At 46.7% G+C, this 287,556-nt stretch overlaps 11 protein-coding genes, 2 long non-coding RNA genes and 6 pseudogenes across 16 annotated transcripts; 7 read left to right on the top strand and 12 right to left on the bottom strand.

Annotated features, from left to right (window-relative positions):
* Positions 1–9,272: 9,272 nt before the first annotated feature.
* LOC136523573 (uncharacterized) lies at positions 9,273–32,422 on the bottom strand (annotated as a pseudogene).
* Positions 32,423–37,062: 4,640 nt separating this feature from the next.
* On the top strand, positions 37,063–40,533 carry LOC136522022 (uncharacterized). Of its 2 annotated transcripts, XR_010775761.1 has the most exons (4): positions 37,063–39,049; positions 39,175–39,251; positions 39,331–39,885; positions 39,978–40,533. It is a non-coding gene; the product is annotated as an uncharacterized lncRNA (long non-coding RNA). The 2 variants fall into 2 exon arrangements; XR_010775760.1 differs by having other exon boundaries at positions 37,063–39,251.
* A 50,155-nt stretch (positions 40,534–90,688) lies between these two features.
* Positions 90,689–91,315, bottom strand: LOC136523572 (UDP-glucuronate 4-epimerase 1-like). The gene has a single exon (XM_066517209.1). The coding sequence runs from the start codon at positions 91,313–91,315 to the stop codon at positions 90,689–90,691; it is 627 nt and encodes a 208-aa protein (XP_066373306.1).
* A 1,258-nt stretch (positions 91,316–92,573) lies between these two features.
* LOC136521063 (F-box protein At5g07610-like) lies at positions 92,574–97,496 on the top strand (annotated as a pseudogene).
* A 3,540-nt stretch (positions 97,497–101,036) lies between these two features.
* Positions 101,037–101,627, top strand: LOC136521444 (uncharacterized). The gene has a single exon (XM_066515183.1). It carries the CDS (start codon positions 101,037–101,039, stop codon positions 101,625–101,627), a length of 591 nt encoding a protein of 196 aa, XP_066371280.1.
* A 5,936-nt stretch (positions 101,628–107,563) lies between these two features.
* LOC136521469 (large ribosomal subunit protein uL23-like) lies at positions 107,564–109,650 on the top strand. The gene is made up of 4 exons (XM_066515214.1): positions 107,564–107,663; positions 108,209–108,243; positions 108,773–109,133; positions 109,227–109,650. Exons 2-4 carry the CDS (start codon positions 108,231–108,233, stop codon positions 109,309–109,311), a joined length of 459 nt encoding a protein of 152 aa, XP_066371311.1. The 5' UTR covers positions 107,564–107,663; positions 108,209–108,230; the 3' UTR covers positions 109,312–109,650.
* Positions 109,651–113,020: 3,370 nt separating this feature from the next.
* Positions 113,021–143,703, top strand: LOC136523571 (2-oxoglutarate-dependent dioxygenase 11-like; annotated as a pseudogene).
* Positions 143,704–147,760: 4,057 nt separating this feature from the next.
* On the top strand, positions 147,761–153,193 carry LOC136521832 (protein SRG1-like). The gene is made up of 4 exons (XM_066515594.1): positions 147,761–148,167; positions 151,946–152,205; positions 152,340–152,667; positions 152,792–153,193. The coding sequence occupies exons 1-4, from the start codon at positions 147,931–147,933 to the stop codon at positions 153,032–153,034; spliced, it is 1,068 nt and encodes a 355-aa protein (XP_066371691.1). The 5' UTR covers positions 147,761–147,930; the 3' UTR covers positions 153,035–153,193.
* Positions 153,194–154,083: 890 nt separating this feature from the next.
* Positions 154,084–156,039, bottom strand: LOC136522523 (protein SRG1-like; annotated as a pseudogene).
* A 1,443-nt stretch (positions 156,040–157,482) lies between these two features.
* Positions 157,483–162,160, bottom strand: LOC136522759 (uncharacterized). Its single transcript, XR_010775978.1, has 4 exons — positions 161,866–162,160; positions 159,070–159,101; positions 158,577–158,683; positions 157,483–157,837 (listed from the first exon to the last, which is right to left on the bottom strand). It is a non-coding gene; the product is annotated as an uncharacterized lncRNA (long non-coding RNA).
* A 4,525-nt stretch (positions 162,161–166,685) lies between these two features.
* LOC136522475 (protein LATERAL BRANCHING OXIDOREDUCTASE 1-like) lies at positions 166,686–207,139 on the bottom strand (annotated as a pseudogene).
* Positions 172,826–176,486, bottom strand: LOC136522473 (uncharacterized). Its single transcript, XM_066516291.1, has 5 exons — positions 176,220–176,486; positions 174,292–174,341; positions 173,902–174,105; positions 173,686–173,821; positions 172,826–173,599 (listed from the first exon to the last, which is right to left on the bottom strand). Exons 1-5 carry the CDS (start codon positions 176,484–176,486, stop codon positions 172,826–172,828), a joined length of 1,431 nt encoding a protein of 476 aa, XP_066372388.1.
* Positions 207,140–209,772: 2,633 nt separating the features above from the next.
* Positions 209,773–211,607, bottom strand: LOC136523570 (jasmonate-induced oxygenase 4-like; annotated as a pseudogene).
* Positions 211,608–215,905: 4,298 nt separating this feature from the next.
* On the bottom strand, positions 215,906–219,686 carry LOC136522654 (jasmonate-induced oxygenase 4-like). Its single transcript, XM_066516462.1, has 4 exons — positions 219,311–219,686; positions 218,920–219,179; positions 216,443–216,770; positions 215,906–216,293 (listed from the first exon to the last, which is right to left on the bottom strand). The coding sequence occupies exons 1-4, from the start codon at positions 219,533–219,535 to the stop codon at positions 216,051–216,053; spliced, it is 1,056 nt and encodes a 351-aa protein (XP_066372559.1). The 5' UTR covers positions 219,536–219,686; the 3' UTR covers positions 215,906–216,050.
* Positions 219,687–229,585: 9,899 nt separating this feature from the next.
* Positions 229,586–241,394, top strand: LOC136520025 (preprotein translocase subunit SECE1-like). Of its 3 annotated transcripts, XM_066513429.1 has the most exons (7): positions 229,586–230,216; positions 238,703–238,964; positions 239,055–239,757; positions 239,854–239,922; positions 240,017–240,229; positions 240,634–240,717; positions 241,257–241,394. In XM_066513429.1, exon 1 carries the CDS (start codon positions 229,638–229,640, stop codon positions 230,190–230,192), a length of 555 nt encoding a protein of 184 aa, XP_066369526.1. In that variant the 5' UTR covers positions 229,586–229,637; the 3' UTR covers positions 230,193–230,216; positions 238,703–238,964; positions 239,055–239,757; positions 239,854–239,922; positions 240,017–240,229; positions 240,634–240,717; positions 241,257–241,394. The 3 variants fall into 3 exon arrangements, 1 of the variants encoding a protein (XP_066369526.1); XR_010775122.1 differs by lacking the exon at positions 229,586–230,216 and having other exon boundaries at positions 230,335–238,964; positions 239,055–239,239; positions 239,854–239,930; XR_010775121.1 differs by lacking the exon at positions 229,586–230,216 and having other exon boundaries at positions 230,335–238,964; positions 239,854–239,930.
* Positions 240,732–242,373, bottom strand: LOC136520024 (protein SRG1-like). The gene is made up of 4 exons (XM_066513428.1): positions 242,067–242,373; positions 241,733–241,983; positions 241,239–241,566; positions 240,732–241,072 (listed from the first exon to the last, which is right to left on the bottom strand). Exons 1-4 carry the CDS (start codon positions 242,307–242,309, stop codon positions 240,830–240,832), a joined length of 1,065 nt encoding a protein of 354 aa, XP_066369525.1. The 5' UTR covers positions 242,310–242,373; the 3' UTR covers positions 240,732–240,829.
* A 14,005-nt stretch (positions 242,374–256,378) lies between these two features.
* LOC136520659 (jasmonate-induced oxygenase 4-like) lies at positions 256,379–258,388 on the bottom strand. The gene is made up of 2 exons (XM_066514259.1): positions 257,649–258,388; positions 256,379–257,553 (listed from the first exon to the last, which is right to left on the bottom strand). Exons 1-2 carry the CDS (start codon positions 257,889–257,891, stop codon positions 256,651–256,653), a joined length of 1,146 nt encoding a protein of 381 aa, XP_066370356.1. The 5' UTR covers positions 257,892–258,388; the 3' UTR covers positions 256,379–256,650.
* Positions 258,389–261,928: 3,540 nt separating this feature from the next.
* On the bottom strand, positions 261,929–269,269 carry LOC136521169 (hydroxyproline O-galactosyltransferase HPGT2-like). Its single transcript, XM_066514869.1, has 12 exons — positions 269,044–269,269; positions 268,905–268,968; positions 268,767–268,816; positions 268,490–268,683; positions 268,174–268,234; positions 267,943–268,015; positions 267,646–267,769; positions 267,461–267,548; positions 267,009–267,059; positions 263,081–263,152; positions 262,369–262,481; positions 261,929–262,255 (listed from the first exon to the last, which is right to left on the bottom strand). Exons 1-12 carry the CDS (start codon positions 269,190–269,192, stop codon positions 262,233–262,235), a joined length of 1,062 nt encoding a protein of 353 aa, XP_066370966.1. The 5' UTR covers positions 269,193–269,269; the 3' UTR covers positions 261,929–262,232.
* Positions 269,270–280,359: 11,090 nt separating this feature from the next.
* Positions 280,360–286,408, bottom strand: LOC136522651 (hydroxyproline O-galactosyltransferase HPGT2-like). Its single transcript, XM_066516461.1, has 12 exons — positions 286,177–286,408; positions 286,023–286,089; positions 285,885–285,934; positions 285,608–285,801; positions 285,291–285,351; positions 285,072–285,144; positions 284,775–284,898; positions 284,590–284,677; positions 284,052–284,102; positions 281,339–281,410; positions 280,630–280,742; positions 280,360–280,520 (listed from the first exon to the last, which is right to left on the bottom strand). The coding sequence occupies exons 1-12, from the start codon at positions 286,299–286,301 to the stop codon at positions 280,498–280,500; spliced, it is 1,041 nt and encodes a 346-aa protein (XP_066372558.1). The 5' UTR covers positions 286,302–286,408; the 3' UTR covers positions 280,360–280,497.
* Between the last annotated feature and the right edge of the window lie 1,148 nt (positions 286,409–287,556).

The following is a 287,556-nucleotide window of genomic DNA, read 5'->3' as shown; positions in this document are numbered from 1 at the left end:
TAATGAAACATGGATAAAACAATCACTCTTAATGTATAGTTTTATACTTTTGTTTCATAGACATTTGATCCCATAACTCATCTAGGGGTAGAAATCGAGTCACGGTAGTTTCAACTATAGTACATCTCTCTTTATTTAAAAGTGTTGCCATGTTATAAAAAACGTTTATACGGCAACCTATCAATATAGATAAAACTCTCAATAATACTGGCCCGATGAACTTGTCCTTTCCAAGAAAACTATTCATATACTGCCTTCGTCCAAAATAAATCAACTCCTAAAATCACACTAAGTCAAACTAACCTGACTTTGATCAACTTTATAGTGAAGAATAACAATATTTGCAATATCAAAAAATATAGTATGAATTTTTTTCATGTGTATATAGTGATACTAATTAATTTAATATCATAAATATTGTTACTCTTTTCTATAAATTTGGTTGAATTTAAAATAATTTGACCTAGAACAACTTTATAGATTAATTTATTTTGAAATGGCCATGGCATATCACATTGGCTTATGAATGGGTATGGTGATTAATCGATGATATATACGTTGATTCATAATTACTGATGTAAGTGGGCTAGCCCTCAAACACGATATAGCTTGCTGAATTTTGGCTAAAACTGACTGAAAAACACTGTTCTAGTTGAATTGTTGTGAGAGAAAAACACTGTTCCAGCGGAAAAAAAACAAGCCGAACAAGCCGGCTTCTGAGTAAGCTGAACGGGCCATAGGTTTGATTTTGCAGCTTGCTTGCGGCAACCGATAAAACTAAACCTATATCAGTATATTAAAAGATATATTATGAATATTTTCATGTGTATATAGTGATACTAATCAATTTAATATCATAAATATTGTTACACTTTTCTATAAATTTGGTTGAATTTAAAATAATTTGACCTAGAACAACTTTATAGATTAATTTATTTTGAAATGTTCATGGTATATCACATTGGCTTATGAATGGGTATGGTGATTAATCGATGATATATACGTTGATTCATAATTACTGACTGATGTAAGTGGGCTAGCCCTCGAACACGATATAGGTTTGATTTTGCAGCTTGCTTGTGGCAACCGACAAAACTAAACCTATATCAGTATATTAAAAGATATATTATGAATATTTTCATGTGTATATAGTGATACTAATTAATTTAATATCATAAATATTGTTACACTTTTCTATAAATTTGGTTGAATTTAAAATAATTTGACCTAGAACAACTTTATAGAAAAACTAAACCTATATCAGTATATGCGGGCTCGCTAGCTAACCCAATTGCATTTCTATTCGTGATATACGTAAATCAGAATTTGATGCTGACTTCTAGGGCATCAGGAAGATCGTCGCACTTTGAAAAATCTACAGGGGGAATTATATTTTAACATGGATTGAATTGAAGTCCCTTTTCGCTGGCAGGGAGAAAAAAAAAAACTTACGTACCGAGCTACTTGAGCTCCTTGTCTGTTTCTTTTCCTTTTTTTTTTGTTAGAAGAGATCTTGCCTCGTTGGTTAATCAATTAGACAAGAAGTAAATTTAGCAGATGTATAAAAAACATTTCCATAACATTTCTAAATTCTTATGTATTCTACTAGTTTCACATAAATAGCTATAGAATTAATATTGATCAAAGCCTTAATAAACACATAAATAGCCTCTCATAGGTATTATATGAGTCACATACTAAAACATATAGCACGGTCTGTTAGATGCACTCAATCCCCATATTGTGCACAGATGATTCACACTAAATAAGATACACCTTTCATTTTTAAATTATAATTGATTATTCACATCAACTTTGTTCTAAGTTATTTTTTTCTAATTTTAATCAAGTTCTAGGGGAAAAATTGTAACAACACCTACAAGCCGAAATAAATATACTGTCAAGATATATTTTAAGAAGAATTTAATAAAGTTCATTATTCGATATTATGGATGTTGTTGATTTTTTTATGAACTTAATCAAAATTTGACGAATTAGGACAATATAAGTGAAACATAACTTGGAAAAAAATGAAGTACTCGCCCCCCCCCCTGAAAAAGGAAAAAAATAAGTATGCATCTTTCTCCAACGGCCATGCAAATTGACAAGTCGATCTCCATGTACTCCCTCCAGTTCCCTAAAGAAAGTCGTTTTAGATAAGGCTTAGTCAAACATTATAAATATAAATCATGAATAACTTTTATAAGTCAATATTATACTTTAGAGATTGTGTCATTGTCGAAAACGACATTACTTCAGAAAACTGGAGGGAGTAATTAAGACTTCGTAATTTGTACACGAACATCAATGAGATACCTAGGGATGAAAACGGATCGGAGCGGAGCGGATAATGACTTTTCCATATCCTAATCCATTTTATTTTATTGGATTCGGAGCAGATATTAAACGGATTCGGTTACGAATACAGATTTTTTAGATGTCGAAAATGGTATGGATTCGGACCGGTGTCGGAGCGGAAGCGGACTTTTTTAAGTCGGATAATATGTGCATACATGTTGTTTTTTATGATGAGAAATAATTCATTAATCAAAGTCATAAAGTGGCAACACAACTCAAAATAATCACCATCAATCCACCACTTCGATTTAAGAGCTCACAAAATTAATACAAGTTCTCAGTTTAGATTTAAGAGTATAAAACAAGCGTGTAAAAGAAATAAATATTCTTAACTAGTATATAACCCCGTTCGTTTGGAGGAATTCTGGAGGAATATGAAGGAATTTGTGAGAAGAAAACACTGTTCCGGATGAAAAAAGAAACGGATCAAGCCGGGTTTAAGGGCACGTGAACGGGGCCATAGTTGACGCTAATTGGGCAAATAGGCAATTAGTAGGATTACCATTTCACGTCGTGTGAAAAGATAGTTAAATTAGTAAATATAGTTGACGAACATTGCTTGTGGGCAACAATATAATAATGGGTTGGGCTAACTTATATTCTTGTCACTTGGGCTCCTTAAAATATTCAGATTATCTTATTGTAAGCGTAGAATAATCCACGTTTAATTATCAGATAATCCATATCCTCCAGATTTTGTCAATCCCATATCCTACGCCGCATCCGCATATAATCGGATTTGGATCATCCGCATCCGCACGGATATTAAAATCACTTCTCCATATATCCTTAAAATTCGGATTCAGAGCGGATCGGAGCTGAGGATTATAAATACTCACCCCTAGAGATAGCTACATGCACGTTCTTTCTTTCTTTTTGCCTTTTTTCCCGAAAAAGAAAATTAAGTAGTGTGCTCCAAATTTAAAATCGATCTCCAGCTAATAATTATACCCGTCCTAAACCACCATGATCCCTACCACAGGATATATACATACGTACGTTCAAACGTCAAGTTCGATCCCATCGCTCGCGCTCCGCTACTAGTTGCACGTCGTCTTTGCTGTCAAGCCATGTGGCGGATCTCAACAGCGCGCCGTGGAAATCATGAGATGAGCGCCCAAACAAAGACCGACCGACACTGGACAGCTTGGTGTACATACCAGCATCGCGCTTAGCTTAGCTAGCACTAGCAGCTCGCGATCCCGTCCCGGCGCATGGGGGTGGCGTCGTGGCGACCGACCGACCGACGTGACGCGCGCGCGACTCGCGTCACATGATTGGGGCTCGGTTGGTGCGCACGACCGGGACGACGGGCCAGCGGCGGGCGACGGCAGCTGCTGCCTCAGGTTCCAAGGATCCGACGGGGCAGGGGCTCCTGCCTGCCATGTGCTTGAGCTGCTGGCATGTGCCACGTTGTGACGGCGCGCGTGAACGGTGGCGTCGCGTCGCCCGCGCGGACAGGACAGGCAACGGAACGGATCCGGCAGCCATAACAGCCCCCGGCGGTGATCCGATAATGCGCCGCCCCCGGCTTTAGGCCTACCTGGCTTCCTCGCCTTTGCGCCGCGTCCGTGTCCGTCCCGTCCGGCAGGCTGTGTTGGGGCACGGTCACGTACTGCCCGTACTGCCAGTCTGCGCCATCATGCCATGCCACCACTCGCCGGATCGGGGCAGAAATATCTACTGCACGTAGGAGTATGTTTTTGGGACCATCCAAGCAAGAAAACCACAGTACAATGTCAGGATTTGTTCTAGATGCTCGCTCGAGGAGAGGAGCTCAGCTCAATTTTGCGAGAATGTTGGCAAGGCGTGTGGACTCGACTGACCCGTTGCGGTGCGCGCCCGAGGTAGAGGTGGGTACGGGCGTGTATGGCTGGGTGCTGGCCTGCTGTCTTTGGCACTGTGCTGCAGTAAAAGCTTTACTGCGAGACCGTATGTGCACAGCTGACTCGCCCGCCCACTTGCGGCGAGGGATGGCGAATCGGCAACCCTGCAGCACAGGAATGCACATGACATGCTTCGTTCAAAACGGTAACGTTCAGACCAAGTTCAGTCGGACGATCTTGTGCTGCTGCTGCTACCGTAGCCAACGCGATCCATCAAACCATCAACAGGCCTGCAAAAAATGCATCGGTCCGTTCCTGGAACGAACGTCGTGTGTGTGCGTGCCTGATGGCTGATGTGAACGTTCCGCCGTTGGCGCTGCAGGCGCAGCAGCAGCCCCATGCATAAAAAAAGAAAGGGAAGGTGCGTGCGTGAGCGGCCGGCCGGCACGCTCCCCACCCCTCCCGAACCCGACGGCAGACGCCTCCAAAGGCCATGGCGTGCGGCGCGGACGCCGAGGCCGCGCGATAACGTGGTCACAGCTCGCAAGCCCCCTGCCGCAAGCGCCAAACGTACATGGCATGGCATCGCTGTCGATGACGAGGGCCGGCCGGACGGACGGACGACCGGAAACGCAGCGGACGAGAGCGACGCGCACGCGCACGGGCGCGGCGCCAACGGCACGACGCACACGCGGGCGCGCGCATTCGTCGGTGAGGCGCTCGATCTCGTCCTCCACCTGCCGCAGTGCCGCCCGCCGCTGGGCGCTGGCTGTCCGCGTCCAGTGACGTACTACCAAGTATTCTTGGGTTGGACGCTACCGCTACCCACGACCCAGTCGGTCCGTCCGCACCCGCAGCAGCCATGACGATTGAGGGGGAAAAAAGGGAAAAGGCAGAAGAGCTCGAGAGGAGATCAAGTTTGGTTTGTTCAGTCATGCAGAGATCAGAGATGGGTGAGCAATTGGACATGCATATCCGATCGCAATCGCAACTCCAACTCGCAAGTAGTAGGTCGGCGATGGATTCCTGGCCATGGACGTACTCGTAGGTGCTACGCGTTCCCAAGCACGCATTTGAGATCTCATCTCCCTCGTTGCGCTCAGGCTGTGCTCGTCGATGATACTACTACTGCTATGCTGAAGTGAAGTGATGGCACGGCACCAAGCATCGTCGTCGTCGTCGTCCCTGAACAACTCGTAACTACCGTCGACGTCGACGTCACGCTCACATGGATAATGGATGGATCCTTGGAGCAGTGTACCAGCAGTACAGTACTAGTGCAGTGGGTGCCGCCTTGCGATTACTGACTGATGTCCCTTTTTTAAAAGTCCTCCGCGGATTAAACAAGTCCGGCTGCGTTTCGCTTCACCCCGAGCTGGCGCTGCCATGCCAGTGCCACCGGTGGACAGCGCAGACGGTGTCGTCGTGACCGGTTTCATCATTTATGGCAGCGCGGCCTCTCGCCGTTCTGGTGGAGGCGTCATCTGACCGACCGCCCTATCGTGCCACGGACGGGATCGCGCCCTCGGATCCCATTCCCTGCTGCTGCTGCACAGCACAGGGGCGGCAGAGCGCAGAGGCAGGCACACCAACAGGCAACAGCTAGCTCAGAGATCCGCAGGAGCTGGATGGATGAAATCCACCCAACCGCGTTGCTTCCTCCTGCACGTCCAGACGTCTGGACTGGCACCGTGGACGCACAACGTACTTCGGCTAGGGCCTTGTTTAGTTTACATCAAAATTCCAAGTTTTTTCACTCTCTCTCCATCACATCAATTTTTGGACGCTTGCATGGAGTATTAAATATAGGTAAAAAAATAACTAATTACACAGTTTAGTTGAAAATCACGAGATAAATCTTTTGAGCCTAGTTGGTCCACGATTGGACAATATTTACCAAATAAGACGAAAGTGCTACTATTCATCGGGTTGAAATTATTCACAATCTAAACAAGGCCTAGCTAGAGATGGCCAGGCCGCAACGCCACGACGCCGTCCGACCGGTCGTCGGGGTCGAGCCGGCCGGCGTTTGAGCGGGCGCGGGACACGGTGGAGTAGTGGCAGCACTGGCACGTTCCAGGACCTTTTCTTTTCTAGTAAGGGCCTGTTTAGGCCACGTTTAGTTTCAAAAAGTTTTTCCAAAAAGTGCTACAATAGCCATCACATCGAATCTTGCGATACGTGCATGGAGCATTAAATGTAGACGAAAAAAAATTAATTGCACAGTTTGATTGGAAATCACGAGACGAACATTTTGAGCCTAATTAGTCCATGATTGAATACTAATTGCCAAATAAAAACGAAAGTGCTACAATAGCCAAATTCCCAAATTTCCCGAAACTAAACAAGGCCTTAGTTCCCAAAATTTTTCACCCCAAAGTGTCACATCGAATCTTGCGGCACATGCATGGAGTACTAAATATAGACGAAAAAAAAACTAATTGCACAGTTGGATGAAAAATCGCGAGATGAAACTTTCGAACCTAATTAGTCCATAATTAGACACTAATTGCCAAATACAAACGAATGTGCTACGGTAACCGAAACTAAAAATTTGTGCCATCTCAACGCGGCCTAAGTACGGAGTACTACTGTCCTTACTCTTCCGATGCATTGATCAGAGCGACGATACGGATACGGTGGGAGGGCCTAGGCGTAGGAGTAGCATGTTTTGTTGGGTTGTGTTCCAACAAATCGATTCGGAGTTCGCCGTTCTCAAAAAAAAAAAGAGAGATTCGGCGTTTAGAAGCTGATGGTGAAGGGGGGCGCGTGGATTCAGGTCGCTCACGTCGGTGCTGCCGGGGGATAGATAGATACCCTCGGCCCTCGGTACATCCCCCGCGGCAGCTGTCGGGGCAGCAGGAGCGCGCCCACCCCCCACCAGCATATTCCGCCGGAGCTGGCGTTCACACTTCACACGGGCACAGTGCACTCGCCCAGCGTTGCTTCCAGCTGTTCGCAGCAGTGCCGGCGCCCCGCGACACGCCATCACCAGTGCGGCGCGGGCACTGGCTACGTTACGACGCCGCCTGCCCCGACTGTCCGTTGCTGGATTCGCTTTCATCGGAGCTGAGACGTCGTGGCGTGGCGTGGCTCACTGCCCGGGCGCACCGCGCACGGGAGAAGACAGCCCGGCCGCCGCGCCCGCGGGCGCACGCGCACGCGCACGGCTGCCGCGGTGCCGCCCCCGGGTGGCCGGGAGTCGGAGAGGCAGGCAGCTGGCGCGGAGTCGTGCCGTGGCCGCAGGCCTCCGCTGCGTCCTATGCTGCACGCTACACGTGATTGCGCTCTGTCGGGATTCTGTATGCCGTCATCGACTCCATTCTGTATTTGTTGCATTTTTCGTTTCGACTTCACCACTCAACAGTCACCAGTAACGGTTGTCGACTCGACAATGCGATAGTTCCACGCGGATGTTGTACCGTGTGCCTGACACAAGTCCCATCACCGCTGGACAAGTCCAAAGAGAGCAGCAGGGTTTTGCACATCTGAGAGGATGACAGCACAAGCTCTTCATCTGTTTTCTATAGCATTAAATATTCTATCATGTAAATAAAAAAATTTATTAACAAACTCCAATAGCTTGGCTAAAATTAGTTGACAAATTCCATTGTTTAGCTATTTTATAAAATAGAAAACTTCTAAAAAAAGGAAGAGATCTACAACAGCGATGCTATTTTACAAAGTCATATAGCCAACGCATGTGGTTGGCTATATATGGCCATCGAAAATTAAGGGATAGCCAACTTACTATTTTACAAACTTAGATAACACATCTGTTGGATCCTACTTTTTGCTATATAAATTCTAAAATAGCCTCTCAACAAGAATAGCCAAGCTGTTGGAGTTGCTCCGACGCTAAATACTGGGCGTTTTCGCTTATTTTCATACCTGTCCGTGCCCTCACGTGCGTGGCACATGCTTATTCAGCCTACGTGGAGTGCCAGATCAGCCACTGCCCGAGGTGCGTGGCTAATTTGGACCGGGATGGATGACTAAAATAGATTAGGGAGCCCAAGATGCAGTTTGTTAATTCAGAGACCGGATGAAATCTAAACAATAGCTTAGGGACTGACCACGTAATTTACTCAAAACATAATGTGTCTAGAAAAGATAAAACATACTATAATTTAAAAGAGAAAATTGCTATTATAGGACGCGAAACAATGAGCTTCGCTATTATAGGACTTCAATCGTCAACTTCGCTAAAACGACATTTGAAACGTTGGCACTTTGTTTTACATGACATTTGGTCCTTTTAATCACTTTTCTCATTTCAAATACAAGTATTTTGTTATGGGATGACCGTATTGCCCTTCAGTCATATTCACGTAAGAGTGGGCTGCCTGCTGCCGCCGCCGCCGCCTGGCCTGCCTGGCTAGCAGGCTTGCCGCCGCCGCCGCCTGGGCATGAAAATACGGAGTAGATTTGAGCAGCAAGAACGATCTGTCCTCGTCGGTCCTCACAGAATCCAATATGCATCTATCAAGGCCGTGCATCGCAACAGGAACCTCACATGTTTCATGAGGGCGACAAAAGAACCACATTCTACACGCTACTACCAAGAAATGGGTGCCAGCATTTTAAATTCTCATTTGAAATACTGCCCATTAACTCATGCCACTGTGCAGGGACGGATCCAATATTAGGCTATAAGACTAGGGCCATTACATTAGCATTAGTGCTAATTGTGCATTTGCTATAGGAAAAATTATAATTTGTCTACTGTAATTAAGAGCTAAGACTAGGGCCATCAGCTATTCAGATCTCAATTATTTGCTTGTATGAAATGGACCAGCCGCCGACATAGTAGTAGTAGGTTTACACAAGGACCAACCGGGAGCGCTCAGTCTGTAAATTTGAGCAATTTTCTAAAAATGAATATCTCGAAGCTAATCTAAGTGGTCAGTAAAATCAACTGATACTTTAATAAAAGATCAGACAACTTGAGAACAAATGAGCTCATCTCATAAAACCATGATTGTAGCATAAACAAGTTCATCTCAGAAGACCATAATTTAGTTCTAAACGAGATTCAAGTCATATCAAATAAAGCATGAGTTTACATCTCATTATAGCTAAAATAATTCATTCAATGTGTAGCTTTCTCTTCGGAGTCATCTTTTTTTGGTGCTGCCGCTGTAGGTATCCTCACAGGACTAGTGGTGTCGGTTTGTGAAGATGTGCCCTCTCCTAATAACATCGCAAGCTTGCTGCACATAAATACGATGCCACAATTAGATGTATGGAAAGAATTAGTGTATGATAAATGTGTTAATATTCCTTACCTTCTTGTGACCCTTCCTGGACTATCCCGTAGGATTTCTTCTCTAGTCGGCCTCCGTGGGGTGCTAGGTTCTGCTGGCGCAGCTTTTGTAATATTCTTCCTAGGTTGCCTACGCTTCCTACAAGTAATCAAATAAATTAATATTGACATTTACATTCAAGTTTGTAGGTAAAGAAAATCAGTTCATACCTCTTTTTTGCGGTCCCATTGAGTGGGCACTTGGCACTAGCTTGCCTATGACCTTTTTCTCCGTATTTTTTGTAAGTCATAGGTCCTCTGATCATTTTCTTTCCCTTTCCATTTGTTGGGGCTGCATCGTTGTCACATCCCTTCTCACCTATACCATCGTCGGTAAATTCACCATCTTTGGAACCTTTCTTCCTATGGCCACCTTCCATCCATCCCTTCATTCTTAGTTTCCTTCGTCGTCCAACAGGTAGCTTAGCAAGAGGTGCATCAACTGAAAATGGTAGGTCAACTTGTGGACATTGTGTTTTATCTGTCATCGGCTCAATCTCTCTTCCATAAGCAGCCCTTAATCTATTGACCGAGTAGTAGTCATGCACAAACTGTTCTAGGTCAACTCCCCGATGGCGGGTTACATAGGCCAATACATGTTGACATGACTTACCAGTGTGCTGCCATTCAAGACAAGTACATGTCCTTTGGTGTAACTTGATAATATGTCTCTCAGCTCGGCTGCTATGGTCCCACACCTCTGAAAGGTCCTAATGGCTAGAGGGGGGGTGAATAGCCTAATAAAAATTTCTACAACAACACTTAACCAAATGGTTAGACAATTATGAGGCGAAGCGAGTGTTGCGCTAGCCTACTCAAAAATGCAAGCCACCTACCACAATTCTAGTTTAGATAGTGTCAATTCACACAAGAGCAATGACACTACCCTATGTTAGTGTGCTCTCAAAGGCTAACTAAAGAGCCACACCAACCAAGCATGCAAGCTCTCACAACTAGCTACACTAAAGAGCTTGTCAACTAGTTTGCGGTAAAGTAAAGAGAGTGATCAAGAGGGTTATACCGCCGTGTAGATGAATGAACCAATCAATCACGAAGATGAATAACAATGATGACCAATCACCTCGGAATCAAACTTGTACACAATGATTTTTACCGAGGTTCACTTGCTTGCCGGCAAGCTAGTCCTCGTTGTGGCGATTCACTCACTTGGAGGTTCACGCGCTGATTGGCATCACTCGCCAAACCCTCAATAGGGTGCCGCACAACCAACACAAGATGAGGATCACACAAGCCACAAGCAATTTACTAGAGTACCTTTTGGCGCTCCGCCGGGGAAAGGTCAAGAACCCCTCACAATCACCACGATCGGAGTCAGAGACAATCACCTCCTCCACTCAATGATCCTTGCTGCTCCAAGCCGTCTAGGTGGCGGCAACCACCAAGAGTAACAAGCGAAATCCGCAGCGAAACATGAACACCAAGTGCCTCTAGATGCAACCACTCAAGCAATGCACTTGGATCACTCCCAATCTCACTATGATGATGAATCAATGATGTAGATGAGTGGGAGTCCTTTAGCTAGGCTCACAAGGTTGCTATGTCAATGAAAATGTGCAAGAGTTAGCCCTTGAGCCGGCCATGGGGCTATAAATAGAGCCCCCATCAAATAGAGCCGTTATACCCCTTCACTGGGCAAAACGCGCTCTGACCGGACGCTCCGGTCATACTGATCGGACGCTGGCCCTCAGCGTCCGGTCGCCCGATGGACGCCGCGTGTCATCGCCTTCAAACGCTGTTCGTCAGATTTCAACGGCTACGAAGCTGACCGGATGCTCCGGTAAAACTGACCGGACGCTGAAGCCCCAGCGTCCGGTCGTTTCTAGTAAGCTCCCCGAGGCATGTTTTTTCGACCGGACGCGTCCGGTCCACCTTGACCGGACGCAGCCAGCGTCCGGTGCTCAACCCTAGCCACTGTGCCGTCTGACAGCTCGATCGGACGCAGCCTTTCAGCGTCCGGTCGCTGAGTGACCCAGCGTCCGGTCAGTAGACCGACGCCAGCATCATTTCGATCAACTCTATTTCAACTCTTACTTCTTCACCCTTGCTCAAGTGTGCCAACCACCAAGAATTTTGCATCCGGCGCAATAGAAAATAGACATTTCATTTTCTCGAAAGCGCCGAATCCCATCTCAACCCTACAAACACCTTGTGCACATGTGGTAGCATATTTTCACAAATATTATCAAGGGTGTTAGCACTCCACTAGATCCTAAATGCATATGCAATGAGTTAGAGCATCTAGTGGCACTTTGATAACCGCATTCTGATACGAGTTTCACCCCTCTTAATAGTATGGCTATCAAACCTGAATGTGATCACACTCTCTAAGTGTCTTGATCACCAAAACAAAATAGCTCCTACAAGTTATACCTGTAACACCTCTGGTGTTGCGAGTTTACTTAGCACCGCGATCTAGGCTTAAGAGAAATTATCAACACGAGTTCCATGGATTTTAAATTTTAAACTCACATGCAATGATAAAACAAACCTTACATGAGTCGCTTTTGCGGTTAAGAAAAACTAAATGAACATTGTAGGTGAGTTCATGTTAGGTAAAAACATGCTAATGAGATCCTAATAGGAAACATATAATAAGTTGTCTTACTTGTTTGGCTTTGGTCGACGTTTTAAAAATCGTGTTGGTCACTGTTTCGGCCGCTTGGCCCCTGGGGCCCGGTATCAATGGCGATGGGATGCCCCTGCCCTGCTTGTCCCGCTAGAGCCATTGGAGGGTACTGCTCGGGTTGACCACTCCATTTCTATATGCATCGCGCCAAGCCCTGGCATCCCACGCCCTGCCCTCGTGCACTTGTCTGCCTCTGTCCCCTAGCCTCTTCTTTTTCTTTACTGCAGCACCATCGAACCTTCAGGCAGTAGAAGCACCCCTTGTCCCACAGCACCCTGTCGATGCCGGCCGTCCCCGCGCGCGCTGCTCTGCTACCCAGCCAGCGCCATTGCATGCCGACACAGCCGTCCGCGTCGCCCCCATGCGCCGCTCCATTCCCGACCCCGCTCGGCATCCCGGCGTCCACGCCGTCCCTCTCCGTGCTTGGCCAGCGCCTCCGTTGTCCTTGCTGCCTATGCCCGAGCCGTGAAGCACCTCCTCGCTGCCTCGCCAGCCTTCGTGCTCGGCTGCCTCGTGCAAGCAACTGCACGACCCCTCTCCTTCTCCTTCTACTCGGCCACCGCCTCTGCTGCGCACGCCTTTCCTCTTCCGTCCCCGCGGCTCCACCGCGTCCGAGCCGTAGTGCACCACCACCACAGCCGCGTTGCCCCTCAACATCGCCTCGCTGTGGCCGCTGCAGCGCCGCTGCCAGACCACCGCGCATGAGCACCTCGGTCACTCGGGACTGTTGCCCCGTGCCTGCAGCGCGCGCCTGGGCTGCTTTGCCCCGTGGCCACCCCGACACCATCCGCCTGGCTCGCCCTGCTGCTGCTGCCGCCGTGAGCTCCGCCTCCACGGTACCGCTTAGCCGGGCGCGTGTCAGGTCCGCCGAGCCTAGGTGCCTGCACCTCGCCTCCCCGGTCCCCTCCGAGCACCGTTGGCCATCAATTTGGCGTTTCCCCTCGCTGTCTGTCAGTTCGCCGCCGTGCTCTGTGATTTGGGGGTAGGGCTCAAAGCAACGGTAGCGGTTCGATTGAGTGCGATTTCTAACTCGCCTTAACCTCATTTAGCTGATGCTCATCTTGGTTTGGTCAGAATCTTCCCCGGCGACGAGCTGACACGGCCGCGCCACGCTCGGAGCGCCGCCGTCCTTCACCATGCACGTGGCCATCCTAGCACGGGCAGTTTTCGCTCCAGCCAATACCGTAGCCGGGTCCGGGGTAAGGTCTTTCTGCTCTCACATCGTTTTGTTTCCGTCTCCGAGGATGTAGGACGCCTGAACAGTCGCGCCGCCCTAGCATGTAGTCCGATGGTGTGGTCCGAGCTTTAGAAGTCACCGTTCGGTGCCTATTCGGCACCTAGGGTCTCGTCTTGGCTCCGCTGTGCCCTTAGGTCTGCTTCTTTAGTTGGCGCCTCGCTTTGCTGTCCGGCGTAGCGGGGCAGTGCCGGCCGGAGCCATGCCGTCGCGCCTGAGGTCACTGGGGACTGGTGCGCTCAAATTAGGAGGAAGTCAGGGGGCTGGGTGAAATTGTCAGAGAAAGAGAGAAATAGTGGAAGGACTATAGGTTGATTTCGCTGAAAGCTAGGGTTGTTTCTACGAAACGTTGGCGCGCGCGGGCCTCCTGGCCACGTGGGCCAGTTTGCTGGGCCGCCCGCACCGTCGCTGACTGCCCCACTGGGTCGGCCTTGGGCCGACACGCATTGGCCGCTTGCCTCGCCTGGGCCGGCGTGTTCTCGGCTTACTGGGCCACAGACCGCATCCCCGCCTGGGCCGGCCTGTGCTGCGCGCGCTCGTGGGCCGCTGGCCTGCGTCCGCTGGACCTGACCGTGCTGGGCCATTGGGCCGGTTAGGGGCCGCCGGTTTTTCCATTATTTAAATGCTTTTCAAATATCGGTTTCTAGTTTAACTTGCAAAAATACAAATAAAATTATGTAGGTGTCCAAAAATGATGAAACCAGTTTTGTTAGTCTCTTAAAATAATGATCTACCTGCTAGTCTAACTTGTTCACATAGTTGATTATATTCTTAGGAAGCTATATAATTAATTAGAGATAATTAATATTATAAAAAGGTAAACTTGTAGGAATTTGTATGGTAAATTGGTAATATTGCTGAATCTGAAATTTGTATAGTAGACTCCTAGCAGTAGTAGTTACTCACCGTAATTTTTGTAGCTCCAGAATAAGTAGTTGCTAATTAGATAATGATGTCTTATCTTGAATAGTGATAGAATAAAATATAGAAACACCGTCGGTTTATATAACTAAAATAGTTGTTGGGAAATAACGTCTTATTCGACAACATGGATACGTAGACCAGCGTTAGAACTAGCCCATTAACTCGAGAGGCGTACGTCGTATTTTACGAGTCACGATTGCAGTTGATAAATTACATCTTTGCATGGCATTACATTGCATATCATAATAGGGACGTTGGTGGATCACGGAGTCGTCGGGAGTTGCTGGAGGAATGGTGCTTTTGGAGATCATGTCGCCATGATAGAAAGCTAACTTCTGATTATATTTTACCTAGGCAAGCCCCGGTGCATAACCCCTACTTTTCTGTAGTTTAAATTATATTTATGCATTAAGTTTTAAGGAGTTGAATAAAACCCACTTGCATATATATCTTTATCCTATGAGTCTTACTAGTATGACAGGATCGTGTAGATTGCTAGGCTATAGGACTCCGGTAGAAGTCGAGTGATTGCCTGTCACTCGCGAGATATAGGAAATATGTTACTATATGATTATCACCTGGAATATATAAAATGGTGGAAAGGAAAATGGTGACCGGGCAGAGATATGGTTTGGGTATTGGTGGGTGTAAGAAGTTGTGTCGCCGCGGAGGCGGGTCATAGCTTGGTTACACCGTTTTTTCCCTGTCTGGTCGGTTAAGGACCGATCGTTGCATATGACTCTAGGCAGGTCACAGACTTGTTATCCCGAGCACATACTTGTGTATGGGCGCTTGGAAGACTTGTTGCTCTCTTGTCGCGGATCCGGCTCTTTCCGGACCGACTGTCAGGGTTTCTTTTTGGTGGAGGAGGTCCTTGCACCGCACTGAGTCCGGGACTCAGGGGCGGGGGCTTGGAGTCCCAGTTTGGACGGGGACCTGGACACCCGTGACAGGAGAGTGGTGGGTTGGTCCTGCTTGTGCCCGGGGTACAAGCAGGGCGTGTGTTTTCGGGGTACCCAGCTGGGGGCATTGATTCACGAATCGCCGGGCTATCCGGTACGGCTTGTCTACGGTTTAGCATCGTAGTAAGAACTGAAAGATGAAAGATGGAAGATGGACAAAGGAAATCTGATTGCTTACCACCTGCTTGAAAGTAGTACAGGTGCTTACATAGAATGGTTAGTTAATGAACCAATGCGGCTATTATTAAAAATCAAAGATAAGGACGCACGCTTAGTAATGCTTTCTGCAAATGCAACCCACAAACCAGATAGCCTTGCATATCCTTGGAGTCTTTTCTTTTCTCCTATCGGGTAAGTCTTGCTGAGTACAATTGAGTACTCAGGGTTTTATTCCCCCTGTTGCAGGTGACAGGTGGATGCTAAAGCTGACTCTTGTGTGTGGATTCCTCCTGGTGGGCTCAGAGAGGATTACCTTTACGCTGCGATCGTAGTTTTATTTATAACTCTCACCAAATGCTTTTAAAAATGGAAGTTTAATAATCTGTTGTTGTAGTCTATATGTCAATACTTCCTCACGTCATGTTTAGATATTTATTTCCGCTGTAACTCTGTTCACATGTTTCTATTCCGCTGTTCAATTAAATTGTTTATAACTCTGATAACATGATTCCATTCCGCTGTTACATTAATAAATATTATACTCTGATGTGTATTAAAAGTGATGTAAGAAATGGTTACGAATGATGTAAGCTTTATTCTCTCATTTGTGATCCTGATGGCAAAAATGTGGATTTTCGGGTTCTCCCCTGGGGTGTGCCCGACAGAATCGAGTAATTTAGCGTTCTCCCTCGAGTGCTTAGTGTCTAATGGAAGACAAGCACTCCTGTGAGGCATTAAATTAGGCGGTTCTGCCACAGGTGGTATCGGAGCATAAATGAGGTAATAAAGCTTCGAAAACCTTTTCTAAACTAAAAATTGACAACCCATTGTTGCAAAAAGTTAGGACGTTTATATGCGAAGTTATATAAGTAGCCCTATTACTATGGTTATGTATCCAGGATAGATGGCACTCTGCTGACTTAGATAGGATTAATCAAGTTTCTGCAGGTACACTGACTCGAGCATAGTTCAATAGTATCGACTAGTTACAGGGAGAGAACGATGTGCCAAAACTTTGAGAACGGTTGCCCTATATGTGGCAACAGTGAAAGGACGTATAGGACGTGCATTCATGCATATCCTGCCTATGCATTGTAGTACTCGTATTACTTGCAGATACGCCATCCATAGGTGTCACGCGTGTCGTATTGTGCACGACTAACTCGTCCTGTTCTAGAGTTAGGTCTGAACTGTGGCTTCGTGTTTCGCGTTCACCCGTGGTTCACGCCGGTCGTGACCCACGTCTCCCCATACCCTTTTCTGTGCTCTTGTCGGACCCTTACCCTGCAGCCGTACTAGTCAGTAATGACATCGCACGTCGCTCGCCTCGAACTCGTGGAATTTGGTCGATCCGCCGTAGTGATATCGCGCGGGAACCCTGGTGAACCGCGCCAGGACCACTAAACGCTCCGCCTTTATAAGTAGAGCCTGGCTTAGCCATTGGTACCACCACTCAGCGCACTTTAGCTCGCTTAGCTTCTCCTTTGAGCCAGCTTTTTGCTCAGCCTTCCTTGCAACCACCGCCCGAGATGGCAGGAGCCTGGGTTAGCACCTACTGCCTGAATGTTGAGGGGTTTCCCAAAATCCTGCATGCCACCCTACAAAAGCTCGGAGTCAATGATCGCCCCGAGTATGAGGGCCGTGAGTATGAGGAGCATGGCACCGAGCGGTGTGAGGTTACAGTCTACATCGGGAAGAGTGTAGAGTTCCCTAACCTCACCGAAGCCTGGAGTGTGACCGCAACCGGGTTTAGCTTCATCGACACCTACCAGGTTGTGGCCCGCAAAGCCTTATGGTACCTCTGCCAGATCTATGAGGAGCCCATTGCCCGTACCCCCATGCGGTTCTTTCCACCTTTGGATAGGAACTGGCGGGCATGGAGGGCTCGCATGGAGGCTTTGCAAGGGCGGGATGCACAAGAGGATAGCCACCACTTTGGTGCACTTGACCACGTACCTACTCGCTCTAGATGAGCAGTATGACCGGCAAGCCTTGGAGCTGAGGGCGTGCCTTCAGCGCGCCGAGGAAGCCGAGATCTTCAACCGGATGCTCCAGGTGCAGCTCGCCAAAGCGCATGCCAAGCGCTGCAGCTGCTGAGAGCCGAGAGGCTACCATGGAGGAATCTCTGAAGGAGGCTGAAGATCGGCATGTCCATCAGCTGGGTGAGGCCTATCTGTTCACTAGGGCCAGGCGGAGGTCGCTGGTTGATGGAAGGCAGGATGCCCCGATCTTGGAAGGGATCCCTCTCCACCCGCCAGAGAGAAGAAGAACCGGTGATGCAGAACCGCCAGCACCTCCACCGTCGGAAGTGTTAGAAGCAGAGCCCTTGATTCCTCTCACTCAGCCATTGCCACAAGAAGATGTAGAGTAGTTGCTTTGGGATGCTGTACCCGTAGTAGTAGTGTTTTTCGTTGTTGTCCCCTGGTATTGTACTCTTACTTGTTGTTTGTCGTCCGTAGTTGTTTAGATCGTCTGACCGTAGGTGAATGCTATGTCGAGAATGGAGCCTGAATGCCTGTACGCTGTACCCGCATAAGATCGTTGGAACATACATTTTATTATTTCGCTGTGTTTATTGCGTTCATTTACTTTAAAGCCTCGTTCGGCGTGCTTCAAGTTTTCAAGGGCGATATTAAGCGGGTTACAAGAGAAGTTGTCATTCAGATGCCAAGCAGATCAGCCATGATTGGATGTTATTGGACACTGTATCGACTAACTTTGGATGTCCCAACAGAACACTTGAATCTTTTTAAAACAAATCCGTCGGTGGATTTGAATTCCTTGTCCCTTGTTGTGGAGGGAAACCTTTGTTGTTGAATTTTTCCCTTGCGATACCCCTTACTCTGTGGTCTATGACCCCACTGCCTTCATGGCGTGTAAGTTGGTGATAGTTGCCTAGTTAAAAGCTTATGGTGCCGCGACGAAACCGAGGGCTCCATGTGGAACAGCTGCCACATGTGACGCTGCTCGGCACGCGCTGGTATCGAGGTTGTTAACCAAGTACCTTTACCAAGTTACACCGCCGTACTATTTTGTTTTAAAGTTTCTCCTTGAAAATGTTCGGGTGTTCAAAACGGGAAATCCATAATGGGGATGCAAAAGTGTCTTTCAAGGTAAAAAGGAGATGGTTTGGAGAAAGGAAGTATGACATGATCTGGGTTTACAGAAAAGACGGATGTGGTCAAGGAAGGTCAGCAGTGGATAGTCGGGAGTAGTTGCAAAAGTCAGAGTGGACGTTTTGTCCCAAGCCTTGTGCTTAGTTGACCGTGCTACGCATGCCGGGTTATTTCGCTGCGTGCCCTGCGAACGCCATCGATGTCGGGTCCATTATCGTCCCGTTTTCGCGTGATAGCGGCATCGTGCAGTGCTCGCCATCTTTGTGCACTGTGCACTTCTCCTTTCCCAGCATCCGGTCGGCTCTCTACCCCGCACCGTCGTTCACCGTACCAGACCCCCCATTTTCCCCTCTTTTCCTTCTTCTTTTGGTGACACGATCGCCCGCACGCCTGCCTCGTCGAGCGGACCCCTCTCCTCTCCTTTAATTCCCCCTCCGCCGCTCACGCAGGGAGCGCAACATGTCCAATCTTATCTCCACCTCCGGTGCGTTGTTTTCCCTCTCTGTTCTCCTCTATAAAGTCTCCTTGGACCTTGTTCTTCTTCTTCTTCATCCCATTCCCTCGTATTCGGAGCAGAGCTATGAAATCCAGTCGACGTTGTGAAGCTAGGTTCGGTAGTCTAAGGTGATAGTGTGATCTGAGAAGAAGGAAGGATCCAATTCGTCGAAGAAGTTCAAGTTCCCTTTTTGGGTAGTCAATCTTAGGGTGCACGATGTTTTACTTCTCCGTCGACTGTTTCTGGATCTGTTGGTGCTACGCCATGTTTTGGATAATCATTATCTTGTTGTTTCTCCATTGCCCTCGTCTATCTCGATTTTTGGATTAAGTCTTGGTTGTATTAGGTTGTTCTTAACCATGTATCCCTAGATCCCCGTGTGGTTAGTATTCGAGGTCGTGTAATCTTTCGTGTAATCCCTGATCTATGGAATGTAATCGCGTTTCCCCTTTTCTGGTTCTAGCTTTGAATCTCGGGATGAGATTCTTTTTAAGGGGGGTTGGTTGTAACACCTCTGGTGTTGCGAGTTTACTTAGCACCATGATCTAGGCTTAAGAGAAATTATCAACACGAGTTCCATGGATTTTAAATTTTAAACTCACATGCAATGATAAAACAAACCTTACATGAGTCGCTTTTGCGGTTAAGAAAAACTAAATGAACATTGTAGGTGAGTTCATGTTAGGTAAAAACATGCTAATGAGATCCTAATAGGAAACATATAATAAGTTGTCTTACTTGTTTGGCTTTGGTCGACAGTTTTAAAAATCGTGTTGGTCACTGTTTCGGCCGCTTGGCCCCTGGGGCCCGGTATCAATGGCGATGGGATGCCCCTGCCCTGCTTGTCCCGCTAGAGCCATTGGAGGGTACTGCTCGGGTTGACCACTCCATTTCTATATGCATCGCGCCAAGCCCTGGCATCCCACGCCCTGCCCTCGTGCACTTGTCTGCCTCTGTCCCCTAGCCTCTTCTTTTTCTTTACCTGCAGCACCATCGAACCTTCAGGCAGTAGAAGCACCCCTTGTCCCACAGCACCCTGTCGATGCCGGCCGTCCCCGCGCGCGCTGCTCTGCTACCCAGCCAGCGCCATTGCATGCCGACACAGCCGTCCGCGTCGCCCCCATGCGCCGCTCCATTCCCGACCCCGCTCGGCATCCCGGCGTCCACGCCGTCCCTCTCCGTGCTTGGCCAGCGCCTCCGTTGTCCTTGCTGCCTATGCCCGAGCCGTGAAGCACCTCCTCGCTGCCTCGCCAGCCTTCGTGCTCGGCTGCCTCGTGCAAGCAACCGCACGACCCCTCTCCTTCTCCTTCTACTTGGCCACCGCCTCTGCTGCGCACGCCTTTCCTCTTCCGTCCCCGCAGCTCCACCGCGTCCGAGCCGTAGTGCACCACCACCACAGCCGCGTTGCCCCTCAACATCGCCTCGCTGTGGCCGCTGCAGCGCCGCTGCCAGACCACCGCGCATGAGCACCTCGGTCACTCGGGACTGTTGCCCCGTGCCTGCAGCGCGCGCCTGGGCTGCTTTGCCCCGTGGCCACCCCGACACCATCCGCCTGGCTCGCCCTGCTGCTGCTGCCGCCGTGAGCTCCGCCTCCACGGTACCGCTTAGCCGGGCGCGTGTCAGGTCCGCCGAGCCTAGGTGCCTGCACCTCGCCTCCCCGGTCCCCTCCTGAGCACCGTTGGCCATCAATTTGGCGTTTCCCCTCGCTGTCTGTCAGTTCGCCGCCGTGCTCTGTGATTTGGGGGTAGGGCTCAAAGCAACTGGTAGCGGTTCGATTGAGTGCGATTTCTAACTCGCCTTAACCTCATTTAGCTGATGCTCATCTTGGTTTGGTCAGAATCTTCCCCGGCGACGAGCTGACACGGCCGCGCCACGCTCGGAGCGCCGCCGTCCTTCACCATTACGTGGCCATCCTAGCACGGGCAGTTTTCAGCTCCAGCCAATACCGTAGCCGGGTCCGGGGTAAGGTCTTTCTGCTCTCACATCGTTTTGTTTCCGTCTCTGAGGATGTAGGACGCCTGAACAGTCGCGCCGCCCTAGCATGTAGTCCGATGGTGTGGTCCGAGCTTTAGAAGTCACCGTTCGGTGCCTATTCGGCACCTAGGGTCTCGTCTTGGCTCCGCTATGCCCTTAGGTCTGCTTCTTTAGTTGGCGCCTCGCTTTGCTGTCCGACGTAGCGGGGCCGTGCCGGCCGGAGCCATGCCGTCAGCGCCTGAGGTCGCCTGGGGACTGGTGCGCTCAAATTAGGAGGAAGTCAGGGGGCTGGGTGAAATTGTCAGAGAAAGAGAGAAATAGTGGAAGGACTATAGGTTGATTTCGCTGAAAGCTAGGGTTGTTTCTACGAAACGTTGGTGCGCGCGGGCCTCCTGGCCACGTGGGCCAGTTTGCTGGGCCGCCCGCACCTGTCGCTGACTGCCCCACTGGGTCGGCCTTGGGCCGACACGCATTGGCCGCTTGCCTCGCCTGGGCCGGCGTGTTCTCGGCTTACTGGGCCACAGACCGCATCCCCGCCTGGGCCGGCCTGTGCTGCGCGCGCTCGTGGGCCGCTGGCCTGCGTCCGCTGGACCTGACCGTGCTGGGCCATTGGGCCGGTTAGGGGCCGCCGGTTTTTCCATTATTTAAATGCTTTTCAAATATCGGTTTCTAGTTTAACTTGCAAAAATACAAATAAAATTATGTAGGTGTCCAAAAATGATGAAACCAGTTTTGTTAGTCTCTTAAAATAATGATCTACCTGCTAGTCTAACTTGTTCACATAGTTGATTATATTCTTAGGAAGCTATATAATTAATTAGAGATAATTAATATTATAAAAAGGTAAACTTGTAGGAATTTGTATGGTAAATTGGTAATATTGCTGAATCTGAAATTTGTATAGTAGACTCCTAGCAGTAGTAGTTACTCACCGTAATTTTTGTAGCTCCAGAATAAGTAGTTGCTAATTAGATAATGATGTCTTATCTTGAATAGTGATAGAATAAAATATAGAAACACCGTCGGTTTATATAACTAAAATAGTTGTTGGGAAATAACGTCTTATTCGACAACATGGATACGTAGACCAGCGTTAGAACTAGCCCATTAACTCGAGAGGCGTACGTCGTATTTTACGAGTCACGATTGCAGTTGATAAATTACATCTTTGCATAGGCATTACATTGCATATCATAATAGGGACGTTGGTGGATCACGGAGTCGTCGGGAGTTGCTGGAGGAATGGTGCTTTTGGAGATCATGTCGCCATGATAGAAAGCTAACTTCTGATTATATTTTACCCTAGGCAAGCCCCGGTGCATAACCCCTACTTTTCTGCAGTTTAAATTATATTTGTGCATTAAGTTTTAAGGAGTTGAATGAAACCCACTTGCATATATCTTTATCCTATGAGTCTTACTAGTATGACAGGATCGTGTAGATTGCTAGGCTACAGGACTCCTGGTAGAAGTCGAGTGATTGCCTGTCACTCGCGAGATATAGGAAATATGTTACTATATGATTATCACCTGGAATATATAAAATGGTGGAAAGGAAAATGGTGACCGGGCAGGGATATGGTTTGGGTATTGGTGGGTGTAAGAAGTTGTGTCGCCGCGGAGGCGGGTCATAGCTTGGTTACACCGTTTTTTCCCTGTCTGGTCGGTTAAGGACCGATCGTTGCATATGACTCTAGGCAGGTCACAGACTTGTTATCCCGAGCACATACTTGTGTATGGGCGCTTGGAAGACTTGTTGCTCTCTTGTCGCGGATCCGGCTCTTTCCGGACCGACTGTCAGGGTTTCTTTTTGGTGGAGGAGGTCCTTGCACCGCACTGAGTCCGGGACTCAGGGGCGGGGGCTTGGAGTCCCAGTTTGGACGGGGACCTGGACACCCGTGACAGGAGAGTGGTGGGTTGGTCCTGCTTGTGCCCGGGGTACAAGCAGGGCGTGTGTTTTCGGGGTACCCAGCTGGGGGCATTGATTCGCGAATCGCCGGGCTATCCGGTACGGCTTGTCTACGGTTTAGCATCGTAGTAAGAACTGAAAGATGAAAGATGGAAGATGGACAAAGGAAATCTGATTGCTTACCACCTGCTTGAAAGTAGTACAGGTGCTTACATAGAATGGTTAGTTAATGAACCAACTGCGGCTATTATTAAAAATCAAAGATAAGGACGCACGCTTAGTAATGCTTTCTGCAAATGCAACCCACAAACCAGATAGCCTTGCATATCCTTGGAGTCTTTTCTTTTCTCCTATCGGGTAAGTCTTGCTGAGTACAATTGAGTACTCAGGGTTTTATTCCCCCTGTTGCAGGTGACAGGTGGATGCTAAAGCTGACTCTTGTGTGTGGATTCCTCCTGGTGGGCTCAGAGAGGATTACCTTTACGCTGCGATCGTAGTTTTATTTATAACTCTCACCAAATGCTTTTAAAAATGGAAGTTTAATAATCTGTTGTTGTAGTCTATATGTCAATACTTCCTCACGTCATGTTTAGATATTTATTTCCGCTGTAACTCTGTTCACATGTTTCTATTCCGCTGTTCAATTAAATTGTTTATAACTCTGATAAGCATGATTCCATTCCGCTGTTACATTAATAAATATTATACTCTGATGTGTATTAAAAGTGATGTAAGAAATGGTTACGAATGATGTAAGCTTTATTCTCTCATTTGTGATCCTGATGGCAAAAATGTGGATTTTCGGGTTCTCCCCTGGGGTGTGCCCGACAGAATCGAGTAATTTAGCGTTCTCCCTCGAGTGCTTAGTGTCTAATGGAAGACAAGCACTCCTGTGAGGCATTAAATTAGGCGGTTCTGCCACAGGTGGTATCGGAGCATAAATGAGGAAATAAAGCTTCGAAAACCTTTTCTAAACTAAAAATTGACAACCCATTGTTGCAAAAAGTTAGGACGTTTATATGCGAAGTTATATAAGTAGCCCTATTACTATGGTTATGTATCCAGGATAGATGGCACTCTGCTGACTTAGATAGGATTAATCAAGTTTCTGCAGGTACACTGACTCGAGCATAGTTCGATAGTATCGACTAGTTACAGGGAGAGAACGATGTGCCAAAACTTTGAGAACGGTTGCCCTATATGTGGCAACAGTGAAAGGACGTATAGGACGTGCATTCATGCATATCCTGCCTATGCATTGTAGTACTCGTATTACTTGCAGATACGCCATCCATAGGTGTCACGCGTGTCGTATTGTGCACGACTAACTCGTCCTGTTCTAGAGTTAGGTCTGAACTGTGGCTTCGTGTTTCGCGTTCGCCCGTGGTTCACGCCGGTCGTGACCCACGTCTCCCCATACCCTTTTCTGCGCTCTTGTCGGACCCTTACCCTGCAGCCGTACTAGTCAGTAATGACATCGCACGTCGCTCGCCTCGAACTCGTGGAATTTGGTCGATCCGCCGTAGTGATATCGCGCGGGAACCCTGGTGAACCGCGCCAGGACCACTAAACGCTCCGCCTTTATAAGTAGAGCCTGGCTTAGCCATTGGTACCACCACTCAGCGCACTTTAGCTCGCTTAGCTTCTCCTTTGAGCCAGCTTTTTCGCTCAGCCTTCCTTGCAACCACCGCCCGAGATGGCAGGAGCCTGGGTTAGCACCTACTGCCTGAATGTTGAGGGGTTTCCCAAAATCCTGCATGCCACCCTGCAAAAGCTCGGAGTCAATGATCGCCCCGAGTATGAGGGCCGTGAGTATGAGGAGCATGGCACCGAGCGGTGTGAGGTTACAGTCTACATCGGGAAGAGTGTAGAGTTCCCTAACCTCACCGAAGCCTGGAGTGTGACCGCAACCGGGTTTAGCTTCATCGACACCTACCAGGTTGTGGCCCGCAAAGCCTTATGGTACCTCTGCCAGATCTATGAGGAGCCCATTGCCCGTACCCCCATGCGGTTCTTTCCACCTTTGGATAGGAACCTGGCGGGCATGGAGGGCTCGCATGGAGGCTTTGCAAGGGCGGGATGCACAAGAGGACAGCCCCACTTTGGTGCACTTGACCACGTACCTACTCGCTCTAGATGAGCAGTATGACCGGCAAGCCTTGGAGCTGAGGGCGTGCCTTCAGGCGCGCCGAGGAAGCCGAGATCTTCAACCGGATGCTCCAGGTGCAGCTCGCCAAAGCGCATGCCAGCGCTGCAGCTGCTGAGAGCCGAGAGGCTACCATGGAGGAATCTCTGAAGGAGGCTGAAGATCGGCATGTCCATCAGCTGGGTGAGGCCTATCTGTTCACTAGGGCCAGGCGGAGGTCGCTGGTTGATGGAAGGCAGGATGCCCCGATCTTGGAAGGGATCCCTCTCCACCCGCCTAGAGAGAAGAAGAACCGGTGATGCAGAACCGCCAGCACCTCCACCGTTGGAAGTGTTAGAAGCAGAGCCCTTGATTCCTCTCACTCAGCCATTGCCACAAGAAGATGTAGAGTAGTTGCTTTGGGATGCTGTACCCGTAGTAGTAGTGTTTTTCGTTGTTGTCCCCCTGGTATTGTACTCTTACTTGTTGTTCGTCGTCCGTAGTTGTTTAGATCGTCTGACCGTAGGTGAATGCTATGTCGAGAATGGAGCCTGAATGCCTGTACGCTGTACCCGCATAAGATCGTTGGAACGTACATTTTAATTATTTCGCTGTGTTTATTGCGTTCATTTACTTTAAAGCCTCGTTCGGCGTGCTTCAAGTTTTCAAGGGCAATATTAAGCGGGTTACAAGAGAAGTTGTCATTCAGATGCCAAGCAGATCAGCCGTGATTGGATGTTATTGGACACTGTATCGACTAACTTTGGATGTCCCAACAGAACACTTGAATCTTTTTAAAACAAATCCGTCAGTGGATTTGAATTCCTTGTCCCTTGTTGTGGAGGGAAACCTTTGTTGTTGAATTTTTCCCTTGCGATACCCCTTACTCTGTGGTCTATGACCCCACTGCCTTCATGGCGTGTAAGTTGGTGATAGTTGCCTGGTTAAAAGCTTATGGTGCCGCGACGAAACCGAGGGCTCCATGTGGAACAGCTGCCACATGTGACGCTGCTCGGCACGCGCTGGTATCGAGGTTGTTAACCAAGTACCTTTACCAAGTTACACCGCCGTACTATTTTGTTTTAAAGTTTCTCCTTGAAAATGTTCGGGTGTTCAAACGGGAAATCCATAATGGGGATGCAAAAGTGTCTTTCAAGGTAAAAAGGAGATGGTTTGGAGAAAGGAAGTATGACATGATCTGGGTTTACAGAAAAGACGGATGTGGTCAAGGAAGGTCAGCAGTGGATAGTCGGGAGTAGTTGCAAAAGTCAGAGTGGACGTTTTGTCCCAAGCCTTGTGCTTAGTTGACCGTGCTACGCATGCCGGGTTATTTCGCTGCGTGCCCTGCAAACGCCATCGATGTCGGGTCCATTATCGTCCCGTTTTCGCGTGACAGCGGCATCGTGCAGTGCTCGCCATCTTTGTGCACTGTGCACTTCTCCTTTCCCAGCATCCGGTCGGCTCTCTACCCCGCACCGTCGTTCACCGTACCGGACCCCCCATTTTCCCCTCTTTTCCTTCTTCTTTTGGTGACACGATCGCCCGCACGCCTGCCTCGTCGAGCGGACCCCTCTCCTCTCCTTTAATTCCCCCTCCGCCGCTCACGCAGGGAGCGCAACATGTCCAATCTTATCTCCACCTCCGGTGCGTTGTTTTCCCTCTCCGTTCTCCTCTATAAAGTCTCCTTGGACCTTGTTCTTCTTCTTCTTCATCCCATTCCCTCGTATTCGGAGCAGAGCTATGAAATCCAGTCGACGTTGTGAAGCTAGGTTCGGTAGTCTAAGGTGATAGTGTGATATGAGAAGAAGGAAGGATCCAATTCGTCGAAGAAGTTCAAGTTCCCTTTTTGGGTAGTCAATCTTAGGGTGCATGATGTTTTACTTCTCCGTCGACTGTTTCTGGATCTGTTGGTGCTACGCCATGTTTTGGATAATCATTATCTTGTTGTTTCTCCATTGCCCTCGTCTATCTCGATTTCTGGATTAAGTCTTGGTTGTATTAGGTTGTTCTTAACCATGTATCCCTAGATCCCCAGTGTGGTTAGTATTCGAGGTCGTGTAATCTTTCGTGTAATCCCTGATCTACGGAATGTAATCGCGTTTCCCCTTTTCTGGTTCTAGCTTTGAATCTCGGGATGAGATTCTTTTTAAGGGGGGTTGGTTGTAACACCTCTAGGTGTTGCGAGTTTACTTAGCACCGCGATCTAGGCTTAAGAGAAATTATCAACACGAGTTCCATGGATTTTAAATTTTAAACTCACATGCAATGATAAAACAAACCTTACATGAGTCGCTTTTGCGGTTAAGAAAAACTAAATGAACATTGTAGGTGAGTTCATGTTAGGTAAAAACATGCTAATGAGATCCTAATAGGAAACATATAATAAGTTGTCTTACTTGTTTGGCTTTGGTCGACATTTTAAAAATCGTGTTGGTCACTGTTTCGGCCGCTTGGCCCCTGGGGCCCGGTATCAATGGCGATGGGATGCCCCTGCCCTGCTTGTCCCGCTAGAGCCATTGGAGGGTACTGCTCGGGTTGACCACTCCATTTCTATGTGCATCGCGCCAAGCCCTGGCATCCCACGCCCTGCCCTCGTGCACTTGTCTGCCTCTGTCCCCTAGCCTCTTCTTTTTCTTTACCGCAGCACCATCGAACCTTCAGGCAGCAGAAGCGCCCCTTGTCCCGCAGCACCCTGTCGATGCCGGCCGTCCCCGCGCGCGCTGCTCTACTACCCGGCCAGCGCCATTGCATGCCGACATAGCCGTCCGCGTCGCCCCCATGCGCCACTCCATTCCCGACCCCGCTCGGCATCCCGGCGTCCACGCCGTCCCTCTCCGTGCTTGGCCAGCGCCTCCGTTGTCCTTGCTGCCTGTGCCCGAGCCGTGAAGCACCTCCTCGCTGCCTCGCCAGCCTTCGTGCTCGGCTGCCTCGTGCAAGCAACCGCACGACCCCTCTCCTTCTCCTTCTACTCGGCCACCGCCTCTGCTGCGCACGCCTTTCCTCTTCCGTCCCCGCAGCTCCACCGCGTCCGAGCCGTAGTGCACCACCACCGCAGCCGCGTTGCCCCTCAACATCGCCTCGCTGTGGCCGCTGCAGCGCCGCTGCCAGACCACCGCGCATGAGCACCTCGGTTCGCTCGGGACTGTTGCCCCGTGCCTGCAGCGCGCGCCTGGGCTGCTTTGCCCCGTGGCCACCCCGACGCCATCCGCCTGGCTCGCCCTGCTGCTGCTGCCGCCGTGAGCTCCGCCTCCACGGTACCGCTTAGCCGGGCGCGTGTCAGGTCCACCGAGCCTAGGTGCCTGCACCTCGCCTCCCCGGTCCCCTCCGAGCACCGTTGGCCATCAATTTGGCGTTTCCCCTCGCTGTCTGTCAGTTCGCCGCCGTGCTCTGTGATTTGGGGGTAGGGCTCAAAGCAATGGTAGCGGTTCGATTGAGTGCGATTTCTAACTCGCCTTAACCTCATTTAGCTGATGCTCATCTTGGTTTGGTCAGAATCTTCCCCGGCGACGAGCTGACACGGCCGCGCCACGCTCGGAGCGCCGCCGTCCTTCACCATGCACGTGGCCATCCTAGCACGGGCAGTTTTCGCTCCAGCCAATACCATAGCCGGGTCCGGGGTAAGGTCTTTCTGCTCTCACATCGTTTTGTTTCCGTCTCTGAGGATGTAGGACGCCGGAACAGTCGCGCCGCCCTAGCATGTAGTCCGATGGTGTGGTCCGAGCTTTAGAAGTCACCGTTCGGTGCCTATTCGGCACCTAGGGTCTCGTCTTGGCTCCGCTGTGCCCTTAGGTCTGCTTCTTTAGTTGGCGCCTCGCTTTGCTGTCCGGCGTAGCGGGGCAGTGCCGGCCGGAGCCATGCCGTCGCGCCTGAGGTCGCCGGGGACTGGTGCGCTCAAATTAGGAGGAAGTCAGGGGGCTGGGTGAAATTGTTAGAGAAAGAGAGAAATAGTGGAAGGACTATAGGTTGATTTCGCTGAAAGCTAGGGTTGTTTCTGCGAAACATTGGCGCGCGGGCCTCCTGGCCACGTGGGCCAGTTTGCTGGGCCGCCCGCACCGTCGCTGACTGCCCCACTGGGTCGGCCTTGGGCCGACACGCATTGGCCGCTTGCCTCGCCTGGGCCGGTGTGTTCTCGGCTTACTGGGCCACAGACCGCATCCCCGCCTGGGCCGGCCTGTGCTGCGCGCGCTCGTGGGCCGCTGGCCTGCGTCCGCTGGACCTGACCGTGCTGGGCCATTGGGCCGGTTAGGGGCCGTCGGTTTTTCCATTATTTAAATGCTTTTCAAATATCGGTTTCTAGTTTAACTTGCAAAAATACAAATAAAATTATGTAGGTGTCCAAAAATGATGAAACCAGTTTTGTTAGTCTCTTAAAATAATGATCTACCTGCTAGTCTAACTTGTTCACATAGTTGATTATATTCTTAGGAAGCTATATAATTAATTAGAGATAATTAATATTATAAAAAGGTAAACTTGTAGGAATTTGTATGGTAAATTGGTAATATTGCTGAATCTGAAATTTGTATAGTAGACTCCTAGCAGTAGTAGTTACTCACCGTAATTTTTGTAGCTCCAGAATAAGTAGTTGCTAATTAGATAATGATGTCTTATCTTGAATAGTGATAGAATAAAATATAGAAACACCGTCGGTTTATATAACTAAAATAGTTGTTGGGAAATAACGTCTTATTCGACAACATGGATACGTAGACCAGCGTTAGAACTAGCCCGTTAACTCGAGAGGCGTACGTCGTATTTTACGAGTCACGATTGCAGTTGATAAATTACATCTTTGCATGGCATTACATTACATATCATAATAGGGACGTTGGTGGATCACGGAGTCGTCGGGAGTTGCTGGAGGAATGGTGCTTTTGGAGATCATGTCGCCATGATAGAAAGCTAACTTCTGATTATATTTTACCCAGGCAAGCCCCGGTGCATAACCCCTACTTTTCTGCAGTTTAAATTATATTTGTGCATTAAGTTTTAAGGAGTTGAATGAAACCCACTTGCATATATATCTTTATCCTATGAGTCTTACTAGTATGACAGGATCGTGTAGATTGCTAGGCTACAGAACTCCGGTAGAAGTCGAGTGATTGCCTGTCACTCGCGAGATATAGGAAATATGTTACTATATGATTATCACCTGGAATATATAAAATGGTGGAAAGGAAAATGGTGACCGGGCAGGGATATGGTTTGGGTATTGGTGGGTGTAAGAAGTTGTGTCGCCGCGGAGGCGGGTCATAGCTTGGTTACACCGTTTTTTCCCTGTCTGGTCGGTTAAGGACCGATCATTGCATATGACTCTAGGCAGGTCACAGACTTGTTATCCCGAGCACATACTTGTGTATGGGCGCTTGGAAGACTTGTTGCTCTCTTGTCGCGGATCCGGCTCTTTCCGGACCGACTGTCAGGGTTTCTTTTTGGTGGAGGAGGTCCTTGCACCGCACTTTGTCCGGGACTCAGGGGCGGGGGCTTGGAGTCCCAGTTTGGACGGGGACCTGGACACCCGTGACAGGAGAGTGGTGGGTTGGTCCTGCTTGTGCCCGGGGTACAAGCAGGGCGTGTGTTTTCGGGGTACCCAGCTGGGGGCATTGATTCACGAATCGCCGGGCTATCCGGTACGGCTTGTCTACGGTTTAGCATCGTAGTAAGAACTGAAAGATGAAAGATGGAAGATGGACAAAGGAAATCTGATTGCTTACCACCTGCTTGAAAGTAGTACAGGTGCTTACATAGAATGGTTAGTTAATGAACCAATGCGGCTATTATTAAAAATCAAAGATAAGGACGCACGCTTAGTAATGCTTTCTGCAAATGCAACCCACAAACCAGATAGCCTTGCATATCCTTGGAGTCTTTTCTTTTCTCCTATCGGGTAAGTCTTGCTGAGTACAATTGAGTACTCAGGGTTTTATTCCCCCTGTTGCAGGTGACAGGTGGATGCTAAAGCTGACTCTTGTGTGTGGATTCCTCCTGGTGGGCTCAGAGAGGATTACCTTTACGCTGCGATCGTAGTTTTATTTATAACTCTCACCAAATGCTTTTAAAAATGGAAGTTTAATAATCTGTTGTTGTAGTCTATATGTCAATACTTCCTCACGTCATGTTTAGATATTTATTTCCGCTGTAACTCTGTTCACATGTTTCTATTCCGCTGTTCAATTAAATTGTTTATAACTCTGATAACATGATTCCATTCCGCTGTTACATTAATAAATATTATACTCTGATGTGTATTAAAAGTGATGTAAGAAATGGTTACGAATGATGTAAGCTTTATTCTCTCATTTGTGATCCTGATGGCAAAAATGTGGATTTTCGGGTTCTCCCCTGGGGTGTGCCCGACGGAATCGAGTAATTTAGCGTTCTCCCTCGAGTGCTTAGTGTCTAATGGAAGACAAGCACTCCTGTGAGGCATTAAATTAGGTGGTTCTGCCACAATACCTTTGCCTTGAGCTTTTTGTTTTTCTCTTTCTTCTCTTCAAGTGTAAGCCCTTGATCATCTCCATGCTATCACCATTGTCATGTTATGATCTTCATTTGCTTCTCTACTTAAAGTGTGCTACCTATCTCATGATCACTTGATGAACTAGGTTAGCACTTAGGGTTTCATCAATTCACCAAAACCAAACTAGAGCTTTCAACCTCTGCACTCCAATTAGAACATGGTACAATTTTCAAGTGTCCCAAACCTCTAGTATTTGCCTTTAGCTGAACCATAATAGCTGGAAGTATCCTGCCTTCAGGTAGCCTGTATGCAATATTTCTTCTCTTGTTCCAAAGTACCATGATCATTTCTCTGATCTTATCAGCAAGGTCAGCAACAGGTAAGTCTTTATGGTCTCTAATCCAGTTATTAAATGACTCAGCAATATTACTAGTTATGTAGCCACACTTAATTTCTGGATTGAAACCACACCTATACCATAATAACTTATGATTGGTCTGTAACCATTTCACTGCTTGTGCTGATTCACTTACCATTTTTGCTATATTGTCATAGAATATGTCCTCTCTGTAAGCCCTTGCCGCAGGATATATTTAGCCAAACCCTCTAAATCTCTTCTTGAAATTTCTGACAAGATGATAAAAGCATTCTCTTTGCTCTGCATTTGGGAATACATTCTTCACTGCATTCTCCAAGCCCTTGCAAGCATCAGAACAAACAGCAAGCAGTGGAGGATCACCTATTGCCTTCTTTAATTGTTCCATGAACCAAGTCCAGTTGTCTGTGTTTTCAGAAGCTATGAAGCCATAAGCGAGTGGATACATCCAATTGTGACCATCAACTGCTACAGCTGCGGCCAAGTGACCATTCCACCTTCCATTAAGTGTTGTAGCATCTATGCTCAAATGAGGCCTACAACCTTCTAAAAAACCATCAACGCATGGCTTAAGAGCACAAAAACGGTGGAAATATATTTGACCATCCACCTCAAGTACCTCAATCTCAACGACACTCCCGGGGCACCGCTTCATTACCTTGGCCTTCCACCTAAATAATAGCTCAAAACTCTCTTCCCATTTGCCATAAACCTCTTCAAGAGCTCTTTGTTTACCCCCGCCATATAGTGTCATATGCAATTTGACACTTGTGATCTGTCTCCAACTTCTTTTGCAATTCCTTAGCAGCAATATTTGGATCAGCTCTAAGGATACTCATAGCCTTGCTAGCTACCCACTTGCAACTTGAAGTTGTAGTTATCTGCCTCATGCTGGACACACACTTGTGCTTATCGACTAAGACGGTTACCTGCAAAATAAAAAATCAATGAGATTGATATTAATTTACATAACAAGTAGAATTAATGAAATAATAAAAAAAATTATTCACCTCCACAGTGGCTTGGCCTTTTTTGTTTAGTGCCATTTATCCTCCAAGGGCAAGGGCAATCTTCATCACCGGACTTGCAAAAAGCCCTATATCTCGTCTTACATGACTTCTCTACTCCTAAATCGAACTCCTTATTGATGGCAAATTGCCGCACTGCCAGCTTGAACTCCTCCATTGTTGGGTACAGTGTTCCTACCTCCATTGATGGGTTGTTCTTATCATATGAAATGGCCATCTCACCTGGCACGACATCACTAGTAGGAATGGCAGCACCATCAGTATCTTGCCCAATCTCATTATCATTCCCCTCTTCATCCATTCGGCAATCAAAGCCTTGTGCAGGTATATTTGTTGTGCCCTCCTCTGTCAAGCCTAAAAGCTCATAAATCTGCGACTCACTCATAAGTGCAATACGACCTTCGTCATCATGTGTCTCCACTATTTGTATCGTATCCCAATCAACTCTTTCCATATTTTCCACATGATCTATTTGGGACCTAAACAAGGGAAATAAACGGTAACTAATATGTACTACTATCATGGTAAAAAACAAACAGAAAGCATACAAGCATATATACCTTTGCACTTCAAGAACAGAAAGGTTGCACTCTACTGCCGGAAGAGGAGCAGTTGGAAGCAGCGATCTCGCTAGGGCTAGAGCAGTGGACATGCCTTCTGCCGGCTCGTCCAGACCTTTTGTTGGACCTTCTACTGCCGCGTCCATGCCTTCTGCTGCCAGCGTGGCCATGCCAGGGCCGGCCAACGCCTGAAGACAAATTACAGATGAGTTTAGATATTAAGCATTGTATCTCCAGTCCAATACATATCACCCATCTGGTATGACTACCTGAATTCAGCAGAACATGTAATCGTATCAACTAAATCTATTTCCACTTGACTAGACTTGCACTGAAAAATCCCCACCATGGAAAAGGAAAATGACAAACAATCCCTAAAGTCACTTCTCACTTAAACCAGTGCCAGACACAGGACGAACCAGGTACTTCCCACATCCACCGGTCAGCAGACTATCCCAGCAGGAAAAGAAAAAGCAAATGAAAAGCAAAGTCAGGAACCAAGCTAAATGATTTACACTTGTCAGGCGAGTGCTAGACGTGTCACGCAAGTGCTGGACTTGTCAGGCGAGTGCTAGCTAATCGATCTCGTGCTAGACGTGTCAGGCAAGTGCTGGACGTCCCAGGCGAGTGCTAACTAGAATTTGACAGCAACATTGGACTAATCGATCTCGTGCTAGACGTGTCAGGCAAGTGCTGGATGTCCCAGGCGAGTGCTAGCTAGAATCTGACAGCAACATTGGACTAATCAATCTCGTGCTAGACGTGTCAGGCAAGTGCTGGACGTCCCAGGCAAGTGCTAGCTAGCTAGGTCAGCAACATTGGACTAATCGATCTCTCTCGAAACACAGCAAAAAAGATAGAAGCAGACCTGGATGGCCGCCGCGTCGCTCTGGTCGACCGGCCTGTCCCCCGCCATCGCGACCATGGCCTGATCGGCGACGGGGCTGACGGGCTGCTGCTGCACGTGGTGCAGGTCCTCGGCCTACTGCGGCTTCCTAGGCGGCGTCGGGAGGAGGGGAAAAAGGAACGGCGGCGTCGGGAAAGGAGGAACGTCGGTTGATGAATGGGTACGATCGATCTACGATATAAAAGCAGAAGGGTCATAAGAAGGCTAAAATACATGTATTTTGATTAATAAAGGGAAGAAATATATCAAATGTCATCTAGAATAAGAAGTCAACGTTTCAAATATCGTTTTAGCGAAGTCGACGATTGAAGTCCTATAATAGCGAAGCCCATTGTTTCGCGTCCTATAATAGCAATTTTCTCAATTTAAAACGGTGTATGGACAAAAAAAAAAAGAACAAATGAGAAAAAAAACTAAGAAAACGGGCACACACCTAGCGGTAGCAAAACTATGGTGGCGTTTGGATAGTCAGTGGGTATGGGATATAGAATTGTGCTGAGCTCTGATGGGCTGGTTTTGGGTCAGGGAAATGAGATTGTAAACCCAGACCCTTGTGTTTGGGTTTAGGTGGGGCCCATGAGGTTAAAAAGAAAAAGCACACTACAACTTCATCCACTCTCGATCCAGCCTGTTTAGCTGTGACTTATCGTAAACAATCATAAATTTTCAGCTAAAATAATATTTTTTTCTCGTACGAACTAGCCAACCGACAATTCCGTTCCGGAACGGCCGGTATGCCTCGTGCCGGCGTGCAGACCGGAACAGAAGATGCTGCGTCCCGTACCGGCCAGGATACCGGACGATTCCAGCCATTCCGGGCGGGATTGAGAGTTCCGTTCATGCCGGTACCGTCCTCGAGGAGGAAGACGCTCGACTGCTCGACTCCTGTTGTTTGCGCCCCCGCTCCAGCAGTCCAGCTGATGCATGCCGAACGACCAGGCAGGCAGGCACCATGGACGACTGCTCGAGTAGTCGGGTCTTGTTGTAGCACTCCGACCCCGCAAGCGATAGAAGTGCCTTTCTGCCGTCCGGAGTTTTTTACTCAGCACTCATGGGCTCATGGCGTTGCGTTTGCTTTGGTGCCTTGCTTGCTGCTTGGAACGGGAGGTCTAGAGGTAGGCGACGGCGGTGCATGTGGAGTGTTCCTGAAACCTGGACGTGAGGCTGCAGTTAAATTCAATTGAATGAGGTTAGTAGTTCCCTGTATTGAGTTGGGTAGAGGCCCAATACATACTAGCAGGCCGCCCCAAGTTGCTGTTCTTCTATTTTTATTATCTGTGAGTGATTTCTGATATTCTAAAAACTTGTATATTCCAAAAATATATAAATTAATGAAAACCGGAACGGTACACTCGTTCCGAGAGCAAAACCAGAATGGCCTCTGGAATGGAATTGACAAGTTAGCTCGAACCTGCTTTATGCCTTTATCCGTTCACAGCGAGGCAGTAGCTTCAGATCTTCAGTCAACCTCATCCACTCTCCAGTTAAGGGCTTCCCCAACGCTGCTTTTTCATTAGCAGCCTTAAGTACCACGTAGAATCCGATAAAAAAGAGTAGGTACTCTATACTTGTCATATGATCTATTTAGTAGGGTAGCTAACCCCTGGTCTGGTTCTCTGAAGCCAAGATGAACTTGTGTTGGTTGGTTGTAGATGGGTTGTAGCCCGGCTTTGATGGGCCATCCGTACGCCAACCAAACACATTAGTTGCTAGTCAGGCTTAGATAGTGTATGCAATCAAACAAATCTATCTTGGCTTGCTAGCGCATGTCTTGGGCCAGTCTGGCTTATTTTCTAGCCTGGCTAGAAGGAAGGCAGGAAACCAAACACACCCACAGTGGCTTGCAGAAGCTAAATATACTTAATGAGAGAGAAAGTGGTCCATGCTAAAAAAGAAGACGGAGGAAAAATAAAGGTGAGGTACGATAAAAGAACAAAGTTTTTTTTATAGACCATAGGTAGTAATAGTTTGTATTATATGAATAGTAGTCTCGATATTTACTAGTTTATATGGAATTATGGATCGCTAGGTTATGATGGTAGCTGCATTTCTCGTTCCCTATCTTGATCCATTTCCATTTCCCACTAAGGCCTTGTTTAGATTGCAAGTTTTTTCACTCTCTCCATCACATCAAATCTTTAGACACATGCATGGAGTATTAAATATAGATAAAAAAATAATTAATTACACAGTTTGATTGTAAATTACGAGACGAATCTTTTGAGCCTAGTTAGACCATAATTGAACAATAATTATCAAATACAAATAAAAGTACTACAGTGCCAAATACTGATTCCTAACCCCAATCTAAACAAGGCCTAACCAAACATTATGAAATTTACCCCACCCCTCGTTTCCGTATCCCACCCTTCATTTCCCAGAAACCAAACACCACCTTTACGTACGTGGCCAACCATCGGCTCCGTTGGTAACTTGTTTAGCTTTTTTTTTTCCAGCCAAAACAATATTTTTTTTTCACAACAATTCAATTCAGCAAAAATAGTGTTTTCATCGAAATTCTGCCAGCCTTCAATACGAATCCACAGCCAAGGTTCTGGCGGTAGATATGGCCACGTCGCCCGTTAAACTGATGAACGTTGGATTCAGCGAGGAAGCAACGTGGACCGTTCGATCGCGTTCATAATGGGTCTGTCGCCCATTAAGCCGTGAACCCGTGCGTTCGCGAATCGTCGGGAATCCGCGCTGATCTCCTCCGTCTCTCCGCCGCCGCACCACGCTGGCACTGCTCCCCAGTCAGGCCGGACTCACTCCTGCTGCGGTGCGGCCCGCCATCGTCGCCCACTGCCAACTCCGTCGCCCTCCGCTCCGCCCGTCGCCCTGTCCAATCCCCGCTGCTCGACGCTCCGCCATCTCCCTTACCCGAGCCGACGCAGCGGCCGACCGCCTCCTCAAGATCCTGTCGCCTGCCGGCGCCTCCCTATCACGGGCGAATGATGAAATGGGAGGAGGACGGACGTGGTGGTGGCGCATAGCCCATCCTCGGCCATAATAACAGTGGAGACTAAGCCTGAGCCGGAGGCGAAGCCATGGCAGCGGGCCACCGCGCCGCTCGCACCTACTGCTCCCCTACGTGGCTTGCGCGGCGGCCGGTGGCCACCCATCAGCGCAGCCATGTGCCACCCGTCAGCTACAGACCCACGCCGTCCGCGCCACCCAAGGCCCGACGTTGCCGCCGGCTACCTGCGACAAGACTGCCACACCCTCCGCTCGTGCAGGCTCCTCCTCCTACGCGCGCCGTGCCGAGGTCCATCTCTGTGGCCTTACTCGCGCGCCGCCGTCGGGACCCTCCCCTGCCACGTGAGCCTATAACTGCCCTTGAAGAGGTTGCTGTCTTCGTTCAGATGCGCCACCACCCCCCAAGTCTCTGCCGTGGAGGAGGCTGTTGCCTTTCTGCAGATGTGTGGCCATGTTAGTTTCAGAGATCTGCCCCTACCTGAGCACCTGGTGATGGTGGATAGTGCCCAATGTACAGCTGTTACAAAACTCAATTCTGATAAACGTATGCTTCATCTTGATGAGTTGACCCTGAATCCATTGATATAGACAGAAGAAAATTTCAGATTACTTTTTATGCTTGTCTGAATCCAATGTTACTGTCTGGTACTTTTTAGTATTACCTGACATACAAATTATGTTTTGTGGGCTGCTTGGAACTATAATAATATCTTGAAGATAATTTGTGTGGTTTTACCTTAATGGGAGTTTCTCAATTTGTATAGACAGAAGAAAATTTCAGATTTACTTTCTATGCTTGTCCGAAATGCTACTGTCTGATTAGTATTACCTGACACACAAATTATGTTTTGTGGGCTGCTTGGAACTATAATATCTTGAAGGTAATTTGCGTGGTTTTACCAATGGGAGTTTTGCAATTTGATTAGATTCATTTATCTGAACGTGTATCTGAAAATTAATTGAAGCTATGCCGTTATACTTTCATTTTGTGTGCAAATGTTTTCCTAATGCAGCATAAACCGGAGAATTTCTTAACATTGAATAGAAATATTGGACTAAAACATGTGAGCAAAAGTTTTAACTAAGGATAGTTCACATTTTTCTGTTACTGTCTGACATTAAGGTGGTTGCTCGGTTGTAATTATTCATTGCCAATTGTGACCCTGAAAAAATGTCACATCTCTAATCATAAACTATGTCAATCATTATATATAACGAACACATTTACTATAATTTATTTATCCAAGCTTGTTCCTTACAATTCCTGGCGCTTCTGCTGTGGATGCTCTAGCGACATCTCCGGTGAGTTAATGCTATGATTACAAGGAGAATACAATTTCTATTTCTCAATTTAATCTGATTAGCTCCTGTAATTGTTACTTTTACGATGACCATTTCTGGCATTACATACATAACATGAAACTTGGTGTTATCGGGCTTGTAGGATGCAGGTTTAGAATGAAACCCTATACTAAGAAATGCAACAAAGAAGACTGTTCACCTCACTCAGTTTGGTTGGAGGTAAGTTCATTATACACATACACTGATACTAGCTTGTTCCTTAAAATTCCTGGCGCTTCTGCTGTGGATGCTCTAGCGGCATCTCCGGTGAGTTAATGCTATGATTACAAGGAGAATTTGATGAACAGAATTTTTTAAGAAAAGAATGCTTCTGCAGCTGCAAACAATAGATCATTTCACTGAAAAGGTTAGCTAAAAAAAATAACAATTTCTATTTCTCAATTTAATCTGATTAGCTCCTGTAATTGTTACTTTTATGATGACCATTTCTGGCATTACATAACATGAAACTTGGTGTTACCGGGCTTGTAGGATGCAGGTTTAGAATGAAACCCTATACTAAGAAATGCAACAAAGAAGACTGTTCACCTCACTCAGTTTGGTTGGAGGTAAGTTCATTATACACATACACTGATATTAGTTACAAGATATTAATGACACTGATCAACCATTTGCTGTAATTAACAGGTACAATATACCATTCCTTAGTACTGATGAAACCTACAGAGTTGAGTTTATGTTCTTCGAAAACAGGGGAATAAAGTTGATTGGAAAAACTGCTGAAAATCTTCACAAGCAGTACAAACATACGAGATTCCACCTGAAATATCTACTTGGATTGGACATAAGTTCACTTATGTTGTAACAAACGGCTACTCTTCTACTACAAGCTCTCTTTTGGTGAAGAGCTTGACTTGGCAAGTTTAGCAGGAGCCCTTTTCCTGAATCCTAACATACTCGGCCTGTTCGCTGGATGGTTTCTGGGCTGGTTTGGACTGGCTGGTGCTGATTTATTGTGAGAGAAAAACACCGTTGGCTGGCTGGTTTAGGCTGGTTGAAACCAACAAGCGAACAGGCCGACTGATTGATGCACTTGTAGCCGCGAGTTCACCCACAGTGTGAAATCCGTCTCCGTGTCCACTTTCAGCACGCAAGAGGTCGAGGCTCTCCAGAAGGGCAGCGTGCCAAGGAATCATTCTTGAAGGACTTTGATACCCATAAAATGAGGCTACCTGACATCAGGTAATGAGTAATTCAACCACTTTTATGTGTGTATCGTTTACTTATCAAACACATGCTCTGACTATAACCTATTGTTGCAACAACATTGGCAGGCAGTCTTAGGGAATTCATAAAAGCTGTCTATGTGGAGAGGACGTATGCTGGCGGTAGATCAAGAGATAAACAGATTCCATGGCGATAGTTCTTCCTAATTTAAACATAGCCCCCCTGTAACCTGCCTGAAGTGTCTCTTTGGAGTTGGGTCATAGACATTTAATTTTACTTGGTAAAATTACACCAAAGGTAAGGTTATGGCAACACAAAATCATGACTGGTTAATAAAATCCTCCGTGCCTCCTGACTCCTGTAGGTATGAACTGGGCCATTGAATTATTTGAATTAGCTTCTCACAACATCAATAGCCTTCCTTCCCGATAAATTTCTGTGCTACTATCTCCCTCAATCTGTTCATTTTTTGTGGAGATTATGCTTGACAAAATCTCCCAAAGGAATAAACAATAAGAATTTGATTTAATTTGTAAACACCTGCCATAAGAATGGGGATGGCAACTCTACAGATCGAGGATTCCAGTTCCAGATGACCTTATCCGATTGACTGCCTGGTCTGGTACAAATGAAATGAGCTGATTCAACTGCCGCAGCCACTAATTGCTAGTACTTCCCTGGTGTGCCTTGTGTAGGCTGTGATTGCATTTGCTAATTTAGCCTCGATCTTTAATGTAATCAGGGATTAGATTCTGTTTGAGAGCTAGGCGGGCTTGGCTGTTTGTGTTGTGTGGATATTGTGTTGCACTGAAGAGTTGTGCTGTTGGCGTTGAGAAGATGATTCCAGCTCCTCCACGGTACTGTGCCTGTACTATGTTCACGTTGCGCATTTGCATCTTTTTGGACACAGTACTACTAGTGTGTTAGAAGTAGAAGATTTAATGTCACACATGGCAGTATGTCAGTATATTATATAAGAAATACAATATATAATAAGCAAAAGAATGTGTGAGTACAATAGATAACAATTTTGTCTGAAAAAGAATAGACAACAACTGCTCCGATCCATGACTCGTTCTTAACTACATTTTGTCAGGCTAGCCTCACGTTGAGGTGAAATTGGTTGTTACAATAGATAACAATTTTGTCTGAAAAAGAATAGACAACAACTGCTCCGATCCATGACTGGTTCTTAACTACATTTTGTCAGGCTAGCCTCACGTTGAGGTGATTTTTTTTCCTCTTATCTGGGTACAACTGTACTATCTGCTCATGTACAGACACACCAATCCTACACATGCACACCATACACATCACACGTATACCAGCAAACCTACAACTATACACAGATCACTGGATCGCGTTCTTCTTGAGATCACCAGGTCCATAGACCTGTAGACGACGAGGCGCGTCGTATTCCCTTTGTAGCTCCACGCGAGAGACAACAGAAACCCCGGTGAGAGACGTGAGTGCGATTCCTGAGAATCGAACTCGCGCCGGCTGCCTGCCCACCGGCAGAGCTAGCCACCCGAGCTCTGCTCGGTTCTCCGTTGAGGTGAAATTGGTTGTGCAATGCTGTCGTTATCTATTAACAATCTTTTTTTGAAACAATATCTATTAACAATTAAGAACGCCATATGATTTAAGTGTCACGTAACTGCCTCATGCTTTATCATATTTGGTTTTAACAATCATCAGTAACAATGTGTCGGGGACCAATACAGAGTACCTGAAGAGTAGGAGCTAACAACCATAACATTGATTCATCCGAGCAGTCAAGAACGCGACTACAGCTCCAACCGACCCCTAGGTGCGTAGGCTCCGTCTCGTCCGGCCTCTGAGGGCGGACAACGCCTTGGCCGACCTCTGGGGGCGGGCTCCGCCTCGCCCGACACCGAGGCCACAGGCTCCGCCTCGCCCGACCTCTGAGGGAGGGCTCCGCCTCGCCCGACCCCAAGGCTGCGGACTCCGCCTCGTTCGACCCTGAGGGAGGGCTCCGCCTCGCCCGACCCTTGGGTTCGCACTCCGCCTCGCTCGACCCTTCGGTTCGCGCTCCGCCTCGCTCGACCCCTGGGTTCGCGCTCCGTCTCGCCTGACCCCAAGGCTACAGGCTCCGCCTCGCCCAACGGAAACCCATACCACCGCCAACCACTCCAGGTCCAAGCGTATGGGTCTGAGTCAAAGATCTGACACAAGGGAAGTGATCGGCACGCCCCGATATAACCCGTGGCCGTGACGGGCCATACCTAGGGACTCACATCAGGAACAGCGTCGGGCGTACCGGTACTGTTCTGCCTAACCCTCATACGAACACTGACAGACGCGTCAGTTCACCACGACGTCTGTCAGGACAGAGTGAAGCGCCATGACCGGGAGACAACGCCTGCGCATGGCACCAGTGACGGATAGGTCCGCAACGTGGAGTTGTCTCTGTTGACGTCTACAGGGTCGACGGGACCCGCATGAAGGAAAAGAAAGACCCAGCAATCCTGGAGGACTTCTTCTCCTTCTCATTCTCCTCTTTTCCCTCCGCTGTAACTCATGCTTTCCCTTGGCCTATAAAAGGGAGAGCAGGGCGTCCCATGAAGGGGACTCAAAGGCCAAACCAATCACAACACACAAACACACAGCCGAGCAGCGACCGAGCTCTTGGCACCCATTCATTCTTTTCATCAGAGACTTGGGACCTGTCCCTCTCTCGCTCGTTTGTAACCCCTACTATAAACTTTCAGTGCTAGTAACACGAGCAGCAGCTATGAACTGGATGTAGGGACATTCTGCCCGAACCAGTATAAACCTCGTGTCCTCTTAGCACACCATCCGAGCCAGACGCGCAATATTAGAAATTTACTCGTTGGTGTTTACTCAAAACACCGACAGGTAGGGGCTTTGCGTGTCTCGACATCCAACTTCAGGCCTTGGATGGCTAGTCACGACATCAGCTGGGTCCTGGGCGCGCGCATGCGCTTTGGGAACCTGAACTTCATCGTCACAGCGGAGGGAGGGTTGGTGCAAGCCCCTGTCTCCATCCAACCTCTCCACTTCACTGGCCTTGAGGAGCTACAGTTGCACGCACCAGAGGCCCATGCCCCCGGGAGCAACCAACCGCTCTGTTTTGACTACGAGAGGCTAGAGCGCCAGCTCGGCGCCTTCCTGGGACCCCGACCGTCCTGGGAGGACCTGAGCCACCTCACCTTCTCGTACGCCAACATCATGACACAACTTGCTGGAGGAGAGCCGTCCGCTCCGGAATACCTCGTCCGGAGCACCCCGACAACGCTCCCGTGTAGGCCACGCACCACGGTTCCGGTGCGTGAGAGTCTCGGCCTCCACCGTGATGCACGTGACACCCTCGATGCCCACAGGCGTAACGTGCCCTCGGAACAACCCGACGAGGACATGTCGATCCACCAGGCGTAGCAAGGCGGCAGGCCACGTACCGTGGTTCCGTTGCATGAGTGTCTCGGCCCCCACCACGACGCACACGACACCCTCGATGCCTGCAGGCGTACCTACGGCGATGCGAGGGAGGGGGCTAGCCATGGTTACCACCCACGTCATGGCGGGCGCTATGACAGCGGCGAGGACCGAAGCACGAGCTTCGACTTACCGGGACCCCAAGCCTTTGGCCGACACATCCTCAAAGGCAAGGTGAAGTGGGACGAGGACACCGGCGAAGGCGTCTCAAACCGTCCCAACAAGAAGAAGAACAAGCAGCGGCGTGAGGGCTCGCTTGTGGCCATCGCCGACCGTAAGGAGGGTCAGAAGCCCACTGAGGGCACCCCGACCCACTTTGAGAAGCTGCTTGAAGGGCCATGCCCAAACCATACTTTCCCCGTCGAGCACCTATACAAGGACTGTAGCCTCTTAAAGCGGTTCTGGTCCGGGGGCTCCAATAAGGGGGGCATATGAAGAAGACCAGCTAGATGAAGCGCGTGACGTCGCCATCCTTCGCTCGGCCAAGTACTAGCAAGCGTTGTGCCGATATCATAGCCGGCGAGTATGGGGTCGGGCCTTCGATGTCGGGGACCTAGTGCTCCGCCTCGTCCAGTACAACAAGAACCAACACAAGCTCTCTCCATCATGGGAGGGGCCGTACATCATCGCGGAGATGGTTCGACCAGGCACCTACAAGCTCAAGACCATCGACGGTGTAGCCTTCATCAATGTCTGGAACATCGAGCAGCTATGTCACCTTTACCCTTAATATACGTGCACTTTCTCTTATCAAGTTTTGCTGTCAAACTCCCTGATCTTTAGTGTCATCCGACCCCAGCAACGACGGGGGTCGAGCTTCACTTAGGGGCTAATAAGAGCGTACCCATCAGGTAGACATTCTTTACACCCAACCCGCTCTCATGTTAAGACCCAAAAGCGAGGTTTGCAGAAACAAACGCTGAGTAAAACTGGTCAGACTAAGACAAACCTACGCCCCGATGGCTACGACGCCTTTGCTCACTAGCATGATCAGAGTTTTTTTCCGCACCGTGGGCTTTTTGGCCTTAGCTATAGAAATAGTCGGTGTGCGTCTAAGAAGTATATCTATCTGACAAACTTTCTCTGTGCCTGACCCTCTCTCACGTTAAGACCCAGAAGCGAGGCTTGCAGAAATGAACGCTGAGTAAAACTGGTCAGACTGCGAGAAACCTACGTCTCGGCGGCTACGACGCCTTTGCTCACCAGCGTGATCAGAGTTTGTTCACCCACACCTCGGGCTTTACGGCCCTAACAACGGAAGGGGTCGGAACGCACTAACCTTTTTATACCAAAAGGGGAGAAGGGCTAAAAAGCTATTAGGCCGTAACAAAATTTATAGAGCTTGTCCGCTTAGAACAAGCTTGCCGCCTGACGTATCTACCTAACTGATTTCTTAGGGGGGATGTTCTCATCCTCTATCTTCATAGGTCACACAAGTTGATCAGACGGCTTGGCCACTGTCAAGAGATGGGTAAGGAGCAGTAGGATGCCCCGTGCAGGTTACGCCAACTCCATCACGAACGACGGACCCAGATTCCACACGGACATATCCGACAAGAGCTCCTCAAACCCATCACTCGAGCCATCAAGGTAACTTTACCAACCCACTTTTCTTTTCCAGTGCATGATCATTCATTCATCCATTCTCATGCACGCATTCATACATTTAGTCATACATTCATCCATACATTCATCCCATACATCCAAGCATTGCATATGCAAATTGTTGCATCACAACGCTTCGAGTCACATCACGAAGCGGTAGTCGTCTCATTCGATATGAGCGGCGACTGACCGAGGTTCAAAGGTCAGCCCATGAAGGGCTCAAGGCTACCTCGCGTCAACCAGAGCCAAGGAGAAAAACTTAGATGAGCCCAGTGGCCTTGCCCGACCCCGCTCAGAAGCGGGTAGGGACATCTAGACCTTTCTTGTTCGATCCTAACCTCGAGTCAAGCCCACAAAATCTCCATCGAGGAGAGGCCAGCGGGCCACCTAAGTTGCTCTTTGGAGTGACATGGGCATCTACCGAGAGGCGGGTTAAGGAGCAATGGAATGCCCCATGCAGGCTATGCTAGCCCCATCAGTGAATGATGGACCCGGATTCCCCTCAAACATGCCTGTTAGCGAGCTCGTCGAGCGTGACACTCGAGCCATCGACGCAAGTGTCATTAGCTTAACCCCTCCGATTGCGAAAACCATGGATAGGGTGACGCATGAAATTCGGTCGACCCCTACCAAGCCCAACGAGGCTCAGGGGCTTGAGCCGCCCGACCCTAGCTCGGGAATCCAATCGACCGGAGTTCGAAGGCCAGCCCGCGAAGGGCTCGAGGCCGCCTCGCATCGAACAGAGCCAGCGGAGAAAATGCAAATGAGCCCCAGCGGACTTCACCCAACCCGCTTAGAAGCGGATAGGGTCATCTCAACCTTCTCGTTTGATCCTAATCTCGAGCCGAGCCCATAGGATCTCCATCGAGGAGAGGCCAGCGGGCCACATGAGTCGCTCTCTGGAGCGACACGAGCTCTACCAGGAGGCGGGTTAAGGAGTAGTGGATGCCACATGAGGGCTATGCCAACCCTATCATGAACAATAGACCTAGATTCCACTCAAACATGCCTAATAGCGAGCTCACCGAGCGCGTCGCTTGAAGCCATCGAGGCAAGCGACGTTAGCTCAGCCCTCCAATTGTGGAAACCGTGGACGGGGTAATGATAAAAAAGATGAGCCAACCCTCGACTAGACCCCCCTACGCACGGGGCTCAAGGAGAATTTGACTTGCAAGGAGACCGAACACACAGTCGTAGAACACTGGCTTAGATCCTAGGGACAGGGTACGTGCGAAAACTAAGACTACTGTCTCTATCCTCTCCTCGATCTTGAGTGACACCCAACCCCAGCAACGGTAAGGGGCCAGGTCTCACTCGGGGGCTGATAAGGGTATATATACACCCTTTCTGATAAGGGTATATATACACCCTTTCTGAAACAGTCGCCATGCCCGATCCCTTCTTTACGTTAAAAACCTAGTGGCAAGGTTCGCGGAAATGAACGACTGAGTAAGGCTGGTCGGAATGCAAGAAACCTACGCCCCAGCGGCTATGGCACTCTTGCTTACTAGTGTGATCAGAGTTTCCCTCCTACACCTCAAACTCTACGGTCTTAACAAACGGAAGGGTCAGAACACATCAACCCCTTTTTCACACATAAAAAGGGAGGAAAAACAAATTTGTTCACACCGAAACAAAAGAACAGTTTTGATCAAACGAAATAAAATGACAAGTTTGTTCAAACGATACAGAAGGGTCAGAACTTGTTCACTTATTACAAGAATGACCGCCTGACCTATTGAACTAACTAACCCCTCTGAGGGAGAACTATGCCTTCGATCCTATCCGCCAGGTCCTGCGAAAGGGGAGCCACCGCCGCTTCCATCTCCTCCAGCTCGTAGACTTCATAGCTAGGCGTGAAGTCATGGCTTATCATCTCCAGATTGATGTTGTCCCCATAATGAGAACGAGCAATCGCGAAGGATTGATTAACACCAGCGCGAAGGGCGTTCCTCTCGAGCTGGCGCACCCGAGCCATGATCTCGACGACATGGGCCACGAGCAAGCTGGTCCCCTCCGGCCATACCACCTACAGGTTGTCGCATACCACTCCAAGGGTGGTGCTTAGGATACCGAGCTGTTGCTCTTTGCCTGGAGATTCCTCCTCGCCTCAGTGAGGTCCACCGCCAGCCCGATAGAAATGCCCTTAGCCTCTAGCTTCTGGGTCATCATGTTTTCAAGCTTGGCCTAGAGGGAGCCGACCTTCTGCCGTGCATCATCGCAGTCTTGGTAGGCCTAGTCACGCTCTCAGAAGGCTTGGTCACACTCCTCGCGAGCCATGCCATGTTCTGAGCGAAGCCTCTCTATGGTTTGGAGCAGCTCATCCCACTCCTTGCGCAGCCGAGCGAACACCATGGCGTCCAGGCTCGCCCTCTTCTCTAGGGCCGCGAGCTTCTCCTCGGCCCCTAGCTTCAGGTCCCTTTCCTTCTCAACCTCGCTTAGAATGTCAAGGAGCCGCTAGTGGGTCTCGACGTCCTTTTGGAGCAGCTCATCTCGCTCCTTCCTAACCTTGGTGGCCTCCTCATCGTCCTTTCACAACTTTGCCGATAGGGCTACAAATGCCTTTTTGGCCTCGTCATCATCCAGGCGGGCCTCGGCTGCTCGCGATCGAAGATTGTCCACATCTTCGACAAGGGGAGTCAGCTCGGCCACCCTTTGTTGGGCAGCAACAAGCTAAGCTATTACCGAGACTTCCCCTGGCTGTGAGCTATGAGGGACTACAGGGAGACAATGATCAGAATACAAAAAGTATATAGAGAATGAAAAGGGCGAGAAGCAGGATCAAGCAAATACCCGGCTAGAGGGAATGATGATGTTGCATAAGGCACCCCAAGCGTGGTCCAAGGCTTCAAGCATGGATGTGATCCCTACGTCGAGGCTCTCCCGCTTCATGCTTTCGGCGGCAGCATCGAGGGTGAAGAGAGCCGACGCTGGATCCCACGGATTCACCCACTGGAGCAGGGCTCGCCCTGCATGGGTGAGCCGCTGCCTGCTGATGTCAGGGCTAGGAACAACTCTCCGCTGGCTCCAAGTGTTGCTGGCCCTTCTTGCCGTGATGTCCCCACCAAGACACCCCTTCCGGCGATGGAAGGAGTCAGCAGTACGGATGCCAACCTCTCGCCTAGCGCCACGACACCCGGGGACCCCTTGGCCGCGTCCCCCTCCATCTGGCCCACGCCAGGCACCATTACTAGGGCTGCCAATGGCTTGGGTCACGCCAGTGCCTCAGGCGCCGCAGCGGTTGCATCCGGCTATGACCCGCCTGTCATGACCGCCGCCACCTCCACCTGCATTGGTGGGGTCACGATCGGCTGTGTCGCGCCTGCCACGGTCACCGCCATGAGCGCGGTCGGTAGCCCCGTCCGCCCCGTTGTCAGCAGCGGTATCGCAGCCATGGCTGTCTGCTCTGCTACCTCCGAAGGTGCCCCTTGAGCATCTGGGTCTGCCCGTCCTACCGAGGGCACGGGCACCACCACGGGCGGCGCCTGACAGGCCGGCGATGCGGTCACACTGGTGCCGCTCCCGCCCAAAATGGGCACGACGCCAACCGATGGCTGCCGTCTTGATTGGAGGGCGATGCTCTTCTTTGGCGCCAGCGCCAAAGGATTTCACTGCCTGCTAATGCTGCAAGGGACAAAAAGCATAAGTCACGATGAAATCTGACCAAACAAAAAAAACAGTGGAACTAATAACTCACCTCAGCGCCGTCGGACGGCAGATGATTTGGGGGACTCACCCCCAACCTTTGCTCCACCTCATTGGAGTGAGGCCGTTTCAAGCCTGCCCCCTGCTCCTAGGTAGAGGGGCTCGCTCCCCTTGGCTCTTGGGGCACGACGGCGGAGCTACCCGCCTTTGCTGGCACCTCAGGCACGATGGTAGAGCCGCTTGCCTCTGCTGGCTCCTAGGGCAGGCCGACGGTACAGTCCGCCTCCGTTGGCTCCCTAGACGTACCCTCCCCTTCATGGAATAGGAAGGGTCCCAATGCCTACAAGGATGAACCAATACCTATCAGCGCATCCTCGCTCTCTAGGTCATCCCACTCGATATCATTGACTACCTCATCATCATCTCCGTTGTCATCGCTATCAGTGTCCTCCCCTCGTTCCTACGCATGTAGCTTCCACTGCTTATTCTCCCTCTTGTCCTCCTTTGCCTTCCTCAGCCGCTCACCCTCAGCGTGGTTCGATGCCCTCATGGCCGAATCCCTCGACAATGGTGTTGGGTGATCCATGAGGATGAGATCCCTCGGCTAGTCCCGCCCCTCTCAAAGTTAGTATCAAGGGGTCGGGAAATCAATTGAAGGGAAGGCAAGAGAAAGGGAAACTTACAAAGACGACGTGGCCTAGCTCCGGCTACATCGGAGGATGCCTTAGCATCGGGTAGACAAAGTCGAGGGGCCACCCATGTTGTCCTGCGAAGGCTCCATTGCCTTCTTGATGCGCTGTGTGATCTCAGAGTTGGGGAGCGCCCCTCGGTGAGCGTCGTTCCATCGAACGATGCCTCGGGCACCATCGCATATAGCGGGAATGCACGTGTCATCAACGATGCCACCCTCCTTGCATGGAAGGCCCCGATGACGTCCGACCCCTTCAGGCCATTCTCCTTGAGGATGTGGATGGCGGCGATGTGGTCTCGAATCTTCTTTTTGTCCTTCTTCGGGATGCCCCACTTCCTCCATGACTCCAGGGCCTCTTCGATCAGGCGCCCGGTGAACTCCGATAGAGGGGCAGCGGGGTCATTCTTGAGGTAGAATCATTGCGAGTGCTACCCCTTGTTGGATGTTGACAACCACATCGATGGGTACTCGCCGATCCGATCGTTCTGGAGTTGGATGTCGTCGCACCCCATCAGCATATGTAGCTCTAGCCTACCGCTTCTCTCCCTCTTCTTCTGGAGGGTGATGGCGAAGAAGTACCTCCATAGATCGAAGTGGGGGCTGATCCCTAGGAACCCCTCGCACAGGGTGAGGAACGCTACCATGTGCTGGATCCCATTGGGATTGAGATGCTACAACTCAATCTTGTAGTAGTGCAGTAGCCCTCGAAGAAATCTGTGGGCGGGGGTCGTGAACCCAAGCTCGTGGAAGTGGGCGAACGACACCACATAGCCATCGGGCGGCGATGACAAATCCTCCTCGCTGGTCAGCAGCCACTCCTCGGCCAAGGTCCGCGTGTAGAGAAGACCACGATGAACGAGGCCCTCCATGCACTGGAATGTGATGCCAGAATGGCACCACGGATCCATTGGAAATGGGGGGGGGGGAGGATGGATGCGGGCGCAACAATGGCGGAGATGTGGAGGCAGGAAACCTAAGCGATTAGCGGCGGAGATGCGGAGGCAAGGATGCAAGGTATGGAACCCGAGGGGCAAACCCTTTGGTTTTATAGGGGTGATGGGTGCAAGGAAATCAATCGCCCACCTAGATCTCCACGCCCACCATGATCTGCCACAACATCTCGCCGTGGGATGTGCGCACACAATCTCTCTCCGTTCCTCTCAGAAAACTTGCCAGGCTTTTTGCCTTCCTGAACAGACTATGACTCATCACAGGTAAAAGGGATATGGATCCAAAAATGCCTCTATGGCCCATCTAGGCCTAGGAGTTTGAAGGTTGGCCCATTAACAGGTTCGACAACCGCTCCGGGCACCTTTAGAATGAGAGGTGGAAAGGGATGGGCCCGCTAGCGGCCAGTACCCAGGCGCACAATTGCCGCAGACATCCCAACCCACATTCGAGTGTCGACTGGTTATGATCCATGGTTTTTTCTCAAAGAAAGGCACATAGCCCTCGGGACCGGTCGAACAGATCCGAGAACTATATGGATTGACCGCTGAGAATCTGGGATCGGTCACCAATCCGACCCAAGCCGGATCCCCACGAACATGATGCCAGGGGCCCCACTCAGACTAGCCCACTAACGACTCACTAGGTGCCATGATTTGTCCTTAGAGGAAAATCATGGCATGACTCGGCCCCTCCATTTTCGTTGGAGAAAACGCTTGAGGGAAGACAATCGCAAAGACGAACCGATCCTTGATTGGGCCCTTGCTATGGGAGAGGGCTCAAGGAAGGAGAACCACCGTCCCTAGATCACGCTGTGGGCGACAAAAGAAGACCAAGGCCTTCAGAGTCCTCCTATTTGGGAAAGCCTCTGAAGGAGTATTCTACTCCTCCACAGGCTCAGGGGCTACTATTAGGGACCAATACTAGGGTACTCGAAGAGGAGGAGCTAACAACCATCAACATTGATTCATCTGAGTAGTCAAGAGCGCGACTACAGCTCCAACCTGAAAGCATCTAGGCCCCTAGTTGGGTTTCGGTGATTAATGACAATATGTGATTACTGTGACTAACGTGTGTTTTGCAGAAACAATTGAGTTAGGTCACGGTAATGGAGATCGAATGGGCAATCATGGTTGTCATGCCCCTATGATGGAAATCGTTTTAGTTTTCAAAGGATGGACAACAAGGTTAAGGATGGACTAGTTCTAAGTGTCGATTGGTGTTGGAGAGACACCTAGAGTAGTTTAGGACTTTGTTTTTCCTTTGGCCGTAGTATTAAGAGGGGTATGAATGGGTAGCTTGACCTAGGTGAATCTAGTGAGTTAGGTGTGGTGCACACTTGTTAAAACTAGCACTAGGTAGCTCCACAATAGCCCTTTGATCCAATGGAGCAAACTTCATTCGCATATGTTCGAGAGTTGGAAGTGAATGGAGGGTCAAATACTAACCGGACGCTGGCTTCGGTGTGACCGGACGCTGGCTTAGGGCCCAATCAGTTCATTTAACCAAGGTGAAAGCGTCTAGAAGTGACCGGACACTGCTAGGTCATGGTACCGGACGCTGAGGGCCAACGTCCGGTTGACTCCAGTAAGGTTTCAGAGAGGGAAAATCATGACTGGACGTGTCCGGTCACACTGTAAACACTGGAGTTTAGGGTATACTGACCGGAGCATCCGATCAATATGACCGGAGCGTCTGGTCACCCCGCAGAGGCACATAACGGTTCGTTTTTCAGTCGGTGTTATAAATACAACCTCCACTCGTGTGTGGGGGTACTTTTGCTCATTTCAACAGCTGAGAAACACCTTAGAGAGTGCCAAGAAGAGCAAGGTCCTAGTGAGGTGATTGAGATTTGAGAATCCCAAAGAGAGCCCTCATTAGTGAAGATCAAGAGTAGCAAAGTGTGCATCCACCTTCTCATTAGGCTTGTCGTGGTCAAGTGAGAGTTCATGCTTGTTACTCTTGGTGATCGCCATCACCTAGATGGCTTGGTGATGATTGGGAGCTTGGTGATCATCTAGAGAGCTTGTGGACGACCCAAGCCAAGTTGTGAGCGGTTGTGGGTGATTCACTGTGACGGAGTGTCGAAGAATCAACCCATAGAGAGCACTTGATCCTTGCGCAGATCAAGGGGGAGCTACACCCTTGCGCAGGTGCTCCAACGAGGACTAGTGGGGAGTGGTGACTCTCCGATACCTCAGCAAAACATCGCCACGTTCCTTCCTCTCTATTTCCTTTGAGCATTTACTTTGAGCAATTCAATTCATGTCTTTACATTCTTAGAATTGCCATGCTAGAGTAGGATTGGAACCTAGGTTGCAAGTCTTTTGTGCGGTAGAACAATTAGGAACACTTTCTAGGCACAAGGGGTTAATTGGGCTAACCATAGGACTTAATTATTACAAAGAAATTTAGAATTAGCCCAATTCACCCCCCTCTTGGGCATCTTGATCCTTTCAATTGGTATTGGAGCCTCGTGCTCATGTATTTAGGCTTAACCGCCTAGAGCAAGATGTCTCATGGGGATGGACCTCCTCCTATCTTTGAGGGAGATGACTTTCCATATTGGAAAATTCGCATGGAGATGTATCTAGAGGCTCTAGATGTTGGTATACTTAGAGCCGCCTCACAATGCTTCCCAAAACCTTGGGATGCTACTAACCTACAAGGCGATGAGGTGAATTACGAGAAGTGGAATGCAAAGGCTCAAAACACCATCTTTAGAAGCCTTTGTAAAGATGTGTTTAATCGGGTGAGGAACCACAAAGACATCCATGCACTATGGTCGGACGTTTGTGTGCTCCATGAGGGAACTAAGAGTGAGCGTGAGGAACACTATCATCTTGTCATAAAAAAGCTCAACTCTTTTGAAATGCTTCCTAAAGAATGTGCTAATAAAATGTATTCACATTTGAATGTTCTTGTAGAGGAAGTCAATGGGCTTGGACTTACTTAAATGCAACCATCCGATGTTGTAAGAAAGATCTTGAGTGTCCTCCCCATTGAAAAATATGGGCATATTGTGACCATGCTACATCAAGGTGATCTTTCCACCGCTACACCAACACAAATCTTGGGAAAGATCAATGCTCATGAGATGTACATGCACATCACGCCACAAGATGGCTCATCCTCTACCAAGAAGAAAGATAAGGATTTAGCATTCAAAGCTAGCCAAGAGAAGGGCAAAGCAAGACTTGAGTATGAGAGCTCAAGTGAAGATGAAGTTGATGATGAAAGTCTTGCTCTCATGGTGAAGAAGACTGCCAAGATGCTAAAGAAGCTCAACAAGAGTGGTATCAAGTTTGATGGCAAGAAGAAGAAGTTCTTCACAAGCTCTAGAAGGAAGCCAATCTCCGAGATGGATTGCTACAATTGTGGAGAACTTGGTCATCTAGCTCATCAATGCACAAAGCCCAAGAAAGACAAGTTCAAGAACAAGAACAAGGGCAAGAAAGATGACTCAAGCAATGAAGATGAAGATGAGAAGAAAAAGAACAAGCCATACAAGAAGAGAGATGGCAAGAAGAGGGATTTCCACAAGAAGAAGAAGAGTGGAAAGGCATACATTGTCGGTGATTGGCTCACGGACATTGATTCATCTAGTGCCTCATCCGATGATGATAGTGACAACAAGAAGGTGGCCGCCATTGCTATTGACTCATCATCTTCACCGCCACCACTGCCATCATCCTCTACACACCTATGCCTTATGGCCAAGGGTGACCGCAAGGTATCGAACAATGATGATAGTAGTGATGATGAGCACGCTAGTGATAATGATAGCGATAGTGATGATGATGAATATGAATCACCTACTTATGATGATCTTGCTAGATTGCTAAAACAATACACTAAGATCATTATAAAAACTAGAGCTAAAAATAAAAAGCTTGATATTAAGAATGATTCTCTTTTAGCTAAATGTGAGATAGCCGAAAAGGCTAGTGTTGAGCTTAGAGAAGCAAATGATGCTATGTCATCCAAACTCAAGGAGCTCAAATCTTCTAAGAAAGAGCTTAAAGATAAACATGATAAACTTGAGTGGGTGCACAAAGAGCTCATCACTAGCCATAACAAGCTAAAAGATGAATACACTACTCTCAAGATTAATCATGACAATCTTGTTATTGCTCAAGAATTTTTACCTAATGAGCCACATGATGCTACTAATGATGTTGTTAAGATTGATATAGCTACATCATGTGATGATTTAATTGATGAGAGCATTGAGCAAGGATCTAGTGGCAAAGGCAAGCAAGTGGTTGAGTGCAATGACTATGATGAGTATGTCAAGCTCAAGCATGACAATGAAAAGCTAAAGAAAGAGTTTAAAGAGTTCAAAACCCACAACACCATTGTGCTAGAAACTCTTGATCATGATGGCAACTTGATTCTTGAGAATGAGAAGCTAAAAGAAGAAAATAAGAAACTCAAGGAAGAAAGAAACAAGGTTGCACTCAAGGAAGATAAAAGTAGTGATGCACTCAAGGAAGAGAACAAGAAGCTCAAGTTGGAAAAAGAGCATCTCAAGATTGGATTGAGCAAGTTCACTAGAGGCAAATATCTTCAAAGTGAGCTCCTAATGAACACCGTCATGAAGATGGATAGAAGTGGCGTTGGGTACATGGCAAACAAAGAGAAGAAGGCTCAAGCTCAACAACAACAATCAAAGCCAAAGAGATGCTTTGAGTGTGGACAAGAAGGCCACTTTGCTCATGAGTGCCAAACTCCACCACCACAACCCTTGCCCAAGCATGCTAGACCCTTTGCCTTCAATGCTCACTACATGCTTAGAAAGGATTCTAGTGGAAAGATGAAAGTGATGTTCTTAGGACCACCAAATAAGAATAGGCCTAAGAAAATTTGGGTTGCAAAGTCACTTTTTGAGAAGGTGAAGGGCCCTCAACAAGTTTGGGTTCCTAAAGCTTGATCTCTTGTGTGTAGGTAAACTACAAGACTGGTGGAAGTCACTGGGTTATTGATAGTGGTTGCACACAACATATGACCGGTGATCCTCGTATGTTCACCTCACTAGATGAAGAAGTAGATGGGCAAGAAAGAATCACATTTGGAGATAACTCAAAGGGCAAGGTCAAAGGATTGGGCAAAGTGGTAATATCAAATAATCATTCCATCTCCAATGTGCTATATGTTGCTTCATTGAGTTTCAACTTGCTATCCGTTGGACAATTGTGTGATCTTGGCTTCCAATGCTTATTTACCGAGAAGGAGGTTGTTGTATCCAAGAAGGATGGTGATCATATGATATTCAAAGGATTTAGATACAACAACCTATATCTAGTGGACTTCACCTCCGAAGATGCAAACTTGAAGACATGCCTATTCACCAAAACAACACTTGGGTGGCTATGACATAGAAGACTTACTCATGTTGGGCTAAGCTCACTCAAGAAGCTTATGAAGAATGATTTGGTGAGAGGGTTGAAGGATGTGAAGTGTGAGAAGGATAAGCTTTGTAGTGCATGTCAAGCCGGTAAGCAAGTTGCAAATACCCATCCAACAAAAGCTTTTATGTCAACCGCAAGAGTGCTAGAACTCCTTCACATGGATTTATTTGGACCAACAACATACAAGAGTTTGGGAGGAAATCTTTATTGTCTTGTGATTGTTGATTATTATTCAAGGTATACATGGGTATTCTTCCTTCATGACAAATCCGAAGTTGCATCTTGCTTCAAGAAGTTTGCCAAGAGAGCACAAAATGAATTTGAAGTGAAGCTCAAGAAGATAAGAAGTGACAATGGGAAAGAATTTGACAACACAAACATAGAAGCTTATTGTGACGAAGTTGGAATCAAACATGAAGTCTCCGCAACATATACTCCTCAACAAAATGGTGTAGTTGAGAGGAAGAACTGGACATTGATCACTCTTGCAAGAACAATGCTTGATGAGTATAACACCCCCGAAGCTCTAGGGCGGAAGCAATCAACACCGCATGCTATGCATCAAACCGCCTATTCCTTCAAAAGTTCCTTGGCAAGACACCTTATGAGTTGCTCAATGGAAAGAAGCTGGACATCTTCTTCTTTAGGGTGTTTGTTTGCAAATGCTACATCTACAAGATGTGGCAACACCTAGGGAAGTTTCAAAGACGTTGTGATATTGGTTTTCTTGTTAGTTACTCATCAAAGTCCAAAGCATATAGAGTATTTAATCATGCCACCGGCTTGGTTGAAGAAATATATGATGTGGAATTTGATGAATCTAACGGCTCCCAAGGAGCACATGAGAATCTTGATGATGTAGGTGATGAACCATTGAGGGAGGCTATGAAGAACATTCCGGTTGGAGACATCAAGCCTAAAGATGATGAAGATGATGTACAAGTGATTGATCCACCTTCTTCATCAAGTGTGCCACAAGATGATGAAAAAGATGGGAGAGTAGAAAATGAAGATACTTATGTCTCCCACGAATGGTGGTACAAGCACAAGATGTTGATGCTCCACAACCTCCCCCTCAAGTGGTCAATAGAAGAAATACACCCCTACTTCAAGATCATCTACAAGATCTCATCATAGGGAGTCCATCAAAGGGTGTAATGACTCGATCTCAAAAACTTGCTTCATTTATTGCTCATCACTCTTTTGTCTCTTGCTTTGAGCCTACTAAGATAGAGGAAGCTCTTCAACATCCGGATTGGATCAATGCCATGCATGAAGAGTTGAACAACTTCACCCGCAATGAAGTTTGGACTCTTGAAGAGTGGCCAAAAGGTGCAAGAGTCATTAGAACAAAGTGGGTGTTTTGAAACAAGCAAGATGATCAAGGTGTTGTTGTGAGGAATAAGGCAAGACTAGTTGCAAAGAGGTTCTCTCAAGTTGAAGGTTTGGATTTTGGAGAGACCTTTGCCCTGGTCGCAAGATTAGAAGCCATCCGTATCCTCCTTGCATATGCATCACATCATGAAATAAAACTTTATCAAATGGATGTGAAAAGTGCATTTTTAAATGGCTTTATTAATGAACTAGTCTATGTTGATCAACCTCCCGGGTTTGAAGACCCTAGATATCCTAATCATGTTTATAGATTGTCCAAGGCACTATATGGGCTTAAGCAAGCCCTAAGAGCTTGGTATGTGCACCTTCGGGACTTCCTTATTGAGAAGGGCATCACCATTGGGAAGGTCGACACCACACTATTCACCAAGAAGCTTGATGGGCATATCTTCATTTGTCAAGTATATGTTGATGATATCATCTTTGGATCATCAAATGAAGATTCATGCAAAGAATTTGGTGAATTGATGTCGAAGGAGTTCGAGATGTCAATGATTGGAGAGCTTACATTCTTTCTTGGTTTTCAAGTCAAGCAAATGAGAGAAGGAATTTTCATATCTCAAGAGAAATATACTAATGATCTTCTCAAAAGATTCAAGATGGATGAATGAGGGAGGTAACCCGGTTGATCAAACTCTCTACCGCTCTATGATTGGTAGCTTGTTGTATTTGACCACATCTAGGCCCGACATCATGTTTAGTGTGTGTATGTGTGCTAGGTTTCAAGCTAATCCTAAGGAAACTCATTTAATTGCCGTAAAAAGAATCCTTAGGTATCTTAAGCACACACCAAGCATTGGCCTTTGGTATCCCAAATGAGCTATATTTGAATTAGTTGGCTATTCCGATTCGGACTATGCCGGTTGCAAAGTTGATAGAAAGAGCACATCCGGAGGATACCATTTGCTTGGTAGATCACTTGTGTCTTGGTCCTCCAAGAAACACAATAGTGTGGCTTTGTCCACCACCGAAGCGGAATACATTGCCGTGGGTGCTTGTTGTGCACAAATACTTTACATGAAACAAACTTTACTAGACTATGGTGTAGTTCTAGATAAAGTACCTCTTTTGTGCAATAATGAAAGTGCGGTAAAACTGCAAATAATCCGGTTCAACACTCTCGCACCAAGCACATAGATATCCGCCATCACTTTCTTAGAGATCATGTTGCTAAAAATGATATATCACTAGAAGGTGTAAGGACCGAGGATCAATTGGCGGATAGCTTCACTAAACCGCTAGATGAGTCAACATTTTGTAGATTGTGGAATGAGCTTAATGTGCTTGATTTTAGTAACTTCACTAAAAATTGAGCTTGTGTTGTCCCTTGCATTGCATTGTAATATACAACATGTTTAATGCTTTATAATGCATATAGGGCTCGTCTAACATAGTTAAGATAACCGCCAAAAAGCGTGTGAAGAAGCTTAACCTTGGATCAAACTTGATAAGCAACTAGATTTACTTTCAAGTATTGCATTGCATATGCATGATTGTTGTTTGTCGTTTGTCTTCAAATTGCCCTCTTATTGCCTAATTTCTTAAAAAGAATTATAGCCTAAGGCAAAATATTTTGAAAAACTTGAGGGTTTGAGAGAGGTCACTCACATCAGTCCCAATTGGTGTTTATTTGGATCTTATTCAAGTTGGGACTTGATTGGGAACAGGCAACGCGAAGGACTTTGAAGATTTGCTGAAGAACGAGTGACCGGATGCTGCACCAGACTCTGATGTCCAGCGTCTGGTCAGTTCACAGGAGGTGAACAGCTACCGAGCAGGAGTGACCGGACGCTGAAATAGTGTTTTTACAGCGTCCAGTTAGGAGGAGCTTCAGCGTCCGGTCTATGATGAAGACATCAAGGCCAGGTGACCAGACTCTGGCTGCGTCCGGTCGGTGTCCACCAGACACGTCCGGTCGTGATTCTAGAGGATTTGGACCTCTCTGGAATCGACCAGACGCTGGGTGGTAGCGTCCAGTCGCTACCACTGGAGCGTCCGATCAGTAGAAAACGTGCGGCATCAGATCTCTTTTCCTGTTTCCTTCTCTGACTCGAGGGGGCCACCTTATTTAGTCTCAACGCGACGTTGACCTACCCCATCCTACCTCCATCGCTGCGCCGACATCACCGCAAGCCCTAGCCACCGTCCTTTGTGCCAGCGACCGCGCGCCACCGTAGCCGTCATGCCCTGTTCCACATCGCGCCTCTGCTCCCGCAATAGCTTCGCCACACTGCCGTGCCTCCTTGCCCACGCTCGCCTCTACCCACGCCGCCATCCTACGCTAGAGCCACCTGAGCCACCGTCGTGCTACCTAGGTTCACGCCACCACCGTGCCCTAGGCCAGCAGCTCATGCCTCCGCTCCCTAGCCCGAGCGTCAGCTTTGCCATGCCCTAGCTCCACCACCAAGTAAGCCCGCAGTGCTCTACATTGGATCCTTGCCGGTGATTTCAATCGCAATCTAGTGCCGCCGATCTACCACTGCAAACCCTAGCCTTGCGATTCGGTGGTTCCCCACACGTCGTCTCTTTTCTCCTTAGGTCGCCGGTTCATCAGGTAGCAAGCCCGTCGTTTCAATTTCATACCTAATTGCTTGCTTCCTAGGGTTTCGCATCTATTAGATATATTGTATTTATTTGTATATCCTATCTATTCCATCGTGCAGCGAGCTAGTTCTGTTGAGGTGTCAGTGGCAGTTGTCAGTCAACTCGGGGCCAAGCTCACGAGTACGGAACGAGGCCAAGCCTCAAAAGTGTCAGTGACAGTTGATCTTTGTCAGAGGCAGTTGATTCATCTCAGATCTTTCAGATGGCTCGGACGAAGAACGTCAGAGGTGGTCCCGGTGACGAGGATTCGAGGCCCCCACCTCACCAGCCTACAGATCCTAAAGGCAAGGCAACCAAGAAGCTGGTAGTTAGGAAGCGCAAGTATCCAGATGGAGATATAGCAAGAGCCACCGCAGTTGTAGAGGCCACAGAGCGTGCCGAGAGAGGAGGCGCTCGTAGTGGAGTACGGATTGCCGATCCACTTTCACCAGAGGCGATGGCTTCACTTTGGCGTGTTGAGCGTCTTCATGGTGGTCTAGCTAGGGCCCTCATGATTGGAGGACGGCGTGTTGCCATTGACGAGGTTTAGCCTCAGGGGGAGCCACAGCAGCAGCCTCAGCCAACACAGCAGACCCAGGAGCCTCAGCCAGCTCAGCAGACTCAGGAGCCACAGCAGACACAGCAGTCTCAGGAGGGTTGTAAGTGCAATCAAGCCCTATTGTGGGTTTTGGCATTGATGACCACCAAATTAGAGGACTAATGAGATTTATCAAGATGATAAGTAGGGAATCGAAAAATGAGGATGATGTATAGGTTGTAGGTATCCTAATTACAAAAGGTGGCCAGACTTAGCTCAAAGGAAGTTTAAATTCTTTTATGTTTTGAAATTGAGTTTAGGGAAAGCCGTACTATTAAGAGGGATTTTAGGATAGTTGGTCAACTATTGAACCAGATACTCAAATTCATAGATTTACATCCTCTCACCTAGTCAAAACAGCCAGCCAAATTTCATATCATCTTACCTATTTTGGCTAGGGTAGCAGTGCCACCCTGTTAAGAGCGGCAATGCCACCCTTAACTGACCGTTGGGATCGAGGGGTATTTATACTCTTTAGGCCCGGCCCACAACGGTCATCTTCTTCACTGAGTCATTCTGCTTGAAACATGACAGAACCAAAGCTCACTTCTCTCCTCCATTGTTGCTCCACCATCCCTCAAGCAAATCCTTGATTCCAACCATCAAAACTTGAGAGAAAAGGCAGCAAAACTCGATTGGAGAGCAGATCCATTGAAAGCTCTAGTTTGGTTTTGGTTAATTGATGAAACCCTAAGTGCTAACCTAGTTTATCAAAGTGATTATGAGATAGGTAGCACTACTCCAAGTGATGAAGCAATGGTGAAGATCATGACGATGGTGATGGCATGGTGATGATCAAATGCTTAAACTTGGAAAAGAAGAAAGAGAAAAACAAAAAGCTCAAGGCAAAGGTATAAACCAGAGGAGCTATTTTGTTTTGGTGATCAAGACACTTAGAGAGTGTGATCATATTTAGGATTGATAGCCATACTATTAAGAGGGGTGAAACTCGTATCGGAATGCGGTTATCAAAGTGCCACTAGATGCTCTAACTCATTGCATGTGCATTTAGGATCTAGTGGAGTGGTAACACCCTTGAAAATGTTTGTGAAAATATGCTAACACATGTGCATAAGGTGATACACTTGGTGGTTGGCACATTTGATCAAGGGTGGTGAAGTTTGGGAGCAAGGGCAAGAAACTCCACCGGTGGAGTGTCCGCCCATAGAGTGCGAACAGTCCAACGGTGCCGCCGGTGCCCTAGACAGAAAAGACAGAGGTCACTGGGTGTGACCGGATGCTGGCCACAGTTGGACCGGTGCGTCCGGTTAGATGTATCAGCAAAGATGTTGGCGTCGATCAAACGGCCGGACGCTGGGTCGCTCTACGACCGGACGCTGGTAGGGTGCGTCCGGTCAATGCTGACGTACGCTGACGTGTGGTGCACAGTGGAGACATTGAGTGACCGGACGTTGGGTGAGTCCGGTCGAGCATGACCGGACGTGTCTGGTCGTGAAAATTCGCGTTTGGAACCTTACTGGAAATGACCGAACGCTGAGATCCAGCGTCCAGTCACTTTCTAACTGACGCGTCCGGTCATCACTTGACCGTTGAAATCGGGCAATCGGCATTTGAAGCCGATGACACGTGGCGCACATCGCATGACCGGACGCTGAGGTCCAGCGTCTGGTCAATCTGACTGGAGCGTCCGGTCAGCCCGTGTTCAGTGCAGTAAGGAGCCCAACGGATCTATTTTGTGGGGGCTTCTATTTAAGCCCCATAGCCAGCTCAAGCTCACTCTCTTGGCCATTTGCATTAACATAGCAACCTTGTGAGCTTAGCCAAAGTCCTCCCACTCATCTCCATCATTGATCCATCATCTTTGTGAGATTGGGAGATAATCTAAGTGCTTTGCTTGAGTGATTGCATCTAGAGGCACTTGGTATTCGTGTTTTGCTGCGGATTTCACTTGTTGCTCTTGGTGGTTGCCACCACCTAGATGGCTTGGTGCAGCGGTGGAGGATTGGCACGAGTTGGTGATTGTTCGTAGCCATCTCCGGTGATTGTGAGGGGATTTGTACCTTCCCCGGTGGAGCGCCGAAAGGTAACTCTAGTGGATTGCTCGTGTCATTGAGTTACCTCACTTGTGGGTGGGTTCTTGCGGTGTCCAATTGTGTGGACGAGGTTTGTGCAACACCTCTTAGCCGCCGAACCACCAAGTGTTGGTCAACACAACGGGGACGTAGCGTGTTGGCAAGCATGTGAACCTCAGGAGAAAATCGGTTGTCTCTTGCCATTTGGTATTCTCCCGGTGATTGATTTAATATTCACCTTGTGATTGGTTCACTCCTCTACACGGTGGTATAATCACCCTACTCACTCATTTATATTCTTGCAAACTAGTTGTGGCAAGCTCTTTAGTGTAATTAGAATTGAGAGCTTGCTTTGTTATTTTAAGTTCATCTAGTGGAGCTCTTTAGAGTAGCAAGATTGAGAGCTCTTAGTGAGTAGTAACTTTGCAAGTTGTGTGCCTAGGAATCATTGCAACTAGAATTGTTGGATAGGTGACTTGCAACCCTTGTAGAGCTAGAGCAAGTTTGCTTTTCGATATTTGTCATACTAATCAAATTGCTCTAGTTGATTTGTAGATTTTTAAATAGGATATTCACCCCCCCCTCTAGCCATATTAGGACCTTTCAAGTGGTATCAGAGCTGTGGTCACCATTTGATTGAAGGCTTAACAACCTCGGTGTCAAATTATGGCTCAAGTTGTGTTCAACCATGTGGGGGGCAAACCACCGTTCTTTGATGGCACATGCTATGATTATTGGAAGAGAAAGATGAGGATGTATCTTGGTTCAATCAATGATCAAGTATGGGAAGTGACCGAGAATGACTATGCTATCATTGATCCCGATGATCCCACCAACCAAGATAAGATCAACAAACAATGCAATACAATGGCTCTCAACACCATATACAATGCCATTGATTCCAAGGTGTTTGAGCAAATCAAGGATTGTGAAAGAGCAAATGAGGTGTGGAAGAGATTAGAGGAAACATATGAGGGTACACTGGTGGTGAAGAGTGCCAAATTGTATATCCTCAAGGATAAATTGACAAGCTTCAAGATGAAGGAAAATGAGAGCATTCCAGAGATGTTCCATCATTTGCAAGTGATTGTCAATGATTTGAAGGCATTGGGAGAGAAGATCAAGGATGATGATGTCTCTCATCGGTTCTTAATGTGCCTACCTCCAAGATTTGAGATGTTGAGATTGCTCATCATAAGAGGAGGATTGAAGGAGGTTACCCCCAATCAAGTACTAGGTGATGTCATGACCCAAGAGACATACCGTGTGGAAAGGGAGGGGGATGACAAGGAGGACAAGAAGGAAGAAGAGGACAAGAAGAAGAAGAGTGTAGCATTTAAGGCTAGCTCATCATCATCCAAGAACAAGGGCAAGTCAAAGAAAGAATCAAGTGATGATGATGATCTTAGTGACATTGATGATGAGCCATGGCTCTATTTGTGCGCAAGATGGGCAAATTCATGAAGAAGAAGGGCTATGGTGCAAGAAAGAGAAGAGATCACACCAAGAGCAAAGAGTATGTGAGAAGATGCTACAATTGCAAGAGCCCCGATCATGTTGTAGCAAATTATCCCTACAATAGTGATAATGATGAAGATGAGAAGAAGAAGCACAAGAAAGATAAGAATGAAAAGAAGGAGAAGAAGGAGAAGAGAATGACCTTCCAAAAGAAGAAGAAGGGTGGAGGCTATGTAGTCACTTGGGATAGTGATGGTTCCTTGGATGGTGATAGCTCTAGTGATGATGACAAGAAATCTATCAAGAGAGCACTAGCAAGCATCGCCATCAACAAGAAGCTCTCCATCTTCGACACTCCATCGACATGTCTCATGGCAAAGCCTACCAAGGTAAAATATGATGAGAGTGATGATGATGAATGTGAAAGTGACTCTTGTAGGAATGATAATGATGATGATGATGAGGATGAGGAGTACACCAAGGAGGAGCTCTTGGACATGTGTGAGAAAGTTAACGCTTGCAATGAGATAAACAGAAAGGAGTGCAAAGAATTGTGCAAGAAAGTAAAATTTCTTGAGCAATCCTTTGATGAACTCAATGCTACTCATGAGAGGCTAATGGAAGCCCATGAGAAGCTTGGCAAAGCTCACTCTAAGCTTGAAAAGGCTCACTCCTCTCTTATTGAGCAAGTCAAAGTGGAGGAAGCCAAGAAGGAGCAAGTGATCATATCATGTGATGTGGGACTAACATGTGATCTTATTGATGAATCTATTTTTGTTGCTCCCACTAACACTTCTCATAGCACTACCACTTCCACTTCACCTTTGAGTGATGGTCTCACTTGTGAAAACTCACTAAAAGTGGAAAATGAGACCCTCAAGAAGGAAGTGAATGAGCTCACTCGTGCCTTAGGCAATGCCTATGGTGGAGATGCCCGCTTGCTAAAGTGCTTGGGTAGCCAAAGGTTTTCTCTCAACAAAGAGGGATTAGGCTATACCCCCAAGAAAGGCAAGGCGGCCTTTGTAACTCCCAAAGTTAGCTTTGTGAAGGGCAATGGTCAGTTTTGCAATAGATGCAAGCAAGTTGGGCATATAGAGCAAAATTGCAAGACTAACAAGAACAAGCTACCTAATGTATCCTCAATCAAATTTGATTCTTGTTACATGCTTTATAAGGGTGCCAACGGTGTGAAGGCTAAGTTCATTGGTACATCAATTGTGGGCCCAAAGAAGAAGACCATTTGGGTACCAAAGACCTTGGTAACTAACCTACAAGGACCCAAGCAAGTTTGGGTACCTAAAAAGAATTGATCTTCTTTTGTAGGTAAATTATAAAGCCGGAGGAAGGCATTAGGTGCTTGATAGTGGGTGCACACAACACATGACCGGTGATCCAAGAATGTTCAATTCAATCAATAAAAATAAGAGCAATGGGATTGATAGTATCACATTTGGTGACAATGGCAAAGGCAAGGTCAAAGGGCTTGGTAAGATTACAATATCCAATGATTTGAGCATCTCCAATGTGCTACTAGTAGAGAGCTTGAACTTCAACCTATTATCAGTAGCTCAATTGTATGATCTTGGTTTCAAGTGCATATTTGGTGTGGATGATGTAGAGATTATAAGTGTAGATGGCTCTAACTTGATATTCAAAGGATTTAGATATGAGAATCTATACTTGGTTGATTTCAATGCTAGAGAAGCTCAATTGTCAACATGTTTGATCACTAAGTCTAGCATGGGTTGGTTATGGCATAGAAGGCTTGGTCATGTTGGAATGAAATAATTCAACAAATTGATTAAGCATGACTTAGTTAGAGGCTTGAAAGATGTCACATTTGAGAAGGATAAGCTATGTAGTGCATGTCAAGCAGAAAAGTAAGTTGGTAACACACATCCTAAGAAGAGCATGATGAGCACATCCAAGGCATTTGAGTTGATGCACATGAACTTGTTTGGACCAACCACATACACTAGCATTGGTGGAAACAAATATGGATTTATGATTGTGGATGATTTCACTAGATACGTATGGGTGTTCTTTCTTGTTGACAAGAGTGATGTGTTTGCAACATTCAAATCATTTGTCAAGGGCATTCACAACGAGTTTGAAACAACCATCAAGAAAGTTAGAAGTGACAATGGTAGTGAATTCAAGAACACTAGAATTGATGAGTTGTGTGATGAATTTGGAATTAGACATCAATTCTCTGCCAAGTACACTCCTCAATCAAATGGCTTAGTTGAAAGGAAGAATAGAACTTTGATTGACATGGCAAGATCAATGTTGAGTGAGTACAATGTGAGTCATTCATTTTGGGCCGAAGCAATCAACATGGCTTGCTATTATAGCAACCGACTCTATTGTCACCCCATGATGGAGAAGACACCTTATGAGCTTTTGAATGGAAGAAAGCCTAACATAGCATACTTTCGGGTTTTTGGTTGTAAATGCTACATATTGAAGAAAGACACTAGATTGAGCAAGTTTGAAAAGAAATGTGATGAAGGTTTCTTGCTTGGTTACTCCACTACTAGCAAGGCTTATAGAGTTTGGAATTTGGCTAGTGGTACTCTTGAGGAGATTCATGATGTGGAGTTTGATGAAACAAATGGTTCCCAAGAGGAAGATGAGAATCTAGATGATGTAAGAGGCACTCAATTGGTCAATGCAATGAAGAATATGGACATTGGTGATATAAGGCCTAAAGAGGTGATTGATGTTGAAGATAACAAGAATCAAGTGCTCTCTAACTCAAATGTGCAAGCTAGTGGTTCTCTTGATCAAATCCAAGCAAGCACTAGTGATGGCAATGTGCAAGATCAACAAATGGATAGTTCATCATCTCAACCAAGTGATCAATCAAATGCTAGCAATCAAGTGCAAGTGCTTCAACCAACCAATGTTGCAAGAGATCATCCATTGGACACTATCATTGGTGATATTTCAAGAGGTATGCAAACAAGATCAAGATTGGCTTCATTTTGTGAGCACTTCTCATTTGTGTCATCCATTAAACCTAAGAAGATAGATAAAGCTTTGAAGGATGTTGATTGGGTCAATGCTATGCATGAAGAGCTAAACAACTTCACAAGAAACCAAGTATGTGATTTAGTTGAGAGGCCTAAGAATCATAATGTGATTGGAACCAAGTGGGTCTTTCGGAACAAGCAAGATCAAGATGGGATAGTAATAAGGAACAAAGCAAGATTAGTGGCTCAAGGTTACACTCAAGTTGAAGGTCTTGACTTTGGAGAAATATATGCCCCGGTTGCAAGATTGGAAGCAATTAGGATCTTGTTAGCCTATGCTTATGCCCACAACATTAAGTTGTATCAAATGGATATGAAGAGTGCATTTCTAAATGGGTACATCAATGAGCTTGTGTATGTTGAGCAACCTCCCGATTTTGAAGATAAAAAGAAACCCAACCATGTTTACAAGTTGAGAAAGGCTTTGTATGGATTGAAACAAGCACCAAGATCATGGTATGAGAGATTGAGGGATTTCCTACTCTCTAAGGGATTCAAGATGGGAAAGGTTGACACCACTCTCTTCACCAAGAAGCTTGGAAATGACTTGTTTGTAATGCAAATCTATGTTGATGATATCATTTTTGGGTCAACGAATCAAGATTTTTGTGAGGAGTTTGGCAAGATGATGGCAAGTGAGTTTGAGATGTCCATGATTGGAGAGCTTAGTTACTTTCTTGGTCTTTAAATCAAGCAAATGAAGAATGACACATTTGTGAGTCAAGGAAAGTACATCAAGGACATGCTCAAGAAGTTTGGAATGGATGATGCTAAAGCTATTAGTACACCAATGGGGACAAGTGGAAGCTTGGATAGTGATGCTAGTGGCAACATGGTGGATCAAAAGATGTATTGGTCTATGATTGGAAGCCTACTCTATGTGACCGCATCAAGGCCGGATGTGATGTTTAGTGTATGCATGTGTGCTAGATTCCAAGCCTCACCAAGAGAAAGTCATTTGAAAGCAACAAAGAGAATATTGAGGTACTTGAAGCATATACAAAATGTTGGATTGTGGTATCCCAAAGGAGCAAGATTTAAGTTGATTGGATATTTGGACTCCGATTATGCGGGATGCAAAGTTGAGAGAAAGAGCACATCAGGCACATGTCAACTATTGGGAAGATCACTTGTGTCTTGGTCATCAAAGAAGCAAAATAGTGTAGCACTTTCAACCGCCGAAGCGGAGTACATTTCGGCCGGTAGTTGTTGTGCTCAATTATTTTGGATGAAGGCTACCTTGAGTGACTTTGGGATCAAATTCAAGCAAGTGCCATTGCTATGTGACAATGAAAGTGCCGTAAAGCTCACCAACAACCCAGTTCAACACTCAAGAACAAAGCATATAGATGTCTGTCATCACTTTATAAGAGATCACCAACAAAAAGGGGACATTTGCATAGAGAGTGTGGGCACCGAAGATCAACTTGCCGACATATTCACCAAGCCACTTGATGAAAAGAGGTTTTGCAAGCTAAGGAATGAATTGAACATACTTGACTTCTCCAATATGTGTTGATACACCCCCACTATATGACATGCCTCTCCTTCGAGCAAAGCAAGGTAAAATTGATTGACATGTCATCCATCCATCCATTAAAAAGGACTTGTTTAGTGCATCTAGTCATTCCTATCATGTCCTAGGCTCATTCATGAAAATCAAATGAATTTGATGCTTGTATGGTACAACTATTGCTTGTATGCTTGAAATGATCTAGTGGTACCATATGACATGTTTGTGGGCTTGTAAACCTAGTGTTTGATCTATAAAATGAGCTATAAGTGTTTAACTCAACATGGTACAAGATAACCCTTATTTGAAGGTGTGAAGAAGCTTGTCCTTGGATCAAACCGAGTTAAATAACTTTTGCAAGTAATCTAGATTGAACCAATTTGGGAAAATGATCCTCACTTCACATGGTTTCACCCCAACCTATCTAAAATTTAAGCCCTCTTTTTGTGCTAATTGTTGACAAAGGGGGAGAGAAATGCACAAAGATAGTAAGATAGATATGGGGAGCAAACAAATGAAATGACATTGTAAGGGGATCAATCATCAAAATTGCACACAAGTAGGGGGAGCAAGCTCATAAACTTGTATGATGCATTTGAATGTGCATTTCATATATTTGCTTGCATGGTACAAGTTCTCAATTTCAGTATCCATGCTTGTGTGGTGTATGCTAGTTGTAGGTTTGAATGTTGAAAGGAAAAACTAGCATGCATAGGCTAAAGTAACTAGACCTATGTTCATTCTATGGAAACTAGACCCTTGCTTGTAATTTTGATCTCATGGGGTATTCTAGTTTTTGTGTATGTCTAGTTACTAATGGTGCTAAGGATGGTATATTGGTGCACTCCGATTGGTATCACGCTTCAAAGGTCCATCTCTTATACCTTAGCATCATTTGGTAGACATTGTCTCCTATATTTCCTATCTAAGCATATGTGCAAGCTACAATCCAAACTCTTAGCACATATGTAGGGGGAGCAATTGCTACCATTTGGGATTCATGAAACTTGTCCATATCCTTTACACATGGTAAATATGCTTGGGCAAGCAACATGGATTCAATTAAATTTCAACTCATATCTTTGTGAAAGGGTTGTCATCAATTACCAAAAAGGGAGAGATTGAAAGCTCTAGTTTGGTTTTGGTTAATTGATGAAACCCTAAGTGCTAACCTAGTTTATCAAAGTGATTATGAGATAGGTAGCACTACTCCAAGTGATGAAGCAATGGTGAAGATCATGACGATGGTGATGGCATGGTGATGATCAAATGCTTAAACTTGGAAAAGAAGAAAGAGAAAAACAAAAAGCTCAAGGCAAAGGTATAAACCAGAGGAGCTATTTTGTTTTGGTGATCAAGACACTTAGAGAGTGTGATCACATTTAGGATTGATAGCCGTACTATTAAGAGGGGTGAAACTCGTATCGGAATGCGGTTATCAAAGTGCCACTAGATGCTCTAACTCATTACATGTGCATTTAGGATCTAGTGGAGTGGTAACACCCTTGAAAATGTTTGTGAAAATATGCTAACACATGTGCACAAGATGATACACTTGGTGGTTGGCACATTTGATCAAGGGTGGTGAAGTTTGGGAGCAAGGGCAAGAAACTCCACCGGTGGAGTGTCCGCCCGTAGAGTGCGAACAGTCCGACGGTGCCACCGGCGCCCTAGACAGAAAAGACAGAGGTCACTGGGTGTGACCGGATGCTAGCCACGGTTGGACCGGCGCGTCCGATCAGATGTATCAGCAAAGATGTTGATGTCGGTCAAACGGCCGGACGCTGGGTCGCTCTATGACCGGACGCTGGCAGGGTGCGTCCGGTCAATGCTGACGTACGCTGATGTGTGGTGCATAGTGGAGACATTGAGTGATCGGACGCTGGGTGAGTCCGGTCGAGCATGACCGGACGTGTCCGGTCGTGAAAATTCACGTTTGGAACCTTACTGGAAACGACCGGACGCTGAGATCCAGCGTCCGATCACTTTCTAACTGACGCGTCCGGTCATCACTTGACCGTTGAAATTGGGCGATCGGCGTTTGAAGCCGATGACACGTGGCACACATCACATGACCGGACATTGAGGTCCAGCGTCTGGTCAATCTGACCGGAGCGTCCGGTCGGCCCGTGTTCAGTGCAGTAAGGAGCCCAACGGATCTATTTCGTGGGGGCTTCTATTTAAGCCCCATAGCCGGCTCAAGCTCACTCTCTTGGCCATTTGCATTGACATAGCAACCTTGTGAGCTTAGCCAAAGTCCTCCCACTCATCTCCATCATTGATCCATCATCTTTGTGAGATTGGGAGAGAATCCAAGTGCATTGCTTGAGTGATTGCATCTAGAGGCACTTGGTATTTGTGTTTTGCTATGGATTTCGCTTGTTGCTCTTGGTGGTTGCCACCACCTAGACGGCTTGGTGCAGCGGTGGAGGATTGGCATGAGTTGGTGATTGTTCGTAGCCATCTCCGGTGATTGTGAGGGTATTTGTACCTTCCTCGGTAGAGCGCTGAAAGGTAACTCTAGTGGATTGCTCGTGTCATTGAGTTACCTCACTTGTGGGTGGGTTCTTGCAATGTCCAATTGTGTGGACAAGGTTTGTGCAACACCTCTTAGCCGCTGAACCACCAAGTGTTGGTCGACACAATGGGGACGTAGCGTGTTGGCAAGCACGTGAACCTTGGGAGAAAATCGGTTGTCTCTTGCCATTTGGTATTCTCCCGGTGATTGATTTAATATTCACCTTGTGATTGGTTCACTCCTCTACACGGTGGTATAATCACCCTACTCACTCATTTATATTCTTGCAAACTAGTTGTGGCAAGCTCTTTAGTGTAATTAGAATTGAGAGCTTGCTTTGTTATTTTAAGTTCATCTAGTGGAGCTCTTTAGAGTAGCAAGATTGAGAGCTCTTAGTGAGTAGTAACTTTGCAAGTTGTGTGCCTAGGAATCATTGCAACTAGAATTGTTGGATAGGTGGCTTGCAACCCTTGTAGAGCTAGAGCAAGTTTGCTTTTTGCTATTTGTCATACTAATCAAATTGCTCTAGTTGATTTGTAGATTTTTAAATAGGCTATTCACCCCCCTCTAGCCATATTAGGACCTTTCATCCACTGATTCCCAAAGTCTAAGAGTATTTGGTTTATGTTTGGCCGGCGGTTCTAGGGTTTGTTACTCTTGGAGCTTGCTCCTAGCCGGCTAGGCATCGCCCTTGCGCTTGCTAACTCATGTGGCAGCCTTGGGAGGTTTGTAACCTCATTCAAAAGCTAAGAAATTACCTCTCACCTTAAGAGTTCGCTCTCTTGATTTGAGAACGAGGGTAAGGCAAGCCTTTGTGGCAAGGCCAAGCCTTTTGTGGCTTCCTCAACAACATGGACTTAGGCAAACCTTTGTGGTGAGCTGAACCACGGGATAAATCTTGTGTTTCGCGTGTTTCATCTTGTTTACTTGCTGTTTTAGCTCATTGCTAGCTGTTGTTAGGGTTTAGTTGCTTGATCCACTCTTGTTTGGAGTTTCTATGGTATTTAGTCTTTGAACTGGATCTTGTCTTTCTATTGCAAGATTAGGCAGCTAGTGGGGTCAGGTTTATCTCTGTAAAATATCAGCTGTGTTAGATTTATATTCGTAGAGCGACAGTGCCGCCCTCTATTCTAACAGAGTTTTGAGTTAAATTTTTACAGGCCTATTCACCCCGCCTAGGCCTCCTTTATCTTCCTGTAGATCCTACAAGTGGTATCAGAGCAAGGCTGCTTCATATACGCTTCACCGCATGAATTATGGAAGGAGGAGGTTCGAGGACCATTCGTGATGTGGACACAAGTGGTGTGCACGTCGAGGATGTCGGCAGCAGCAGCGAGCTGTCCATGTCGACAGCAAGTGACGCCACCATCAAAGAACCTAAGATCACCGATGCCGAAAGAAGAAAGGCAAGAAAAGAAAGAAAAGCCGCCAAGATCGCAACAAAAGAAAAGAAGAAGGAAGAGCAGCGGCTCAAAGACAAGAAGAAAAGAAAAGAAGCTAGAAGAATCACAAGAGAGGCAAGAGCCAAGAGAAGGGCAGTAAGGGCTCAAGAGCAAGAGAAAAATGAGTATGATGCATCATCTAGTGAGCTCTCTAGTAGCTCGGATGATGGAGATGATGATGTGTCATACCATGCTTCGAAAGATAGCAAGAAGGTGAAGAGCAAGGACAAGAAGAAGGATAGAGATGACAAGGGCAGCAACAACAACAAGAAGAAGAAATATGCCACCGTATCCTTTAATTATTCTTATTTGTCTAACCATAATAAAAGGTCCTTTATCAATGTACCCATGGGCAAGTTGCCTCATTTTGATGGGACAAACTTCGCCAAGTGGAAGCACTTGATGAGCGCCTATCTTGTAGGTCTTCACCCCGGTCTTTGGGAGATTGTAGTGAATGGATTGCAGCCACCGGAAGATCCTAAAGTGCCAACAAATGAGGAGCTAGCTGCTATCCATCTGAATGGCCAAGCCACAAGTATTCTTCTTAGTGCCTTGGATGGAAATGAGTACAACCGAGTGATGAATGTCAATGTTGCAAAACAGATTTGGGACACTTTGCATCTAGCACATGAAGGTGTTGATAAAGTGAGGAAAGCAAAGATTGATTTGTTGATGGCTAAGCTCAATAGGTTCGTGATTGTTGATGGAGAGGGGCCACAAGAGATGTTTGATAGATTGATGACCCTGGTGGGCAAGATTAGAGGCTATGGATGTGATGAGCTTGATGATCACAAAGTGGTGAAGGTTATGTTGGAAGCCTACTCACCAAGAAATGAGACCGTAGTTACCTTGATTTGAGATAAGAAGAAGTTTGAGCACTTCATACCTAATGATGTGCTTGGAAGATTGTTGACATTTGACATGCAAAGAGAAGAAGCCAATAAGAGGAGAATTGGTGAGTTGCAAGCCAAGCTAGAAGGCATGAAAATCAAGGAAGTAGCTCTCAAGGCCAATAAATCAAGCAATCAAGGCACCTCCAACAAGACAAAGGGCAGCAAGCAAGCATCAACAAGTCAACCCAAGAAAATCAAGCCAACTCCACAAAATGATGATCCAAATTCATCCTCAAGTGAAGATGAAGATGATGGGGCTGATTACATGAAGATTGATGACATGGCTTTGTTCATGAAGAGCTATCACAAGGGGCTGAAAAAGAATGGGTATAAAATAGTGCAAAGAAGGTTCCCAAACAAGAAAAAGAGAACTTGCTACAATTGTGGCCGCACGGAGCACTTCATTGCTAAGTGTCCCTATGACAAGAAAGAAAACAAATACAAGAGGGACAACAATGAAGGCAAGCATGAACACAAAAAGAGATACAATCAAATGGGAGAGGCACATATTGGGCATGAGTGGGACTCAACTAAGGAGTCAAGTGATGAGAATGTGAAGGTTGCAACCGTGGCCATTCAAAAGTCATTCTCTACACCAAGGCTTTTCAACAACATGTCCGATGATGATGACCACCGCTCCACTCATGTTTGTCTTATGGCAAAGGGTGAGAAGGTAAAATAAAGAACCAAATCTCCTCTACCTCCTAGTGACATCTCTAGTAGTGAACTTAGTGATTCTAGTGATGATGATACTAGTGATGTTGAGAAATATGCTAAATTGACTAAAAAGTTAGATCCTAAGACCAAGCTCTTCATCATAAATCTAATGGAGGAATTAGAAAGTGTCAAAGCCAAGCTAGCCGATAGAGATGAATATCTTGAGGAAACCGAAAAGATGTATATTGGCTGCAAGGAAGCTTTTGAGTTAGAGAGAAGTGAGGTGAACTCTTTGAACAAGGCCTTGGCCGAAGAACAAAGAGAACATGCTCTCACAAAGAAGGCAAATATTGCACTCAATGACAAGTGTTGTGTCTTAGTTGAAAAGCACAACAAACTTGAGAAGCAATATAATCTTCTATGCGAGAGCACCCCACTTCCCTCTAACACAAATGACACTTCTATTCCCTCCACTAGCCAAGGATGTGGAAAATGCTATAATCTTGACTTAAATGTTTATTCCACTAACCTTGCAAACTTGGAGGTTATGAAAAAGGATATTGCTAGGATCAATGCTATGTTAGGAAAAAGGTGCATGAAAGACAAGAAACCTGCTGGTGGCAAAGTTGAAAAACCAAAGAGGCCGCAATACAAAGGTGGAAGAAATCCATGCATCAAAGATGGGCTTGGGCACACTCATAGAGGTAAAACCAATGGGAGAAAGGTAATCAATGGATATGAGTGTGTTCAGTTCGTGAGCAAAGGGCAGGAAGGTATAGATAGGTCTGCACAGATGGTGGCACAAGGCCAGCCCAGAGCAGCACCGCAGCCTATGGGCGGCAGTGCCGCCCCCCATAGAAAAGAGAAGACCACCTCCTTCTCCTCTGCTCATGTCAAGCCCAAGAAGAAGGTGTCTCATCCTGAGTAGGTTGTCTAGAAACCAAAGAAATCTATCTGGGTCACTCCAAATAGATATGCTTATCAACCAAAGGCAAAAGCACCTCAACAATATTTGAATTCTAACTTTATTTTGCAGCACAACAGCAAGGGGGAAGTGTTTGCCAAGTTTATTGGTAATGGTCGAAATGTTTATCTTAATACTTCCATTTGGGTTCCTAAAGTTCTAATGACTAATGTGCAAGGCCCCAAGAATATTTGGGGACCTAAAACTAGGAACTAAACTTGTGTTGCAGGCATACTCCTCCGATGGGTCAAGTTGGGTGCTTGACAGCGGTTGTACAAATCATATGACCGGAGAAAGGAGTATGTTCTCATCATACTCCCCAACTACAAATTCAGATGAGAATATTATATTTGGTGACAATTCAAAAGGGGGTGTGATTGGACTTGGTAAAGTAGCTATTACACTTGATCATTCAATTACAAATGTCTTACATGCTGATTCCTTGAAGTACAATCTGCTGTCCGTCTCTCAATTATGTGAGATGAGCTACAATTGTCTCTTCATGGATAAGGGTGTGGAAGTCTCTAAGAGGGAGGATTGCTCTATTGTCTTTACGGGTCACCTCAAGAATAAGCTTTACCTAGTTGATTTCAGCAAAAGTAAAGCTAAGCTTGAGACCTATTTAGTGGTAAAATCTAGCATGGATTGGCTATGGCATCGCCGACTAGCTCATGTTGGGATGAGGAACTTGGTCAAACTCCTAAAAGACAACCACATCCTTGGACTAACCAATATTCAATTTGAGAAAGACAGGATTTGTAGTGTTTGCCAAGCCGGAAAGCAAGTAGGTGTACCTCACCCACCAAAGAGCATCATGACCACCACACAACCGTTGGAGTTGATTCACATGGATCTCTTTGGACCGGTCGCCTACCTAAGCATCGAGGGTAACAAATATGGTCTAGTTATTGTTGATGATTATTCCTGTTTCACTTGGGTGTTCTTTGTTTATGATAAGTCCCAGGTGCAAGAGAAAGTCAAGATATTTGTGAGAAGGGCACAAAGGGAGTTCGGTCTTCCTATCAAGAAGATAAGAAGTGACAATGGGACCGAATTCAAGAACACTCTAGTTGAAGAGTTTCTTGATGATGAGGGCATCAAGCATAAGTTTTCAACTCCTTACACCCCTCAACAAAATGGTGTAGTAGAGAGGAAGAACCGTACACTTCTTGATATGACAAGGACAATGCTAGATGAGTACAAGACATCAGACCTCTTTTGGAGTGACGCCGCCAACACCACTTGCCATGCCGTCAACCGCCTCTACTTACACAAGAAACTCAAGAAGACTTCATAAGAGCTTCTAACCGGTAACAAACCAAAGGTGTCATACTTTAGAGTGTTTGGGTGCAAGTGCTTTATACTTAACAAAAGACCCAAAACCTCTAAATTCGCACCTAAAGTTGATGAAGGCATTCTTCTTGGTTATAGATCAAATGAGAATGCCTATCATGTCTTCAACAAAACCATGGGTAGAGTTGAAGTCATGGTAGATGTGACATTTGATGAATCTAATGGCTCTCAAGTGGAGCAAGTTGATTCAAGTGTTGTAGGAAAGGAGGATCCACCATGTGAAGCAATCAAGCAAATGACTATAGGCGACATTAGGCCACAAGAAGATCGAGCCACTGATGATGATGATCCACAGGATGTTGCTGCACAAATTTCCGCTAACGTACTCCATCGACAAGGGCAGCACTCACCTACTGAAAATCAGCAGGGCGGTAGTGCCGCCCCATCCACCTCAGCAATAGCTCCTTCAACTCCTACTCCACCACTTCAAGGGCTCAACCTAGAGCCTATCTTTGAACAAGAAGAAGCTAAAAGTCTAGAGGAAGAACTAGGAGGTGTTGAGCATCCAAGGCTACGTCACACTATACAACGGGATCACCCCGTTGACAACATCCTTGGGAGCATTCGAAAGGGGGTAACAACTCGTTCACATTTAGCAAATTTTTGTCAATATTACTCATTTGTTTCCTCTTTGGAACCTCTCAAGGTAGAACAAGCACTTGGAGATCCAGATTGGGTCATGGCCATGCAAGAAGAGCTCAACAACTTCGAGAGAAATCAAGTGTGGAACTTGGTGGAAAGGCCCAATACCAATGTCATTGGTACCAAGTGGGTCTTCTGCAACAAGCAAGATGAAAATAGCGTGGTGACAAGGAACAAGGCAAGATTGGTGACTCAAGGCTTCACTCAAGTAGAGGGCTTGGACTTTAAAGAAACATATGCACCAGTGGCAAGACTTGAAGCGATTCGAATGCTTCTAGCCTTTGCTGCCCATCATGACTTCAAGCTGTACCAAATGGATGTCAAGAGTGCATTCCTCAATGGCCCAATACAAGAGTTGGTATATGTGGAGTAGCCACCAGGATTTGAAGATCCCAAGTTCCCCAATCATGTCTATAAACTCTAAAAGGCGCTCTATGGGCTTAAGCAAGCACCAAGAGCATGGTATGAATGCCTTAATGAATTCTTGCTCAAATAAGGCTTTAAAATAGGCAAAGCTGACCCTACACTCTTTACTCACAAAGTTGGAAATGATATATTTGTGTGCCAAATATATGTCGATGACATAATATTTGGTAGTACTAACCATATGTATTGTGATGAATTTAGTAGGATCATGACTAAGAGATTTGAGATGTCCATGATGGGTGAGCTGAAGTTCTTCCTTGGATTTCAAATCAAGCAAATGAAGGAAGGGACATTCATTAGCCAAACCAAGTACACCCATGATATGCTTAAAAAGTTCGACATGGTGAATGCCAAGCCTATCAAAACTCCCATGCCAACCAATGGACATCTTGATCTAAATGAAGAAGGGAAAGCCATGGACATCAAGGTATATCGATCCATGATCGGCTCTCTACTTTACTTATGTGCATCTAGGCCAGACATAATGCTTAGTGTGTGCATGTGTGCTAGATTTCAAGCTAACCTAAAAGAGTGTCACTTAGTGGCTGTTAAAAGAATCTTGAAATATTTAGTACACTCCTAACCTTGGCTTGTGGTATCCTAAGGGCTCCAAGTTCAATCTACTTAGCTATTCGGATTCCGATTATGCCGGTTGCAAGGTAGATAGAAAAAGCACTTTCGGGGACATGTCAAATCCTTGGACGGTCCCTAGTGTCTTGGAGTTCAAAGAAGCAAAATTGTGTAGCCCTTTCCACCGCTGAGGTCGAGTATGTTGCAGCCGGTGCATGTTGTGCTCAACTACTTTGGATGAGGCAAACCCTTCATGATTTCGGATGTCAATTCACCAAAATCCCACTCTTGTGTGACAATGAAAGTGCCATAAAGCTTGCAAACAATCCCATAAGCCACTCAAGAACCAAACATATAGACATCCGACATCACTTCTTGAGAGACCACGAAATCAAAGGAGATATCAAAATTCGTCATGTGAGTACCGAAAAACAACTAGCCGATATCTTCACTAAGCCTCTCGATGAGTCAAGGTTTTGTGCTTTGTGTAGTGAGCTAAATATACTTGATTCTCATAATGTGGTTTGAAATATGGCACACCTCTATTTGACAACCTAGCGACATAGGAAAATGATTTAAAAGGTTACTATATTATGTTTCTAAACCATTTCAAAAGGCCAACTAAGTGTCATGACCATTGTCTGTATTGTTGATTGCTTACTGGTCCTGATATTTAGATAATATATATCCATATCTGAGGTAAAGAAGGTCATAGAGTTTTAGCGTAATCCCTGCAAAATTGGCAGGGCGGCAGTGCCGCTCTTAATGGCCGGCAGTGCCGCTCACTGAAAACTGGGCCATTTTCTGCCAATTTTGGCTGGGTTGCGGGGCCTGTTTTCTTCTATCTATTTCTTTCTCTAGCCCCCCCGACTCAACTCTTCCCTTCTCTCCCTACCGACGCCGACGCCCATGCTCCTCTCTTCTTCTCTCTCAAGCACGTGCCACTGCCGTTCCTCGCGACCTGCCACCCTGGCAGTGCTGCCCCTATAGCCGGCCGAGTCTTCTCATCGCTGGTCCCTGCAGGAAGCTCTTGGCCGAGCCCTTTCTCCTCTTCTCCCTCCACTCCAACATTTTGGAAGCAAGGTGAAACCCTAACCCCATTCGATCTATGCAATGAGAAGCTTTTAGTCATGAATTCCTGTTTCTAGGGGGGGTATGAAGGGTTTAGAAAGGTTTTTGATGGTTGAATCGGATTGATTTTGAATTTCACCGGTTGGATGATTTTGGGGAGAGCGGCAATGCCGCCCATGGGACCATTAATGGCACCTCTAGCAGATTCTAACTGCTATGCTCAATCTCATAAAATCAATGAAGTTCATAATGGATTGGATTCATTTATCAAAATTGTTTCTAAAGTTTTTCATATTCAATCTTTCAAATCCATGGCTAGGGTTTCATATATTTTTCATTTAGACTATGATTATGAAATTGTGATGATGGATAGACACTGTTGGAAGTAGGATTTAGCCAGAACGAGAAAGGTGAAAATGAACTAGTGAAGCCGCCCTCAGGGGGCGGCAGTGCCGCCCTACCATGTTGATTCCAAATCTAGCAAAGCTTCCTGTGTCATTTTCAAAATTCTTTTTCTTGTTAAAACCTGCTTGCAGCTGTCTCTAACTCATCATCTTTTACAGTTTCTTATCAAGTCTCATTTAATTGCATAGATGGACCGAGCAAAAAGAAAGGTGATGACAACTAAGCAAAAGGTCAAGAGAGGCAGGGGACAGGCAACCTATATTCCCAGTGACAGAAATCTTGATGAAGATCTTGCTGAAGAAGAAAGAATTCAGAAGATGGGAATGACCATTCGTGTGTGGCCTGATTCTCCTCTGCACATTTCAGAGTTTGATAACAGCTACATGAGAGATAACACTGATGTGTTCAACCTCAATCCTCCCCAAAATAGTGACAATCATAAGGTCATTGATTATTCTATGAGTTGGAAGAAGACTAGTGAAGCTAGAGAGATTGATCCTTACTCCTCTAATAGATCCAATGGTATTGATTATAGATTTTGGAATGCTTTCCAATCTGATTTTTATGCCACAGCCATCCTATCCAAGTCAAAGGGCAAGATTAGCAAGATGCAGTACATTGATTTTGGTAACTTGGAGAGCAGGGATGATCATGGGTTTGCTACAGCCATCAAGACCTGTGACCGCTTTGAGATGACAGATATCATGAGTTTCAGGTATGATTGGAACAGGGAGATTCTTGCACAGTTCCATGCCACTTACTACTGGAATAGGGAAGTGGATGGGCTTCATTAGATGACTGATGGGTGACATTATCGCATTGATTTTGTCACCTTCTGTCGTATTCTTGGTTTTGGACACTTCCATAGGGGATATGAGAGGATTCATAATGAGCGTCGTCTTGAGCCAATGGAAGTAAGCTTCATGTGGGAGGATCAAAATCTTGCAGTTCCTAATTGGTTAAGGACCAAGCTCAAGAGCTTCTATTACATCATGAACAATCTTTTCAGGATCGCTCTTAACCCCAAAGACAATGCAACAGATTTGAATGGCTATATCACTAATGTGTTGTCTAGGTTTCCCAGCTGTGAAAAGTTTAATGTTCCAAGATTTATTTGGATTGAGCTAGCCTATGCCATGGATGATGGGAGGAGATCTTTGCCGTATGCTCCTTATCTCATGTTTATGATTGAGAGAGTGACTGGCATATGGTTCCCTAAGGATTGTGAGCACACTATTTACAAGATCAAAAAGACCCATGGTGGCTTAGGGGGACTTGGCTCAGCTACTCAGCACACTGGTTCTGGAGGACTTGGAGATAGTGGGGCAGCATGCTTTCACTCTTTTGGAGCTGCACATAGAGATATTCCTGAGCCGTCCAGGGCTAGGGAACAAAAGAAGAAGTCAAAGTGGGGGAAGATGAGTGCATGGATGAAGGCAATCTTTACTCATTATGCATATGCTTCATAGACTGCTTATGAAGATAGAATGGAAAACAGGGAAGCAGTGAGGCATGCTAGGGAGATGGCAGGGCTGCCACCTCTTCCACCAGTGTAGTCGCCACCTCAGTTTCCTAACTTGCCTCGCCTGTCTTCCTCTAACGAAGAGTAGGATCAGCCACATGAGCACCATGATAAACGGTCAGATGATCAGCAGTATGGGCACTCATATGAGCCATTCAATCAGTACTATAGGTATCCACAGGGGCAGCATTTTGAGGAGCCCCCAAGGCAGCAGGACCTTGGTGCAGAGATTCACCCTACAGAGGCCGATCCACAGGTTCAGGCAGCTTTGTTTCGCACATATTCTAGGAGACCACGTCCTTCGACGGATCAGCCAGGTCCTTCTACTTCAGCTAGGGTATCTCCTCCATGACGTTTAGCATGCTTCACTTCACACACCCACATCGCCGGACGTGCCCACGTCGACTCCGACAGTGATGAGTGACTTTTCTTCTTTTTCTTCTTTTTGGTACTTGATGCCAAAGGGGGAGAAAATTAGAGGGGTCAACAGATTTTCGACGCCATGAGTTATCTGCAGCTGCGCCTTATGTTCAGATCCGATGAGAGTAGTGGTTAGGCTATGAGTTTGAGTCGCTCAAAACTCTATTTTATGAAATATGCTACTTTGTGACTTAATTTGCTTTGGATATGGACATGTATTCATGGTTACTGTTTTAGCTTGTCATATTCTGAGTTTAGATTGTTTTATATTCATATGATCTGCTGTAGGAATCTGATTGCTACCTGACTGATATAGTCAGGATGGCAGTGCCGCCTTCTGTGGTCGGTAGTGCCGCCCTATGCTATATTAGCCAGGGTCTTGTGTGCTTGAACTGATATGACCTGTTATATGCATCACGTTTATTCCTGTGACACCTTGTTTAGCACTCCACAACAGGCATGGATGTAGGGGGAGGTTCCCATCACACCTAAAATGTGAATCATGGCCTTTTTATGCCAAATTGAGAATTCAAATCTCTATTCACATATTTAGGGGGAGGCTCCTACACCCATGGTTCGAAAATCTCAGTTTAGATTTCATATCATTTGTAAGCTCTAATTGGGTTGTCATCAATTACCAAAAAGTGGGAGATTGTAAGTGCAATCAAGCCCTATTGTGGGTTTTTGCATTGATGACCACCAAATTAGAGGACTAATGAGATTTATCAAGATGACAAGCAGGGAATCGAAAAATGAGGATGATGTACATGTTGCAGGTGTCCTAATTACAAAAGGTGGCTAGACCTAGCTCAAAGGAAGTTTAAATTCTTTTATGTTTTGAAATTGAGTTTAGGGAAAGCCATACTATTAAGAGGGATTTTAGGACAGTTGGTCAACTGTTGAACCAGATGCTCAAATTCACAGATTTACATTCTCTCACCTAGTCAAAACAGTCAGCCAAATTTCATATTATCTTACCTGTTTTGGCTAGGGCGGTAGTGCCGCCCTGTTAAGAGCGGCAGTGCCGCCCTTAACTGACCGTTGGGCTTGAGGGGTATTTATACTCTTCAGGCCTGGCCCACAACGGTCATCTTCTTCACTGAGTCATTCTGCTCGAAACAAGACAGAACCAAAGCTCACTTCTCTCCTCCATTGTTGCTCCACCATCCCTCAAGCAAATCCTTGATTCCAACCATCAAAACTTGAGAGAAAAGGTAGCAAAACTCGATTGGAGAGCAGATCCACTGATTCCCAAAGTCTAAGAGCATTTGGTTCAAGTTTGGCCGGCGGTTCTAGGGTTTGTTACTCTTGGAGCTTGCTCCTAGCTGGCTAGGCGTTGCCCTTGCGCTTGCTAACTCGTGTGGCAGCCTTGGGAGGTTTGTAACCTCATTCAAAAGCTAAGAAATTACCTCTCACCTCAAGAGTTCGCTCTCTTGATTTGAGAACGAGGGTAAGGCAAGCCTTTGTGGCAAGGCCAAGCCTTTTGTGGCTTCCTCAACAACATGGACTTAGGCAAACCTTTGTGGTGAGCTGAACCACGGGATAAATCTTATGTCTCGCATGTTTCATCTTATTTACTTGCTGTTTTAGCTCATTGCTAGCTGTTGTTAGGGTTTAGTTGCTCGATTCACTCTTGTGTGGAGTTTCTATGGTATTTAGTCTTCGAACTGGATCTTGTCTTTCTATTGCAAGATTAAGCAGCTAGTGGGGTCAGGTTTATCTCTGTAAAATATCAGTTGTGTTAGATTTATATTCGTTGAGCGGTAGTGCTGCCCTGTAAGGCTGGTAGTGCCGCCCTCTGTTCTAACAGAGTTTTGAGTTGAATTTTTACATGCCCATTCACCCCCTCTAGGCCTCCTTTATCTTCCTGTAGATCCTACAAGGGTGAGCGGATCTAGCAGGCCGAGGAGACAGAGACAGCACCACAACCACAGTTATGCCGCTCTGGTCATACTCGTGTCCCAGTTTCACCGAGGCCAGTCACTCAGCGGAGGGGTTCTCGTCCATTGCCTCAACCACAGGGTCCGTCTCCAGTGACCCATCTTGACCTGAGGGCTACCATGGCCAAGCAGGTGCAATAGTTGAGGTTTGTTGACTTTGAGGTATGGTTTCCACCCAGGAGGGATGAGAGAGCATCAGAGGGATTCTAAACACCCCTTCAGGAGGATTTCAATAATGCTTATCAGAACAGTAGAGCAGTCTTCAGACCATAGAGAGTATGCAACATAGAGTATATTGTTACAGCAGCTGGAGAGCACATTCGCCCCTACCTTGCATAACTGTCGGGGCTAACAAATCTGATTGGATGGACTGGATTATATGTTCCATCTTGGGTTCATCAGTTTTATGCATCTCTCTAGATTGACCCCCACCATAGGTTTATTCACTTTGCATTTGGTGGCAGAGACTATCGGTTGACGAGCACCAGGGTCAGGGAGATTCTCAGGCTTCAGGAGCAGCCAGTCAGGCTACATGAGGTGTGCTATAGACAGACTGCACCTCCAGACGTCCTCATGGTGGCATGGTACCCCCTACAGACTTGGTACGTCACTGCTTTACAGAGCCTTTTGGTGAGGGTTCGAGGAGGAACCCCAGTGATCTCACGCCCACTGCTCGCGTGCTTGAGGCTGTTATGAGGAGGACTTTACTCCCGAGGATGAGATACAGAGAGGGATTGACTCGGATTCTGCTATGGCTTCTCAACTCTCTGATGCAGCAGATAGTTTTTGACATCTAGGATCTTCTTCTGTCAGAGATGGAGGACACTATAGCTGAGTGCTTCAGAGGTCACAGGCAGCTACCCTATGCTCACTAGGACACTTTTCTTATCCACAGAGCTGTTTCTGTTAAGTCGCCTGAGATGATTGCTGAGTACAGTGGTGCCACGATAGAGTTCTCTGCTTATAACCTGTCTCAGATGATCCAACACAGTACACCACAGGCACCGAGTTAGCCGTGCCGTCGTCCAGAGGTGCCAGAGACTGCAGCCCAGTAGGATGATATCATCAGGGGTATTGTAGCTACAGAGGAGGAGGAGCTTGCTCAGCAGGAGGGGTTGGTCACTAGCGAGCCCAGTGATAGTTCTGATGATGATTACCAGCCCATTCCACAGATGCCTCCATGATGACATGATGCTGAGGCCGGTAGCTCCAGTTCAGCGCCACCTGCCCCGCAGACTGACCCCGCTCTTCTAGCTATACTTGAGCGAATGAGGCAGGACCAGGCCAGATAGGCTCAGGAGATAGCTGCTACACTTTCACAGTTCTAGACTCGGCAGGACGAGTTCTAGTGCCAGCAGCTTATTATTCAGCAGCAGACCTAGGCACTACAGTAGTAGCAGCAGGCTATGCATCAGCAATAGATACTCATGCAGCAGTAGCTTCTCGGGTTCATGCAGCATGTAGTGCAGGCTATTGGGCCCCCACCGCCACAGCCTATGCCGCAGCTTGGTCAGCCTGCTACCACTTCAATGACTCCAGCGTTATAGCTTAGTGGGCTTTAGAGTCAAGGACAGCCACCAGCACAGTATGCTTCTCCTACAGAGCAGGTGACCCAGTGGTTCGCTTCGCCAGTGGTAGCCCCGTAGTTCACACCACTCCGGACGGGCTTCACACCGGCACAGACGTCGTCGCTGCTTGAGCCAGACACTTCAGTCTCCAGGAGTCTTGGAGCCTCCTTCAGTGAGTTGATAGGGCAGCCCACTCCTCCATACGTGCATGTTCTAGGTCCTTCTATGGCTATGCCTATCACAGCGACGATAGAGACACTCCCCTCCTTAGTGGCATCATCAGAGCCAGCTGCTTCAGTTTTACCAGCTCAGTCTATAGCAGCACCAATTCCTAATCTGACCCAGATTGCTTCAGCATCACTTCTAGCTTTAGAGGGTCAGATAGCCCAGAGCTCTGGATCAGACGATGATGGCACCCAGTTCCACCTTGCTCCTCGTACCTCAGCGCCCGGCTCATCCGCTGCAGCCCCACCGACCGACCCGTAGGTTTTGGTGTTTGACACCAAAGGGAGAGAGGGTTCGAGTATGTTAGGCTTAGGGGGAGCTACTTATCTAGGGGGAGCTTATTATATTAGCTTATCTATTTACATTTGGAGTTTTTATGTGTGAGATACATTATGCATTCATGTTTACTATATTTATGTGACAGTGATATCTACGTGATCGTGATATATGACACGTGTGCTCTCTATTTTGAATTCTTTGTATGTCATATCACTTGTGTGTTGCTCATTTGCCTTTGCTTCCGCGTTATACTTTGATGAAAATGAGCTTTATTACTTGTACTCATGCTTATTTTATATCTTTTGAGTACATCATGTTGGCTTAGATCATATAAGCTTGTCTAACACCTTTGTTCTTATTGCCTAAAGCTTATATGAACCAAGCATGTTAAAAACCTCATCTCTTTCACATACTCGAGGTAGTATTGTCATCAATCACCAAAAAGGGGGAGATTGAAAACATCTAGGCCCCTAGTTGGGTTTCGGTGATTAATGACAATACGTGATTACTGTGACTAGCGTGTGTTTTGCAGAAACAATTGAGTTAGGTCACGGTAATGGAGATCGAATGGGCAATCATGGCTGTCATGCCCCTACGATGGAAATCATTTCGGTTTTCAAAGGATGGATGACAAGGTTAAGGATGGACTAGTTCTAAGTGTCGATTGGTGTTGGAGAGACACTTAGAGTAGTTTATGACTTTGTTTTTTCTTTGGCCGTACTATTAAGGGGGGTATGAACGGGTAGCTTGACCTAGGTGAGTCTAGTGAGTTAGGTGTGGTGCACACTTGTTAAAACTAGCACTAGGTAGCTCCACAATAGCCCTTTGATCCAATGGAGCAAACTTTATTCACATATGTTCGAGAGTTGGAAGTGAATGGAGGGTCAAATACTGACCGGACGCTGGCTCCGATGTGACCGGACGCTGGCTCAGGGTCCGGTCAGTTCATTTGACAAAGGTGAAAGCGTCTGGAAGTGACCGGACGCTGCTAGGTCATGGTACCGGACGCTGAGGGCCAGCGTCCGATCGACTCCAGCAAGGTTCTAGAGAGGGAAAATCATGACCGGACGTTGGCCAGCGTCCGGTCACACTATAAACACTAGAGTTTAGGGTATACTGATCGGAGCGTCCGGTCACCCCGCAGAGGCACATAACGGTTCGTTTTTCAGCCGGTGTTATAAATACAACCTCCACTCGTGTGTGGGGGTACTTTTGCTCATTCCAACAGCTGAGGAACACCTTAGAGAGTGCCAAGAAGAGCAAGGTCCTAGTGAGGTGATTGAGATTTGAGAATCCCAAAGAGAGCCCTCATTAGTGAAGATCAAGAGTAGCAAAATGTGCATCCACCTTCTCATTAGGCTTATCATGGTCAAGTGAGAGTTTGTGCTTGTTACTCTTGGTGATCGCCATCACCTAGATGGCTTGGTGGTGATTGGGAGCTTGGTGATCATCTGGAGAGCTTGTGGATAACCCAAGCCAAGTTGTGAGCGGTTGTGGGTGATTCACCGTGATGGAGTGTCGAAGAATCAACCCGTAGAGAGCACTTGATCCTTGCGCGGATCAAGGGGGAGCTACACCCTTGCGCGGGTGCTCCAACGAGGACTAGGGGGGAGTGGCGACTCTCCAATACCTCGGCAAAACATCGTCGCGTTCCTTTCTCTCTATTTCCTTTGAGCATTTACTTTGAGCATTTACTTTGAGCAATTCAATTCATGTCTTTACATTCTTAGAATTGCCATGCTAGAGTAGGATTGGAACTTAGGTTGCAAGTCTTTTGTACGGTAGAACAATTAGGAACACTTTCTAGGCACAAGGGGTTAATTGGGCTAACCATAGGACTTAATTATTACAAAGAAATTTAGAATTAGCCCAATTCATCCCCCCTCTTGGGCATCTTGATCCTTTCACAACCAACCCCTAGGTGCACAGGCTCTGCCTCGCATGACCTCTAAGGGCAGGCTCTGCCTCGCCTGACACCGAGGCCGTAGGCTCCGCCTTACTCGACCTCTGAGGGAGGGCTCCGCCTCGCCTGACCCTTGGGGTCGTGCTCCGCCTCGCTCGACCCCAAGGCCATGAACTCCGCCTCACCTAACCCTGAGGGAGGGCTCTGCCTCACCCGACCCTTGGGTTTGCGCTTCGACTCACCCGACCCTTGGGTTTGCGCTCTGCCTCGCCCAACCCTAAGGCCGTAGACTCCACCTCGCCTGACCCTAAGGGAGGGCTCTGCCTCGCCCAACCCTTGGGTTCACGCTCCACCTCGCCCGACCCCAAGACCGCGGGCTCCGCCTCGCCCGACCGTTGGGTTCATGCTCTGCCTCGCCTAACCCCAAGGCTATGGGCTCTACCTCGCCCAACGGAGACCCATACCGCCGCCAACTACTCCAGGTCCAAGCGTATAGGTCTGGGTCAAAGCTCTGACACCAGGGAAGTGACCGGCACGCCCTGATATAACTCATGACCGTGATGGGTCATACCTGGGGACTCACATTAGGAACAGTGTCGGATGTACCAGTACTATTCTGCCTAACCCTCGTACGAACACTGATAGACCCGTTAGTTCACCACGATGTCCACCAGGACGGAGTGGAGCGCCACGACCGAGAGACGACACCTGTGCATGGTGCAGTGATGGACAGGTCCACGACGTGGAGCTATCTCTGTTGACGTCTATAGGGTCGGCGGGACCCGTATGAAGGAAAAGAAGGACCCGACGATCCTGGAGGACTTCTTCTTCTCATTCTCCTCTTTTCCCTCTACTGTAACTCATGCTTTCCCTTGGCCTATAAAAGGGAGAGTAGGGTGTCACACCCCACGTCCCATCCCGCTCCATGCCCACCATGCCCACGGTCCCACGCCCCACGTCCCATCCCGCTCCATCACCGACAAACTCCGCGTCCTGGTTGAGTTTGAACTACCGCGATGAGATGGAAGGAAGGGAAGGGAGGGGAGGGAGAGGCACGCCGCACAATGTAGGAGTTGAAGTCTTGCAACAGGCCACTATCCACCGGCCACCGGTGCCATTGCAACATGTGCAACACCCGATCTACTTTTGAAACATACAGATGAAATATTTGCCATATACGTCTAAAGACAAATGATACACTTGAAACATGCATCTGAAATACTTGCAAAAACACTTGAAAACACGTGAATAGCCATTGCAAAACATAAGCAACATTCGGATAAAACACTTGCAACATATGTGTGAAACATATGCAACATCCAAATAAACACACTTGCAACACACGTCTGGAAAAAACAGATGAAATATTTTGAATAGACGCTTACAACATACGTGTATAGCCATTGTAACATATGCAACATCCGATCTACTTTGGCAACATCTATATGAAACACTTGTAACGTACCTCAGAAACATCTAAAACACTTGAAACATACGCGTGCAACATACGTTTTTCACCATTTTTCGTGACGACGTAGAGCAGAGTGGGGGAACGGTTGGTTCCGGCCAGCCGGTGGCCAAGGATGGTAGCATAGCCTGGCAGCGGCCAGCTGCTCCTACGTCTAGACTAGGCCCGGCTAGCGATGGCCCCCTCTCTTGTCCGTCTAGCCACATGCAGCACCCGACGCCTATGCAGCTACTATGGGGTTGACTTGGCTAGCCAGCGACACCGGCGAGTGGCCAAAACTCGATGGTGGTGAGGAGGCGTAGCGAGGCATGAGGAGCGTAGTGGCGCGACAACTCGTAGCTCTACTCTCCCCAACCATGGCGGACGCAAGGCAGAGAAACGAAGAACAAGAGAGATACCGTTCGAGGGTGTGCACCAGGGAGAGGGGTGTGTCCTGAGCAAGGAGCGAGAGGCGGCGGTGGGGCACGATGGGCGAGGGTGAGGAGCGAGCAGCGTGGGATGGGGCGCGTAGCGGGGGAAGCACGCCAGCATCGAGGCAGAGTGGGTGTGTAGTGTCCGGACGGACGGACGCCCGTGTCCTATCATTTATCGTATGTTTTTCTCTCCTAACTATGGCAACAATGTTTTTTAGGAGTGATTCGCAAAATGTTTCGGATAACCTAATTCTCGTTGTACTCCTTTGCCGACCATTTTGCGAGTGTTTTTATTTATCAAGCGAAGTACCAACGTCCAATGGTACGATGATAAAGTCTCATTTAAAAAAAAATAGGAATTCTGGGATGGTGTCAACTTAGCAATCTAGCAATCACTCTAATATATTCCAAAAAAACAATCCCTTTAATATAAGTGTCGTGGGTTGGGTTGTTACGTACTTACAGGCATCCACACCACTTAGGCCCTATTCGTTTAGGCGAGGATTGGCCCAGGAATCGTTCCGGCTGCTGATAGCTTATGTAAATATGGCAAACAATCCGGCCAGGAATGGTTCCAGAGAGCGGTTCCGTGAGAAACGAACAGAGCCTTAGCTGAGCCCATTATTTGTTGAAAAAATAACGGACCTTAAACTTTGTGGCCCATTCGCTTAGGCTCCAGGTCTAGACCAAAAACTCATTTTACGTGAAGCCCAAACTCCTCCAGTAACATCACACATGACATTGTCCGCACTCCACCGAGAGCTCATTCGTTAGCATCGCTCCGGGCGTAGGCAGCCTCTCGGCTCCACGGACACCGAGCTGACGAGAGTGCCGGCGGCTCTAGGGTATAGAAATGGGCGTTTTACCTATATGCCATTATAAAAGATGGCCCTCACCTATAGGCCACTAAAAATTAGAACACATCTAAATGCCACTGTACTAATTTTTTTTTGTCTTCCACGCCATTCCGTCTCATTTATGTTGCTTACCAACCCTGACATGTGGGCCTGGCCAACAAATATGTCCAAAATACCCCTATCTCCCCATCCCTCTACACGCCCGCGCCGCAGCTTTGCGCCACGGGCTGCTTCTTCCTGTCCGCCCTGCATCCGCGCTCGTCGCGCCGCTACCCTCCTTCGTGCTGAGCTCGCCCGCGCCGCTCACGGTGGCCTGGTCCCTTCGCGTCCGCTTCCTTTCGGTAACTTCATGGTCAACCTCCCTGCTCCCACGACCACCACCACATTCTCCGCGGCAGTGGCAGTGGGAGGGAGGACCAGCGCCCGCGGCGACCTGGTTGTGGTGCACCGGCAGGAGGTGGGTTTCGACGGCTTCGGCCTCAGCGAAGGGCGAGACGGAGAGCACGCTCAAGAGGATACGCGGCAGTGACGGGCCATGCATGCTGGACATGGACGACGTGGGCACCATCACGGGCGGCGTCGATGAGACCTACAGCGAGGACCATGCCACCAAGGAGCAGCTCATCACGCCCTGGACGTGCTCGCCGCTGCCTCTATGTAGGCCCTCGCGCCGCGGACATGCCCCGATGCTGACCCGCTCCCGCTCCCTACTCTCTCCGATGGCGCCGCATCCTTTGACGGCGCCCGCACCCGCGCCCACGCTGCTTGTGGGCGTAGTCTCTTCGTAGGGCTAGCCGAAGTAGGGCGCGTCTGCCGTGGGGTCGACCTAGGCGCACGCGGGCCTAGGGCGCTAGGGCGGTGACGGTGGGGGCCACGGTGGAGGCCAGCCACTAGGCGTGGGGCGAACACAGCCGTGGCCAAAGCCGGAGCCGGAGCCTCGCCGTGGTGCGCGAGTGCGGGGGGACGTGGTCGTTGAGTCCGTAGATAGAGGAGGACGCCCACACGACGGCCGGTTGCGGGTCGGCGTCCTTGCAGGCCTCGAGGAGGGAGACGAGGCCGGTGATGTTGGAGTGCACGTACAACGCTGGGTTCTCCGTGGCGTAGCGCATGCCGGCGTGCGCCACGAGGTGGAACACGTGGGTGAAGGGCACAATGTCGAAGAGCTTGGCCAGGAGGCAGCCATCGTTGATGTCGCCCTCCACGACGAACACGCCATGGGAGCCCAACAGTGCGCGGTGGGCCTTCTTAAGGGATGGGTCATAGTAGGAGTTGAAGTTGTTGATGCCCACGATGCCATCGCCGCGCTTGCAGAGCGCCAGCAAGCAATGCGTGCCCACGAAGCCGGCGGCGCCCGTGACGATCACGGACAGCCCAACTCCCTCCGCGGACCCGGGGGGCCGCCGCGGCGACCTTGACGCTCGGATCTGGCGCTCCCAGTGCAGCCCGCCCCAGGACGCCGTGAAGTAGTGGGAGGATGTGTCGACAAAGGAGTGGACGCTCAGGTACGTGGCCGTCATGGCCACCGGGAAGAGCGCCCACAGGAACATGGTCCCCCTCCCGCATGTATGCTGGGGAGCGTCGGCGGTAGGGGTGCTCCCGCGTGCAGATGGTGGAGCGGCCAAGGTAGGGTGGGGCGCGGCCGGGGAAGGGGTGCACGCGACCTTGGCCAAACCGGGATCGAGCGGGGGAAGAAGATGGCTGGTATCCTCGGTGGATGCCCGCTTAGGGGGCGTACGCTGTTTGGAGCTCCTCCCAGGGCGAGGGCGCGCGCGGCCTAGGGTGGCAGGGCCTGCCGAAGCTCGCGTGGCGGCCGGTGAGGGCTCGATAGCCGTCGGCGCGGGCACAGGCGCGGCCCCGACCGGCGTCGTGGGCGCGACGGTGTGGCCAACATCGGCTATAGGGAGAGAACAGAAAGAGGAAGGTTTGGATGGCTGACAAACGGGCCCCACTATAGGGCAAAATGGTCATTTCATCTGTTTGACAACGTTAGAGGCAAAATTGGACGGAGTGACGTGGAATGCAAAAAAAAAAAAGTTTATCACGATAGCACCCGGTCCCTGCTTTTCATAGAGATTGCTCTCGGGGGAGGCATGGAGGGCTGCTCCAAGACGAGCAGCGGCGCGGTGTCCGGTCTCCCTGACGACCCCTGGTGGTGATCCTCTCCCGTGTCCCTGCCAAGTCCGTCTGCCGCTTCAAGTCCGTCCTTCCCCTAATTTTCTGCTCCACAGGTCTTGAAATCACTGAAAAAAGAACCCAGCAAACGTGCTTCTAAATTTTTTAGCCACTCAGGAAACTTATTGATTTACAAATTGTTTTTTAAACTATTGCAGTGCTTTAAGAAGCTAAGATTTTTGTCAGTTGTGAGTTGAGTTAAGGCCCCGTTTAGTTCCAACCCAAAAACCAAAAATTTTCAAGATTCCCTGTCACATCGAATCTTGCGGCACATGCATGGAGTATTAAATGTAGACGAAAAAAAAAACCAATTGCACAGTTCATCGAGAAATTGCGAGACGAATCTTTTAAGCCTAAATAGTCCATAATTGGACAATTTTTGCCAAATAACAACGAAAGTGCTACAGTAGCCAAAAGCCAAAAATTTTCGGAACTAAACACGCCCTAAGTTGGGCCAGGCGAGTTGGTTTTACACCAAAATGATCTGGCCTTTTTCCAGTACAGCCCGGCCTGGAAATGAGATTTTTTTTTTCCGACAAGAAATACTCTTTGAGCTCTTGTGTACTGGTGGCGAACTGGCTGGCCTCCGTTCAAAACCAAAAACCCCCAACACTCAGATTTCGTCGGCGACCAACACAGAAATCTCGAACGCCGGGAGAGACCCAACACAACCCTCCCTCCCCCAGATCTCGCAGGCGGCGTTGAATTGACGATGTGTGACATTTGGGAGGAATTCCGGTCGGCGCTCTGCATATCCGGGGGAAACCGCCGCACGCCCCCAACCCTCCCTCCCCCAGATCTCGCCGGCGGCGGTGACGAAGGTGGTGGCCGCGGCGAGGGGGAGGACCGCCTCAGCGCGCTACCCGACGACGTCCTCCTCTTCATCCTCAGCCACCTCCCGTCCGCCGCCGCCGCCGCGCGGACCAGCGTCCACTCCCGCCGCTGGCGCCGCCTCTGGGCGCAGCTCCCGGTGCTGTTGTTCCCGCCGCCTGCCGAACCGGCCCTCGCGCTGCCCTCGCCCGCTACCGCCGCGCGGTCCGGGGTTCGCTCCCACCGCTGGCGCCGCCTCTTGACGCATTTGCCAGCGCTGCGTTCCCCGCTCCCCGCCGAACCAGCCCGCGCTGCCCTCGCCTGCCTCCGCGCGCGCGGCGCTCGCCCAACACTCGGCCCCCTCGCTGTGGATGTTGAGCGCCGTCGCCAACGACGCCGACCCTGTGGACACGGCCGCGGTACTCCGCCTCGCCGCGCCCCGCCTCACCAACGCGCTCTTTTTCCGCAACGAGGTACCTGAGGATCGGAAGAAGGTCCTGGCAAGGGAAGCCATTGAGCTGCCCTGCTTCGACGGAGCCGTACAGCTTTTCGTCCACTTAGGTTACCTTCACCTCGCACTTCCACCGTCGGGCGTGTTCACGAAGCTTACTGTGCTAGTTCTGAGCCACGGTTCCAAGGCGCCTTGGACATCGGCGATACCTTGTCGTCGGCCCGCTGCCCTTCGCTGCAACTACTCCATCTCTTCGACGCTCAAGGGCTGTCGAATCTTGGTATCTGTTCAGAGTTTCTAGTCAGTATGTTTTTGCATAACCTGAAAGGGTTACAGCATCTCACGGTTGTGTCGCCAATGCTGAGAGATCTGCATATCTTTAATTGCTTCTTCAAGAGGCAACCAGTGGCTGGCATCACTGCTCCAGTGGCTGACATCACTGCTCTGGTTCTGGAAAGGTTCGGGTGCCTTGATGAATATGATCCGAGGTGGGTCCAGCTGGGTGAGCTGGCGCAGCTACGGGTCCTGGCGACCTCCTTTGCAGGTGCATGGTATGGGTTGACTGAACATCAGTACAATTGGGGCATTGTGAAGTTATTGAAGCGCTTTAAGAAGATCCCTGATCTTCACATTACGATCTTCTATCCAATTGTGAGTATATGCCCGTTATCATGGATTTCAAACTTTACTTAAATATTGCTGAGTACAACCTTCCGGTAACTGCATGTTTGTAACAGAAACTACTTTGTAGTAGTACCGATTGCTAGATCTTAATGTAAATGTCATCAAGCAACTGACTAATCAATAAAATGACTAGTGAAAGGACCTTCAGTTGTAGGTACAACTGTACAAACATCACATGTATTGTTATGCTCACTTTTCTAACACTTGCCATATATGGGCATGAGTTCAAGCATCGAATGTATACATGCATTTAACTATTTCATCTGGCAAACAAAGGAATTGGGGTTTTTGGATCCCACCTCAAGCCAAATGGACTGAATCTGCAGGGCACTTACATTCTTTAGCTAATTTATAGAACAGAGAAAATAAAAAAATGTATAATTCCACTGCCCTGTCAATAAATAAAGTCTTTATCAGGAATTCAGGATCAGTAGTTGAGAAGATTGCCAAATTACTCTTATATCCTGTCTTTATCACGATCAGTAGTTGAGAAGATTGTATTGATGTTGGTACCGTGCATCATGGTGTGACAACATGCCAATAATTGAAAATCATGCTAGATGACAACTCTGCCATATTTTGCCTTGAATGTTTTGTTTTGTTTTGGTAATTGAAATAAGTTTCCTTACCAAATGGTGAATGAGTTGAAAGGAAATGAGTTCAGTAGTATATTTAGTTATCAGCATGGGTAGATACAACAACAAAGCTTTTTAGTTCGAAGCAGTTGAGATACGCTAGATATTAAACCCAATAAAATATCCAACCACTAAATAATAATAAGGTATAAATAATAGTTATAATGGTAAAATTTCCATGTATTCTTATTCATGGATAATATTTTGGGGGATATTCTATCAAGTATCTCTTTACAAACTCTTCTTATGTTAGATTTTGGTAGAGGTTGAAGCCTGCCTCTCTTTACATTATTTTGGCCCGACTCAAAACTACTTTTACATGAAGCCAGCCAACCGTTTCTCAAAAAAAAAAGAAAGAAAGAAAAAAGGAAGCCAGCCAGCCAACCTCATTTGTCCGCACTCCACCGAGAGCTTATTTGCTCGCTCCGGCCGCAACCAGCCTCTCCGCTCCACAGACACTGAGCGGACGAGCTCACGTGCGGGCGGTTCTAGGGTTTAGAAATCCCCCAAATCAATCGAATTCGATCTTCATCCTCGGCACCGCCCTGTGTCGGCGCCGTCGATCACGGCCATCTCCGGTGTCTGGTAAGCCCCTTTGCCTCACCATTGTTGCATTTTTTTCTGTCATCCCCTCACACCTCCATCTCACTCGGTCCCCGCTTTTCACAGATTGCTCACGGAGGGAGGCATGGAGGGCACCGAGGGCTCATTTGCTCGCTCCAGCCGCAGCCAGCCTCTCCACTCCACAGACAACAAGCTGACGACTAGGGTTTAGAAATCCCCCAAATCCCCATTCGATCATCATCCTCGGCACCGCCTTGCGCCGGCGCCCTCGATCACGGCCATCTCCGGTGTCTGGTAAGCCCCCTTTTCCTCCCCATTGTTGCATTTTCCCACTCACATCCCCTCACACCTACATCTGGCTCGGTCCCTGCTTTTCACACAGATAGTTCTCGGAGGGAAGCATGGAGGGCTGCTCCAAGAAGAGCGACGACACTGTGCCCGGCCTCCCTGACGACCCCCTGATAGAGATCCTCTCCCGCGTCTCGGCCAAGTCCGTCTGCCGGTTCAAGTGTGTGTCCAAGGCCTGGCGCGACCTCATCGCCGACCCTGACAACCGTAAGAAGCTACCCTAAGCCATGCAAGGACTGTTCGTCGAGACGGCCGACTCCGAGGTTGATGACACTAAATTGGCCAGTATCAGTTTCAGTTTCATCGACCTGACAGTGAGATCCGTGCCTATGGACATCGACCCTTCCTTCTCCTTCCTAATGGAACGGACTGGGATCAAGACCTTCTTCTTCTTGGATTCCTGCAACAGGCTTATCCTTTTCGGGCACCGTCAGGAGCCGTCTTACCTATCGGCGGGTACCTATATGGTGTGCAACCCGACCATAAAGCAATGGTCAGCCGTGCCCACTTGCGGCTCTCGTGAAGCGCTAAGTCACACCTATTTGGCTTTTGATCCGGCGGTATCCTCTCACTTTCACTTGGTCCAGTTCCAGATGCCCGATGTGGACATGGAGATAGTGTCGTTGCATGTTTACTCGTCTGAAAATGGGACCTGGAGCCAAAACCAAATTGATGAACAAAAAGAGCAAGGACAGTTGGAAGGCTGGCATCATCAGTTCACACTAGAGGTTCTCGACTATCGTTGCGCCTTTGTTAATGGCTTCCTACATTTGATAGTTTGGGGCCTAGATAGACAGCACATACTTGTTGTAGATATACAAGGGAAGGCAAGAAGGATGATCACTGTGCCAGGTATGGCTGATGGGAGCCAAACGCACAACATTACATGTTATTTAGGTCAATCCCAAGGGCACCTACATTGCGTGACTATAGAGTCTGCTGATGAAAATAACGACAAACTATCCATCTGGGTTCTTCAGAATTATGATACACAGGAATGGGTGTTGAAGAACACTGTGGACTTGGACTCTTTTGATGTCTTTGGAGAAACAGAAGACTTGAACGAGTTTCAAGTGGTTGACATTCATCAAGACTGCAATGTGGTTTTCTTTCTTCAGGAGTCTTGTAAGCTGACAGCATACGACATGGACCGTAAGGAAGTGAGTGTCATTGCCACTTTCAAAGATCACAAAGACCCGTGTGATTTTGCTCGTTACGTTCCCTATTTCTCAGAATCATCAGATCTCACAAATAAGTACTGAAAGTGTGTGCTCTAAGTATGAGCTAGCAGCTTGGTTAAATTCCAGTAGACTCAGGTGAAATGTTCTGGTTGTGCTTGAATGTATGCCTTCTTAATTAGTAGTGCAAGCCTGTTGAGACATTGGATGTATGCCTTCTCATGCTTTTGTCTAATTAGTACTGCAAACCTGTTTGGATATTTATGTAGTGTAGTAGTGTACCTTTATGGATGCTAGTTATATTAATGAATGCTTATGCGCAACTTGGAACAATTTTGATTTTTGGTGATAAGTTTTATGATTAGCATGTTTTTTTCGTGGCTGTGTTAATGAGCAATTATTTACTGTGAATTTAGTTTCTTTGGCCGTGTGTTTATTTATGTCAATCAAATAAAAGTTATCTTCCATATTTTGCTAATGTGTTGCATGTATGGAATCATTTCAAATTGAAGGCTTGTGGTTACATCAAAAGTTTAGAACCCAAAAGTCTTATTTAGGCTAGAGAAAAAACAGATGTGCTGGACAGGTAATCTCTTTGGAGGGAACTTGTATAGTTTTAAATGTAATATGTGCAATTAACTGTCATGTAGACATGCCACATCTTATCTTCCTAATAGGACATCAGTTGTAATGTTGGTAATGGTAGAGGCATTCCCAAGGCACATTGATCCAACCGGATCTGCTTGGAAGAATTGTATACTCCGGATCTGCCTGGAAGAAGGTTAGTTCTCTCCAAGAGAAGTATAATGTTGGACCTACCCGATGCTGAGAGACAGCTATATGCCTATTTCTAAATGTCATGAAACCCTGAGAAAAACTGTATTTCTAAATGTCAATTGTTTTCTTTCCATGAATCAATAGTTGAGCTTGTGCTTTCATGACAACTTATGACATGTTCTTTCTTCAAGTGGGATTCAGATTTAAATCTGTATTGAAGTTCTGAAAAATGCCCTGTGTCGGGAGCTAGCTGTCAGCTCCTTACTGAAACCTGTAAATTGACTCTAATTGGCTGCTTGTTCTTCCTTGGAAAATAGCTGAGCATATTCGTTGAGATCAGCAAGGTCATTACCTCTCTGGAGCATGTCAAGAGCTTTCTACTCTGAAATAATCTTCGAAACTGACTCCAATTTAGATTAAAAATAACCAAGAAAATATGGTGTAACAGTGTAAAGATAATAGACAATAGAGGACTCGAGGATCGAAGGGCCCCAAGTGCCAAGACCTAGGTGATGCCGTGGTTTGGCTCCCCTGATCACAGCTTAGAAATGTATACCATTCCTTAACACTTCTTCAAATGTAATTATTTGAAATTTTTGTCACAGCTGGGAAGGAAAATAGAATTTAGCATAGAACTAGAAAGCAACGCGCGGATTTGCCGCACCTGCGTAGAGTGTCATGTGTTAGCATTTCTCTGATCTCGTTGGTTGCTTCTTTTTTTTAAAAAAAAACTCGACCTGCGGGGGTTATGACGGCCCCCGGGTTTTCTGATTTAAGAAGGATCTTCTTACACAGATCGAGAAAACCTCCGAACCCCCGCCCCCATCCTGATGCAGGAGGTGCCGTCACCCTGTGAGAACCGGGCCGGGGCCTTCCACTGCGCTTTGGCACATGGGGACTGAAATCCGCTCCCACGGGGAGTCGAACCCAGGACCTGAGAAGTGCCGCTGGGTCACCTAACCGTTTGCTTCTTTTTTATGAACCATTGATGCATATTTTGTGAACTTGACCACTGTAATAGAACTGATATTAGGTAATTCGTCATGGAAAAACATTAGTGGATGTAGTAGCCGATTGTACTTTGATAGATCATCGTCACATTTATTGGATATGAAACGGCCTTGTAAATATCTCTGTAATACTAATCCTGAGCCAAAACTTAGGTGTACCCGATGTCCTTGTCGGCCATTAACCCGCTAGCCATCGGTCTCATCCATTAAGTCGCAAGCACAGGCTCTTACACAGGGAGTTATTTTTTAACAACTAACATGGGAATAGCCAACCAAGGTATCTGCAGTAGAAGAGTACAAGCATGTTATAAAAGACAGAGGAAATGGCCGCTGATAAATTTGAAATTGAAAGGAACCGTTCGATTCAAAGAGTATGTTGCTGGGAAAACCCTCGATGTTAACTTCAACTCTTCTCTTCCAATAGCGAAGTATACAATTGTGAGGCATACACAACAAATATGGTTGGAGCAAATTAAATCCAAGCCACTAATTAGAAGACAAAATGGGGAACATGCATTTGGAAGTTCGAGGAACGGTGATTTAAATGTCTTTTATTTTTGCCAGATGCTACGGGGACAGGAACATGTTTCTTTTTAAAATAATAGACTGACAAATGATTGAATAGGGATAGGTGCGGACTCTGTATATAAATAAAAAAATGCACAACTACATATACTAAACCACCTTAATATAAATACATACGTAGGCTGAGAGTTCCGGGTGTTTTGCGCATATGAATGTGTTAGAATGATCTCCCAGCCAATAAGCCCAACAGTCTGTTGGGCCTTGGTCACGCGTCCTGATCGGAGGCGCCCAACCCTACATGGTTGGTGGGCCCCCGTCGCACTACGCTATATAAAGTGGTGGGGGCCGGCGGCTCATATTACGAGGTTCACCGTGAGCCAATCCGCCCCACCAACAAACCCTAAGTCTGATCTAGTAAGGGCGCGCAGCCAGCGACGGGAAGACGCCACCGTCATCACCGTCGGCCTCACTGCACCCCACCGCGTCGCCGGACTTCACCAACTCTTCTCCGACCATCGCTGCCCGTGCGCAGAACGTCACCGACAGAACGAGATGGCCGGATCCTCCTCGACGGCGCCCTCCGATGGTCTGTACACTCCCATCCACTCTCCTCTCTCTATCACTCTGTAGTACGGTTCATTACGTTATCTACTTGTTCATCCCAAATAAAAGAATCACCCGACTAGATGCTACTCTAGATGATCTTTGAGATCTAACAATGGTATCGGTAGAGCCTGTCTAGTGTGTGGATCTAGATTGGGAATGAAAAACAAAGAAAATGCCTGATCCAGATCGGATCGGGACGGAACTCGAACCCTAACCCTACAAGAGAAAGAGGACGGTCATGAGGCTACCTACCTGGAGCCTGGCTGTCCTGTCACTGCCGTCGACCAAATCTATGGCCGACGAGAGAGAGACAGAGCCGCCGGGCTGGGTAGCCTGGTGCGCACGAACAACAGGGCACCATCGCGAGACTACTCGACGGCGGCGTGCTCCGCAACTAGGCGACCACGCACGCCGGCGAGGAGCTCCACGGCGGCGCCATCTCATCTTCCTCCTTCCGTCACCGTAGGTGGCCGCCGCTCGTCCGCCGCAGCGCGTGAGAGTAGGAAGAGGAGAAAGAGAAAGAGAGAGGCCAGGGGAGCCGCGGGCACGAACTCCGACAGACCCACCCCTCGTCGCCGCCGGTCGATGGCCACCGCGGCCGCGGCCACCGCCGTCGCTGCGTGCGGAGCTGAGCGAGAAAGGCGGGAGGGAGAAAAGAGAATGAGGGTTACGGTTCAGGGAGCGACGGCGGCTGCTGGTTTTGATCAAGCGAAAATGAAGGCCGACCGTCCGATCGCGTTGGACGATCGAGATTCACCGCGTTGCGGCTCAGGCCTCTTTTGGCCCTGGCGGGCGATGATGCTCGGCCAGATTCCCGGCCCAGGCCCACGTTGCGCCCTGGGCGCGGGGGAGGGCGGCAGCGCCAGCTGGGCCAGGCCGGTTCGGCCGCTGGGCTGAGTGGACGCGCGTTGCGCACGTGGGCCAGGGCGCGAGCTACTGGGCCGAAATGGCCATAGACATAGTGACACAGTTTTTTGTCTTTTAATTTGCCAGAAACAATTTTGATGTATTTGAACAATTCGAATTGAATTTTGATGTTGAAATCTGTACAATTTTGATCCAACGTCAATTTTGTTCAGAGAATAGTAAAGTGTTGTAACAGTTTCGGGAAAATAGAATTAAAAGATTTATTAAAGTTTCCGCTGCGTACTTAAAGATTGTTGCTTTCATTATTAAATTCGAACCAATGGGAGAATTTAATTTTGAAACATAGATAATTTTTACAGTTATTATAATGTTGTTATTATTCTGACCAACGTTGATTAATAGCAATATTATAATGTTGATGTTATTATGTTTTTTGTCATACATTAATTCTATTTCTGCCCAACGGTGATGTAAAATTAATGTAAAAGGATAAATTATATATTTTAATTTTGACCAATGTTGAAACTAAGGCATGTAAATTGTTGTTGTTTTTTTTATATATTATGTTCTCACTTTAAAGAGAAATTGTGTTTTCAGGAGGATACTCCTTGATGGCTTATATCAAAGATATCCCAACTCTCAAAGGGGATAGCTACATTGAATGGAAGAAAAAGATCGACCTGGCCTTTATTTTGGCTGAGGTTGACTGGGTAGTCACCACGCTGTGTCCTAAAGAACCTGTGGCACCGGTGAGGGAGACTGATGAGACTGATGTTGCATGGCAGAACAGAGAGCGGGACTTTGCTCCTGTAAAGATGTCTTTTGACCTCGAACATAGAAAGTGGGTCACAGCCAATAAGAAATATTTGGCTGTGATAAAGAATACAATTGAGCCTGCAATAGTGGGCTCAATTCCAGACTGTGACACGGTCACAGAGTACCTAGAAAGAATAAAGAGTCAGTTCACTGGCTCTTCAAAGACATATGCAACCCAGCTGATCAAGCAACTGGTGACAGAAAGGTACTCTGGTGACGGCAGTGGCATTAGAGAGCACATACTGAGAATGAGCAATTTGGCATCTAAGCTCAAACCAATGGATTTGGCACTCAAGGATGAGTTTCTTATTCATTTGATTTTTACTTCTTTGCCTAAAGAATTTGACACTTTTGTTGTTAATTACAACATACATCCCCAGAAATAGGATCTAGAAAAGCTCATAGCCATGTGTGTGCAGGAGGAGGAAAGAATAAAAGTTTCACATGATGGTACTATCAACTACCTAAAAGATAATAAGAAAAAGAACTATAATAACAGCTCTTCCTCCAAGTCATCTGGAAAAGGTCCCATGCAACAGTCTCAGAACAAGCAATTCCCAGTGGATAAAGACCAGTGTCTCTATTGTAAGAAGACGGGACATTATAAGAAGAATTGTTCCGATTTTCTAAAGATGATTATGAAAAATAAAGGTGAGAACATTATTACGTTCGTAAATGAATCCTTGTATGTCAAGTTTTCAAAATCTACTTAGTGGATTGATTCAGGTGCAACTATTCATGTTGCTAATTTTTTACAGGGATTCTATTTGATGAGAACTTTGCAAAGAAGCAAAAGTTTCATTAAAGTTGCAAATGGAGTACAAGCAGATGTTGAGGCCATTGGCGATCTTCCGCTAGAGCTTGCTGATGGCTTCATACTTTTTCTTAGAGATGTTCTTTATGTACCTTCTTTGCAAAAAAACTTGATTAGTGTATCAAAGTTGGACCATGATGGTTATGATTGCCATTTTGGAAATGACAAATGTCAGATATTGTTTAATAATAGATGTATTGGTCTTGCCTTCCGACAAGACGAGCTTTATTTGTTATCACTTCGTGAAAATGTGAATTCCGTATGTGATGTGAATGAGAATGTATCCTCATCGAACAATGCAAACAGAAAGAGAGCTCACGATGCGTTGTCGAAATTATGGCACTGTTGTTTAGGTCATATTTCGAGGGGGGGAATAGAAAGACTAGTTAAGAATAATATTCTTCCTCCATTAGAGCCCTCAGATTTAGAACAATGTAGAGATTGCATAAAAGGAAAGTATGTAAAGAAAATTAAAAAGGATGCCAAACAAAGCATAGGAATTTTAGAGATAATTCACACAGACATATGTGGTCCTTTTCCTGTGAAAAGTGTAGATGGTTATGATTCATTCATAACATTCACAGACGATTACTCTCGTTTTGGCTACATTTATCCAATTAAAGAAAGAACAGAAGCGTTGGATAAATTCAAAATATTTAAAGCAGAAGTTGAAAATCAGCATGATTTAAAGATTAAGATAGTCAGGTATGACCGTAGGGGGGAGTACTACGGTCGGCATACTCCATATGGACAAGTTCCTGGACCTTTTGTAAGGTTCTTACAGGAGAATGGTATAGTCGCCCAATATTCAACTCGGGCGAACCTCAGCAGAATGGAGTAGCTGAAAGGCGTAATCGTACCCTGATGGATATGGTGCGTAATATGATAAGTTACTCCACCTTACCGTTGAGCTTGTGGATGGAGGCGTTAAAAACCGCCATTCATATTCTCAATAGAGTACCAAGTAAGTCGGTGCCCAAAACACCGTATGAATTGTGGACAGGAAGAGTACCCTCACTAAAATACTTACGAGTGTGGGGGAGTCCTGTTGAGGCTAAAGTATTTAACCCAAACATTGGGAAGTTAGATCCCAAAATAGTAAGTTGCCATTTCATTGGCTACCCAGAAAAGTCAAAAGGTTTTTGTTTCTACTGTCCAGATAGACATACAAAGTTTGTGGAAACGAGACACGCTGTCTTCCTAGAGGATGAAATGATAAGGGGGAGCATGGTAGCTCGAGAAATTAATCTTTAGGAGAAACGGGTGTATGCACCCACTCCGATGGTACAGGAGCCATTTTTCGAGCTACCTGCTGTTGCTACACCTACAATGCAAGATGTTGTGGTGCCAGCACCTGTTGTTATTCCTCCTATGGCAACAACAAATGAGGATGAGGAACCCATGGTTCAGAATCCTACAGAACCTATTGCCACACATGAGGGGGAGCAACAACAGCCTCAAACAGTAAATGTGCCAAATGTGGAGGCCCTTAGAAGGTCTCAAAGAGTTAGAAGATCAGCTATTTCTGATGATTATGAAATCTATAATACTGAAGAGTTTCAAATGGAGGATGATCCCACCCCATTTGAAGAAGCCATGAGAAGTGATCATTCATCAAAGTGGCTTGAGGCCATGGAAGATGAAATGAAATCAATGAATGCCAATAAAGTTTAGGATTTAGAGATAATTCCTAAAGGAGCCAAAACAATAGGCTGTAAATGGGTCTACAAGACAAAACTTGACTCTCAAGGGAATATAGAGAGATTTAAAGCCCGACTTGTGGCAAAAGGCTTTACGCAAAGAGAAGGGATTGATTACAATGAGATATTTTCTCCAGTCTCATGTAAAGATTCCTTCAGAATCATAATGGTATTAGTGGCACATTACGATCTAGAATTACATCAGATGGATGTAAAGACGGCATTTCTTAATGGAGACTTAGAGGAAAATGTTTACATGGCACAACCGAAAGGTTTTGTCATGAAAGGAAAAGAACGAATGGGATACCGCCTAAAGAAATCTATTTATAGATTAAAACAAGCTTCAAGACAGTGATACTTGAAGTTTGACCAGACAATAAAGAATTTTGGGTTTAAAAAGAATGTTGAGGACAATTGTGTGTATACAAAGTTTAAGAATGGGAAGTTTATCTTCCTTGTTCTGTATGTGGATGATATCTTACTTGCTAGTAGTGATGTCAGTCTACTACTGGAGACAAAGAAGTTTTTGTCCTCAAAGTTTGATATGAAAGATCTTGGTGAAGCTTCATTCGTTCTAGGGATCGAGATTCAATGAGATAGAAGTAAAGGGGTATTAGGACTGTCATAAAAGACATACATTGAAAAGATCTTAAAGAAATTCAGTATGCACAAATGTAGTCCCTCACCTGCTCCTATAGTCAAGGGCGACATATATGGGGATTTTCAATGCCCCAGGAATCAATATGAGATCGATCAAATGAAAGTGGTTCCGTATGCTTTAGCTGTCAGAAGCTTGCAATATGCTCAAGTATGTGCGCGCCCTGACTTGGCATTTGTTACCAGGTTACTTGGCAGATTCCAGAGCAATCCTAGAATAGAACACTGGAAATTAGTAAAGAAAGTCTTACGTTATTCGCAAGGAACGAAAGGCCTCATGATGACGTATAGAAGATCTGATTCACTCCATATAGTGGGATATTCAGATTCTGATTATGCGGGAGATAATAGAAAATCCATGTCTAGATATGTGTTCACTCTCGCAGGGGGAGCTATTTCATGGAAAAGCTCAAAGCAAACCGTCACTACATCGTCCACAATGTATGCCGAGTTTGTAGCGTGTTATAAGGCAACAGGGCAGGTGAACTAGCTAAAGAAGTTCATACCCGGTTTGAAAGTGGTTGACGACATCTATAGACCACTGAAGTTATACTACGATAATAATCCAGCAGTACAGTATGCTCACAACAATAGGTCAAGTGGTGCTGCCAAACACATTGACATAAAGTATTTTGTTGTGAAGGATAGAGTCCGGGATCAAATGATAAGTCTTGAGCATATAAGTACCGAAAAGATGCTCGTGGATCCGCTTGCAAAAGGCTTACCACCCAACGTGTTTAGAGAACATGTAGCCAGCATGGGTTTAAGGGAAAGCCTATGATTCCTGGACTATAAAGGGTCCAAAAGTTAAAGTATCTATTTTAGATCAGAGACGTGCATTGTAGCTGTTAAATCTATCGGCGATTGACCGTGACGATGAAACATGCTCTATGCAGCCACTCAAGAACTAAGCACAGAGACATCCAACATCATTTCTTGAGAGACCACGAAGCCAAAGGAGATATCAAAATTCACCTTGTAAGCTGTGAAGAAATGAGAAAGGAGAAAAGGATTGAAGTTTAAAGTTTAAAGATAAAAGTAATAGTGTGAGATCAAGGGGAAGAATGTTAGAATGATCTCCCAGCCAATAAGCCCAATGGCCTGTTGGGCCTTGGTCACGTGCCCTGATCGGGGGCGCCCAACCCTACATGGTTGGTGGGCCCCCATCGCACTGCGCTATATAAAGTGGTGGGGGCCGGCGGCTCATATTACGAGGTTCACCGTGAGCCAATCCGCCCCACCAACAAACCCTAAGTCCGATCTAGTAAGGGCGCGCAGCCAGTGACGGGAAGACGCCACCGTCATCACCGTCGGCCTCACTGCACCCCACCGCGTCGTCGGACTTCACCGACTCTTCTCCGACCATCGCTGCCCGTGCGCAGAACGTCACCGACAGAACGAGATGGCCGGATCCTCCTCGACGGCGCCCTCCGATGCTCTGTACACTCCCATCCACTCTCCTCTCTCTATCACTCTGTAGTATGGTTCATTAGGTTATCTACTTGTTCATCCCAAATAAAAGAATCACCCGACTAGATGCTACTCTAGATGATCTTTGGGATCTAACAGAATGTTGTTCTCAAATGCTGCAGCCCAGACATCTCTCTTTGTTACGAAGCTAGAATGTATATGAAGTAGCTTCTATAGTGTTTGAACAATGCTCATGGACATGTTCGGTTGGTATTAAAGCCGGCTGATAAGCGGCTGAAGCTGTTTTGTTGTGAGAGAAAAATACTGTAGATTCTAACTGATAAGCTGGCTAATAAGTTCTAACTGATAAGTCGGCTGATAAGTTCAAGCGAGGTCATATTGTTAGGTATTTTGTCATGTATTTGGCTCAAGTATCAATGTAAAAATAATATTCAGAGAACACTGAAGACCCCGTTCGCGTGCCCTTAAACCCGGCTTGATCCGCTTCTTTTTTTATCCAGAACAGTGTTTTCCTCTCATAAATTCCTCCAGATTCATCCAAAACTATCTAGATTCCTCCAAATTCCTCCAAGCGAACGGGACATGAATGGACATATCAACATCAGATACTACTTCAGATCATATGACCTCGATATTTTAGCTCTTTATAGCATAATCAGGTATTATTTGGATATAAGAAAAATGTAGGTAAAGGAAGCATTCAGAGAATTTCAAGGATCATGCGTATTTACATATGCTGTTTTGGTTACCATTCTCTTAAATCAAATTCCTTACATCTAGAAATTGCCATAAAAATCAAAAACATGAATTTGTCACATATCTATTTCAAGCTATTGATGGAAAGCACGTTGTTAGGCAAACTGAAAAATAAAAACAAATGAATTAACAAAGCAATTAATTAAGCCATTGTTGATATTCCCATCTCATTCACCTCTGAATTTCGTAGCAGCTATACAAAAAAATTGGAGGAATTTTATTAATGAAAATGGTAATTAGGCCTTAGCAGTCTATTCATATCAAGAGATTTTAGCACTGAGTTGTCATAACTCCCTCGAGGAAATAATTACAGCAGGGATAATCCTACTATTACCTCTTCATCACCCCAGAGAAGTGGTAGGAAGAGGCGTCTGCCTCCATCACTTGTATCTAGCTCAGCTGCCCTGTTTTCTGAGCATCCCGAATACCCCAGCTGCACAGGAAGGCAAATCATTCTCCGAGCCCTCGTTTAGTTGCCCAAACTTGGTGCCGCCGAAATTTATGTAGCGCACTGTAGCGCACTATAGCATTTCGTTTGTATTTTGTAATAATTGTCTAATCGTTGACTAATTAGGTTCAAAACGTTCGTCTCGCAAAGTACAACCAAACTGTGTAATTAGTTTTTGATTTTGTCAATATTTAATACTCCATGCATGTACCGCAAGTTTGATGTGATGGGGAATCTTCTTTTTGCATAGTGCCAAAGTTTAGATTATGGGTAACTAAACACACCCCAACATCCGCTTGGAACTTGGTGGTGTTAATAAATAAAAAACGCACCTGACGGTGACGGCCCACGAGTCCACAGCCCAACAAAAATCTAACTGGACCGAATGATTGGCTCCGATAGGCGGCCCTTTCTGTCCTCCGTGGGCACATAACCGAACCGATGCGACCTTTCGCCCGTCTCAAATCTAAGTGGGCCGGTCCATAAACGGCCCATCCAGCCGACGGCGATCATGACCCAGCGCGCATTCTAAACCTCTGCCCCGGGGCTACTAGGGTTTCCTCCCAGCCGTCATCGCTTCGCGTCCGTCTCAGACCGCCGCCAGGAGAGGGGTAAGGTAAGCCACGCACCGCCGCCGCCCTCCTCCCGCCCCATTTCGTCCGGCCGTCGTGTTGGGTAGCGCTGGCTCGGTCGCTTCGTGGAAGCGATCGGATCTGCTCTGTGCGCGCTTGTTTTCGGTCGGTTTGCCGGCGGGAGTTGTCTCGCGAGGTGTAGCTCGGGCGTCAGGCTCTCTTCAGACTCGTAGATTTCGTGTATATGTTCTTATCGATAAATTTTGCTGTTAATATTGAGAAGGTTTTGCGACGAGTCTCTTTGACCTTAGTACGCGATAGTATGGGGTCATGATATGTAGGGATGCTGTCTATTAGCCATGGTTGATTTGGGCATGAGGTAGATTTAGTAATGGTGTTTCTAGGATTCTGTTTTTGGTGCTAACTTTGGGTCAACACTAGACTGGGAATTGTTGTCAATAAGTAGCTTTCATGTTGGACTACAAGATCCTTCTGTAATTCATTCCACTATTCCAGTTCTCATGATTGTGTCTTCTACTTTGCATCTTCAGCCGCCTGACTTAATGATCTTTCTCTGTTTGCAATTCAGGAGGGAGTTTTGAGAAGCTCAAATGGCTCCTAAAGGTACACGCCTAATATTGCATATTTCTATGTGTGCCACACTTGATTGTGCCCCGCTTCGCTGAAAAAACAAGTTGAAACACTGTTCTGGCTGATTTGTTGGGGGGAGAAAAACACTGTTTCTGGTTGAAAAGACGAGCCGAAAAGTACGGATTAAAATACAAGCGAACTAGTGTTATGCAGTTCCTGTTTCCTTTGCATGTGTGTTGCCATTGTTGAATTGTGTCAGGTCTAGTTGGCATTTGTACATTTAGCACTCTGATTTAACCACTACCTGTTACTCATGCCTTGACCAGAACATTGGAATCATCTCAAAAGGGAGAGTATAGAATTATCAAATTCTAATTACTGCATTGTCTCTTGAATACAGATGGGATCTCTAATGCAATCTTATCAATACATTGGTAGTCTGTCTATTGTTGTGCATAATCAGTAATCACCATGCTAAACTTCATGAACTATTTCTATCTAATAGGCTTACTGTAAGTATGCATGAACCTGACTATTTTATCTAATTGCATTGTTTGATTAGCCGCTCCTGCCAAGAAGGCTGATGCCAAGGCCCAGGCCTTGAAGGTTGCCAAGGCTGTGAAGTCTGGGGCAGACAAGAAGAAGACCAAGAAGATCCGCACGTCCGTGACATTTCACCGCCCCAAGACCCTGAAGAAGGCCAGGGACCCGAAGTACCCAAGAATCAGCACCACTGGAAGAAACAAGCTTGATCAGTACCAAATCCTCAAGTACCCCCTCACCACAGAATCAGCAATGAAGAAGATTGAAGATAACAACACTCTGGTCTTCATCGTCGACCTCAAGGCAGACAAGAAGAAGATCAAGGCCGCTGTCAAGAAGATGTATGACATTCAGGCAAAGAAGGTCAACACCCTGATCAGGTTAGCACTTTGCACCAGTGTTAGTTTTTTCTGCATAATTCGTTATTTTGTGCAACTGTGAGTGAATGAGTGATTCTTACTTTGTCTGTGCAGGCCTGATGGGAAGAAGAAGGCTTATGTGAAGCTGACGCCTGACTATGATGCTCTTGATGTGGCCAACAAAATCGGCATCATCTAAGTTACAGGCAACTGGATTCGGCATCTGTGTCCTACTAGTTCTATGTGAGACGAGAGTTTTTGTAGCTATTCCTTTCTATGGCCCTCGAAGGGCGGGCCTGGTGCAAGCGGTAGAGTCTTACCGCCTGTGACCGGAAGGTCCTGGGTTCGAGTCGCGATCTCCTTGCATTGCACAGGCGAGGGTAAGACTTGCCACTAACACCCTTCCCCAGACCCCGCACAGAGCGGGAGCTCTCCGCACTGGGTACGCCCTTTCTTTCTATAGCCCTCAGTGGCTCCATTACCATGTGTTGATGCACGCTTATGAATTTGATATCATCAAAGTGACCGGTTGAGCTAATTTTTGCTTTGTACTTGCTTATATTTCTGAGCAGGGGGGGGGGGGGGGGGGGGGGGGGGGGGGGGGGGCGCTAATGCCAATTTACCAACACTGTTTAGTTGCTATCAGTAATTAACCTGTATATAGATTGTAGCTGTATTTTGTGAAAACTTGCAGAGTCAACCTTTTACAAGGAGAATGCAGAGGCGTACTTCAAGATATCCAAAGTAACCGACTTCAAGATATCCAATAATTTGTGCCTAAAAATATATAAAAAAAAACAGGCCCTAAGAGCAAAGGTGTTTGACTTCAAGATATCCAATAATTTGCATCTAAAAAAACACAGGCCCTAGGAGTAGAAGTGTAGAAGCACGCATCTCGCGCTGCGGACCCTCGCCCGTGCCTTGTGTCGTGCGCCGTACGCGCCCCGCCCATGGGGTGCGCTCGCGCCTCTCGCCGCAGCCACGATCCATCTGCCTGTTGACCTGGGTGACCTAGAGCTCCTTGCCGGCGTTAAGCTCCGCATCAACGAGCATCCATTGGGGGTAGCAAATAGATGAGCACATGTTGCAACCGTATGTTTCACACGTTTCAGATATATGTTGCATATGTTTTATCTGGATGTTGCAAAAATAGATCTGGTGTTGCATATGTTGCAATGACTATACACGTATGTTGCAAGTGTATGTTGAAAATGTTTCAGCTGTTTCAAACGTATGTTGCAAGTGTTTTATCTGTATGTTGCATATGTTGCACTAACTATACATGTATATGTTGCAAGGTATGTTTCAGCTATTTTAAACGTATGTTGCAACTGTTTTATCCGAATCTTGCATATGTTGCAATGTCCATACACATATGTTGCAAGCGTATGCTGTAAATGTTTTATCTGTTTCGGACGTACGTTGCAGCAAATGCTTTATGTTGCAAGTGTTCCATGCGCAGGCGTGGCAAGGGGGCGCAGGCAAAGGTGGTCCCTTCGGGCGCAGCGATCCCCGCGTGCGCGCGGGAAACGCGGCAGTAGGCACGGAGCATAAAGCTGTATCCATTAGCGTGGCAGCAAGCGTGGAGCACGAAGCTGCATCCATAGGTGGGCAACAGGCGCAGAGCACGAGGAGAAGCGGAGCACTGAGGCTGCATCCATGGGCAAGCAGCAGACGCGGAGCACGAGGCGAAGTGGAGCATGAAGCTGCATCCATAGACGCCCTGAGGGTACAATTATTGAAAATGGACGGGCAGCAGGCGCTGGCGTCCGGACGGGCGCCGTGTCTTGACGTTCGGGCGCTATTCTCACCGTTTGTCATATTTGGCTGTTACTGGTAGGTAATAGTATATCTCTATGCCACATGGTTGTGTTATCATTCTGTTAGAGCATCACACTACATTGAGAATTCCCATTCCCTAAAATACTAGTATAGGAGATTGAGAAAACAAAACTAAAGGGATAAGGGAGATGCTCTGCAGCAGATTGACAAAAGTCATCCCCTTTCCATCTACTGTCACATGGGGCCCATAGGTCAGTGGCTCTCTCTCCTCTTTCTTCCTCTGCGGCATCCTCTCCCTCTGTCGTGCGGCAATGAGCAGCGGCAAGGAGCGGCCAGCCAGCGTGGTAGTGCGACAGCGAGCCCGGCCTTGCCAGCCTGTGTGCGGCGGCCCGCACGGGCAACACGACGGCGACACAACCATCTCGACGGCCTCCACGATCCCAAGGAACCACACGTCAGTGACATGATGAGGGTGAAAGGGGATTGAGAAAAAATGGTAATGGACCCCTCCATTTGAGGGATTGAGAAAAAATTATAGGAAAAGTGGATTAAGAAAGGGGATATGCTACGCCGAAGCATATTTTTTTTGGCTTCAATCCTCCCACCCTGTTTTTTGCTTAGTACAGAGAAAGGGGACTGCTTTTACTCAATTAGGTGGAGTTGCTCCATGTTACCTACTGATCCAAGGATTAACACATGATGCATGAAAAGGGACCCTACCATTTTAGAACTTTGATTGTCTAGTTTGAGCTTCAAATAGCACTAGTGGTAACTTAATCTTCAAGTTATTCATGACTAGTTAGGTCTCGTTTGGCACATCTTCTCTATCGGCTTCACGAGCCTTTTGAAGCTGTTTTGTGCCAAACGGTTATTTTTAATATAGCTTCACATGTGAGGTCCTTAAAACGTGCTCTCACAAGGGATTGGTGTGGGATGAAGTTGAAAATAGCTCATTCTCTCAGCTTCAGCTTGCTCTATGGGCCTGACGGACCAGGGTCCTAGGGGTTCCCCATAGGGTTAACTACTCGGCTGGGCCCTAGGCTGGCCCATGATCTGCTGAAGGACACAAGGCAAGGTGGCGTGGTCTTCAAACTATTCAAGATCAACTTAGTCGGCTTACCAAGAAAGCTAGATTCTGTAATAGGACTAGGACTCTTCTATTGTAACAGACTAGGACTAGATATGTGCCCCTACCCTCTATCCTATATAAAGAGAGGTATGGTGCACCCCCTTGTACACACAATCATACAAATAATCCAACGCAAAGGCCTCACGCCGCACTGGACTAAGGTATTATGCGCATCGCGATCTAAACCAGCATAAATCGTCATCTCTTTGCATTATCCGCCGAGTTCAGCGTACGTCGAAGCCCACCAACCACCGTCCTGGTAACCCCATGACGAGTTATAGATCATCAAACACCGACAGCTGGCGCACCAGGTAGGGGCTTTCGACGACTTCACGATTGATAGCTCGACGGACCTCGACAACATGATTTTTCCAGTGGGATCCACCTTCGTCTTCGGCTCTTAGATCTGCACGGCCGACAACCACGGCCAGCTCCAAAGTCGCCTCATGGAGATCCCGGCACCTCAAGCTTCTCCAGCATCTTCGCTAGATCTTCTCGTCGAGAAATTTTCTCACCTTTCGATTTCCGATCTAACTCGGACTCGGGAGGCCACGGAGAATCAAGACTCCCACTTGGACACGAGCAACCTGTCTGAGTTGGAGAACCCATCTGATGCCTGCATCAAAGACTCGAGTCGTTTTCCACTAGGACTCAGAAATTTGGCTTCTATCTTCCAGGAGTCAATCTAGCAGCTCTTGCTATCAGAGCAGGAGATCCCATTGATAGGTGCCTAGAAGGGTTTGGTCCTGTCCATTACGCCCGAGGGAGGCATCGTCCATTGGCCGGGTGCCTGACCTAGCACTACATCATCAAATCCTTCTCGTCTAGTCAGCATGGTAGAGCTCCTGCCTTACCAAGACGGCAACACTCTTCCATCTGACGACGACAACGGCTCCACAGAGATCTTAAACAGCGTGACGACTGCAGAGTCCGGGACCCATACTGCGCAAGACATTCTAGAGAAGTCTTCATGTCTAGACAACCACCTCAGATCCCCATGCCACAAGCTCCTGATATTCAAGATGGAGAAGAGGCTTTGTCTAACATCTCGCCGGATGCACCTGCACCCAAAAACAAGGCAGACAAACAGAAGACGGCTAGGGAGAAGAAGAATAAGGCACGATAGGCCCGTCGTAACTGAGCCCAACACCACAAGGAAGAGTGGGAACGGTACCAGTCGGCCTGCTGTGAAGTTGAACGACAACGCTTGGATGTGGAAGCCGAGGCCGAACAACACCAACTGCGTAGCATTCCGTGGGATCATATTTTAAGGCCCAAGACAGCGTCAACTCTACGAGTTGAAACCAAGAAAAATTGCTTCACTAGTGGAGTAGAGCTATGCCAAACAGGCCTTACTTGCTCACGTGGAGACAATTTTTTTTGTATAATCTCGAAGAGAGTTGATCAAATGCTTGTATCACAATATATCTTCTTCAATATTGTTTGGCTTTGATTGATATGATTGCACTCTATATGCTATGTCTCTAGTATTTGTAAGTACTTTGTGATATAGTACCTGCGAAGCTTTGTCACTTTGCACTCAACTTGCATATCATGGTTTGTCAGGGGGATTGTTTGCATTGCCAAGAAGGGGAAGAAAGATACAAAAAAGTCATGCTCTGTTTAGATTCCATGGTGAGTTAGCGTCTAAACTGTAGACCGTGAGATCCAAACAAAGCGTTAACAATAGAGATAAACATAATTCCTTTTCGTAAAGCATATCTCCATTTTACTGATGGTGGTGAAAGCATATCACCATTCTCCAACGCCTGTTGGCATCCGACTCTGCCGACGAGGAGGCTACCAAGCTGCGCTCGGCGTTGCTGAGCTGGGCCTTCTAGTTTCGCGTTCTTCAGCTCCCCACACCAAATCACCAACTTCATCATGAAAAAGAAAGTAAACTTTGTTTCTTTTCTCCAGGCTACGAACCATGGGATCGCGACCTTTGTGATGGATGCTCTGATGGCTGCATCACGCGTGACTATCACGGAATGGGCCTTATGCCGTGCACAGTGTTTGTGCTACACCGGTAATTAGGGATGAAAACGATATGGATATTTTTCGACCGTATTCAAAACCGAATCCATTTAGAGGTGTTGAGATCTGTCCGTATCTGAGTCTGGATATCCAACATCCGATACCGTATCCGTATTCGAATACTCAAATCGCATATTTATGATGTCGATATCCAATCATATCCTATCCGACATAGTTGACACTATCCGTATTCGAATCCGAATCCGAACAGAAATATGAAAACAACGTATCCCATCCGTTTTCATCCCTACTGGTAATGGGTCCGTAAGCCGACTTGTACGTCGCAGGGTGTAATTCCTAGGCTTAGCCCATTTTCATGGTTGCACTCTCAGATAAGAACTCGCTGTGTGGGCGGTTGGGCGGTCACTGAATAAACTAAACCAAATTCCTATTTCTCTTCTTCCCGAGACCTTCCTGCTGTCAAGATGGCGCCGCCGGGCTCGCTCGCCGTGCGTGTACACCGGCATCCCTGTCAATCCTACCAGAATCATAACATTTGGTTATCAGAGCCTTCTCAATCCGTTGCCCAGCTTGGATTTGTAAAATCCCGTGGAGCAAATCTCTGCGGTTGAATCCAGTGAAGCTTCACGACTGAATTCGATCTAGATCCACCCCAAAGCCTTCGTACCAACCCAATCTCGCATCCAGCCGATCCGCTTAGCTGTCGCTCCGATGGGTTCGACGAGACCACCGCCGCCACCACCACCACCACCACCACCACCTCCTCCGCCGCCACCACCGTTTCCCCAATCGCCACTGGCGCGCAAGCCCAAACCTCCAACCCTAACAGCCCGCATGGCCACCACTAAGGAGAAGCTGGATGCGTTTGCGGCGCATGCTCCTGCTCATGGAGACCTTCAATCGATGGCGCCCCGAAGTGGACAATTTTGCCACCGAGCTCACTAAGGACGTCATGGCTCTTACATCGCGCGTTGAGGCATTGGAAGCAAAACCTCATCCTGCTCCATCTTCGGCCCCGCTGCGCGAGGAAAAGGGGCGGGCCAAGGGCCACGGCGTTGCAACATCTCCATAGGGGTCTGATGCGGGAACCTTGGTTCCCCAGCAACCCCTGGCCAATGGTCCATACAGTCTCCACTTCCCACATCCCTACTGAGACTGCTGATATGCCACACTACTATCATGCTCATCCACACCATACTTTTCGTTTGCCCAAAGTTAATTTCCCTAAGTTTGATGGTTCCCATCCTAAGGTGTGGAAGGAGAAGTGTGAAAAGTATTTCAACATGTATCATGTTCCAGTTCATGTGGGCTGAATTCTCCACTATACACTTTAAGGGTCCTGCTGCTTTATGGTTACAAACTTATGAGGCTCAGCACCGTGTTGATAGTTGGGTCAAACTCTGTGTAGCTGTCGAAAGTAAATTTGGCAAGGATCTGTATCATAAGTCTATGAATGAGTTACTTCATATTAGACAAACCACTGATGTGCAAGACTACTATGATAGGTTCTAGGTTGTCATGCAGCAAGTCCTAGTTCATAATAGCTCTCTAGATGATGTTTTCTTTGTTAGCAAGTTCCTACAGGGTTTAAAACCTGACATTCGATCTGCACTAGTCTTACATAAGCCTAGGACTGTTGATGTGGCACTATCTCTGGCACTGTTGTAGGCTGATGTTCTGGAGGCCCAAAGCAAGACTTAGAACCGTAGATCCAACAGAGATTTCAACAAGTATCAAGTCAAGCACACTCCAAATCCTCAGCCTGGTGTTCTGGGCACACCTCTTGCTGAGGACACCAAGCCGAAATGGGAAGAAAAGTTGGCTACATTACGAGCTCAACGTCGCGCACAAGGTCTCTGCATGAAGTGCGGGGAGAAATAGGGCCGCAACCATACGTGCCCAGATAAGATTTCATTACAAGTTTTGGAAGAATTCATGGAAATCTTGCCTGATGAATCTCCAATAGATCAATCCTCTGATAATTCCAGTGACGATGAAGAAGTGTTTTCACTCTCACAGTGTGCAGCTGTGGGTGTTCAGGGTAGGAAAACAATTAAGCTCAATGGGCTCATTCATGATCAAGAAATTTTGATCCTCATCGATTCTGGAAGTTCAAGTACTTTCATCAGTGAAACCACTGCTGCAGCATTGCAATGCACAATCAGTCCAGCACCACCAATCCAAGTGACTGGCCAATGGTGACAAGTTGCCGAGTAACAAGCAGGTGCTCAATTTCACATGGTGGACACAGGGTCATACCTTTTGCAATGATGCTAGAATTTTGCCCATGCCCTATTATGATCTGGTCTTAGGAATGGATTGGTTGGAGAAACACAGCCCCATGTGGATACATTGGAAGAGGAAGTTGCTGAGGTTCTCCTATCAAGGCAGCCGAATCAGCTTAAAAGGGGTCAAAGATTCCTTGTCTAGCTGCCCAAAAGTGAAAGTAAGAAAGCTCAAAGGACTTCTCAGGAAGGGAGGTGTTGCTCAGTTGATCCATCTGTGTCCTGTGATGCAATCTTCAGAACAAGATTCACTTCCTGAACCGGTGCAGCAATTAGTGGACAGTCAGGCTCATCTGTTTAAAGACCCAGACTCTTTGCCACCTTCCAGGCAGTTTGATCATCAGATTTCGTTATTACCCAGCGTCAAGCCTGTCAACATCAAGCCCTACCGCTACTCTCCGACACAGAAAGATGAAATCGAGCGTCAAATCTAGGAAATGCTCACCAATGGTATTATCAAGCCGAGCCAAAGTCCTTTTGCCTCTCCAGTGATCTTAGTCAAAAAGAAAGACGGGACATGGCGTTTTTGTGTTGACTACCGGCAGTTGAACAATATCACAGTTAAGAACAAGTATCCACTGTCGGTGGTAGATGAGCTCTTGGACGAATTGAGTGAAGCCGACTGGTTCACAAAGTTAGATATGCAATCAGGCTATCACCAAATTCGGCTCTGTCCCGGAGATGAAGCAAAAACAGCCTTCAGAACTCACAGCGGGCATTGCGAATTCAGGGTGATGCCGTTTGGGCTCACCAATGCACCGGCTACCTTTCAAGCTCTCATGAACACTATTTTTCAACCTCTGCTATGGAAGTGTGTCTTGGTCTTCGTTGACGACATCCTCATTTACAGCTCAACATTAGAAGCTCATGTGCAACACCTCCAGCAAGTCTTTGCCATCCTCCATGAACATCAGTTACTGCTCAAACGGTCCAAATGTGCATTTGCTCAGCAAACACTGGAATATCTTGGCCATATTATTAGTGCACAGGGCATTGCAACAGACCCCAAAAAGATAGAGGCCGTGGCTAGTTGGCTGCCACCTTCTAACACCAAACAGTTGCGAGGATTTCTTGGCCTATCCGGCTACTACAGAAAGTTCATCAAAGGCTATGGACTTCTGAGTCGACGTCTCACAGATCTCTTGAAGAAGGACGCCTTGTTTCATTGGACCCCGCAGCTGTAGTTGTGCTTTGACAACTTGAAAAATGCACTCATCTCAGCCCCAGTGTTGGCATTGCCGAATTTTAACAAGGCTTTCACAATCGATACAGATGCCTCTGCTATAGGAATTAGTGTCGTGTTGTCTCAAGATCAGCATCCCATCGCCTATCGGAGCAAAGCGTTGGGTCCAAAAGCCCAGGCACTCTCAACATACGAGAAAGAGTGCATGGCACTCATCATGGCTGTCACCAAGTGGAAGTCTCATCTTCAGCATAAGGAGTTTACTATAGCCACAAACCACAAGAGCCTCATCCATCTTGGGGAACAGAGGTTACATGAGGGCATGCAACATAAAGCTTTTATTAAACTGCTGGGTTTACAATACAAAATCTTATACAAAAAGGGCCTTGAGAACAAAGCTGCAGATGCCCTGTCCAGGCAAGCTGAGCCTTCATCTCTGACGGCTATCTCAGCCAGCACACCAAAGTGGTTAGAAATCATTCTGAAGGGCAGGCATGGTGCAAGCGGTAGAGTCTTACCGCCTGTGACCGGAAGGTCCCGAGTTTGAGTCGCGGTCTCCTCGTATTGCACAGGCGAGTTTAAGGCTTGCCACTAACACCCTTCCCCAGATCCCGCACAAAGCGGGAGCTCTCTGCACTGGGTACGCCCTTTTTAGGGATACCAGTAGGATGACCAGACAAAGCAACTTTTAACCGAGCTGAGCATTACTGGGTCCAATGACAAAGGGTTCACTCTAAGTGATGGTTTGATCAAGTACAAAAATAGAATCTGGTTGGGAAACCATAAGGAAGCACAGCAGGCTGTCTTACTAGCTCTTCACTCAAGTGGCTTGGGAGGGCACAGTGGCGTTATAGCCACATATCAGAAGGTGAAGTCACTATTTGCTTGGCCAAATATGAAGCAATTTATCACAGATTACATTAATGTTTGCGAGGTATGTGCCCAAGCTAAACCTGAACACTGTAGATTACCTGGTCTATTGCAACCACTGCCTATTCCTACTCATGCTTAGCACACCATTAGTTTGGATTTTATTGAGGGCTTGCCTAAATCCAAAAGCTTTGACACTATCCTAGTTGTCATTGATAAACTCACAAAATATGCACACTTCATCTGTTTGGCCCATCCCTATACTGCTTTATCCGTAGCCTAAGCTTTCTTAGCCAATGTGTACAAACTGCATGGCATGCCTTCCATCATCATGTCCGATAGGGATAAGATTTTCACTAGTGCCCTCTGGCAAGAACTATTCAAGCTCACCGAAACCACACTCAATATGAGTTCTACCTACCATCCACAAACCGATGGCCAAACAGAACGCTTAAATCAGTGCCTTGAAACCTATCTACGCTGCATGGTGCACTCCTCTCCCCAGAAGTGGGCACAGTGGATTCCTTTGGCCGAGTTTTGGTATAACACCACCTATCACTCTGCACATGGGTATACCCCCTTCGAAGCCTTGTATGGCCATCCTCCCAAACACTTCGGCATCACCGCTTCTGACACTTGCACAATTGCTGATCTGAATGACTGGCTTCAATCACAAAACACTATGATGTAGCACATCCAACACAATTTGGCTCGAGCAGCAACGCATGCAACATCAGGTCGATAAGCATCGCCAAGAAAGAACTTTTGCTGTTGGTGACTGGGTTTATGTTAAACTGCACCCACATATTCAATAGTCAGTCCAACGTAGATCCAATCAGAAGCTCAGCTATAAATACTTTGGGCCTTACCTTATTCTGCAAACTGTTGGCAAGGTTGCTTATAAGTTACAACTTCCAGCCACCAGTCAGATTCATCCTGTGCTGCATGTATTTCAATTGAAGAAGGCCTTGCCCCCTAATGCTTCTCTGTCCAAGGACGCTGAAATGCAGTTGTTGCTAACTCTGGATACTCTACCACCCTCCCAGGTATTGGTTGAAAGCCTAAATCTTGTTGGTCGTCGTGTTATTCCTACTGTGCTTGTGCAGCATGAATCATGCCTAGAGCATTGGGCCACCTGGGAACCAGCTGCAACCGTATCCAAGCTCATACCCAGGGCGCTGTCCATGTCGACTAATGCATCGCGAGGATGCGATGCAACTTAAGGAGGAGGGATTGTCACGGAATAGGCCTTATGCCATGCATAGTGTTTGTGCTACACTAGCTAATGAGCCCGTAAGCCGACTTGTATGTCGTAGGGGTATAATTCCTGGGCTTAGCCCATTTTCGTTGTTGAACTCTCAGATAAGAACTTGTTTTTTTGGCGGTTGGGCGGTCAGCGAATAAACTAAACTAAATTCCTGTTTCTCTTCTTCCTGAGACCTTCCTGCTGTCGAGACGGCGCCGCTGGGCTCACTCGCTTTGCGTGTACGCCGGCATCCCTATCAATCCTACCAGAATCATAACAGTGAGTTCTTCCGCAAGCCGCTCGAAGAGAAACAGGTCTACAACAACCTAATCGAAGGGAAACAGTGGCAGCTAGAAGGGTACGGGAATGACCCGGTGAAAACCCAGGATCAGATCCTCGACTGGTGCGACCGGCTCCATCTCAGGGTTGAGCCGGTGGACGAGAGGAACCTTGATCGCTGGTCCGGACACCCGGAATCTTTCAGGTAATGGATCAACCATTTCTGCAATGATACGGAAGAATTTCAGAAACAACTGATCCCCTGAAGCCAGGCTTGGTTCACAACTGAAATGAAATGCAGGGGTCTTCTGCACGAGTACACGCTGGGCTGCAAGCGAGTCAAGGACGGGATCCTTCGGGCGATGGCCAGGCTTCTGGAGCTCGACGACGACGACGGCATCATCGGCCAGTTCGACGACAAGCAGGGCTCGATGTACGCCAGATTCAACTACTATCCTCAGAGTGAAAAAACCATTAGTATAAGCGTCGTGGAGCTTATCTCAACGGTCCATATGTTCTTGAGATTTGAGCTAGGACCACTAGTACATGTAAGTTTACATTACTTTAGTACAGCGGGCCCCATCATGGTCAACGTTTGCCTGGCCTGGTTTCCACCCATGAAAACATGTCTCGTTTTTCTCCCTAGCGCATGCCTGGCTCCACTTTCCTCATATAAGATTGTATGGTTGTTCTCTCTGTCTCGCAGCTCTCTCTCCCTCGTCTCGCTATCTCTCTCTATCTCGTCTCGCAGCTCTCTCTCCCTCGTCTCTGTCTATCTCTCTCCCTAGCTCTCCTCTCTCTGTCTCGTCTCGGAACTATCTCTTCCAGATCCACTCGTTTAATGGTTTGATCTACCTCCGCCGCGCTTTATACTAATTCGACTTTTTTTTTGGATTCTCCATTATCTGAACTTTTGCTTTGCTACAACCGTATGAATGAGTTGCTACAACCGTATGAGCTCATTCATCGGCAGGATTTTTTTAGAATAAATGTACTGGACACGGTTGATTTGAGTTGTTCATTAAATTCACTCGTATCTGCAGTTATAGATCTATTAGTACAAGTGGATTTGTTTATTGCTATGGCGATTACTTGATAGATCTAGTTCAAGGTTATTGTTACTTTTTTTCTTGTAATGCATACAGTGTTTAGTACATAGTGCTCTGCAATTTGTTCGACATCTCTGAGCTCATTCGTCAACCGCATTTTTTAGTTTTCCTCCGTCGCCACCGATTTCAATTTTTTCTTTCTTCGATTCTCTCATATCTACCCTGCTATCCGATTTGTTTCTGCTCGGTTAGCTTAAATGATAGATCCAGATCTAGATAATTAGTGAGCTCCTTCATCACCCATGAGATTAGTTGGTTTTTTTTTTGGCTCGGGTTTGCTTTTTCTTTATATATATATATATATATATATATATATATATATATATATATATATATATATATATATATATATATAAACAGGTTTAACTCCGCCTATGTTGTCTCAACATAGCAGGTCCCAAGCCCTGGTAAAGGATGAGGGTTGTGTTAGGCGTGGCGAGCCAACGTTAAATCTAGCCATTCTAATGGAGATGAAACCCGAAAGAAAATCGTTGGCGTGTAACCCTCTTAGCGACGCGCCATATCGGAACCCGGGTATGGTGTTAAATGAGCAAGGGCCGGGTCGTCACCCCCGTGATGCGCCGTGTCGTGATTTGGGCACGGTGTTAAGTGATCAAGGATCGGGTCGTCGCATCCTTAGTGGCGCGCTATATCGGCACCCGGGTGTAGTGAAAAATGAGCAAGGGTCTTCACATCTGATTCGACGGGTGCGAAGAGTAAGGAAGCTAGTCGAATCAACTAGGATCTGTTTAGGCAGTTAGAATGTAGGGTCGCTTACAGGTAAGTTAAGAGAATTAGTTGATACCGCGACTAGAAGGCGTGTAAATATATTATGCGTTCAAGAGACTAAATGGAAGGGTCAGAAGGCGAAGGAGGTGGACAATACATGTTTCAAGCTTTGGTACACAGGGACAATTGCGAATAGAAATGGAGTAGGAGTTTTGATTGATAAGAGCCTCAAGAATAGTGTGGTGGGAGTGAGAAGGCAAGGAGATAGGATTATCTTAGTCAAGCTTGTCATTGGTGATATGGTCTTGAACGTAATTAGTGCGTATGCCCCCCAAGTAGGCCTCGATGAGAGTGTAGAGACAGTTCTGGGAAGACTTAGATGGCCTGATTAGAGCTGTACCCAGTAGTGAGAAGCTTTTTATAGGAGGAGATCTTAATGGGTATATAGGTACTACAAGCGCAGGTTTTGAGGCAGTTCATAGAGGTTTTGGATATGGTAGTAGGAATCAGGAGGGGGAGGAAGTTCTAGACTTCGCGGTAGCTTTTGACCTAATGATAGCCAACACTTTCTTTAGAAAGAAAGAATCTCATCTAGTGACCTTCAGTAGCGGACAACACTTTAGCCAGATTGACTTTGTCCTCACAAGAAGAAAGGACAAACGAGCATGCTTGGGTTGCAAGGTGATACTAGGGGAGTGCGTTGTTTCTCAACATAAGCTTTTGGTGGCAGACTTTCGTTTTCAGGTGCGTGTCCGTAGGGATAAACAAGCTAAGATTGAAAGAACAAAGTGGTGGAAACTGAAAGGGGAGACGTCAAATGTATTCAGGAAAATGGTTATCAAAGAGGGCTCTTGGAAGGAAGAAGAGGACATAAACAACATGTGGGAGAAGATGACAACCAACATTCAGAAGGTGGCCTCACAGGTGTGTGGAGTAACCAAAGGAAGTGGAGGCGAGGCTAAAGATACTTGGTGGTGGAGCGAGAAAGTCCAAAGGGCTATTAAGGAGAAAAAAGAGTGCTATAGACGCTTGTACCATGACAGGAGTGTGGACAACATAGGGAAGTACAAGGTGGCAAAGAAGACTGCAAAGCGAGCTGTAAGTGTGGCAAAGGGTAGAGCGTATGAGGATCTTTACCAACGTTTGAGTACAAAGGAAGGAGAGAAGAACATTTATAGGATGACTAGGGTTCGTGAGAGAAAGACAAGGGACTTCAATCAAGTTAAGTGCATTAAGGATGAAAGGGAGCATCTCTTGGTGAAGGAGGATGAGATCCGACATCGATGACAAGAGTATTTTGACAAATTGTTCAATGGTGAGAATACGGACACAACCTTTCAGTTGGATGACTCTTCGGATGACACCAATAGGCGCTTTGTGCGGAGAATCCAAAAATCTAAGGTCAGAGAGGCGTTGAAAAGGATGAAAGGAGGTAAGACGATGGGACCGGATGGTATCCCAATCGAGGTGTGGAGATGCCTCGGGGACATAGCTATAGTATGGCTAACCAAGCTGTTCAACCATATTTTTCGATCGAACAAGATGCCTGATGAGTGGAGGAGAAGTATATTGATACCGATCTACAAGAATAAAGGGGATATTCAAAGTTGTACTAATTACCGGGGAATTAAGTTGATGAGTCATACTATGAAGCTATGGGAGAGAGTTATCGAGCATTGCTTGAGAGCAATAACGCGAGTCTCTATAAACCAATTTGGTTTCATGTCCGGAAGGTCAACCATGAAAGCCATTTTCTTAATAAGACAAGTTATGGAGCGGTATAGGGAGAAGAAGGACCTATACATGGTTTTTATTGACTTAGAGAAGGCTTATGATAAAATACCAAGGAATGTTATGTGGTGGACTTTGGACAAACATAAAGTCCCAACGAAGTACGTTGGGCTCATTAAGGACATGTACACCAATGTTGTAACTAGAGTTCGAACAAGTGATGGACACACGAATGACTTCCCGATTAGGATAGGACTACATCAAGGGTCAGCTTTAAGCCCTTATTTGTTTGCCTTAGTGATGGATGAGGTCACAAGGGACATACAAGGGACATCCCTTGGTGTATGCTTTTCGCGGATAATGTAGTGCTAGTTGATGAAAGCCGAACAGGAGTGAATCAGAAACTTGAGTTATGGCGGGAGACTTTGGAGTCCAAAGGTTTTAGACTCAGTAGAACTAAAACTGAGTATATGAGATGTGACTTCAGCACTACTATTCGAGAGGAGGAATATATTAGTTTGAAAGGTCAAGTAGTTCCTAGGAAGGATACCTTTTGATATTTAGGATCAATGCTACAGAGATACGGGGATATTGATGAAGATGTTAGTCATAGAATCAAAGCAGGGTGGATGAAGTGGCGGTAAGCATCTGGTGTCCTATGTGACAAAAGGGTACCACAGAAGCTAAAAGACAAGTTTTATAGGACGGCGATTAGACCTGCTATGTTGTATGGTGCAGAATGTTGGCCTACGAAAAGACGACATGTTCAACCGATAAGTGTCGTAGAAATGCGTATGTTGTGTTGGATTTGCGGTCATACAAGAAGGGATCGAGTTCGGAACGATGATATACGTGATAGATTAGGGGTAGCACCAATTGAAGAAAAGCTTGTCCAACACCGGTTGAGATGATTTGGACATGTCCAACGGAGACCTCCAGAGGCACCGGTGCGTAGTGGAATCCTAAGCCAGGATAGTAACATGAAGAGAGGCAGAGGAAGACCGAAGTTGACTTGAGTAGAGGCAATAAAAGGAGACTTGAAAGGATGAAATATACCCAAAGACTTAGCCTTAGATAGGAGTGCTTGGAAGACACCTATTCACGTGCCTGAACCTTAATTGCTTCTGCTGGGTTTCAACTCTAGCCTACCCCAACTTGTTTGGGACTTAAAGACTTTATTGTTGTTGTTGTATATATAAACAAGTTTCTTGTCGGCGTGATAAAGGTACAACTATTGCTTTGCTCAAATTCTTTGTAATTGGTCCTTCTAATTTTCCTTTTTAACACCTATGAAAATATTAATTTAACCATGTAAAATTTAGGTGTTTCATGTTAAAAAAGCAATAAATATTTTTCTTAATAAATTTAATGATGTTTTTTACATTACTACTAGATTTCGGACACCAATTACATAAAGTTAGCTTAGCTCGATAGACATAATTACCTAGTGTCTTATTTCTTATTGCCAAAAATATTTGTAATGGTCCTCCTATTTTGTTTTTTAAATCATATGTCTCCTCTATGTTTGTTTTTTTTCTAAAGTTTCTTTATATGATTTTGAGACGCAATCAAATATGAATTTTGTATTTTCAAATATAATTAGTCATTACTCTCTCCGTCCCAAAATATACACACATCTCACCTTCCGAGAAGTCAAACTTATTAAAATGACCAAAATATTCTAATATTTATAATGTATAATAAGTATCATTAGATTAAACGATAAGTATATTTTTATAATAAATTCATTTGAATGTAGTGCTAAAGAAACTATCTAATGACTAACTATATCGATTTTAATATCACAAATATGTACCAATTGAAACTCCGATGTCACAACTCATGCTGTGACTAGAAGGAATTTTAACATGTACCAATTTTATTTTTTTATACATGCGGCAGGAATTTTATCAAGTACTTTACATAGTGGCTGTTTGGGTCACCCGTACTACTAGTACTCCTTTGGTAGGATAGGGACGGGCTGATACTACTAGTGGTCCTTTGGTAGGATAGAGGGGCTAGCAGGACGGAGCACCATAGGCAAAACAGCAATGAAGGAGCTGATAGATGATGTTCTAAAGTATTAGTACCTCTAGTATTACCTCAGAATGCAACTACATGATGCGTGCTAAAATGTTTCACAAATGGTATTCACATCTATGGCTCCAAATCAATTTATTATAAAAATACATTTCGTAACTAATCTAATGATATTTATTTAATATCATAAATATTGATACTTTTTTTTTATCTATAATTGATCAAACTTAAGATATCAAACCATATCACTGTGCTAGAATTGTATTTTTTCTAGAACAGAGAGAGTACGTGCGAATAAATACTTCATATGTTTTACAATATTTAGGACTAAATAATTATTTTAAAAATAAAATTGGCTTGTCCTAAACATATGTCAACAAAAAAACATACGTCAATTAGGATGGACCAGGGGGAAGGGAGGAGAGTATAGTGAATGGATAAAATAGATGCCAGGAGCATGGCCAAGTAGAACATCAAACCTATCATTTTGACAGTACTTGCAAATAGTATGTGAAGGTCACTGTCAACCACAACTAGAAAGGCACATCTTGCTACGGTATAAGAGTACATGTACATCCATTTTAACACTCCTGGACTGACTACCGAAAGCAGCAACTCCAGCACAATTTTAATCAAACCTTTTTTTTTCTGGCAGAGCATACTAATAGATTTTTCGCCACTTTATCACCAGTCCCGCTCAAAGGTTTTCATAGTCGCCTGTTTCCCAGAAGATAGAACTAATAACTGCAACAGGAAATAAAGGATGCCATACAGAGAAAATTATAAGCAGCGTCATATTAGAGGGTGTTCGGCTGGCTGGTGGCGGGCTGGCCAGCCCACTCACGAAACCACTGTTCACGTGAACGGTGTTTCCAGACAGAACAATATTTTTCTCTCACAACAACCAGCCAGAACAGTGTTTTGGCTTAACCATTCAACTGAACAGTCAAAAAATATTAGGAAAAGACAACTAATTGTTATAGAATATGCAACACGTCAACTTTACTTTGCACTTCAATCGATCTTAACACAGTAATAACTGAATTTAGAAACATGCCAAACAAGATATTGACTGCAAAGCCATCGAACAAGCAAACCACTTCTTTAACGTATATCAATGTTTAGCATCCCCATATACTTATGGATAGCCTAATGCTGTGGACCGCAATAGCAACAAAGGTCTTCAACTAGATTGACAGGAAAAAGTTCACAAAGGCAAAGGGGAATCAAAATAGTTGAAATCAAGAAAATAGATGGGAGTATGGGAGAATAAATCAGTCACTGAGTGCATCATAAGTGCATGTTTGAACACAATTGTGTGCACATATTAATATATTATGAGTGCTAGATCAAAAAATGGTTTAATGATGATTGCATTTGAATTACTGGTAAGTAAACACATGAACAAAAAAAAAAGCTACATCCTGAAATAGTTGTCTTTGTAAACATAAGCGTGGCCACTCAAGTACTCACTTAGCACAAGTACTGCATCTTTCCAAGGAGAGCACAAGTACCAGCATACACTTCCTGGTAAAAAATGAATATACTTTGGATTTCCATTCAACTATAGTTTATGTAATCTTTTACTAGTAATCTAAATGATATATTGAACATGTAATTAAAAATAATACCGTTTCCTTTAAATAAAATAATAAAAGAATAAAGAAATAGCTATACCACAAGCACAATTCAAAAAGTCCATGTATATGGAAAAAATAGACAGAAAAGAAAATTTTCAAGTGTACATGCTAACTAAACTTTAGATATAAACTAACATAATGATAAATGTTTAATTGGAATGGAGCATGAACTAAAAACTTATATGAAGTAATTGTGCTTTCAAAGATGAACAAGTAGCTTACCTACACTGTGATTAAAAGTTAAAGCTCCGAGGACCAAAGTAATAAGATGTTAGCATTAACAAGATAGTGAAAAACACAGTGCAAGTGAACTGGTAGTGCTATGGCATGTACAAAAAAAACTTACAAGACAAAACTATGACAACCAGGCCCGTAACCTAGTTCTAATAGACCTAGTAGCAACCTGATTCGCAACTTCATTTCAAGAACTAAAGAAAAATAGTTGTTAGAAAGGAAATCAGAAAAGGATACATGAGGAAAAGGAATTCTTTGGGAATGCCTGCATTAATTTGTAGGAAAATGAAGCAGGTTGATATGAAACTGAAATTCTAATAAACTGTAGATTACTAGCAGCAGTTTATTTTTATTTCCTGAAGTTCTAACTAAGTTCTAGAGCGTTGTTTTTAGAGTGTTACACTGTTAATAGCTGTCATTAGTATCTCAGTGACTTTGCTAACAACATAACTTGGGTGTTTTCCAACATAAATAGTAGGACCATATTGATACACGGTATGGCAGCTATCTTTCACTACAAATAAGATGACTGCTCAACGAACAACATAGTAAATTCTAAAATGTTGATCTTTTAGGTAAGTTCAGCAAAGAAAATCCAGTACAACTTTAGTTATATCACTCAAGGACTGTTCTATAACTGCAAGATATAATATTCAGTTTCAAGCCATAGAGATTAATTTACATACGCCTAGGACTAGCTGGTCTCAGTGCAGATTCAGAGTACAAGTAGAACTTTTTGAGTGGTTGATACTTTAAACTGGCACTCAGGTTTTTTTAGTTTCGAAATGCCAAACCTATATAAAATAAAAAGGGAAAGACAAAATTCTATTTAATGCACATAAATGTATTTTTAAAGTTGTCTAACTTAGGAGTTTCAGATTTAGCTTCTGCATAATAAATCTAACATGAAGATGCTTGGCATGTCATGGATGGAATACAGTTGTTTTAATGCATTTAGCTTGCTTGCCATGGCATGGTGTAATAATATTTGCTGACAAATACGAATACAAGCGAAATTTTTATGACAACATCCATATCAGAGACAAAATGCGGTGATGTTGGCCTACAGAGAGAAGAACACAACCAAGAATCAAAGGGGTGATTTCAAGAAGACCAAATGAAAAGAAGTATGAACAGTAAGCATGCGAACAAATTTAAACAGTGTGACTAAAGTGGGCGATGACTTAGAAACGCTGCTGAAGGGGAAAGAAATTTTCTTCGACCAAGCCAACCATAAAGCGTGAAGAAGAGGGAGAACTGCAGGCTCTCCATTCTTTGGCAACGGAACAGGTACCAACAACAACGAGAAGGAAACTGAATATGGAGGTGCTAGAAAAAAAATGCGTGCTCCACATGCCTTCACACCGGGAAGAAGGTGAGAAGCCACAGCTGGGAACCAAGAAGCTGCGAATCCGCCGTCGGAGAACCAAATCTTGCCGTAGATGACAGAACAAGACGGCGGCGCACGGGATGGGAGAGAGAATGGTGTAGGTGGATCTCAAATAACTCAGAACCCTATTTCAATTCAAAGGTCATATCCGTGTGCCTCTCTGTGCTGGATTTACCAAAAAAACAGTAAGGATTTAACAATAGGAAACCCTAGAATGCCATTCGCGAAATAGAGGATAGGGTAAGAACGAGAAGGGAGGAGACAATTTGCCCTGTTCGTTTCGTTGATAGACCATGGCTGAAAGTACTTTTGGCTAATTTATTGTGAGAGAAAAATACTGTTCATTGACTGAAAAAGTACGCCATATAAGCCAAGCGAATATGACGAATGACTGCTGGATTTTAAAAGAACAAAAATGGGAATGAAAAGAAAAGGGATATGTCTGCATGCCTGAGTTACGGTGAAAAAGAAAGTAAAGCGAGGTAGGATTCTGTCGGTGTTTCGTATAAGCACCGGCAAGTAAATTTATAGTAATGCGCGTTAGGCTCGGATGGTGCGTTAAAGGACACAAGATTTATACTGGTTCGAGCTGAATATCCCTACGTCCAGTTTGTTGCTGCTCGTGTTATTAGCACCGTGAATGGTTCGTAGTAGGGGATACAAACGATCGAGAGAGAGGCAGGTCCAAAGTCTCTGATGGAAGGGTCGAAAGGAGGCCAAGAGCTTGGTAGCAGCTTGACTGTGTGTGTGTCTCGTCTCGTTCGGTCTTCCTTTGTTGGAGGAAGCGCATCCCCTTTTATAGATGAAGCGGACGGCTTTACAAGGGTGAGGACTTAGGATGTGTACTCCACCTAGCCTTGTGGCTCACGTCTACCTAGCTCGGTTACCCATTCTGATGGGTGTGAAAGGATAATAAGCGCCTACAATACGGTCGATGCCCCTGTAGAATGTCAGGATGTTTGCAGAATACTGTCCTGCGCAGGGTATGGGCTGCAGTACAGTGGTTTTGACTTATGAACCTTGCCCAGCCTTGCTTCGCACGTCTTCTGGCTCCTATGAGTCTCTGTCGGAGGGACGCGGGGTCGGGGTCCGGAGTAGCGCTGTGGGCAAGGTCCTTTGATTTGGTGGACCCGAGGGGTCGGGAAGCGGGCGCCGCTCCCTTGGGTCCATAACGTGGTGACGGCATGTCCATCCTTCGTGGAGACCACAAATCCTTTTCTGGAGTGTAGTGGTTGTCGTATATTTTCGTCGGGTTCCGTGTCCCAGAGCTGAAGGCGGCGCCTACAACTTTACAGGACGAGGAGCACGCGCCTGCAATACCTTTTGGGCTCTACGGCGCCCGGAAGGGTCTAAAGCACCCGTCCAGTCGTTCCCTGGCAGTACCTTTCCTGCCGGGGCGCAGGGTATGGTCCTTGAAGTAGTGGTTGACCCGAACGTCTTGTCTTGCTCTGTACCCATCATCATGAGGGAACAAAGGAGAAGTTATCAGGTAAGATGAAACCAGTCTTTGGACATCGAATGGGGCGAGGTTCGTCCTCGGTCGTCGGGCGAGACAGAGTCCAGTCCTTATCCCTTGGGCGCGACCGAGCCCACCCCCCGGGGGTCGGGTGAGGCGGACTCTATCCCTCAACCCTCGGGCGAGGCGGAGCTGTCCCGAAGGCATCGGGTGAGGCGGAGACTAGCCTTCAGCCCTCGGGCGAGGCGGAGCTGTCCCGAAGGCGTCGAGCGGAACGGAGGCCAGCCCTTAGCCCTCGGACGAGGCGAGGCTAGGTCAAAGACGTTGGGTAAGGCGGAGACTAGCCCTTAGCCCTCGGGCGAGGCGGGGCTGGCCCAAAGGCGTCGGGCGAGACGGGACCAAACTTCCGTCATTCGGGCAAGGAACGTAGCGGCGTCCTTGTCCATCCAGAAGTTTTTAACGTTCGATGGTTATTGGTTCCACCTCCTAGGGTACCCCAGTATTAGGTCCCTGACAGTAGCCCCCGAGCCTCTAGGTGATTTAGATAGAACTGCCTGGAGGGTGTTTTTGATTTTGTCAGAGTTACTTTGCCAGAGGGTGCGCGCGAGCGCACCCGATGGGTGTAGCCCCCGAGCCCCCGGGTGATTCGAGTAGGGTCGCCCGGGGGGTTGTATCGAACCCTTCGCGGGTAAGGCTGAAGGACTTAGTTTTTCATCAATTGGATATTTTTCGAGGGGGTCGTGGTATCCCGTTCGCGGGGATCTCATTCAGGGCTGACCTAACTAGGGCTTGACCGTGGACCGAGATCCCAGTAATACTTGCGCCCTTGATTTCGGATCGTTCGCGGACCCGTCCTCAGTTGGGCCGGCTGCCGAGCTTCTGGGCCCTAGGTGGGCCAAAGAGAAAAAAGTCTTCGTGACCTGCGTTTCCCAGGTGGGTAGAGAGTCCGGATTCGCTTGGGGAAGGTGAATCGTCCACTGTGATTTTTGGTGGGAGAAGATAGGGACTGCGGGCGTGTGTCCCGCGACATGACGCGGTGGTGCGCGTGGCAGGCCCGGAGATCGAGGCGGACGATTGCCCTTCTTGTGTCCGTCACCCCTATAAAACCATGGGGTTCATCCCCAAGGTTCCGTATTTTGCTCCCTTGCCTTTGCGTCTGAAACATCCGCCGCCAATCGCCCCAGCCTCCTACGCCCGCACCGCCACCATCGACCGGCTTGCATCCGTGTTGCAGCCGCCGTCAAGCTTGCGCCTGCCTTGTAGCCGCCGTTGAGCTCGTGCCCACCTTTCTCCCCAATCGCTTTAATGGAGTTGTGGGGCAGATCTAGCATCACCTCTCGACGTTTGGAGGGCCTCGTCCGCCGTGGCCTTCTCCGTCCACTGTCCACCGTCCAGGAGTGGCTGCTACCTGGTGACGAGGGTGAGCCGGCGCCACCCGAAGGGTATGTCATATCTTTCGCCATCTTCCATGAGCGGGGATTTGCGGTACCCACGCATAGATTCCTTCGGGGGCTGCTGGATTATTATGAGGTGGAGCTGCAACATCTAACTCCCAACGGGGTTCAACATATGGCGGCGTTTGTTGCCCTGTGCGAGGGTTTCCTAGGGATCGATCCCCATTTTGATCTATGGCGGTATTTCTTTACCGTCAATTTGTCGAAGAGGCGGATCGGGGGGAAGGAGGTGAATGTGCCGATGGGATGTGCCAGCGTTCATCTGCGCCATACCCGGTCGAGGGGTTACCCGTTCATGCGTCTGGCGACCACTAACAAGGGATGGCACTCACAGTGGTTTTATGTCAGGGATGATGTGAGTGCCACCCTGCCGAGGTACACTGCGGCTAGTGAGAAAGCTAGCGAGCTCCTGGCGGAGCTACAGACAGAGCGGGACCTCAAGCTAAAGGCTGAGGAGAGGTCCGTGATGTTGCAGGAGAAGGTGAACCAAGATGCCGTAGTGATCGAGCGGACGACCCGAGAGCGCGATGAAGCGCGTCGGGAGGCTAAGGCACGCCAGACGGATCTTGGAGTCGAGGCGACCCGACGGTTGGATGCCGAAGAGGTTTCTACCGGTTTGCGCACCGATCTTGCCGAGGCATGGCAGCTTCTTCAAGCTGAAGGTGATGAATATGATCGCCTGTCCCTCGCTGTTCTGGCGGTCTACGACAACCTGCAGGTGGCGCAAGAGGAGGGGACCAGCTCGCTTGTGACCAGTGCCGCTAGTATCACGGCTCGGGTGGGCCAGCTTGAGGAGAGTGCTTTTCACGCCGGGATCACCCAGGCCTTCACCGTCGCCCATGCTCATTACGAGAAGGAGATCAACCTTGAGGTGATGAGCGAAGGTTTCCCGTCTACCTATGAGGATGATGAGCTGGAGGCAATTGAGAAGGTGGTGTCTCCCCTTGCGAAAAACTTGGCGGATAATCTGAAAGAAATGGTTCTTCCTTCGCGGGAGTAGTTAGTCGAATAATTTTGAGCACAACTTATATGTAATATGTGAACAAGTGTTGGTATTTTCGAGTCTGGACGCAGTTTCGTGATTTTGCTTCATAATTTCATTTTGTTTGATTTCACCTTCTTCCCGTAACCGTCTGGTCGTTTGGTTTTTGTGGTCTTACCAATCTGTTCCCCCGAATCTTGCCGCTGGTCTTGACGTGAGGAGGGAATCTGATGTAATGATTGTTTCAAAAAGAGGAAGAGAGGTAGCCGTACCTTAACCAGCCCCTGAGTAAGGTCCGACCCCTTGCATTTGCTGGGGTCGGGTGTTACTAGAGACCGGAACGTTCAGATGGAATCCCATTCCGTGGTTTTTGTGACAGGGTCGGCGAAGTCCTTGGATGGCGTCGCACTATTCCCCACCCTGCCTTCCAACAGAAATCCCCAAATGGGATTCTATGGGCTCGACAAGGGAGGGCCTTCGAACCTGTGTCCCTGTATTGAGCGGCTCGAGCCCCCGGGCCTTGTTAGGGTCTGATAGGGGCTAGCCGTAATTTGCGTGTTACCCCGTCCTCGATTTTCACAATCGGAGGGGCTGAGTAAGCGACACTTGCCTCGACGGCTCGAGTATCGTGCTTAATGAGCTCGCTAACGGGTACGTTCGTGTGGAATCTGGGTCCATCATTTGCTGATGGGGTTGGCATAGCCTTCTAGTGGCACTCCACAACTTCTTAACCCGCCTCCCGGCAGATGCCCGAGTCGTTCGATAGGCTCAGGCGGCCCGATGGCCTCTCCTCGATGGAGATTCTGTGGGTTTAGCTCGGGGTTAGAATCGAACGAGAAAAGGTTGAAATGTCCCTGTCCGCTTCTGAGCGGGGTTGGGCAGGGTCGTTGGGGCTTGTCTCAGTTATTTCTCCCTGGCTTTGTTTGGCACGAGGTGGCCTCGAGCCCTTTGTGGGCCGGCCTTCGAACCTCGGCCTGCTGCCACCTATATCGAATGAGGCGACGACCGTTTCGTGACGCGACACAAAGCATTGGGATGCAACGTTTTGCATATGTAATGCTTGAATGTATAATTTTAATCGAAATAAAGGAGGGATCAGACTAAGAGGGTGTTTAAACAAACATGCACCCTCGGCCTTCCCCCGAGCGATGTCCGTGTCCCTGCCGTTGCTGGGGTCGAAAGCTCGACAAAAAATTCAATACTCAAAGTAAATAAACAAGGGTGCTTATCTTACGGCCAGTCGTTCGTTGTTCGTTGTTCGTTGCTTTGCCTGGGCCGACCGATCAACCCAGGGGGCCTGTTGGGCCTCCCCCGGATGGAGGTTCCATTGTTGGATCGTCCCTGGTCCTGCCTGGGGAAGCGGAGAGTCACCTGTAGGTGAGTGTGCCCCGGCTCTTGCGTCTGGGGCGCGTTAGTGGTGGGCCATGCCCGGGTGACGTTCTAGCTTACCAGGCGGCGTCCCGTCGATCAGAGCGCGTCCCATCGTTTCCAGCGCGTCACCTCAGATTCCTGTCGGCATTGATTTCGCATTTGTATTGAATAGGGGAAGGCAGAGATCTTTTCAGCCGAACCTTTCGCCTTTCCTCAGCTGCTGAGCCCCTTCTTTAAATAGGGGAGGAAGAGTTTTCGTCCCACCTCCTTGCCAACCTCTGAGTTGCCACCCCTTTTCCTCGTTCCTTTCCACCGAATGCCTTGGTTCCTAAGTAAGAGAGGGTGATGCTAGGGGGAGAGAAAACTCACGGATCCGCTCGTGAATCTAGAGCGTGACATCGAGCCGGAGGTCATCCAACGCCGTTGTCAGGGTTGCGATTGACGACGATGGCGTAGTCCCTGGATGCCCCGGCGGAGGCGTCACTGTCGGGGTTGCGGCTGACGACGATGTCGTAGTCCCTAGACGCCCCGGCAGAGGCGCTGCATTTGCCTGCATGGAGCTCGACACTACAGGTGACGGCGCCTTCAAGGACCCCGCGAAGTGGTAGGACGCCGCCGATGGAGAGCGTGGTGCGGCGGCCGTAGTAGACACACTGGCCCATGTACATGCCCGGACGTTGCCGATGGAGAGCTCGGCGCGGCGGCCGCAGTAGACGAACTGGCCCATGTACATGCCCCGGGCGTTGCCGATGGAGAGCATGGCACGGCGACCGTAGCAGTACTTGTAGTAAAGCTAGGCAGAGACTGTAATTGAATAAATTTGTGGGGGAGCCCCCGAGTAAATAGTCCTCTGAATTTACAAGTATATTAGTCCTTTTTGTAATGAAATCACTTTGTAAGTGGCAAATTTGTGCAAAGAATGAACAAATTTTCATCTTTTGTTACGGCAAATGGCCTTTCCTCTTTCTGTAAAAAAGGTTTTCGTGCCCTCTGACCCTTCCCATGGTTTAAGTCATAAGAAACTAGGAGTGCAGGTGAATTAATTCTGATCGCGCTGGTGAGCAAAGAGGTCATAGCCTCTGGGGCGTGGATCTCCCGTAGTCCTATCAGTTATATTCAGAATTTGTTCCCGAAATCTTAGTCCTTAGGACTTTTTTACGAGAAGAACGGAAAACTTAGAGAATGTTTGCAAATACAACACAGGAAGTTTTTGCAAGCGTACTTGTATTATTCATGTCAGACCCGAATGAGGTCTGACCCCTCGCAATTTGCAGGGGTCGGATGTCACTAAGGATCGAGGTTTCGTAATGACAAAAACTGATAAGGAAGAAACATGCGTTTATTTAAGGGAAAAACGACGTAGCTGCTCAATGTTCCAGGCGTTGGTGAAGACCTCACCGTTGATGGTTTTCAACCTGTAGGCACCCGAGCGAAGTACTTCCACGACGACGTAGGGCCCTTCCCAGGGCGGGGAGAGTTTGTGGCGGCCCTTGTTGCTCTGGACAAGGCGGAGGACGAGGTCCCCGACGTTGAAGGCTTGACCCCGCACCCATCGGCTGTGGTACCGTCGCAACGCCTGCTGGTACTTAGCTGAACGGAGGAGGGCGATGTCGCGGGCTTCATCTAGCTGGTCCATGGCGTCTTGGTGAGATGCCTCGGCCCCCTGTTCGTCGTATGCTCTGATTCTTGGTGCTCCATAGTCAAGGTCCGTTGGGAGAACGGCCTCGGAACCGTAGACCATGAAGAAGGGTGTGTAGCCAGTGGCTCGGCTAGGAGTTGTCCTCAGGCTCCAGAGTACGGCCGGAAGCTCAGCGAGCCAGCGCGCGCTGAACTTGTTCAACCGGTTGAAAATTCTCGGCTTAAGGCCTTGCCGGAGCATGCCATTTGCGCGCTCGACCTGCCTATTCGTCCGGGGGTGCGCGACGGCTGCCCAATCGATCCGGATGTGTTGTTCATCACAGAATCGAATGAATTTCCTGTCGGTGAACTACATGCTGTTGTCTGTGATGATGGAGTTCGGTACTCCAAAGCGATGGATGATGTCGAGGAAGAATAGCACAGCTTGCTCGGATTTGATCGTGGATATTGGTCGAGCTTCAATTCATTTTGTAAACTTGTCTACGGTGACAAGCAGGTGGGTGAAGCCCCCGGGCACCTTTTTGAGTGGCCCAACCAGGTCGAGCCCCTAGACCACGAAGGGCCATGTGATGGGGATCATCTGGAGTGCTTGGGCCGGGAGGTGAGTTTGCTGAGCGTAGTACTGACACCCTTCGCAGGTGCGTACAATTTGCTCGGCATCAGCTACTGCGGTGGGCCAGTAGAAGCCTTGTCAGAATGCATTCCCAACCAAGGTCCTTGGTGCGGCATGATGACCACAGACTCCACCGTGGATATCGCTTAGCAGAAGTTTTCCCTGTTCGCTAGGGACACAGAGTTGCAGGATCCCAATATGATTTTGTTTGTAGAGTTTGCCCTCTACAAGAATGAAGGACTTGGCGTGGTGCGCAAGCCGTCGGGCTTCTGTCTTGTTCGCTGGTATTATGTCGTGGAGGAGGTAGTCAAGGTAAAGCGTTCTCCAGTCGTCGGGAGGGTCGGACTCCGCTGTTGGGTCCTCTTCAAGCTCCATAACCTCGGGGTCGGGCGAAGCAGTTGGCGGATCGGCCCCTGGGGTTGGACTAGATGGGCCATCGTCGGCTTGTTTCGACCCACGTAGCATACCAAGGGTTTGTGTTGATCGCTGGAAAAGATGCCTGTCGGGACTGGCTCTCGGCTGGACGCTGCTTTTGCGAGCGTGTCGGCTGCTTTGTTGAGGCACCTTGGGATGTGATTGAGTTCTAGGCCATCGAATTTGTCCTCCAGCCATCGAACTTCTTGGTAGTATGCCTCTATCTTGGCGTCGTGGCAGCATGACTCCTTCATGACCTGGTTGACGACCAACTGGGAGTCACCCCTGACGTCGAGGCGTCAGATGCCCAGCTCGATGGCGATTCATAGGCCGTTGATGAGCGCTTCGTATTCTGCAGTATTGTTTGATGAGGGGAAATGGAGCCCAACCTTGTACCTCATGCAGACCCCAAGGGGTGATACAAAAACTAGTCCTGCTCCGGCGCCCTTCTTCATCAGCGATCCATCGAAGTATATTGTCCAGTACTCTTGATCGACGACTGCTGGTGGCATCTGGACCTCGGTCCACTCCGCGATGAAGTCAGCCAGTACCTGAGATTTGATCGTTGTTCGGGGGGCATAAGAAATGCCCTAATCCATCAGCTCGAGTGCCCACTTTGCGGTTCTTCTCGTAGCGTCCTGGCTACGGATGACCTCGCCGAGGGGGAACGATGTCACTACTGTCATAGGGTGTGACTCGAAGTAGTGGCGTAGCTTCCTCTTGGTGATGAGGATGGTGTATAGGAGTTTCTAGATTTGGGAGTAGCGGGTTTTGGAGTCGGATAATACCTCACTGATGAAATATACAGGGCGCTGCACCCTGAAGGCGTGCCCCTCTTCTTCTCGCTCTACTACTAAGGCGGCGCTAACCACTTGCGTGGTGGCCGCGATATATAGGAGGAGGGATTCTCCGTTTCTTGGAGGGACCAGAACCAGGGGTTTAGTTAGAAATTGCTTAACCATGTCAAGCGCTTCTTGAGCCTCGGTTGTCCACTCAAAGCGGTCGGATTTCTTCAGGAGTCGATAAAGGGGGAGTCCTCGTTCGCCGAGGCGTGAAATGAATCGGCTGAGGGTGGCAAGGCACCCTATGATCCTCTGAACCCCCTTTATGTTTTGGATCGGGCCCATCTTTGTGATGGCTGATATCTTCTCTGGGTTGTCTTCGATGCCACGTTCGGAGACAATAAAGCCGAGCAGCATGCCCCTCGGGACCCCGAAAACACAATTTTTGGGATTGAGTTTGATGCCATTTGCCTGGAGTTTCGCAAAGGTTTGTTCAAGGTCGGTGACAAGGTGGTCAGCTCGCTTGGACTTGACTACGATGTCGTCGACATAGGCCTCAATGGTCCGCCCAATGAGGTCTCCGAAGCAATTGAGCATACAGCGCTGGTAAGTTGCCCCAGCGTTCTTCAGACTGAACGGCATTGCAATGTAGCAGAACGATCCGAAGGCGGTGATAAAAGATGTCGCGAGCTGGTCAGACTCTTTCATCGTGATTTGGTGGTAGGCGGAGTATGCGTCAATTAAGCAGAGGGTTTCGCACCCTGAGGTGGAATCAACTATTTGGTCTATTCATGGCAAAGGAAACGGATCCTTTGGACATGCCTTGTTGAGGCCTGTGTAATCGACATACATTCTCCATTTCCCGCTCTTTTTTTGTACAAGAATAGGATTTGCTAACCACTCTAGGTGGTATACTTCCTTAATGAATCCTGCGGCCAACAGTTTGGCTATCTCCTCGCCGATGGCCCTGCGTTTCTCCTCGTCAAAGCGGCGCAGGCATTGCTTCATCGGCTTGGAGCCCGGGTGAATTTTTAAGGTATGCTTGGCGACCTCCCTCGGGATGCCTGGCATATCCGAGGGTTTCCACGCAAAGATGTCTTTGTTATCGCGGAGGAAGTCGACGAGCACGCTTTCCTATTTGGAGGAGAGCATAGTACCAATGCGTACCCTTTTAGTCTCGGAGCTGCTGGGGTCCACGAGGACCTCCTTGGAGCCCTCTGCTGATTCGAACGACCCAGTTGATTTCTTAGCGTTGGGCGTTTTTTCGGCAACCTCGTCCTTGAGGGTGGCCAGTTCCTTGGAGGCGATGACTACGGATGCGTGACCGCAGCATTCGACTTCGCACTCGTAAGCGCGCTGGAAGGAGGTGCCGATGGTGATGACCCCGCGGGGGCCCGGCATCTTCAGCTTAAGGTATGTATAGCTGGGGACGGCCATGAACTTCGCGTAGCATGGTCGTCCCAGGATGGCGTGGAAAGTCCCCGGAAACCCCACTACGTCAAAGATGAGGGTCTCAGTCCGGTAATTGGACCGATCCCCGAAAGTGACGGGCAGATCGATCTGCCCTAGTGGCACGGCTTGCCTACCAGGCATGACGCCATGGAAAGGCGCTCGGATGGGATGGAGGTTCGTTCGGTCGACGCCCATCTCGTCGAGCGTCTTGGCGTACATGATGTTGAGGCCGCTGCCTCCGTCCATCAGTACTTTCGTGAGCCACTTTGGACCGACGATTGGATCGACGACAAGCGGGTACCTTCCCGGGTGTGGGACAACATCCGGATGGTCGGTCCGGTCGAAGGTTATGGCAGATTTCGACCACCGGAGGAAGGCAGGCGTAGCCGGTCCGGCTGTATAGACCTCACGGAGCGCGACCTTCTAGCGGCGCTTGGAGTCGTAGGCCATTGATCCTCCGAAGATCATGAGGGCGCCAGTCGGCGTTGGGAAGGCGTCATCCTTCTCTTCTGCGTCATCTGTGGCGGGAACAGGGTCCTTCCCCTGCTCCCCTTTGTTAAGGCCCCCGGACAAGTATTTGCGCATGAGGCCACAATCCTTGTATAGATGCTTGGCCGGGAAGGCGTGGTTTGGGCATGGCCCCTCGAGCATTTTCTCGAAGTGGTTCGGAGTGCCCTCCGTGGGCTTCCGGCCACCTTTGCGGTCGGCAGCGGCTACGAGCGAGTTGTCGCGCCATTGCTTCTTATTTTTCCTTTTGGCGGGACAGTTGAAAGCGCCCTCGCCGGCGTCCTCGTCTCGCCTTGTCTTTCCGTCGGAGCGGTCGAAGATGGCTCCGACCGCCTCCTCTCCAGAGGCGTGACTGGTGGCGATGTCCAGGAGTTCCTTGGTAGTCTGCGGGCCCCTACGTCCTAGCTTGTGGACCAAGGATTCGCAAGTTGTCCCGGATAGGAAGGCTCCTATTACGTCGGCGTCGGCGACGTTAGGGAGCTCGTTGCACTGCCGAGAGAAGCACCGAATGTACCCGTGGAGGGTTTCATTGGCCTTCTAGCGACAGTTCTTGAGGTCCTATGGGTTTCCGAGGTGTTTGTACGTGCCCTGGAAGTTGCCCATGAAGATCTCCGTCAGATCCGCCTAACTTTGAATGGCGTTGGACGGTAGGTGCTCCAGCCATGCTTGTGCCGAATCGGCCAAGAACAACGGGAGATTGCGAATAATGAAATCGTCATCACTCGCACCACCGGCCTGACATGCAAGCCGATAGTCTTCGAGCCAAAGCCTGGGATTTGTTTCGCCAGAATATTTAGGGATGTTGGTAGGCGGTCGATACCTTAGGGGGAACGCAGCGTTGAGGATATGTCGGCCAAAGGCCTGAGGGCCTGGTAGGCCAGGGCTCGGGCTTCAGTCCTCGCTGCTGTCGTAGCGTCCACCGCGCTGGGGATGGTAGCCGCGGTGGGCCGCCTCTCCTGCGTCGCCGTGGACGCGCCTGCGGGTGTCGATGGTGCTGCGCACATCGCGGTCGTGGCCGAGACGTTGATGCACCAGGATGGCGGAGGGTGGCCTGCCGCCTGGTGGTGTTTGGTGAACGGATGTGTCCTTAGTGGGGCGCACCGAGGGCATTCGCTGGCTGGCGTTGGGCTCGCGTCGTCGGGACAATGAACTTTCTGCTTGCTGCGCCGCCGCACGCTCGAGCAACGTGCGGATTTCTCGGCAGGTGCGGCGATCCTCGGATGTCGCGGCCTCCAGTAGGCCATGTAGCAAGGCGGTTGCTGCGGCGATGTTTTGGCTCGCCCGAGCGAAGTGAGGAAGGGTCCCATCGTCGGTGAGGATCCTTTGGTGTACGGTGCGGGCCGTGGCGCCCCCCCCCGTCTTTGCAGCGTTCAATCTCGCGATTGATGTCCGCGTACTCCCGGACGAGCCCTTGCCCGACCTCATCGATCTTTAGCTGACGGGCCCTCAGCTACTCCATCCTTAGGCGAGATGGGGCTGCCGTCTCTTCCCCGGATCTGCCATTAGGGTTGTTTGTCGGGGTGACCTCTTCCCCGGAGACACTTTCGACGTGCCCCTCGGGGGTCTGCGCCATGAAGCATTCCCGGGAAGGGTGGTGGCTTCCCCTACTAGAGTCCGAGCTGGAGAACGATCCTGGCTCCTCGTTGAGGAGCCCGTAGAGAGTCTCCGTATCATGATCAATCGTCCCCACGAACTCGCTGTCCGTGGGCGGCTGAACCATACGTAGTGCCAGAAGGTGGCCAGCGGTCGCCGCAGCGTTGCGGAGACCGAACAGAAAAGCTGTCGGGGCGCTTCGTACGGGGCCTTTCAGAAACAGGGCGACGTTGCGCGAGGCCTCCCTGGATAACTGGGGTCCAAGGGAGTTGTCCGGTGGGCCCTCAAGCCTCAGACGACTGAGGTTGATGGAAGAGAGAGACTGGGCGGCCGTGTGGGTCAGCGCCAGTTCTCCTCCTAGTGTGACGATGAAATCTAGGTCGCCGAAACGCACATGTGCGCCCGGGGCCCAGCTGATTGCGTGGGTGGCCATCCGAGGCCTGATTTGGAACGCGCAAGCTCCCCTACCTGGCGCGCCAACTGTCGGTGTTTCATACAAGCACCGGCAAGTAAATCTATAGTAATGCGCATTAGGCTCGGATGGTGCGCTAAAGGACACAAGATTTATACTGGTTTGGGCTGAATATCCCTACGTCCAGTTTATTGCTGCTCGTGTTATTAGCACCGTGAATGGTTCATAGTAGGGGATACAAACGATCGAGAGAGGGATAGGTCCCAAGTCTCTGATGGAAGGGTCGAAAGGAGGCCAAGAGCTTGGTAGCAGCTTGACTGTGTGTGTGTGTCTCGTCTTGTTCGGTCTCCCTTTGTTGGAGGAAGCGCATCCTCTTTTATAGATGAAGGGGACGGCTTTACAAGGGTGAGGACTTAGGATGCGTACTCCACCTAGCCTTGTGGCTCACGTCTACCTAGCTCGGTTACCCATTCTGATGGGTGTGAAAGGATGATAAGCGCCTATAATACTGTCGATGCCCCTGTAGAATGTCAGGATGTTTGCAAAATACTGCCCTGCGCAGGGTATGGGCTGCAGTACAGTGGTTTTGACTTATGAACCTTGCCCAGCCTTGCTCCGCATGCCTTCTGGCTGCTATGAGTCTCTGTAGGAGGGACGCGGGGTCGGGGTCCGGAGTAGCGCTGTGGGCAAGGTCCTTTGATTTGGTGGACCCGAGGGGTCGGGAAGCGGGCGCCGCTCCCTTGGGTCCATAACGTGGTGACAGCATGTCCGTCCTTCGTGGAGATCACAAATCCTTTTCTGGAGTGTAGTGGTTGTCGTATATCTTCGTAGGGTTCCGTGTCCCAGAGCTGAAGGCGGCGCCTACAACTCTACAGGGCGAGGAGCACGCGCCTGCAATACCTTTTGGGCTCTGCGGCGTCCGGAAGGGTCTAAAGCACCTGTCCAGTCGTTCCCTGGCAGTACCTTTCCTGCCGGGGTGCAGGGTATGGTCCTTGAAGCCGTGGTTGACCCGAACGTCTTGTCTTGCTCTGTACCCATCATCATGAGGGAACGAAGGAGAAGTTATCAGGTAAGATGAAACCAGTCTTTGGACATCGAATGGGGCGAGGTTCGTCCTCGGTTGTCGGGCGAGACAGAGTCCTGTCCTTATCCCTTGGGCGTGACCGAGCCCACCCCCGGGGGTCGGGCGAGGCAGAGTCTATCCCTCAACCCTCGGGCGAGGCGGAGCTGTCCCGAAGGCGTCGGGTGAGGCGGAGACTAGCCTTCAGCCCTCGGGCGAGGCGGAGCTGTCCCGAAGGCGTCGGGCGGAACCGAGGCCAGCCCTTAACCCTCGGACGAGGCGAGGCTGGGCCAAAGACGTTGGGTGAGGTGGAGACTAGCCCTTAGCCCTCGGGCGAGGCGGGGCTGACCCAAAGGTGTCGGGCGAGACGGGACCAAACTTCCGTCATTTGGGCAAGGAACGTAGCGGCGTCCTTGTCCGTCCAGAAGTTTTTAACGTTCGATGGTTATTGGTTCTACCTCCTAGGATACCCCAGTAGTATTAGGTCCCCGACAGATTCTCGGGCACATTTGCTACACAGGCAATTTGCATGGTTCACTGAGTGGGTCTAAAGTCTGCAAAAAGCCTGTGAATATTGCGTGTTTAGTTCCAACCCTAAATTCTTAAAAAATGCTACAGTACCCATCACATCGAATCTTGCGATACGTGCATGGAGCATTAAATGTAGATGAAAAAAACTAATTGCACAGTTTGGTTAGAAATTACGAGACGAACATTTTGAGTCTAATTAGTCCATGATTAAACATTAATTGTAAAATAAAAACGAAAGTGCTACGGTAGGCCAAAGTTCAAATTCGCCGAGGCCTGACCGCGTCCTCGGCGTCAGTCCTCACAACGACGTCGGCTTCCTGACGCTGCTCCTGACGGACGAACACGTCGGCGGGCTGCAGTTCCAGAGCGACGGGACCTGGTACCGTGTCCCGCCCGTGCGTGGCCGGGCCTTGCTGGTCAACGTCGGCGTCTCGTTGGAGGTAGCCAGCCATCTCTGAACCTCTGCGATTTTTGCACTGGCACTTTGCAGTGGTATATGTGCGAACAGATTCTGATGAGTTCTTGGTCGTCGTCGGACACTTGTGACCGGTGCAGATAATGTCGAACGGGATCTTCAAGGGCCCGGTGCACAGGGTGGTGACGAACTCTGAGAAGGAGAGGATGTCTCTCGCCATGTTCTACGCTACGGAGTTTGATATAATGGACGTGTCATTTTTCTGAATACGTATTAGGATCAGGCTCCGTACCGTCGCTGGACACACGAAACGTATGGGTTCTAATTGTATGAGTTCGGGTCACATAAAGGACAAGAAAGAGCATGGGGGTATTATAAGAAGTAAAAAACAGACAGAAGAATCACTTCTCTCTTAAATATTAGGAATAACTATAGATGATATATGATGCCCGTGCCAAATAAATATATGAACTAAGAAGAGTATGTCCTAAAACTTTTTTTTGGATTATCGTCCAGGTTTATAAACTCTTAGACTGGACATAGACTCTTCAGTATTTTAAATGGAAAAAGTCTACATCACCCCCACCTTTCATACTTGGTCTACATCACCCCCAACTATGAAACCGTCTGTTTTACCCCCTGAACTTTCTAAAACCGTCTATTTTACCCCCTGGGCGGTTTTCAGCGACGGTTTTGCTACAGTAACAGCGGGTGGAGTCCAATAAAATTAGATTTTCCAATTAATCTAAGGCTACAGTAAAAATTTTGTACTAAAGCATATCGTATTATATATTCACTGTTTAGATCTACTCATGTGGAGTCCAATAAAATTTGATTTTTCATTTTATGATTTTTCTATGATTTACTATGATTTTTCAAAAATTCACCGAAAATAAATAAAAAAAGGAAATTCAAAACCACCGACACTGTAGCAACACGCTGTTACTGTAGCAAAACCGCCGCTGAAAACCGCCCAGGGGGGTAAAATAGACGGTTTTAGAAAGTTCATGGGGTAAAACAAACGGTTTCATAGTTGGCGGGTGATGTAGACCAAGTATGAAAGGTGGGGGTGATGTAGACTTTTTTCTATTTTAAATTTAAGGGCTTGTTTGGAATTCCATACCAAATCACTCCAACACACATGGATTGAGGTGAATACATGAGCATCCAAAGAACCTAAAATGGTTTAATGACACTGATCCTCACTTTGAGAGTGTAAGGATCTATGTGTCAATATGGAAAAGAAAGACTACTGCATTGGTGGGAGTGGGACTAAAAAAAGAAAAAAACTTGTAAACCCCATTTACTACCAGTGTTAATCTACTTCACTCTCCATCTAGAACAGTAAGTATTTTACCCCTCAAAATATTAAAAATTGTCTAAATAACACCTTGGGGTGGTTTGAATGTGGCTTTGCTAATGTGGCATATTATGTGGAGAATGCACCGAAGATTTATTAACTTTTGAGGGATGTCATTTAGGTCCATTATATCAACTCTAAAATTGCATTTCTAGGTCTGTAAATTCTTCAAGCACTGTACATCCACACCCCTTCGTTTTGGCCCTTAGATCTGGCGTGACATGTATAATCAGTAGTTAGTGTTGAGGAGTGTCGGTGACCAATACTAGGGTACCCGAAGAGGAGGAGCTAATAATCATCAACATTGATACGTCCGAACAGTCAAGAGCGCGACTACAGCTCCAACCGACCCCCAGGTGCGCAAGCTCCGCTTCGCCCGACCTCAATAGGCTGGTTCCGCCTCGCCCGGCCTCTGGGGAGGACTCCAGCTCGCCCGACCCCGAGGCCACGGGCTCCGCCTCGCCCGACCCTTGGGTCTGCGCTCCGGCTCGTCCGGCCTCTGGGGGAGGACTCTGCCTCACCCGACCCCGAGGCCACGGGCTCCGCCTTGCCCGACCTCTGGGGGGGACTCCGTCTCGTCCGCCCCCGAGACCACGGGCTCCGCCTCGCCCAACCCTTGGGTCTACACTTTGCCTCGCCCGGCCTCTGGGGGGGGACTCCGCCTCGCCCGACCCCGAGGCCGCAGGCTCCACCTCACTCGACAGAGACTCATACCACCGCCAACCACTCTAGGTCCTAGCTAATGGGCTTGGGTCAAAGCTCTAACACCAGGGAGGTGACCGGCACACCCCGATGTAACCCGTGGCCATGACGGGCCACACCTGAGGATTCACATCAGGAACAGCGTCGGGCATACCGGCACTGTTCTGCCTAACCCTCCTTCGAGCACTGACAGGCACGTCAGTTTACCACGGCGTCCGCCGGGATGGAGTGGAACGCCACGATCGGGAGACGACGCCTGCGCATAGCGCCATTGACGGATAGGGCCACGACGTGGAGCTATCTCTGTTGACGTCTACAGGGTCGGCGGGACCCGCGTGAAGGAAAAGAAGAGCTTGGCGATCCTGGAGGACTTCTTCTCCTTCTCGTTCTCCCCTTTTTCCTCGACTGTAACCCGTGCTTTCCCTTGGCCTATAAAAGGGAAAGCAGGGCGTCCCATGGAGAGGATCGGACTTGACTCGACTCGACTCTCGACTCAACTCGACTCAATCACATCGAACACATCACACCGATTCGGACTGGAACCCCGAACCGATTAGAGCACACAGCCGAGAGCTCAGCCAAGAAGCGACCGAGCTCTCGGCACCCATTCGTTCCTCTCACCAGAGACTTGGGACATGTCCCTCTCTCGACCGTTTGTAACCCCTACTACAAACTTTCAGTGCTAGTAACACGAGCAGCAGCAATGAACTGGACATAGGGACATTCTGCCTGAACCAGTATAAACCTCGTGTCCTCTTAGCACACCATCCGAGCCAGACGCGCAATATTAGAAATTTACTTGTTAGTGGTAACTCGAAACACCGACAAGGAGGGATGTATAAAATGCAATTAGACCCTTCTTCTCACCCTATCCCCTCTCTTCCATGCCTCTTGCGCCACCACCACCGCCACCACCCTCCATGCCCTGCGTGGTCATCGCCGGCTACACTGGTGGATTGGCAATGTGCACGGTTAGCGATGAGGAGGTCGACGATGACTCGGGGTTTGGCCCGGTGCTAGAGCGACACAAACGTGAGGGAAAGTTGCATAGAGGATGTGGAGGCAGTCGGCGAGGAACCTGGCGAGAGCCGTGCAGTGCCGGCCCTAAGTTTTTAAAAGCCCTAAGACGAACTCATTACGATGGGCTCTCAACACTATGTATATGTTTGTTTAGTATAGGTATATATACGTATATCTAATTTCACTTGCAAAACAAAGACAAATCGTAATGATATATTCTCAATTTTTTTATGAGAATATATTCTCAATATTAACATATTTAATAATGATTGATGAACAACACTATTATAAACTGATCATATCCGTCATATCCATTGCCTGGATCGACCTAAATGCCTAGCTGTTGATGGCATGCTGCACGGCGATTGAGCGTTGAGAATTGAATCTTCAAACTTCATGGCGTCACATGCGATTGCTGATCCCTGAATCTGATGACCGATGCTCGGTGGCCATGGCCTGCTGCTGGTCAGGATGCCAGGCTCCTGCTCGCTTGTGGCATGTGGCATGCCAGCACAGCTCGGCTGATGCCTGCATCGCGAGGGGCCATGGTGAATCGGTGATCGAGTAGTAGGTGAGGGCGGCGCATGCGTCACTGCATGAGGCAACTCAATCACCAAAGCACACAAGGCCAGGCTACGAGTAGTGATGTGAGGATGAGTAAGGATGGCAACGGATCGAGTTTAGGGGGTTTCGGGTTCTGCGGGTTCGGGTTTGGGGATGGTTTTTCACCCACGGTTTTCGGGTTCGGGGCCCCAAAACCAATCGGGTTTGGTTTTTCACCCGTGGATATCCGATGGATATCCGAAATAAATCATTTGGAATTAAAACTCATGTTTTATAATATACTAATAATAATTTGTTTACTTAGATTATTAAATTTATTTAAAGTTGACTCATGAAAATATTTATTATTTGTTGCCTCTTGTTTATACATGTGAATATGTGTATATATATTCGCGGGTTTCGGGTATCCATTCGGGTTTCGGGTATCCGTTCGGGTTTCGGGTATCCGCGGGTTTGGTTTTGGTGATGGATTTCCACCCGAATCGGTTTTCGGGGCGGATTCGGGTTTCGATTTCGGGTTTCGGTTTTGGGTGCACGGAGACTCCACCCGATCCGAACCCGACCCGTTGCCATCCTTAAGGATGAGTCGATGGATCATGGACGCGCGGACGTTTCGCCATCTATATCCTACTTGGACCTTGCTCTCGTCACTCAGGGAGAGGCCTAACAACTAATGGTCTATGGGGGATTGCATAACTGGGTTTGGGCCCCTGTCTGGACTAGCCTCCGGCGGTCGCACCCCTCGCCCCTCCCCTAGGGCCGGCCCTGGCGACGACCCGAAGCCTCTTGCTAGCCGGTTAAATCCAGCAATAAACTCTGGGGAAAAAATAATTCCAAGAGAGCACTTATGGCAGATGAATCATGGAGGATTCCTATGTTAGTGCAAGAACTGGCGGCCAAGGTGCAGCAACCACCAAACAGGTACGTGCAGCCGGAGCAGTATCATCCTGTCAGCCTAGATGTTGGTGCCGAGACGCCGAAGCCCATCCCTGTAATCGACCTCAGCCGGCTGTCGACTGCCGATGGTGCCGATGATGAGAGCGGCAAGCTCCGGTTAGCCCTGCAGAGCTGGGGGCTCTTCCTGGTGAGCCTCTCGGCTCCTGTTCTTGCCCTTCTTGCATGCTAGTTTTACTTTTCTTCATCCAATATCTGCTGCTCTGTGACATGTAACAGCAAGTTGTTAGCAACCCCAACCGTGACAACTCAATCACACATCAACAGTATAGTCAAAGTAGTGATTCGGTACCGGTGAGATGAACAGGAGCAGGGAAAGGAGGCAGCACAGAGTACAGATCAGAGAAGCAAGGAGTAGCTACTATAAGTTTCTAGAAGAAGAAAGGCCTAGGGTACAGAAATGGGAAATTGGGGAAGAAGAACCGTAAAGGAAGAACAGTAGTCTCTGGATAATTGTTTGATTCCCCATCCTCCGTTGCCTTCCTTCCTTTATACTCCTCGTTAGCTTCCCATCTTGGGCTTGCAGTGATGTACATGTCCGGCCCATGGCGAGTATTGGCCCATGTAGCTGACATTCCCCTCTCCTTGAAATGCGGCTTGCCCCCAAGCCGCTGAAGTCGACAATCCCTGAATATCAGTAACTTGGACTTCTTGTCAGCTCCAGAACAACAGGACGGCCATTGCATCAGCCACAGAACAGCACCAGCATGAGTGAGATGCAGTAGCACAGATGGCGGCCAAGGGTGCTTCAATAGCATATCATAAGGATAACCTTGCACATCACTGGAACCCAAAACAACATGCTGACGGCTGACCCTTGCATTATGACTTCGGAGTATAGTAGGCATGTCACCACCACAATCCCAGTGTAAAGTCCTCACCATAGGCCATTGCACGGACACAAGTGTAAGCTCTAAGCAAGAAACATCCCAGGGACTCAACACTAGAAGATACGGCTCATGCTGCAGCTGTAGAACTCCAAATGGCTTACTGCAGGAAAACAACATATGTTTAGCCGCTGGATCCCATGGTGTCAGGAGGTCAGTTGCAATTACCGTGAGCACCAATACTTGCAGCCACTTGATCACCAATCTTGTCCTTTCTCCATTTTCATTGTCAGTCTTGAAAATTCCATGTATCGTCAGTAGTTGACGATCAATATAGGCATTGGCAATGGTAAATGGAAAATTACAAAACACTACAGCATCATTTTTTCCAAGTTCTCGAGAGGTGTAATAATCTAGCAACATCCTGTGCAACCTCTCATCACCACACAACAGTATAGATAGTACTGGATCTGCAAATAAACATCCAGCTTGGCAGTAATCTCCATTGATATTAATAAGTGCTAGCTCCAAGCAAACAGCACACTGCCAATTTTCCTGGAGGAATTCTGGCCATGGCAACACAATGGTGACGTATAAGCAAAATTGTATTGAGTCTGTACCATCCCAAGCAGCAAAGCAGTCAACATCAATGAAGCACTGCTGACCAAAGAATTTCACCCACATGCATTTTGGGACCTGAAAGTATGCGCAGCTAGCTGAGGGAGCTTGAGGTGGCCAAGGCGGCTTCTGGAGCAAACTCAATAATGCTAGTGTTACAAATTGCCACTGTGCCTTCACATTAAATCTGGATCTGTGTGAATTATCAGAAGGCCTTAACAGGTAGCTCAACTGCCATCCCAGTCCATAACCACGAGAGTAAGGGAACAAACAAGCCATTGCAGACCATCTATAACCCAACTGGAATTCCATCAAATTCAAGAAAATGACAAATAAGCATGGGGTGTACGGATAGAACTTGAATCCTCCTAGAATTAAGAACCCTGCAAGGACAGCCTGATAATATCTAAAAGAAAACCACGGGGGCTTTCAAAGCCAATTGAAAAAACAGTTCATCAAATCATAATCAACCATATTGGAACTATAGTGCTGCTCGAGCTTGAACACGGGGCCTAGATCAAATGACAACCAATGAGGTGCCCAAGTGGTTGGCCAGAATTTGATTACATCACCCTAGATTAGAAATTGCAGAGGTGGCAATGGTCCCTTGTCAACCATAGCAAGCAATGGCTCTAGCAGCACTGTATTGTGAGCACTAAGTTTCTCAAATACCTTCTGGTCATCATCAGTTTCAGTGGCAGTACTACCCGATAGAACAATACCCATCCAGGATGTAGAGGTAAGGTTGGTGATATACCTTTGCTGCGTTCCATTGAACACCAGCACGTCGGTGCCTCCAGTATGGCAAACAGTCGAGCAGTTGGTTGGCGCTGACTCCGCAGCCACAATCCATGCCAATAGCTCACCACCACCAGCGCCTGCTGCGAGCGCCTGGACAACGCATCCGGCGGCTCGGTCGAGCGGCGCGTCCAGGTGGGCGAAGCCGGACTCCGGGTCGTCGTCGAGGGAGCCGCCGTAGTCGCCGAGCAGGGTGGCGCGGATCGCGCACTGGACGGGGCCGAGGTGAAAGGTGAGGCGAACACAGCGCCGAATGTCGGGGTCGTCGAGCGCAAAGCCATTGTGGAACCGCTGTATGTTCACACCGACAAAGACGCTGCTGCTGGCGCCCAGTCCCTCGGTGCGGACGATGGCGGCGCGCATCTCCTGCTTGGCTCACGCGACATGGAAGAAGGGCTGCGCCTCCATTTGCATCAGCAACACGGATGGGGCGGCGCGCCAGAGAGGCCTCCAGCGGCGGGAAAGCACCGCCGTGCGCGCGACGTCCTTGATGGGGTGGCGGGAGATGATGTCGCGGAGGAGCACATCTGGAAGGAGGCTGAGGCGGTCGAGGTTGTCGAGCGTGGCGGTTAGGCGGTGAGGACTCTCCGCGGCGTCGAGCATGGCTTGGATCGCCGTGGGGCTAGGGTTGTGCTCGTCGGTGGAGGCAGTCTCGCCGTCAGTGCTGGAGAAGTCGGAGTCGGTGGAGGTGGTGTCAAGCACGGGAGCGGGCTTGTGGACGACGTCGAGTAGCGCGATGGGGACGTTGGAGGTGAAGCCGTGCTCGTTGCGGATCTGGGCGGAGCCGAAGACATCGATGGCGGAGAGGTCGAGGTCGCGCTCCTCCAGGTCGTGGGCAGGCTGCTCGAACAGCCCTCCCCAGTTGTCCGGGACCACCTTGGCACGGACGCGAGCTCGAGGGAGATGTCGGCGCCGTCAGCAGCGTCGGTGGCAGCCGACTCCTCCAGGATGTGGGCAGGCTGCTCGAACAGCCCACCCCAGTTGTCGGCGACGATGGATCGTGCCCCGCAGTGCTGCTCGTCGGAGTCGTCGCCTTCGTTGAAGTGGGCGCCCCAGTTGTCGGCCTCGACCTGCGGTGTCGCGCCGAATTGCTCGAAATTGTCGATGCGGATCTCGACGGCGGCGTCCCGTGGCTCCAGCGCAGCCATGGCCCGCGAGAACCGCTGCTCCATCCGAGCGTCGAACTCCTTGAACCTCCTGTGGATCTCGTCGAGGAGGAACCGGGTAGAAGGAGAGATCTCGGTAGGGGGATTCATGGTGCTAGACCGAGAATCGACTGTCTCTGATACCAATTGTTAGCAACCTCAACCGTGACAACTCAATCACACACCAACAGTATAGTCAAAGTAGTGATTCGGTACCGGTGAGATGAACAGGAGCAGGGAAAGGGGGCAGCACAGAGTACAGATCAGAGAAGCAAGGAGTAGCTACTATAAGTTTCTAGAAGAAGAAAGGCCTAGGGTACAGGAATGGGAAATTGAGGAAGAAGAACCGTAAAGGAAGAAGAACAGTAGTCTCTGGATAATTGTTCGATTCTCCATCCTCCGTTGCCTTCCTTCCTTTATACTCCTTGTTAGCTTCCCATCTTGGGCTTGCAGTGATGTACATGTCCGGCCCATGGCGAGTATTGGCCCATGTAGCTGACACAAGTGGATGTAATTCCAGGTTGCTAGCCATGGCATAGATTCCGATTTGATGGATGATTTAATCGATGCGTCAAGAGAGTTTTTCCATCTGCCGCTTGAAGATAAGCAAAAGTGCAGCAACTTGATAGACGGCAAGCATTTCCAGGTGGAAGGATATGGAAATGACCCAGTGAGATCCAAGGATCAAAGCCTTGACTGGTTGGATCGACTGCATCTCAGGGTAGAACCGGAAGATGAGAGGAATCTCGCCCATTGGCCTGAGCATCCCAAAACTTTCAGGTAATGTTGTCAATTTTGCAAGAATAGGTAATATTTGCTTTCTTATTATAGCATAGACAATGTAGCTCAAGTAAAAAAAACATAGCATCAGTAATCCGAAATAGTTTGCTCAACTAATTCACAACTATTTACAGGGCTCTTTTACATGAGTACACATTGAACTGCAAGAGAATCAAAGATTGTATCCTTCGGACAACAGCCAAGACTTTAGGACTTAACGAAGATTACTTTGTGGCACAATTTAACAACAAGGCTCCCAGTTTTGCCAGATTTAACTACTACCCACCGTGTCCAAGACCGGATCTTGTCTTTGGCTTCAAGCCTCACTCGGACAGTGGTGTTCTTACCATTCTTCTCATGGACAAAGATGTTGGTGGACTGCAAGTTCTTAGGGATGGCATGTGGCACAATGTTCCAACTAGTCCTTACAGGTTGCTGATTAACATAGGAGACTACGTGGAGGTACTTAGTTCCAAATTATCTACACTGTGATATATGTCATGATGCATATTTTTTTTCTCGAGAGGGTCTAGCCATGATGCATATTTGGGTTGTTGATTCTCTGATCTGACCTTTGCGGACACAGATAATGAGCAATGGGATCTTCAAGAGCCCAGTGCATAGAGCGGTCACTAACACGGAGAAAGAGAGGATCTCATTGGCCATGTTCCATGGCCTGGATCCTGAGAAAGAGATTGAGCCGGCAGCTGCTCTGTTAAATGAGAAGCAACCGGGACGGTACAGGACACTGAAAGCCAAGGAGCACCTGGCTGGGTTCTATGAACATTTTTGTCAAGGAACTAGATTCATCGAGTCTGTGAAGATCTAAACGAGGTTTGATGTCTCTCATTCTCGACTGTGTAACAAAGAATCATTACAGTTCTTAAATATAATGGTCCCTCTGTAAGGGTACAATTCCTGTTTATTCCTTCTGTGTAAAAACATAAAATGTGCTTTTTGGACAAGTTTGTCCTTAAGTATACTATGTATTTCAGATTTGATGTAAATAAACGCTTTGATCGTTCACCGAAAAAATGTTCATTGAGAAAAAAGAAACACTTTGCTCTCTGTAACCCCAGTCAATATCCATACCAAATACTATATATTGATTAAGCGTGCTATAGTCATTTTAGTGTGTCGTTATTTTAGAGCAAGATATGTCCAATATTCATATCATTGGCTCGTGGTAATATACTCCATCCATATTTTTAAATGCCGTATAGATGTCCTAAGTCAAATATTTATAACTCTAACTATTAATTTAAATAAAATTCATGTAGTTTCACAGCATGTGAACTATATACTATCAAAGTATTTTTCATGGTGAACCTAAAAACATAAATTATTAATCTATATAATTTTTAAAAATAATGGTCAAAGATAAAAAAGACATTTGACTTAGTATAAAACTAATATGACATGTAAAATGTTCTTAAAATGGAGGGAGTATATATATACCTCTGTATCAATACAAACACCTATTCTCATGTTTGCTAGACAATGAAATGAGTAAAATGATTCTGGATCTTTAATTTTTCCCTTATTCTCACATAGGTCATTAAACTTTCAAAACGAGGATATTAGTCATTTAACATTTTTAAGTGATTCACTGAACCACTTAAAATGTTGAAGAGTTTATACCCAGTGTTTATGGACCTAGGCAATAATCCAAAAAAAAAGTTCTAGAACATAGTTTACTTAGTTCATATATTATACTCCCTTTATTCCAAATAAATAACTTTTCTTAGGTTTAAAATTTGTTTAAAAAATAGCATTCTATAAAAACATAGGAAACTATGTCGTAATGTGGAAACTAATCATGGGTTCATGCAAACAATAATTGCTAAATCCAGGAGATATCTTTCAGAAAATGAAAGGAGACAAATATACATACGTTTTTGCTCGCGTCCTTAATCTATCTGACAAAAAAATCTAGAAAATTATTTATTTTGAGATGGATGGAGTATTTATTCAGCACGGGCACCATACTTATGAAACTGAATACATCCTTTATTTTTTTTTACGAGGAACATGACCTTAAATCTAGATGCTCAGCGACTCAATAACTCTCTCCCTTCTAGAGAAATGCTCATAGTGAGCAGCCATAAGATCCCTGTACTTAATCATCTTGTACCGTGCTGGGTGCTTCTCATCTAACAGTTCAGCGATCGGCTGGACCTCTTTCTCAAGATCCGTAGCGTAGAACATAGCCAGGGACATCCTCTCCTTCTGAGAGTTGGTCACCACCCTGTGCACCGGGCTCTTGAAGACCCCGTTCGACATTATCTGCATATAAGTGTCCGACGCAAACGGCCAGGAACTCTCAGAATCTGTATACATCCATGACTGCAAATATCACACAAGTTCAGAGAAGGCTACCTCCAAGGAGACGCCGACGTTTACCAGCAATGGCCGGCCACGCACGGGCGGGGCACAGTACCAGGTCCCGTCCCTGTGGAACTGCAGCCCGCCGACGTGTTCGTCCGCCAGGAGCAGCGTCAGGACGCAGGCGTCGTTGTGAGGACTGACGCCGAGGACGAGGTCGGGCCTCGGACAGGCTGGGTAGTAGTTGAATCTGGCGTTCGTGGAGCCCCTGTCGCCGAACTGGCCGATGATGCCGTCGTCGTCGTCGAGGTCCAGAAGCCTGGCCACCGCCCGGAGGATCCCGTCCTTGATTCGCTTGCAGCTCTGAGCCTCTGACTGTACTCGTGCAGAAGACCCCTGCAAACACGTACGTAGCTCGATTTCCAGCAGTTCAGTTTCAGTGGGACATGTCTAGCTTCAGGAACTCAGTTGTTCCTGAAATTCTTCCATGCCAATTGCAGAACTGACTGCTTCTGAAGATTTAAAAAAAAATGAGGAAAGGAATGAAACGGTCGGTTAAAATTAATTACCTGAAAGATTCCGGGTGTCCGGGCCAGCGATCCATGTTTCTCTCGTCCTCCGGCTCAACCCTGAGATGCAGCCGGTCGCACCAGTCCAGGATTTGGTCCTGGGTATACACCTGCTCATTTCCATATCCTTCTAGCTGCCAATGCTTCCCTTCAATCAGGTTGCTGTACGCTTGCTTCTCTTCCAGCGGCTTGCGGAAGAACTCCCGTGATGCAGTGGTGAGAGAATCCAACAGTGAGCTCTCGATCCCATGCTCAGTAACCTGGACAGAACCAAGGGCAAGAACTCCATCCATGAAGTAAATAAATAAAACTGGAAGAAAGATTAACCTTAGGGCCCGTTCCGTTACAATGGAACGAGCCTAGGAATTATTGACGAAGCTTATACAAATTTAGCTAGCCTTTCAGCTTGGAATTTTTGCAGGTAGTTATTCCGGGGGAAAAGAACGAGAGGCCTTAATAAGATCTTTTCCCTTCCGAGAGGTGGAGCAGTTCCGTAAAAAACTAAAGTTTGTAGCGTGCTCTCACGACTCTACACTTTTTTTCTTGAATCACGTGCGTAAAGCTAAAACAGTTTGGCTAAAACAATATTAGCAGTCCCAAACATCCTCTAGCTATACTGTAAGTCTGAGAAGCTCAAGAACGGAGCTGCAGATAGTCTCACCAGGAAGAACCCCCAGCTCTGCAGCGCCGCGCGCAGCTTAGTAGCCTCCTGGTCAGCACCGTCGGACGCGAACAGCCAGCGGAGATCGATGGTCGGGACGGGCTCCGGCATCTCCGCACCGGCGAGCTGGCCGTCGCGCCTGTCCTGCTCGGCGATCAGGTACCGACTCGGCGGCTCCTTCACGGTAGCCGCCAGCTCCTGCACAAGGCTCGGCACCCTCCATAACTCATCCGCCATTGGGTTCGCTTGGCCTGATCTGTTCCTCTGTGTCTGCTTGGTTGCATGCTTTCCTCACTTATACGATGGCCCGCCGTTTCTTTGTCTGTCAGTGTCGCTTTGTCTAGTCACTTGACTCCAGGTTCGATTGAGTGGTGGCGCTAGGGGCATTGCATGGAGCGGTCAGCGGTGGCGGCGGGTTGCGTGCCCTTCGATACGAAATTTCAAAAAATAGAAAACCCTTTAATATGATGTCGGATGAAGATAATTTTTATATGTAAATTGTAGACCTCGACGGGATCTACAACTTTGTAGTTTTGAGTTTTTTCATTTGAGGACGTTAAGATACTCGAAAAAATAATATAAAATTTCGACGCCTTCCAAAAATATCAAAAGTTACTGTTCATCCGCCCAAACCGTTTCGACCGTTGGAGGACCAAAGTTATCCGGTTTTAAAGTTTGAGGTTGAAATCTGGACTTTGGTAAAAATTGGAGGGTGTAAATTGGACTTTACCCTAAATTAAATCCATATAGTCACTGTCAAAGAATAGGGCGACAACCACATATAGTCATCCCTGTCATTATCAAATTCATAAAATAGGACAAATAAAATATTTACTACTAACTCATCTGATTCATAACTTAAGAAATTTCTCTAGTCAACAAGAGCCAAGAGGGTTCATCAAATGAGGATAGCTATCAGCTTGATATAGAGGTACTTACTTAAATATTTCTCCTTTGCAGACAACAAACAGTAGGCCTAACCGAAATCAACCACAAGCGGAGACAATTTGTGCCGTTCTGGGAGATGGTGGAGGAAGGAAGGCAGCGTAGACAGGTAGCCGGTCGCCGGTCTTGGCGGCGGAAGGCGATGCCCGAAGAGAACAGGTATGAGCACGCGACGGCCTGCCAGGCTGCCACTACTCCGGATCAAAGATCGATGCACCTCTTATCGCGGTGATTACTGGATATAATTACCGAAATGTCGGATCCGCCGCACTGGTGCCCCCAGCGCCGTCGACGAGGAGTCGCGGTACCGAGGCGAAGCGGTGGTGGAGAAGGGACATTCGCCGCGGATGAACCAGCGAATAGCGAGTAGACCTGAGCAAAACTGGCTCGGCCCGGCCCGCTGGCCTTATTGGACCGGATCTGGGACAGAGGTTTTACTGTCAAGAAAACTTTTTCTCAACCTTTTTTTTGGGGAATAACTTTTTCTCAACCTGAAGCATTATTTTCATTATTTTACACTATCCCTAATAAAAAAAAAAATATTTTACACTAAAAACTTGCAGGCAGCCCAACCTAACTTGACCCATTGGATTGGGCATATATTTTAGGTCCAAAACCAGCGGGGACTAACTATACATCTTGTGGAAGATTTTTATGTTTGTTGTCTTCCGCTTTTTTAACAAATCAGAAATTGCCATGTCACATGATACAACAAAGCATAAATATAAAAAAAACACATGTACGTCACATGTCAGGAAGATTTTTATGGTAGTTATCTTCCACTTCCTGAAATTAGAAAAAACAATGTCCAGAAGATTTTTACGTCACACATGTCTGGAAGATTTTTACATCACATGATACAACAAAGCCGTGGAAAAACAATGCTAAAGTTCAGTGTGCAAATGGCCTACTACTACTAGTAGATATAGATAGTGGATTATAAGCCAGAAGTACTGCTGGCTGGTTTGGTGTGAGAGAAAAATATTGTTCCAACTTATAATCCACGATCGTATAAGCCGAAACGAACAGGCTTATACATATCTAGCTAGACAGGTGAAATTGGTCTGACAGATTTATTAACTGTCATTTGTAGCGCAGCAGCTCCACCACCACCAGCCATCTCACAGCAGCTCTAATAAAAAATTAGAAAACATAATCAGGAAATATGCAGGACAATTCAAGACAAACAGAAATTATAACACATAATTAGAGTTTCCTATGCACACATAATCAGATATTATTGTCACTTCGCTAATTAGCATAGACTTATCAATGATACCTAAAAGTTTTTTTTAATAACAGCACACAGAAAACACCTAAAGGCATATTTGGAAGCTTTCAAGGAAGGTTAATAAACTTGGAAATCAGAGGCTAACCTTCCTTAGAAATCAGATATTAAAAACTGAGTTCTAAGACCTCAATTCACATCAAATGCTCACTCAGATTTTCTAGTGAATCTGTTTCATTCTCACATAACAAAAAAACAAAGGATGGAGTTCAGATTCAAATAAAAAGAAGCTAATGATATTTTAGCAATTGATAAGTGTCATTTTAATACTACAACTGATCCACTATGTATGCATCAGGGTGTTAATGTGCCCTATGATTAGTTGTACATATTTGAAATAGAGATAGCTCCGCATATAAGCAATCTTCTTTCCGTTTCACTGAGCAGAACACATATTATCTAACTAAGTACATTTACTTCTCCACCAAAATTAGATCTTGGAATTAGGAAATTTACAAAATTAAACAAATTGCTCCAACAAATTTACATTAGCAGATGAAAGGAAGGCCTGAAACAACATAGAAACCCATACAATTAAAAAACAATATTTAAACAATTAACTTCAAAATAACTAAGAACTTACATTACTAGTATGACACACACATTCAGGTTTAGATCCATGATCTGCTCGAGTACTTTCCTCTAGGCCACCATTACCAAAACAACATTTGCTCCTAGCATCCATGACTCCTAAATGAGTAAATGTACAAAGAAGACTGAGAAACTGAATCACGGGAAACAAACAGAAAATCACAGAGAGCACTGAAATAATGATAATATGAAACAGTGAACCTTGATGAAAGGGAAAACCGAATCACTCAACCTCAAACTGAAAACTAAAATAAACTCAAACATCATCACCATCCGCTAATTAACTGTACACATCCACATTAGCAGCTTAATAATTAATCCAACTAAAAAAGCACTCAAGCTCCTAGCTTTTAGCTTAAAAAAGATCCAGCACATAAGACCCAAGACACATGGTGACCTGAACTGAAAACTGTACTTGAAGGAATAAACATGTATTAGATAAGCTGAAATTGCTTCTCTAGATCATGAAAAGGACATGCACATACCACAAGATTTGTGTGCTGCTAACCTGCTTTACCTGCACAGAACGAAAACCGAAGTGAGCTGCAGCACCTTCTCCTTCTAGAAATTGATGAAAAGAACATGAAGTTGGGCAGTGTCTACTATCAGGTTGCTGCTGCACTGAGCATTAGAGGAAAAAATGCCAACATAATGAAAACGATGAAAAAATGACAACATACCGAAAACGATAAGACTGAAATACTTAACAGTCAAACACTATTGCAGTTCACTGAAACAATAATGCAGGATACTGGACTGGATTGAACCTACATTGTACTAAACAGAACCTGAACTTATACTAAAATAGATTCTACTGGACTTGGACTGAATTATTTTACCCGCAGATTCTACTGGACTTGAACTGAATTAAACTGAAAATAGGTTCTACTAAACTTAACCTAAACATGAACTGACGCTGCAAATAAGGCACCTGCAGTCAAAATAACAATAGTTTTGAAAGATCACGACAACAAACAAAAACAAACTCTTCTCTCTCTCTCTCATGTTTAGGTTTAGCCCCAAATTAGTAAGATCAGACCAAAATGTGCTATTTTTAGAGTATACTACTTCCAAGTATTTCAGCAAGATAGATAGCCACAACAAAAATGGAATGCTTGCTACAACAACAAACTAGGATGCTCTGAATGTCAAAACAACAAGTATCAGCACAAATGCGGGTACAAATGCATATGTCTTCACTCACTGCACCAGAAAAGGGAAATGGGAACGGCAAATATCAGCACAAGTATGTGAAGCACCAACGGTTGTAATAGTTGAAGCTACTGTATAGAGTTCAGCAGGTCGGTGAAGGTGTCCAAAGGGTTATGATCTGCTAGAATGTATGTCAATCTGTTTAACTAATTTCACTATAGGTTTGATAGAAGGACCAAAATTTTCCCCATGCTCGTTTCAAGAAAAAAAAGAAAGAAAAGAAAACAAAGCCCCATGCATCCAGGCGAGCTTGCCATCACCTAAAGCTTCAGAAACATGTTACCTGAAAATGCATGATCAAGCCTCCCAGATATTCTATTAGTAAGCAATTCCAAAAGTAAGTGACAGAGCCTAGCAAATATATTCAAAAGCAACCAATACAAATTTTGGCCAAATATATATTCCATTCATTTGTACTTCAAAATTATATTACCAACAAGGAACCAAGAATCTTTAGAACCAGATTAACACAGCAAAGAACACAGGACTCATAACATGTTTTTTTTAGGAAGAATTGCAAGTCCTCCACCTTTTCGTTTAGTTGGAAACAAGCTACCTATTCATAGATCAAACACCCAGAAATCACTAACAGAATATTAAAGAATGTTCCAGCAACAGAACAATCTGACAAGATTAAGACTACTTCATTGCATTCTGAAAGTCATGAAGCAGTAGCAGCTCAAATCAAAACAATCACAACTGCACAGAAAGCACAAGACTCTGAAACAAAGAAGCAGAAAACTATAAAAGTGGAGAGCTGTTCCTTGGCTGGGTCCTGCAAACCATGGAGAGCTTTTCCTTAGTTCAGGACACATAAGTGTCTGATGCAGACAACTATAGTACCTTGGTATAACAAGGCAGCCAGTGTAAGCAAGTTACAGAGTATGCAAACTAATAAAGAAGCAAGGAGGCTAACAACAACAACAACAACAACAACAACAACAAAGCCTTTAAGTCCCAAACAAATTGGGGTAGGCTAGAGTTGAAACCCATCAGAAGCAATCAAGGTTCAGGCACGTGAATAGCTGTCTTCCAAGCACTCCTATCTAAGGCTAAGTCTTTGGGTATATTCCTCTGTGTTGCCTTTTAGCACAAGGAGGCTAACAGGCAATACTAATTTATTTTTCTGTGGCAAGTAGAAGTAACACAGAGGAATTGCTATGAAAGTGCTGCACTCAATACACAAACACAGATCATTAGTCCAATCTTGCCTTCAGGATCATACATCATGGAGAGCTTTTCCTTAGTTCAGGACACAAAAGTGTTTGATGCAGACAACTATAGTACCTTGGTATAACAAGGCAGCCAGTGTAAGCAAGTTACAGAGTATACAAACTAACAAAGAAGCAAGGAGGCTCACAGGCAATACTAATTTATTTTTCTGTGGTAAGTAGAAGTAACACAGAGGAATTGCTATAAAAGTGCTTCACTCAATACACAAACACAGGTCATTAGTCCAATCTTGCCATCAGGACACAAAAGTGCTTACAAAAAAGACATGTGCAAACACATTAGCACTCTTAACTGACTGAAATACTAGAACAAAAGACTTCAGGACAACGTTGAGATTTTAGTTCGCCACTCAGAATGCATGCAAATTGGAACTTGCCATCAGCTGTTTCAGAAGCAAGTCAACTGAAAATGCATAATCAAGCAACTGCAAGCTGCGGAATGAGATTTCTTGTAATTCTTCTGTTTGTATAACTAACTACTCCCTTTTGTTATCCTACACATCGAGCTTTTGGTCTAGGAATTAGAATAGAACACTGCTGTGCGATTCAATCTTACAATGGAATTTGGAATGCAAAGTTTGCCACGTCCAAAAAATAAAAATAAAAAATACAGCACATATCCACTGATCTGGCATGCCAACAGCACGGCACGAGCTGGGAGGAGCAGGGAGAGGCTTCCAGACGAGCGCAACCTCGGAAGCAGTGGTCGACATTGGACGGGCAGGGGTTGCGGAGCGCCTTGCCGGCGGGCTTGCCCCGGCCAAGCCCGCAACCAATGCCGCCACTGACACAAACGCAGAACAAATCAGAACAAAACAAAAGAGAACATAACGGCACCGTGGGGGACGCCGCCGCTGCCGCCGGATCCGACAAAGCCGCTGCCGCCTCCTCCGATAACGCCGCCGCAGCCGCCGCCGCCGCCTCGGAAAACGCCGACTCCGCCGCCTCAAACAACGCCGCCGCCGCCGACTACGACAAAGCGGCGACCGCCACCGCCTGAGACAACGCCGCGGGATCCCCAACGCCGCAGCAACGGCCTCAAACAACGCCACGGCCAACGCCGAGAACGCGGCCACCGCTGCTGCAGACAACCCCGCGGCCAACTCGAATTTCGAAATTAACAAGCGGGGATTTCGCGTCTAAAATGAGCCTAGATGTGCCCACGTAAACAGAAAACGGTAAGAATGTACAGAGACAGCACGAATCTTAAAATACATCTACACCATAGAAAAGTATGCTAGCAAATATTTAGAAATTCCGAACCAGCGGTGCTTTTTTCAGACACGGTCCGACTTTTGCTAAGATGTACTAGCGGGGAGCAAAAATTGGGTAGGTCCAAGCTGTAATTCGCTATTGAGCTCCATCGGACATGCAGGTTGTTTTTTAAAAAATATATATTTAAATTTGTCTTCGTTTACACTAAAATTTGATAAACTTTTCCTAGAAAGAAAGAGATAGGCCGATGATGTCGAAAGCAAGATCTCATAATTGATGTATATTTACGAGCCGACCCAAAAATATTCTCTTGTACATTTTCGGAGAAGCCTCACGTACGAGACCTCTTCACGTGAAGCAGCGAAGGAGATATCGTTGGCAGAAAGTTGGATTTCAGCAAAATATCAAACAGCTAGCGTCACCTATACATATCGGAGCGGGCAACCAGCAAGACAAATAGAAAAGATGAAAGCCCAAGTGCTATACGAGCTATGCTTAATTTGGATACCAGCAAGATTAAAGCAGAGGAGATATACATGTATACGTGTTCATTAGACTCGCATGTTTGGCTATTATGGGTATTCATACAAGTGTGGCCAATTAATATATTTGGCCAATTATATATGGTAAGACTCACGTGCAAGGCTAAAAAGATCAACTAATGAAGAAGGAATATTTTAATATTCTTTGGCCGGTTGCATAAGGAAATAAATGGACATATCTTTGGACGGAGACACGAAGCTTCCAACTCCTGACTGCGGACGTGATGAGGATGCAAGATAAGTCCAATTGAAAATATACGCATATACGTATACGTGACCGGAGGCAAAAAGAATATTATTTTATTGATGTCCAGGTGCACATCAAGGATGAGAAGCAAGGACATGTATCATGTATATGGGTATACAAGGCCGGCTAGGTGCTCAGACGCCACATGATTATATTTAGAGGCTGTTTAGTTCTAGGAAGTTGGAATTTGGGGCTACTGTAGCACGTTCGTTTTTATTTGACAATTAGTGTTTAAACATGGACTAATTAGGCTTAAAACGTTTGTCTCGTAATTTCCCACCAAACTGTGCAATTAGTTTTTTTTCGTCTATATTTAATGCTCCATGCACGGGCCACAAACATTCGATTTGATAGGTACTGTAGCACTTTTTAGGATTTTGATGTGGAACTAAACAAGGCTTACTTACGTGAGCAAGAAGGGAAGGGAAGTGATCTGTGTTGAAATACATGGCAGCATGGTGTGGTTACAAACAAGATAGAGGTTAGGAGGATTAATGTGCATGCATACGGAGTCATTGTACCTTAATTTTTTTCTTTATTTAGATATATTTTGTTGGGCAAGTCCCTTCAGGAGTCTTATTCGTCTAGGGTATAAATATAAACCTCCGGACATTCAGCCTGTTTGCTGGTTGGTTTCTGGGCTGATAAGCCCGACTGGTGCTGGTTTGTTATGAGAGGAAAATATTGTACCATGACTGATAAGCTATGACTGAAACCAACAAGCGAACAGGCTGGTTGTAAAAGACAGAAACACTCAATCAATACAATTTTTTCGGCTTTCATCATCGCATTAGGAGTAGGAGTACTGTAGATCTCGACGAGTTCTTCAGCAAACGGGGTTGCACTGACTGATCGACCTCCAGCCTGCTTGTGAGTACTGTCACAACTTGTATTGTGTTTACAAAGCTGCATCAGCTGATTGATCTTTTATGAGCTATAATATAAGTTAGTTATCGATTCATACCATTGTTTGTAAGGCTGCATCAGCTGATTGATTTCTTACGAATCATAATATAGATCAAAGTTACCGATCTTGTGTTAAATAACTTGTTGTTTAATACAATATCACAAGTTATCGAATCTGCTAAAATTAGTAAGATTTTTCTTATTGTTTTTGGTTGATTCACCGGTTATCGATCTTGTTATAATTAATGTCTTATTAATTATAACAAATCATCTGATTGAGATAGAGATAGATCGGCATCATATTATCTTAATTGGTCGTCTTCCAATCTAGTCACGCTTTAAATCTTATGATTGATGGCTTAATCCCGCTAGATCGGTTGTTTTATCTCTATTTCAATCGAACATAATATGCATTCAAAGACATGTTTCAATCTTGAATGAATTCACTAGTTAATGAAATCTAATTTAATGACACTACTATAGCTGCATCGATCCGATCGAACCTCACTGGTTAGACTTTAGATTAGAAATTATTGATTAGTGGTTTTATTCATGATCGAGATATATACTCTGTTTGTTTGCTATGCCTGCATCGGCTATTTAGCCGATTGCCTATACATTCACGCATATAGCATGTTTTTATGAATCTGTCGACATATAGATGGTTTTAAAGATTTTTCGGCTTTAGTTTGTTATCATTATCATAGCTGCATTGATCCGGCCGAACCTAACTATTGATGATAATAGATTAGATTCAGATTGTTTATGGATTCATTTACATTAGACAGTCAATTGTTCGCGTGTCAAACTCTTTTCATCAAATTTACCGGCTCACACTTTATACTGATTATGTTCTATTTAGCCGATGATGTTTTCTCATATCGCTTCTTTGCTGATTATCAACTCTGTAATCGATTGTTAACATTAATCGACCATTTGGTCATATATATTGGAATTTTAAGGAAAGATCTTCTGATTTTTGTATTTGGGTGTATTGTACTTGTTTTTGTATAGATTAATCAGTCACCATAAATCTGCTATGATCCATGAGCATCGGTTATTTAGATTCATATCATTATCATTTAATATTAGCCGATAATCCTTAATTTAAAGATTTTTATTTTATGGATACGCCGGATATCGACTATTTAGTCGATAGCCTTATTGAATTGGCTATCTAGCCGTACATTTGGAACTATCTAGAGCAATACCGACATGTTGTACCTTAAATTACTGGTAAGATTTTCTCTCCTCGTCAACTGCAGGTCAAATTGACTGGCACGTCGTTGGGTTTTCAGATTCGGCTGGTTTTGTGTTGAAGCCAAGCAGATCTCAGGTCTCGTTCTGCTCAGATCTTCCGGCTTGTCATGTGTTGATCACATCGCCATATTTTTGTGTCAAATGTCTTTGCAAAATATATTTGTCTGGATAAAAACATAATGCAAATTATGCCAACTGAGATGGCGGAATTTTGGTTACCATCGTTTGAATTGGTGGAATTTTCTTTTTCTACCAACTCATCTTTAAAATATCATAATTTTTATATATGAACTTGGATGAAGATAAAAAATATATAAATATTGTCGAGAAAAAATGATATAAGCAACTTTGTGGTTTATGCCATTTTCATTTGAGGTCATTTTGATACTTAAAAAATTGATCCAGTGTTCTGATTTGTATTTGCAGATCTGAAATTAAATTGATTATTTAGGTAATAAGATGGCTTTAAATGAAAAATATTGTAAACTAAAAGATTGAAGACCTCTTCGGTATCTACAATTTTATAAATGTGATCCCTATACGAGGTTATATGAAAAAGTTATGATTTTTCTAAATATGTTGCGCTAGCAAATGATAAATCGAGACAATTTTTATTGACATTCTTACAAAGCATATCTACAAAAACTATAACTTTTCATATAGTCACATACTCCCTCTGTACAGAAATGTAATCATTATAGAAAAAAAATCAAACTTTATAAATTTTGATCAAAAGTTAGTCAAATTATATGAAACTTTAGAGCACAAAAAGGGTTAAAGTCTACTTTGTATGATTTTTCCTCTAGTCAAATATGATATCATGTCTGGATGGAGGGAGTATAAAGATAAAATTTATACAAGAATCTTATTTATCGTTGAGCTCTAAACCCTTTTAGTTCACAACATTTTTGTTTGAACCATCTTGGTACCAAAACAATCAATATAATGTTTAGATCTACAAATACAAATCTGAACATTATATCAATTATGTTGGTATCAAAACAATTTTAAATTAATAAGTCATGAACTAAAAAATTATGGGTCTCCTCAAAATAAAATCTATAATTTTTATATAAATTTTATCTTCATTCGAGCTATACTTTGGTGTTAAAGCATTGAGTCGAACTCTTTTCTTCGATGTTAAGGGAGTAGATGAATAGCGATCGACTATTCAGAAAGGGTAGAAGACCTATTCTAGGATATATAATGCATTACAGACGTTTCATCATTACCCTTCAATTCGTTTATTCTATTCCAGATTCCACTTCTGGATAGAGAAACGAGCGAAACATTTATACAAAATACCATATATGTGTATAAACACACGTCGTAAACAGTAACAGATGCACACAGCTGTTCCATAGAACCGTCTCCATAGATTTTTTTTCTTATAAGAATTATTACTGAAAAACAGCTCTTATATTATCCTTGGGTCTCTGTACCTCCTGCCACAGTTTAAACATTTTTTTAAACAAAGATGCAATAACTTAGATCTTCAGAGTCTCGACAATTCTCATTCCCTTCGGCGAAATGTTCTTGGAGCACAGCCACGAAGTCCTTGACCTTAATTCGTCGGTACCTCTCCGGACGACGATTCTCGTCCACTAAACCAGCCGCCGGCTCAAGCATTTTCTCACCATCAACGGCGTAGAAAATGGCCAGTGACATCCTCTCTTTCTCTGTTGGTGAGTGGTGACGACCCTGTGCACGGGGCTCTTGAAGATCCCGTTGTTCATTATCTGCGTCAAAATTTTACACAGAAATTCAGAACCAGCTAGCTAGAATAGGAACTTGGACAATGGTTTCGCAGACGCCTTACCTCCATGGAGTCTCCCAAGTTGATCAGCAAGGAGTGTCGGGCGGATGGGACACTGTACCACATGCCATCCCGCAGAACCTGCAGCCCGACGACGTCTTTGTCGACGAGAAGAACAGTGAGAGCGCCGGGGTCGGAGTTGGGCTTGATACCCAAGACGAACTCTGGCCTTGGACAGGGAGGGTAGTAGTTGAATCTGGCGTGTGCCGGAGCCCTGTCAGTCTGTCACCCATCTGGCTGATGAAATAGTCCTCATCAAGCTCAAAGATCCTGGCCATTGCTCGCAGGACGGTGTCCCTTATTCTCTTGGTTTCTGATGCATACTCGAGCAGAACATCCCTCAAGAAAAAAAAGAAATAAAGGACTTCAAAGATTACTTTGTTCCAAATCATTTTGTCTTGCTAATATTATGAGTATGTAGCTGCTGCATAGCTTTCCTGGAAATCATCCTAACAAAGTACTACTTCATTTTTCCATCTATGCTTCATGCTCATGAGCATCACAATTTACAACTATCACAAAATGAAGTACATCATATCTCTGTTAGAATAAGTATTTGATTAGTTATTAGACTCTTTGTTTTCATATTCCCTCTATCCTTTCATATCCCCATGTATTTCTATAGAAACACGTCTTGAGATTAATGGAAAATTGAGTTGAGTTAATCCTCCAATACGGTATCGAAAGGGTCACGATCCCTTCGCTTCCGCTCTCCCTAGACCGTCGGACTCCCCCGACGTTCTCCACCTACTCGCGCCGCCCTACGCCGCGTACCCCTCCACCTCCGACGCGCTGCATCGCGGGGCATCGCGGCGCGCCTGGCGTCATCGCGGCCCGCCTGGCGTCGCGGTCCTCATCTACGTCACGGTCCTCATCGCGGGCGTCGCGGTTCTTCATCTACGTCGCGGTTTTTCACGGGCGTCGCGGTGGGCAAGTTCGAGCCGGACAGCTACGTCACGGGACGTCGAGGTTCCTCTACGTCGCGGCCTCCTCGTCGCGGCCACGAACATCGCGGCCTCTACGTCGCGTCTCTACGTCACGGCCACGATCCTCATCCGACCCCTGCACGCCGCTTCTTCCTCTGTCACCATGCCGCCGACCATCGAGGAGCTCCAGCAGGCGGCCGAAGAGGCGATCGTTGCTGCCGAAGCGGCCACCGCCCAGGCCCGGGCAGCCACTGCTCGTGCGTAGGAAGCCGATCAACGGCTTGCCGAGTATGAGAACGTGGAGCAAGCACAGCTCCACGCTCAGGCCATCGCGGTGAACAACATCAAGCTGATGATCCCCCTCGTCCTCGAGCAGACGTCCACCTTCTACGGTCGTTGGCGCTCGCTCTTCCTCAACACCGTGTCCAAATATGCCCTTGATTGTCTCGTGCTCACCGATGATGATTTCTCCACGGATCCTCACTGGCATCGCATGGATTGTAACGTTAAGTCATGGCTTTTTGGCACGGTGGCGCCTAACCTCATTGAAGCTGTCTCCACTGCTTCCCCGACATCGCGCACCATTGGGCTCGGGCTTGAAGAGCAGTTCATCGGCAACAAAGAAACGCGTGCCATCGTCCTTGATGCCGAGTTTCGGACCCTTGTTCATGGGGATCTTTCTATCACCGACTATTGCAACAAGATGAAGCGCATGGCGGATGCTCTGGGGACTTTGGGTGAGCCGGTCTTGGACCGCACCTTGGTCCTCAACGTTCTTCGTGGCCTTAATGAGCGGTACTCTCATATGGTGGCTATGATCAAGCGCACACGTCCGTTTCCGTCATATTCCGACGTCCGTGCTGATCTACTCATCGAAGTGCTGACCACCACCCCGACGGCATTTGTGGCCTCCTATTCGTCACGCTCTTCTGCGCCACGTCCTGGTGGCCCTCCCACTGGCCATGGCGCGGCTGGCCAGGGCGGACAGGGCGGTCGGGGCCGCACCACTCATGGTAGCCACGGCGGACAGGGAAGCTCCGCATCCGGCGGGGGCTCCAACCGACAGCGCCGACGTTGGCGCTCCAACACGTCCGGCGGCGGTCAGGCTGGTGCGCATCCGTTCGGTCCTTGGCCGGCGCACTGGAACCCGCTCACAGGGACGTTAGCCGTCTGGCCCGGCCAACCTAGGGCACGCCCGCCACTACCCCAGCCAACTTTTTCCGTGACGGCCAGAACCGTCAGGAAAAATAGTGTAAACCGTCGGGGATTGTTTTCCGTGACGGCAACCGTCAGGAATTGGCCGTCAGGGATTGACTGTCAGGGAAGGTGAAGTTTCCCTGACGGAAACCCGTCAGGGATGTTTCCTGACGGCTGGGCCCGTCAGGGAAGGTCTCTCGCGACGGTTCATGGGCATACCGTCAGGAAATGTTTCCTGTCGGGTACTAAACCGTCAGGGAAGGTTTAAACTTTCCGTGACGGTTGTCTAACCGTCAGGAATTTCTCAAACTTTCTCTGTCACCCATCAAACCGTCAGGGAAACCTTTTTCCCTTCCTCTCGGTTACCTACCGTCAGGAAAGGTTTTGTCTACTCCTGACGGTATAGCTTTGACAGGAATTCATTTTTCCCAAAATACAGCTTATTAGAGCCATTAAAAATACTTTCAACAGCAACTAATTGCAGCAATATTACAAAGTTATTGAACCATTCATTTACATTACATTCCATGGTCTTCCAATATCATTCAAGTATTCACACGAACACTCAATCCAAAGCTGCATTGCACTTACTGCCTCCTACTTGGCCATCTAGTTAGGTACAGCTAGCATAATTTGAAGTACAGGATCAGCCACATGTTCAAATGGCAGTTTCATAACAGGAACCTATGAAGGCGATATATAGCTCCCAACCAAAATAGGCATCTAGCATCTATTACTTTAAGATGACATGCCATGACCCTTGAGGAGGCAATCTGCTAGTAGGTAGCTGCTATCTCACAACCAACATACCTCTGTTGCACAACATGTCCTTCAAACAGCATGCTGGTTGTTGCCTTGACCCTTGAGAAGGCAATCTGCTAGTAGCTAGTTGCTCTCTCAACCAAAAAATGCAGCTTTGGTGGCAATGTGCTGCTGTTTCTTCGCAAGCCTGCATGCTCTGAGTAGGCATTATGCAGCTGCTACTTCACAACTAGCACCCATGCTTTGAATAGCAACAAAATCCATTTTTGTTGCCCTTCTAACTTGCTGGTTGTTGCCAAAACCTGTAGTCTGATGAACAAAAGACTACGGCTCCAAAAAAATACTTCCTGCCATCACACAAATCAATGGCCATCGCTATTGTCCAGGTTGGCTGACGCATGAGAGGATCCATCTATAGCCCCTCCCTACATTCAAAATGAAAAAATTGGACCGTTCATGAGAATATGTAGACCAGATAAATTGTGGAAATGATTAACTTTGAAAGGAACATATCTATATGTGGACCAACATCAGGCACTATGAAAAGATGAAAGATGCTAAATGTTGCGGCTGCTGGTTCATGTTATTTGGAATGGCCAAGCAATACATCAGTTTCAGTAAGATAATAATTATTCTTCATATTGATCAATATCAGCCCCAGCCCCCAAGTTAGTGCAATGTCCATCAGCCCCAACCCCCAAGTGAGTGATAAGTGTAATGATCAGACTTGAGTAGCAGTAGTTCAGATATTACGTGCATGGCTGCTAGTAGACAATGTGATAACTTAATATGCATCAACACTTAAGATTTAATCTCACCATCTCATTTTCTTCTTCCTGCAGTAGTTGAGGTGGTATCTCTATCTGTACTTTGCTAACAATGAGCTGCAAGTGAAGAATTATTAGTATTGCAATCTGACCTTCAATTCCATTGCAGAGATAGTGTACCAGAATAGAATTGTACCTCAAGTAGACGAGCATTACGCTTCACATCTCGAGTCAATGCAGCATTTTGTTGAGCCAAGGCCATGTTTTGTTGAGTTAACTGACCAACGGTTGCAACTGAATGCTCATATCTTGCAAACAGATTCTGAAAAGCCCTTGAGGTTGTTGGCCTTGTCCCACTTGCCTTAGCAACATCAATTATCATAGCCTTCTTCACAGCACCATCTCCTATTGCAAGACGACCATGGGCCAAGCCACCACCAATCTTGTATGCAATATGACCATCAAAGGGTTGCTCTTGCCAGTTATCTGGGTATTTTTCTTGTAATGCCTCATTGTAGGCATCCTAAAAACAACACAAGTAGTTAGCTAGGAATTAAGAATGGAAAAGCACATAAGTATATAGAAATTCTGCTACATACAACAAGTTTCTTTGTCTGCTGAGGAATTGGCCCAGCATTCCCATTGGCATCACAATTTTTAACACCAGATCTCATGCAGCAGAAAGCATTTGTTACTGTGCCTTTCGTAGGTCCATACTTTGCTCCCTTCAAGGCATAAAAAGAAGTGATCAATGTTTTTTTGAGCATGAAATGGCAGGTGCTCTGCCTTTGCATTAAGTAGAGGTGAAAAGAACAGGTACAGATAAGTTTAAATGCTGGTTATACTTTCTAGCTATGTTCAAATGGGAGTGATCAATGTTAATGCCTAATAAATAATCAAAGTCATTCAGAAAGAAATTGCTTGTGATAAAGTAGATTACCAGAAATTGTTGAGTCTCAACTAATGGCCTAGAACCACCCCTATTTTGAGCGCCATCAGGATTTTTTTTCCGAGAATCTTGCCCAAGCTTCCTTTTCTTCAAGTATTCAGCAGAGCACCAATACTTGCAAAGGGACTCCCAGCATTCATCAGTGAACCAATCAGGCTTGCACTGCATGTACTCTTCAAAAGTAAGTAACTTAGAAGATGCAAATGCATCAGTCTTTGGGCTTTTAATGATCTCCCGATAGTAGTACTTGACAGCATCTGGACGAGCTTGGTACATCATATTCTTGCATTGATTGTGTGCATATTTCTCAAATACACGGTCTGCTTCGTCTTCAAGTTCTTCAGGAACTGAATATATGCTCTGCACAAGAAACAACCATCAAGCATACTGCAGTGGACAGAACCTAATTCTTGTGCAACATGAAAGAAGTGCAATGGCAAAACTTAATTCTCACCCAAAACTCTTGTTTCACACGGTCAGCTGGTGTTTGACCATCATTCCTTACAATGTGCGAATAGTGGGACCATTTGCTTGCATGATATTTGAACTCACAACCATCTCTAGTAGTCCCTTTGATGATTGGGGGATATTCTTTCTTTAAAATCACTCCAAGGATGGGGCCTTTCTTCATTTTATCATCAATTGAGTAGTTAGCGTAGCGGAATTGGCTGCGTCAATCAGAAAAGTGAATCAAGGCAAAAAATGGATTAGCAAGTTCTAACAGTAGCATTGTCCACACTAGGGAGAAAAAAATAGTGGTCACATACTTGTCACCCTCAGGTATTAAGGCTATCTGACCATTGCGAGGCTTATGCGGTTTATTGCGGCCCCTTATCCTCTTTGCTTCGGGGGGCTGACTGTCCACGTCATTTGTGACGTCACTTGACCGTGGTCGCCTATCCGTCCGATGATTGAACGACTGCATCTCCTGCCACAAAAAAATGTTACAAAAAGAAGTACAAGCTGTAGAAAAACAAAAACTGCATACATAAGATACATAGCAACACAAATAAGATGCACATAAAGAAACTAAAACCGTCACATTCTCATACAAGATACATAGCATCACACATATAAGAAACATAGCAGGTACATGAGTCCAGATTTGGATAGAAATAGAAATTAAACAACAAGATACATGAGTCCAAATTTTAGATAGAAATAAGACTTAAACATTAGTACAATAATTTCAGAAATACAACAATCATTTTTAGAAATCCTCTTCTTCGTAGCAGTCTTCATCATAGGATTCAGCATCATCTTCGTCGCCTTCTTCATCACTTTCTAATATCTCTTCCTGCTCTGGAGCAACAGTTTGCTTCTCTAGCTGTTCCAATTCTTTTGGATCAGTTATTTCATCTGAGGCTAATGTGTCAATCAATTCAATGTCACCTAGATCGATCACAAATGTGCCTTCCAATCCATCCTCTTGGAAAAATGAGATGTCATTTGTTGGCCCTTCAGTTTCAATGGAATCATTGTTGATGTCGATTGGAGGCAAACGATCTCTTGGTGCCACATGGTACACTACCCACCAGTCTTTTAAACTAGGGTCGTCACTAGCATATGATAGATAATAAACCTGTGTAACTTGACTTGCCAACACAAACGGTTCAAAATTTTGAAGCCTAGAGCTATGCTTCACTTCCACCAGACCAAGATTTTCAGTTCGCTTAACACCCCTAGAAGTCGGATCAAACCAGCGGCAATAAAATAAAACTAGATCAAGTTGTTCCCTGCCTTCCCATGAAATTTTAATGATGTCTTCAATAACACCAAAGTACTCAAGAGCATTTCCATTGTCATCAGTACACGTCACACAAACACCACTATTGGTTGTAGCCAATCCTGCCCGCTTACTCTCATACTTCTCAGACCGAAACCTATATCCATTCACATCATAGCAACCATAGGAGGACACCCTTTTGCGAAACCCATATGAAATTTGACGCAACACATTGTGAACACTTGATCTGATTGCACACTGCAAACAGTTGCATTTCATTTATTAGTGTTTATTACGATTTAAATAGGAAAAAAAAACTTGCTAAAATTGAGTTGTGACATTACTATGTTTTTGAACCAATCAAAGAAATTGGGGCCTCTATTTCTGCCACGTGTGCCTTTCCAACCATTTAATCTTAAGTTACTAATATCCCGTGCACTTGGCTGTGAGCGACCCTTCCATTGTTCATTATCAAATTCTCTACAAGGACATATTTGACATTGTTACAGTACAAGTATCAATCAAAAAATAACTTTGAACCATATAAGTAGAAGGCATACTTGAAGAAATCATCCATTTCAGGGATGTTAGTTAATATGTATAGGGCTGCTGCCTTTGACTGTTCTGTTGTGAGGTCACGAAAACCCAGTGAGATGAAGCATCTACCAATGTGTTCAAACAGTTCAATGCCACAATCCCTTACAGAAGTTGAGCCAGCATCATCATATCTAGGTGTTTTATTTCGAACAGAATGTACATTAGATCTAAAATACAGAGAGAGAAAGTTTGTGGCCTCTTCAACAAGATAAGCCTCAACAATGGAGCCCTCAACTCGAGCCTTATTTCGGACTTTGTTTTTAATGCCCAGAATATACCTACATGTTAAATTCCATTTAGTAAATCCAATAGGTACCATACTAAATAGATGAAAGGGAAAGTTTTTGGTTCACCTCTCAAATGGATACATCCATCGATATTGGACAGGGCCTCCTAATAATGCCTCATCAGCAAGATGAATTATTAAGTGTTGCATTGGATTGAAGAAACCTGGGGGGAATATTTTCTCTAGTTTGCAAATAAGCACTGCTATGTTCTCTTTCAATGATAATATTGAATCTTTGCTGATTTGTTTAGCACACAACTGCCTATAAAAATAACTCAACTCTGCCAAAGAAGTCCAAATACCTTCAGGTAGAAACCCTCGAAATGCAACAGGCAGTACACGCTCAATAAAGATATGAAAGTCATGACTTTTCAAACCAAAAATCTTCTTTTGCAGCAGATTAACCCCACGCCTAATATTAGCAGCATACCCATCTGGAAACTTGAGTTCTTGGAACCAATTTAGAATTTTGATCTTATCATCCTTATCTATACAGTATGGGGCCCTTGGTCTCTGCCACTTCCCATTCCTTTTATACAAATGAAGAGATGGACGGTCACAAAGCAGCTCTATGTCTTGTCTAGCTTTCACATTATCTTTAGTCTTATCTTTAATATCAAAACATGTGTTCCAAATAGCTTCAGCCACATTTTTTTCATTATGCATCACATCTATATTGTGACGAAGCAGTAATTTAGTAAAGTAAGGAAGCTGCCAAAGGCCACTTATATATTTCCAGTTGTGTTGTTTTCCATATTTGTCTGTATCATCGACCAGTCTGTATAGCTGATCCTTAACCTCCACTCCGGTTAAACTCCTAGGGGGTCCTTCATGTACTACCTTGCCCTTGCGAAACGCATTTGCTTCGTTTCGAAAGGGATGATCTATAGGAAGAAACCGCCTATGGTAGTCAAACCATGTAGCCTTAAGGCCTTTCTTTAATCGATATGCATTGCCCTCACACATGCATTGTGGACATGCAAAAATCCCATGGGTGCTCCATCCAGCAAACATGCCATATGCTGGAAAATCATGTATTGACCATAAGTATGATGCTCTCATAGTAAAGTGTCGCTTCACCGAAGCATCATATGTTTTTACCCCAGCCCATAAATTTAGCAATTCATCTATCATAGGTTGTAGCAATACACTTAGTTTGTTTCCAGGATGTTCTGGTCCAGGGATGACCATAGCAAGGAATATGTACTCAGGCTTCATGCAAACACCAGGAGGAAGATTATAGGGAACCCAAAAAACTGGCCAACAAGAGTAAGAAGCTGCATTCAATTTATATGGTGTGAATCCATCAGTTGCAAACCCAAGTCTTACGTTCCTAGCATCTTCTGCAAAATCTGGGAAATCATCATCAAATTGCTTCCATGCCTTGCCATGGCATGGATGCAACATTTTTGTAGACCTTGCGACATGATCTTCTTTGTGTGAACGCATTAGTTTTGCTGTGCCCTCATGTGCATATAATCTTTGTAACCTATCTGTAATAGGCAGGTAGCGCAACACTTTACGTGGAACCTTGTTTGATCCATCCTTATAGCGGGAGGTACCACATATGTCACACGTATCCTTATTCTTGTTATCTTTGTAGTATAGCATACAATTTTTTTCACAAACATCAATTTTATGGTATTGCATGCCAAGGCCCTCTAGCAGTTTTTTGGAACGATAGAAATCTTGGGGGATCTTAGAATTAGGGGGAAGGAGTTCATGCACAAGGCCCACATAATTATCATAACATGCTACTGACAGATTGTACTGTGATTTAATGGCCAATAGACGAGCAACAGTAGAGAGCCTAGAGTGCAAGGTTTGGTCATGTACTCGCTCATCTGCACTAACAGCCATTCTATAGAAAGCTTCAGCAAAACCAGTTGGTGTTTCCTCATCTAATGGTGGGTGCCCACCAGCTAAGTCAACAAGCATATCATCCATTCGATCCGTCTCACCAAATCCCTCAGGCTGTACCTCTAAACCAATCACATGTTCATGGTTTTCCCGCCTCTCTCCATGTGATGTCCAAGTTTGGTAATTTTCTTTGTACCCATTGTGGCACAAATGCAACTCTATCTTAGGCCTTTTATGCCTGAAATAATTCCGACACATGGCACAAGGGCACTTAATTGTATCAGACTCAACTAATTCAGGGATTGAGTAGGCACGATCCAAAAACTCATTTATTTTCTCAACCCATTCATTCGTTGGCCTACCACGCTTCCAACCACTATACATCCAGCCACGATCTGCCATATCTTATCTGCAAACTTATGAGAAGTTTAGAACTACTAACCAGCTGCAAATCAAATTCTGTGCATACAATTCTGGAAGCAGTTGTGGAATGGCAACAAGAACAACCAATGAGATCAGCAGTCAGACACCTGTTAAACATCGAATGAAAATATCAGTCATTGCTAAACAAGAAATGTACAAAAAAAGTCAGTTTTTTAAATACTAATATAGTGCAGAATCAACAACATGATTTAACCCATTTTAAGAGATGGCTATAGAGAATGACAATGGAATTAAGGAGCGAAGAACTAACCAACCATTTCAAGCAAACCAGAGATATAATAAATAGAGCAAAATCCGGTCACAAGTCATATCACAACCACAATACAAAGGACGGAATCAATCAGATTAAATGACAATACAATTCTATTACCGTGCCAGTAAGAAAGTAGCAGACATGAACATAGGATAGTATACTGAAACGAAAACTACACTCCAAATGTTTTAACAATGCCAAAAAATTCAGATAAGTTATAGTACTATTGAGATTAAGGTTCATTGAAAGAAACGCTTACCACTAAATGGTAACTCCCAGTGTAGCCAGAAGCGAAATGGCAACAGCAATAGCCTCGAGTCAACTTACCTGTTACAAATTTACAACTTATGTATGTCCGACAAAACCAAAGAAGAAATACTGTATAGCATGAATCGATAAAAATCTGAGAGGATGAACTAACCAACTAGATCTTCACTGGACAATCACTAGCAGAAATTCCAGGTCGTCAATAGGTGCTTAAGAAAATGTCTCTCAGGCCATGATTCACCTCTCCCACTTCTGTACATGCACAACACAATTTGCTTCAGGCCTAAAAAGAAAAGGAAGAAATCTCCACAAGCAGTTGGGGTGATAACAGAACTATCGTGAGTACCTGGAATCACAGAGCAAGGGGATGAACTTGGATTGTTGATGCAACTTATACCAGATCTGTGAGATTGAAGGCAGCCACCTTTTCCACCGTACACATACAAGCAAGAACGAATTTGCTTTAGTAAAAAAAAGGAAAATTCCATCGAACACATACAAGCAACAACAGAATTGGTGGTACCTCGTACCTGGCTTCTGGACGTCGTGGGGAACGGCGTCGGGGCTAGGGTATAGGGGCGGGGGGCGACGAGTCCGGTGGCTGACAGCATGGCGGCGGGTGGCCGACGGCCGGCGGCCGGCGGCGCTAGGGTTTCTAGGCGCCGGGGCTAGGGAATAGGAGAAGCAGCGACTGTTCTGGTGGCTGAGGACGGCCGACGGCGGGCGGGCGGTGGCGGGCTGCCGGCGGCGGCGGCGGCGATGCTGGGCGCTGGGTGGGGAGAGGCAGGCGGCGTCGCTCGATGCGGCAGGCTGGATGCGGCGCGAGCAGGCTGGCGGAAAGGAACCCGAGGAAAATAGATTGGGGATGGAGCCGGTCACGCGGGGCTGTTGGCGCGGACTGGACGCGCGCATCGGAATTTTTTGTCAGAATCCCGCGCGCTCGATCTGCTCCTCTCTCTGTTCTGTGGGCCAACAGCTGCGGTAGCCCGCGAAAATCATCTGTATGGGCTGGCGACGAGCACCCGTGACGGCAGGAGAAACCTTCCCGGACGGTATACAGGTCACGTGGGGGATGGTTTTGTGCCTCTGATGGGAGACGTGCAGCCGAGGGGAGTGGGCTGGGCCGACGGGAGAAAATGTGTCTCCGGTAGTGCGCGCAACCACCTCTCGCTCCACTGCCGCCACGTCCTCAAGCCCTTCGTCGCCAACGCATAGCAGCAGCAGTGCATCGGTCCGCAGCAGCCGCAGCCGCAGCCGCTGTACGCCGGCTCGCAGCAGCAGTACGGCGCCGGCCCGTCTACTCCTGCCTCCTACTATGGTGCTTCGTCGGCACCACCGTACCCCAACAGCAGCCCTGGACATGGGACCCTCAAGTCTTGGCCAACAACTTCAGCACCATGACGCTCACTCCTCCGCCAACCGATAACTGGTATATGGACTCAGGTGCTTCCTCTCAAATGGTCTTAAACTCTGACTCCCTATCCCATGCTTATCCTCCCAACGTTTTTACACCGTCCAATATCATCGTCGGTAATGGCTCTTCTCTACCCTTTACTGCGATCGGCTCTACTTCTTTTCCTATACCCGGTCTCTCATTCCATTTACATAATATTCTTGTTTCCCTGCATATTATTAAGAATCTTATTTTTGTCATTCATTTCACCACTGACAATTGTTCTATCGAATTTGACCATTTTTGCCTTTCTGTGAAGGATCTAGCAACGGGGAATGTGATCGTCAGGTGCAATAGTTCTAGGGAGCTATACTCCTTTCGGCCACCGGTCCACCCTCATGCCTTCGCTGCCATCACATCTACCCACGTGCTATGGCATCGCTGGCTTGGTCATCTTGGCCATGAGTCTCTAACTCACTTGGCACCTTCTTTACATTCGTCTTGTAATAAAAGTGAGTTAGAAACCTTATGTGATGCTTGTTAGTTAGGCCGCCACATGTGCCTCCCTTTTGTTCAATCCACTTCACGTGCTTCCCCAAACTTTGATTTAATACACTGTGATTTGTGGACCTCTCCAATTCCTAGTGTCAGTGGTTATAAATATTATCTTATAATTCTTGATGATTGTTCCCATTATTCATGGAATTTTCCTTTACGTCTTAAGTCAGACACATTTCCTACCCTTTCTAACTTTTTATGTCGCTACTCAGTTTGGCACCACGATTAAGACCGTCCAATGCGACAACGGTCGCAAATTCGACAACTCCACTGCTCGTACCATTCTCCTCACTCATGGCGCCACCATTCGCATGTCCTGTCCTCATACTTCTTCTCAAAATGGTCGTGCCGAACTTATCATCCGTTCCACTAATAACACCATGCGTTCCCTCATGTTCCAAGCTAGCCTCCCGCCATCCTACTGGGTGGAGGCTCTCCACACCGCCACCTATCTCCTCAACCGTCACCCCACCAAAACACTAAATTTCCAAACTCTGTATTTTGCTCTATGCGGTGCCTCTCCTTCCTATCAATATCTTCGTGTTTTTGGTTTATCTGCCACTACTCCCCATAAGCTTGCTCCTCGGTCTACCCTTTCTGTGTTCTTAGGCTATCCCTCAGTCCACAAGGGGTATCGCTACCTCGACTTAGCCACCAATCGCCTCATTATTTCTCGCCTGATGAATCTTCTTTTCCTTTTGCCGAGCTTCCTGCTCCTTTCCCTTCATCTAACCTTGACTTTCTGTCAAGTTTGACTATGTGTCTAGCACTATTCTTTCACCCATTGTTGCAGGTACTGGTGTTGCAGGTACAGGAGTCGCTGGTCCAGGAGTCACCGACTCTGGGTCCTCTCCCGTTGCCCCCGTTCATTCTCGGGTTGTTGCCAGCGAGAACCTGGAAATTCCGGACCCCGGGACCCTAGAAATTTCGGTGCCCCTCCTCCACACAGCAGCGCCCGGCTACCCCACTGGGCCTTCGGCGGGCACTGGGCCTTCGACGGTTGTCGTTTCTTCGGCCGGTGCTGGCACTGGGTCGCACCCAGCGGCGGCCCCTGGCTATCCTGCCAGCGCTGGGCACTCGGCGGCTGGTGGCACTGAGCTCCCGGCTGAGGCTGTTGGCTCCTCTCTCACTGGTGCTCCTCTTCCACAGGGGTCTGTTTCAATACCTTCCGTTGCAAATGATCATACCATGGTCACTTGAGGCAAGCACGATTTTTGACAACCCAGGACTATTATGAATCTCTAGGCCACTGTGTTGTCTCCCATTCCAAAGACATACCGTGGTGCTTTGTAAGAGGATTTCACCGCCCTCCAAGCAAACCACACCTGGGATCTTGTTCCTCCTCCACCTGGCACTAATATTGTTACAGGCAATTGCAAGTGGGTCTATCGGCACAAGTTACATCCAGATGGAACACTCGACCATTACAAAGCTCGTTGGGTCCTTTGAGGTTTTACACAACGTCCTGGTAGTGATTTTGGTGAAACATTCAGTCCTATTGTCAAGCCAGCCACCATCTACACAGTCCTTTCTTTGGCAGTCTCTCAAAATTGGTGAAAGGGGACCGTGACGTCTAAGAGGGGGGTTGAATTAGGCAACTTAAAACTCTAACTCTAAACTATGGTCTTTTTTTCTATCCTTAGCAAAACCTATGCAAAAGATAAACTATCTAAATGTGCAACTATGGTTTTGCTAATGTATTGCTATCTCTACCGCAAAAGGAGTTATGCAAACAATATAAATGCGGAAGCTAAATAGTAAGGTAGAGATATGCAAACTCCCATCGACGACTCTGGTATTTTTACCGAGGTATCGAGAAGCACGCAAGCTTCCCTTAGTCCTCGTTGGAGCCCCTCGCAAGGAATCGCTCGCAAGGGCCAAGCTTCCGGTCGGGTAACTCTATGGATAGCTCCGGGCCTTCCCCACGCGTAAGTGGGTCTCCAGTGTGCCTTCCAGCAAGCCTCTCCCGGACCGCTCCCCGCCGTCTTCACTATCAAGCTTCCGTTCGAACCGCCGCGGGCCTTGTTCCCTCCGATACATGGTGGCGGCTACACCACAAATACGGTTGGTGTGATCTCGCAAGATTACAAGCCTCTCCGATGTACAACAATAGTGCGCGCAGGCACCGAGTGGTAAGAGATATGCAAACCTCACTAAACACTAGGCCTAAACCTAGAGCAAGCGCATAAGTGGTGGTCTAATCAACCTAAGCACTAAGCACTAAGCACCATGCAAGTGAAGATCACTAAAATGGTGTATCAACACCCTTGGTATGTTTTCTCAGCTCCACCCTTGTTAAATGGCCGGTTGGGGGGTCTATTTATAAGCCCCACTGAGAAAGTAGGCATTGGGGACAAAACTCAGCTTTCTGCTACTGACCGGACGCTGCTTTCGTCCTGAACGGACGCGTCCGGTCATCTCGACCGATGGAGCGCGCGCGTTGATCGGACGCACTGCGAGTCTGATCACTGTAAATCGAACGCATCTGGTCACTTGAATCATCAGTGTTCGGTGACTGCTTCGCTCAGCGTCCGGTCACAGCTGTTGACGCCTGCTGTTGCCGAGCAACTGATCAGACGCGTCCGGTCCCTATAAGGGCCGCGTCCGGTCACCTCTGCTGAGCCCGTTTCTTCACGATCTTGTGTCCGACTTGATTCCTATCTTCGTGCTTGAACTTTGCTTGATATCTTGGGTCTTCTCTTGTGCTTCTAGAGTCTTGCTTATGGTGTTGATCGTGGGATCATCATATCACCTTCGTTCAAGTCACGTCTTACACCCTATTGAACTACAAAACAATTACTTAAAAATTCATTAGTCCAATTTGATTGTGTTGGTCATCAAACACCAAAATCCAAAGTAAATGGGCCGATGGTCCATTTTCCTTACAATCTCCCCCTTTTTGTGATTGATGACAACACGACCAAAACAAGTAAATAATAAATTTTTTAGAATTTAAAAACTATTTACTTGCTAAGATGCAATGCAAAAGGCAAGGTTATATGATGCTAAAAGATACCACATGTAAACATCTTTGGAAACTTATCTTGCCCTTGCAAATGTTCCCATGTGGCATTATCGATTTAAGCCTCCCCCTAACTACATAATCCACTATCCTCCCTTTCTTAGATCATTACCACATGTAAATTATTATGATCGAGCTTGCTTTATGATCGGGCTTGCTTTTGGTCCTACAAATTCTCCCCCTTTAGAATCAAACACTGAAAAGGAAGACATTAGTGTCGACGAAATATGGTCGGCAGTCCACCGAGGGGGGTGCCCGTGGTGGTAGATTATCGGTAGACGGTGCGTGTAATCAGGAACCAGATGGTTACAGAGGCATAAGACACAAGATTTATACAGGTTCGGGCCACCAGTGTGGCGTAAAACCCTACGTCCTGTGCTCTGTTATTTGTATTGATCTGGGGTGAGATCTGTTGTCGATGGATTGTCCCCCCTGAGGGGGACCCCTGCCTCTCCTTATATAGTCTAGAGGAGGAGGGTTACAAGTAAAGTATCATATTTGGTACTATTACAATATCTAGTACAACTTGTAATCTTGTTGTGCACGCCTTGACCTTACAGGCCGGGCCACCTCGGATGGTACGGCCCATGTACCATCTTGTGGTACCTGGGGGTATATCCCCCACAGCTAGTCCCCGAGCGTCATGTATTCTGATGCGACACGCCGTTTCAACCTTCTCCGAACAGTGAGGCTTGAGTTCTTGACATCTCCGACCACCGTTGTCGCCGGAGAAGTAGGTTGTCCGAAGAATGTATGGTGCTCTTAAGAAGAAAGAAAAAGATTTCTGTCCTGGGAAGTGTGCCCACTTGTATTTCTGAAAAGAAATGTAAGTGCGTCTTGAAGCGTAGCGTCCTTGATCATCAGAGGCGTAGGGGTCGAAAAACAAACACATTCACCGCAAGGTGAAGTGTGCCCACTTAGTCTCCGAGCCTGGTAGTAGGTGACGTAGGCACGTGGTGCCAGGGTCTAAAAAGAATTCCTAGTTAAGTTGAGAACCCAATCGTCATACAGGCGATACGAGATGCACCGGCAAGTGCATCGTACTGATGTAGTCCCCGAGCTTGCTAGAAGGCGAGGTATGAGCCTTGTAGCAAGGTCTAAGTGAGAAAAAATATCCCAACTGTATGCGAGTTGCCAGTCACATGTAGTTGAGACGCAAAGTCCCCGAGCCGTGGTCGGAGAGTGATCGAGGCAGTCCCCGAACACAGGTTGAGGAGCGAGTGACGAAGTCCCTGAGCCGTGGTCAGAGAGTGATCGAGGCAGTCCCCGAGCATAGGTCGAGGAGCGAGCGACGAAGTCCCCGAGCCGTGGTCGGAGAGTGATCGAGGCAGTCCCCGAGCGTAGGTCAAGAAGCGAGCGACGAAGTCCCCGAGCATAGCTCGAAATTACTGCAATATAAATACATAGAACGGTAGTACATGATGTACAAAATAATAAATTATGGAGAAAAATCAGCGGTGAAGAAATAGCGTATGACGCTCAGTAGTCATTTGCAAATGAGCATGATGTGATAAAGCAGTTGGTGCTTTGTAAACATCAGTGTTAATGTGAAGTTTGTGTTTATACTTAATATAAACTGCCCGATCAGTTAGTATGTAGCTGAGTCTCCAGCCCTAGCTAGCCCGTTAACCATAACGCGGGGCGCGGAGCCCGTGCACGTGTAGGAAGAACAAAGCGTCGCTAAGGAGCCACTGCCGACCACCCATAACGCAGAGGGTAGACGCTTGTGCACGTGTAGGGAGGAGCCAGAGACAGGGCCGTCTCTAGAGGCATCGAGCGTCAACATGACTGGTCGAGGATTTGCATTAAGTATAGCTGTATGTTATATTTAAGATGGTATACATGGACAAACGTTATTTGAAGAATAATCATGACAAGGACGTTGTGGAGGAACGTCGTAATGAAAATTATATTAAATATAAATATTAGAAGTGTACTTATCTTTGATAGAAATCTGGTCGATGGCGATGAAGTTGTCCGGTCCTCGAGCTTTTCGGCCTGTCGTCATGACGGTAGTCGCGGTTGTCATAGCGCCATTCTTTGTGGCGATCATCATTGTGATGTGGTCTGGTGGTCGAGGTGGTCGGAGCTCGGCAGAGCCGCTCGGGACGTGGTCGACGTGGTCTGGCGGTCGGAGCTCGGCGGAGCCGCTCAGGACGTGATCGACGTGGTCTGGTGGTCGGAGCTCGGCGGAGCCGCTCGGGACGTGGTCAACGTGGTTCGCTCAGCGGCTCGCTCCGTGGCTCGGCGTGGCTTGTGTGATGGCTTGACAACAGCCCGGACGGCTTGCTTCCGGCTCGCTTGGCGGCTTGACTTCATGCTGTCAGGTACGTTGGCTTGTATCTCGCACGTGGATCTGCTCCATACGTGCGTAAGATGCGTACATACTCCTCTGATGAAATCTTCATGCATGCACGCGTATATGATATATGCAGCAGTCAATCAATGAATCAAATATCTTTGATTAATTAATGCTGGCCTACACACGTATTTAAGCAGATGGACATGGTCTTCATCTTCGTGGCCTCCTTGCTAGTTTGTCGCCATAGCACGCACAGGATCGTGCATGGTGCCGATGCTTTAGTGCGCCTCATACAGGAGATGGGATCAATAGCACAGCGTCGATTCGGAGATGTGTCGAGTTGACGACACAGATCGAGATGTGCTTGGTCGATGACATGGATTCGACTTCAGAGAGCTCGACGCTGTGCTGATCCGAGATTTACGAGGTTCAACACAAGCCGAAGGTGGTCGAGTGTGATGTGCCAGCCCAGGCCGGTAAGCCACAGTGTAGCCCCGTATGTACTCCGTGTACTCGTGTAGACGACGTTGTGCCCCTTCAGAGTTCTCATCACTGGTGTAGATGGATTCCGCCGTCAGCACGTCTCTCAGGACGAGGCCAAGATGAACACGTCCGCACGCGACATGGTGCACGCTGCCGCCATAGCCTGGTGCACGCTGCCGCCGTAGCCGACCACGTTATGACGAGTCGCCATAGATATCGTAGTTCAAGGACACCCGCCATGAAAAGCCGAGTTGCCGCGGAGGACGTTGATGAAGAAAATCGCCATCTGATTCGCTGGAAGATCAGCACGCACAACCCCTAAAAGGGGACCCCTACCTGGCGCGCCACTGTCGACGAAATATGGTCGGCAGTCCACTAAGGGGGGTGCCCGTGGTGGTAGATTATCGGTAGACGGTGCGTGTAATCAGGAACCAGATGGTTACAAAGGCACAAGACACAAGATTTATACAGGTTCAGGCCGCCAGTGTGGCGTAAAACCCTACGTCCTGTGCTCTGTTATTTGTATTGATCTGGGGTGAGATCTGTTGTCGATGGAATGTCCCCCCTGAGGGGGACCCCTGCCTCTCCTTATATAGTCTGGAGGAGGAGGGTTACAAGTAAAGTATCATATTTGGTACTATTACAATATCTAGTACAACTTGTAATCTTGCTGTGCATGCCTTGACCTTACAGGCCGGGCCACCTCGGATGGTACGGCCCATGTACCATCTTGTGGTACCTGGGGGTATATCCCCCACAATTAGTAACACAAGGGAGGGTCAAACTTTGTGATCCTTTGTATATGGAGTGGAATAGGTCACAAAATTTGACTCTCACATTACATAGACTAAGCTCCCCCTAAATATATGCATACATATGATGAAGAATGTAGTTTATGCATAATTGGCAAATTAATGCTCAAGGGAGTTTAATCTATATAATACATGGAGAAAGCATATAAATACCAAAGTGAAATCAACATGATGATATCGGTTTAGAAATACCATATGTGGAAACCAATTTGATTTATACCACTTGCAAAGGTGGTGGATATTTGAAGTATGGTGCTTAATTCTGGAGAGTCCATTTTCCTTGCAATGAGACTGCTACACACATGATAAGCTTGAAAAGGTGTTAGTCTCAAAGCATCAAACTTGTAGAGTAACCTCCCCCTAAATTTGTGCACACAAGTATGGAATACTTGTAGGAGACATGCACATTGATTTTAGAATAAAAAATACCACTTGAAAGATGACATCACATGAATGTGAGAATCATTTTCGAAAGTAATATTTGGGAGAAATTATCTACAATTTAGACTTTTTGGTACATATTAGATGAACAATTATAAAACAAGCTATGTGCCGTGCTCCTAAGTAATTTAAACCATGTAGATTTGCTCCAAGGCTTAAGAGTGAAACCGAGCAAGCCTACCATAAGATATACCTAGTGTATGCAAGACAAAAGATTAAACATGCAAATGCAAACCTAGGTATGAAAAGGAACTAGATGCTAATTGAAATTGCAAGAAATTAAATCTAGTTATCTAACATGAGAAGGGGAATTTGGGTCCATAGTATTCACTAACCTACATGGCAATTGACATGATCCAATATGATGCACCCCATGAAATACACCCATACTTTACCAAGTCTCCAAATTCCCCGAAGTCCATCGGACTTCTCACTTCCCTTTCGGGATCCAAACCTTCTTGGTGCTCTTCATGTTGGAAATGATCTCCTTTGGCACCCAAAAGCGTTTGACCCCATTGTTGGCTTGCTTGTTCACCTTGATAGCCACCACCTTGTCATTTGTTCGCTTTTTGTTTTTCTCTTTCTTCTTTCTCCTCCCCCATTCTTCACCTTGCACTCATAGGACTTGTGGCCTTCCCGATGGCACACGTAGCAAACCATAGTTTGTCCTTCATCAAGCTTCTTTACTCCCTTGACGGTGTTATCTTCATGAAGTTGGGCTTGCTCCATTTTGCCTTTTACTTGAGTCAAGTCCTTGGTAAGGTGAGCCACTTCTTGCTTGAGTTGCTCATTCTCCATTGCAACCTCTTGTGTGCATGTACTGGGTTCATAAACTCAGGGTCCCCAATGGACCCGCTTCCCTGCAAACACTCAGCCCAGTAGGCGGTGTAGCGACAACGTGCACCTCCCGAGCCAGCCCAGTTACCTAATGACAGACCGAGAGAACGATCCGGTCCCCGACCAGAAGGCCTGGCCAAGGTGGGGACATAGTCCGACTCCAACCTCCTTTTCTGACCGGGGATACCCCAGACCTCTATTTGAGGCTCTTCCACGACCGGCACAGTCAGAGTCGACTGGGAACGACCGACCGGAGACGCCCACTCAGTAAGGGCCTGGGAATCAAATGGAGCAGATAAGGTAAGGCGCTCATGTCAAACCACAATACCGAGGACCATACCCTACACACCTGTAGGACGGTGCTACCAAGCGATGCCAGATGGGCACTATGCAACCTTTCAGGCATGTCAGAACCCAAACAGTGTTGTAGGCGCCGACATTTGCCTGACAGTGTTATAGGCGCCGACATTTACCGTACCAAGCAAACACGGTAAAGCCTACCACATGCATCTAAACATGAATAGTATTGTGGGCGCCAACAACCGTCTCATACCCAACAGCGTGGGCAACAAGACTAGGTAGCACACGTATACATTCTCTCTCTCACACACTTGTAAGAGCCCATCCCCTTCGACTATAAAAGCCGATCAGCTCTCTCCTAAAAAAGGATATGCTCTGAGGACTCTGACTCTGGTTCTCTAGCTCTCTAGGACCCGAGAACTCGAATAGCTCAATAGCTCTAGAACTCTAAAGCTACACAGAGCATAAGCTCTAATACTTAGCGCATGTTAGAGCCCTCGTCACTCTTGACCCTTCGGTTCATAGTTCGACCGGGCCTTTAACACTCCCCTTCTTATTCCTACTCGTTTGTAACCCCATAGCAAACTTCGAGCACCTGGGCTTAGGAATAAAGTCAACGACCGACTGAAACTGGACGTAGGGCATGTTGCCTGAACCAGTATAAATCATGTGTCATTGAGTGCTTGGCCACATCCGAACACAACGCATGACAAAACTACAAATATTTACTTGTTGGTCACTTTTCACACCGACAGTTGGTGCCATCCATGGGGAGGACGCCGTGCGTTCACGCTTTTGGTCATCGGATGGCCCACCTTTCCACCATCTTCGGTATGGCGGGCTCGAGCGATACAATTCACTTCGACTGACTAGAGTTTCCCATGCTCCCATCTGTTGGGATGTGGGTTCCTCCCGTCTTCCAGTCGCTCTAGACTTTCCTCTTCGGAAGTTTGGACTTCGTCGCTGACCAGGTTGGCTTACTGCGCCTCTGCGAAGAGGTGCTCATCTCGGCATCCTCTGGAGGAGGAGCGCTCTGCACCGGCCCCGGGCCAGTCGATGACCCCAACGTCGAGACACTCACGCTTCGCCTTGAGCCCATACTAGGCTCAAACTCCACGGTGAGTAACATACATGTTGTTCTTTACTCGCTGTTTAATACCTTCTGCCGACTCTTTGGAGGGACCCCATTATCCCCACCGCGACCGTTGTGCGACCGGTTCCCCTATGGCTTTGCATCCCCCGTGGACACGTACGTGCGGGGGCTCCAAAGGATGCTGACACCACCCCCTCTTGCATCTGAATTTGTGAGGATGGTGGGCTACACTCCCGCCTCTTTTTATGACCTCATGGATGATGAGGTCGAAAGCGACGGCTCTAGCATCGGCGACATCATGGCACATGGCCACCCTTTGTCCTGGGAGTGCGCTATGGCAGACACTCCGAGACAGCCATCGGTGGTAGCAGAGTCTCTATAGACTCACACCCCTCTAGACCCTCGTGTGGAGGCCCTCGCCCATGTGCAGCAGCACAGTGAGGAGTTACGGCAAAGGTGGTAGAGTCAGCTGCCACCTGCGCTGGCGCGCTCAGTGCAGCACGCTGCGCCATGCTCGCGTAACCTGGTGAGCGGCACCCGAGATCGTGCCCGTTAGGTCCAGCACAACATCCTGGACAGAGGAAATGACCCCCTTAGTTCGCTTGAGCTGGCCAGAACATCGCTACTGTAGCAATGCTTCTACGTGGCCTCCCCGAGCTGGTCGACCCCTAGGAGCAAGCAATCCACCAGAACCTCCAGGCGCTAGTGGAGACCACTGCCGTTCAACAGGCAAAGAGCTCCGCGTTGCGACACCAGCTCATGGCCTCTTGCCCAACCAGACAAGTAGGGCCACACCAGTCGAATCGCTCTGTCCACTCACCACTGTTGTCGCCGGGGGTGGGATAGGAGTCCATGGCTACACCATAGCCTAACGCGACGCTTGCTCCACACTGACCACCTATGCGTGAATGCCTTAGGCCTAACCATGATGCTTGCAGCGTCATCAACAATCGATGCCATGCTCGGCATGATGATGACGCCTATCGAGTGGCAATGAGAGCAGGCGATATAGGCCCCGGTCTGACCATCGAGGAGTGCGAGGACATGCACCCCAGGCATGGTGGCTGACCAAATGGCTAGAGTCCTAGCCTGAATGGCCTAGGACCATGCACCTTTGGTTGTTGCATCTAGAGAGCATTGTTCCCACAATGCTTTTGACCACCCACCAACATCGCTAGATACACCAGGGAAATGAACCCCGGTATATGGCTCAAAGACTTTTGGCTCGCCTACCGACCTGGAGGAGTGGATGATGACCATTTCATCATCTAGTATCTCCCCATCTATGTGGGGGAGCATGTTCGAGCATGGCTCGAATTCCTTCTGCCCAACAACATCCGCGACTGGGCAGATCTCAAGAGGGTCTTCGTTGGGAATTTCTAGGGGACATATGTCCTTGCTGGGAATTTCTAGTACCTCAAGAGCTGCCAGCAGGAGCCCAGCGAGTCCTTATGGGATTATCCATAGGTTCTCAAAGCAGTGCAACTCCCTTCCTGATGTCATTGACACAGACGTCATCAACGCATTCCTCTCTAGGATAGCCTATGAGTCCTTGATCCATAAGCTCAGTTGTGTGAAACCCTGTACCACCTGCGACCTACTCGACATTGCCATGAACCACACCTCCAGTGAGGAGGCGGTTGGAGCGGTCTTTGGCGATGGCCAGGACAGGGGAAAGGCCAAGCACGAGGACCAAGGTGAAGGCGCCTCCACACAAAGGGGCAAGAAGAACAAGAAGGATTGGCGATGACCGGCCAACCTAGCCTTGGTTGCCACGACCGATCGTGTAGGCAAGCAACCCCAGTAGGGCTAGCCCGACCACTTTGACAAGCTCATGAAGAGTCCATGCACCAACCATGCCTACCCCGTTAATGACCTCTACAAGGACTATGAACTCCTCAAGCGCTTTCTTCAGCACGCTGACAAGACGAGGGAAGGGAAAGGCAAGGAGGAGGCAGTGAAGAAAGGAGGCGCAGAGGGCAAGGGTGATAACGGCTTCCCTAACCCCGAGGAATGCCTCATGATCTTTGGGGGATCTGACGCCATCCACTCCAAGCGCCATCATGAGGTATGCTATAGAGAGGCATGCACCGCCAAGTCAGCCATCCCCTCTTTCCTTAGCTGGTCGGACTCCCCGATCACTTTTGATCAGAGAGACCATCCTTCCCACATCGCCCAACTAGGTCGCTACCCACTTGTCATTTACCCCATCGTCCACAAGAAGTGCCTCACCAAGGTGCTGATGGACAAAGGCAGCAGCCTCAACATTCTCTACGTCGACATCCTCGATGCCATGTGTATCCTCGGTCAGAGCTTCACCTAGTGAGCTCTCCCTTCCATGGCATGATCCCAGGGATGCAGGCATACCCACTCGGGCAGATTGACCTGCCTGTCACATTTGGTGACCGAGTCAACTTCCACTCGGAGGTCCTCATCTTCGAGGTGGTGGACTTTCTAGGGTCCTACTACGCCATCTTGGGGCGACCATGATACGCCAAGTTCATGGCGGTCCCCAACTACACCTACCCCAAGTTGAAGATGCCAGGACCAAACGACGTCATCACTGTGGGTAGCACCTTTTCACACGCCTACACGTGCGACTGTGAGCCTGACGAGCTCGCCACTACCGTCATCAACTTTGCCGAGCTCCCGGAGCTTAGGAATTCATCGACTCTAGCAGTCCTAGACTACAATGAGCTGACCTCATCGAGTGCCTTCCACCCAATTGAGGAAACCAAGGCGGTAGGGATTGAGCCCACCGACTTGACCAAGATGGTACGGATTAGGACCGAGCTCTCGGCCAAATAGGAGAGTGAGCTTGCCAACTTCCTACGTGCCAATCGTGATGTCTTCGTGTGGAAACTTTCTGACATGCCAGGCATACCAAGGGAGGTCATCGAGCATGCATTACGCCTCGTCCTAGGCTCAAAGCCCACCAAGCAAGGCCTATATCGCTTTGATGACGAGAGGCGTAGGGCCATAGGCGAGGAAATCACCAAACTCCTAGCAGCCGGATTCATCAAAGATGTATACCACTCCAACTAGCTAGCTAATCCTGTTCTTGTGAAAAACAAGACTGAGAAATAGAGAATGTGTGTTGATTATACTAGCCTCAACAAGGCATGTCCAAAGGACCATTTTCCTTTGCCATGCATAGACCAGATAGTCGACTCCACCTCAAGATGCGACATCCTCTCCTTTCTAGATGCCTACTCAGGCTATCACCAGATCGTGATGAAAGAGTCTGACCAGCTCGCGACTTCATTCATCACCCCGTATGGTTCGTACTGCTTACGTAACCATGCCTTTTTGGTCTGAAGAACGATTGGCAGCACCACCTATCAACGGGTGCATGCAGCGATGCTTTCGCTGACCAAATCGACCCGCTGACCAGCCTGACCAAGTCGAGCGGCTGAAAGCCAACAATTACCGTCTATGTAGATGACATAGTGGTGAAAACGGCTCAAGCTAGTCGACTGATCAGCAACTTGGCTACAACATTCCATAACCTCCGAAGGTTCAGCGTCAAATTGAATCCCAAATAATGTGTTTTTGGGGTTCCGAAGGGGAAGCTGCTCGGATACATCATGTCCGAGCGTGGGAATCGAAGCCAACCCCAAAAAAATCATGGCCATCTCCAATATGGGCCCTATACGCAATGTTAAGGGCGTAAAGAGGCTCACCGGCTGTTTGGCCGCCCTAGCATGTTCATCTCCCAACTAGACGATGCAGGGGATGCCTCTCTAGAAACTTCTCAAGAAGACAGACACATTCGTCTAGGATAGAGGAGGCACAGTAGGCCTTGGAAACCCTCAAAGCATCACTGACGTCGGCTCCAATCCTCGTCGCTCCTGAACAGGGTGAACCCCTCCTCCTCTACATCACGACAAACAACCACGTTGTAAGCGCCACCCTGGTCATCAAAAGGGAGGGGCCAGGACACCCCCTGAAGGTCCAATGACCAGTGTACTTCATCGGTGAGGTACTCAACAACACCAAGGTTCGATACCCCTAGGTTTAGAAGCTTCTATACGCCGTGCTGATGGCGACCCAAAAGCTCCAGCACTACTTCACCGACCACGAACTCATGGTCATCACTTCATACCCGCTGGGAGACATCATCCGCAACTACGATGCCATGAGATGAATCTCCAAGTGGGCTCTCGAGCTCATGGGTCACAACATCAGGTATGTCCCTTGCACCGCTATCAAGTCTCAAGCTCTCACCGACTTCATCGCCGAATGGATGGAAGTCTAGCTCCTGACCCTAGACGTCACCCACGAGTACTGGATGATGTACTTCGATGGGTCGGTCATGGCACCCAACTTGGGGGCTAGAGTGGTTTTGATCTTCCTAGATGGGAGCAGGCTCCGCTATGTGATCCGTCTCCATTTTTCAGCCTCAAACAACGCCATGGAATATGAGGCCCTCATCGATGGACTATGCATCGCCGTCGAGCTCGGCACCACATGGCTGTATGTCTGCAGCGACTCGGAGTTGGTCGTCGACCAAGTCATGAAGGAGTCCTCCTGCAAGAGCCCTCTCATGACAGCATATTGCAAGGAGGTGCGCAAGCTCGAGGACAAATTCTGAGGGATCGAACTGCATCATGTCCCCCAAAAGGTCAATGATGCCACCGATTTCCTCACAAAATTGGCTACTAGGTGGGTGCCATCTCTAGATGGGGTCTTCATCAACGATCCCCATGAGCCATCTGCCCACATTCTAGAGGATCTAACTTAGACGTACTCCAACACTAATCTGGCATGTGGAGGCTCTGACCTCCCGACGTGCCCCAACCCTGATCAAGTGCTCGGCGGCTCTGACCTGGGTGCCTTCATGGCAACATCACCCACCGACATCGCCTTAATGGCACTCGATCCTATCGACTGGAGAGCACCACTGCTCGCCTACCTCCTTGAGGAGGTTCTCCCACCGAAAAGGACTAAAGCATGATGAATCGCTCGACACGCCAAGACCTTTGTCACCATTGGTGATGAACTTTACAAGCGAAGCCCATCGGGAATACTCATGAAGTGCATCCCGACTGACTAAGGGGAACAGCTTCTCCTTGAAGTCCATGCTAGAATCTACGGACATCATGTGGCCCCGAGGTCGCTGGTCAGGAAAGCCTTTTGCCAAGGTTTTTAGTGGCCCACCACGCTACGAGATGCAGAGGAGGTTGTCTGTAGGTGTGAAGGGTGCCAGTTCTATGCTCAGCAAACTCATCTACCGACACAGGAGCTTCAAACCATCCCCATCACCTAGCCATTCATGGTCTAGGGCCTTGACATGGTCATACCCCTCAAAAAGGCCCCAGGCGACATGACTCACCTACTTGTAGTGGTGGACAAATTCACCAAATGGATAGAGGCGAAGCCCATCACCAACAGCCACTCAGAAGAGGCGGTCAAGTTCTTCCTTGATATCATCTATCGTTTTAGTGTTCCTAACTGTATCATCACCAACCATGAAACAAACTTCACCGGAAAGAAGTTCCTGGACTTCTGTGAAGGATACAACATTAGGATTGATTGGGGCTCGGTCGGACATCCGCGTACTAATGGTCAGGTCAAGCGAGCCAATGGCATGGTCCTCCAAGGACTCAAGCCCTGCATCTTCGACCGACTCAATAAGTATGCTGGGCGATGGGTTGCAGAGGTCCTAGCAATCCTCTAGAGCCTAAGAACGACCCCGAACCGATCCACAGGGTTCACACCTTTCTTCCTGGCCTACAGAGCTAAAGCAGTGTTGCCCTCTGACCTCAATCACGATGCCCCAAGAGTGAAGGTCTTTGGCCTAGAGCAAGCCATGAAGGCTTAGTAGGATGCAGTCGACCTACTTGAGGAGGTTCGTGAGATGACCGTCATTCGCTCCGCTTGCTACCAGCAAACTCTCTGCAGGTTCCATGAAACAAAAATCAGAGGGAGGATCCTTGCGGTCAGTGATCTCGTACTTAGGAGGACCCAGTCCACCAAGGACAAACATAAGCTCTCTCCACCATGGGAAGGACCCTTCACGGTGATCAAGGTGATCCAACCAGGCTACTATCGGCTAAAGGACGACAACGGCAACGTTCTCACCAACACATGGAACATCGAACAGTTATGTCGTTTCTTTCCCTATGGCTTGGTCTTTCTGTATCCTTCCATTCAATGTTTGCTCTTACAACACCCTAGCCCAAGCACTCTCAGCCTGGGTCGCTTGGGGGCTCCATGGAGGTACAACACCACCCTCCTTTTTACTATCAAAATAGTAATACTGTTCACCCAAATGAAAGAGTGTCACCCAAATGAAAGGGCATTCTGTTCCTTTGATTACCCTATGTAACTTGTGTTTTGAAGTCCCGACCTATCACCCTACCACAACCTATGATTATGAGTAGCTAAGCCTCATAGGCCATGCCCGGGTTCTTAAGGTTGCAGCCTATGGGTCAAAGGGTAGGTGCAAAAAAGAAAGGACAAAAAACAAAACTACGCTAGGATAAAAACAAGGACGAATGGGACAAGCTTCCCCTCACAAGTGATTTCATCACAAAACAAAATTGAAATATTCACGAATGTAAAATTGTTCACACAAGGGCTTCCTCACGAACTCATCTTTTACATATACTGATTATATCTACTCTAAACTCAACTATGGCCCCCAGCGGCATCGCCTGATGGTATGGTCGACGAGGATGAAGGCGGCTCACTTTCGGTCGGGATGAGGTTCGGCTCGGTTAGGGGTGGAACAACACTCCCTCCGACCTGGTCTCCACTCCCTCCACAGGTTGGACGACATCTTCTCAGTGCACATCTTTAGCCATGGTCGAACGGCGAGCCAACATCACCCACTACGCGGTGACCTGCTCAGTGACCATCTATGCATATAGCACCAAACTTTCCCCTAGCGCATAGATTTCATTTGTGCTCCACCCATCGGCATACCCTTTGTAGATGGCTGCGAAGTCTAGATTGGGGTGATGGGTCACCACCGAGGTCAGCACCCTCCATGTCCCATAGAACATGCCGTCGAAGATAAGTGCCCGAACTTGATTTGGGACCTCCGCCAGCTGGACAGCGGGCGTACTGGTGCTCGGTCCTGTCCTGAATACCTCAGAGACAACCTCCTGCATGACGTTGTGAATCTAGTCGAGCTATCCCTCGAGAACACGTCGCTCCTCAAGGGACTAGGCTAGCGCCTTCGTGCCCTGACCGACGACCGCTTTGACTATTTCTAGCTCTTGCTCCAGAGAACCAATCTTTCCACCCAGTTCTAGAAAAAGATGACAAATTTAGACACAAAGGAAAGGAGAAATCAAGGCATCAACCGAGGGTGGAACAGATACGTACCAAGGCGGACGCTTTCGAGAATGGAGAGCCCTTCCTCTTGCTGGGTCACCTTCTCGACTAGTCGACCATTCGACTCCTCTGCCCCGAGCATCTACCCCCGGAGCGCAACCACTTCTTGTTTAGCATCCGACTGGGCCTTCCGCTCTGCCTCCAGAGCCTCCAAGGACTTCTGAAGTGCCGCCTCAGTCTCCGCCAAGTGGACCTTTGCCGCGTCGAGTTCTCGCTCGGCAGCAGTCACCCGCTCGACCACACATAGTTCCACCGCTTGTGCTCCCGTCACCTTGGCTGCCTGGTCTTGGGACTCATGGTGGGTGGACTCCAGCTGGTGCCTGAGCTTATCGACCCACCGCAATGCCGTTGCTTCCTGATCCATTTGACCATGCTCCTCCCAAAGTAATCGGGACTTACGGATCGACATCATCTCTAAATCCTATGAAACAAGAAGCAGACATGCTAAGACTTACCTCTATGACGCATGGCAGGTCAACTGTCATGGCCTGATGGACAAGTTCATCCCTCTCCAAGGCCTCCTTGAGCCTTGCCTTGGTAAGGGTGAGATCGGACTCCATCGATAGTCCTCTCTCCCCGATCAAGTGCCAGAGCTTCACCTCCTCCTCATCACGAAGGATGAACTAGGCCTTTCCTAGCTCCCTGGGGTAAGGCCACACTAGCTCGCGGGTCGCCCCCAACCTGCTAGAAGATCCAGCCATCGTAATATCATGCGACGCCCAGATCATCACCAGCTCCTGGGATGGCGGGATGGCCAGCGGCTCCACCCCGGTGTCTTCCTCGTGGGAGAAGGGGATATCCACTATTAGGACTCCATGGCCCACTGGCGGATGCACAACCTCTGGCCTGGCCATGGCACCTCTAGACCCCTCCAACTCTGACCAGGTAGGCAAACCATGTGCTCCTCCACTGAGCAAGGCCGGGAGCCCGCTTTCCCTCCTCTCCTTTTCTGCAGCCGTTGGGGGGACCATGAAAGTCACCTTTGACTCGACCTCCACCATCACCATGGGGATCGCCGCCATCACCACCGCTACTACCGCCGTACTCACGACCGACCAGGAAGACGCAACCCCCGACAGGGAAGGCCGCGCCACCGCTAGCCTACTTGCTCCGCCACTCGTCGAGACCTGCTGTAGGTTGGGTCTCCATTCTTCTTGCACGGGAGGTGGGGAGATTCCTAGTCCCACCAGCCCCTGGCTACTGTCAAACAAGCGTGGGTTAGTCACACTAATAAACTCAACTATGAGAATAGGAGAGAACATAAATGCATACCTAGACGAAAGCGGTAGAGTCCTAAATCCCCGACCGACTGACGACAAGCCGACCGGACAAGGATCGCTCATAGCTCGCGACCCACGCCCCCCTCATATTGATCGAGAGAGGAGCCGACCCGGCTAGTCCTTGATCGGCCCATGAATGGCCGTGCCCACCAGCTTGTGGTGAAACCACCGGAGTAAATGACGAAATGTCTCTCCATTGGGGGTCGTGCATGTGCATCGACCCCAAAGACGTAGGGGGACGATCACGTCCCCCTAATCGACCAGCGTGCTCCACCACACTCAGAGTAGGGGGGTGCGAAGCCAACGATGCCTCCAAAGGGCACGGCGATCGTGCCCAATTCGCCTCTCGTTCGACGGTGGTGTCTTCGCTCATGGTGGGCTTCCTTGACCCAGGAACATCGCCGCGCGTCTCCGTATCACACCCACCACTAACGGATGCGATCATAGGCTCATGGTGCCCCACCGAGGTGATGACAGCACCCCTATCTCCTTCGTCCTCGAAGGCACTCATGTCGCCACCCATCTCTATGGGCTCCTCCGACTCGAGCTCTGCCTCCATGTTGCTCCAGCTCTCACACCCTTAGACCCATCGGCTGATCTCCTTCTCCTTTTCGAACCTCCTTCGGGCCTTGTTGGCTTTCTTCTTCTTCTTGGCAAGCGCCGCCTCCCTCTAGGCAGCTTGCCGAGCTACACCCTCTGGCCCCCTTAGAAGATGCGGCCAGGATTTATAGCCCAAGAGTCCCTTCGAAACGAGCAACTTGAAATTAATCAAAGCATCAAAACAAGGAGGATAAGGTCACAAGAAAAGGAGGCATACTAGATTGGATAGTTTCACGGTGTGAAGAGGTCCAGGCGTCCCTTCGAGGGAGTCTATATCCCTTAGTTGTAGCACCAGATCGAGTCAACTCTAGACTTTGTCCTTTGGCAACTCCTCCGGCGATGCTCGGTCGGGATCCATCAGGCCAGAGTACTGCCACATCGACTGCCTTCTCTCCACCAACAGGGTGACCCGATGGTGGAAGAAAGTATGGAAGGCCCACAACCTGTTGAGGCCATGTTGCACAAGCCTCTGAAGCTTTGTCTCAATAACCTCCAATTTGTTCTACCGACTGGCAGGACCCCACAACCAGCTCTCCCTCCTCTCCGGCATTCTACCGGTAAACCTTGGGAATGGCACCTCTACTGGGTTCCTGATGTAGAACCATTCACCATGTCACCCCCAATTGGAGTCATAGGGGGAGTACATAGGGTAGGGGGCCAATGGCTTTGGCTTCTTCTACAAAGCGAATCCCCCAACCGATGCAATTCTAGGCGGCTTCCCCTCGGATAGGGCTTGCCCACTGAAGATCCACCGGAAGAGGTCCACGTTTGGCTCCATCCCGAGGAAGGCCTCGCAGATGGTGACGAAGCTAGAGATGTGTAGCACCCCAATCGGGTTGAGGTGCTACAACTCCAGACCCCACTCATTGAGGAGCCCACGCAGGAACTAGTGTGTGGGATACCTGAGCCTGCACTCATGGAAGGAGAGGAAGGATATGACCTCATCGGCCTAGGGGTGTGGAACAACCTCTCTAGGCACAGGAGCCCTCCAATGTGCCACCTCCTTTGATGGGAGCAACCCCTTCTCGGTGAAGGTGGCCAGCACCTCTTCATCCATGTAGGAAGTCCTCCAGTTTGACATCGCACCTTGGATTTACAGACAAATCTATGAGTTTTTTTCTCACCCTCGCTTTACCCTCCTCTCTGCTAGAACTGTTGCGGTGCATGAATGGGCTTGGTGAAAAAGAGGAAGGAGAAGAGGCAGCAGTTGGAGAAAGGCAAAAGAATGGGAGGAAAACCCTCTCCCTTCCACCTATTTAATGAGCCAAGGTGTGCGGTGGGACGTGGCCCCTGGCTAATGGGACGCACCCTGCCTGGTGAAAGGTCACCTGGTTAACGAGATGTGGCCTGGGTAGGGCCCACCACTACCGCAACCCAGGCTCATGAAACAAGGCTCAACCATACGCAAAAGATGCTCCGCCTTCCCATCGAGGAGAGGCCAACAGGTCACCTGAGTCGATTGGACGGTCAGGCAGCTACCGAGAGATAGGTAAGGAGCAGTGGAATGCTCCATGCGGGCTATACCGACTCCATCACGAACGACAGGTCTAGATTCCATTTGGACATATTCGATAGAGAGCTCCCTGAACCCGTCACTCGAGCCATCGAGGTAACTTTACCAAAACCCATTTTTGTTCTAGTGCATGATCATTCATTCATCCATTCTCATGCATACATTCATCCATACATTCATCCCATACATCCAAGCATCGCATATGCAATTGTTGCATCACAACGCTTCGCATTGCGTCACGAAGCGGTAGTCGCCTCATTCGATATGAGTGATGACCGATCGGGGTTCGAAGGCTGGCCCACGAAGGGCTTAAGGCCACCTCGTGTCAAATAGAGCCAGGGGAGAAAACATAGATGAGCCGCAATGGCCCTCGCCTGATCCGCTCTAAAGCAGATAGGGTCATCTCAACCTTTTTGTTCGATCCTGACCTCGAGCCATGCCCATAGAATCTCCATCGAGGGAGGCCAATAGGCCACCTGAGTCGATCTCTGGAACGACTTAGACATCTGCTAGGAGGTGGGTTAAGGAGCAGTGGAATGCCACATGAGGGCTATGCTAACCTCGTCACAAACGATGGACCCGGATTCCACTCGAATGTACCCATTATTAAGCTCACCGAGCGCGTCACTCGAGCCATTGAGGCAAGCGACGTTAGCTCAACCCCTTTGATTGCGAAAACCACGGACGGGGTAACGCATGAAACTAGGCTAACCCCCTGGCCATGCCCTGACACCTCGGGTAGGCACTCTACCTCACCTGATCCCTCGGCTACGCCCGACGCTTGGGTTGGACCAATACTTGGGTTGGTGCTCCGCCTCGCCCGACCCCTCAGCCACGCCCGACACCTTAGGTAGGCGCTCCATCTCGCCCGACTCAGCCACGCCCAACACCTTGGGTAGGTGATCTGCCTCACCCGACCCCTTAGCTGCGCCCGACACCTTGGGTAGGTGCTCTGCCTCACCCGACCCTCGGCCGCGCCCAACACCTCAGGTAGGCGCTCTGCCTCACCCGACCCCTCAGCCACGCTCGACACCTCGGGTAGGCGCTCCATCTCACTCGACCCCTTGGCCGCACCTGACACCTCGGGTAGGCGCTCCTCCTCACCCGACCTCTTAGCCACGCCCGATAGCTCAGGTAGGCGCTCCACCTCGCTCGACCCCTCGGCCACGCCCGACACCTCAGGTACACCTCGGGTAGGCGCTCCACCTCGCCTGACCCCTTGGCTGTGCTCGACACCTCAGGTAGGCGCTTCACCTCACCCGACCTCTCGGCCACGCCTGACACCTCGGGTAGGCACTCCACCTCACCCGACCCCTCGGCCGCGCCCGACACCTCGGGTAGGCACTCCACCTCACCTGACCTCTCGGCCGCACCTGACACCTCGGGTAGGCGCTCCACCTCGCCCGACCCCTCGTTCGTGCTCGACACCTTAGGTAGGCACTCCACCTCACCCGACCCCTCAGCCACGCATGACACCTTAGGTGGGCGCTCTGCCTCACCCGACCCCTCAGCCGTGCCCGACACCTCGGGTAGGTGCTCCGCCTCACCTGACCCCTTGGCCGCGCCCGACACTTGGGTTGGTGCTCCGCCTCACCCGACCCCTCAGCTACGCCCGATGCTTGGGTTGGCGCTCTGTCTCGTTCGATGGCGACCCATGATCTTACACCCACTAGGCGTGCTCGTGAAACAAGTATAAACAGCCCCTTCACGACTGCATAGAAGTCCCAAAAGGGCTCGGGGGCTCCTGTCGGCTTCATAAACCTAGGGTCCCTAATGGACCCCCTTCCCTACAAACACTTGGCCCAGTAGGCGGCGTAGCAACAACGCACACCTCCCGATCCAGCCCAGTTACCTAATGACAAGGCGGGAGAATGATTCGGTCCCTGACCGGAAGGCCTAGACAAGGTGTGGACATAGTCTGACTCTGACCTCCTTTTCTGACTGGGGATACGTCGGACCTCTGTTTAAGGCTCTTCCATGACCGGTATGGTCGGGGCCGACTGGGAACGACCGATTGGGGACGCCCGCTCGGTAAGGGCCCGGGGATCAGACGGAGCAGATAAGGTAAGGTGCTCAAGTCAAACCACAATACCGAGGACCGTACCCTGCCATACCCTGTGCACCTACAGGACGGTGCTACTAGGCCATGCTAGATGGGCACTATGCAACCTTCTAGGTGTGTCAAAACCCAAACAATGTTGTAGGCGCCGACATTTGACGTACCAAGCGAACACGGTAAAGACTGCCACATGTATCTGGACATGAACAGTATTGTGTGCGCCGATAACCGTCTCATACCCAATAGCATGGGCAATAAGACTATGTAGCACACGTATACATTCTCTCTCTCTCTCACTTGTAAGAGCCCATCCCCTTTGACTATAAAAGGGGATGAGCTCTCTCCTAAAAAGGGACCTGCTCTGAGGATTCTGACTCTTGTTCTCTGGCTCTTCAGGACCCAAGAACTCAAATAGCTCAATAGCTCTAGAACTCTAAAGCTACACAAAGCATACGCTCCAATACTTAGCGCACGTTAGAGCCCCCATCACTCTTGACCTTTCATTTTAGAGTCCGATCGGGCCTTTAACACCTCCCTTCTTATTTCTTCTCATTTGTAACCCCATAGCAAACTTTGAGCACCTGGGCTCAGGAATAAAGTCACCGACCGACCGAAACTGGACGTAGGGCACATTGCCAGAACTAGTATAAAATCCTATGTCATTGAGTGCTAAGCCACATCTGATCACAACGCACGGCAAAACTACAAATATTTATTTGTTGGTCACTTTTCGCACCGACAGCATGTATCTACAACAATTTTCTCAACACAAACTTGGTTGCACAAGGGTGAGTCTAAACATATATCATTACAAGAAGTAGAGGCATCCTTTTTAGGTATGTCAAAGATAGAATTTTTCTTTTTAGGTGCCTCCGTGGGAGTAGAACCGACGACTTTAAGATTAGCAACTTTATTTGTTAGCTCATCACAATGTTTGCACATAGTTTCTATTTTAGCAAGCAAACTTTTATGAGCATCTTGTGAGTTAGCTAACTTTTTCTTTAATTTTTCATTTTTCTTTACAAGTTGCTCATCATTGATTGTGCAATTGTTTGTGTTTGCACTAGTCTCAAGTTGCTCAATTTTAGTAGATAGCTCCATATTGAGATTGACAAAAGTTTTATATTGTTCAAGCAAAGTAGCATAAGCTTGTTGTGAGCTATCTAGTTTTTCTTTTAATTTTTCAAGCTTTTTTGTTGACTAGTGCAAACTTTAGCAAAGTTAAGATTTTCTTGCACAATTTCATTATAAGAAGGTAGCTCATCATCACTATCACTATTGTTGTCACTATCACTAGGGATAGGCTTTTTGTTACCTCATGCCATAAGGCACACACGTGAGGTGCTTGATGACGAGTGCTTGTTCCCTCGCCTTTTGTGATGGTCTTCTTCTTCACTTGAAGAATTATCCCATAACCTTATTGATGTGAGGGCTTTGTCCTTGCACGCCTTCTTCTTTGTCTTGGGTGTGGGCTTGTTTGGACAAACTTCCACAAAGTGCCCCAACTCGCCGCATCCATAGCATCCTTTCTTTCTTTGCTCATTTCTTTGATTGGTGAAGATGAAATAATGAATTTGGATGGCACACCCTTGACTTGAGCCCTTGGATCATCTTCTCCACCTTGTTGATAAGTTTGATTGATTCTTCATCAAGGTTGGAGGTGGAGGAGGAAGATTGATCATCATCACTTGAATCTTCATCATCATCCTCATCTTCTTCTTCATCTTCACTTGAAGAGCTTGAGCTTGAGCTTGTCTCAACTTGCTTGCCCTTCATCTTCTTTTTCTTACTACATGCGAGAGCTTTGCCTTTGCTTGATGAAGATGCTTCTTCTTGACCCATCTTGCGTGACATTTCAAATGCCACTATCTTGCCAATGACTATGCCGGGGTCATGGTGCTCAAGTCCTCCATGTTGTGAAGGATGGTGATGATGCTTGCATATTTCTTTTGTGGTAGCACGGAGATGATCTTCCTCATAATGTTCGCATCATCGAGCTTCGTTAATCCTATTGAATGGAGCCCATTGATAATTAGATTCAAACGAGAATACATATCACGAACAAGCTCATCATCATTCATCTTAAAGGAATCATAATTTTGTTTAGCTAGACAATGTTTTTGCTCACGGATATTAGTTGTGCCGTCATAGAGGTCTTGGAGCTTTAACCAAATTTCATGTGCCGTATTTAAAGTGAACACTTGGTTAAACATATCCATGCTAAAAGATTCAAACAAGCAATTTTTAGCTCTAGCATTGAAATGAGTTTCTTTTTCTTCACTCTATGGGTTTATCGGGATTCTTAATGGGTTTCATCCCATCATGAGTGACTCTCCAAACACCCAAATCTACCGTCTCAAGGTGACAAGCTATTCTAGCTTTATAGTAGGGGAAATTAGTGCTGTCAAAGTACGGAGGCCTAGAGGTATCCATTCCAGTCACACTAAATAGCGTCGGCTCAATGGCGGTGAAGCCAAAGGTCCAAATTGAGCCAACCTGCTCTGATACCAATTGAAAGGGGACCGTGACGCCTAAGAGGGGGGTGAATTAGGCAACTTAAAACTCTAACTCTAAACTATGACATCTTTTTCTACCCTTAGCAAAACCTATGCAAAAGATAAACTATCTAAATGTGCAACTATGATTTTGCTAATGTATTGCTATCTCTACCGCAAAAGGAGTTATGCAAACAATTTAAATGCGGAAGCTAAAGAGTAAGATAGAGATATGCAAACTCCCATCGATGACTCTGGTATTTTTACCGAGATATCGAGAAGCGCGCAAGCTTCTCCCTAGCCCTTGTTGGAGCCCCTCGCAAAGAATCCCTCACAAGGGCCAAGCTCCCGATCGGGTAACTCCATGGATAGCCTCGGGCCTTCTCCACACGCAAGTGGATATCTGGTGTGCCTTCCGGCAAGCCTTTCCTAGACCGCTCCCTACCGTCTTTACTATCAAGCTTTCGGCCGAACCGTCGTGGGCCTTGTTCCCTCCGGTACACGGTGGCGGCCACACCACAAACACGGTTAGTGTGATCTCGTAAGATTACAAGCCCCTCTGATGTACAACAATGGTGCGCGCAAGCACCGAGTGATAAGAGGTATATAAATCTCACTAAACGCCAGGCCTAAACCTAGAGCAAGCGCGTAAGCGGTGGTCTAATCAACCTAAACGCTTCGCAAAGCACCTACGCTAATCACCTAATGAATCACTAAGCACTATGCAAGTAGAGATCACTAAAATAGTGTATCAACACCATTGGTATGTTTCCTCAGCTCCACCCTTGTTAAATGGCCGGTTGGGGGTCTATTTATAAGCCCCACTGAGAAAGTAGCCGTTAGGGACGAAACCTAGCTTTCTGCTACTGACCGGATGCTGCTTTCGTCCTAACTGGATGCGTCCAACCGTCCCAACCGTTGGAGCGCACGTGTTGATCGGACACACTGCGAGTCCGATCACTGTTGATCGGATGCGTCCAGTCACGCTATCGCCGCTTTGGAACCTCTCTAGACTTGATCGGACGCTGTAGTTCTTGCGTCCGGTCGATTATCCGCCAGCGTTCAGTCAGTGCTGAGCTATTGTCGCGACAGTGAACGGTGTCATTGTCACGTCCGGTCACTTGAATCATCAGCGTCCAGTCACTGCTTCACTCAGCGTCTGGTCATAGCTGCTGACGCCTGTTGTTGCCGAGCAACTGATCGGACGCGCCCGGTCCCTATAAGAGCCGCGTCCAGTCACCTCTGTCGAGCCCGTTTCTTCGCGATCTTGCATTCGGCTTGGTTCCTATCTTCGTGCTTGGACTTTACTTGATATATTGGGTCTTCTCTTGTGCTTCTAGGGTCTTGCTTATGGTGTTGATCGTGGGATCATCATGTCGCCTTCGTCCAAATCACGTCTTGCACCCTATTGAACTACAAAACAATTACTTGTAAATTCATTAGTCCAATTTGGTTGTGTTGGTCATCAAATACTAAAATCCAAAATAAATGGGCCTAGGGTCCATTTTCTTTACAATTGGGCGGTACATCAATTAGATGTGAAGAATGCTTTTCTCCACGGCACCTTGGAAGAAAGGGTTTATTGTGCACAACCATCTGGGTGATCCATTGATCCTTCCAAGCCTAACCATGTGTGCCGCCTTAATAAATCACTATATGGCTTGAAACAGGCGCCCCGGGCTTGGTACAGCAGATTTGCTTCCTTTATTCGATCTATTGGATTTTTGGAAGCAAAGTTAGATACCTCTCTCTTTGTTCTTCGGCGTGGCTCCGACATGGCATATTTGCTTCTTTATGTTGATGACATTATATTGACTGCCTCATCTGGAGATCTTCTACGCAGCGTTGTGAGTTCTCTTACTGCAGAATTTTCTATGAAGGATCTTGGGTATTTGCACCATTTTCTTGGGATGACTGTCTCTCGGAGTTCCACTGGTATGTTCAGTGTCACTATATTCTTGAGCTCTTGGAACGTGCTGGTATGACTGGTTTCAAGCCCTGTTCCACTCCGATTGATACTAATGCCAAGCTCTCCGTTGATGGTCCTCCTGTTGCTGATGCCACTGACTATCGGGCACTTGCTGGTGCACTACAGTACCTCACTTTTACTCGTCCAGACATCTCTTATGTTGTGCAGCAGATATGTCTCCATATGCATGATCCCCGTGAGCCACATTTGGCCTTGATTAAGTGTGTTCTCCGCTACATCAAGGGAACTTTGGACCATAGTCTGCAGTTACTTCGCTCCTCAACTTGTGACCTTGTTGCATACTCAGATGCTGACTGGGCCGATTGTCTGGATACTCGTCGCTCCACCTCGGGTTATGCTGTCTTTTTGGGCGATAATTTGGTCTCCTCGTCTTCGAAGCGCCAACACACGGTTTCTCGTTCTAGTGCTGAGGCTGAATATCGAGCCGTTGCTAATGTTGTAGCTGAAATCTCATGGCTTTGACAATTACTTCAGGAGCTCCATTTTTGTCCCTGACGTTCCTCAGTGGTTTTTTGTGATAATGCTAGCGCCGTTTATCTCAACCAATCCAGTGCAACATCAACGCACCAAACATGATGAGATTGATTTACATTTCGTCCGGGACAAGGTTGCTACTGGGGAGATACGCGTTCTTCATGTGCCATCCACCTCCTTGTATGCGGATGTGTTCACCAAGGGTCTTCCTACATCCATTTTTACATAGTTCGCTCTAGTTTGAATGTCTCCACTCCATGCTAGTGTCGACGTTCCAACTGCGGGGGTGTTAGAATATCAAGTATTTGATTAGTTTGACTCTTTGTTTTCATATTCCCTCCATCTTTTCATATCCCATGTATTTCTATATAAACACCTCTTGAGATTAATGGAAATTGAGTTGAGTTAATCCTCTAATAATCTCTTTGTTTACAAAATCTACAAATAAAGCCGTTGAGGAATTATTGAAAAGAAAAAAAAATAGAAAGTCGATCAGCTGACCTGAAAGATTCAGGATGTTTGGGCCAGTAAGCAAGACTCCTCTCGTCTTCCGGCTCCACTTGGAGGTGCAGCCGATCGTTCCAGTCCAGGATCTGATCTTGGGATGTCACCGCGTCATCGCCGTACCCTTCCAACTGGAAGCGCTTCCCTTCTATCAGGTTGCTGCATTTCAGCTTCTCCTCGAGCGGTTGCCGGAAAAACTCGCCTGACGCGTTCATCACGTCGTCCATCAGAGAAACGGCTATCCCGTGGTTGGTAACCTGCACAACAGAGAAGTATTGCTCTCATGCTACACAGCCACAGTGGAACAAGCGTACTAGATTTCGTCCAAAGGGAGATCTAGGTAACTGAAGGTTAATTATATACCATGAACAGTCACCAGGTTTGCAACGCTGAGAAGAGCTTGGCGGTCTCGTCAGTGACTGGCAGCCGGCTGAGGTCGACGACAGGGAGGGGCTCCGGCATGTCAACAGCGAGCAGCAGGCTTCCTGGGCGGTCTTGCTCCCGTTGCACGTACCGGCTCGGTGGCTCCTCCACACGGCCGGTAGCCAGCTCTTGCACCGGCATCGCCACCCTCCATGGCTCGTCAGCCATCGGCGTGTTTCTTTGTTACTTTTTTTTTCTGTTGCTCACGAAGTGGAGTTTGATGAGTTCTCTGCGTGCATATCTATAGCCACGTGCAACACTCTTTGCCCTCTTGAACAGTGAAGGACCATTTCTACATCAATTTGTTCAAGACAGCAACACAGCAACACTCTTTGTCCTCTTCTCCTTCCATGCGGTGTACGTGCCTCAGCCTATTCTCCTTCCAAATTGGTTAGGCTAGAGACAAACTTTGTTACCTAGAGATATGACCTTTTTTTTTTTTTGCTAACGGTATACTTTAATTTGTTAGCAAGAAAGACACTTTTTATTTGATTGTCTTCTAAGGGCACCACCAATGGAGGCTAATATTCTTAGTGGTTCTAGTACAAATAAAGTGACCCACGTAGACTAGAGAAAAAACAGCGTTGAGGAAGGCCTAAAAAAAGCTACAAAGATAGATTTTGCTTGTTGGATACATAATTTGTTAGCTAGAGAAATTTTTTTCAATAATTTTTTATCAATTTATTCCAATTCTATATATGTTGAGAAATTTTATTATGGTTGGAGAAATGAGAACCGTTGGTGAGGAGCGATCGGGTGGCTAGAAAAACAGAGGTACCAAGAGAAAAAGTATCAAAAGGTACCTAATGCATATACATGGCCAACTGGACCTCTAAGACAAGCCTGGGGACGCTACCTGGGCCAGGCAGCTCCTGGCCCTGAGACACCTGGGACACTACCTGTTGAATATTTGGTCAATTTACGACTTATATTAATCCATAAAAACGACTTAACCTATAGTAACAATATCACTACCCATACTATAACACCACCACTACTGCTGGTAGTATTTAACGGAGCAGCAACCAAGTACGCTATCAACGCTAACAGAAAATCATATGAACAATAGCGCACAGTGGGATTAGGTTTATACTCTAGGGTGGGACTGCCGGTACCCGCGGATAGTGAGCCACCATCTTCTCTGTCGGTGGCATTGGTGCGGGCACTAGTCCTCCTCGTGTCCACCATGTTGCAGAGGAGGTCGCGCCGGGAAGCTTCTGCAGGTGCGGTGTCGGAGCAGTAGCACGGGACTCTCCCGTCAGGAAGCAGAAGCAGGTGCGGTGTCGGAGCAGTAGCACTGACTCTCCCGTCAGGAAGCAGAAGCAGGTGCGGTGTCGGAGCAGTAGCACGGACTCTCCCATCAGGAAACAGAAGCACCCGAACAGGAATCTGCAGAAGCGGAGACGGGGCAGCAGTCGCGCCGGGAAGTCGGCGCTCCCCAAAAACTTGATTCCCCGCCTACCCGTGCAGGTACGCTTGACGGGGGAAGAAGTTCCGGAGGCCTGCTACCGAAGCTCCCTGTGCGCGGAGATGCAGACGAACAGCTCGCTCAGATGTTGCGGAGAAGAGGAAGAGAAAGAGTCGGGTCTGTGCCCCCGCCGGACAGGGGCGCCCCCCCTTATAGCCGCGCCGTTCCCCATCTGTCCGTTAGGCCCTGTCGGGGGAATGAACCTGGACAGGGTGGTTGGGCGTTGGGAGTTGGCTGCGGCGGCTAGGGTTTTGGTTGGGCCAAGCGACAAAACCAGGCCAGGCCACGGCCCACGGCCTTGGCGCGGGCGGGCGGCTCGGCTCGGCTCGGCGGCGGCGCGCGCGTGTGGCCTCCTGGTTCTCCCTCTCAACTTGTCTATGTGAGAGTCTTAAGACTCACTATTTAAGTTGAGAACCTTTTTAGTGAATTTCCCATGTGGTACTAATCACTTTTCCACTTAACACTAATTGTGGGGCTTTGAAGTTTATTTGATTAATTAGAATAAATAATGGGCCTGGCCCAAATTAATCTAACACTACCTAGGCACTAAGATCACATTCCATAGCACCTGGCAGCTCCTGGCACTAAGACGTTCCACTAAGACAAGCCTGGGGACACTACCGGGGCCAGGCAGCTCCTGACACTAAGACACCTGGGACATTACCTAGGCCAGGCAGCTCCTAGCACTAAGACAATCCACTAAGACATGTCTAGAGACGCTACCTCGGCCAGGCAGCTCCTGGCAGGCAGGAACCAAACTAGCCATAGGTGCCTCTTTTAAACCATACAAGGCCTTGTTAAGTTTGCATACAAAATCAGGTTTCTCCACATTCTCATACCCTAGTGGTTAGTGCATATAAACATCGTCCTCTAGAATGCCATGGATAAACACATTTTGAACATCGAGCTGGCTTAGATACAATCCTCTAGAAACTAAAATGCAATATTGCTTTTGTTTTCATTTTGTAGACCCACTTGCAATCAATGATATTTTTGCATTTGACAAGAGGAAAAACTGGAATTCTCAAGGACTCATAAAGAGGAATAGAGGGAAGTTGTTGCTGGTTAGGACGGCAACCATAGCCACACAAGTTAATTGTTTTTGTGACATTTTTGCGGATTAAAACTATTCCCCTAATGAGATAAAAATGCTAGGGCCGGCTTGTTTTCCAAGCAGAGTTTCATAGTGGAAATTTTGAGAAGTACTCCATATAACTCATCTAACACAATATATAGCTTTATTGCAACAGGGGCGATAGCTAACGCCAAAGTTTGTGATCAGAAGTACAAAAAACAAAGTTTTTTATTCTCCGCAGAGGCACGCACCCACTGATCACGGACATTGTTTAAAACAAACATATAAGGTTTGGATCTTCAAAGTCTCAACCAGTCTCATTCCTTTAGAAAAGTGTTCTTTGGCCCCCTCCAAGAAGTCCGCCTCTGTAATCCTCCTGTACCTTGTCGGTCGCTTCTCATCCAGTAAACCGGCCGCCGGCTCAAGCACACTGTCACGTTCCACCGTATAGGTCATGGCCAGTGAGATCCTCTCCTTCTCTGCATTCATCACAACCCTGTGCACTGGGCTTTTGAATATCCCGTTGTTCATTACCTGTATCAAAATTTTGTAGTCAAGTTTAGCATAAAGAATTCAGGAAGTTGGATATACATCAGTTCCAATTATTTATTTATTTTTGGAATTTTAATCACCACAGAGATTCAGGACACACAATAGCTTGGATTCCCAGTTCCCTTCCTCAAAGGAGTCTCCCAGGTTAATCACCAAAGTATGAGGAATGGATGGAACATTGAACCACTTATTCTCTCTCTGAACCTGCAGTCCACCGACCTCACGATCGACCAGGAGAACCGTGAGAAGAGGGGCGTCAGAGTGAGCCTTGATACCCAAGACGAGCTCCGGCCTTGGACAAGGAGGTAGTAGTTGAATCTGGCATAAGCTTGAGCACGACCACCAATCTGGTTGATGAAATCTTCTTCATCAAGCTCCAAGATCTTGGCCATCGCCCGCAAGATTTTTTCCATTATAGTCTTGGTTTTTGTTGCGTACTCGTGCAGAAGTTCCCTGCAAAAAGGTCCTAGAACAGTTCAGGCAAAGACCATTTTGGCTTGCTATTGTCAGTAGTAGAGCTGACAAGTACTGTTTTTTGTTTCTTGGAGATACTATACAAGACACATGAGTCATATGTAACATAAACGCTCACATTGCATTTTTTTCATTTATTTTTCTTTGAAAACTTGTAAAACAAAAGCCAGAAAAGTGAAAAGGCTAAAACTGAAAAGGAGTGTAGGTGACCTGAAGGATTCAGGATGGTTGGGCCATTGATCAAGGTTTCTTTCGTCTTCAGGCTCCACCTTTAGCTGCAGACGATCGCTCCAGTCATGGATATGATCCTGAGCTATCACTGGATCACTGCCGTACCCTTCCAGCTGGAAGCGCGAGCCTTCCCTCAGGTTGCTGTATTTCTGCCTCTCCTGGAGCGGCTGGTTGAAAAACTCTCGTGATGCCTTCATCAGATCCTCCATTAGAGACGCATCTATGCCATGGTTGGTAGCCTGCATGGCATGGCACAGAGATAGCCATTGCAAGCATGAGGAGGCAACGATGGAGCAAGGTTCGCACGATGATGCATGGGAACTGAGTAACTGACTACTGAGAGGGAGAAGAAGAAGAAGAAGAAGAAGAAGAAGAAGAAGAAGAAGAAGAAGAAGAAGAAGGAGGAGGAGGAGGAGGAGGAGGAGGAGATTCCAGAGCAATCCTGGAATAGAACACTGGAAATTGGTAAAGAAAGTCTTGCGTTATTTGCAAGGAACGAAAGGCCTCATGATGATGTATAGAAGATCTGATTCACTCCATATAGTGGGATAAGAAGAAGAAGAAGAAGAAGAAGAAGAAGAAGAAGAAGAAGAAGAAGGAATCTATCTCACAAGGAAAAGCCCCCAGGTCTGTAGCACTGAGCGGAGCTTGGCGGCCTCATCGGCGGTCGACAGCTTGTCGAGGTCCACGATAGGGAGGGGATCAGGCATGTTAGCTGCAAGCATCAGGCTGCCAGGGCGGTCCTCCTCCCGTTGCACGAACCGGCTCGGCGGCTCCTCCACGAGGGCGGCCAGCTCTTTCACTGGAGTCGGCACCTTCCATGATTCACTAGCCATTGGTGCTTGTTTATGACTGCTACCACACACAAAGATGAGGAGCAGCTCTCTGAGCATATATTTATAGTGTTTCTGGCCAACTTTCAGTAGGTAAAGTGATTAGACTAGAGACAGACTTTGTTACATGGAGATAGATCGACTTCCCAAAGCCATAAATCCTAGAAACGCTAGTGATAAACCACGAGCAATCTGTCGTGGACACTATCTAGTTTGTTAGGCTAGAAACAAACTTTGTTACCTAGAGATATGCTTCAGTTTCCTTTGCTACTAAAGATAGACTTAATTTGTTAGCAATAAAGGCACTGTGTATATGCATTTTATTATTTTTGCAAAAGAGTTTCTATGTTTCAGTTAACAGGTAGTTTTCTCTAAAATCTATCTATTTTTTGGCAGGCTTTGTTACATAGAGATAGATCAACTTTCCAAAGCCATAAATCCTGAAAAAGCTAGTGATAAACCACAAGCAATCTGTTGTGGACACTATCTAGTTTGTTAGGCTAGAAACAAACTTTGTTACCTAGAGATATGCTTCAGTTTCCTTTGCTACTAAAGATAGACTTAATTTGTTAGCAATAAAGACACTTTGTATATGTATTTTATTATTTTTGTAAAAGGGTTTCTATGTTTCAGTTAACAGGTAGTTTGCTCCAAAATCTACCTATTTTTTTGGCAGGCTTTGTTACATAGAGATAGATCGACTTCCCAAAGCCATAAATCCTGGAAACGCTAGTGATAAACCACAAGCTATTTGTTGTGGACACTATCTAGTTTGTTAGGCTAGAAACAAACTTTGTTACCTAGAGATATGCTTCAGTTTTCTTTGCTAATAAAGATAGACTTAATTTGTTAGCAATAAAGGCACTTTGTATATGCATTTTATTATTTTTGCAAAAGAGTTTCTATGTTTCAGTTGATAGGTAGTTTGCTATGAAATCTATCTATTTTTTGGCAGACTTTGTTACATGGAGACAGATCGACTTCCCAAAGCCATAAATCCTAGAAACGCAAGTGATAAACCACAAGCTATCTATTGTGGACATTATCTAGTTTGTTAGGCTAGAAAAAAAACTTTGTTACGTAGAGATATGCTTGAGTTTCCTTTGCTAATAAAGATAGACTTAATTTTTAGCAATAAAAACACTTTGTATATGTATTTTATTATTTTTTAGCCTGAGTTTCTATGTTTCTGTTAACAGGTAGTTTGCTCCCAAATCTATCTATTTTCTGGCCAGCTTTGTTACACAGAGATAGATCGACTTCTCAAAGGCAAAAATTCTGGAAACTCTAGTGATAAACCACAAGCTATCTGTTGTCGACACTACCTAGATTGTTAGGGTAGAAACAAACTTTGTTACCCAGAGATATGCTTCAGTTTCCTTTGCTAATAAAGATAGACTTAATTTGTTAGCAATATAAAGGCACTTTGTATATGTATTTTATTATTTTTGCGAAAGGGTTTCTATGTTTCAGTTAACAGGTAGTTTGCTCCAAAATCTATCTATTTTTTAGCAGGCTTTGTTACATAGAGATAGATCGACTTCCCAAAGCCATAAATCCTGACAACGCTAGTGATAAACCATAAGCTATTTGTTGTGGATACTATCTAGTTTGTTAGGCTAGAAACAAACTTTGTTACCTAGAGATATGCTTCAGTTTCTCCTTTGCTAATAAAGATAGACTTTGTTAGCAAGAAAGTCACTTTATATATTTTTATTATTTTTGCAGAAGAGGTTCTATTTTTTCGTTATTAATAGATGGTTTTCTCAAAATCTATCTAATTCTTTGCACTAAAAGTTGTTTAATTTTTTGTGCCTTGTTTGATTGAGCCGTCTTTAATATATATATGTGTGCCATATTAGGTTTTGTCAGTGTGCGCAACCCCTGGAAGAATCTTTATCCAAATGTTTCATACTGAGTTTGGGTTCAATTTGTTTAGTACCAGTATCTGAAAATAGGTTAATTGTGATGGTAATAGTAACATGCAATAGTGATGGGCATTTTGCCTGTCATTCTGGACGTGTTACTAATGATTCATCAAAGGTTGTCTGTCACATTTTGTACTAAATAGTGATTCATGGAAATTGACGTGCATCACTTTTACTAAAAGGATCCAATGGGAGTGCCCAAGAGGTGGGAGGGGTTGAATTGGTTATGCTGTATGGTGACTTAAATCCTACTTAGACTTGGGCTCATGTGTTGAGAACAAAAAATAGAAATATATGCCAACTAATATTTTCTCAATAATTATGTAATTCCTGTAACAAAATAAGTTTTAGGCTATGTTTATATTGGACATGGCATCCTAAGTTTTTTCCTTGTTGCAACACAAATGCATATTGGCTAGTATTGATAAAGTTTCTATCTGCAGCTAACAAATTCTATCTCTAATAATGAAGTTTATGTCTGGCTAGCTTTTGTGATAACAATAAAAGGACAATTTCTCTTCTTGCTAACAAATCTATCTTCAGCACATAAAGCATCTTTAGATGACGGAGTTTATTTCTAGCCTAACAAACTAGATGGCTTGTTGCATGAAACTATCAGTCCATTTTCACAGTTTATGGCTTAGAAAGTTGATCTTTAGGGTAACAAAGTTTGTTCTAACCTAACAAACTAGATAGATTTTTTATGAATGATCAGTCGGTTTCCTAACGAACTAGATATTTTATGAATGATCAGTCCGTTTCCTAACGAACTAGATAGCTTGTTATATGAGACTATCAATCCAATTCCATGCTTTATGCCGTAGAACGTAAATTTTTATAGGTAATAAAGTTTGTCTCTGGATTACAAGATTTGTTTCTACTTTAACATACTAGATAGCGTGTTGTATTAGACTATTAGCTCGTTTCCAGAGTTTATTTTTTAAAAGTTGAACTTTAGATAATATAAAGCTTTCCTCGCCTTACCAACAAATTCTACCTTAACATACTAGATACTTGATGGAAAAGGGTTTGATCTAGTATATATCTTGAGCAAATAATAACAAGAAAACTACCTATAACAATATTTTTCCACATGACAAAGATGACGAATTGCAGTGAGCATATTTTCTACTAGATAGGCGTGTGGTGAAGAAGGGAGATGGTTGCTAGGAGATCACTGAGCCAACAATGAGAATGCAACATTGAACAACGGTACTGCTATCTTGACTTGGGTGTAAAGCAATATTTTCCTATACCTCAAACTCATGTAGCTTTGCTATATTGGTTCGAAGTTTTTCAAAGTGACCGATGGATACTCCGGTGGGGGTCACCAGAGTTCTTCGATGGGTTTGGAACCTTATGTGTACCACTGGAAACTCTAGCGCTAGCATCGGAGAGTTCATCAGAGAGTGGGTCAACGAGGGAGTTTTCTTTGAAAATCTTCGTGCTGCGGGCTCCAAAAAAGTCTCGTGCTGCTGGACGAGAAGAGCACCAGACAATAGGCTACACCAATGACTATTCTAGTGTTTAAATCTAGTCGTTGGGAAACCTCTGGTGGTCTTCTCTAGTGGACACCAAAGTTTTTTCGGTGAGCATGAACTCTATTTTGAAAGTGAGTAATGGCTAGTTTTGTGTGTGTGGTTATAAATAGGTGATGTATGCTTAGTCATTTCACATCTCTTGGATATTCACACACATTTGAGCTCAAGTTAAGACTCCACTCACATTTGCTTATTAGCTGAGATTGCATTTGGATGAGATTGGAGAGGATCTAGTGCATTTACATTGAGAGTTTGCATCTAATGGTACTACTTCATCGTCTTGGCTACAAGATGTGGCAGAACCGCCTAATTTAATACACTTTCAAGAGTACTTGTCTTCTATTAGACACTGAGTACTCCGAGGAGCACACTAAATCAGACAGTTCCGTCGAGCACACCCAACAGAAGAACTCGAAAATCCACATTTTTCATCAGGACATAAATAAGTGAGTAAAGCTTACATCATTCTTAATCCATTTCGTACATCACAAGGTTACATAAAATCGGAGTTATTACAATATCAGATTTATTACAACAAATTTTATACAACAGCGGAAATAACAATTATGGGGTAACATGAACATGAGTTGATATATTACAGGTTTACATATTTTTATCTTGCAACAGAAAAATAATAGAGGGAAGTTGCTGGTTAGGACGGCAACCATAGCCACTCAAGTTAATCTTTTTGTGACATTTTTGGGATTAAGACTATTTTTTTGAGGAATGGATTAAGATTATTTCCCCTAATGAGATAAAAATGCTAGGGCCGGCATGTTTTCCAAGCAGAGTTTCATTATGGAAATTTGACAAGTACTCCATATAACTCATGTAACACAATATATAGCTTTATTGCAACAGGGGCGATAGCTAACGCCAAAGTTTGTGATCAGAAGTACAAAGGACAAAGTTTTTTATTCTCCGCAGAGGCACGCACTCACTGATCACGGACATTGTTTAAAACAAACATATAAGGTTTAGATCTTCAAAGTCTCAATCATTCTTATTCCTTTAGAAAAGTGTTCTTTGACCCCCTCTAAGAAGTCCGCCTCTGTAATCCTCCTGTACCTTGCCGGTCGCTTCTCATCCAGTAAACCGGCCGCCGGCTCAAGCACATTGTCACGTTGCACCGCATAGAGCATGGCCAGTGAGATCCTCTCCTTCTCTGTATTCGTCACAACCCTGTGCACTGGGCTTTTGAATATCCCATTGTTCATTATCTGTATCAAAATTTTGTAGTCAAGTTTAGCATAAAGGATTCAGGAAGTTGGATATACATCAGTTTCATTTATTTAGTTATTTTTGGAAATTTAATCACCACAGAGATTCAGGACACACAATATAATAGCTTGGATTCCCAGTTGCCTACCTCCAAGGAGTCTCCCAGGTTAATCACCAGAGTGTGAGGAATGGATGGAACATTGAACCACTTGTTCTCTTTCTGAACCTGCAGTCCACCGACCTCACGATCGACCAGAAGAACCGTCAGAAGAGGGCCGTCAGAGTGAGCCTTGATACCCAAGACGAGCTCTGGCCTTGGACAAGGAGGATAGTAGTTGAATCTGGCATAAGCTTGAGGACGACCACCAATCTGGTGGATGAAATCTTCTTCATCAATCTCCAAGATCTTGGCCATCGCTCGCAAGATCTTTTCCATAACAGTCTTGGTTTTTGTTGCGTACTCGTGCAGAAGATCCCTGCAAAAAGGAAGAACAGTTCAGGCAAAGGCCATTTGTCTTGCTAATGTGTTAGTAGTGTTAACTCTTTTGGATCGACTAGGAGTAGATCAGTGGGTATTTTGACTTCCATTCGGTATGAAAGAACTAGAACACATAGATCCAGAGAGAGTGAGAGAGGAGAAAGGGAGAGGTACAGACCGTCGGGCTTGGTGGACGAGCTCGAGGAGTCCATGGCGTCGGTGTCAGTGGCGGTGTGGCAGTGACGGTGTAGAGGTGGCGGAGTCCCGGCGGGGTGGAGCTACGGCGGTCCGATGGTGCTTCCCGCCGCTGGCAGTGCCACCCTCTGGATCGGATTAGGGTTAGGACAGTGGGGCTGTGGCGGCGGTGAACCTCGTACCCTGAGCCGTTTGCCCCACCTCCTCTTTATAGGCACTGTGCGACGGGGGCCCACTAGCCACTAGATGGCTGGACGTCTCCGATCAGGACGCGGTCAAGGGGTCCATCTCGACCGTTGGGTCAAGACGGATGAGATCAATTCTAACATTCTTCTCCTTCATCTCAACTCATACTTTAACTTTAAACTTTGACTTTAATCCCTTTCACTTTTATTTGTTCCATCACGGATTAGTGCATAGAGCATGCTTCATCGTCACAGTCAATCGCCGATAGACTTAACAGCTACAATACACGTCTCTGTTCTGAAACAGATTCTTTAACTTTTGGGCCCTTTATTGTTCAGAAATCATAGGCTATACCATAAACCCATGTCAACTGTGTGTTCTCCAAACACACTGGGTGGTAAGCCTTTTGTACGCGGATCCGCAAGCACTTGCTTGTTACTTTTATGTTCAATACTTTCAGTATGATTCCGGACTTTCTCCTTCACAACGTATAACTTTAACGTCAATGTGTTTGGTAGCACACTTGACCCGTTGTTATAGGAGCGAACTTCTTAAATGGTTATTGCTGTTGTATACCATTATCAATTTCGGGTGTAAGTTCTTTTAACCATTTCGCCTGTCCTTAAGCCTCATAACAAGCTATACTATGGGTATGCATCTTTGATGACACCATAATTGTTTCTTTGGAGCTTTTCCACAATAAAACTCCAACTGCAAGTGTTAGCTACTATGTGGGTTTCACTAAACATCTCGCCAAAATTTAACTTTTGTACCCACAACTATTTGAGAGTACTTATTCTTTCTTACTCACCATGAGGCCTATAAATCTTTGCACAATTGCAAAACATTCTCAACTCCATTCCAGTGATCTATATCGGGACTAGACTTCTGCCAAAAATATCCCGGATACATAAACTGTGTCAGGGTAAGTTCTTGCTTATAAGCATTCAGTAAACTTCCAACAGCTGAAGCATATAGGACGTCCATTTGATCGATCTCACATTTATTCTTGGAACACTGAAAGTTCCGAAAGCTATTACCCTTGACTATAGGAACAGGCGTAGGTTTATTCACATATATACTTTATTTCTTTAGAATCTTCTCTAAGTATACACTTGAGATAGTTCTAATACCCCTTTTCCTTTTATCTCGGTAAGTTCCAATTCCTAGAATTTTTTATAGTTCATGAATGTGATCGTTGAGGGAGTAAGACGGTCATAATAACGATACCCCTAAAGTAAAGAAATAGCTAAATTCCTGGACTTTTTATAGTTCCGATAGGAAGATAGCATAGTCGGCTAATATTCATACTGGACGAGTTCAGAGTTATCAAGGCGGTGCTAAACGCGCCGTATGCCTCCTCTTTATAGGCACTGTGCGACGGGGGCCCACCAGCCACTAGATGGCTGGACGTCCCCGATCAGGACGCGGTCAAGGGGTCCGTCTCGACCGTTGGGTCAAGACGGATGAGATCAATTCTAACAAGTAGTAGCAAGCTGACAAATACTGTTTTCTGTTTCTTGGAGTATACTATACAAGACACATGAGTGATGAGTCATATGTAACATAAACGCTCACATGTGTATTTTTTCATTTATTTTTCTTTGAAAACTTGTAAAACAAAAGCCTGAAAAGTGAGGAGGAATTGTTTTGAGTGCCCGAATTTCACAATAAACTGTTTGGTTTATTAAATGATCCAGGTAAAAAACATTTCCATTATTCCAGTTCTAGAAAGGCTAAAACTAAAAAGGAGAGTAGGAGGTGACCTGAAGGATTCAGGATGTTTGGGCCATTGAGCAAGGTTTCTTTCGTCTTCAGGCTCCACCTTTAGCTGCAGGCGATCGCTCCAGTCAAGGATATGATCATGCGCTATCACCGGATCACTGCCGTACCCTTCCAGCTGGAAGCGCGTGCCTTCCCTCGGGTTGCTGTATTTCTGCCTCTCCTGGAGCGGCTGGCTGAAAAACTCTCGTGACGCCTTCATCAGATCCTCTATTAGAGAAGCGTCTATGCCATGGTTGGTAGCCTGCATGGCATGGCACAGAGATAGCCATTGCATGCATGAGGAGGCAGCGATGGAGCAATGTTCGCATAATGATGCAACATGGGAACCGATCGAGAGGGAGAAGAGAAGAAGAAGCAGGGAATCGATCTCACCAAGAAAAGCCCCCAGGTCTGTAGCGCTGAGCGGAGTTTGGCGGCCTCGTCGGCGGTCGACAGCTTGTCGAGGTCGACGATAGGCAGGGGATCCGGCATGTCAGCCGCGACCGTCAGGCTGCCAGGGCGGTCCTCCTCCCGCTGCACGAACTGGCTCGGCGGCTCCTCTACGAGGGCGGCCAGGTCTTTCACTGGAGTCGGCACCTTCCATGATTCACCAGCCATCGGTGCTTGGTTATTACTACCACACACGAAGATGTGGCAGCTCTCTAAGCATATTTATAGTGTTTCCTGAATCCTGATCAACTTTCAGTAGGTAAAGTGATTAGGCTACGGACAGAGTTTGTTACATAGAGATAGATTAATTTCCCGAAGCCATAAAACCTGGAAACGCTAGTGATAAACCACAAGCTACCGGTTGTTGACACTGTCTAGTATGTTAGGCTAGAAACAAAGTTTGTTACCTAGAGATATGCTTCAGTTTCTCCTTTGCTAATGAAGATAGACTTTGTTAGAAAGAAAGGCACTTTATATACTTTATTATTTTTGCAAAAGAGTTTCTATTTTTTAGTTAACAGATAGTTTACTCCAAAATCTATCTTTCGGTTGGTAAAGTGATTAGGCTACAGACAGACTTTGTTACATAGAGATAGAATCGACTTCCCAAAGCCATAAATCCTGGAAATGCTAGTGATAAACCACAAGCTATCTGTTGTTGACACTATCTAGTTTGTTAGGCTAGAAACAAAGTTTGTTACCTAGAGATATGCTTCAGTTTCCTTTGCTAATAAAGATAGACTTAGTTTGTTAGCAATAAAGCCACTTTGTATATGTATTGTATTATTTTTGCAAAGAGTTTCTATGTTTCAGTTAATGGGAAGATTGCTCCAAAATCTATCTATTTTTTGGCAGGCATTGTTACGTAGAGATAGATCGACTTCCCAAAGCCATAAATCCTGTAAACGCTAGTGATAAACCACAAGCTATATGTTGTTGACACTATCTAGTTTGTTAGGCTAGAAACAAAGTTTGTTATCTAGAGATATGCTTCAGTATCCTTTGCTAGTAAAGATAGACTTAATTGATTAGCAATAAAGGAACTTTGTATATGTATTTTATTATTTTTCAAAGAGTTTCTATGTTTCAGCTAACAGCTAGTTTGCTCCAAAATTTATCTTTTTTTTTGCAAGCTTCGTTACATAGAGATAGATCGACTTCTCAAAGCCATAAATCCTGGAAACGCTAGTGAGAAACCACAAGCTATCTGTTGTTGACACTATCTAGTTTGTTAGGCTAGAAACAAAGTTTGTTACCTAGAGATATGCTCCAGTTTCCTTAGCTAATAAAGATAGACTTAATTTGTTAGCAATAAAGGCACTTTATATATGTATTTATTATTTTGCAAAGAGTTTCTATGTTTCAGTTAACAGGTATTTTGCTCCAAAATCTATGTATTTTTTGGCAGGCTTTGTTACGTAGAGATAGATCGACTTCCCAAAGCCATAAATCCTGGAAACGCTAGTGATAAACCACAAGCTATCTGTTGTTGACACTATCTAGTTTGTTAGGCTAGAAACAAAGTTTGTTACCTAGAGATATGCTTTAGCTTCCTTTGCTAGTAAAGATAGACTTAATTTGTTAGCAATAAAGGCACTTTGTATATGTATTTTATTATTTTTGCAAAGAGTTTCTATATTTTAGTTAACAGGTAGTTTGCTCCAAAATCTATCTATTTTTTGGCAGGTTTTGTTACATAGAGATAGATCGACTTCGCAAAGCTATAAATCCTGGAAACACTAGTGATAAACCATAAGCTATCTATTGTTAACACCATCTAGTTTGTTAGGCTAGAAACAAACTTCGGTTCCTAGAGAAATGCTTCGGTTTTCTTTGCTAATAAAGATAGACTTTGTTAGAAAGAAAGGCACTTTGTATATTTTAATATTTTTGTAGAAGGGTTTCATTTTTTCAGTTAACAGATAGTTTCCTCCAAAATCTATCTATTATTTGGCACTAAAAGTTGCTTTATTTTTTGTGCTTTGTTTGATTGACCCGTCTTTAATATATATCTGTGTGCCATATCGGGTTTTATCAGTGTGCGCAACCCATGGGGGAATCTGTTATCCAAATGTTTCATACCGGTTTTGGGTTCAATTTATTTAGTACCAGTATATGAAAATAGCTTAATAGTGATGGGTAATAATAACATGCAATAGTGATGGGCATTTTGCCGGTCATCTTGGACGTGTTACTAATGATTTATCAAAGGTTGTCTGCCACATTTTGTACTCAATAGTCATTCATGGAAATTGACGTCCATCACTTTACTAAAAGGATCCCATGGGAGTGCCCAAGAGGGGGGAGGAGGGCTGAATTGGCTATGTCGTGCGGTGACTTAAATCCTACTTAGACTAGGGCTCATGTGTTGACAACAGAGAATGTAAATATACACAAACTAGTATTTTCCCAATAATGATGTAATTCCTGTAAAAAATAAGTTTTAGGCTATGTGTTATATCGGACTTGGCATCCTAAGTTTTTTTCCTTGTTGCAACACATGTGCATATTTGCTAGTACTGATAAAATTTCTATCTGGAGCTAACAAATTCTATCTCTAATAATGAAGTTTATTTCTCTGGCTAGCTTTTGTGATAACAATAAAAGGACAAGTTCTCTTCTTGCTAACAAATCTATCTTCAGCACATGCATAAAGCATCTTTAGATGACGAAGTTTATTTCTAGCCTGACAAACTAGATGGGTGTTCTATGAAACTATCAATCCATTTCCACAGTTTATGGCTTGGAAAGTTGATCTTTAGGCAATAAAGTATGTCTCTGGGTAACAAAGTTTGTTTCTAGCCTAACAAACTAGATAGATTTTTTTATGAATGACCAGTTTGTTTCCTAACAAACTAGATAGCTTGTTATATGAGACTATCAATCCATTTACATGCTTTATGCCATACTCCCTCTGTCCTGTAATATAGTGCATTCTAAGAATTTTAAGACAAGTTAAGGGAGAACATAAAGTCGCATTTACCCTCATTTTACTTCCTAATCAGACGCTATCATCAACATGATTAATGGTGATTGGTTGATAAATGGAAAATATTTAATGCAAAACTGGTTTTTGTCCTCTAGAATGCATTATATTTGAGGACAAATTTTGAATGCTAGAATGTACTATATTATAGGATGGAGGGAGTAGAAAGTAAATTTTTATAGGTAATAAAGTTTGTCTATGGATAACAAGATTTGTTTCTACTTTAACATACTAGATAGCTTGTTGTATTAGACTATTAGCCCGTTTCCAGAGTTTATGGCTTTAAAAGTCGAACTTTAGGTAATATGATTAAAGCTTGCCTCACCTTACCAACTAGATTGGTAATATAAAGCTTGCCTTACCAACAAATTCTACCTGATACTAGATACTTGATGGCAAACGGTTCGATCTAGTATATATTTCTAGTGGCGAAGCTAGAGCAAATGGGTGGGGGTGCACAACTTCATCATGAATATAGTGACCCATGTGATGTTCAAACAAATAGTATAACTAACTCATAATTTTTAACATCAAAATTCAACTTGCAGTAATGACAATGTGATTTTGGTCAAAACATAAGTAAACTGGCAGGGGCAAGGACAATAACACTCACCGTTTATAAGTTATAACAAAATAAAGACGACATTGATCACTAGTGTAGTGATCAAAAGAATGCCAAAATGATGAACAAAAGATGTCCCATATAGCAAAATATGTGATCCAGCCTAAAGAAAAGAGAATAAGTAGGTCAATTATTTAGCAAAAAAATGTAGAATTATCCATTGAAAGTAGATGCATTGCATTTGTATTACCCCTTAGAGATCATATTTATGCCCTTTTTCCTTCCATGGTCATGAAAGGACGAACCACAGTCTCATTGCTAACTTTCTTCATTTCTTCCTTCCTCATCCCAATTGATTTCATCTGGACATGAAGTTCTATTAGCATTGATCTTGTCTTGGGCTTCCATTTATAATACCTCTACATGATTACCTATAATTCATTCATTTGCATAATGAAATTGCAGTTCACAATAATTTCATTGAGGGCGAACTCGAACTTGAGAAAAATTGAATAAACACTCATCGGCACTCCGGCAGGGGGCAGCGAATCACTTAGCGGGGGCGGGGTCGCAGGGAGCCAGACAGCCAAGCAGCGGGCGCCAGGCGGCCATAGGCGGACGGCTATGGCTTCGTGGAGCGCTGGAGCCCGGAGCGAACGATGTCGCTGTGACCTGGGAGCCTAGGATGGGCGCCACGGACGGACAGCGGGTCGGCGGCGACGGAACAACAGCAGCCAGCAGGAGCACCGGCGCGGCAAGCCGACAGCGGCTCTTATTCACGAGCATGAGGGCAAGGGCTGATGGGTAGGCAATGTGTCACGCCTTGCGCAATCATCGCGCGGAAGCGGAAGGAATCGCGAATCACGCAGTCATCGAAGCCTAAAGGAAGTGGCGCAGTGGGCTTCAAGGCCTAGTGGGGGTGCCTCCTATTGGGCCGTGGGGGTGCCTGCAGGGGCGAATTTTGCCACACCTTAAGAATTTCTAGAATTTGGGGGGTGCCTGGGCACCCACGCCCACCTATTGGGCTTCGCCCTAATATTTTGAGCAAATAATAACAAGAAAACTACCTATAACAATATTCTTCCACATGACAAATATGACAAATTGTAGTGAGCATATTTCCTACTAGATAGGCATGTGGTGAAGAAGGGAGATGGTTGCTAGGAAATCACCAAGCCAACAATGAGAACGCATGCAACATTGAACAATGGCATGAGTACTGCTATCTTGACCGGTGTAAAGCAATATTTTCCTGTACCTCAAACTCACGTAGCTTTGTGTTGACATAAAAATATGGCAATATGACCAATACACAGCAAGCCGGACGATCTGAATGGAACAAGACCGGAGATCTGCTTGGCTTCAATACAGAACCAGTCGATTCTAAAAACCCAACGACGTGCCAGTCAATTTGACCTGCAATTGACAAGAAGAGAAAATATTATCAGTAATTTAAGGTGGGACATGTCGGTGTTGTCACAGACAGTTCCAAATGCGTATCCATGAAATAAAGATATTTAGATTAATGATGATCGGCTAATGTTAAATGATGATGACATAAGTCAAAATAACCGATGCTCATGGTTCATAGCAGATTTATGGTGCAGATTTATGGTGACTGATTAATTGAGACAAAAACAAGTACAATACATCAAAATACAAAACTTAGAAAATCCTTCCTTAATTTAAGATTCTAATATATGTTACTAAATAGTTGATTGATACAGCTATTGATTACAGACTTGGTAACCAGCAAGGGAGTAATATAAGAAAATATCATTTGCTAAATGGAACATAATTAGTATAAAGCGTCGAACCGATAAGTTTGATGAAAAGAGTATAACATGCGAATAAATCGACTATCTAATACAAATGAATCTATAAAACACTCTGAATCTAATCTATTATCATCAACAGTGAGGTTCAACCGGATCGATACAGCTATGATAATGATAACAAACTAAAGCCAAAGAATCTATAAAACCATCTATATGTCAATAGATTCATGAAAACATGCTATATGTGTGAAAGCACAGGCAAATTGGCTAAAATAGCCAATGCATGCATAGCAAACAAACATAGTACATATCTCGATCATGAACAAAACCACTAATTGATAATCTATAATCCAAAGTCTTACCAGTAAGGTTCGACCGAGTCAATGCAACTATAGTTGTGTCATTAGATTAGATCTTATTAACTAGTGAACTAACTCAAGATTGGAACATGTCTTTGGATGCATACTATGTTTGATTGAAATAGAGATAAAACAGTCGATCTAGCAGAATTAAGCCATCAATTATAAGATTCAAAGTATGACCAGACTAGAAGACGACCAATTAAGATGATATGATGCCGATTCTATGTCTATCTCAATCAGATGATTTGTTATAATTAATAAAAACATTAATTACAACAAGATTGATAACCGGTGAATCAACCAAAAACAGCAAGGAAAATCTTACTAATCTTAGTAGATTCAATAACTAATGATATTGTGTTAAACAACAAGTTATTTAACACAAGATTGATAACTTTGATCTATATTATGGTTCGTAAGAGATCAATCAGCTGATGTAGCCTTACAAACAACAATATGAACCGATAACTAACTTATATCATAACTCATAAAAGATCAATCAGTTGATGCAGCTTTACAAGCATAATACAAGTCATGACGGTACTCACAAGCAAGCTAGGGGTCGATCAGTCGATGCAGCCCTGTTTACTAAAGAACTCATCGAGATATATAGTACTCCTACTCCTAATGCGATGACGAAAGCCGAAAAGATTGTGTTGATTGATTGTTCGTGTCCTTGTACAATAACCGGGGTCCAATATTTATACCCGGAACCTAAACATGAATCCTGCTCAAATACGACTCATTACAATTCTTGGAATAAAAGAAAATATTCCTAACTTAAAATAACTTGGACCCTAATTTTTTTTCTTTTTGTAGAGTCCGACACATCTTTCCCCGACGCCATCTGTACGTAGTCCATTGACGTCGTCTGCTGACATCATCCAAAAAGAGCCGATTCCAGTACCGCATCTGAATCAGCTGATATCGATCTTTACGCAATCGATTTCTCGATAACACAATCCTGGAAGCTTTGAGTTCCCACGTTCTCCTTCCCAAATTTTGGTGTAAACACTTTGCTACATCGATTCGATCTTTTTCAAACTGACCGGTGGGTACTCCGGTGGGGAGTCACCAGAGTTCTTCGATGGGTTTGGAACCTTATGTGTACCTCTTTAGAATGCACCAGAAACTCTAGCACTAGCACCTGAGAGTTCATTAGAGAGTGGTTCAGTGAGTATGGATGGCAACGGGGCGGATTCGGATCGGATGGAGTCTTTGTGCACCCGAACCCGAAACCCGAAATCGAAACCCAAAACCGCACCGAACACCGATTCGGGTGATAATCCGTCCCCAAAACCGAACTCGCGGATACCTGAAACCCGAATGGATACCCGAAAACCGCTTTGTATGGCAACATAGTAAGAGAAATAAGGACTTTCTATAAACATATGCATGATATATATACACATATTCACATGTATAAACAAGAGGCAACAAATAATAAATATTTTCATGAGTCAACTTAGATTAAATTTAATAATATAAGTAAACAAGTTATTATTAGCATATTATAAAACATGAGTTTTAATTCCAAATGATTTATTTCGGATATCCATTGGATATCCACGGGTGGAAAACCAAACCCGAAACCGAATCCGATTGGTTTCGGGGCCCCGAACCCGAAAACCGTGGGTGAGAAATCATCCCCGAACCCGAACCCGCAAGACCCAAAACCCACGGATATCCGACCCGAAACCGCCCCGTTGCCATCCTTATCAGTGAGGGTGTTTTCTTTGAAAATTTCACCGAAAAAGTCATGTGCTCCTGGATGAAGAGCACAAGACAATAGGCTACACCAACGACTATATGAGTGTTTAACTCTATTCATTGAACTATCCATTGGGAAACCTCTGGTGGTCTTCTCTGGTGGTCACCAAAGTTTTTCATTGAGCATGAAATTTATTTTGAAAGTGAGTAACAACTAGTTTTGTGTGTTCGGTTATAAATAGGTGGTGTGTTTAGTCATTTCGCCTCTCTTGGACTTCTTGGCTGATATTCACACACATTTGAGCTCAAGTTAAGACTCCACTCACATTTGTTTAGTTGAGATTGCATTTGGGTGATATTGGAGAGGATCTAGTGTATTTACATCGAGAGTTTGCATCTAATGGCACTACATCATCTTGGTTGGAAGATTGTTGTTACTCTTTGTTGTTGCCGCCACCTAGACGTCTTGGAGGCAATAGAACTCCATGGAGCACTCAATTAGAGATTGTGAGGTTCCCAGAGGTGATTTAGTGGATTCATGGTTGTTGTGTACATCGTAATCTAGTCTCTCATACACTAGCGCTCACGTTGGAACCAAGCTTGAGGGCTTGTTGAGTTAATATAGGAGTGGTGATCCTTAGACACGCCACAACGGGGACATAGGTTGCTGGCAAGCAACCGTCAGGAGAAAAAAAAATCTTATGTCATCTTTTCTCCCTTAGGGTTTGCAACTCTACACTTGCTCTTTGCTTGTGTAGTTGTTAGAGTAATCGAGTAGCTCTTATGCTTAATTCAAGTTTTTGCATTTTCTAGTGATAACTTCTAGTTTATCTTCCTCACTAGATCTGTGTAGGTGTGCTCTTGAGCTTAGCCTTTGTTAGTTGTTCTAGTTGCTTGCTAGTTGTAGTCTGGCTACTAGACTTTGTGTAGGGCTTGCTCTTGCTGGCTTGCTTAGACTAGGTGCTAGTAGTGCTTAATAGGGCTCACTTTGTTACTAACTATTGTGCCTAGTTGTGATTGTGCCTCGTAAATTTTGTTAATAGACTATTCACCCTCCCTCCAGTTATCAACCAATCCTTTTAATGACATAGGTACATGCCTAGGATTAGTAACTCACTGGCGCCAGTGATGTTTCTACAGTTTGTTTAGAAGGCTCGAGGCACAAAAAAAAATGTTGGCATCAGAATAGGACTGACCAGTGGTTGCTTGAGATAGTAATGGCTAAAAAGGGCATGAATAACATTGTGGTGAATGTGGCGATGCTTTAGGGAGAAAATATAAATACATATATGTAAGAGGACGTATGAGATAATCGAAGATTTAAATAAATAGAAGGATAATGAAACTAAATAATTATAAGAAACTTAGACAATGGTTTAATTAAGGAATATTAGAGGTCCCCAAAAGGAAACCAAAGACTCTTGATTTAGTCTCGATAGAAGTTGCACAACCATGAGATATGAGAGTCCGTTTAAAATGCAAGAATTTCACATGAATTGTAAAAGAATTTTACATGAATCAGTTTAATTTTACACAAAAAAGGATAGAATAGGGAAAAACTCTTCTGTTCTAAATAAGGCCTAGGTGAAGAAAAATAAGAAACATGAGAGAATCACGAAATTATTTTTTAATCCAAGATATTAGTTGATTGTAGCTATATGGAGATCGTGTCGTGTCGATAGATGTACAGTCAAATAAATAATAAAACTATTGAAAAGATATCCTCAAGTGAAAAAACACAAAACACAGAGGATCTATTTGGCAGAACTTCCGGAGCAACTTTCAGACAGAATGAGGATCATTGTCAAACGGATCAGAGGTCCATCATTTAGTGAAAGTGATTCTATGCTAATTATATGAGATGAATATTTGAAATAAACTAGGGTCTGGGAGCTGGAAAAAATAGGTTCTCTTAATTCACTCTACGTATAATCACTGTAGTAAGAGAGTTTAGCTTAGCATGTATTTGGTTGGGTGGTCCAAGTGAGTTGGGTTGGGTTGAACCTGTTTTTGGGCCGTTTGGTTTGGGGAGCACGTGGGTTGGGTTCATCCCAGTAGGGCGTAGATCTGGGTTCGCTCCTTTCCTCCAAATCGGAGAAATCGAGCGAACCCACTTCGTCTGCGTGTGGAGGAGGAGGCGGACCACGCGCAGCGGCGTACAAAGCCCAACCCCGGCGGCGGCGGGCACACGTCGCCCCGGCAACGCGCAGCGGACGGCCGCGGCCACACGCAACCCCCACTGTGGCTCCCCAAGACGCGTCTGGGCAGAGGGTAGTAGACCATGCCGCCAGCGAGCTGCGGTCGCGAGGAGGGATGACCAGAAGACCGTGCCGAAAGAGAACCAGCATGCCGCGGTCGCAAGGTGCGGCAGGCCACCGCAAGTCGGGGCCAACGGAGCAAGCCGCGCCGGAGGAGCTGGCCGCGGCCGAGCGAAGGAGTGGCGGCGAAGGACCAACCTGGGAGAGTAGACGATGAAGGAAAGAGGAAGAAGAGACCAAAGGGGTGGATGACATGTGGGCCTCGCACGTCAGCGGCCTCATCCCACATTTGTTAACCTTCAAACCAAACAGAGAACTGAATGAACCCATCCCATCCCTATCAACCAAACACGATATGGGTCCAATCTAGCAAAAAAAAAAAAAAAGGTTAGGGCCAACCTATTTCACTTGGTCCCGGAACTTAGAGAATCACAAAGAAACATTTTTAATTAGAAAATCAGCTTTAAAATCTAATCTAAAGTAAAAAAGATGGAATAACCCATAATAGGCTATAGAAAAATGAGAAGAAAAAAAGCTAACTACCTTGCTAGTTATCCAAACGCCACTATCCCTCTGCCACAGCGAGGGCTGCCTCGTATCGAGCCGCTGAAGCCATGGCGACAACGCCGACCACCGCATTCCTCCGCCTCACTCCAGCCCCTTCTCCCCGCACCGCGCGCCCTCCTCGCTCTGCTACCTTCCTGCAGCCCGCGCTCTCAGTTTCCCTCTCCCACTCCCTCCCCGACTGCCGCAACCACCGCCTTGCCGCCGCCTCCAAGGACACTGCTAGCAGCAAGGGACAGGAACAAGATCAAGAGCCCGCATCGTCCGCGCTGGAGAAAGGAGGAGCGGAGAAGGGAACGGAGGTGGGAGGAGCATCGCCCGCCGAGAAGAGCCCGGAGGCGGTGGCCGCGGAGCTGAAGGAGGTGCTAAGGGCGCGGAAGGAGGCGGAGGCCGCCGAGGGGGGCGGCGGGTGGTGGGCCGGCGTGGCGCAGGAGATGACCGAGATCGAGTGGCCGGCGCCCGGGAAGGTGGTGGGCACCACCGGCGTGGTGCTTGGGGTCATCGCGGGCTCCACTGTCGCGCTGCTGTCCGTCAACGCGCTCTTCGCCGAGTTCTCCGACACCGTCTTTGCCGGACGCGGACTTCAGGACTTATTCTCCTTCTGACGACGCCGCGTGCTTCTGTACTCTGTAACTATTGTTTTCTTGCACTTGGGGCTAGGGTCATAGATCGAGTGTTGGAGGTTGGAATTATGTCCATTTTTCAATTGCGAGTCTCTTGCGAAATTGGTAATGTTACTAATATGTGAATGACATCTTGTTGGTAAATGGTGACTCAGAAACCTAACTTGAGTTTCTACATAGTTGTGAGATAATTATAGGCTCCCAGATTACTACTAGTTAATACTCAACTCTTATAAAATAAGGGCTCAAATTTCACTTATGTTCAAACAGTTGGCTGAAAAGAATTTCTGCAGATTAAAAAGCATATGGTTAATGCTATGCTGTTCTGATTCACTGCCACAGTAGTAGTTTGGACTAACTGAATAATGCTCACTGTCTGTTTAGTGGCTTCATTTCACCCTGATGAAGTAACTGATAGATAGGTGAATTGATACTTATATACAATCAAAAGGGACGGGCACTTCCTGCTATCTAAGTTATGTGGAGTGCCTCTTAATAAATTGTACAATCTGAAGTATAGGGGTTTCCAAGAGGATTCTGACTCAACCTTGATCGATCTGGTGAGTTACGGATGGGATTATCAGCTTAATGACGTTAGCCTAATGCTTTGTTTTGTTGGGTTTGACAAATGTTCACTGTTTCTGTATCAATTCTCTCCCCATCGTTTAAGTAGCCTACTCTATTAGTCTTGCATTTATTTTTCCTTGGATGATTGTATAGCCACGTTGGAAACAAGAATCTATATTAGGATCTTTTTGTGTTGCTTTGGTTACGAGGTTATGGGGTTAAATTTAATTATTTGCTTGATATATAAGTATACAATTGTAGATGCACTTCTACCAGGAAGAAATTTATAGCCGTTGTTGTGAGGTGTCTGGATGCAGCAGCATGTAATGTTGCAACTTGCTATCTCTAGTTTTCATGAATATAGCCTTGACAGTTCCAGTTAAGAATGCAAATTCAAAGTTCATGGTTCTAATGTCAGCTAGGAAGATTTATGTTATGAGATTTTTGAGTCAATTCTACTAAACATCATAAATATAAAGGGATGTGTGATGTGGTCTACAGGTGGACTGGAAGGGTGTGACATCCCATCCAGCATTTGTTAAAGTCTTTCTTAGCATATGAACGAACCACTGATAACCTCTCTTTCTCAGATTTATGTTACCTGCGGGCTGATATCTCTTTCAGGATCTATAGAATAAAACTGAACCACTGAACACTGATAACCTCTCTTTCTCATCATTTGTTGCAACTGATGCACTGGTCTCTTGAAGATCCCATTGTTCATTATCTGTGTAAAAGAAATGCACAATTCAAAAAGAGATTACAATTGTCTGTCTTGCACCATAATAAGCATTTACGAATGATCGTTGATTACCTCTATTTGGTCTCCTAGATTGATGAGCAAGGTGTGAGGGCTGGTCGGCATGTTTGCTTCCTGACCTGGGAAACTTGCCAGGGCTAGGCATCCATCCCAGGCGTCCATTTTTTAGTGCATGGGGTTGGATCGACCTGCCTGGGTGCAGCCCCCCAGGCTCCTTTCGTCTCCCCTCCCCCGGGCGCCTCCCCATCTCCCATCCCACCCCGCTCAACGCCGGCATCCACCGCGGAGCCGGCGGCCACCGCAAGCCACGCTGCCGCCGTGGCCCCTCTCTCCTCCTTGGAGCCCGTTTCCATCTCCCCCTTGTCTCCCCTTGTGCATCCTTTCCAGCCGGCGGGCTGGTCCAAGGAGCTTCAATGGAATGACTCCAGCCCAGCTTCGTGCAGCTCCGGCGGCTCCGTGGCCGGGTTCTCTGGACCGCGCTCCTTCCGCGACGTCGTCGCCACCGTCTCCTCTATAGCAAAGATGCCATCACCTGATCCTCCCCCAGCTGCGGAAAAAGCTCCCACGCGCATCCTGCTCCGCTCGACGATTCAACTTCCCGAGTCGGTTCGGCCAGGGCCTGATGCGGAGGGATGGATGAAGCATGAATCTCGTTCCACTCGACGCAACAGAGCTCGCCACGTTCGAGGTCCGCGACAGCCTAATCCGGCGGATCTCCGTGGCAAGTGTTTCAATTGTTTCTCCCCAAATCATCGCGCCGCCTATTGTTGTTCTCGTCCCCGTTGTTTCCACTGTCAATCCCTTGGGCACCGATCCTACGTTTGCCCGGGTCGAGGTGGCGCCGCGGGTGTTCGTGTGCCTGCCGCTGCTTCACAGGATGGACGCCGATCCCACGTATGCCAGGGTCGAGGTGGTGGAGCGGGTGGTGGCGCGCCTGCCTCCGCTCCACAAGATGGTCGCCGAATCTCAGTCTGGAGAAGGATTACTCCGGCGCCTCACCAGGAGGAGATCGTTCGGGAGGCGGCTGTCAGCTCAGGTGCGGAGGTGGCCGAGCCTGATGATGCTCCCAGGGAGCGTCGTGGGCGTTGCCGCCCGGCTCAGGATAATTCTATGGAGGTGTCTGGCGGGCATGAGGGCAACGGTGGAACTGCCTCTTTGGGACCTCATATCCCGGATGATGGCGCTCCCCCGGCCCGGGCTCCGCCGTGCATCATCAATTGGTCTGAGCGTATCGACCGCGCGGAAGCGGAACTCAGGCGAGCTATGATCATCACGGTGATCGGTGATCACAAACCGGTCAACACAGAAGAGGTCATGGAGGCGATCGCATCCCAGTTCAACATCGATACTACTCCACTCTCCCTATGTCGTTCAGGAGTGGCTGAGTTCATCTTGTCAGGGATTGAGGAAGCTACAGCGGCTAGGATGGCTAACAACAATGGCATGCCGGCGAGCTCTACCACTCTACGCCTACATTGTCGCCGCTAGTCGAGGCAGGCACGCGCCTCGGCAGCAACCCTCCAGTCCCTCGTCGACGTTGAGTTACGGGGCGTTCCGGCTCACACATGGGAGGTTTCCACGGTGGAGAATTTACTGAACCCTTACGGCTGGGTCGAGAAAATCCATCCGGCGACTCGATTAGGAGAAGACTACTCTGTCTTTCGCTGTTCGGCCTGGTGTTTCCGTCCGGAGTGGATCCCCTCTGCTCGAGAGCTTCATGTTGTGGAACCGTCGTCCACCGTGGCCAAAATTCCACCTGTCAAGCGGACGCTGGTGTATCCCATCTCTCTGGCCGTTGGGAGTACACCACATCCAGGGCTGGACAACAACGACTCCCCTCCTCCCGGTGATGCTGACAGTTCGAGCGGTGGTCGGCGACAGCGCCGTCGCGTAGCCTCATCGGCGCCGGAGGGACAGCATGGTGCCGTTCTTGGTGCTCCGGCGAGTGGCAGCTCCCATGGCCGGGTGGGGGCAGCCGCTTCCGGTGCGCAACACGAGGCGGTCGACATTGAGGTGTGCGAGACAACACGAGGCGACACTGCACCACACCCCAGGCCCTCTGATTTGGTGATCATTGATGACCCAGCAGTTCAAGAGACTACTGCACCTCCCAAGGTGTCTTCCAAGCCGCAAGATGTGCAAACGTGTTCCTTCACTTTCGATTCAAATTTATCTGTGAAAGAGGTGCTGTTGGCCTCACCTCAAGGCATGTCGGCCCAGGCTATGGGCTCTGGAAATCCTCATGAAGATGTACCTTCTGTGGTCTCCCCGACCCTGGTGCATTTCGAGATGACAGAAACTCCGGCGCCATCTTCCGATAGGTCTGTGGAGGCCCACATTTCGGCCTTCATCGCCATGGGAGAAGCTTCTGTTGCTGCCGCTACCGCCGATGTTCCCCTGCAGGCGGCAGATCCTACGTTTGCTGTGGAGACGACACTTTCAGTAGAAGATCATCTGGGGCCGGTTGAGCTGGGGCCTCCCGTCCCATTTGAGGCCGTCGTTCCCGCCCCTGTCATCGATGACACAGAAAATTCCACGGACCAACTTTGCAATTCTGCTCCAACTGCTGATCTCGTTGGGCTGGTTGAGCTGACGCCTCCCGCCCAGGTCGAGGCTGTCGCTCCCAGGTCCACTACAGAGGCCGAGCCACCTGAGCACCCATCCTCGTCAATCACATAGCTCCCTGCAGATGAAGTTTTGCCGACTGAGCCAACAATTGGGACCGAGCACCTTGAACCCGGCCTACCTCTGCTTGTTTACTCTCTCGACGACGCCGAGCTCAGGCCTCGCCAGTATCACAGCCGCCGTCCCCAACTGCCCAACAGCTTCATTTGTTGACAAAATATCCAAGCCGCTGCAGCATGTGCTTCCCACCCCAAGGGCACAGAAGTCTGGTCCGCGCCGTGCTATCATGACTGAACCACCACGTCGAAGCCGTCGGATTGCCATACTTCCCCCCGAGATAGACCATAATGCAGCTCTCACTGCCTGTGAACGTTGGGCTTCGTCAATGATGAGAACCGGCTGCCAGCGGATGTTTTGGATAAGTACACTAGTTTTTTCAGCAGGCCGCTTAGCAGGGAGCATGTCGTGGCCCTTACCAAACTGTTAGGCAAGTCCCGACAGAAGCCCAATTCCTGGCTGTGGAGGGCCTGGTAGCCTAGGCTAGGATTGTGGATTACTATATGTTGGGTCGTTCCTATATTCTGTCATCAATGGATTCTCCAAAAGTTTTGATTTGGAATGTGAGGGGACTTAATGAACGTGCCCGCCGCGATAATGTTCGCAAGGTGGTTGATACTTGCCGTCCTGCCTTGATCTGTCTGCAAGAGACCAAGCTGGCTTTGATATCAGAACGGGATGCGATCTCCTTTCTTGGTATAGATTTTAGACAATTCGTCTTCCTTCCGGCTCAAGGAACCCGGGGTGGGATCCTGGTTGCATGGCGTGAAGGTTGCCTGGTCGCTAACCCGTGGAGAGTACACCACCATTCCGTTTCGGTCCAATTTGCAATTGAAGATGATTTAACCTGGTGGTTCACGGGAATATATGGTCCACATCAAGACGTACAGTGAGAAGGTTGCTTTCCTTGATGAGCTCCGAGAAGTCAGAACCTTGTGCACGGGCCCTTGGTGCTTAGGAGGTGATTTTAATATGATCTATTCTGCAGAGGACAAGAACAACGAGAATCTCAACAGAGCCATGATGGGGCGTTTTCGGCGATTTGTTAACGATTTCGAGCTCAAAGAAATCCCACTCATTGGAGGCGGTATACCTGGTCAAACGAGAGAGGGGAACCAACTCTTGTCAAACTTGATCGAATTTTATGCACTGCTGATTGGGAAGCACTCTATCCTGAGTGTATTTTGCAAAGTCAGGCAACTGAAATCTCTGACCACTGTCCACTTGTGCTTGGCCTCACGGAGGGAATTCATGGCAAGCGGAGATTCCATTTTGAGAGTTTTTGGACTAAACTCCCAGGATTTCATGATGCGGTCGCGGCTTCTTGGAGTGAGCCAATCTCCGCCACATGCGCCATAGAGCGCGTCTCACTCAAGCTCAAGCGCCTCACCCGTGCTCTCCAATCTTGGAGTCAACGACAAGTTGGCCATATCAAAACTGAACACGCACTGGCCCGTGAAATTCTCCACCGACTGGAGATTGCCCAAGATCAACGGCAACTAACGTGGGAGGAGAACTGGTTGAGACGCGAACTAAAGAAACATTGCCTCGTCCTTGCGTCATTGGAAAGGACAATAGCACATTTGCGGTCGCGAATCAGATTCTTGAAAGATGGAGACGCCAACACTTCTCTCTTCCATAGACAAGCTGGGTTCCGTAAAAGGAAGAATTTCATTCCAAAACTGTTATATGAGGATCAAGTTGTCACGGGTCAAGAGGAAAAACAAGATGTCATGTTCAATTATTTTGATGGTCTGCTTGGTACTGCTCTGCCTCGTTCATCCACCCTGGACCAATCCTTCTTCCACAGAGCTGGCTTTGATCTCTCAGTACTGGATACACCTATCACGGAGGAGGAAGTGTGGGACACGATCAAAACTTTGCCAGCTGATAGAGCACCTGGACCTGATGGATACACGGGGAGGTTCTATAAATCATGCTGGCACCTGATCAAAGCGGAATTCATGGCAGCAATCATTACCTTGCAACAAGGAGATGCAAGAAAGTTGTGGTTAATAAATTCAGCTTATCTCACTTTAATCCCAAAGAAGGCCGAAGCTTTGTTGCCAAAAGACTTCCGTCCTATCAGCCTAATTCATAGCTTCGCTAAGCTGGTCACTAAGGTAATGGCTAATCGTTTGGCTCCTTTTCTGAATGATTTGGTCGCTGCCAATCAGAGTGCCTTCATCCGTGGTAGATGCATCCACGACAATTTCATTTTGGTTCAGCAGAATATCAAAATGCTTCACCGCACAAGAGTCTCAAGTTTGTTCTTGAAGCAGGATATTTCAAAAGCTTTTGATTCGGTCTCATGGGAAATTCTCACGCATTTGGGCTTTGGTCCCATTTGGTGCAATCTGGTCACGAATCTACTGAAGACATCTTCAACCCGGGTTCTTGTGAATGGTGAGCCAGGTAGAGAGATCAGACATCAGCGAGGTCTCTGCCAAGGAGATCCCCTTTCTCCCATGCTCTTTATCTTAGTAATGGACGTGCTGAACAGCTTGTTTGCTAAGGATCTCTCTATATGCAGATGATGTTGCTCTCTTCATCCGGCCCACTGAACCAGAAATAAATTTAACCATGGAAATCCTTGCCAAGTTCGGGGAAGCTTCTGGTCTACAAACCAATTTGCAGAAGAGTTGTGTTATCCCGATAAGGTGTGAGGAGTCAGAGCTGGAAACTGTGACCATCACATTGCCTTGCCCGATGTCAAGCTTCCCTTGCACATATTTGGGACTGCCGATCTCTAATAGCAAATTGAAGAAAGCTGACCTGCTGCTCTGGATTGAAAAGCTCGGAGACAAGCTGCCCGGTTGGAAAGCATCTCTCATGAACATGGCTGGTCGTGTCACTTGGGTTCATTATGTCCTCTCAGCTGTGCCTATTTATGTACTGATTGCCATCAACGCTCCCAAATGGTTTATTCGTGTCGTGCAATTGACAAGATCCGTCGAGCATTCACATGGAAAGGGCGGCAACAAGTGAATGGTGGGTCTTGCTTGGTCGCATGGGATAAAGTCCAGCATCCACTTGATTTGGGAGGGCTAGGAATCCTCGATCTTGAGATCATGAGTTGGGCCCTGCAAGTCCGATGGCTATGGTTTGCGAAAACGGATCCAAATCGATCTTGGAAAGGGCTTAACATACATGTCCATCCAAATGTATGTGCGTTGTTTGCTATTGCTCTCGAATCACAGGTGGGCGATGGTAATAACACGCTTTTTTGGTCAGATAGATGGCTCATGGGCTGCTCTATAGCAGATGTAGCGCCTCTGGTGGTTGCTAACGTGCCTTCAAAAACCCGTAAGCAACGCACAGTAGCACAGGCCTTGCATGACCAATCCTGGCCTGCAGATATCCAAGGAGGACTATCACTAATAGGGCTTTTTGAGTATTTTCAGCTGTGGGATATGTTACTGTCCCAGGAGGAAGATGTGCATATATGGAAACTGGATGGCTCGGGTAATTTCTCCTCCAAATCTGCTTATCGTGCTTTCTTCAATGGAGCAATCCCTTTTGAGCATTGGCATCGGCTATGGAAATCTTGGGCTCCTTCAAAATGCAAAGTTTTTTTTGGCTCGCCATCCGGAACCGGTGCTGGACAACGGACAGACTTGCGAGGCGAGGCCTTCCACATCCGGCCAAGTGTCCGCTATGTGACCAGAAGGAAGAAGACATTCAACATCTGCTCACCACATGTGTGTTCTCCTAGGATTTCTGGTTCTGGGTTCTTGCACCTTTGGGCTTACAAGATCGGGTTCCAGGTCGTCATGAATTGTCTTTTGCAGATTGGTGGAGAAAAGCAGTGAAAAAGATTCTGAAAGATACAAGAAAAGGTTTGAACTCGATTATCATTTTGGGCACCTGGGTAATCTGGAAACACCGTAATTCATGTGTTTTTTACGGCGCGTGGCCGTGCATCAACGACCTCCTCTGGATGTTCAGAGAAGAGCAACACCTCTGGTGTCTTGCTGGAGCTCGAAGCCTGAGAGCACTGGGTCAAGGTCAGGGAGACAAGCTGGGCCATCTTAGTTTGTTTCCTCGCTCGTTCTGGGTCAGGTCTCATCTCTCCCGTGTTTCTTTAGAGTAAGTCCTATTCATGTAAAATTCAACCCCTCATGGCCCGGCTCGAAGTGAGGTGGTGGTGATTGTAAGGGGGCGGTTCTTTCTCTCTATAATACAAAGATACGAAGCTCTCCTTCGTATTCGAGAAAAAAAAATACGAGACTTCTCGGAAAACCTGAAGTTCACCAACGCTGTTGTCTACCATGAGAAGCGAAACGAATGTGCCGTCTGAGTGAGGCTTCAGACCGAAGACGAGATCCAGCCTCGAGCATGGAGGGTAGAGTTGAACCTGGCGTAGGTGTTAGCCTTGTCGCCGAATTGGTTAATGAAGTAGTTGTCGTCAAGCTCCAGCAGCTTGGCCATTTCTGGAAGCATACAGTCCTTCACTCGTGCATTTTCCGGTGAACTCGTGCAGAACATCCCTGCATAGGGATGAAGCAATCTGGATCCATGGGCTGTGTACTCTGGATGGATGGCACCTGGTGGAGAGAGAGGATGCTGGGGACAGGACCTGACAGAGCTACAGTAGCCTAGAGGAGAGGGATGAAGCAATCAGGGGGGAATTTATTCAAAGGTCACGAGTCCAGGAGTGAACAGTCATGAAGACGGTACCTGGGTCTAGTATGGCGCCGCCGCCAGATCCGGACCTTGGTACTGCAATGCTGGAGGGGACCAAGGTACCCACCTGGATAGCCGGCCCATCTTGCTTCCTCCCTTCCATGGCTGCAGGTCCATTCCAGTAACCCTAGAGGGGGGATTTGTTTCAGGTATAGGTCAGTCGTCGGGGTGGTGGAGCAGTTCTTCGGCGATGGTTCTGCCGCCAATCCTCATCACGAGCAGCTGATCTGCATCCGTGGGAATGGGCTACGCTCCCAGCAGCGCGGATGGTCTGAGTTGATAATGGAGATACAGCTAGCAGCTCATCATTGCCAAGGAGACAAGGCCGTAAGAGGTAAGACTGAGTGTCGTATTTGATCTGCGCATTTCATCATCATGTCTTTTGCTATTATAGTTTTTAATGCTTTTCCTAGATTTCTAATGCTAATAGCACCTCTAGTTTACAGATTAGGGTACCACTACCATACCATCAATCTGATGAGCCCCTTGTAGATTTAGATTCCCCTGTGTTTAACAAAATTTAGCATCTTTGCTATACACGGTTGGGTATAAAAGATTATTATAGTGATTGAATAGGGAAGCATTTTTCTGGTCAATTGTTCCATTAATAGTGGAAACAAAATTTCTACTGGAACAAGTTAAAATAAGTGCACTGTGGGAATGTGATGGTTGTTTTGGAGTTGTTTCTTGCTGGGATATTCAATACAGTAGCAAGGTGGCATCCAGTATCAGGTACTTGCATAAAAGTGCAATCTGGGATCTCCATACCTTCTGTGGATGGATATATGATTCTGCATATATAACAAAAAAATTGACCTTATCAAGGAGACAATGGCTACGGTGGGGCTGAGGGTGAGTGCCCACTGGGCATGATCTTTGCTTGTACTTGAGTGGATTAAGAGTCTCAAGTACACAGTAATTCAAGTTATTGATATTGTTTGTGTGTAGGTCTGGACACAAGAAGGTGTGGCAGATCAGCCCCTGCTTGTGCTGAAGGGGCAGCAACCAGTGTTCCAGGTGCAATGGTCTGCACGTGTTACGTTTTCTTACAGTATCAGCGCTGAAAAAAAAAGTTGGTTGATAACCATCTTCTTGGCTTCTGTTATCTCAGGTATTGTTGTTCCATCAATGCCTGATCTCAGTGGGATTGCCATGCCTAAAAAGACTGAAGGTGCACTTGCAGTGAAGTGCAAAAGATCAATTTTTGGGACATCACACATAGTTGGGAATTTAAAATTTTCCTTGTTTAGGCATCATCAGCTGTGGAGAGAGGAATTGTAAATCACTTGATCCCTGTAACTTGGTGTAGCAACCCGTGCTGCAGGTGAGATGTTTTTTGCAATCTATACATTTGTTTGCCATTGAACTGAAAGTTTGGTAGTAAAGCTAGTGTTCAGATAGTCTATTTTGGCGCCTAATCATAGATAAATACAGTTGATCCTTGATGCTCATTTAGTCTGCTGGGTATTGATTCACTTTATGCTACCTATCATAATAAAACAAAATAGTAAATTGTAGATTTTACAGTCATAGTACAAAATAAGGGAGAGTTTTTTGTCATAATAAGATAAACTTTCTAAATTTGACAAAATTTATAGAAAGAACAAATATTATTTACTTACCCATAGTACAATACTTATGTTCTATCTAATTCTTGTGTACTTCAGCTTTTCTTTTTTAGAAAGAGCATTTAGACCCATTAAAGTTTATCTTATTTGGAGCGAGCAGGTGTCTAGACTAGACAACACTTCCAAGCATCTAATTTTGGACGCTTGGACAGGGCTTCGAGCAAGACGCGCCATTAAAGCTGAGGCAAGCCACATCGACCTATATACACTTTCTTTTCTTACTAAAGAATAATTTTATTAATATTTGGGATTGCAAGGTTTCAGCCAGGTCCCTTATTCATTACATAGAATCACATCTATATCTTTGCAGTCTCGATAACCATTTCCCCTCGAGCGACGTGTTCATAGAGGCCAGCAATATATTCTTTGATTTTCACCTTCTTGTATAGTGCTGGATGGTTCTCATCTATCAATTTATCCGCGGGCCGGATTTGTCTTTCAGGATCTATAGAATAAAACAGAGCCACTGATAACCTCTCTTTTTCAGCATTTGTTACAACCCGATGCACTGGGCTCTTGAAGATCCCATTACTCATTATCTGTGTAAAAAGAATTGCACAATTCAGAAAAAAAAAAAGATAACAATTGTCAATCTTGCATTTATAGTAAGCATAACCAGATTACCTAACCTTTAATTTTCTATTTCCAATCATAAATGGATTATATGACACAAATAAGTGCTTACGAATGATAGCTCATTATTACCTCTATTTGGTCTCCTAGATTGATGAGCAGGGTGTGAGGTCTGGTCGGCACGTCATACCAGACTCCATCTTGGAGAACCTGAAGTCCACCAACGCTGTTGTCTACCATGAGAAGCGTGACGAATGTGCCGTCGGAGTGAGGCTTCAGACCGAAGACGAGATCCGGCCTCGTGCATGGAGGATAGTAGCTGAACCTGGCATAGGCGTCAGCCTTGCCGCCGAACTGGTCAATGAAATAGTCGTCGTCAAGCTCCAGCAGCTTCGCCATTTCTGGAAGCAGGCAGTCCTTAACTCTCGTGCATTTTGTGGTGAAATCGTGCAGAACATCCCTGCATAGAAAAGGCGACCACGGCTTGGCGTTAGGCTGTCTGCTACAAGTTTATCTGGTTCTCCATTATTTAGTATATAATAAGTAGAGGAGCTATGATGTTAATTTTGTAATCAAAGCGCCCATTGCAAAGAAGTTTGACGACCTCAACATGATCGGAAGATTACCTGAGACATGTGGGCCATAGGTCAAGTTTCCTGTCCTCTTCAGGCTCCACCTTGAGGTAAAGGCGGTCGGTCCAGTCCAGGACCTGGTCCTCCGACGGCACCCAGTCGTCCCCGTACCCTTCGAGCTGGAAGTGCTTGCCGTCGATCATGTTGCTGTGCTTCTGCTTCTCCTGGAGCGGCTGCCTGAAAAACTCCCTCGACGCGTCCATCATGGCGTTCATCAGAGAGGCCTCCATGCCGTGGTTGGTGACCTGGACACCGATCGATACGTGCTCCACATCGAGTGGTATATTCTGTAGCAAGATAGACTCTGTGCGCGCGCGTGCGTGCGTACCAGGAAGAGACCCCAGGACTCGAGCGCCAGCCGGAGCTTTGAGGCCTCGTCGTCGGCGCCCGGCTGGCACAGGCGGGCGAGGTCGATGACGGGGACCGGCGCGGTTACCATCGCCTTGAGGTCGTCGTTGCCTGCGCGCGCGACGTACCGAGCCGGCACGTCGTCCGCGGCGCCCAGCTGGCCGGCGAGCTCTTGCACCGGCGGCAGCAGCACCGGCCGAGCTTCCCCTCCTGCACTTTCCATGAGAGTGCTGAAGGTTGCGAGCAGAGAGGGGGGCTGGCCTCTGTAATCTGTTCGATCAATTGGCCTGTTCGCTTGGCTGTGTTAACTGATTTATTGTAAGAGAAAAATAATATCCGTTAGTTAAAAAAGTACGGCTTATAAGCCCAGCGAAGCGATTAATATCTTCGCTGCGACTGCGACCCGATCAGTGCGCTTCGGGCTACGTCTGCTCCTCTCCGGTCCGTCTGGCTGCTAGTGTAGCTAGACCAGCGATTATTTTGACGCGCGGCCGCGCGGGCCCCGGGGCGCCGCCGTGTTCGTCGCATATGCACAGATATGACGTCCAGGTATGGACTCGCGTTGTTCCCATCCTTCGCCACCGGGAACGTGTCCACGTTCGGAGAACATGATCCCGAAAGTAATTTTGTTCCTCATTTTACAATCAAGAGTAAACTACGTCCGCCATACAACAACTTGATAGATCGGTGCAAATTAGTCGAACAACTTATAAACTACTTAATTAAGTGCAACAACTTTAGCGAAATGATGCATATAAGGTCCAAACGTTACCAATATAACAAAATACGTACCGGTACAATCATAATATTAACCAAGAACAAAGTAGTTGCAGCGAAAACAGATCCGGCCTACAAGTTTATAAACTAAGGGTTTCTTTGGCAAAGATTCACCACTGCAAAAGTTAATTTAGATTTGGGATTCACCGTGGATCAGTTCCACCGTGGATCTAGGATCCACCGTAGATCTATCAGGGAATTGTTTGACAAAACAGTAGTTGCAGATCCACGAAACTGAGGTTTTGGTAGAATGGCTTGTTTTGCCCTTGTGGTGGATCCCGCATGTCATTGTCTCTATCTCTAGTAGAAAAAAAGGAAATCTAGTTCTTCCCCCTTCTTCATCTCTTTCTACGGCAGGGGCTTGGGAAGAACCACCATGGACAACAGCGTCCGCGAAGCCCCAACCGTGCCTCCAGCCATGGCGGCCGCACCCCCTGCCGAGCAGATGACCAGGGTGGCCTCGCCCCTTGCTACGAGGTCGGGGGGAGGGCCACAACGTCGGCCGGAGGATGCTCGACGGCGGCCACGCCGGCTGGGGACCGGCCATGGCGGGCAGCTGGGTGACGCGAGAGGCAGCCACTAGGTGGAGGAGGTTGAGGAGGACCAGATCTATATTCTCCGGCCATGGGTGGCTCACCGGAGTAGCAGGACGGAGGGAGGAGGTGGGCGGCGCGGCCTCCCTAGCCGCGACGGGAGGAGGGAGACGCGGGCTTGCGTTCGGTCAGGTGGAGAAAAAAGCGAACAGAATAGAAAAAAACGAACCGGTACGTAGCAAGAGTGTGTAACCAGTGGCAAAGGTGGGTAATTTCCATCCAAATCCACGAGGTGGTACGAAACGTCCATTCGTGGAGCACCCATTGAGGAGATCCACCAAAATGGTGAATCCAGCCTCTAGATCTACTATTTTGATGAATCTGAATTTGGTAGATCTAGATTGTTTGGGAAATATTTTGGTGGATCCAAGCTAATGAATCCGAATCTGGTGAATCCGAATCCCTGCCAAACAGGCCCTAATACTAGTAAAGTGATTCTAAACCAACGATCATCCTCATGTGAAACCTCACCTTAGCATGATTAGAATAGAGGGTTAAAGTTTAAAAACAATATAAATACACTGACTATATTCACGAGTAGTAGCACGGTTTCTCGGTGATGATGCTCTATTGCTAGTGGCTTAGTTGATGGACGTTGTGGAGCACTCTTGCTTCATGATATCTGTCTTATGGTTGCCAAAATTATCTCAAACTACTCCACACTAACCGCACAAATAATGCACGTACCGTAATCTGCAATAATTAATCATAGCATCTAATATGTGAGTATATATTTTATCATACTGGCGGTGGCAGTGTTTGTACCATACATGCACCAATTTGCTAAGTTATTGTATCTATTTGAGCAGTTTATAAATTGTTGGATTAATCTGCAACCACCTAGTGGAGGGATGTTTTAAAGTTACTCCCACAATTTAAGGACATTACAATTATCCAAGTTAGAAATGGGCAGACTTGTTTAAACCAGCCATTGAACAAGAATTTCTTGAGAGCTATTCATTTGCCAAAAACAAGTCAATCTCTGTCAATAGAGCATTCAGTCTAAACACAAATTACAGAAATGTTCAACTTGCCACTCTCTCAAATAGCATCCACACAGATGCAGACCCTACAACAACTAATGGAAGCAACAAACTTGGAAAATACTGAAGATATCTGGTCATACAATGGGGGATCCACTAGATTCTCTTCTTCAGGAGTCTATAGAAAACTGATTGGACATCATCCGACTGATCCAGCATTTAATTGGGTCTGGAAAAGCTTCTGCCAACGTAAGCACAAGTCTTCTGCTGGTTACTTCTGAAGGATAGATTAAGTACAAGAAACACACTGAGAAGAAAACATATGGAGCTAGATTTATATGACTGTGAACTCCGCACTCAAGGGACTGAAGAAACAACTGAGCATCTCTTCCTTCACTGTCCCTTTGCCCAGCAGTGCTGGGGACTCAACTTAGCAGTTTCCTCTAACAGTGGTACTATTGATAACATCAATACACTCAAGGATCATATTAGTTCCCAATTCTTTATGGTGGCAATTATTCTTATGTGTTGGACAATCTGGCTAGCCAGGAACGAGAAAATCTTCAATGCAAATCAGATAAGTCTACAAGATTGCAGAAGAATTTTCTTCAAGGAAGCAAGACTGGTTGGTATGAGAGTGAAATCAAGTCTTTCAATCCAATTTGACCAACGATACAATCTTTAGAAATGATCTAAGCCCCAGATTTTGTTTTATTTTCTTTGTTTCTAAGCTCTCCTTTTCCTCCTCTTCTTGAACCCTCGTGTAAACTGTTGCTATGTTGTCTTATTTTCAATAAAATTTCTGTAGGGGCTGCGGCCCCTCCAGTTTCTAAAAAAAAAAAAATCTGCAACCACCTACCAATTTGGTACGATGAATATAGTTTACTCTTTTTTTTAACTTCTTCTCCGGAATTTATATGACATGTCCATGCATTGGTTTGCTCAGACATGTGAATCCATGCGGCAGGTGTCCATGGGATCCGTCCCCCGTGAATTTTTGTTCCCCAACAAAAAAAAAATAGAAAGGTGGCAAGAGATTTGCCTGATTTCTATTAGATGAGAAAAGAAAAAAAAACAGATTAAAAAGTTACAAGCACACAACTGGAGCCGAAGCTCAACGCCACCAAGGCAACTCGATCAGGAACCCGACTAGCTACCAACCTGAAACTCCACCTGAAGCCTAACAACAACGACTGAAAAAACAAAGGAACAAAAAGGAGCCCTGTCCAGGCCCTCAGAACCAAACCAACTGTAGAAACACCCCCAACACTACTCTTGTTGTGATCCAACATTAGATGTATTTGCCAACTGGTATTGCATCACATCTTCCTTGCAAAGCATCGCCAATTGATCAACCTGCATAACCTTGTTCTGAAAAGTTCTTCTATTGCGCTCCTTCCATATGTTCCACCAAAAGTAGATGATAATTCCATCAAACTTCCTTTGCTGATCTTTGTCAATTTTTACTCGACACTTACGCCAGTAAGTATGCAGGGATCCCGTCATACCCACAGTGTCAACCACCGAGGGTCCTAGCCATCGCTTTATGATGGTCCAAACTTGTTTTGTGAATATGCAGTCCTTGCAAAGATGTGTCTGTGTTTCCGGATCAATACCACAAAGCTTGCATATTGGGTCGTTCGGCCAGTTTCGTTTCGCTAAATTATTCGCAGCTAAGATTTTTTTATGCAGCAACGTCTAAGCAAAAAATCTGCATTTGGGCTCTGTCTTTGCTTTCCAAATCGGAAGGAGTTTTAGCTTGCTAAATGTGCCTATGAATTGGATGTCGTAGGCACTTTTGGTTGTATACTCTCCATCTGCAGTCAGCGCCAACGAATGCTATCATCCACATCATCTTGCAACTGGATTTGGTTCACTTCTTCCCACAGGCTGTCATGGTTTTCCTTCTGGATTTCTTGAACAACGTTGGTGCAATAGCTTTTGGTGTTCGCCCATTAATCCATGATGACATCCAGAACTTGGTCATCCTACCATCTCCTAATGTCACCACTGTCGATGCCGCGAAAAGCTCCCTGTCTCGGCCATCCACCGGAAGATCAAGTTTGTTCCACGCTCTATCCCGACGTTTCCATTGGTACCATAACCAACGTACAGCCTGTTCGTTTGGCTGTGGCTTGTCGTAAACGATCGTAAATTTTCAACCAAAACAGTATTTTTCTCTCACACAAACCAGCCAGCAGTACTTCTTCACGAACCAACAACGATACGAACCAGCCAACCGAACAGGCTAGTAGTCTTAAAGCTCTTGAGAAGCGTTCGAGGTCCGGTACCTCTAAACCTCCTTTGTCCTTTGGTCTGCACGTCGTCGGCCAGTTGATGATGGAATGCCCACCATAAACCTTTCCATAGGAAGCTTCTCCTCAAACGATCAATCCTTCTAATTAACCACTTGTGTTCAGGTAAAGCAGTCATATGGTAAATCGGTTGAGATGAAAACACCGTTTTTACTAGTGTCTCTCTCCCGGCTGTGGATAAAAGCCTGCCTTTCCAACCTGGTAATTTTGCCCCTATTTTGTCAATCAAAGTTGGACCTCTATCTTACGCAGTTTCCGCACGTGTAGAGGGAGGCCTAAGTATCTACTAGGGAAACTACATATCTTTCCGGGGAAATTTTGCAGATGAAACCGCTGTGTTGTCCAATCTTATAGGAAATATTTCGGTCTTGAGATGTTGATCTTGAGCCTGAACAATCCCCAAAAAAATGCAGTAACCTGAGCCGGTTGTCAAGCTCTGTGTTTGTTGGGTAAGTGAAAATGGCTGCATCGTCCGCGTACAGAGCACCGCAAGGTCGCTGCTTTGGGGAGTACCGGGTTTAATATTCCTCTTTGTGCGGCCTTGTGGATGATACGCTGAAGCGGATCAATAGCCAGGATGAACAAGAGGGGAGAAAGGGGATCCCCTGCCTTAGCCCCCGAGCGTGCCTGACACGTCCCCAACAAATACGTGGGCTACTCCCAAAAAAAACGTGGGCTTATCTATGCCAGTGAAGATCGCCGGGAATACCTGGGCGGCTGGGCCTCTTCGGATCCGTATGTGATGGATAACTTAGGCCGTTGGTCTGCTCCCGCAACTCGGCCGCGCGTACATCGTACGCCGGCCCGGCCGCCATGGTTGCCGAGCGGAAGCAGCAGCAGGTTGCCACAAAAAGTGACAGGCCAACCGCGCCTTGTCCGTGGAACTCCGGAGTCCGGACCGGCCAAAGCTGGCGTGCTGTCGGTCGCTGTCCCGGGTCCCGGGCTCCCGGCCGTGCTCTTCGGTCTTCGTCAGGTCGCTCCATGCCAAAACAAACCTCTCGATGATCGCCCATCGACGATTGGCCTTCTGATTGATGAGCAACTTGAGCTTATCGTCTTCCGACAGGGACAAGCAACTTCGGTAAACGCGCGTGCGTAGTATTGGATGTGCCGCAGGCGATAGGCCACGCGGCCCCAGACGGCGCCACGGCGGCGGCCATATTCCGGCTGTATTCCTCGTCCATCCTCAGCATGACGCCACGTTGTCGTCGGCTACTAACTCACCTGTGCGGCACATTCGGCACTCGGCAGCGCACCACCAGTTCTCCATTCCTCGTCAGCGTCGCATCATTGTGAAAAATGATAGGATATAGTACCTCTAAAACGTACATTTCAGGTTAATCTTAACTTAGATGGGAAAACTTGTTTATGTATCTCGCCCTAGCACAGTTGCATTTATAGCGCCGCAGCGACGTGGACGCCGGAGTCATAGCAGCATAGGCGCGGTGAAGTCCAGAGGGCGGGGGGCGATACAGAGGCGACGGTGAAGTCGCTGGCGGCTTTCCATCGCTGGCAGCACCCTCTCACTGTATCGGTTAGCGTTAGGGAATGATCGATGGGGCGTCTGGTAGCTCCACCTTCTATTTATGGTGCTGTGCGATGGGGGGCCACCAACCATAGAGTGGTTGGGCGCCCCGATCAGGGCGCGGATCCAACGGCTGGACCAATTGTTGGAGATCAAACTAACATTCTCCCCCTTGATCTCACCTTATGATTTAAACTTAACTTCCTTTTTCTTTTTTCCCATTCCATCACAGATCAGTGTATAAAGCGTGCCTTATCGTCATGGTCAGTTGCCATTAGATTTAACAGCTACAATGCACCTCTATGTTTTAAAATAGATAATCAACTAGGCCCTTAGTATCCAGAAATCATAGACTTTTTCATAAACCCATGTCGACTGTGTGTTCTCTGAACGCACTGGGTGGTAAGCCTTTGGTAAGCGGATCCACAAGTACTTACTCAGTACTTATGTGCTCAATGCTTTCAAAATAATTTTAGATTTTCTCCTTTACAACATATACCTTAGTGTCAATGTGTTTAGCAGCGTACTTGACTTGTTGTCTTAAGAGTTAACTTACTTTAAATGGTTATTGCTATTGTCTACCATTGTTAAATCCGGGTACAAATTCCCTTAACCTCCTTTTGTCTGTTCCTTAAGCCTCATGACAAGTTATACTATGGTATGCATCACTGATAACACCACAACTATTTCTTTGGAGCTTTTCCACAATAATACTCCAACTACGAGTGTTAGCAACTGTTGTGGATTTTACTACATATCTCGCTAAGACTTGACTTTTGTACCCTCAACTATTTGAGAGTACTTATTCTTTCTTACTTAGCATGAGGCCTATGATACTTCATAAAATTGCAAGAAATTTTCAACTCCATTCCAGTGATCTATATCTGGACTGAACTTTTGCCAAAATATCCTGGATATATAAACTACGTCAGGGTAAGTTCTTACTTGTACTTGTACACTCATCAAGCTTCCAACAGCTGAAGCATTTGAAACCATGTTCATTTAATCGATCTCATATCGATTTCTAAAACACTTAAATCGATTTCTAAAACACTTAAAGTTCTCAAAACTATTACCCTTGACTATAGGAGCAGGCATAGGTTTATTCGCATACATACTTTATTTCTTTAGATCTTTTCTAAGTATGCCTTTGCGATAGTCCTAATACCCCATTTTCTTCTATCTCGGTTAATTTCGATTCCTAGAACCAATGACGCTTCACCAAGATCATTCATATTGAAACTTGAGGATAAAACTTCTTCTCCAATGATAGATTAACATCACTACTAGTGAGTAGAATGTCATCTATTCACAGGATGTGGAAAATAAATTTTCTATTCTTGAACTTCATATAAACGCTATTGTCCTTCTTATTTTCTTTAAACCCAAACTTTCTTATCATTGTTTAACCAACTTCAAATACTACTGTCTAGAGACTTACCTTTAATCTATAAATGAATTTCTATAGGCGACATCCCATATGTTCTTTTCTTCCACGACAAAATCTTTTGGGTTGTGTCATGTATTCGTTTTCATATAAATCCACATTGAGGAATGCCGTCTTTATATCCATCTGATGTAACTCTAAATCGTAATGTGCCATTAACACCATTATGATTCTAAAAGAACCCTTACATAAGACTAGAGAGAAAACTCTTGTTGTAATCTATTCATTCTCTTTGCGTAAAGCATATTGCCATAAGTCATGCTTTATATCTTTCTACATTCTCTTTGGAGACACATTTTGTCTTATAGATCCATTAACAGCCTACTGTTTTGGCGCCATTAGGAATTACTTCTAAATCCCAAACATTGTTGGTACTCATCGAATATATTTCAACTTTTATAGTTTCTTGCCATTTAAACGAGTAAACACTTCTCATGGCTTCTTCAAATGAGGTGGGATTAGCCTCCATTTGAATTTCTTTACTAACATAGACTTTATAGTAATTAGGAAACTGGTTTACTAATTCTTTGAGACCTTCTGAGGCCTCAGCTACTGGCACTTTCATATGAGGTTGTTGTTGCTCTTCATTGCCAAGAGACAATTGATTCTACAGGCTCTTGTATCACAAGATCCTTGTTTACATTATTCATCTTCTTCGAAGAGTCAACAATAGGTGTTGTATTAGTCATACAACATCAACAGGTATTGAGAAACTTGTTGCTCCTAAGTCACTGGAGAGGGCACACAGTCTCTCTTCTCTTTAAGTTTTAGGTCTCTACATACCTCTATATACCATGCTCCCCAGATCTTTTCATCTTTTCTAAAGATAGTGTATCTTCAAATTTTTTATTTTAGGTTTAATCTATTAAAACCTCATATGGCGCTTTAAGCACCACCTTAACATCTTTGACGCTGACTACGCTATTTTCCTATCGGAACTTTAAAAGGTCTAGGAATATAGCTATTTCTCTACTTAGGGGTATCGTTGTTGTGACTGTTGTACTCCTCCGACGGTCATATACAACTTAATTAATCTTTATCTTACTCTTAATGAAGAGTATCTTTCTTAATTAATCTTTATCTCACTCTTAATTAAGAGTATCTTTCTTAATTAAACTTTATCTCACTCTTAATGAAGAGTATTTTTCTTAATTAATCTTGATATTCTCTCCCTCGAAATATGGCATGAACTTTACTACCATAATTTCGATAACTATTCAGAAAGCTTGTAAACGAGGAGACACTTTTAACTTACTTCATTCACATGATTGTGTCATGTAAACAAAGTTATTTCTTGATCTATTTAGGAGTACACTTTCCTTAATTCACTTTAAGAACTCAACAAGGTCTTTCACTAGCAGTGCTTTTGCAAGTCACACTTGCATCTTTTCTTATCTTTTGGTTAGTATTGACCTTGATGATACATTTCTATTGTGCCAAGGTCAATACTAGGACAACATAAGAGCTACCCAAACTTCTCTCGCTATGCGGGATACAAAACATGTGAATCATCAGAAAACTTCTCCTGCCATGTAGAATTGACTAGCATAAGTACTATGCCAAAACTAAAAGGTCCTTTTATGGTTTTGGTAATTGAGTGACAACCTAGGTGGATTAATTGTGTTTATGTGAGATACACAGGTGATTGGTCCACAGGTACATGTGTTTGAGCAACATATGCAATGAAGGTGAAAATGGCTTAGAGATGTTGCAAAGCTCACACATGTGATGATGAAGGAGCTCATTGCAAATGAGACATGACATTGAGTCATGTGATCAAGGTGGAGAAGATCAAGACAAGACTTGGCTTGATGGACCGGTTGCGAGCATGAAGGGCAAGTTGGAGGCTTTGGAGCGATGGACCACGTGGCGGTGAAGCTTAAGCAAGACTTGGCGCCGATGGACGAAGGCAACGGTGAAAAGCAAGTGAAGTCAAGATCGATGAACCAATATGATAATGTGATGATATGAAGTGGATCATATCATTGTTGATTGTGTTGGTACATGTGTTGCATCGACATTGAAGGAGATAGAATAGAATGCGCAAGGCAAAGGTATAACTTAGGGCATTTCATTTCACCGGTCATAGGTGTGTAGAGAAGTTGATGACCGAGTTTAGGATAGATGGCCGTACTATCAAGAGGGGCAAACTTATTTGCATATCGGTCATCTAGTGCCACTCGAGTGATCTAACTTTGCATCGTCGCTAGGATTGAGTGGCGTGGCAAGTTGAGTGGCTAATCCTTTGAAAAATGATTGTGAAAATACTAACACGCATACATATGATGGTGTACACTTGGTGGTGTTGGTACATTTACAAAGGAGATGAAGTTGGAGTTGATATGGATCAACTCGACGATAAAACAGATGCGAGAAGGGTTTGAAACTCCATCGATGGAGTGTCCGACCATAGAGTGTGGACAGTCCGACGGTGCCACCGGCGCCCTATATAGAAAAGACAGGGTCTCACTAAGTGGACCGGACACTGGTCACGTGGTGACCAGACGCTGGGGTCCTGCGTCCGATCAGTGGCTGTAGAGAGCGTGCAGGCGTCGGTCTTCGATCGGACGCTGGCGCTGGAAGTGACCGGACGCTGACAGGGTGCGTCCGGTCAGGCTGACGTACGGTGACATAGGCGACACAGAGAAGTTGGAGAAGGACCGGACGTTGACGCTGTGTCCGATCGTGACCGACCGGACGCGTCCGGTCGCGACTGGTACCTTACTGGAAACGACTAGACGCTAGGGTTGCTGCGTCCGGTCAGTTTGAGCAGCTGCGTCCAGTCATCACTTGACTGTTCAGATCAAGTGACTAAGGTTGAATCGAGGCAACACGTGGCAAGCATCCGTTGATCGGATGCTGAGGCCCTACGTCCGGTCGATACGACCGGAGCGTCTGGTCGTCCCGAAAATTGTCCAGTGAAGGAGCAACGGCTAGTTGAGCCCATGGGGCTATAAATAGAAGGGTGTCTTGGCCATGGCTGGTGCTAAGCACCTCAGGGGACTTTGTGTCCATGCTTGAGAGTGCTTGGGAACCCTCCATCTCACATATGCTTGATAGTGATCATTCGATTGTGTGAGAGAGCGATTCTAGTGCGATTGTATCGTGACGTTGCATCGAGTGGCACTAGGTGATCGAGTTGTAAGCTGGTGGTGCTTGTTACTCTTGGAGGTTGCCACCTCCTAGACGGCTTGGTGGTGGTCTCCGTCGAAGCCCGCAAGAAGCTTGTGCGGTGCTCCGGAGAAGAGCTTTGTGAGGGGCATTGTGCTCGCCCCGCGAGAGCCACGAAGAGCAACTCTAGTAAAGCGTGTCATTGAGCTACCCTCACTTTTGGGGTAGGTTCTTGCGGTGCCCGACGTACAGGCTTGGAGGGTGATGCCAATTAGCCGTCGAACCAACAAGTGAGCGGTCGACACAACGGGGACTAGCATGTTGGCAAACACGTGAACCTCGGAAGAAAAATCACCGTGTCAACCTTGTTCTTCCCGTTGGTTTTCATCCTCGTTACACAAGCTTGTAATTACTTTTATATACATTGTACTTGTGTAGTTGCTCTTATAATTAATTGGCTTATGTAGCTTACTAGTTACCTTCTTGCTTATGTAGCATAGAAGTAGCTCCCTTGCGTGGCTAATTTGGTTTGTATAACCTTGTTAGTCATATTGCTTAGTTTGTGTAGCTAAGTAATTGCGCTTCCTAATTTGATATTGGCTGCCTTGTTATTGAGCATTGCTAGTAAGCTTAGATAGCTTTATGCTTTTGCTTACTAGTTTGTATAGGAGCTTCCTTGTTGCTTAAAGTACTAGTGGCATAGGTTTATGTGACCTTGCTTCTAGAATTGGTTAGGCGAGCTCTAGCTAGCCCGGCACCTTTATTGTTTAATTAGTATCTTTGAAAGGTGCTAGAGAACATAGATAGAGGGGTGTAGTCTTGGCTAGATCGATAGTTATAATTCCGCACTTATTTCGGTTAGCCGACACGATTAATTTTTGGAAGGACTATTCACCCCCCTCTAGTCTGCCATCTCGACCCTATAAAAACTTCTTCCCATACATGATACATCTATACGAAAACTTAGTCATGACGACTAAAACTTTACTTATCCTTCATTTTCCAATTAAATCTTCCTGTTGGTTTCAATTTAATCAGAAAATTAGTAAACTAACAAAAACTATCCTGAACTGGCTTGACTCAAGCCTCTCCATTCACATACCCCAGCATTACAGCCCGTTAGCATACAGCCGAGTGATCTCGATTGATATAAAACATACAAGGTGCTTTTACATCAATTCTACATCACCGTTGGCCAAAAAATAGAATTAATGCATAAAACTCATAAATTAACTTGCAATCCATATAACTATTCTTCAAAATTAAATTCTCCCGTTGGTTCGAATTTAATTGAAAGATAATCAACATCATTGCAGCGGAAACTTGATAATGAAATACATTCTTTTAGTTCAGGAGCATTTCTTGGTCCTTGTCTACTCTTTGATAAATTGACCACGTTGGTGTAAAATTTATCAGAGATTTAAACTTCAAACTTAAATTCATTATAATATTGCCATCATCAACGTTGGTCAGAAAATGACAATATCATAATCTTACTTAACCAAAAAATGGACAACTCCTCTAATTTAAAATTTTCCCATATTTCAATTTAATTAGAGGATAAACATAATCTTAGTTTACTAAATATAGCTGCTCTTCAAATTAAATTCTTCCGTTGGCTCGAATTTAATTAGCAGATAATAAATATTAAACTTTGCAGCGAAAACTTAAACATAATTGGTGGATTTTACCCACAGGAAAAACTCCTCAAAAATAATTTTCTTTGAGCAAATAACCAATTTCTAGAAAAAAACTAAATTCACTGGAAAAAGAAGAAAAAAGGAAAACCTCAAACTGATCCTATTCATATGGCCCGGCTACAAATCGTCCTGGTCCACGTCGCTTGCTCGTGCGTTGCGCATTCCCAGGCCGCAACCTAGGCCTAGGCCGACAAAGCCGCCCGCCCGCTCGCGCCCGCCTAGGCCGGCCTCCGGCCTGTGGCTTATGCACCGTCGATGCAGATCGGACGGCTGAGCGCGCGCTTCGGAGGATAAAAAACGGTGACGGCGCCATCCCCTGGAAAAACCCTAGCCATTTGTTTCTTCCTCCCTCCCTCTCTCAGTTTTGCTCCGAGCGACGGAGAGGCAGCAGCAGCCACTTGTGGCCACCGGAGGATGGCGGCGCCGCCGCAGGCCCCCTCGCCGACACGCGCATTCACCCAAGGGTGAGCGCGCCGCCGTCGAGTGGCCTTGTGGTGGTGCCCTCAGCACACCCACGCCGCGCGGCAGAACGCCGGCGAGCCGGCTTCTCGGATCTTCTTTGCCCACGCTGGCGGATATGACGGTGCAGTCTGCTTCCCGCGCCACGGCGGTGGTGTCTGCGACGAAGGAGCCCTGGTAGGTATCCTCACCGCTCCGTCCTTCTTCTGCTAGGGTTAGGTCGGACGAAGACCACCACGGCGGTTGAACCAGCGGTGCTTCCCGGAGCTAATCCGGTGAGTTAATCTCACAAAACTCCTCTCTCTTCTCGGAGTGGGTCGAGTCTAGGGTTAGGGTTTGGATTTGGCCGGTTAGGGTTTGGCCGAACCCACTGTTCATCTTCCCCGCCTGCTTTTCACGAGTTAGGGTTAGGGTTCTTGTCTGGGTCGATCCGAATCAAGCCCTCTTTCTTCTGTTGTTCTTCCCCTTCTAGGGTTAGGGTTAGGAACCCTCTGCTTCGATCCGAATTGGATCTTTCTCATCTCCTTCTTTCTGTCTCTTACCCCACGCGCCCACGGCAGCTCGGGGTGGCTTCCTTCTCGCACGCCATCGAAGCGGTGGCGCGGTCTTCTTCTCGCGTGGCGGCGGTCTTCTTCCTTAGAGTTAGGGTTTCAGTTCTAATTCTGTTTCACTTTTCTACCCTGATCTACAATCTACGCACTAGGATAACCTGGCTCTAGTACCATTGATAGCATATAATACCTCTAAAATGTAGATCAGGGAATAATCTTGACTTAGATGGGGAAACTTGTTCCTATACCTCGCCCTAGCGCAATTGCGTCCATGACGCCGCAGCGACATGGACGCCGGTGTTGTGGCAGCGTAGGCGCGGTGGAGTCCAGAGGACGGGGGGCGATGCAGAGGCGACGGTGAAGTTGGTGGCGGCTTCCTGTCACTGGCAGCACCCTCTAACTGGATCGGTTAGCGTTAGAAAATGATCGGTGGGGCGCCTGGTAGCTCCAGGGAACCTCGTGCCATGTGCCCCGGCCCCCACCTCTCATTTATGGTGCTGTGCGACGAGGGACCACCAACCATGGAGCGGTTGGCCGCCCCCGATCAGGCCGCGAATCCAATGGCCCAATTGGCCGCAAAAAAGACTCCTTGTTTTCTTCCGAAATGAGTAAAACTCTGCTTATATATACTGAAACATCGGGGAAGACTTCCGGTTTGTACATCAAGACCATTTTTATTTCATCAATCACATCCAACCAGATCCATTGATGCGCCCTGTTCGCTTGGGCTTGTTTGGCTTATAAATCATACTTTTTCAGCCAACGAACAGTATTTTTCTCTCACACTAAATCAACCAACAATACTTTCAGCCATGACTTATCAGCCAAACAAATCCAAACGAATAGGGCGATCATCTAGATTACTGTACAAAGAACTGGGCCACATCTCTTATTACACTGCATCTTATACTGCTGGACATGCGAACGACAGTAAGTGCATAAACATGGACCGATAGATACGGTGTTCATGGCTGATGACACCGACACGGGATCATCCGCTCATTTGGTACAGTACAATACAATACAAACACAGTGCATGAACAATCATGCTCGATCGTTCGTTCATAATTCATATGGCGTCAAGCAAGCTAGCGCTGAGGTGATTAAGCCGCCGCCGCCTCCGGCATGCTCCCAGCTGACTCCCTGTCGTCGACCTTGATGTTGAGGAAGTCGATGGTGCGCTCGCCGAGCGCAAACGCGTCCCAGAAGCCGTCGCCGAAGGCCTTGGCCTTGAGCTTCCTGTACATCGCGGGGCGGTCCTCGGCCACCAGCTCCTCCGCGGGCTGCAGGTCCTTGTGCGGCTCCGGCTGGTAGAAGAGCACGAGCGTCATCCTCTCCCTTTCGCCGCTCGTCACCACGCGGTGCGTGGGCGCCCTGAACACGGCGTTGCTCATGATCTCCATCTCCTCCCCCACGACCACCAGCAGCTCGTCGCGGGCGAGCACGGGCACGTCCACCCACCGCCCGTCGCCGCCACCCTCCTCCCTGAGCAGCACCTGGAGGCCGCCGACGTCGCGGTCGAGGAGGAGCACGGTGACGACGGAGTTGTCGGTGTGCGGCTTGAGCCCGTACACGAGGTCCGGGCGCGGGCAGGGCGGGTAGTAGGTGAACCGCGCGTACGTGCTCCCCCTCTCGCCGACGTGGTCGAGGAAGAACTCCTCGCCGAACCCGAGCAGCCGCCCCATGGCCATGAGCACGCGCTTCGCCACCTGCTCGCTACCCAGGGCGTACTCGTGCAGGAGCCTCCCGAGCGCCGGCGGGCGCGCGGGCCAGAACTGCGCCCGCCGCTCCTCCTCCGGCTGCACGGTCAGGTACAGGCGGTCGCACCAGTCCAGCACCTGCTCGTCCGTGTCCACGCGATCGATGCCGTACCCCTCGGGCTGGAACTCGCCGGCGTCGTCCCGGTTCGCGTGCCTCAGCTTCTCCTCCAAGGGCAGGTGGAAGAACTCCACCCCGGCGTCCCGGACGCCATCCAGCAGCGCCACTGGCATGCCGTGACCGGTCACCTAGCAAAGTTTAGATTTTACATCGATTCATAGTGAACTTGGCACGAAGCCTTTGTCTACTAAACCAACATGAATGTGTGGTGTGCGTTGCGTACCTTGAAGAGGCCCCAGGACTGGAGCGCCGACCGGATCTTGTCGGCCTCCTCGACGTCGCCGGGGTCGGCAAGACGCTGCACGTCCACGGTGGGGAAGGCCGCCAGCTCGGGCGCCGCGACGCCACCGGTTGTTGGTGGGGCTGTCGGGCGGTCCTCCTCCCTCAGCACGTACCGGGTCGGCAGCGTGGGGAGGACGGCGGCGGCCACCTCCTGCACCATCTGTCCCTGAGCCTGATGCACCATCGTCGATCGTGCTGCTTCTACACTTGGGGCTAGAGAGACGGCTAGTGCTAGTAAAGAAGAATTTGTTTGATTGCCCTTGGGTATCTGCGATCCAGTTCATATAGGACTGCTTGCTAATTTATAGAACGGCGGTCGAGCTCCGCGCCGTCTGCACGTGACGCGGAGCTGACAAGGAAGTGAGTCCAAAACTGTCAGTGTGATGATCTGGATCACGGCCGCATCTTCCCCCGATCGAGGGGAGATCTCTCATGCCTATCTATAGTTTAATCTAAGATCTGCACGAGCATGGTGTGAAAATGGGCGGTGTTTACCGGAATGTGTGGTAATGAAATTCAGGTGGGGATAGTTTATCCTCCGGTGACCTTTCAAGAAAAAAAAAATGGGTGGTGTTTCAACAGGGTGTTTTTCCAGGTTTTAGCCTATCCACAGGTCCAAGCAAGCGTTCTTCGATGAGAGTGTCAACGAACGTCACTGGAGGCAACGGCAACAGCAAGAGCACCGCTGTTCCTAGACCTTAATGGATAACTGGATCCAGGGGCCAGGGCCAGTCCATTCAAGACACACACCACTTAATCTGGTGGAAGCGACTGAGAGCATCGGCGTCGTCGTGGAATTGATAGCCTATTCGCACTCGTGTCCTGGCTAGGTGCAAAGAAAGGAACGTCCGTTGCTTCAGAGGAGCACAAATAAACTACGGTTAGAGCGGGAGGTCACGGACTTGGCTGTTAGCATCAGGTGTTGTTTGGTTCTACGAAAGCAATGTTAACGTAAATGGGAAGGTTCTACAGCGGCAACGAAAAGGAAATCATGCATTGATTTACTATCTTGTTTGATCTAGGTGTGGCGATTGGAGGCAGGTTTGTTTCCACGCGATACGATGTATATTGCAAGTTAACATTTTGGATGTTTCAGTTGTTTATATATATATATATATATATATATATATATATATATATATATATATGTTTCATATGGATGTTATAAAAGTAGATCGGGATGTTGCAATGGTTGTACACGTATGTTGCAAACGTCTATCCCCGGTGTTACATTTGTTTTTAGACGTATGTTGCAAGTGTGTTTATCTGCATGTTGCATATGTTTCACACACATGTTGTAGGTGTTTTATCTGGATGTTGCGTATGTTTGCAAGGTTTTCAAGTGTTTTTCAGATGTTTTTGTAAGTGTTTCAGATACATGTTTTAAATATTTCATCTACCTTTATACGTATGTTGCAAGCATTGCATCTGGACGTTTGAAAAGTAGATCGAATGTTATACATAGAATACACGTGGGAAGCGGGTGGGGCGTGAGCGGTCCCGCGCAAGTGCACGGCGCGGGCGATGTCCGAGCGGTGCAAGCCTCACGTGGGCGCGCGAAACACAGGCGTGGCCGGGGGCGTGCTGCGTGGGCGCGGAGTGCAGGCGCGCGCGGGAAACAAATCGGCACGGGTCACGTATCGCCGACGGACAGCAGTTCCGATTATTATTGGGTGCCTCTGCCAGTGCACAAGCAGTTGTGGAGTAGTATCCGTAGGATCCATCTCTTTGATTGCCTCAACCATAGAGCACTAATATATTCTCGGGAATCTTCACCTGTAGCTCGAGCAAAGATTTATATGACGTTTACGGGCAGGACCTCATTGTTGTTGGAGATATGGACATATGGTGATTGTGATTGATTTCGAAGTAAATAATATAAGTGTCGCGGAGTAACACAAGTTCATCAATATTCCAATGGAAAAGCCGGCACGTGCTCGGATATTTTTGTCGGCTATAATACGCAGTTTTCACACCTGTACTATGCCAATATATATATTTAGGGTTCTTTTCATTCTTCTTACTTTCAGTTAATCCCACCAGTCCATAATTTGTCATTTTGGATATTATATGGCTGGTTTTCGATTCTAATGTATATATAAATCAACATATACATAATTTTTATTAAAACACTTTTTAAGACTATAATCTCTATACATGTTTTTAGTAAACTAATAAATATTTTAACGGTTGTTGCTATTCGAAGGTCTAAAAGTTGGAAACCTTTTTTTTTCTTCCAAACAAAAATTGTAGGACTAGACTAGAGGGGGAGTATAATGTCACGCTCTAGGACCACATGACAGCTCGGACCACAGAAATATCTATGGCACGATGAATGAGACGTAGCAAACTCTTCAAGTGCACATTCAGTGGCAAAAAGGAAACGAATGATACAATATACAGAAACATAATCAAGGCAACTTGTTGACAGAACTCTTCGTCCACTTGAACTGCTACCGGTACAGCAACAGCAACAATAGTAGTTCTTCTCTTTTATTTTTTAATAAAAAGGAAAACCAAAAAATATATTATTGTTTTATTTATGAAAATACTATTAAATTTGCATAACAACAAAACAAAGGAAACTGCTTAGAATAAATAACTCCCAAAAGTTCCTTATTTATGCCCCCGGTAAGGATTTGGTACCATTTGAACAATTTGGTATTTTTGTATCAGAACTTTCAAAGTATTCATGAATATACCATGAAACAAAAGAAATAAGTCAGGTGACACTTCAAGATCTTTCAAAATTCAGAAATGAGGTAAGAATGCCCAAAGCCTAACAAGTACTCCATCCGTTCCAAAATAAATAAACTTCTAGAGTTATTATCCAAAGTCAAACTATCTTCAGCCTAACCGGATTTATAAAAAAGAACACCAATATTTACGATATAGAAATATTGACATTAGATACACTGTGAAACATAGTTTTCGTGTTGGAAATAAGAGCAATTTAGTGACGAATAAATTAATTTCGATAAGGAGAAAAAGAACATCAGCATGCTTTAGACGATCATAAATCGAAGAGGCCAATTTACAGCAGGGAGCTCTCCTCTTGTCACTTTTATAGGCCCGTGACGTTTGGAGCTGGTGCTAGATAGATGCGTTCAAAAAGGGTGAGTCATCCTGTTCGTCTTCCATTGAGATACTTGGAGTCTATCCATTTCTTAGGCTCTGATATTTTTCTTCAGTAAGAAAAGATTTTTTTTAAAAGACAAAAAATATTTTATTAAACTTTGAAGACAATTAGACTGAGTTGATAAAACCATCCTAAAACTACTCCCGGTTTCTGTAAGCAAATGCACACGTCTAACAACAAAACTACACGTGTGTATATCATAGCTTCACAATTACGCGTCTCGATATTGATGGTTATATCACATATTATTGAAAGAAATATAGATGTGTTTGAAAGAAATGCACACGTCTAACAACAAAACTACACGTGTATCCACTCTGCTAACCATCCAAGGAATTGCTTGGTTATTATACGAGCATAAATCATCTTCTAATTTTTTTTTTTGGGAAATACATCTAGATGAAAACATCATTGTCAAAATGCAATACATACTATGGCCATCTTTAACAGGGCTTGGACTTCTCCAATAAGAGCTTGTTCAGTTAGAGCTTTTCCTGGTTGGAATAGTTCCAGATGGAGAGCTAGCAATACAAATTACACATGCATTCCTGGTAAGATTAGTTCCAGGACTTGATTCCAGGAGAACCGAACGGAGCCTAAGGAAGAAGTCCGAGAAAAGGCATGTTTTGGTAGAGCTCTAAATGGATTCGGTTTCATTATTTTTTTTGTTTGTTTTTGCTTCAGAAGCCATTCTTGTGTGTGCTCGTTTGGTAGAGCTTTTAATTAATTCAGTAGAGAAACCACTACAAGTCTACAAAAGCCCTACAAAGAGGGCTATATATAGTCCGTAAAGCTATATTGTTGTTGGGTATAATTGCGATCTTCCATGACTTGTGCGGATTGCGATCGAATTTGGTGATGCGAATGGCACGTCACGATTGCACATAACTTCGTGATGCTTGCCTCTGGGTTATTTTTGGGAGCTATATGCCAGTCTTTGTAATGAACTTTCACTGTGTTACGATTGGGTGATCCACTATGTGGCCTTCGTTTCTTTTGATTGTTCAAAGTTGATGGATATCTATTACTTTTAATCTTCTTGATTCAAAATAATGCAGATGCTGACCAGAGTGATGTCAAAATGAGCAACCCATCAACAAATGTATTGCGAACTCGTAGACATGGTTTGGCTCCGAGGAAGAGGATCAGCAAGAAGAGGGAAACGTCAATCAACATCGGTTCCAAGAATACTCACGGTTGGAAAAACTTGTTCTCCTAAAATTTGGTTAGGCAGTACTATGTATGATAGGGCAAGACAATTCTATCTGGATAGTAGCCTTTCTCCGGTTCACAAAAGCAGTCTATGTATACAAAATGACAGATGTACAAAATCTTCATCAGGATGGATGTGCAGCAACAGGCCAACAGCCACGCCTTCCGCTCAACTCAAGCATTTGAACAGACTTTCTCTGGGAATGATGGTTAAAAAACATGGAATTAGCACCCCAAATAAAAAAACAAGGAAGTTTCCTTGGAACCGCCAGAAGCTGATGCATCGTTTTAATTGAAGAGAAGCTTATACCTTGTCTGGAACTGCTACAGCACAACCGGTCATCGTCCACGTAAGTTGCATTCAGTCCCATCATCCATGAACCTACTGATATGTCGTCATGTGCATAACTCTGCAGTGATGCACTGTGTGACAGAGAAGACAAAGTTGAGCTGAAGAAAGAAGACCTGGTGGGCAGAAATAAAGCACCAGAAAAAGGAAGAGCATCTGTCCAGACAAAAAATTGGTAGCACATATTTCTGAATAGAAACATCTAATGCTCAAATTTTGACATGGGAATGCTTAAACGTGTCCTTGCATCTTGAAGATAACGGTGATATTTATCGTTGACAGAATATGACATGATGTGTGTTCTTTAGGAAGTAAATTAAAATAGCATTCTAATCAATGCACTCATTGATAATCCGTACCCAACGGGTATTCAATAATAATTATTTGGATAACTATCATGGCAACATACGATAGGGATTTAGATATAAGAAACTAAAGTTGAAAAGAAAAGATTAGTTCTTTCATCCACAACAAAAGATTCAGCCCAAATATGTCACATTCAGTCTGATGTAATCCAACTCCTGCATCAGCATAAGATGTTCTGCAGATTCAAAAGCTCAGGGACTGTTGCACATACTATTAATCTAGCTAACTAGGATGGTGTTGCTCAAAGCCAGTTTAACTTGATATTGGTTAAGATGAAACAGGGAGACACAAATGACATATCACTTACCTATTTATGTTGATGTAGCGTGCCAAATTTTTTGAGAGGATAAACAAAGAACCAGAAGCATGTCGAAAATACCTGTTTTTATGAATAAAGTGAATCAGTCAGTGAACATGAAAAAAGCATGACAGAGACTGCATCTTGAACGAAAAAACCTAGAAACTTCTGTCACATATGAGTCCACCCCAAGAAAAAGGGCCGGTTTAAATACATACTTAACCATAGACCAAGGGGAAAAAAACCAAAGAATATAACTGAATAACTTCAAGTGCAAAAATTGTGCTGAAACTGGAAGTGCTGGGTAGTGGGTCCAATAGTTGGTGTCACTCGTATATTTGATAGTTTAGGATTGCAATTTGATATTGCCATATGTATCCGGGGCCTGGGAGGCAATTTGCCCCCCAAGTCTCTGTACTCTATGGGTGTGTTTGGTTGGGTGGCCAGCCCCTAGCCTGGCTCCCTGGAGCCAATTTTGGCCTATTTGGTTGCCTGAAAATGGGCTGGGACCTAGCTAGAGCTGGCCATCCGTACCCCTGGAACTTGGCTAGCATCGAACGACCAAATTGGTCGTTCTTCTCGGGCCAGGCCCGAGCCAGCCCCGTCCTCGTTCGCGTCACCTCCCCCGCTCCTCCTCACTCGCGCCCGCCCTCATTCACCGTGCTACCTCCTCCTGTGCTCCTTCGGTGCTCCTCCTCCTGTGCTCCTTCGATGCTCCTCCTCCCGGATCTCGCGGAAGATGAAGAAGGCATCGTCGCTGTGGAGCTGGGGTTCGACGCCGGCGAGGCGTCGTCGGGCTTCTTCCGCCCGGTGTCCGACTCCTCCACCGACGGGGTGGTGACCCCTCAGCGCACCGACGGAGGCTGACCAAGGTATCCGTCATCGGCGCTGGGTGGCCGCGGGTCGCCGGGGAGAGGAAGCGCTCGACCTGCGCGGGAGGTCGCGAGTTGCCAGGGAGAGGAAGCGCTCGAGCTGCGCTGGCGAGCTACGCGGGGGAGGCCGCGACTGCGCTTTGGAGGTCGCCAGGTGAAAGGTCCTAATAGCTAGAGGGGGTGAATAGCCTATTAAAAATTTCTACAACAATACTTAACAAACCGGTTAGACAATTATGAGGCGAAGCAAGTGTTGCGCTAGCCTACTAAAATAGCAAGCCAACAACAACAACAACAACAACAACAACAACAACAACAAAGTCTTTAAGTCCCAAACAAGTTGGGGTAGGCTAGAGTTGAAACCCAGCAGAAACAATCAAGGTTCAGGCACGTGAATAGCTGTCTTCCAAGCACTCCTATCTAAGGCTAAGTCTTTGGGTATATTACATCCTTTCAAGTCTCCTTTTATTGCCTCTACCCAAGTCAACTTCGGTCTTCCTCTGCCTCTCTTCACGTTACTATCCTGGCTTAGGATTCCACTACGCACCGGTGCCTCTGGAGGTCTCCGTTGGACATGTCCAAACCATCTCAACCGGTATTGGACAAGCTTTTCTTCAATTGGTGCTACCCCTAATCTATCACGTATATCATCGTTCCGAACTCGGTCTCTTCTTGTATGACCGCAAATCCAACGCAACATACGCATTTCCACGACACTTATCTGTTGAACATGTCGTTTTTTTCGTAGGCCAACATTCTGCACCATACAACATAGCAGGTCTAATCGCCGTCCTATAAAACTTGCATTTTAGCTTCTGTGGTACCCTTTTGTCACATAGGACACCAGATGCTTGCCGTCACTTCATCCACCCTGCTTTGATTCTATGGCTAACATCTTCATCAATATCCCCGTCTCTCTGTAGCATTGATCCTAAATATCGAAAGGTATCCTTCCTAGGCACTACTTGACCTTCTAAACTAATATCTTCCTCCTCCTGAATAGTAGTGCCGAAGTCACATCTCATATACTCAGTTTTAGTTCTACTGAGTCTAAAACCTTTGGACTCCAAAGTCTCCCGCCATAACTCCAGTTTCTGATTCACTTATGTTCGGCTTTCATCAACTAGCACTACATCGTCCGCGAAAAGCATACACCAAGGGTAGCAAGCCGCCTACCACAATTCTAGTTTATATAGTTTCTATCCACACAATAGCTATGACACTACACTAAGTTAGTGTGCTCTCAAAAGCTAACTAACAAGCTCTCACAACTAGCTACACTAAAGAGCTTGACAACTAGTTTGCGGTAATATAAAGAGAGTGAGCAAGAAGGTTATACCGCCGTGTTGAGGAAGGAGTCAATCAATCACAAGCATGAATAAAAATAAAAACCAATCACCTCATAATCAAATAATGACACAATGATTTTTTACCGAGATTCACTTGCTTGCCGGCAAGCTAGTCCTCGTTGTGGCGACTCACTCACTTGGAGGTTCACGCGCTAATTGGCATCACACGACAAATCCTCAATAGGGTGCCGCACAACCAACACAAGATGAGGATCACACAAGCCACGAGCAATCCACTAGAGTACCTTTTGGCTCTCCGTCGGGGAAAGGTCAAGAACCCCTCACAATCGTCACGATCGGAGCCGGAGACAATCACCACTCTCCGCTCGACGATCCTCGCTGCTCCAAGCCGTCTAGGTGGCGGCAACCACCAAGAGTAACAAGCGAATCCCGCAGCGAAACACGAACACCAAGTGCCTCTAGATACAAACACTCAAGCAATGCACTTAGATTCTCTCCCAATCTCACAAAGATGATGAATCAATGATGGAGATGAGTGAGAGGGCTTTGGCTAAGCTCACAAGGTTACTATGTCAATACAAATGGTCAAGAGAGTGAGCTTGAGCCGGCTATGGGGCTTAAATAGAAGCCCCAACGAAATAGAACCGTTGTACCCCTTTACTGAACACAACACGGGATGACCGGACGCTCCGGTCATATTGACCGGACGCAGGACCCCAGCATCCGGTCGTGCGATGCACGCCGCGTGTCCCCACCGCTGTGCCACGTGCCCCAGCTGCACGAGCCCACTGGCTCGCGATACCGCTGCCACACCACGCGAGCCCAGGAAGCGATCATGAGAAAGGTATACTATGTCGCCACCGCGCAGGTTGGTCGTCATGAGGTGCTCGACGTTGGGGTGCTCGGTGGGGTGCAACGGCATGGGGTGTGCTCCTGGAGCTTGGCGCGACGCTTCGCAGAGTGGGAGGTCCTGCGGCCGGGACTGAAGGGCCTGCTCCTGGAGCTCAGCACGGCACTCGACAAAGTGGGAGGTGTGGTGGCGGGGAGCCAGGGACCGAAGGGGTCGCTACTGGAGCTCAGCTTAGCGCTAGGGGGACCGGGAGGCGCACGACGAGGACCGAAGGGTGATAGGTGAGGAAGTGTGGACCCGCATCGGGAGGTGAGGCGAGCGCAAGCCAAGCTATGCTCCGAGAAAATGGACACCCCCCCCCCCCCCCCCGCGTTTTTGTTAAGCCTGGCCAAGGGGGCGTCGGTGAGCCTCAACCAGGCTACCAAACACTTCAAAGGTTGCATTGCGGAAGCCTGGACAGGGATAGTGCAGGTCACCAAACACTCCCTATATATATCGCCCAAGAGGCTAAGAATGCAATCTATCCAACACATTATACCCAATCTACCATGCTTTTCATTCTCAAATTTAAAAATAAACCAGAATGGACTTCATAAGGTCAAAAAGGCATCATGTAGTCCCCATAAGACAATATAACTGAATTCTTGTTACGAGGTTAGAATCTATGGTGAAATTGCCTATTGCACTCAACTCATGGTTGTGAAAAATTGAATGAGCTCTATTGGAGATGCTATCTATACCCAGGGGTATCCTCTTAGTAGCAAGCAAGCATTTTATTACTTGCCAACCGCCAAACATGGTGTAAATATGAGTATTTGAATGCTCTTATAGCAAGAATATGGTATCTACTAACAGGAAAAAGAATAAATTCATTCAGGAGAATGAGAAGATGTCAATTAACTCACGTTTTTGAATCTCCAAATTTCCACCAGTCAGGTTCATACCATTGTTGGCCCCTAAAATTGAGATTGACAACAGAATCACTTTGATAGTTGACTAACAAGAGGCAAAGAAATCCAAAATGAAATGCCACATAGATGAAAAATGCAATACAAAGCACATGTTTTCTCAAGTTTATACAGTGGTAGCACATAACGCATTAGTTTTTCATCAGAATTATTTGCTAACTAGATTGAACTATCAAAAGAACTGACTGCAAAAGGTTGCTAAAACATTTGCTCAGTGGATTCCAATACATGGCACAACTTTGGAAGGATTATGCATCCCTACTGAATCAACAAAAAAAAACGGACTTTTACTTAAGAATGAGATGGCTTGGAGTTGGCGTCAGAGATACCATACGCGCTAGGCTATCAATAAATTAAAAACCTGATGGTTAAGTAAAGAAAGCACATACTCTTCACTTATGACAACCCCTGATTTCATACAACCCATATACAATCCTTGGCTACCTCGACGGCCTTCGAGCATCTCAATTAACCCAGCTGACAGAATAATTGCAAGAGGTTAGTTTAAAAGGAAGGGGCAAGATCAATAGAAGTACTGTAAATCAGCATACACAGAGAACATAAAAAAAGATACCTAAGTCAAGATTAATGTTATCCTCAACTTTGACATAGAATTCTGCATCCCAGGTTTCAACTGCGGCACTGAAGAAAAACTTTGCTTTGCTCGGTAATTCTTCTGCAGCCTCTTCGTGACTTTCCTGCCCAATCCAAAATGCTTACAATTTCAAAGTGCATCAATGAAATGTATACGATCACATGGGTTCAACCTAGTCTTTGATGGAAGCAAGAAAGGTCTAAACTCTAAAGTCTTGCTTACGTACTACAACTTGTGAAGGACAATTGAGAATATGAGATACTAATAGGACCTTACAAGAATCAAGAAGTCCTTTGTCTGCCGATTTTCATCGTCAATATTACGGTCCAAGCTATCACCTCGATTTGCACTGCAGGTCCAAAAAGGAACACACATCATCAATAAAACGAGAGATGGAGAATGGATTATATTTTTCTAATAAAAGAGAAAACGAGAATGACAATGATATTGTTAGATTCTGAACTAAGAACGATGCAATAACTCAAAGGTATAGATCCAGAACAAAACCTCCGACCAATAACAAAACGAATAACTACACCCTTTTCCTCAAGCTTCTTCAGAGCATCACCTGCAATTTACAGTGAAATAGAAGAATAGAGTTATACTTATGAGTTGGAGAAAATCCTTATTTACACAAAACAATTTAGCTACTCCATATTTATCCAGCATTTTAAATCAAATAATTTTGCCGTCTCTTCATCAACCACTCTCAAATTAGTAAAGTTTTGTATCACAAGCAGTCTCTTCCACTACTCAGTGTTGTCAAGGGAAATTATTTCTAACACTAGGGCCTAGCAAAATTTAAAGAACAAGGGCAGCAAACCTCTTGGCATCCAGGAGCCACGGAAGACGTTCCTCTTGAGACGGGAGCCAAACCCAGTGTAAACTCCAATGACGGCAAGAAGCTGCTGCTTCTTGTCGGAGTCCAGAGTTGCAGTCCTGTTCCCCCACAGGTACCCCTCGCTCTTGGCTTTGGTCAGGTCCATCTCCGCCTCAACAATTTTCCTTCCAATCGCTCTGTCACCACGGCATTTTGAGTCAGCAAAGCAGAAAAGTAACACAACAACCGAAATTCACTTACAAAAAAACTGAAAACTCACTTGCATCCGAGGTTCCTAAGCTTGTCCTCCACCGAGAGCACCTTCGGGACCTGCAATCAGATGCCGCCGTCAGGCCGAATGAAGAGAAGAATTAAAAATGCCAGTCGGCGGAGTGAGGAGGGGAGGAGAGATTCGTACGCTGCCAGAACTCTTCTCGAGGAGGCCGGACAGGATCGCCCGGGTCTGCGCGTCCTGCCACAACCTGAGACGGAGCCAGGAATAAGGGTGCTGGGTCGGAGTGTCTGGGATCTGAGCGGGTAGGGGGGGGGGGACGTACCGGCCGGCGACGTAGAGCCAGGCGAGGCAGGAGAGGAAGGCCATGACGAGAGGGACCCTGCCCGAGGCGAGGGCGGTGGCGGAGGAGGAGGAGGACGGGGCCTTGGACCGGCGGTTCTCGCGCCGCATGGCGCTGGCCAGCGTCTCCATGGCTGCGGAGATCTCCGACGCTGGCCTGAGGCCCAAAAATAAATCAACTAACAGCTTTCTAGATGAACCAATTCAGACTGAATTGATTCCTGAAAATGAAAAGTGGAAGATCCCATTTACCAGGAATTGTTTACATAAAAGTGACTTTATTTATGACTGTTTTTTATCATTATCGTATATATAAAATTTAAATTTCCAATATATATCCGCATCATAGTAAGATCTTCACTGAATAGCTGCATAAGAATGTGGTAAGTCTCCAACCGACTGGTATCGTTTCTTTAAGATCATCACTAATAATTATCTAGAAATTAAGTCCCAATAATCTGGTTTTGACATCTTAGCTATTGGTACGAAAAAAACACAGTCCATACTAAGCTACCAAGGATGGACGAAATAACTCGCCAAATTTTGCCCATCTCGGTGCATGCAACTTAATAATCAATGCTATGCCCTACCTTGATTTCCATATCCAATATTTATATGTATTTTTTACACTATATATAGCACTCCCGTCCATGAAAAAAAATAAAGGCAAACCAAATTTACTACTCAAGCATTGTCTTATCGACAATATTTCCATATCCAATATTTATATGTATTTTTACACTGTATATAGCACTCCTGTCCATGAAACAAAAAGGCAAACCAAATTTACTACACAAGCATTGTTTTATCAACAATGATATGATAAGGATGTCCGTCCCGTGATTTTCATACGGACGTGCTCCTGCAAAAAAAAAGAAAAAAAAAATCTCCTTCCGCTTGTTCCACTCCCCGCGACACCTCCATCCCACGCATCCCTCGTGGTGCCTCCGCCCGCCACCGGTCACTGCGCCTACCGCCGGCCCCTTTTTCCTGCCCTCGCCCAACCAGAGCTCGCCAACAGCCGCTTGCGCCTACGGCCGGCCCCTTTCCCCAGCCCTCGCCTGGCCAGAGCCCGCCGACGGCCTGCGCCATCGTCGACTTGTCCCAGCCTTCCCCTCCGCCCACCTACGATGGTGGCAGCCGCATCCCGGCCAAAGCTCGCCGGCGGCCTCTCCCCGCCGCCCCCCTCTGCTCACCTCTAGAAGGGGTTGCGACGGCGCTGCCCTCTGCCCGCCCATCCCCCGCTTGTGATGCATCGTACAGAAGAAAGTGTGAAAACGCATGTTGCAAGCGTGCAAATGTTTCATAAGGATGTTTCAGATGTTTCATATGTATGTTGCAAATATTTCATAAGGATGTTGCAAAAGTAGATTGGGATGTTACAAGCTTCTGTTCCTAATGTTTCATCTGTTTTTTCAGATGTATATTGCAAGTGTGTTTATTTGAATGTTGCATATGTTCCACACATATGTTGCAAATGTTTTATCTGGATGTTGCGTATGTTTTACAATGGTTTTGAGGTGTTTTTGCAAGGGTTTCAGATACATGTTTCAAGTGTTTCGTCTGTCTTGATATGTATGTTGCAAGTGTTGCATCTGGATATTTTTAAAAGTAAATCGGGTGTTGCATCTCGCTCTCTCCTCGCCTTCTACTGCCTCGCCTCGGTGTCTCCACCTTCTCTCGGTGCCGGCTAGGCATCCGAACCAGAGGCGCAGGCGGGCGCCGCCCCCTCCCCTTGTTCTCGATGCTGGCAGCGCGTCATGGGACAGCGGCGCGGCAGGGGATGGGCCGCCATGAGTACACGCGGGGCGCACGTTCCTTCTGTTCCGTTACATGGGGGAGGAATAGGTGTGCTCGTTTCTTCTATTATGCGCTGAGATTGAACGGCTCTTGTTCCTTGAATCGGATGGCCCCGAGCTCTGTCCAAACACGTCCTCGGGCTGGACGTCCGGACGCTAGTCGTCTTGTTGTCTTATTGACTTTATTAAGTAACCATTAGTGCAGGCAAATCCATTTGCCTGAGCCAGGCTACCGTTTTCCAGTACCTAGGTACTCGTGCCCTGCCTGTGTCCGGATGGGCAGCTTCCAGATAGGGTTCGCATCGAAACACGTCTGTACTGCGGTGTTGCCTAGGACTCATGCTAGGCAAGAGGGGCAAAACAGTCTTTTCTTCTACCAAATGAGACCTTAATAATACACTCAACATCATCATATAGGAAGAGGGGAAAATTCTAGCCCACAGTGGAAAAGCTTGTAAACTTCCAGTGTCATATAAGAAATACTCTTGTGGAGATATGATTCGTCTGCTTTGTCTTGGACAGCCAAGAGTGCTTGGCCCAAGGTAAAGGTTAGAGACTTAGAGTTGTCAAACAAAAAATTCAGGGTTACATAGTTAAGCACGTTTTCTTCCGGTCCAAATAAGGAATTTTCTCTTGTTTGTGCACATTGGAACATGATGAATGTTCTTCGTTGAAGTATATACACCGCCCACCATAACATGAATGAATGGATTCGTCGGTATGATCTTCAGAAAAGATTCAGGCTGACAGAAGGATGTTGAGCGATCAGGAAAATGTGTCATTTGTCATTTCTTACCTTTTCGTGCAAGTTAGCGCTCTCGAGCTGCCTGGATTTTACTGTCCACCTCAGATTGTTTTACATCCATGTCTTTCTTCGACGAGTTTACTTGCTTATTCTCTAGAAGTTGTTCAGAATCTTTCGGTGCACTCGAACCACCACTGCAATGAGATAACAAAGGTTGGCTTTAGCTACCACCAGGTTTGCTGGATCACAGTTTGGAAATAATGCTTTTAATTCAGAAGTTTCTCAATATACCTTAATCTGTTTACATCTAATTTCTCAAGCTTCTTTAATATAGGCTCAACCCAGCCTTGCTCGACAGCACATATATTTCTCATGTATGGAAGCTCATGATAAATAACATACATTGGAAACTTCCCATACTCGTGACCTTCCAGTACAGAAGATGGATGCACCTGCAAAAGAAGTTCAACAAAATTCTCAAACAACACAATGTGAAGAGAAGTCATGAATAAGTTTGCCAGAATGATTAAATACGTGATTAAAAGCTTAATTTGTGTTATACCACAAACTTTGCTCAGATATGATTAAGTGTGGCACTGTGGGTGTGCTCAGATATGATATGCCTAACGTTTTAGTATATCTAAACTACTCTGAAAGAGGGCACACTAGCAAGCAGCTTGTTGTCAAGATGTGGCACACCAAGAAACAATTTACGTAGCTATCAGCAGTACGTTTCTATGGCTCCTATGTCCAGTAGAAACAAGGGACAAAAAAGTATGCACATTTTCACCTTAAGTGGTGCTGATCTTATAAGTATAATAATTTCTCCAATATGCAGAAGTGCTACGTATCATTGCATTGAGAATAAAGGAGAGTACAAAACACAAACATCACCCACCACACCCTCACCCAAATAAAGTTACAAGTACAATAATGGTTCAGGATTATTCGTCTCCCTTAATTTTCAGGCAGCTCAACATTACAATAAGCTAAATCTGACAAAGAAATTACAAGATTACAAACATGTACAAGTTGGATCCTATAGCCAACAGTACGGTAGCCATTTGTGATGCAGCATCCTCTCAGCTAGCTGGTTACAATGTCCAACGCAGAGACAAGGTAATAAATAGCGGCGGTAGCGGCCACAATAGCACTAGCGGCCCATTGCCGCTACCGTTACGAGGTAGCGCTATGAACTTTGCAGCCTGGAACTTTGCGGTCGCAATTCTAAATAGCGGGTGATATTGCGGGCCGCAATTGCACGTAGCAGGCCGCAATAGCGTGCAACCAAATAACCCTTATGCAGATGGAGATGGTTCAAGTGACCATGAGGCTGATGATGTTGTTGCTTCTGACAATGACAACGAGTGATAAGTCTTGCGATCTATTTTATGGCTCATAAGTCATATAATATGTTTCTTTGAAAACTCTTAGTGTGATAATTTAATGCGTGGAACACCATGTTTATTTTCTTAATTTAAGTATGTGAGATATAAGTTCTTTGAGTGCAATTAAATGTCTATTTATGCTCATTGTTCATGATATATGTACTTAAAATTATGTGAGATTATCAGGTGCCCCTATTGGAACTTATCATCCGCAATATCGCCCGCTACCCGCAATCATCGAGTTTACTTGCTTATTCTCTGCTGGAAGTTCAGAATCTTTCGGTGCACTCCAGCCACCACTGCGATGAGACACCGAAGGTTGACTTTAGCTATCACCAGGTTTTCTGGATCACAGTTTGGAAATAATGCTTATAATTCAGAAATTTCTCACTTTACCTTAATCTGCTTATATCTAATTTCTCAAGCTTCTTTAATATAGGCTCAACCCAGGCTTGCTCGACGGCACAGATATTTCGTACTTATCAGCTAATGATAAATAACATACATTGGAAACTTCCCATACTCATCACCTTCCAGTAGAGAAGACGGATGCACCTGCAAAGAAGTTCAACAAAATTCTCAAACAACATAATGGCCCCGTTCGCTTGTCTTAAAAATGGCTTGTTCGGCTTCTTTTTTCAGCCGGAACAGTGTTTTTCTCTCACAACAATTCAGCCAGAACAGTGTTTTTCAGCCAGTTTCAGCCAAGTTTCAGACCAGCGAACGGGGCCAATGTGAAGAGAAGTCATGACTAAGTTTGACAGGATGATTAAATATGTGATTAAAAGCTTAATTTGTGTTACTTATACCACAAGCTTTGCTCAGATATGATTAAGTGTGGCACTGTACGGGTGTGCTCAGATATGATATGCCTAACGTTTTAGTACATCTAAACTACTCCGAAAGAGGGCACATTAGCAAGCAGCTTGTTGTCAAGATGTGGCACACCAAGAAACAATTTAAGTAGCTATCAGCAGTATCTTTGGCTCCTATGTCCAGTAGAAACAAGGGACAAAAAAGCATGCAAATTTTCACCCAGAGTGGTGCTGATCTTATAAGTATAATAATTTCTCGAATATGCAACACAAACACCACCCACCACACCCTCACCTAAATAAAGTTACAAGTACAATAATGGTTCAGGATTGTTCTGTCTCCCTTAATTTTCGGGCAGCTCAACATTGCAATAAGCTAAATCTGACAAAGAAATTACACGATTACATACCTGTACAAGTTGGGTCCTATAGCCAACAGTATGGTAGCTTTTGTGATGCAGCATCCTCTCAGCTAGCTGGTTACCATATCCTACGCAGAGAGCTCTCCTCAGCTTTCTATAGTCAGGGTCACTCTTCCGGCTTTTCCTTGCATGCACATCAGTTGAACCTAAATTTAACAACATTTCAAGTTATGTGGACCTGTTTTCCCGAGATGACATTATAGGAATCAAAGGACACGGACAATTTACAGCAATCCCACTTGTTAGACAGCCACATAGGGCACCTGGGCCATCGGCCCATTATGGTTAATTATAGATTGATTGATATCGGTGGTCATAATTCTATAAACCAGCCCGGGATCCTCCTAGCCTATATATGTAACCTTGTCATTAGTCTCCTAATTAATCTATCAATTTTCTATGCCGTACTTTGCTTTCATGGTACCAGACGCCTCTAGGTCTGCCTTAGCTCTCGCGCGCCCCTGGCTGCGCATCTTCCCTGTGCGTGGAACCTTTCCCCGCTCCAACCATGTTGGGCACTCCCATCCCGACCACCCAATCCTCCTCTGCCGCCATTCCTCCAGACGATGTGACCCGCGCCCGTGCTGTGGAGGCCGAGCACGCTCGTGCGTCTGAGGCCGAGAGCGACCGTGCTGCGCTCGAGAGGAGCGCTCGTGCCGACGAGGCCAAGCGCGCACGCGCTGCTGCCCTGGAGCACCAACGGGCTGACGCCGCCGCCGCCACTAACGTGCGCTCAGGCCACCGAACAGGAAGCCGCGGCAGCGGCTCAGGAGCGCGACTCCGCCGCCGCACGCGCCCGCGACGTGCTCTCCCGTGCTGCTCGCGAACGGGAAGCCACCGAGGCCGCTGCCAAGGACGCTGCTTCCGACGCCGGGCAGCGGCCCTCGCCAACCGCTCCGGGATGTCCTGCTAGCCCATGAGGCCGCAGCCATCATCAATCTGCATGCCCAGGCCATCGGCGTCCAGAACATTCGCTCCCTCGTCTCCGCCGTCCTCGACATGGAGTCTAATACTACAATCGCTGGCACCACCAGATGCTTCTGGTCCTCGGCAAGTTTTCGCTCCAGCGCCATGTTCTCGCCGATGTAGCCAACCATACCTTCCCTGACTGGGCGCAGATGGACTGCGTCGTCATGACGTGGCTCCTCGGCACCGTCTCCCCCAACCTTGAGGAGATCGTTCGGGAGGATCCTACCACCGCCTGCTCCATCTGGCTTGCTCTGGAACATCAGTTCCTTGGCAATTGCGAACAGCGCGCCCTCTATTTCGACGCCGCCTTCAGGAACTTTGTGCAGGGCAATCTCTCCATCACCGACTACTGCCGCAAGTTCAAGTCCATGGCTGATGCCCTGGGTGACTTGGGCGAGGCTGTCACCGATCGCACGCTCGTCCTCAACATCATCCGTGGCCTCAATGAGCGCTTCGCCTCCATCGGCATGCGTCTTCGACGTGGACGCCCGTTCCCCACCTTCCTGGAGTTCGGAACGACGTTCTCCTTGAAGAACTCAGTCTGGCACATCGCTCGGTGCCCCCGCCCACCGCGTTCGTCGCATTCGGCACCGGCGGTACTGCTGGACCTCCACACCAACCACCCAACAGGCCGCCAACACCGCAGTAGTCCTCCAGCGCTGCTCCTGGTGCCCCCAGCAACTCCTGTAACTCGGGCAAAGGCGACAAGCGTGGCTCACGCGCCGGCAAAGGCAAGGGGCGGCGCTACCCCTCCTTCAACCAATACCGCACAGCACCAGCAGCAGCAGCAGGCGTCGGGTTTCCACGGTGGCTCCTGGCCTAGTTTCTACAGCCCTGGTCTGGCTCCATCAACATGTGGCTAGGGAATCAGCCTCCCTTGGCCCCTCTCCCGGCTCCACATCCTCCTTGCTGGCTCAGCCACAGGCCTTTGTGGCCGGCGCCCAGGGACAGTGGACTGCTTCTCCTCCCGGCTACTACCACCCCCTGGCCCGCATGTCGTCATGGGTCCCGCAGGGGTTGGCGTCTTCGTTCAACACCATGTCGCTGACTCCGCCTCAGCAACATGACTGGATCTTCGACACCGGCGCCACCTCGCACATGACCTCCGACGCTGATACTCCCTCCGACACTACCTCCACGCATTATCGTATTCCACCTTCCATTGTTGTCGGTAACGGTTCTTTACTTCTGGTCACCTCCATTGGCACCGTTCACCTTCCCGGTTCCATGAGTCCTAATAATGTCCTTGTTTCCCCTGGTCTTATTAAGAATCTTATTTCCGTTCGCCAGTTTACTACCAACAACAATTGTTTTGTTAAATTTGATCCCGCTAGTTGTTCTGTGAAGGATCTGCAGTCCCGGAGGGTGATCACCAGGTGCAATAGCTCTGGTCCGTTGTACCCTCTTCGCCCATCTGGCGCGCTATCGCCTCCTGTAGCCCACCTCGCCTCCACTGCCGCATCCACCTTATGGCACCTTTGTCTCGGTCATCCTAGATTTGAGACTTTGTCCAAACTTATGGCTTGTAATAAAGAAATTAGAACATCTATCTGTCATGCATGTCAGCTAGGACGTCATATTCGTCTTCCTTTTCCTGTGTCAGCATCACGTGCCTCACATGTTTTTGATCTTATACACTGTGATTTATGGACCTCGCTAGTTCTTAGTGTATCGGGTTTCAAATATTATTTGGTCATTCTCAACGATTGCTCAAACTACATGTGGATGTTTCCTTTACGCCTCAAGTCTGACATTTTTGCCACCCTGTCTAATTTCTTTGCTCTTGTTTCCACACAGTTTGGGCGCAAAATCAAGTCTGTCCAATGTGACAATGGGCGCGAGTTTGACAACTCCAGCGCCCTCTAGAGCTCCTCCTACGGCTACCTCGACGCCACCAGCTACTTCGCCCGCACAGCCATGTGCGGCAGCCTCGGCGTCTCCGTCACTGCCCACATAGCCACGTGCGGCAGCTTCGATGTCTCCTGCACAGCCCTGTGCGGCTGTCCAGCTTTTGCCGCGTCCCGCCATCACCCAGGTGTACAGCCGGCGCCGCCTAGTTCCTTCAGTGCCCCCACCATCATCGCCGGTTGCTCCTGCGCCCCTTCCGAAGGGTGTTGTGGTCATTCCCCCTGTGGTCAATCAGCATTCAATGACCACCAGGGCGAAACGCGACATCCGTCTTCCTGCTGTCTACCATGCTGCGCCATTGTCTCTTGTTCCGAAGACATACCGCTCCGCTCTCGCTGACTCGAACTGGCAAGCCGCCATGCTGAGGAGCATGCTACCCTTCTCCAGAAGAGCACTTGGGATCTGGTTGCACGCCCCCTGGCGCAAATGTGGTGATAGGGAAATGGATCTTCAAATACAAGTTCAAGGCTGATGGTTCGTTGGAGCGCTATAAAGCTCGATGGGTTCTCCGCGGCTTCACATAGCGCCCAAGTGTTGATTTTGCAGAAATCTTCAGCCCCATCGTTAAACCGGCCACTGTGCGGACTGTGCTCTCCCTGGCTCTCTCTCGCAACTGGCCTGTTCGTCAACTTGATGTGAAGAATGCTTTCCTCCACGACAATCTTGATGAGATAGAGCCCTCCGGATTTGAGGATTCCAATCATCCGGACTACGTCTGCCGTCTAAACCGCTCCCTCTACGGTCTCAAGTAGGCACCTTGGGCATGGTACAACCACTTTACAGCCTACTTGGTCTCTCTCGGGTTCGTGGATTCGTGTTCGACCGCGGTGCTGACATTATTTACCTACTGCTCTATGTGGATGACATTGTCCGCACTGCTTCGTCGACAACACTCCTCCAGCGCACCATTCATGCCCTACAGCAGGAGTTCTCGATGAAGGACTTGGGTGATCTTCATCACTTTCTCGAGATGCAGGTTCAGCGATGGCCTGATGGTCTCTTCCTCTCGCAGTGCCAGTACATGTAGGAGATCCTTGACCGTGCGGGCATGGCTGCATGCAAGCCCTGCTCCACCCTGGTGGACACTTGTTCGAAGGTCTCCGCCCTGGATGGTGCTCCTGTCAGTGACACCACAGATTTTCAGAGTCTGGCTGTGCTTTATAGTACCTCACATTCACTCGTCCAGACATCTCCTATGCTGTCCAGCAGGTCTGCCTCCATATGCACGACCCCCGGGTGCCTCATCTTGCAGCCCTGAAGCGCATCCTGCGGTACATACGTGGTACTCTTCACCTTGGGCTGCTCATTCGACCCTCAGCACAGTTTGCTCTGGTGGTTTACTCCGACGCCGACTGGGCTGGCTATCCCGACACACGGAAGTCCACCTCGGGCTATGCCGTGTTTCTCGGCGATAGCCTCGTCTCTCCAGGTCCAGCGCCGAAGCCGAGTATATATCGTGGTGTGGCCAATGTAGTGGCTGAGGCTTCCTGGCTGCGGCAACTTCTATGTGAGCTCCACTCCCCACCCAGCAAGGCTATCTTGGTGTATTGCGACAACAACGCCGTCTACATGTCATCCAACCCGGTTCAGCACCAACGCACCAAACAATTTAAGTAGCTATCAGCAGTTTCTTTGGCTCCTATGTCCAGTAGAAACAAGGGACAAAAAAGCATGCAAATTTTCACCTTGAGTGGTGCTGATCTTATAAGTATAATAATTTCTCGAATATGCAGGAGTGTTGTGTATCATTGCATTGAGATAAAGGAGAGTACAAAACACAAACACCACCCACCACACCCTCACCCAAATAAAGTTACAAGTACAATAATGGTTCAGGATTGTTCGTCTCCCTTAATTTTCGGGCAGCTCAACATTACAATAAGCTAAATCTGACAAAGAAATTACACGATTACATACCTGTACAAGTTGGGTCATATAGCCCATAGTATGGTAACCATTGTGATGCAGCATCCTCTCAGCTAGCTGGTTACCATATCCTACGCAGAGAGCTCTCCTCAGCTTTCTATAGTCAGGGTCACTGTTCCAGCTTTTCCTTGCATGCACATCAGTTGAACCTAAATTTAACAACATTTCAAGTTAAGTTACGTGGACCTGTTTTCTCGAGATGACATTATAAGAATCAAAGGACACGGACAATTTACAGCAATCCCACTTGTTAGACAGCCACATAGGGCACCTGGGCCATCGGCCCATTATGGTTAATTATAGATTGATTGATATCTATTAGGCAAGGAGATCCCACGGTGGTCATGATTCTATAAACCAGCCCGGGATCCTCCTTGCCTATATATGTAACCTTGCCAATGGCCTCCTAATCAATCTATCAATTTTTTGTGCCATACTTTGCTTTCACCACTAAGTGACAACTGATGACGCAACAATAAAAAAAGAATGGTATTTGGCATTTCCAAATATCACATTTCTGTGTGCTTTTTTTAATATCTGACAGACTGACCATGTGCTTACATTTCAGCAACCAGAAAACCTTAGTTAAATGACTAAAAAAACAGATATATCAGATAACTAAAGTGAGCTCTGGGCATTTAAGGACTAATCATCAGTATTAGTGTATTACCCTGAGTAATCACTTGTTACATCTCCTTAGTTTATATTTCCATTTATACGACCTTTTTGTTTTTTTAAGCTGGTATTAGGATCAAGACAAATTAACAAAACCTACAGTTTCCTAGACTCTAATTGACCAACAGAGGGCACCCATGCTACATAAATGGCAGTTTTGAAGCACCTCTTTTAGGTAATAATCCTTATAAAACAAGATGGGAACTACTACTAATACTATTAGAACAGCAACAAAACCTTCTATGGAGTGCATCATTAGTTCAACCTATGAATTTGGTAGAATGACCCCATTCCTCAAGCTAACACTAATTATTAGCTTGTGAGGGATGAAGTTGCGATGGATCAACTCATTCAATTCCATCAAACAAACAAAAATGTAAGGAGTGAGAAGACGATGAATCACCCACATTCTCACACCAAACACCCTATTAGTCCACAGTAAGTAGGGGTACACTAGAGTTGAAGCCCAACATGAGCCATCAACTCATAGACGTGCTATTCAGGGCTCAGATAAACGTGGTTTGGCTCCAAGGAATTGGCTCAGCACGAAGAGGGAAACGTCAATCAACATCGGTTCCAACAATACTCACGGTTAGGAAAAAAAATGTTCTCCTAAAATTTGGTTAGGTAGTACTATGTATGAATTATGATAGGGCAAGACAATTCTATCTGGATAGTAGCCTTTTTCCGGTTCACAAAAGCAGTGTATGCATACAAAATGACAGATGTACAAAATCTTCATCAGGATGGATGTGCAGCAACAGGCCAACAGCTACGCCTTCCGCTCAACTCAAGCATTTGAACAGACTTTCTCTGGGAATGATGGTTAAAAAAAATGGCATTAGCACCCAAAACAAACAAGGAAGTTTACTTGGAACCGCCAGAAGCTGATGCATCGTTTTAACTAAAGAGAAGAATGTACCTTGTTTGGAACTGCTACAGCACAACCGGTCATCGTCCACGTAAGTTGCATTCAGTCCCATCATCCATGAACCTACTGATATGTCGTCGTGTGCATAACTCTGCAGTGATGCACTGTGTGACAGAGAAGACAAAGCTGAGGTGAAGAAAGACCTGGTGGGCAGAAATAAAGCACCAGAAAAAGGAAGAGCTTCTGTCCAGACAAAAAATTGGTAGCACATATTTCTCAATAGAAACATCTAATGCTCAAATTTTGACATGGGAATGCTTAAACGTGTCCTTGCATCTTGAAGATAACGGTGATATTTATCCTTGACAGAATATGACATGATGTGTGTTCTTTAGGAAGTAAATTAAAATAGCATTCTAATCAATGCACTCATTGATAATTCATAGGTATTCAATAATAATTATTTGGATAACTATCACGGCAACATATGTTAGGGACTTAGATATAAGAAATTAAAGTTGAAAAGAAAAGATTAGTTGTTTCATCCACCACAAAAGATTCACCCAAATGTCACATTCAGTCTGATGTAATCCAACTCCTGCATCAGCATAAGATGTTCTGCAGATTCAAAAGCTCAGGGACTGTTGCACATACTATTAATCTAGCTAACTAGGATGGTGTTGCTCAAAGTCGGTTTAACTTGGTATTGGTTAAGATGAAACAGGGAGACACAAGCTGGCACATACTATTAACCACTTACCTATTTATGTTGATGTAGCGTGCCAAATTTTTTGAGAGGATAAACAAAGAACCAGAAGCATGTCGAAAAAATCTGCTTTTATGAATAAAGTGAATCAGTCAATGAAAATGAAAAAAACATGACAGAGACTGCATCTTGAACGAAAAAACCTAGAAACTTATACCAAGGAAAAAAACAAAGAATATTACTGAATAACAGCAAGTGCAACAATTGTGCTGAAACTGAAAGTGCTGGGTAGTGGTTCCAATAGTTGGTGCCACTCTTGTTAGAGTATCTTTGATAGTTTAGGATTGTAATTTGATATTGCCATATGTATTTGGGGCCTGGGAGGCAATTTACCCCCGAAGTCTCTGTACTCTATATACTGCCCGAGAGGCTCAACACAATATATCCCACGCATTATTTCGTATCTACTATGCTTTCATGGTATCGCGAGTTTACGTTTCATTCCTGAACCCTCAGGCTTACCGCTATCATACCATTGCGCCACCTCTGGGGAGATCGATCTCTACTGGGGGAAGCACCCTTGTAATTAGGTTGGACTGATCTAATTGATCTGCCTGTGTATCATTGTCAAGCAGCATGGGGCGGCAGCAGGCCAATAGCAAGCATCCTCCTCTCTGTGCTGTCAGGCTAATCTACCACCGGCATTGTAGGACCATGTGACCGTCTCGCGCCGATTGCGCCGCGCCATGGCCACAACATCGGCGGGAGTTGTGCCCCATAGGTTGTTGACCGCCGGCTGGGCCATGCCACACTGCCTTTTGGGTCACATCGTGGCTCACCATGCCAGGTAGATGTTGCTGCTGTTTTTTTTTCAATCAAAGATTGGGGCTGCGTTTCCCTATCTACCGATTCCTCGATGTTGGATCGTCGACCCTCCCAAGGTCAAGGTTGTCGTTGCATGCCCTCCTAGGCAACAATGATGTTGCTCGTGGTCATACTATCTTCATGGTCCGCCTATCCAAGCTGGCACCACCCATGATGCCGATCCTCCTCAAGCTAACTCTGGATCCGAGTCCGTGCTTATTGCCGCCACCTCCGGAACATCACCACTAGTGTCACTGACGGATGATGTGTGAGCGCTTATTGATACGTCCGAGCAGCCCGATCTACGTTCACCATTTGGTCGGCTCATTGTCCTGCTGCGGTCATTGTCAAGAAGTTCGTGATTATGTGTACTCATGTGCCTATGTTGATGCTTCGGACCTGCGCCTCCCTCCATAGCTCTGACCACATCCACCTTGACCTCGGCTACTTCGTTGACAAAACGGGCTATCGTTCGAAGCTACTCGTTAGTTTCCACTCCAATGACAACATCTGCAATTCGACTCGCTACAACAATAAGTGGATTAGTCTTCGATTTCTTCTCTAGTCTTATTGTCTGTGATGCTCTCTCTACGACATCAGAGGGATATTTGAGTATATTTGGTAGTTTAGCATTGTATTCAACATTGCCATATGTATCTGGGGAGGCAACTTGCCCCCAAGTCTCTGTACTCTATGGGTGTATTTGGTTTCCTGGCCTGCTTTTGGCCTGGCTAGCCATCTAAGCCTCGACAGTCTAGGCCTGCTTCCACCAAGCCAATCTCCAGTTGTTTGGTTGTCTGCTTTGCCTAAGCCTGGCTAGCAAATGGTGCGTTTCGTTGCCTAGTTTGCTTTGCATAGAATCACCTCTTCTTTGAGCCGGTAAGTTTACCTTCTTGAGACATTTTATCGAACAGTTAGTGGGCATGCTCAATTGCATCCTTCTCCACTACACGAGCTAGTCGAGCGACCTAGCCACGTGAGCCCCTGCCGCGCGAGCCCAAGAAGCGGTCGTGAGAAAGGTATACCATGTCGCTGCGGCGCACGTTGGTTGTCATGAGTGCTTGATGTTGGGGTGTAGCGGCGCGGGGTGTGCTCTTGGAGCGCGGTGTGACGTTCGGCGGAGCGAGAGGTCCGACGGCCGCGACTGAAGGTCTCGCTCCTAGAGCTTGGCGCAGCACTCGGCGGAGCGGGAGGTGTGGTGGCGAAGACCAAAGGGGCCGTTCTTGGAGGCTGGAGCTCAGCTTAGCGCTCGGAGGAGTGGGAGGTGGGGCGGCGAGGACTGAAGGGTGGGAGGTGAGGAAGTGTGGACCCACGTCAGGAGGTGAGGTTTGCGCGAGTCAAGCCAGGCTCCGCGAAAACGGACACCTCTTGCGTTTTTGTTAAGCCTGGCTAAGGGGTGTCACTGGGCCTGAACCAGGCTACCAAACACTTCAAAGGTTGCATTGCGGAAGCCTGACAAGGATAGCGCAGGTTACTAAACACTGCCTATATATACCACCAGAGAGGCTAAGAATGCAATCTATCCCACGCATTATACCCAATCTACCACGCTTTTCATTCTCAAATTTAAAAATAAACCGGAATGGACATTGTAAGGTCAAAAAGGCAACTTGTAGTCCCTAGAAGATAGTATAACTGAATTCTTGTTACAAGGTTAGAATCTATGGTGAAATTGCCTATTGCACTCGACTAATGGTTGTGAAAAATTGAATGATCTCTATTGGAGATGCTTCATCTACCCAGGGGGTATCCTCTGAGTAGCAAGCAAGCATTTTATTACTTGCCAACCGCCAAACATGGTGTAAATTAGTATTTGAATGCTCTTATAGCAAGAATATGGTATCTACTAACAGGAAAAAGAATAAACTAATTCAGGAGAATGAGAAGATGGTAATTAACGCACGTTTTTGAATCTCCGAATTTCCACCAGTCAGGTTCATACCATTGTTGCCACCTATAATTGGCATTGACATCAAAATCACTTTGATAGTTGACTAACAAGAGGCAAAGAAATCCAAAATGAAATGCCACACACCCACGCAAAAACAGAAAAATAGTGATTATAGCCAAATTTTCACTATATCTGCACCCTCACAATAACAATCTACGCACCCATGAGGCAAGCGCATCCTCCTCGAATTTACTCTTGCTTTGCGCCTGTACAGTGGTAGCACATAACGCATTAGTTGTTCATCAGAATTATTTGCTAACTAGATTGAACTGTCAAAAGAACTGACTACAAAAGGTTGCTAAAACATTTGCTCAGTGCATTCCACTACATGGCACAACTTTGCAAGGATTAAGCATCTCTACTGAATCAACAAAAAAAACAGACTTCTACTTCAAAATGAGATGGCTTGGAGTTGGAGTCATAGAGATACCATACGCGCTAGGCTATCAATAAATAAAAAACCTGATGATTAAGTAAAGAACGCACATACTTTTCATTTATGACAACCCCTGATTTCATACAACCCATATACAATCCTTGGCTACCTCGACGGCCTTCGAGCATCTCAATTAACCCAGCTGACAGAATAGTTGCAAGAGGACAGTTTAAAACGAAGGGGCAAGATCAATAGAAGTACTGTATATCAGCATACACAGAGAACAGGAAAAAAGATACCTAAGTCAAGATTAATGTTATCCTCAACTTTGACATAGAATTCTGCATCCCAGGTTTCGACTGTGGCACTGAAGAAAAACTTTGCTTTGCTCGGTAATTCTTCTGCAGCCTCTTCATGACTTTCCTGCCCAATCCAAAATGCTTACAGTTTCAAATTTCATTGATGAAATGTATATGATCACATGGGTCCAACCTAGTCTTTGATGGAAGCAAGAAAGGTCTAAACTCTAAAGTCTTGCTTACGTACTACAACTTGTGAAGGACAATTGAGAATATGAGATACTAATAGGACCTTACAAGAAGCAAGAAGTCCTTTGTCTGCCGATTTTCATCGTCAATATTACGGTCCAAGCTATCACCTCGATTTGCACTGCGGGTCCAAAAAGGTACACATAATCAATAAAACGAGAGATGGGAAATGGATTATTTTTTTCTAATAAAAGAGAAAAGGATAGTGAAAATATTGTTAAATTCTGAACTATGCAATAACTCAAAGGTATAGATCCAGAACAAAACCTCCGACCAATAACAAAACGAATAACTACACCCTTTTCCTCAAGCTTCTTCAGAGCATCACCTGCAACTTACAGCGAAATAGAAGAATAGAGTTATAGTTATGAGTTGGAGAACATCCTTGTTTACACAAAACAATTCTAGCTACTCCATATTTATCCAGCATTTTAAATCAAATAATTTTGCCGTCTCTTCACCAACCACTCTCAAATTAGTTAAGTTTTCTAACACAAGCAATCTCTTCCGCTACTTGGTGTTGTCAAGGGAAATTATTTCTATCGCTAGGAATTAGCGAAATTTAAAGAACAAGAGCAGCAAACCTCTTGGCATCCAGGAGCCACGGAAGACGTTCCTCTTGCGACGAGAGCCAAACCCAGTGTAAACACCAATGACAGCAAGAAGCTTCTGCTTCTTGTCGGAGTCGACAGCTGCAGTCCTGTTCCCCCACAGGTACCCCTCGCTCTTGGCCTTGGTCAGGTCCATCTCCGCCTCAACAATTTTCCTTCCAATCGCTCTGTCACCACGGCATTTTGAGTCAGCAAAGCAGAAAAGTAACACAACAACCGAAATTCACTTACAAAAAAACTGAAAACTCACTCGCATCCGAGGTTCCTAAGCTTGTCCTCCACCAAGAGCACCTTCGGGACCTGCAATCAGGTGCCGCCGTCAGGCCGAATGAAGAGAAGAATTAAAAATGCCAGTCGACGGAGTGAAGAGGGGAGGAGAGATTCGCACGCTGCCAGAGCGCCTCTTCTCGAGGAGACCGGGCAGGATCGCCCGGGTCTGCGCATCCTGCCACAACCTGAGACGGAGCCAGGGATAAGATCAGGACTCCCTATCGGGTGCTGGGTCGGAGTGTCTGGGATCTGAGCGGGGTGGGTGGACGTACCGGCCGGCGACGTAGAGCCAGGCGAGGCAGGAGAGGAAGGCCATGACGAGAGGGACCCTGCCCGAGACGAGGGTGGAGGCGGCGGAGGAGGACGGGGCCTTGGACCGGCGGTTCTCGCGCCGCATGGCGCTGGCCAACGTCTCCACGGCGGCGGAGGAGATCTCCGACGTTGGGCTCTCGGCGCCTCCTTGCTGCCGTTAACCGAAAGGCGGGAGCCCAAAACTAACGAAGTGAAAACCATGCTAGCTAGCCGTGGGCCATAGAAGGCCGCAACTTTTTTGAGGAACATAGGGCTCTCAGCCTAGTTCAATGTGCTCATCGATGCCTGACAAAAAAAAAAGTGGATCATCCGAGTTACATTAGCATGGCATACTCCTCCGGTTTGAATGGAAGTTTTCAAACCAAACAAACTTTTCAAGGATAGATGGAACATTGTAGGCCAAACTTTCTATTCTCCTGTATGATCTAGGCGCTTTGAGGGCAATGACTTGGATTAGCCCTACCATTTTTTCTTCAATTTACAAGCTAGTGCATAGTAAAATATGACACTACGTACATCAACAAATTGTATTGTTCATAAAAAACAATAGACAAAAGATGCCACATCTCATGGTGCCGTGTTGCCTAGGAATCGCATGCTACCTTTAAGAGGCAAGAGGGTTAAAACAGTCCTTTCATCCGCAAAACAAGACCCAACTAACAGCCTGTTCATTTGTTAGTATCAGTCAGGATTTATTAGTACCAGCCGAATTTATCAGCCCAGAAACCAACCAGCAAACAGACTGTTACACTAATGGGCGTATCGCCCAGTGAGAGAATAGGTATCTTGTCGCTATATGTGGCAATCACCTGATCATGCGCAATGAGGTACTTCTTTCACCTGTTGGTCCCTATTACACTCAACTTTCTTCTCTTACATGTGGTCCCATATAAATAAATAAAAAAGATATATGAACTAAAGAAATAGACTAGTTAATGTATTCCTTAGGCTATTAACTTGTCTATTGATGATTTGATTAGCTTATAGCCAACTTTTATTAGGCTTGCTCAAATAAATGGGCTTGTTTGGTTGGAAGCATGAGTGAATTGCCTAAGAATTGCCAAATGTGTGTTTGGTCGGACACATGTGCACGAAAACTCAAATCAGAAAAAGGACTTGTTCCAATTTTAGATCACAATTTGTTTATATTAATATTATTTTATTGGTTCACGTTTAAAGGAAATCTATCCCTAATACTTTGTCGCTTTAGATTTTCGTCCAGCCTAATTAATCCTAAAGACCCCTCCCGCACAGCATCGGCCTCCTCCCGCAGTGTCCCAGTATTGCGCGTCTAGGGCGCCAACCACGACGTGTTCGGCCCGGACAGGAATCAGAAACTG

The sequence above is a fragment of the Miscanthus floridulus genome, chromosome 18, assembly GCF_019320115.1.
Source record: "Miscanthus floridulus cultivar M001 chromosome 18, ASM1932011v1, whole genome shotgun sequence".
Lineage (NCBI taxonomy): Eukaryota > Viridiplantae > Streptophyta > Magnoliopsida > Poales > Poaceae > Miscanthus > Miscanthus floridulus.
This window is presented reverse-complemented; position numbering and strand designations above follow the sequence as displayed.

Excerpts from the sequence above, each read along its gene's own strand:
- LOC136522651 (XM_066516461.1), bottom strand. The coding sequence starts at position 286,301 with ATGCGGCGCGAGAACCGCCGGTCCAAGGCCCCGTCCTCCTCCGCCGCC. Across the intron at positions 285,352-285,607 it reads TGGCTCCTGGATGCCAAGAG|GTGATGCTCTGAAGAAGCTT; the intron begins GTTTGCTGCTCT and ends TGTAAGTTGCAG. Across the intron at positions 284,899-285,071 it reads CAAAGGACTTCTTGCTTCTT|GAAAGTCATGAAGAGGCTGC; the intron begins GTAAGGTCCTAT and ends TGGATTGGGCAG.
- LOC136522473 (XM_066516291.1), bottom strand. The coding sequence starts at position 176,486 with ATGGCAGATCGTGGCTGGATGTATAGTGGTTGGAAGCGTGGTAGGCCA. Across the intron at positions 174,106-174,291 it reads TGGATGTATCCATTTGAGAG|ATCTAATGTACATTCTGTTC; the intron begins GTGAACCAAAAA and ends TCTGTATTTTAG. Across the intron at positions 173,600-173,685 it reads TTGATTGGTTCAAAAACATA|TGTGCAATCAGATCAAGTGT; the intron begins GTAATGTCACAA and ends AACTGTTTGCAG.
- LOC136521444 (XM_066515183.1), top strand. The coding sequence starts at position 101,037 with ATGGCTTATATCAAAGATATCCCAACTCTCAAAGGGGATAGCTACATT.
- LOC136521169 (XM_066514869.1), bottom strand. The coding sequence starts at position 269,192 with ATGGAGACGCTGGCCAGCGCCATGCGGCGCGAGAACCGCCGGTCCAAG. Across the intron at positions 268,235-268,489 it reads TGGCTCCTGGATGCCAAGAG|GTGATGCTCTGAAGAAGCTT; the intron begins GTTTGCTGCCCT and ends TGTAAATTGCAG. Across the intron at positions 267,770-267,942 it reads CAAAGGACTTCTTGATTCTT|GAAAGTCACGAAGAGGCTGC; the intron begins GTAAGGTCCTAT and ends TGGATTGGGCAG.
- LOC136523572 (XM_066517209.1), bottom strand. The coding sequence starts at position 91,315 with ATGACGGCCACGTACCTGAGCGTCCACTCCTTTGTCGACACATCCTCC.
- LOC136521832 (XM_066515594.1), top strand. The coding sequence starts at position 147,931 with ATGGCAGATGAATCATGGAGGATTCCTATGTTAGTGCAAGAACTGGCG. Across the intron at positions 148,168-151,945 it reads AGAGCTGGGGGCTCTTCCTG|GTTGCTAGCCATGGCATAGA; the intron begins GTGAGCCTCTCG and ends ATGTAATTCCAG. Across the intron at positions 152,206-152,339 it reads GAGCATCCCAAAACTTTCAG|GGCTCTTTTACATGAGTACA; the intron begins GTAATGTTGTCA and ends AACTATTTACAG.
- LOC136522654 (XM_066516462.1), bottom strand. The coding sequence starts at position 219,535 with ATGGCTGGTGAATCATGGAAGGTGCCGACTCCAGTGAAAGACCTGGCC. Across the intron at positions 219,180-219,310 it reads AGACCTGGGGGCTTTTCTTG|GCTACCAACCATGGCATAGA; the intron begins GTGAGATCGATT and ends CATGCCATGCAG. Across the intron at positions 216,294-216,442 it reads ACCTGGGAGACTCCTTGGAG|ATAATGAACAATGGGATATT; the intron begins GTAGGCAACTGG and ends ATTTTGATACAG.
- LOC136520024 (XM_066513428.1), bottom strand. The coding sequence starts at position 242,309 with ATGGAAAGTGCAGGAGGGGAAGCTCGGCCGGTGCTGCTGCCGCCGGTG. Across the intron at positions 241,984-242,066 it reads AGTCCTGGGGTCTCTTCCTG|GTCACCAACCACGGCATGGA; the intron begins GTACGCACGCAC and ends ATCGGTGTCCAG. Across the intron at positions 241,073-241,238 it reads ATCTAGGAGACCAAATAGAG|ATAATGAGTAATGGGATCTT; the intron begins GTAATAATGAGC and ends CTTTTTACACAG.
- LOC136520659 (XM_066514259.1), bottom strand. The coding sequence starts at position 257,891 with ATGGTGCATCAGGCTCAGGGACAGATGGTGCAGGAGGTGGCCGCCGCC. Across the intron at positions 257,554-257,648 it reads AGTCCTGGGGCCTCTTCAAG|GTGACCGGTCACGGCATGCC; the intron begins GTACGCAACGCA and ends AAACTTTGCTAG.
- LOC136520025 (XM_066513429.1), top strand. The coding sequence starts at position 229,638 with ATGGCGACAACGCCGACCACCGCATTCCTCCGCCTCACTCCAGCCCCT.
- LOC136521469 (XM_066515214.1), top strand. Across the intron at positions 109,134-109,226 it reads AAGGTCAACACCCTGATCAG|GCCTGATGGGAAGAAGAAGG; the intron begins GTTAGCACTTTG and ends TTGTCTGTGCAG.